Source organism: Drosophila arizonae, chromosome 6 (genome assembly GCF_054131065.1).
Source record: "Drosophila arizonae isolate 15081-1271.41 chromosome 6, UAZ_ARI_1.0, whole genome shotgun sequence".
In the NCBI taxonomy this organism is placed as follows: Eukaryota; Metazoa; Arthropoda; class Insecta; order Diptera; family Drosophilidae; genus Drosophila; species Drosophila arizonae.
The window spans coordinates 1458702-1708540 of record NC_142926.1 but is presented as its reverse complement, the minus strand read 5'-3'; the positions used below and the strand labels follow the sequence as shown (position 1 = coordinate 1708540).

General features: G+C 36.7%; 10 protein-coding genes, 10 long non-coding RNA genes and 1 pseudogene across 78 annotated transcripts; 11 read left to right on the top strand and 10 right to left on the bottom strand.

The window, feature by feature from the left end:
* Positions 1–4598: 4598 nt before the first annotated feature.
* On the bottom strand, positions 4599–51927 carry LOC108617802 (uncharacterized). 10 transcript variants are annotated; one of them, XM_089472875.1, is made up of 15 exons: positions 51141–51891; positions 50988–51070; positions 45990–46262; positions 45681–45923; positions 45189–45518; positions 37832–38104; positions 37672–37754; positions 37546–37603; positions 27380–27685; positions 23764–23916; positions 18185–18662; positions 16984–17116; positions 16719–16807; positions 5092–5322; positions 4600–4865 (listed from the first exon to the last, which is right to left on the bottom strand). In XM_089472875.1, the coding sequence occupies exons 2-15, from the start codon at positions 51064–51066 to the stop codon at positions 4703–4705; spliced, it is 2892 nt and encodes a 963-aa protein (XP_089329001.1). In that variant the 5' UTR covers positions 51067–51070; positions 51141–51891; the 3' UTR covers positions 4600–4702. The 10 variants fall into 10 exon arrangements, with proteins under 10 accessions (XP_089329003.1, XP_089329007.1, XP_089329005.1 ...); XM_089472878.1 differs by adding an exon at positions 48330–48443 and having other exon boundaries at positions 50988–51888; XM_089472872.1 differs by having other exon boundaries at positions 50988–51889.
* LOC149268339 (uncharacterized) lies at positions 7137–9196 on the top strand. The gene is made up of 3 exons (XR_016270820.1): positions 7137–7862; positions 7949–8478; positions 8603–9196. It is a non-coding gene; the product is annotated as an uncharacterized LOC149268339 (long non-coding RNA).
* A 4364-nt stretch (positions 51928–56291) lies between the features above and the next one.
* On the bottom strand, positions 56292–58976 carry LOC108620438 (putative sodium-coupled neutral amino acid transporter 12). Of its 2 annotated transcripts, none has more exons than XM_089472883.1 (4): positions 58749–58976; positions 58109–58566; positions 57453–57691; positions 56292–57384 (listed from the first exon to the last, which is right to left on the bottom strand). In XM_089472883.1, exons 1-4 carry the CDS (start codon positions 58800–58802, stop codon positions 56621–56623), a joined length of 1515 nt encoding a protein of 504 aa, XP_089329009.1. In that variant the 5' UTR covers positions 58803–58976; the 3' UTR covers positions 56292–56620. The 2 variants fall into 2 exon arrangements, with proteins under 2 accessions (XP_089329009.1, XP_089329010.1); XM_089472884.1 differs by having other exon boundaries at positions 58109–58595; positions 58661–58812.
* Positions 58977–59030: 54 nt separating this feature from the next.
* Positions 59031–60480, top strand: LOC149268338 (uncharacterized). The gene is made up of 2 exons (XR_016270821.1): positions 59031–60162; positions 60227–60480. It is a non-coding gene; the product is annotated as an uncharacterized LOC149268338 (long non-coding RNA).
* Positions 60481–66320: 5840 nt separating this feature from the next.
* Positions 66321–72951, bottom strand: PRY (polycystine-related-Y). Of its 10 annotated transcripts, XM_089472894.1 has the most exons (6): positions 72238–72943; positions 72028–72179; positions 71761–71971; positions 71540–71699; positions 71416–71481; positions 71257–71360 (listed from the first exon to the last, which is right to left on the bottom strand). In XM_089472894.1, the coding sequence occupies exons 1-5, from the start codon at positions 72845–72847 to the stop codon at positions 71454–71456; spliced, it is 1161 nt and encodes a 386-aa protein (XP_089329020.1). In that variant the 5' UTR covers positions 72848–72943; the 3' UTR covers positions 71257–71360; positions 71416–71453. The 10 variants fall into 10 exon arrangements, with proteins under 10 accessions (XP_089329013.1, XP_089329012.1, XP_089329014.1 ...); XM_089472887.1 differs by adding an exon at positions 66321–68812 and having other exon boundaries at positions 71071–71699; positions 72028–72170; positions 72238–72951; XM_089472886.1 differs by adding an exon at positions 66321–68812 and having other exon boundaries at positions 71071–71699; positions 72238–72950.
* Positions 72952–73807: 856 nt separating this feature from the next.
* On the top strand, positions 73808–81600 carry LOC149268337 (uncharacterized). Its single transcript, XR_016270823.1, has 5 exons — positions 73808–75551; positions 75638–76167; positions 76292–79483; positions 79541–81409; positions 81490–81600. It is a non-coding gene; the product is annotated as an uncharacterized LOC149268337 (long non-coding RNA).
* A 404-nt stretch (positions 81601–82004) lies between these two features.
* Or13a (Odorant receptor 13a) lies at positions 82005–116621 on the top strand. 2 transcript variants are annotated; one of them, XR_016270822.1, is made up of 7 exons: positions 82005–82068; positions 94365–94793; positions 104349–104448; positions 104547–104657; positions 114097–114258; positions 114314–116090; positions 116177–116621. XR_016270822.1 is itself a non-coding variant. In XM_089472896.1 (5 exons), exons 1-5 carry the CDS (start codon positions 87627–87629, stop codon positions 106841–106843), a joined length of 720 nt encoding a protein of 239 aa, XP_089329022.1. In that variant the 5' UTR covers positions 87328–87626; the 3' UTR covers positions 106844–110236. The 2 variants fall into 2 exon arrangements, 1 of the variants encoding a protein (XP_089329022.1); XM_089472896.1 differs by lacking the exons at positions 82005–82068; positions 114097–114258; positions 114314–116090; positions 116177–116621 and adding exons at positions 87328–87691; positions 106829–110236.
* LOC149268336 (uncharacterized) lies at positions 84100–86993 on the top strand. Its single transcript, XR_016270779.1, has 3 exons — positions 84100–85306; positions 85473–86148; positions 86274–86993. It is a non-coding gene; the product is annotated as an uncharacterized LOC149268336 (long non-coding RNA).
* Positions 116622–126640: 10019 nt separating the features above from the next.
* Positions 126641–128315, top strand: LOC149268335 (uncharacterized). Of its 2 annotated transcripts, XR_016270782.1 has the most exons (3): positions 126641–126747; positions 126959–126979; positions 127065–128315. It is a non-coding gene; the product is annotated as an uncharacterized LOC149268335 (long non-coding RNA). The 2 variants fall into 2 exon arrangements; XR_016270781.1 differs by lacking the exon at positions 126959–126979.
* A 277-nt stretch (positions 128316–128592) lies between these two features.
* LOC149268334 (uncharacterized) lies at positions 128593–131089 on the bottom strand (annotated as a pseudogene).
* An 11577-nt stretch (positions 131090–142666) lies between these two features.
* On the top strand, positions 142667–161768 carry rho-5 (rhomboid-5). Of its 5 annotated transcripts, none has more exons than XM_089472523.1 (10): positions 142667–142749; positions 142823–142880; positions 143172–146379; positions 146444–146785; positions 150761–151015; positions 152051–152308; positions 152384–152566; positions 152783–154782; positions 154838–156179; positions 156735–161768. In XM_089472523.1, the coding sequence occupies exons 3-8, from the start codon at positions 143212–143214 to the stop codon at positions 153071–153073; spliced, it is 4497 nt and encodes a 1498-aa protein (XP_089328649.1). In that variant the 5' UTR covers positions 142667–142749; positions 142823–142880; positions 143172–143211; the 3' UTR covers positions 153074–154782; positions 154838–156179; positions 156735–161768. The 5 variants fall into 5 exon arrangements, with proteins under 5 accessions (XP_089328649.1, XP_089328647.1, XP_089328646.1 ...); XM_089472521.1 differs by having other exon boundaries at positions 152384–152683; positions 157624–161768; XM_089472520.1 differs by having other exon boundaries at positions 152384–152683.
* Positions 142742–150762, bottom strand: LOC149268333 (uncharacterized). 2 transcript variants are annotated; one of them, XR_016270760.1, is made up of 2 exons: positions 149865–150762; positions 142742–142950 (listed from the first exon to the last, which is right to left on the bottom strand). It is a non-coding gene; the product is annotated as an uncharacterized LOC149268333 (long non-coding RNA). The 2 variants fall into 2 exon arrangements; XR_016270759.1 differs by lacking the exon at positions 142742–142950 and adding an exon at positions 146397–147008.
* On the bottom strand, positions 153258–154182 carry Gar1 (Gar1 ribonucleoprotein). Its single transcript, XM_018017476.2, has 3 exons — positions 154048–154182; positions 153479–153949; positions 153258–153418 (listed from the first exon to the last, which is right to left on the bottom strand). The coding sequence occupies exons 1-3, from the start codon at positions 154082–154084 to the stop codon at positions 153312–153314; spliced, it is 615 nt and encodes a 204-aa protein (XP_017872965.1). The 5' UTR covers positions 154085–154182; the 3' UTR covers positions 153258–153311.
* A 10912-nt stretch (positions 161769–172680) lies between the features above and the next one.
* On the bottom strand, positions 172681–193150 carry Ank (Ankyrin). 6 transcript variants are annotated; one of them, XM_089472519.1, is made up of 13 exons: positions 193089–193150; positions 192633–192808; positions 191572–191679; positions 189916–191029; positions 189755–189858; positions 187465–188412; positions 176560–176890; positions 175778–175871; positions 175214–175438; positions 175027–175145; positions 173398–174969; positions 173215–173337; positions 172681–173118 (listed from the first exon to the last, which is right to left on the bottom strand). In XM_089472519.1, exons 2-13 carry the CDS (start codon positions 192786–192788, stop codon positions 172877–172879), a joined length of 5136 nt encoding a protein of 1711 aa, XP_089328645.1. In that variant the 5' UTR covers positions 192789–192808; positions 193089–193150; the 3' UTR covers positions 172681–172876. The 6 variants fall into 6 exon arrangements, with proteins under 6 accessions (XP_089328645.1, XP_017869043.1, XP_017869044.1 ...); XM_018013554.2 differs by having other exon boundaries at positions 173398–175145; XM_018013555.2 differs by having other exon boundaries at positions 173398–175145; positions 192651–192808.
* LOC149268332 (uncharacterized) lies at positions 182095–184114 on the top strand. The gene is made up of 3 exons (XR_016270754.1): positions 182095–182780; positions 182867–183396; positions 183521–184114. It is a non-coding gene; the product is annotated as an uncharacterized LOC149268332 (long non-coding RNA).
* On the bottom strand, positions 182381–185140 carry LOC149268331 (uncharacterized). Its single transcript, XR_016270758.1, has 2 exons — positions 184134–185140; positions 182381–184058 (listed from the first exon to the last, which is right to left on the bottom strand). It is a non-coding gene; the product is annotated as an uncharacterized LOC149268331 (long non-coding RNA).
* An 809-nt stretch (positions 193151–193959) lies between the features above and the next one.
* LOC149268330 (uncharacterized) lies at positions 193960–205201 on the bottom strand. The gene is made up of 3 exons (XR_016270751.1): positions 204784–205201; positions 201669–203872; positions 193960–193974 (listed from the first exon to the last, which is right to left on the bottom strand). It is a non-coding gene; the product is annotated as an uncharacterized LOC149268330 (long non-coding RNA).
* A 163-nt stretch (positions 205202–205364) lies between these two features.
* anne (polyamine-transporting ATPase anne boleyn) lies at positions 205365–221151 on the top strand. 16 transcript variants are annotated; one of them, XM_089472530.1, is made up of 10 exons: positions 215300–215435; positions 215676–215815; positions 215917–215980; positions 216111–216399; positions 216462–216544; positions 216809–217170; positions 217240–217743; positions 217800–218000; positions 218060–219881; positions 219940–221151. In XM_089472530.1, exons 3-10 carry the CDS (start codon positions 215956–215958, stop codon positions 220596–220598), a joined length of 3945 nt encoding a protein of 1314 aa, XP_089328656.1. In that variant the 5' UTR covers positions 215300–215435; positions 215676–215815; positions 215917–215955; the 3' UTR covers positions 220599–221151. The 16 variants fall into 16 exon arrangements, with proteins under 16 accessions (XP_089328652.1, XP_089328653.1, XP_089328651.1 ...); XM_089472533.1 differs by having other exon boundaries at positions 215888–215980; XM_089472534.1 differs by having other exon boundaries at positions 215353–215435; positions 215753–215815.
* On the bottom strand, positions 219989–247116 carry LOC149268329 (uncharacterized). Of its 2 annotated transcripts, none has more exons than XR_016270753.1 (4): positions 246977–247116; positions 228739–246905; positions 222126–222478; positions 219989–222002 (listed from the first exon to the last, which is right to left on the bottom strand). It is a non-coding gene; the product is annotated as an uncharacterized LOC149268329 (long non-coding RNA). The 2 variants fall into 2 exon arrangements; XR_016270752.1 differs by having other exon boundaries at positions 228743–246905.
* LOC108617783 (uncharacterized) lies at positions 221613–237304 on the top strand. Of its 7 annotated transcripts, none has more exons than XM_089472505.1 (4): positions 221613–221750; positions 223115–223469; positions 228394–228447; positions 229000–237304. In XM_089472505.1, exons 2-4 carry the CDS (start codon positions 223184–223186, stop codon positions 236160–236162), a joined length of 7503 nt encoding a protein of 2500 aa, XP_089328631.1. In that variant the 5' UTR covers positions 221613–221750; positions 223115–223183; the 3' UTR covers positions 236163–237304. The 7 variants fall into 7 exon arrangements, with proteins under 7 accessions (XP_089328631.1, XP_089328626.1, XP_089328630.1 ...); XM_089472500.1 differs by lacking the exon at positions 221613–221750 and adding an exon at positions 222383–222522; XM_089472504.1 differs by lacking the exon at positions 221613–221750 and adding an exon at positions 222424–222546.
* LOC108617796 (uncharacterized) lies at positions 239363–249549 on the top strand. 6 transcript variants are annotated; one of them, XM_089472508.1, is made up of 12 exons: positions 239363–239461; positions 239515–239715; positions 240107–244616; positions 245689–245927; positions 246024–246153; positions 247539–248098; positions 248161–248555; positions 248612–248662; positions 248782–248905; positions 248990–249067; positions 249129–249166; positions 249248–249549. In XM_089472508.1, the coding sequence occupies exons 1-11, from the start codon at positions 239432–239434 to the stop codon at positions 249162–249164; spliced, it is 6354 nt and encodes a 2117-aa protein (XP_089328634.1). In that variant the 5' UTR covers positions 239363–239431; the 3' UTR covers positions 249165–249166; positions 249248–249549. The 6 variants fall into 6 exon arrangements, with proteins under 6 accessions (XP_089328634.1, XP_089328636.1, XP_089328635.1 ...); XM_089472510.1 differs by having other exon boundaries at positions 247608–248098; positions 249129–249549; XM_089472509.1 differs by having other exon boundaries at positions 248806–248905; positions 249129–249549.
* Positions 249550–249839: the final 290 nt, after the last annotated feature.

The following is a 249839-nucleotide window of genomic DNA, read 5'->3' as shown; positions in this document are numbered from 1 at the left end:
AAAAATAAATGAAATTTATTACAAAGACCCGAATTTTAGAATAAACTCATTGAGAATATTACAACGGCATTTCGAATTCATTACAGTATCTGACTTCGAAAATGAATATATAGATACATTTGAAAGTATCGCTATTTGGCCTAAATCCAATAGAAAAGGGCCTATCACTTAGCACATTACCTTATGTAATGGTTAAAACCATAGTTGAGGAACATCCAATACTTGGTTCAACTACGATACTGCTTATACGATTGTATCCATAAGATGCAGTCATAAACAAAAATGAAAAAATAACTATAATTGATGGAATGGTCGGAAACAGTGACCAACATCAAACAACGTGTAAGTGCCTCAATAAGAGTGCCTCGATAACAATTCAAACTAAAATAAAACATGTGCAAAATTCGGTTGAAATTTATAACAACATTCGTCAGATAGTTTTTGATAACACACCAAGACTTACGCAACTGCACCACACTCAAGTGACTGATGTACTTAAAAGGCTGAGGGAAAACCTTTTATACATCTCGGAAAGGCACAAAATAGATATATTCGTACCGAATATTCTTAATACGCCCGCTACTTTCCATGTGTCTGAAATTGATATAAAAATATCGCAAGACACTATGGCCCAAACTGTCGTAGATTTCTTAAAGTTAGCTTCATCGCTCATGCCAGAGTTCGATGGAAAAGCTGAAAGTCTACGTAGTTTCGTGGATGCTTTGGAACTTATAGATTCCCTAAAGGGCAGCCACGAAGCAGTCGCCATAAACCTAATAAAAACAAAACTGAAGGGTCACGCACGTAATTTGATAAGTAATGAGCAGACAATTTCCGCTATTATTGCTAGCTTATCAAAGTCAGTTAAAGGAGAATCTGTAGAGGTAATATCTGCAAAAATCCTTAACCTGCAGCAAAGGAGCAAGACAGCCAATCAGTACACTCAAGAGGTGGCAATTTTGGCAAAGGCTCTCGAGGGTGCGTATATAAGCGATGGCTTAACATGTGAACTGGCAAACAGATATAGTACGACCCTAGCTGTAAAAGCCATGACCCAAAACTGCTCTATAGATAAGGTAAGACATATCATGCAGGCGGGAATGTTTAATAACATGAACGAAGCCGTATGCAAATTTGTCAACAGTTGCACTGAGGCAACAGAGCAGTCAAATGCTGCCCTGTATTACCAGAGACAGAACAACAGGGGTAACCGTGGGAATTACCCCAGTCGAGGTAATAACCACAATAATGGTTACCAATCTAACAACACATATATTAGAGGACAGGGCCGATATAGAGGCAACTTAAGAGGCCGTAGCAACTCGACAAGAGGTCACAACAATAGCGTAAGAATTGTCAAGGAAGCTTCGGGAAAAAAATAACATTTTTGATTGACACAGGTGCGGATATCTCAATTACATATAAAAGAAAATTCGGATGTTTTTCATGACATCCAAACCAATAGAATCATAGACATTCGAGGCATAGGAGAAGGAATAATAAATTCCAAGGGACTAGCCTCAATTGAACTACAAACAGACAAATTTATTATTCCATACAAGTTTCACATACTTCGTTTAGACTTCGCAATCCCATACGATGGAATAATAGGACTAGACTTCATTAAAAGATTTAATTGCAGACTAGATTATAATAGCTCAGAAGATTGGTTTATAATTAGACCACAAAACCTAACGTATCCCATTTATGTTCCAATAACATTTAATTTTGGTACTAACTCAACCCTTCTACCAGCCAGATCCAGGTGATTCGCAAAATAGAATTATCTTCAGTCGAAGAAAATATTTTAATTCCCAATCCGGAAATTAAACCGGGTGTCTATGTTGCAAATACAATTACAACAGCCCAGAATGCTTTTGTCCGAATCTTAAATACAACCAGTACATACCAAATAGTAAACATAGATAATTTGAAATTTGAATCACTTTCGAACTACAATGTAGTTCAAAATTCCAAAGATAATAAAACAGAGTCCGTACTTAACAAATTAAAGAAGAATTTTCCACCTTTATTTAAAGAAAAACTTGAGAAAATTTGCACCCAGTATAGTGATGTTTTCGGACTTGAAACCGAACCAATCACAATAAACAACTTTTATAAACCAAAATTGCGACTTAAAGACGATGAACCAGTATACGTGAAAAATTATCGATGTCCGCATAGCCAAATAGAAGAAATCCAGCGCCAAGTTGGAAAGTTAATTGAGCAAAATATTGTTGAGCCGTCTGTTTCATCCTATAATAGCCCACTTTTATTAGTTTCCAAAAAGGCCCTTCCTGGCACTGAAGAAAAAAAATGGCGATTTGACTATCGCCAAATAAATAAAAAATTGTTGTCCGATAAATTTGCACTACCCAGAATTGACGATATTCTTGATCAATTGGATCGAGCAAAATATTTTTCATGCCTTGATTTAATGTCAGGCTTCCATCAAATTGAACTTGAGGAAAACTCAAGAGATATAACGTCTATTTCGACAAACAATGGTTCGTATCGCTTTACGCGACTACCATTTGGTTTAAAAATAGCGCCTAATTCTTTTCAGAGAATGATGACAATAGCATTCTCAGGTCTAGAGACCACACAAGCTTTCCTTTACATGGATGATTTAATCGTTATTGGTTGTTCTGAACAACATATTATTAAAAACTTAACAGTTGTTTTCAATGTTTGGAGAAAACATAATCTGAAACTACATCCAGAAAAATGTTCATTTTTCATGCAGGAGATGACATTCTTAGGTCATAAATGCACAGATAAAGGAATCTTACCAGATGGCAAAAAATTTGACGTCATTAATAATTATTCTGTTGCTACGGACGCAGAGAGCTGGTCAAGCAAAGCTGTGGCGCGGGTGCTAAGGACGACGCAAGTTACGTTAGATTAGGGGAGATTCGAAACCTCTTCGATGTTATTTTTATACTCATTCACGAAAGTGAATCAGTATATTGGTTTTGTGCAATGTCCGTCTTGCTGTCCGTCCGTTTGTCCGTCTGTCCGTCCGTCTGTCTGTCCGTCTGTCTGTATGAACAAAATCTATTTCGGCGCTATCGAAGCTAGAGACTTGAAATTTGGAACACATACTCGTATATATCTCCGATTTATAAAGTGTTAAAATTTTCCCGATCCGCCCACTAGGAGCGTGGTAAATCGGAAAATGCATTTTCGCTCTTGATTGGTGCTAAATCTGATTTTAGTTTTCAAGACAATCAAAACCACCAAGAGGTTCGCAGGCTACAAAAAACGTAAGTCGCTTTTTAAATGAACAGTTCAACCTGAGATTTTAGCGAAACCTTAAGTGACTATTTAAATGATTAGAAATTGGCACGTCCTTACAATGTTTTTCATTTGATTCAAACATATTGACAAACAATCGACTCAGCTCGTCACCCTGATCAAGAATATATATACTTTGTGGGGTCTGCCACGCCTCCTTCTGCCTGTTACATACATTTAAGAAAATCATTATGCCCTGATTTCCCATTGAAAATGGGTTGGGTCCGTCTGTCCGTATGTTTGAACGCGTTGATCTCAGAAGATATAAGAGCTAGAGAGCTATATATATACTTTGTGGGGTCTGCCACGCCTATTTCTGCCTGTTATATGCTTTTAACAAAACCATTATACCCTGATTTCCCATTTTCGACCTTCTAGGTTTTTGATCTTTACTCTTTGAAATATTCACATTATCATGCAACAAATAAATAATAATTCGATGTCAACTTCAAGCAAATAGATGGTATTTTGTCAGTCAGAGTTATTAAGTCAAGTTGTTCAAGTAATAGGACCCACAAAAAAAAAAAAAAAAAAAAAAAAACAAGTAAGAAAGCTTTAGTCGAAAGTGCCCGGCTACGAGATCCCCTGAACCCTTCGAGCAATAGCTGTTTCAATCATTTTTCGCGTCTTTCTGCTTACACAAGACACACACACACACACACACGCACACTCACACACACAGAACACACATTGGCTGCAGTGATGGCTTACTAAGGGAACTTAATTGTTCAATAACTTTTCTTGTGGATGTAGTTTCTTCATGAAACTTTTAGATTATGATTATATCATAGATATGTATGTATTTGCCAAAGCACAAGTCTCTAGTATTTGAAATACGCCTTTTACAAATGTGAGGGTGAGGGGGTGAATAAGAGGTGGGGGGTAAATTTTGACAAAACCCGAAATTGTATAAAATGCATATTGGTATACATAACGAATTTGGAGACTCTAGCTTTAAAGATGTAGGAGATATAAATTTATTACTGGTTTTCGATAACGTTTTTAATCGATAACAAAATAACGAGGCAATTTATCGATATTTAAAGCAAAACTCGATATGCGCGTGCTATACACGGACCTAGGAAAAAATTCAAGACTCTAGCTCGCATATCTTCTGAGATCGACGCGTTCAAACATACGGACGGACGGACAGACGGACAGGGCCAAATCAACTCAGCTCGTCGCCCTGATAAGGAATATATATACTTTATGGGGTCTGCCACGCCTCCTTCTGCCTGTTACATACATTTAGCAAAACCATTATACCCTGATTTCCCATTGAAAATGGGTTCAGGGTATAATAAAAAGACGATTTTTTAGTTCTGATTAATTTATGAAAAAATTAACATTTTTTATTTAAGCTTTAGTCTGCAACAACATTTTATAGATCGAAAATTGTCATACATTAAAATGTGTATTGGGAAACAAACAGGAACAGTTTGGCAACACTTTTCCCACGAGGCATTCCATTGGTAAATACCGTCATACTTAAATCAAGTTCAACATCTTGTGGCCCCTCGAGTTTTTTTTTTAAAATCACATTCACTTGATTGTTGCTTTTCAACGTACTAGAAATAGAAAAATATGGTGGATTATTAAATGTATTTATTTTTGATAATACATGTTAAGTATATTTAAACAATATTTTAATAAGAATTGTAACTATCGTTATATTTTTAAATAATAATTTGTTATTGCATTTTATCTAAATGCACTTATTTTTGAATTGGTAGTTTATTGTAATAATTGTCTGATATATTAATTCTTTGTATTTGTATACGAGTATATACTTACTCAAAATAACTGTCTGTTGCTTTTACAATGTTTGGTGCTGCTTGAACTCTTATTATTTTCAGATCAAAATCAATATCGTCATACCATATGGGTCCACGGAGGGTAAATATTGTTCTACCATCTGGCGGTATCATTAATTTGGACACAAATGTTATAAAATTATAGGTGAAAGCAGATGGTTTCGTGTAACACTCTTCTCCCTCGCAAAAATTACTACTTTGACGACATCGGCTGCAAATATTCGAAATTATATAAAAATCAAGTAAAAGTGGTTTAGATGTGTCTACGCCACTGCAATATCCCATAAATCCTTCAGCCAGATTTTCATAAAACCACTATAACCTGACTTCCCACTTAAATGGATTAAGCGTAAGCAAAAAGAATTAATCATTTTTGGCAATTCCTCTTCTTCGTTGTGCGACCTTCCAATGAGGTCAAAAATTGTTATTGGGTCATCGATAGAGGCTAACAGTAAATCAATTATCAATTGCTTAAGCTTCTAGGCCTGATGTCAGACTGGCCGCGATAAGCGATGCGATGCTTTAAGCGATAATTATCGCAGCGATATGCAAAGCGATGGCATGTCAGGAAGAAAGAGAGAAATATTGCTTGAATTGCCAAAAAGAATATATTCCACCTACTACTTATCATGCGATATAGTGAGGAAACGATTCAGGAATGCAACTTGCAACTCGCTTTATTTCTCGCTTTGACTCTCTTCTCGTTTCGCTTGCACTATGATATGTTTTAAGTGATTACATGTAAATATGTACATGTAGACCTTTCTCGCTTATTGTCGCTCCATATTATCGCATCACTTATCGCGGCCACTCTGACATTAGCCTAGCTCTAATATATTTATCTAATATCTAAAAGAAGCGAACGAATATTGAAATATCAAATCCTGTGGGCATCTTACGAGACTGCGGCAAAGTTCGTTTGTCCATATGAATGTAATTTATTACGATCTGCCCAGTAAGGGTGTGGTAAATCAATAAATGCATTTTCTGGTATGTCATATTGAAATATGGCAAATATCTAATCCCATTAGGGACGTGACAAATCATATAAAAGTGTATCAATCTGCAACGCTGAAATTTTGCAGGTGAGCTGACCCAAAAATAGTTGCTTCGTGGCGCACATTGAATAATACTCTGTAATTTCGGATTGCATCCTCTATTGAGTTGCATAACAAGGATATTTTATTCTTTCTTGATCCTTAGGAATATTTTGATATTTTCGATATTAAATCAGTTCTACTTTGAAAGTCCTCATTCTCGATTGGAGACTCCTTTCTCTTCTAATTCGCTTGCTCGTCCCTCCCCTTCTGTACTGTCATCAGCCCCTAATTCACTTGATCCAACATCATCTGATCAAGAATCTATTGATTCTCATGTTGATGCTGCGAATAGAAATTGAAGTCCCTGTTAAGAAATTGGATTTTTCTCCAATTGTTATTCAAACAAAGAGTGACAATACGTCAGCCACTCCCGGTATTAACTTAGCCGTCGTCTCTTCTCGAAAGCAAGTTTTTATACCAAGAACCTAATGAAAATGGGAAATCAGGGTATAATGGTTTTGTTAAAAGTAGGCAGAAGGCACCAAGTATATATATTCTTGATCAGAGCGACGAGCTGAGTCGATTTGGCCCTGTCCGTCTGTCTGTCCGTCCGTCCGTCCGTATGTATGAACGCGTCAATCTCTGAAGATATAAGAGCTAGACTTGAATTTTTGTTTCCTAGGTCCGTGTACATTACGCGCATAGCGAGTCTGAATATCGGTAACGACTTTTAACTAACTATTTTATTATCGATTAAAAACCTTATCGAAAGCTAGTTACCCTAAACCAATTGAAAATGGGAAATCAGGGTATAATGCTTTTGTGCGCACTGCGCAGACCACATAAAATATATTTATCAGGGCAATAATCTGGCCCGATAATGTAATAATGTAATAATTTGTAATAATAATAATAATAATAATAATAATAATAATAATAATAATAATAATAATTTGTAATAATTTGTAATTTACAGATTTATATATATATATATATATATATATATATATATATCTATATATATAAAAGAAAGTTGTGTAAAAGTGAAGACTGCTTATAACTTGATTTGGGCTGAACCAATTTTCATGGTTTTTGATTTGTTGGATTTGTCTCCGCAACGAGTTTAGTATAGGGTCTTAAAAATACTGAAAAAATTTGCCGAATACTTGAAAAACGCGGTTTTTTCCCCAAATGTTCAAATTTTTTTTATACCCAGTAGGCTTGGTAACAGTGACAGTTTTGACAATAGTGTAGAAGTAAATAAACAAATGTAGTCAGTCAGTCTACGGTCTCCTGACCTCGAGCAGACCTGACTATTCAAAAAAAAAAAAAAAAAAAAAAAAAAAAAAAAAAAAATTTCAAATCAAAAGGAAAAATATTTCAAATCAAAAATCTGCAAAAAATCAAAAGATTAAAACCTGACTGTTCAAAAAATAAATAAAAAATTAAAAATTCGAAATTAAAAAAAAAAAAAAGGTAATTATTAAAAAGTGTTTTTTTGGCTTTTTATATTTTCGGACTTTTAAACTTTATAAATATTTCAAATCAAAAATATGCAAAAATTAAAAAAAAAATCAAAAGATTAAAACCTAACAATCAAAAATAAATAAAAAATTCAAAATTCGAAATTCGAAATTAAAAAAAAAAAAAGTTAATTATTAAAAATTGTATTTTTGGACTTTTACAAAAGCTAAATATCTCAAAAGTTCAGGTATTTGTTTGTCTCAAACATAAATTTGTGTAAATTATTTATATTTATATTTCTCGATTGTTTTATATGGTTTTGTGCGAGGGCAGTATTACTGTTAATAAAAATGCCGCGGCCTAGAAGATCTAATCTTTCCCGGCGGACCCATAATGCAATTAGGCAACGGAATAGCGCGAGTCAATTATCTGACGAAGAGCGAGAAATCGCCCGAGAAAGGCTCCGCGTTAGTACCCAGGGAAGAAGGGCCTTAATTCGTGCTTCTCAAAGAGAGGCAGCCCGTGAAATGGCAATAAGAAATGGTTCAAGGATTGATTTGAATCGAGCAGCGTTTCGATATGATTGCACCATTGATTACAGCTTGAATCGTTTAGTTTGCATTGGTCCAATGGACGTTGTTTGCTAGCATTGTGGCGCATTGAAGTTTGCTGGTGAAACGCCCGGTTTGTGCTGCCTTAGTGGTAAAGTGACATTGCCATTAGCGGTCACCATAGCCATTGCGTTCCCTGCTTTATGGCGAAACACTAGAATCACGACATTTTCTAGCGAACACTCAAAAATACAATGCCTGTTTCCAAATGACATAATTTGGGGCGGAAAATATTGGAGACGGATATTTAAGGTAATTTACGTTAAAAATTTTATTTTCTATGACTGCCAAAAAAAAATTTTGAATAATGTAGTTTGTTAGATTTCTGTAAATAGTGTTTGTAAATATAACTATAACTATGGCTTTGAATTTAAAGATTCAAGGCCAGATTTGCCATCGCATTGGATCATTGCAACCTATTGAAGATGCGCAGCAAAAATTCTTGCAAATATACTTCATGGGCAATATGGAAGAACAACTTGACCGGCGTCAAGAAATGAACACAGCTATGAAAAGAGCAATTCTCCATGATTTGCATGCTTAGAAATTTAAACCAACCAAAACTGTGCAATGGAACGCGTTTGGTGATAAGAAAACTGATGAGCAATGTGATTCACGCGTTGATACTCAAAGGAAAATTTAAAGATGAGGAAGTTCTTATTCCTAGGATTCCGATGAGCTCAACAGATATGCCCTTTGAATTTAAACGAATTCAATTCCCGCTTCGTCTTGCCTTCGCCATGACGATCAACAAGTCACAGGGCCAATCTTTGACTATTTGTGGCCTCAATCTAGAAAATGCGTGTTTTTCTCATGGTCAATTGTACGTGGCATGCTCACGTGTTGGCAAACGATCCGCATTATTTGTTCTTGCACCCGACCAAAAAACGAAGAATGTCGTTTACAACAAGGTGCTTGAATGAAAATCCGATTAATAAATTTATCAGTGTATCCCAGCCTGAACAACATAGCTTTCAACAATTTTTTACCTAGAAATAATATAGAGGGCAATGCAACGTTTGCCGGGCCAGCTAGTATATATATATATATGATTTATATATATATGATTTATAAAAAACGTATTTCAAGTACAAGAGACTTGTGCTTTGAAATGTACACACATATTAACCTTTGACCACGCTCTGAAAGTTTCGTTAAGATTGTCCGTCGACAATTTTCAACAAGTGAATTATCATAATATGCATAAAAGAAGTGCAGAATGATTAGAATATCAGTCTCTACTGAAGCCTACTTACTTGTTTCATCAATCTTTATAGAATCGTAGCATTAGCTCAGCATTCTTGCTTTAAAAATCTAGGTTATAGTTTTACCCGTAGGAGTATAATACTCTTCCAAATAGCAGCATTTTGCTTATACAATAGCAACTATACATACATAAGTGCCATAATACAATCGGTCACTTTTGTATGGACTGGTTTGCAGCGTGCATGTACGTATTAAAATATATAATATAACCTAGTGATGTAAAAAATCAACGATGCATCTATGTTTTATTACCAATTTTTTCCGATGTTTTCGCTGATACCGATGTTGAACGATGCATCGATGTTTTGCACAACATCATTATCTGCGAATGCAATTAACCCCATTTGAAAGCAACCTTTTGTCTTTTTGGAAAGGTATAAAAAGTATCTACCCTAATTTATTCGAAATTGTAATAAAATTTGTTCCGTTGATGGCATCTTCTGTTCCCTCTAAAATAATATGTAATTTTGTTTATTTTAGTGAAATGTATAAGATCGCTATAAAAGCATATGATATATCTCCGATGTTAAAAATTTTTTACACTCATTCACGAAAGTGAATCAGTATATGGGTTTTGTGCAATGTCCGTCCGTCTGTCCGTATGAACGCAATCTATTTCGGCGCTATCGAAGCTAGAGACTTGAAATTTGGAACAGATACTCGTATATATCTCCGATTTATAAAGTGTTAAAATTTTCCCGATCCGCCCACTAGGAGCGTGGTAAATCGGAAAATGCATTTTCCGATATACCAGAAATCATATTAATTGAAGAGCTAGAAAGCTGAAATTTTGAATATAGATCGGCATCCACCACCCAGATCATGAGCTATGGCGGATATATCTACGCCCATTGGGGGCGTGGCAAATCGGATAAAACTGTATCTCCAAGAGTTTTACAGCTAGAGCGCTGAAATTTTGCCTGTCAGTTAATGTTATGATTCTATAAAGTCTAAAGACAAAATTATAAGTCTACACCTATTGGGTGCGTGGCAAATCGAAAATGATGATATACTGATTTTTTAAATTCTGCTATATTTTGGACACTATTGATGCCAGAGACCTAAAATTTTGTATATATGTATACTGGCAAACCGCGAAAGTTAATATCTCCTAAAATATAATTGCTAGAAATTTAGACAGTTAAGTTACCAGTAACCTCCTCTATCGATGACCCCAAAATACGCCTCTTTAGGGTCGTGGCATATCGAAAAATACCCTGTAATTTTCACATTTTTTGAGGGAAAGCATTCAAACTTTGCAGTTGCAAAAAATTTTTTTATTTTGACGAATAGTGAATCTTTAAGCTCTTGATTGGTGCTAAATCTGATTTTAGGCAAATGTTAGTTTTCAAGACAATCACAACAAACCAAGAGGTTCGCAGGCTACAAAAAACGTAAGTCGCTTTTTAAATGAACAGTTCAACCTGAGATTTTAGCGAAACCTTAAGTGACAATTTAAATGATTAGAAATTGGCACATCTTTACAATGTTTTTCATTTGACTCAAACATATTGAGCAGTTTTTTTATATTTTAGTTTTAATCAGGGTCGAAGGTGACGTGTCAAATGAGACAATTTTTCCACCATACTTTTAATACCCTGAACCTATTTTCAATGCGAAATCAGGGTATAATGGTTTTGTTAAATGTATGTAACAGGCAGAAGGAGGCGTGGCAGACCCCACAAAGTATATATATTCTTGATCAGGGTGACGAGCTGAGTCGATTTAGCTCTGTCCGTCCGTCCGTCTGTCCGTATGTTTGAACGCGTGGATCTCAGAAGATATAAGAAGTATAGCACGCACATATCGAGTTTTGCTTTAAATATTGATAAATTGTCCCGTTATTTTGTTATCGATTAAAAACGTTATCGAAAACCAGTAATAAAGTTATATCTCCTACACCTTTAACGCTAGAGTCTCCAAATTTGTTATGTGTACTTATATGCATTTTATACAATTTCGGTTTTTGTTGAAATTTACCCCCCACCTCTTATTCACCCCCTCACCCTCACGTTTGTAAAAGGCGTATTTCAAATACTATAATACTATATACTCCATATTATAATCATAATCTGAAATTTTCATAGCAAGCACACACTTCAGACCATGCGTGCTTAGGCGTGGGTGCTTGTGTGCGTGTATGTGCGTGTGTCTTGTGTAAGTAGAAAGACGCGAAAAATGATTGAAATATCTATTGCTTGAAGGGTTCAGGGGATCTCGTAGTCGAGCAGAGTCGACTACAGCTTTCTTACTTGATTTATCTAGACTTTCATCTGATACGACATGTGAGGCAGTATCTGCGACAAATTTCTTCATTTAAGATTAATGTGCCAACCATATGTGATACTAAATTCCTGCCACCTCATGTGGTTGTGCATGAATTAAAGCCTAAGAATCGTAACAAATCGACTCGATTCATTAAATCTACCTTCGGTGCAATCATCATCGAGCATTATACCACAAAACTAAATACTATACAGCCTTTTTCTCAGCTGTCCCTGATTTATAAAAATGTGCGCGGCTTAAATTCTAAACTCAAAAATCTATTCTTGCATAGTTTTAGTGAAAAATATGATATTATAATCAATTTCATTATTTATAGACTTGACCGTTCGATGCGTAGAGGCTCTGAGGTGTTAATTGCTGTTATCTATCCTCTCTGAACTGTTTTCCTTTTCGTCCCTTCGTTCCTGATGCGGAGATCATAGGGGTTAAATTAACTCTCCAATCATGCTCATCATTTATCACATGTTCTTATATCCCTTCATTTTCTGATGTGCCTTCTAAACTAATTCGCTGTTATCGTAAATGCAATTTTGTTGTGCTTAACGAATTAATTAATTCAACAAACTGGTCTATTTTATATTAGTCGGTTAATATTAATTTGGCAGCATCGTTTGTTTATACTACCTTAAACTCTATTCTGAATGTTTGTATCCCTCTCTGTGGTAATTCGCCTGTTTCAAATAAGCCACCTTGGTTTAATAAGACTCTAAATGTTTTAAAAATTATAAAAAGTGTGGTTGACTGGTCTAAATATTCCATAGCCAATACGTTGCAAACGTCAGTTTTCCCGAGATCCTAAACAATTTTTGTCATTTGTAAACTTGAAGCGTAAATCTTTTCATCATCATCAATTCTCCTAAGATCACTGCATCCTCTCTGGTTGCAGCTATTGCGTCGTTAAAATCATCTTTCTCTCCTGGTGCCGATAATATTTCAAGTTGTTTGAGTAAAGAGTGCAGTGTTTCTCTTCAGTCACCATTACTAAAATCGCTTAATTTGTCTTTGGACACTTCTGTGTTCCCTTCATTTTGGAAATCATCTTTTATCAGTCCCCTATATAAACAAGTAAGAAAAGTCTAGTCGACAGTGCTCGACTAGATACTACCCTGAACCCAACTAATAACAAGTAAGAACGTTGCAGTCGGGTGTTATCGTTTGCGGAATACTCATTCACATCCCATCAACAATTTATTAGTTAAGTTTCGCTTTAATACTGTAGCAATTACAGTTTTTTCCGATTTGCCACGCCCCTACTGGGCGTAGACACCTCATTTTTTGTCAGTTCTTAGAACGTGATAACGGTACCCTAACTGCAAAGTTTGAATGCTAACTCTCAAAAAATGTAAAAATTATTTTTCCACGCCCCTAAAGAGGCGTAAAAATTACTTATGGATCATCGATAGAGGGTAACCTCCTCGATGGTAACTTAATTATCTAAATTTGAAGCTACTAGCTATTATACTTCTGGAGATATCAACTTTTGCGGTTTGCCACGCCCCCTGTGGTCTTGGGTGATCAGCACGAGTATATATACAAAATTTGAGGTCTCTGGCATCAATAGTGTCCAAAATATAGCGGAATTAAAAAATCACTATATCTTCAGGTCCGGTTTGCCACGCCACTAATGAGCGTAGACTTATAATTTTGTCTTTAGACTTTATAGAAACAACATTAGTTGACGTTCAATTTCAATTTCAGCGCTCTAGCTATAAAACTCTTGGAGATACAGTTTTATCCAATTTGCCACGCCCCCAATGGGCGGGATATATCCGCCGTAGCTCGTGATCTAGGGTGGTCGACGCGGACCTACATACCAAATTTAAGCATTCTAGCTCTTCAACTAATATGATTTCTGGCATTTCGGAAAATGCATTTTACGATTTGCCACGCCCCTAGTGGGCGGATCGGGAAAATTACACGAGTATGTGTTCCAAATTTCAAGTCTCTAGCTTCAATAGCGCCGAAATAGATTGCGCTCATACGAACAGACGGACGGACGGACAGATGGACAGACGGACGGACAGCAAGACGGACACTGCACAAAACCAATACACTAATTCACTTTCGTTAATGAGCACAAAAATGCCCATTTAGTATGGCTAAAATTTCAATTTCTATGTATTTAAAAATATAAATGAAATACAAAACTCGTTTAATAAAATATAAAAATATTTTGAAACAATTAAAACAAGTAAGAATGTTGCAGTCGGGGGATACCGATTGCAGAATACTCATTCACAGCCCAAACGCTGTCAACCAGAGTATATAGTGCAATTTTGAAGTCTAGTGCGCAACAAAAAACCGGGCATGGAAAATCATCGATAGCTCTTGCTATGATCATTGCATCATTGCATTCAAATTACATACATATGTAATTTACACCATAGTGTAGGCTCTTCTATCGATTCAAAAAAAAAATTTACTCCTCTTTAGGGGCGTGGCATATCAAAAAATACCCTGCAATTTTCACTTTTTTGAGGGTTAGCATTCAAACTTTGCAGTTAGGGTACCTTTATCTCGTTCTAAAAACTGACCACAAATGAGGTGTCTACGCCCAGTAGGGGCGTGGCAAATCGGAAAAACCTGTATATTCTACAGTATTAGAGCGAAACTTAACTACTAAATTGTTCATGGGATGTGAATGAGTATTCCGCAGTCGGTAACGCCTGACTGCAACGTTCTTACTTGTTTTTATACCCTGAACCCATTTTCAATGGGAAATCAGGGTATAATGGTTTTGTTGAAATGTATGTAACAGGGAGAAGGAGGCGTGGCAGACCCCACAAAGTATATATATTCTTGATCATGGCGATGAGCTGAATTGATTTGGCCCTGTCCGTCTGTCCGTATGTATGAACGCGTCGATTTCAGAAGATATAAGAGCTATAGACTTCAAATTTGGTTTAAAATGTCCGTAATTACAGCGCGCATATCAAGTTTATCATTAAAATCGATAACTCATCCCAATCTTTTTTTTCGATAAAAAACCTTATCGAAAACCAGTTATAAAATTATATCTTCTACACCTTTATTGCTAGAGTCTCCAAATTTTTAATGTATGCTTATATGCAATTTATACAATTTCGGTTTTTGTTAAAATTTACCCCCCACCCTTAAATTCACCCCCTCACCCTCACTTTTGTAAAAAGCGTATTTCAAATACTAGAGACTTGTGCTTTGGCAATTACATGCATATCCATGTTATAATCATAATCTAATAAAACACGCACACACACACACGCACGCACACACACACGAACGCACACACAGGCATACATACACACACATACACACACACACACGAACGCACACACAGGCATACATACACACACACACACACACATACAAAAACATTTACACACACATACACAAACACATACACACCTACGATCTCCATGAAACTTTCAGATTATGATTATAACATGGATATGCATGTAATTGCCAAAGCACAAGTCTCTAGTATTTGAAATACGCTTTTTACAAAAGTGATGATGACAGGGTGAATTTAAGGGTGGGGGGTAAATTTCAACAAAAACCGAAATTGTATAAATTGCATATAAGCATACATTAAAAATTTGGAGACTCTAGCAATAAAGGTGTAGGAGATATAATTTTATAACTTGTTTTCGATAAGGGTTTTTATCGATAAAAAAAGATCGGGATGAGTTATCGATTTTTAATAATAAACTTGATATGCGCGCTGTAATTACGGACATTTAAAAAAATTGTATGTCTCTAGCTCTTATATCTTCTGAAATCGACGCGTTCATACATACGGACAGACGGACAAACAGACGGACAGGGCCAAATCAATTCAGCTCGTAGCCCTGATCAAGAATATATAAACTTTGTGGGGTCTGCCACGCCTCCTTCTCCCTGTTACATACATTTCAACAAAACCATTATACCCTGATTTCCCATTGAAAATGGGTTCAGGGTATAATTATGTCTCCTACATCTTTAGAGCTACAGTCTGCATTTTATACAATTTCGGTGTTTGTTGAAATTAACCCTATATCCATATATCCATATTATTGTTAAAATTACGATATGAAGATCGTAAGTCCACAAAAAAAGTTTTTAAACAATTAAGTTCTCATAGTAAGCGCACACCAGCCCATGCGTGTTTATGCGTGGCTGCTTGTGCGTGTGTGTTTGTGTGTATGCGTGTGTGCGTGTTTCTTCTGTAAGCAGAAAAACGCAAAAAATGATTGAAATAGCTTTTGCTCGAAGAGTCGAGCAGTCTTGACTAGAGCTTTCATACTTGTTATTAATTTGGTTCAGGGTAGTATCTAGGGTAATATCTAGTAGAGCACTCTCGACAAGAGTTTTCTTATTTTTATTGCGAAATGAACTAATTTATTTATTTAAGTGCCAATTTGTGAAATTTTTGTAGACTACTACAGTATTGCAGTACTAAATAATGACATGAAATGAAATTAATTGCGATTGAATAGTGCTTTGTTTTCAGCTTCTACTTCAGTATTGAATATGCAACTGGACTCCCAAGTCTATCAGTACACTAATCGAAATCGAAATCTGAATTGTATAAAGTAAATATGAATGTACATTTAAAATTTAGCGACTCTACCTTTAAAGGTGTAGGAGAAATAATTGCATAACTCATTTTCCATAATATTTATAATCCATAACAAAATAACGGGATGAGTTATATTTGAGTAAATCTCGATATCACGGACCTAGGAAAAATCTCTTATATCTTCTGAGATCGACGCGTTCAAGCATACGGACAGACGGGGCTATATCGACTCAACTCGTCGTATATATATATATATATATATATATATATATATTTCTCATTGGGTCATTGGGGTATTAAAATTAAGTAAGTAATACTGATACTAATAAAAAGAAATACAATATAGGAATATATATATAAATTTAGTTTCCGCCATGTACTTGGAGCCATATTGACTTACTTTTTTTGATCGGCATCGTTCATGTACCCAGTGGGACAATTTATTGTGGTGCACTTAAAGCTACCTCTAATGTTGGTGCAAATATCATTCTTAAATAAAAAAAAAAAAGAAAAAAAAAATATATATATATATATTAAAGATACAGATGAAATAGAAAATGGATCTAAATCTAAATAGAATATAAATTTTAAATTTGAATGAATCCGTTCACTATTATGTATGCTATATGTAAATATATGATCTGTACAGCCATTAGGGTACTCACCCGACCAGTGCACACATGATTGTTACTCGTTGTATCACATTCATCAATGTCTCGGCAAGAAGTCTTGTCAGACGCCAAAGTGTAGCCACGTGGACAGGAACATTGATACGAACCGGGCGTGTTAATGCAGAAGCTAATAACGGGTTTATTTCAAATGCAAATGATTGATTGATTGATTGGTACGATTAGGGTAATGTATATATACTAGTCTTTACATAAAGTTTAATAGTCATTAAATTTTGTAGGGTTAAGTAGCAATAATTCTGTGACAATAAAAATTTATGATGTAAAATTATAACGAGAAAATGGGATGAATCACAAAACAAGTAAGAACGTTGCAGTCGGGCGTTACCGACTGCGGAATACTTATTCTCATCCCATCAGCAATTTAGTACCTAAGCTTCGCTCTAATACTGTACAAAATTCAGTTTTTCCCGATTTGTCACGCCCCTACTGGGCGTAGGCACCTCACCTGGTCAGTTCTTAGAACGAGCTAAAGGTACCATAACTGTAAAATTTGATTGCTTACGCTATATATAAGGAAATTTGAAAAAAAAAAAACTTTAAGTATCTAGCTCTTATATCTTCTGAAATCGACGCGTTCAAAAATACGGACAGAAGGACAGACGGACTGACAGAAGGACAGACGGACGGACAGACAGGCGGACGGACGGATGGACAGACAGACGGACAGGGCCAAATCGACTCAGCTCGTCGCCCTGATCAAGAATATATATACTTTATGGGGTCTGCCACGCCTCTTTCTGCCTGTTACATACATTTCAACAAATCCAATATGGCCTGATTTCCCATTTTTAATGGGTTCAGGGTATAAAAAAGAAAAACAAGTAAGAAGGCTCTAGTCGAGACTGCTTGACAGGATATACCCTGAACGCTGCAAAGGTCAGATATTCGGTACTCCTTAGCAGCGACTGCGCTTGGGCTGCAGTATTAGCAATATTATGGTAATTTACTTGTTGAATAATTATACCATGAATCCATTGAAAATGGGAAATCAGGGTTTAATGGTTTTTGGAATAATAATATTATAATATAATCTATCCATCTAATCCGCTATCTACGTGTGTTAAATGGAGTCTAGCCAGTTATGAGATTGACGGTCGTAATGATATTCTAAATGTATTTAAGCATGAGCAGAACTATTAAGATATTTGTAAATGCAAAAAAGTTAATTCTATACCCCATGCACAGTTTATAATCCTTATGCACTTCGCATTCATCAATATCATTGCATGTCCTATTATCGTGGCTGAGTTCATATCCCTGATTGCAGGTGCAGCGATATCCACCCCAAAAGTTAACACACTTTTGCTGACAAAGTCCTGGTATGGACTGACACTCATCGACGTCGAAGCATTGACCATGGGCATACCCATTCTCCTGGTCCATACTATTCGCATTGCTATTGAGAGACTTCCTTTGGAAGCCTGGCTTACATTCGCAGTAATATGAGCCAATTGTATTATAGCAGTTTGCATTTGATGAGCAAACAGGGGCATCCTCTGCACATTCGTTAATATCCTCGCAGCTGTTGACACTATCGGACAGACGAATCACCTGATGTCCTGCGGGACAGGCGCAAATGTAACCACCATTCCGATTGCGACATATCTGCTTTTCGCCACAGTTGTGATCTCCAGTCTCGCACTCATTTATGTCTGCGAAAAATATAAATTAATAAGAACGTTGTATCGTTCCCACGATTCGAAATTTATATAATAAAACAAACTCTAGTCGAGACTGCTACCCTAAACCCTCTAATCATCAGATTGATATTCTAATCAGTCTGCACTTCTTTTCGACACACATATATACACATTTTCAATGGGAAGTCAGGGTATAATGGTTTTGTTGAAATGTATGTAACAGGCAGAAGGAGGCGTGGCAGTATATATATTCTTGATCAGGGTGACGAGCTGAGTCGATTTGGCCCTGTCCGTCTGTCTGTCTGTCCGTCTGTCCGTATGTATGAACGCGTTAATTTCAGAAGATATAAGAGCTAGAGACTTCAATTTTTTTTTAAATGTCCGAAAATTACAGCGCGGATATCGAGTTTATCATTAAAAATCGATAACTCATCTCGATCTTTTTTATCGATAAAAAAAACCTTATCGAAAACCAGATATAAAATTATATTTTTTACACCTTTATTGCTAGAGTCTCCAAATTTTTAATGTATGCTTATATGAAATTTATACAATTTCGGTTTTTGTCAAAATTTACCCCCCACCCCTATATTCACCCCCTCATATTTAATATCCATAATCATTTAAAGGGTCCTTTAGACATTTTGGTATATTGGTTATTGTGTTTTGGTGCAATTTTTCTGTATCCACGTCTTTCGGACAGATATTGATTATCTGTGAGGTCAGCAGTCCAACTGGCTCCACTAATATTCAATAGAATTGGGGTGTTGTTTCTAAAAGTTTCTAAAAGTACATCTTTTTCAGCCGACTTGTTCTAATTTTCATTAAAAATTTTTTAAATAGCTTAAAAAACCCAAACTCCTTACATCCTAGGTGAATTTTAACCTTTTTTTACAGTTGCCTAAATGTTCTTCTTACAGCTATATATGAAGTTTTCTACACACCCTGGTCTGATTACATGAGACATCACCCACAGCATATGTCCTTATCTTAAAAATTCGATGGATTTCCCTCCAAATTTAATTGGAGCACAATATTTTGTTTCCCATATAATGAATTGGTCCCTTTTCGGGCGATTAAACCCATTGAAAATGGCATATTTTTTCGATAACTCAACCGATAAGCTTTTTATCGAGAATAATCGAAAAGTTGAAAAGAAAAGAAATGTAGAATACGTAGAATATCAGGAATTTAGAGTCTAATTAGTGAATAATTAACTAGAGAATTTTCCCGCCTCATTATCACAAAAATTCCCGACTTTTAATGGGTAAGCGTGGTAATGTAAATGAAGATTTTTGCGAAATTTGTCAAGTGAATATTAGTGTAGCATATGGAGGTGTGTATCAGTTCGTGATTTTCTAAGTCAATGTCCGTGACACATAGACAATCTATGTGTTGTTTATACTTCATGTGCGCTCTTTAGTTTAAAATTTGTTATATCCGTTTCATTTTAAGGTTTCTTAGGAAAATCGGCTCTGGTGCGTCACGAGAACACAAAGCAAAAATTCGCGATGCAACGTCGTCAATATCAATGGACAACTTCGTTGTCAAAACGCATTCGGATAATGCGTTGAAAGTATTTGTTGTAGAGCGCACATTGGCCATCGGCGATCGGCAGCGCAACCCTGCCTCAGCGTGGAGAGAGCTCGCGCTGTGGAGAGTTGCTTTTAGATTATAATTATAATATGGATATGCATTTATTTGCCAAAGCACAAGTCCCTAGTATTTGAAATACGCCTTTTACAAATGTGATGGTGAGGGGGTGAATTAAGGGTGGGAGTAAATTTTGACAAAAACCGAAATTGTATAAAATGCATATAAGTATATATTTGGAGAGTCTAGCTTTAAAGATGTAGAGAATATAAATTTATTACTGGTTTTCGATAATGTTTTAATCGATAACAGAATAACGGGGCAAGGTATCGATATTTAAAGTAAAACTCGATATGCGCGTGCTATACACGGACCTAGGAAAAAAATTTCAAGTCTCTAGCTTTTATATCTTCTGAGATCGACGCGTTCAAACATACGGACAGACGGACGGACGGACAGACGGACAGTGTTAAATCGACTCAGTTCGTCGCCCTGATCAAGAATATATGCACTTTATGGGGTCTGCCACGCCTCCTTCTGCCTGTTACATACATTTAACAAAACCATTATACCCCGATTTCCCATCGGAAGGCCATTATAGCAGGATATTTTAACTCATGGGCGTTAGAATGGGGTAACCAGATAACAAATGCCACAGGCCGTATCTTACTGGAGATTTTCGCGACACTAGATGTTGCACTGCTCAACACTGGCCACGAGTTCACCTTCAGTCGGGCTGGATACGGATCAAGGCTGGCAAACCACCATCTTCATACAGACCGATCTGCCTCTTAGACACCATAGGAAAGGTGTTTGAGAAATTGATCTGCTCTAGACTGGAGACTGCTAGTGCTAGCACCGGAAGTCAATCACCAAATCAATTTGGATTCCGGAAGGCCCGGTCAACAATGGATGCTCTAGAAAAAGTTGTTGGCCTGGCAACTTCCGCCATCCAAGGCATCAAATGGAGGCACTGGACGAAGCAATACTGCATCATCGCGACCCTGGGCGTTAAGAACGCCTTCCACACAGCTAGTTGGGATATGATACTGAATGCGCTGTCACAATATAATATCCCTAAATATCTAAAAGAGATAATAAAGAGCTACTTCAGAGGAAGAACACTGGTATACAACACGAGTGAGGGTCCCCAAACTCATACAGTGTCAGCTGGAGTACCCCAAGGCTCAGTGCTGGGGCCTCTCCTATGGAATATCATGTACGACGGCGTACTGTGCTTGGAAGTACCAGCAGGTGCGCACACCATTGGCTTTGCTGATGATGTGGCCGTCGTCGCCATAGGCAAGGAGCTTAAAGATACAGAGATATCAATCGCAAGTCGTCCTAGTAAGCAGTCGCAAAAAAGTGGAGACTGCCAATATAGGGATAGGCAGCGTCAGTATCGCGTCAAAGAGGGCGATTAAGTATCTTGGCGTCATGTTAGACACAAGATTAACTTTCCGCGAGCACTTAGAATATGTACATAAAAAGACAGCTGATTCTTGTAGAGCTCTCTCAAGAATTATGCTTAACACGCGGGGACCTAAATCTTCTTCTAATGAGCGTCATTAGGTCCGTCATCCTCTATGCTGCGCCAACATGGTCAAGAGCAATGGCAACGCCGAGCTACAGCCGGGACATTTGCGCGATCTACAGGCTGAGCGCAATCAGAGTCAGCTGCGCTTTCAGGACTATCTCCGATGATGCGGCGCTTGTCATAGCCGTCATGGTGCCACTGGAGTACCTGGTCGTCGAAGCCGTGGAGCGGAATTCGCACGCGCCTGTGCGACACAACGCTATGAGGGCGAACAGCATTGTACGATGGCAAAGGAAGTGGAATAGCTCAGCTAAAGGGCAGTGGAGGCACAAGCTCATCCCGGAGCTCGAACCATGGGTTAACCACAAACACGGCGAGGTTAACTTCTATCTTTCGCAGATCCTCTCGGGCCATGGATGCTTTCGGAGCTATTTGAAGTGCTTTGGGTACGAGGAAACTGACGAGTGCCCCTGGTGCGGGCAAGGGCATGTGGAAGATGCCAACCACATCCTTTTCGTATGTGCACGGTTCCTGGAGGAGAAAGCACCTTCGCGGCCACAGTGACGATGCGCAGGGTCGAGCGAATAAGAAGACGAGCTGTACCAGGCTAAGGTAGCGCATAGTGCTTGCGAAGCAATGCTTTACGGCCGTCCCGCAAGCATCGCGCGCTATCCGAGCCACCACCACCACCACTTGTAGTATAATAAGATTGTAAATAAACGAATAAAAAAAAAAAAAAAAAACAAAAAACACACACACATATACACAAACATTTACACATACATACACCCACAAGCATGAACACGCATGAGCGGCAGTGTGCGCTTACTATGAGAACTTAATTGTTTAATAACTTTTTTGTGGACATACGATCTTCATGAAACTTTCCAGAAGAGGAGAATACTCGCTCGCTTGTTGCACAGCTTACCGGAATACATAAAATATTTTTTGCCACAATTTAAGGTACGTTGCCTCCTGCCAAAAATCTTAGATTGACAAGTTTGAATTATAGCATGTGGCATAATATTTATCAATATCTAAGTCAATTGCATTTTTTCCAGGTTCGTCAAGTATTCTTTTTATACCCTGAACCCATTAAAAATGGGAAATCAGGGTATAATGGTTTTGTAAAAAGTATGTAACAGGCAGAAGGAGGCGTGGCAGACCCCATAAAGTATATATATTCTTGATCAGGACGACGAGCTGAGCCGATAGAGCCCTGTCCGTCTGACCGTCCGTCCGTATGAACAAAAAAATCTCAGAAGATATATGAGCTAGAGAGCTGAAATTTGTGTTCTATGGTTAGTGCCATTATGAGCAATAGAGCAATAGAAGAAGAGAAATATCGGCAGAGTTAATTAAAAGCTGAGAAAGATAAGTTTGATTTTAAGAAAACAAGAGATGTACAAATAAAGTGAAGAAATAAAGGCCTCCCACGTTATGTTAAAAAACGGTTATGTGAATTGAAAACTTGAATTGAGACAAAATATCTGTGAAGAGGTTTTAATGAATTTTGTTTGGTTTGATAAAGTTTGGAGTTAGTAAAATGAATAAACAAGAAACTGTTGCCTACAAGTAGACGTGCAGATTGTCAGGTTGGTCGGAGGTAAATTGGTAGAGTACACTATTTTTAGACTACGCGCCAATACTCATAAGGTTCTGTTGAGTGATCAATGTTTCTCTATGTGTGATCAGATTGAGATAATGCTAAAATAGTGTGACGTCAGTAAATGCTTTTATCGAGCACTGTTAAAAGCCACAGTAGTTTGCCCACACTGTTAAAAGATACAGTGACGTCACGCTGGTAAATCATATATATATGTATATTTAAATGCTTTAGTAAACATTAAACCTTAGCCTGTAACAACTTTTAATGTACGAAAATTAGAATCTAAGGAATATTGAAATAAAACAAAATAAAAAGTTGAGTATAAGAAATAAAATATAATATTATTATTATATATATAATGTATGGATACTAACCGATGCATGAAGTTCCATCGGAAGTTGATCTAAATCCGGAAGGGCACTGCATTAGACTTTCACAGCGGTACGAGCCGTTTGTATTAATACAACGTTCATGGCTTCTGCACACCTTGTGCTCTTCACATTCGTTTATATCTAAATCAATGGACACTAATATCAAACAACTTACATAAAATAATATATATAATTACTTATCGATAGAATAAATGAATAGGGTGACCATCTGGGCCGGAGCTCATTCCGGGAATGTCAACAACAACCAACCAACCACAACACTCTCCTGCCCCCACGGCAAAAAAAAACATTTTTATACCCTGAACCCATTTTCAATGGAAAATCAGGGTATAATGGTTTTGTTAAAAGTATGTAACAGGCAGAAGGAGGCGTGGCAGACCCCACAAAGTATATATATTCTTGATCAGGACGACGAGCTGGGTCGATTTGGCCATGTCCGTCTGTCTGTCCGTCCGTCCGTATGTATGAACGCGTCGATCTCAGAAGATATAAGAGCTAGAGACTTTAAATTTTTTTTCGAGTTTTTATCTAAATTAATCGATAACTACTCCCGATATTTTATTATCGATTAAAAACCTTATCGAAAGCTAGTTATTTAAGTATATTTCCTACACCTTTAAAGCTAGAGCTTAAAAATTTTATATGTAGACTTATATATATTATAAAATTTCGATTTTTGTTGTAATTTGCCCTTCACCCCTATATCCACCCCATCACCCTCTCCTTTGTAAAAAGCGTATTTCAAGTACTAGAGACTTGTGATTTAAAATTTACATACATTTAAACATTATGATTATGATTATACTTATATGCGTTTTATACGATTTCGCTTTTTGTCAAAATTTTTCCTCCACCCCTATATTCAACCCCTCACCCTCACATTTGTAAAAGGCGTATTTCAAATACTAGAGACTTGTGCTTTGGCAAATACATACATGACTATGATATAATCACAATCTGAAAGTTTCATGAAAAAACTACAACCACAAGAGAAGTTATTAAACAATTAAGTTCCCTTAGTAAGCCAACACTGCAGCCAATGCGTGTTTACGCGTCCGTGCGACGCGAAAAATGATTGAAACAGCTATTGCTCGAAGGGTTCAGGGGATCTCGTAGTCGGGCACTCTCGACTAGAGCTTTCTTACTTGTTTTTTATTAATTTTTGACTGAACGGAATTTAATGAAACTTTCAGCATATTATATTGAATATTTGAGAAATTAAAAAAAAAAAGAAAAATCGTTCACAATTAGCTATAGAGGAATCTGATTTGAACTTGAATGTTTTTATTCGATAAAAAAATAACGGGATGATTTATCGAATTTTAAAAGCAAACTCGACATCCGCCCTTTATATACGGTCATTTAAAAAAAATCAAGTCTCTAGCTCGTATATCTTCGGAAATCGACGCGTTTAAACATACGGACGGACGGACGGACAGACAGACGGACAAGCCCAAATCGACTCAGCTCGTCGTCCTGATCACGCCTCCACGCCTCCTTCTGCCTGTTACATACTTTTAACAAAACCATTACACCCTGATTTCCCATTTTCAATGGGGTATAATAAAACAATAATTTTTTTTTTTTTTTTCCATATTACATAGTTATTAATTATTGTGTGCCAAATTAATAAAATCGCCCACTGTGCGCTGGGAACAGTTGGTAATGCTGAGGCCTGAGCATGCCAACTGGTATATGAAATACAGAGTGTCTGCAATAGCAGCATGTTACATCGCACGCAGCTCACGCGACAACAAGAGCCTACGCATAGGTGCGACATTCGATGCCAATGCTTTCAGGCGAAAAGCTACCAACGGGCTCGCGGTAGGTCTACTTTTCTCGAAAAACAATTAGCTTACCAGGCAGCTAGAAGACAGTTGAAGAAGGCCATTCGAGCAAACAAAAGAGAATGCTTCCTAGAGTTGTGCGACTCAGCCCTTGGGGCAGGGCATATATATAAGATAGTAGTTAAGAGACTATACGCAGGTAAACAGATACGGCCTACGGATCTTCTGGAGCTTAAATCGATTGTGGAAGCGCTCTTTCCAAAAAGATTAAGCTGCATTCATGCCCCTTCATGCCTCAACGAGCACCCACATTGTTTCTGTTACGGACGAAGAAATATTAGTAGCTCTTAGAAGTCTTAGATCTAACTCAGCTCCTGGGCCGAATAGGATCCCAAATCGTGCATTAAAGCTATCCCTCGCCTTGCTCCCAAGTACGTATGCCGAACTATACAATGTATGTTTAATTCAGTAAACGTTCTCTGCGGCATGGAAAATCCACAACCTGGTATTGCTACCCAAGGCTGGCAAACCACCAGACGAGCTATCTTCATACAGACCGATCTGCCTCTTAGACACCATAGGAAAGGTGTTTGAGAAATTTATCTGCTCTAGACTGGAGACTGTTAGTGCTAGCGCCGGAAGTCAATCACCAAATCAATTTGGATTCCGGAAGGCCCGGTCAACAATGGATGCTCTAGAAAAAGTTGTTGGCCTGGCAACTTCCGCCATCCAAGGCATCAAATGGAGGCACTGGACGAAGCAATACTGCATCATCGCGACCCTGGGCGTTAAGAACGCCTTCCACACAGCTAGTTGGAATATGATACTGAATGCGTTGTCACAATATAATATCCCTAAATATCTAAAAGAGACAATAAAAGTTTAGCAAAAACTGAAATTGTATAAAATGCATATAAATCTTCATTAAAAATTTGGAGACTCTAGCTTTAAAGTTGTAGGAGATATAATTTTAAAACTGATTTTCGATAAGGTTTTTTATCGATACAAAATAACAGAATGAGTTATCGATTTTTAGTGATAAACTCGATATCCGCTCTATATATATGGACATTTTAAAAAAATCTCTAGCTCTTGTATCTTCTGAAATCGACGCGTTCAAACATACTGACAGACGGACGGACAGGGCTAAATCAACTCGTCGCCCATTAGGACCGTGGCAAATCGCACCTGAAGATGTAGTGATATACATATGTCCGCTCACAGGGGGCGTGGCATACCGCAAAATTGTATATCTGCTAAAGTATAATAGGTAGAAGCTTTTGATAGTTAAGTTACTATAAACCAACTCTATCGATGAGACAACAAAATTTTTCCGCATATCGACATATCGAAAAATACCCTGTAATTTTGCTTGCTTAGATATATAATATTTTCATCGTAACATTAGCTCACTTTCAGAATTTTAGCATTCTATAAAAGATACTATTTTACCCGATTTTCATTGCTTCTAATGGGCATAAATATATCCGCCATAGATGTTTGACCTTTGGTGGTCAATGCGAATCTACATTACAAATTTCAGTATTCTAGCTCATCAACACACCCCTATTAGGCGTAGCGGAGAAATTTAAACACTTTATAAATTGAAGATATATACGATTATGTGTTCCAATTTCAAGCCTTTAGTTTCAACATCGCCGAATCAATATCGACGGACAGCAAGACGAACATAGCGCAAAACTAGTATACTCATTTCACTTTCGCGAATGAGTATAAAAATCCGAAATTCTATAATAATTTAATAAATATATTCGTAACTTTATTACCCTAATGCAATGGGTGAGACTTACCGACGCATGCGCCTAGATTATTTCTGTGAAATCCATCTGTGCAAGGCCTATGAGACAATATTGTTGATCCTAAATTAGTTGAAGTAGTGTCATAATTTAAAATTTTGTGAGCCTGGATTGATTCATAGTATTGATTTCGGTCTCTGGATGTGTTAGCTAATGGAGATGGAGTTGTTGTTATACTGCTTGTCGTTAATGTTGTATTTGTTGTTGTTAATTTCCTGTGGCATCGGAACGATCCTTTTGTATTATAACAGTCATAATTCAGTGGACAATTATGTGTGTTAAGTGCACATTCATCATCATCTGAAAATTTACAATACATTAAAATACAAACGAAAAATATATTATTTAAATTTACAATTATAGCTGAAGCCCATACAAAATTGGAAATAAGGGTGTTATAATAGATGCGCATATGTAATAGACAGAAAAGGGCGTGTCGGACCCCACAAAGTATATAAGTTAACACATCCGGCCAGCAAAAGTCAACGACTGCAATTCTGCACGATCAGCTGAATTGAGTCAATGCTTGGTGCCAACTGTACCAAACGCTGCGCCATGCTATCGCCAACATGCGCCTATGTGCCGCTGCGTCATTGCGACGTCGAAACATAATACAATCAGCATAATCGCTGATTCAGCGATTATAGGTCAGGGCTAGTTTGGTGTAAGAATATTTTGTACTTTAGAGTTTAGTTTGAATTTACCCCATAAAGGAACAAGTTGCGATTTATATTGCTGTTTTTACTCAGTGCGTTGCTCACGAGTAAACAGTAACATTATGAAATCTTAATTGGCGCCCAGCCGCGGTAAATCTAGTTACCCATATGCACACATACACGCACACACACACGCACACACACAGGCATACGTACGCACGCATAAGCACGCATTGGCTCCAGTGTTGGCTTACTATTGGAATTTAATTGTTTAATAACTTTTCTTGTGGATGGACTGTCTCTATGAAACAGATTATGAATATAACATAGACATGCATGTATTTGCCAAAGCACAAGTCCCTAGTATTTGAAATACGCATTTTTTATTAATCAGAGATATACACGAGTATGTGTTCCAAATTTCAAGCCTCTAGCTTCAATAGCGCCGAAACAGATTGCGTTCATACGGACAGACGGACAGACGGACGGACAGCAAGACGGACATTGCACAAAACCAATATACTAGTTCACTTTCGTGAATGACTATAATAATTCACTTTCGTGAATGTGTATAAAAAGTGGACGAAATTAGAAGCTAGTTTAAAAGTTTATCAGTGTCCGTACTCGAGGTGGAAGTGTTTAAAGATGCGGAAATAATTCCAGGTGTCCGATGCGATGAAACGGTAGATATAGTGAAATCAGTCCCGGATTTTGAGGGAAAGCTCTAGACTTATGTCTCATGGCGGAAAGCCGCACACACTGCATACAAAATCTTCGAAAGCTATGCAGGAAGCTCAAAGCACTAACAGGCACTGGGCAAAATTAGAAACAAAATAAAAGGCACTGCTGATTTGGTACTGTAATCTTATGGTACACCACTAAAGTTCAAAGCCATCATAAACAGACTCGATTTATCGTACGCTAATAAACGCCCTATTTATATAATAGAACAAGAGTTGTCCGTTCTACGACAGGGAACCTCAACAATAATACAGTACTATGAGGAAATTGAATAGAAATTAACACTGCTTATAAATAAAACAAGTAAGAAAACTCTAGTCGAGAGTGCTCGACTAGATACTACCCTGAACCCAACAAATAAAAATGCCCATTTAGTATGGCGGAAATTTCAATTTCGATGAATTTAAAAATATAAATAAAATACCAAACTCATTTAATAAAATATAAAAATATTTTGAAACAATTAAAAAAAATTAACATCAGTTGCATCGATCGGGATTCGAACCGCGACTTCTCGATCGAGCGTCACGCTGCTAACACACTAGGCCACCTCACTCCTGCTAGTGGCGCTGGCAAAACTCAAATAGATTCACTGCTGCAGCGCCATCTACCAAAACTAAACGAAGCTAACTGCTGATGTGATTCTAAGAATCTGCTAGAATAACCAAACTATTAAAAACGCACATAAAGTATAGTTAAAATTTCAATTTCGGTGTATTTAAAAATATAAATTAAATAGAAAACGCATTTATGAAAATATAAAAATATTTTGAAACAATTAAAAAAAATTAGCATCAGTGTTGCACCGATCGGGATTCGAACCGCGACTTCTTGATCGAGCGTCATCCAGCTAACACACTAGGCCACCCCACTCCTGCTGGTGGCGCTGGAAAAACTCAAATAGATTCACTGCTGCTGCGCCATCTACCAAAACTAAACGAAACTAACAGCTGATGTGATGTTTTTGTTGTAGCTGCTGCACGTGCGTTTGTTAATTGGCCAAATATTTGATTATTTTTTATTAATTTTTGACTCAACGGAATTTAATGAAACTTTCAGCATATGATCTACATATTATATTGAATATTTGAGAAATTTAAAAAAAAGAAAAATCATTCACAATTAGCTATAGAGGAATCTGATTTGAACTTGAATGTTTTTACTCGATAAAAACATAACGGGATGATTTTTCGAATTTTAAAAGCAAACTCGACGTCCGCGCTGTATATACGGTCATTTAAAAAAAAAATTCAAGTCTCTAGCTCTTATATCTTCGGAAATCGACGCGTTCAAACATACGGACAGACGGACAGACAGACAGACGGACAGGGCCAAATCGACTCAGCTCGTCGCCCTGATCAAGAATATATATACTTTGTGGGGTCTGCCACGCCTCCTTCTGCCTGTTACATACATTTCAACAAAACCATTATACCCTGATTTCTCATTTTCAATGGGTTCAGGGTATAACAATTGTGACATATGATTCTACTTTAGCTGCTTCTCTTAATGAAAGGTACAGAGCAGATGCACTGAGAGTTTATCTCAGGCACAAAGAAGTCTCTTAGTGATATTCTCTTCTCAACAAGTCCCAAGATTTGCCATCAGCTTTGGCTCTAGCACAGGAAGTTGAGTCTAATCCCGAACGATTTCAATTGCTAGTAAAAAGCTCAACACTACGAACAGAGAAAGCAGAAACAACCTATTATAGAAAGTAAATACCGAAATCAGGCAAAAACTCCATTTTATAAACAAAAACCACAATCCAATACACAGGCCCAAAACAGCAGAGAGTAAACCACATCTCACAAGAGGAAACCCCTGAAGACGCAGAACAAGAATATCAGGGAAAGGCAGAAACCGAAGTATCAGACATTGACGATGAGTATGAACTCCAAGAGCAACATTTTTTAGACATGGAACGATTGCAGGTAGGTCAATAAAGCTTCTCATCGATAAAGGCGCCTCAAAGAATTACATTAAACGTATTCCAGAATTGAAAGGCGTAATTAAAGTTAAAAACATATTTCAGGTTAAGTCACTTCATGGCTTTAAAGATAAATGTCGTATATATCTTTTCAATACTGAAACCACATTTTTCCTACTTCCAAACTTAACCGGCTTCGACGGTATAATAGGTCTTGATCTTCTTAATAAAGTAAATGCCACTTTGGACTTCAAAAATAAAATTCTAAATACTAATCCAATTTAGAAAGTGTCTAAATGTTAATTTCACAGAAATTGAAAACATAGAAGCTCATCAAGAAATTGAAAACAAAATTCAAAAAATTATGAGAGCAAAAATAGGCGTTTTTGCCGATCCTGACGAAGCTCTTTCATACAATACGAACATCATTGCCACGATTCGAACAGAAGATGAAAATCCAATCTACTCAAAACTTTATCCCTACCCATTGGGAGTAACTGACTTAGTTAACAAGGAAACGAACGACATTTTAAGGGATAATATTATCAGACCCTACGTCTACGTAGACGATGTAATCATATTCTCTGAGGATATGGAAAGCCATGTTCATCACATTGCTTGGGTATTAGAAAAACTGTATAACGCTAATATGAGAGTATCGCGAGAAAAGTCTCATTATTTTCAAAGAAAAAGTTGAATATCTTGGATTCGTAGTATCTCGTGGAGGCATTATAACAAATCCGAGCAAGGTAGAAGCAATTGGCAAATCTGAGCAGCCAACTACCCTGTTCCATCTCAGGTCATTCCTTGGTTTAGCAAACTATTACAGATGTTTTATTAAAGACTATGCAACTATAGCCAAACCATTAACAAACATACTAAAGGGTGACAACGGCAAAGTAAATGCCGGACAATCAAAAAGAATCCCTGTGAGCCCCAACGAAAAACAAAAGTTGGTCTTTGAGAAATTAAAGAGTATATTAGCTTCTGAAAATGTAATGCTCCTTTACCCTGACTATCAGAAACCATTTGACTTGACGACAGATGCTTCGTCCTCTGGCTTAGCCGTGGTTTTATCACAAAATAAAAAGCCGATAACCATGATTTCCCGGACTTTAAGAGACAATAAGCTAAATTTCGCCACAAATGAACATGAGCTACTTGCGATAGTGTGGGCTTTAAAATCCCTAAGAAACTATCTATACGGCGTAAAAAATTTAAATATTAACACTGACCACCAGCCACTTAGTACATTTACATTCTCAGATAAAAACAAGTAAGAACGTTGCAGTCGGGCGTTACCGACTGCGGAATACTCATTCACATCCCATCAACAATTTAGTAGTTAAGTTTCGTTCTAATACTGTAGAATATACAGGTTATTCCGATTTGCCACGCCCCAACTGGGCGTAGACACCTCATTTTTGGTCAGTTTTTAGAAAGAGATAACGTTACCCTAACTGCAAAGTTTGAATGCTTACCCTAAAAAAATGTGAAAATTACAGGGTATTTTTCGATATGCCACGCCCCTAAAGAGGCGTAAAAATTATTTTTGGGGAATCGATAGAGGAGGCTACCAGTAACTCAACTATCCAAATTTGAAGTTTCTAGCTATTTTACTTTAGGAGATATAAACTTTTGCGGTTTGCCACGCCCCCTGTGGGCGGACATATATCCGACAAAACTTTTTGGTCTTGGGTGATCAGTCCGAGTATATATACAAAATTTGAGGTCTCTGCCATCAATAGTGTCCAAAATATAGGAGAATTTAAAAAATCACTATATCTTCAGGTCCGATTTGCCACGCCCCCAACGGGCGTAGACTTATAATTTATCTTCAGACTTTATAGAATCATACCATTAGCTGACGTGCAAAATTTCAGCATTCTAGGTTTATAACTTTAGGAGATACAGTTTTATCCGATTTGCCATGCCCCCAATGGGCGTAGATATATCCGCCATAGCTCGTGATCTTGGGTGGTCAACGCGGACCTACATACCAAGTTTCAGCTTTCTAGCTCTTCAACAAACATGATTTCTGGTATATCGGAAAATGCATTTTCCGATTTGCCACGCCCCTAGTGGGCGGATCGGGAAAATTTTAACACTTTATAAATCGGAGATATACACGAGTATGTGTTCCAAATTTCTCTAGCTTCAATAGCGCCGAAATAGATTGCGTTCATACGGACAGACGGACAGACGGACAGACGGACGGACGGACAGACGGACAGACGGACAGACGGACGGACAGCAAGACGGACATTGCACAAAACCAATATACTGATTCACTTTCGTGAATGAGTATAATGATTCACTTTCGTGAATGAGTATAATAAAAGTGCGAAAATTAAAAGATGGAAAGCATTCATCGATGAGCACAACGCTCAACTTTACTTCAAGCCAGGAAAGGAAAATTTCGTCGCCGATGCTCTATCGAGACAAAACCGTTACGCTTTAGAAGAAGAAGTCCCATCAGACTTAGCCACTAAGCATAGTGAACTTTCATTGACATACACTATCGAGTCTACTGAAAAACCGATCGATTGTTTCGGGAACCAAATTTTGTAATTGTAATTGTAATTTCGAAACTCGAAACATCATTGTTGTCTATTACGCTCGCAAAAATACAAAATATAAACCCAACAATCCTTGACTCTAATGATCTAAGCCAAATTTTAAATGAGCACTCTACAAGTTTAACCATAACAGATTTAATTGAAACAGCTTACATTACAGTCTTGTTAGATCATAATTTTGTACACTTCCTAATTAAATATCCTAATCCTACAGTAATATGTAAGAAAATAACCTTGTTCCCTGTCCAACATAATAGAACAATACTTGATTTCGCTGGAAACAACATCGCGGACTGCAGAAATAAAATTTTACTAATCGGAAACTGCACCGCTTCCCTCACCACTACGTTTTGCAAGCAACTAAACTCATCAACCTGTGCGCAACAACTTCATTCCGGAGGTATGGCGCATTGCAACACTCGTCCCAGTCATCTAGAATCGTTAGTGGTAATTGATGACGGTATTATAATTATCAACGAAGAAACAATCATAATAGAAATGGACAATGGCACTAACAAAGTCATCAATGGCACACACTTGCTGACGTTTGATTAGGAGATTTATGTAAATGGGCCCCTGTACAAAAATACAAAAACATGGCTCAAGGCTCGGCAGTATCGGCTACTTTAAATATATCTGCCAACAAGAGATTTTGAGCATGCAGTATCTTCAAAGGCTGAACTTCCAGAATCTCCAACATATTAAAAATATCAACAAGTAAGAACGTTTCAGTCAGGCGTTACCGACTGCGGAATACTCATTCATACCCCATCAGCAATTTAGTTGCTAAGTTTCGCTCTAATTCTGTAGAAAATACAGTTCTTCCCGATTTGCCACGCCCCTACTGGGCGTAGTCACCTCATTTTTGGTCAGTTCTTAGAACAAGATAACGGTACCCTAACTACAAAGTTTGAATACTTACCCTCAAAAAATGTGAAAGTTACAGGGTAGGAGATATAAACTTTTGTGGTTTGCCATGCCCCCTGTGGGCGGACATATATCCAACAAAGCTTTTTGGTCTTGGGTGATCAGCCCGAGTATATATACCAAATTTGAGGTCTCTGGCATCAATAGTGTCCAAAATAAAGCAGAATTTAAAAAATCAGTATATCTTCAGGTCCGATTTTCCACGCCCCTAATGAGCGAAGACTTATTATCTTTAGACTTTATAGAATCATAACAATAGCTGACGTGCCAAATTTCAGCGCTCTAGCTGTAAAACTCTTGGAGATACAGTTTTATCCGATTTGCCATGCCCCCAATGGGCGCCATAGCTCGGGATCTAAGGTGGTCGGCGCGGACCTACATACCAAATTTCAACTTTCTAGCTCTTCAACTAACATGATTTCTGGCAAATCGGAAAATGCATTTTCCGATTTGCCACGCCCCTCACTAGTGGGCGGATCGGGAAATTTTTGACACTTTATAAATCGGAGATATACACGAGTATGAGTTCCAAATTTCAAGTCTCTAGCTTCAATAGCGCCGAAATAGATTGCGTTCATACGGACAGACGGACGGACATTGCACAAAACCAATATACTGATTCACTTTCGTGAATGAGTATAAAAAACGAATGCCAAAAAAGTTCTTTTCTTTTAACGAATAGTGAGTCTTTTAGCTCTTGCTTAGCTCTATAATTGGTGCTAAATCTGATTTTAGGCAAATGTTAGTTTTCAAGATAATCACAAAAAACCAACAGGTTCGCTTTTTAAATAAACAGTTCAACCTGAGATTTTAGCGAAGCCTTAAGTGACAATTTATTACGAATAATTTTAAGTGATTAGAAATTGGCACATCTTTACAATGTTTTTCATTTGATTCAAACGTATTGAGTAGTTTTTTTATACCCTGAACCCATTGAAAATGGGAAATCAGGGTATAATGGTTTTGTTAAATGTATATAACAGGCAGATCAGGGCGACGAGCTGAGTTGATTTAGCCCTGTCCGTTTTTCCGTTTGTCCGTCCGTCCGTCCGTCCGTCTGTCCGTCTGTCCGTATGTTTGAACGCGTCGATCTCAGAAGATATAAGAGCTAGAGACTTGAAATTTGTTTTTCCTAGGTTCGTGTATAGCACGCGCATATCGAGTTTTGCTTTAAATATCGATAAATTGCCGCGTTATTTTGTTATCGATTAAAAACGTTATCGAAAACCAGTAATAAATTTATATCTCCTACATCTTTTAAGCTAGAGTCTCCAAATTTTTTATGTGTACTTATATGCATTTTATACAATTTTGTCAAAATTTACCCCCCACCCCTAATTCACCCCTCACCATCACATTTGTAAAGGCGTATTTCAAATACTAGAGACTTGTGCTTTGGCAAATACATGCATATTCATGTTATAATTACGAAAGTTTCATGAAGATCGTATGTCCACAAAAAAAGTTATTAAACAATTAAGTTGTAATAGTAAGCGCACACTGCAGCCCATGCGTGTTTATGCTTGTGTGTGTATGTGTTTGTGTGTGTGTGTGGGTGTGTGTGTGTGAGCGTGTTTCTTGTGTAAGCTGAAAGACGCAAAAAATTATTGAAATAGCTATTGCTCCAAGGGTTCAGGGGATCTCGTAGTCGAGCAGTCTCGACTAGAGCTTTCTTACTTGTTATACTCTGAACCCATTTTCAATGGGAAATCAGGGTATAATGGTTTTGTTGAAATGTATGTAACAGGCAGAAGGAGGCGTGGCAGACCCCACAAAGTATATATATTCTTGATCATGGCGACGAGCTGAGTTGATTTGGCCCTGTCCGTCTGTCTGTCCGTCTGTCCGTATGTATGAACGCGTCGATTTCAGAAGATATAAGAGCTAGAGACTTCAAATTTTTTGTAAAATGTCCGTAATTACAGCGCGCATATCAAGTTTATCATTAAAATTCGATAACTCATCCCGATCTTTTTTTATCGATAAAAACCCTTATCGAAAACCAGTTATAAAATTATATCTTCTACACCTTTATTGCTAGAGTCTCCAAATTTTTTATATATGCTTATATGCAATTTATACAATTTCGGTTTTTGTTAAAATTTACCCCCCACCTCTAAATTCACCCCCTTACCCTCACTTTTGTAAAACGCGTATTTCAAATACTAGAGACTTGTGCTTTGGCAATTACATGCATATTCATGTTATAATCATAGTCTGAAAGTTTCATGAAGATCGTACGACCACAAAAAAAGTTATTAAACAATTAAGTTCTCATAGTAAGCGCACACTGCAGCCCATGCGTGTTTATGCGTGGGTGCTTGTGTGTATGTGTTTGTGTATGTGTGTGTGTTTCTTGTGTAAGCTGAAAGACGCGAAAAATGATTGAAATAGCTAGCACTCCAAGGGTTCAGGGGATCTCGTAGTCGAGCAGTCTCGACTAGAGCTTTCTTACTTGTTCTTAATATATTTTGTTTTATTTCGTTTTCTTTATTTTTCTTAATCTATTTTGTTTTATTTCTTTTCTTTATTCTTTCTTAACCTAGGTTAGTTTTAGTCAGGGTAGAGGTGACGTGTCAAATGAGACAATTTTTCCACCATATTATTATTTTATTTTTTGTTGTTTTTTTATGTAATTTTTTAGTAATTTTACATGAATAAAAGCATTAGAAATGATTTTCAATATATTCAATTAATAATTTATAATAGAATAGAGAAAATTCGAAGTATCATATTTCATTGCATAGCGTCTCAATAATAAGAACAAAATGTGCAATAGAAATGCTCAAAACAGAACTTTTGCACTTGTTCGGCTTTGTGTCTCAATATTTCGAGATGTATTATGATAAAATGTAAAATTGGTTTATATTAGTTAAGTTTGATGAATCAGTTAAAAAAAAATTTGTTTGCAGAACATGCTTTCATTGAAGGTTTTGGTTGCGGTTGACCTGTCTGAAGAAATGCCCATATATATTTAGATGCATTTTATACAATTTCGGTTTTTGTTAAAATTTACCCCCACTTCTAAATCTACTCCTTCACCAAGGCGTACTTTAATTACTAGAGACTTTTGCTGTGACACATACACGAATTTTAACCAATCTCCAAACTTCATGGAGATAGTCCATCGACAAGAAAAGTTAAACAATCAAGTTACATACCCTGATTTCCCATTTACAATGGGTTCAGGGTATCAATATACTTTAGATATGGATAACTGCTGTTACCTACATATATCGAAAAGCTTAAAGCTTTTAACTGTCAATGATTATATGCATTTGATTGCATCAGACTGCATCTTTCCTTATTCTTAGTAAATATTTTACTTACCATCACAATTTCCAGTACCAGCATTCAATGTATATCCCGTGCCACAAGATGTCCAACGCTATGAAATTTTTATAAAAGTATTTTTAATTGGGTGCTTTAATGGAAACGAAAAACAAATTGAAGTACCGTGCATATATATGACCCGATCGTGTTATCGCATCTTTGAGTTGGGAGGCAGTTGTGATTGTTAATTGAGCATTCATTTATATCTGAAGTAAGTGTGAAAACGGATGGTGCTTAGCGTTTGACAGCTACATATGTACATATATGATATGAAAATACTAACCAACGCATTTGTTCTGCGTTACATCCAAGCTATAACCAGGCAGGCAGTTGCAGTGGTAACTGCCCACAGTGTTCTTGCATTCCTGGTGCAAATCGTTTCTGCAAGAATTGGTCGTACTTTGAGCACACTCATCAATATCAATGCAGCTGCCATTTTTTAAAAGAAAGCCTGTGCCACATGTTTCACTGCTAATAAGATTACAGTCGTATCCTCCTGGATAATTTGAGCATTTATATCCTTTCTCACATGGCGACTGGATGCACTCATCATCGTCTATTCGATATATTATAATAGTCGTAAGGGTTTCAAATTATGTGCCGATAAAAAAAGTAAGAAAATATTGTTTAAAACAAAAACAAGTAAGAAAGCTCTAGTCGAGACTACTCGACTACGAGATCTCCTGAACCCTTCGAGCAATAACTATTTCATTCATTTTTCGCGTCTTTCTACTTACACAATACACACGCACAGACACACACAAACACACACACACCCGCACACACACACACACACACGCACGCACAGATTCCTATTTGAAACAATCGCGAAAACATTTTCATTATGCGCACCAACGCACAGTTGGACCTTTGCTCATTTTGCGTTACAAAAATAGCTTTGAACCAAACAATATATTTAAACAAGAAGACTCTAGTCGAGACTGCTCGACTAGGAGATATGTACCCTGAACCCTCTAATCTGATATTCTAATCAGTCTGCACTTCTTTTCGACACACATACATACACACGCACGTATTAGAACGCGTTATGCTAACTGCGCAATAAGCAGCGACTGCGCTTGGGCTGCGCTGTAGTGTGGGCAACATTATAAGAATTTGTTTGTTGAATAATTTAATGGGGGGTAAATTACATCAAAAATCGAAATTATATAAAATACATATAAAAGTACATTTAAAATTTGCAAGCTCTAGCTCTAAAGGTGTAGGAGATATAATTAAATAACTAGCTTTCGACAAGGTTTTTGATCGATAATAAATTATCGGGAGTAGTTATCGATATATAGAGAAAAACTTGATATGCGCGTGATATACACGGACCAAGGAAAAATAATTTCATGTCTCTAGCTCTTATATCTTCAGAGATCGACGCGTTCATATATACGGACGGACGGACGGGCGGACAGACAGACGGACAAGGCCAAATCGACTCAGCTCGTCGCCCTGATCAAGAATATATATACTTTAAGGGGTCTACCACGCCTCTTTCTGCCTGTTACATACTTTTAACAAAAACATTATACCCTGATTTCCCATTGATAATGGGTTCAGGGTATAAAAATGCTCATTTAGTATGGCTGAAATTTCAATTTCGATGTATTTAAAAATATAAATAAAATACCAAACTCATTTAATAAAATATAAAAATATTTTGAAACAATTAAAAAAAATAACATCAGTTGCATCGATCGGGATGCGAACCGCGACTTCTCGATCGAGCGTCATGCAGCTAACACACTACGCCACCTCACTTCTGCTAGTGGCGCTGGAAAAACTCAAATAGATTCTCTGTTGCTGCGCCATCTACCAAAACTAAACGAAACTAACAGCTGATGTGATGTTTTTGTTGTAGCTGCTGCACGTGCGTTTGTTAATTGGCCAAATATTTGATTATTTTTTATTAATTTTTGACTGAACGGAATTTAATGAAACTTTCAGCATATGATCTACATATTATATTGAATATTTGAGAAATTAAAAAAAAAAAGAAAAATCATTCACAATCAGCTATAGAGGAATCTGATTTGAACTTGAATGTTTTTACTCGATAAAAACATAACGGGATGATTTTTCGAATTTTAAAAGCAAACTCGACGTCCGCGCTGTATATACGGTCATTTAAAAAAAAATTCAAGTCTCTAGCTCTTATATCTTCGGAAATCGACGCGTTCAAACATACGGACAGACGGACAGACGCACAGACAGACAGACGGACAGAGCCAAATCGACTCATTTCGTCGCCCTGATCAAGAATATATATACTTTGTGGGGTCTGCCACGCCTCCTTCTGCCTGTTACATACATTTCAACAAAACCATTATACCCTGATTTCCCATTTTCAATGGGTTCAGGGTATAAAAATGTACGATGAAGTTTTTCGGAAAATTTTGTTTGTATAATTTTAAAAATTCCTTATTCTATTTGGTTAATTTTTTGTTTTATTAAAGTTTATTAAAGTTTCAAAATATTTGAAAAATTGATATAAAGTTTAAAAATCTTGCTTCGCCAATAATTTAGTTCGTCGCAAAGGAATTGACACTTTCGGAAATCGCAAGAATTTTTAATAGTTTGGAGAGCGAGGACGAATTCGATTTTTCTGATTTTGATCCAGACAGAAGAATTGGATGGTACGGATTAGGAAATTGATGAGCAAGATGAACGTGCTGATGTTGATGTATATGGAGACATCAAAAATTGATACCAAATAAATAATGGGAAAAAGAAGTTCTATGCTCGAAAAATAATTGCAGCAAAAAAAAACAGTGGTCCTACGCAACGCGTGCCAACTCGAATGGTACGGCAGGATGAATTTGGCCATTGGCCTTTGTGGGGTGAAAAACGAATAAGGTGCAAGTACCCGAAGTTATTTTCACAAGTAATGCGTGGGAAACGTGAAGTGGCCTTATGTTTCAACAAGGGAAACAATGGTTTTAAAAATTTCCACTTAAATTAAAATTTAATAAATATATCATTATGATAAATAGTCGTATAGTCATTAAAAAAATATAATATTATGTTAAATAGTTTAAGAATATCCAAATTAAATATTACGTTTTTCTAAATACCCAGAGAACTATCAGTAATTTTTCCCCTTCAGCACATCTGTTGCATATTTGCAACAAATCCTTTTTAGACTCATTCACGAAAGTGAAATGAGTATATTGGTTTTGTCCGTCTTGCTGTCCGTCCGTCTGTCCGTATGAACGCAATCTATTTTGGCGCTATTGAAGCTAGAGACTTGAAATTTGGAACACATACTCGTGTATTTATAAAGTGTTAAAATTTTCCCGATCCGTTCATTGGGGGCGTGACAAATCGGAAAATTCATTTTCCGAAATACCAGAAATCATGTTTGCTGAAGAGCTAGAAAACTGAAATTTGGAATGTAGGTCAACGTCGACCACTCAAGATCACGAGCTATGGCGGATATATCTCCGCCCATTGGGCGCGTGGCAAATCGGATAAAACTGTATTTCCTAAAGTTGTAAACCTAGAATGCTGAAATTTTACACGTAAGCTGATGTTTGAATTCTATAGATGTGTAAAAAAAAATTTTTAACTACGCCTACTAGAAGCGTGGCAAATCGGACCTGAAGATATAGTGATTTTTCGAATTCTGCTATATTTTAGGCACTATTAATCCTAAAGATCTGAAATTTAGTATATATACGCGGGTTGACCACCCAAGTCCAACGAGCTATGGTAGATATATGTCCGCCCATAGGGGGCGTTTGTGTGTGTATGCGTGTGTGTGTGTGTGTATGTGTGTCTTTATGCGTGTGTGTGTATGTATGCCTGTGTGTGCGTACGTGCGTGTGTGTGTGCGTGTTTCTTGTGTAAGATGAAAGACGCGCAAAATTATTAAAATATTTATTGCTCGAAGGGTTCAGGGGTTCTCGTAGCCGAGCAGTCTTGACTACAGCTTTCTTACTTGTTGTTTTTTTTTTTATACCCTGAACCCATTTTCAATGGGAAATCAGGGTATAATGGTTTTGTTGTAACAGGCAGAAGGAGGCGTGGCAGACCCCACAAAATATATATATTCTTGATCTTGATCTTGATCCGCCTGTCTGTCCGTCCGTCCGTCTGTCCGTATGTATGAACGCGTCGATTTCAGAAGATACAAGAGCTAGAGACTTCAAATTTTTTTTAAATGTCCGTAATTAGAGCGCGGATATCGAGTTTATAATTAAAAATCGATAACTCATCCCGATTTTGTATCGATAAAAACCTTATCGAAAACCAGTTATAAAATTATATTTTTTACACCTTTATTGCAAGAGTGTCCAAATTTTTAATGAGTGCTTATATGCAATTTATACAATTTCGGTTTTTGCTCAAATTTACCCCCCACCCCTATATCCACCACCTCACCCTCACTTCCGTAAAAAGCGTATTTCAAATACTAGAGTTATTAAACAATTAAGTTCTCATTGTAAGCGCACACTGCAGCCCATGCGTGTTTATGCGTGGGTGCTTGTGTGTGTGTGTGTGTGTGTGTGTGTGTGTGTGTGTATGTGTGTGTGTGTGTGTGTGTGTGTGTGTGTGTGTGTGTGTGTGTGTGTGTGTGTGTGTGTGTGTGTGTGTATGTGTGTGTGTGTGTGTGTTTCTTGAGTAAGCTGAAAGACGCGAAAAATTATTTAAATAGCTATTGCTCCAAGGGTTCAGGGGATCTCGTAGTCGAGCAGTCTCGACTAGAGCTTTCTTACTTGTTTTTTTTAACGATTTGACGGATTGGGCATTTGGGCATTTTCGCAAATTTGAATTTTAATATAGAAAATTTTGTAAGAATTTAGCATATTTTTATACTTTTCTTAATAATGGCACCTAAGCTAAAAGAGACATCGATAGCTCAGAGGAAAATTATCCTGCATTTGCATGATCAAGGCAAATTTTATGCATAAACTAGAGAGATAATGGAAAGAAACCAATTTTCTATTCGAAGCTACGTGCAGCGCTCCAAGGAAGCCCGCAATCTGCTAAGTTCATAAACATACAGGTCGCCTTAAGTTGTTGAACAGCCATGAATGCAGAAAAATCGTTCGAAAGGTGCAAGTGAATCCAAAAATAACATCTACACAGATTACTGCTGAAGTTACAAAAGAAATGGGGAAGGATATGCACCCGATTACGATACGAAGAGTGTTGCACATGGCCAAATACAAAGTGCGTATGGCTAGACGAAAACCGTGCATCAAAGGTGCTTATAAAAAGAAGCGTTTGGAGTACTCTAAGGAAAATTTTAGCAAGCCATCTGATTATTGAAGTCAAGTCTTCTTCTGTGATGAGAATGCCGAATACTTCGTTTCACAAAAACAATATTGAGCCAAGCGTTAAGCATGGTGGTTGTGAGGTGATGGTCTGGGGTTGCATATCTGCTGCAGGTGTGCCTGAATTGGTATTTGTAGACGACATAATGGACAAACATTTGTATCTAAATATTTTGAATGATAGCCTTTAAAAAAAATTCTGTTAAGCTACAACTACCAAGCTCGTTCACATTTCAACATGACAATGAGCATTCTGCCCATATCGTCAAAATATGGCTACCGCCCATGTTTTAGCGCACCCACCACTATCTCCAGACCTAAATAGAATTGAACGCTTGTGGAAAAAATTGGATAGGCGCATCTCAAAACGGGTAATAACAAAACAAGCCGAACTAAAACAAGCTCTTATTAAGGAATGGCAAAAAATTAGTGAAGACTTCACTGAAAAATAATGTTTTTCGATGCCAAACCTATTATTAGCCATTATTAAAGTTTGAAGGATACATACCCAATGTTAATTATAGTTATTATTAAATTTTTTCATAACATTTTTATGTTTTTTAATTTTTCACTAGCTTTTATATCTTCTGAAATCGACGCGTTCATACATACGGACAGACGGACGGACAGACAGACGGACAGGGCCAAGTCGACTCAGCTCGTCGCCTTGATCAAGAATATATATACTTTGTGGGGTCTGCCACGCCTCCTTCTGCCTGTTACATACATTTCAACAAAACCATTAAACCCTGATTTCCCATTGAAAATGGGTTCAGGGTATAAAAAAGGTACGTTGAAGTTTATCGCAAAATTTTGACTGTAAAATTTAATAAATACCCAATTCTATTTAGTAAATTTTTTGTTTCACTAAAAAAACGTTAAAAAACAATTATAAAATTGCTTTAAAATTTAAAAGGCGTGCTGTGCCAATAATTTAGTTCGTCGCAAAAGAAGTATATAGTAACATATAAAACATAAGCACAATAAATGGTATGTTGCGTAAATGCAACAAAATTGAGAGTGCAAAAAAGAAGTCCTAATAGAACTTTGTTGCATATCTGCAACATACCGATATTGAAGAGTTACTCACAATACACAACAACAAGCCTAAAAACTTGATGACAAGCGCATTATTAATATAGTTACCTTATTTAAAAAGTAGTTGTTCGCAAACTAAACATTTTTGTTATTAAAAAAATTTGCAACATATACACAATTCACAAAATTGGCGGGAAAGTTTAATTTGTGTGTTACATGACAAGTGGAATAGTGTAGCCATTCTCAACAAGTAAGAAAGCTCTAGTCGAGACTGCTCGACTAGGAGATACCCTGAACCCTCTAATCTGATATTCTAATCATTCTGCACTTCTTTTATGCACACATACATACACATGCATCCACACGCACGCATAAGCCTGCGCTCTGCTAACTGCGCAGTAAGCAGCGACTGCAGTTGGGCTGCGCTGCAGTGTGGGCAATATTATGAGAATTTATTTGTCGAATAATTTCTTTTGTAAACATATGATCTTAATGAAACTTTCAGAGTGTGATCATATGGTAAATATGTGTGTACATTCCAAAGCACAAGTCTCTAGTACTTGAAATGCGTTTTTTACGATTTGGGGGAGAAGGGAGCGTGGTATCCAAAATCTGTAAATTACAAAATCTTTGTATCCATTAACTTTATATACAACGCAAATTTGAAGTCTCCAGGTCTAAAAATGTTCAAATTAGGCTAAAAAAAACAAAATTAATTTTTCGACTATTCTCGATAAAAAAGTTATCGGACGATTTATCGAAAAAATAAAGCAAACTCGTACTGCGTATGGTACACACGAGTATGCATGCCAAATTTCAGCTCTCTAGCTCTTATAACTTCTGAGATCGACGCACTCATACGTACGGACGGAAGGACGGACAGACGGACAGGGCTATATCGACTCAGCTCGTCACGCTGATCAAGAATATATATACTTTGTGGGGTCTGCCACGCCTCCTTCTGTCCGTTACATACTTTTTCACAAAACCATTATACCCTGATTTCCCATTTTCAATGGGCCCATATTCTGACCTAAAAAAAAAATTCTCATACCACTTTTTTGATAGCAGAAAGACGCGAAAAATGATTGAAATAGCTATTGCTCGAAGGGTTCAGGGAATTTCATAGTGGAGCAGTCTTGACTAGAGCTTTCTTACTTGTTTTATATGAGTATGCCAATGCATATGTTCAAAGTATATGCCAGTCAAGCACTTTTTAGTAGCTCACTTTTAAATAAGTTAATTTAAGGTGTCTTCAATTTTAACGTAGCTATGATCACATTTGTGCTCTCGAACTTAGAGCTTCTTGCCTACCTTCGCATTCATCTGACTTCACATTGTATAAATAGCCTGCTGGGCAATTCTTAGCCTTTATGTTGAGACAGTGATATCCTCCGATTGTATTGTGACAATATTGCGATGTTTTGCACTCATGTAGTTGCTCTTGACACTCATCGATGTCAACACATTTGCCTTGATTACCATCCAAAACATAGCCACTGGGACAAATATTGTTTTTATCCGCATAACAGGTAACATTATTGTCGTTCAATTTATATCCGGGGTGACAGCTGCACCTGTATGCATCGTATGTGTTTATACATACTTGCTCACAAAGATTGGGTATTTTTCCACAGATATCATCTATTAGACATATATAGATACAATTTAACAATTATTATTATTATTATTATTATTATTATTATTATTATTATTATATTATCATTATTATTATTAATATTACATATAATTATATTTATCATTATATAATTATTATTATTTATTTATTATTTCAAATATTCTTACCATCACCGGATAGGACTATTGTTCCATCAACAGTTTCGCGGCTCTCGACAATTTCCTCCTCTCGTTCATCATGATTTGTATATAATTCGAGTTTATTTTTCCCCTCCAACAACGACTCCGACTCCAACTCAGAATTTGAGAAGCCGTCATCAGAGCAGCATAACCGATATGAATCGATATTCAAAAGAAACGAAAACAATGGATCCGTACATTTTTGTTGACTAGCCTTAACAGCTAAACCAACTGGAAATCCCATTACATTAATGAGTACGTTTTAGAGATATATGTACATAAGCTATACAAGAATACCTTGACAGGCTCGGCAGCAATTTGTATACGAGGTTGACGTCAAATTAAAGCCTTTATTGCACGAAGCACCCTCCAATGCAGCCAAACGACCGAGCTCACAATTCTGACGGTCCAACTCTTTTGAACAGCATACGTCAAATGTCGAGGAGCACAATCCAAGCCAAAGTTTAGATATATTTACTATAGTTGAATCCATTCTATCGCATACACTTGTGGTACGAGCATTACGCAAGCCACTTATACAACATTTTCGAATATAGTCAGCGATTTGTTCTTCAAAATGACATGAAACCAAATACAGTCAATTAATATCAGTTAAATAATTTATATTATTGTCTCTAGCTCTCTTGTAATCTCTTCTTTTTTTATACCTTGAACCCATTTTCAATGGGAATGAGGGTATAATGGTTTTGTTGAAATGTATGTAACAGGCAAAAGGAGGCATGGCAGACCCCACAAAGTATATATATTCTTTTCCCTATGTCTGTCCGTATGTATGAACGCATCGAAGATATAAGAGCTAGAGACTTCAAATTTGTTTTTAAATGTCCGCGGATATCGAGTTTATCATTAACAAGTAAGAAAGCTCTAGTCGAGACTGCTCGACTACGAGAACCCTTGGAGTAATAGCTATTTCAATAATTTTTCGCGTCTTTCAGCTTACACAAGAAACACGCACACACACACACACACACACACACACAAACACATACACACACACACGCACGCACACACAGGCATACATACACACATACACGCACACAAACATCTATACACACATCAACAAACACATACACACACAAGCATAAACACGCATGGGCGCAGTGTGCGCTTACTATGAGAACTTAATTGTTTAATAACTTTTTTGTGGACACACGTGTTTCTTGTGTAAGCAGAAAGACGCAGGAAATGATTGAAATAGATATTGCTCGAAGGGTTCAGGGAATTTCATAGTGGAGCAGTCTCGACTAGAGCTTACTTGTTTTCTATATTTAGTCTCGACTTTCTATTTATAAATGGGTATAACGTAAGTTTTTTGATTGTGTTGGTTATGTGGACCTTAAAAGTAAGTCTTTTGTCCAATGTAATACCCAAGTACCTGACATTTGTTTCCCACTTTATATATTCCCAGCCCAATCTGATGTCCGTTGTCGGTACGTAGATGTCTTTTCGTTTTTTTGTGAAAAAAATTGCCTTGATCTTTTCTGGGCAGACTAAAATTTTCCATTGGGAGAAATATGCATCTAAAGAGTTATATGCTGATTGGAGGTTTTTAGAAATGTCAGCGGAACGAATTCCTCCACAAAACCGAGGTGGTGCATTGGGAGATCAGAAGTATATATGTATATTTTATACAGAGTAAGCGATAGACATGAGCCTTGGGGCATCCTGCCGAAATATTGACTGCTGTGGATGAAGCATTTCCTAAATATACGACGTAGGATCTGTTGTCTAGATAATTTTGAACAATCTTTATAGTTGCACGATGAAAAGTAAAATGTAACATCTTGTGGATTAGGCCGTCGTGCCAAACTGAGTCAAATGCGGCTTTGATATCCAGTAGTACCATTCCTGATGATATTGATCTAGCAAAATTAGTTTTGATAATTTTGTTTAATTCTACAAAGGGGCTGAACAGTATTGTGTTCGCTTCTAAAGCCAAACGGATCACTTGGAAGGATATTATTAGAATCAATAAAATTAGTTAATTTATCTTTGTTAACCTTCTCAAAGATTTTGCTGACTGCCGACAAAAGACTAAGAGGTCTATAGGAAGTGAGCAACTCGACTCCCTTTTTTTTGTTTTAACAGCTTTGGCACATTTCCAGACAGACGGTAAATAACATAGATATAGGCATTTATTGACTATGCAAATAATAAAACTGATACCCTTCGGAGTAGGGCTTTTAAGCATAGATTGTCAAAAATCAATTCCTGGTGACTTCCTTTTTTTAAGCTTATTCAATATGCCTTCTATAACGTTGATGCCAAAAAGGTAGTCTGAGAGAATTGAGCTAACGCCTCGGCCTTATCTTCGTCCGTCGAGTGACTTATGTTATTATTGACTAGCAATGGAATGTTTGAGTACTTCATTCTAATTATTTTGGAGAATTTCCAAAAAAGGGAATAACCTTTATCTAAGGCTGCAAGAGTAATATTCCAGGATTAATTTTTAAATTCTAGTATCACTTTGGTGATCAGCTTATTTAGCTACCTTAGCCAGGTGCGCCGTCGTATGTTTCCTTTCTTTATAAGGCTAAGAATGCTTTGTTTCTGTGCGGCACATTGTGTTTGAGTTTAGGTGAAGAGCGAATTTTCGACGAAACGAGCGAATCTTACCCAGTTTGCTCTTTTTATATTGAAGTAAAAGTTAGTTGCGGGCGCGGCAAAGTTGACAGAGATCTCAAGAAGCACTGGAAAATGATCAGATTTAATGTGTGTAACACTCGTGGGCTAGAAAGATAAACAGGACGATTGGTAAGGAAAATGTCTAAAGTTGAGGGTCGCCCGTGATTTCCTGCGGGGTAGTATGAAAGCTAAGTTTTGAGTTCCTAGCCCTAATACTGTAGAAAATTCAGTTCCGATTTTGCTACTAGGCGTAAACACATAATTTTTGGTCAGATCTTAGAACGAGCTGAAGGTAATGTAACTGCGATTTGAATGATTACGCTACAAAAATTTGAAAATTGCAGGATATTTTTCAATATGACACGTTCCTATCTCTGCCACACCCCCTGTGGACGGAGATACATATATCCCCCATAGCTTGAACTTGGGTCTCTAGAATCAATAGTACCTAAAATATAGGTGAATTTCAGCGATGAAGATTTATAACTTTAGGAAATACAGTTGTATCCGCCCGCCATAGCTTGTGATTTTGGGTAGTCGACGCGGATCTACATTACAAACTTAAGCTTTCTAGCTCTTTAGCTAATATGATTTCTGACACATCAGAAAATGCATTTTTCAAATTTCATTTCCAAACTTTAAGTTTACCTTCAATAGCGCCGAAACAAACTGCGCTCATTCGGACAGACGAATGGACAGCAAGTCTGACATTTCATAAAACTAGACACTTTAATTTTTATACTCATTCACGAATGTGAAATGGGTATAGTGCATTTCACATTCGTGAATGAGTATAAAAATTAAAGTGTCTAGCGCTTATATCTTTGGGGATCAACGCGTTAAAAAATATAGACAGATGGAGAGGTTCAGCATAATTTAATGCTATTAGACCTGGAGACTTCGGATTTACTTAATATACATACATTTTATACACAAATTTTACATACCACGCCCCCTTCGCCCCCAATTTGTAAAAATTTAAGTACCAGAGACTTGGACTTTGGAATGTATACACATTTTAGCCTTATATCACGTTCAGAAAGTTTCATAAAAATAATCCAACTACGAGAGATATTATTCAACAAATAAATTCTCATAATATAGCCCACACCACGGACCAAGCGCAGTCGCTGCTAACTGCGCAGTTAGTAGAGCGCTTGCTTTCACGTACGTGTAGATGTGTGTGAGCATGTTATTTTGTATGTGTGTATAAAAGAAAACCAGAACCAGGGTATCTCCTAGTAGAGCAGTCTTGACTAGAACACTCTAATTTAATTTACATTTGTTTTTATACCCTGAAGCCATTGAAAATGGGAAATCAGGGTATAATAGTTTTGTTAAAAGTATGTAACAGGCAGAAGGAGGCGTGGCAGACCCCACAAACTATATATATTCTTGATCAGGGCGACGAGCTGAGTCGATTTGGCCCTGTTCGTCTGTCTGTTCGTCCGTCCGTATGTATAAACGCGTCGATTTCAGAAGATATAAGAGCTAGAGACTTGAAAAATTTTTTCCTAGGTCCGGCTTCAAATTTTTTTAAATGTCCGTAATTAAAGTGCGCATATCAGGTTTATCATTAAAAATCGATAACTCATCCCGATCTTTTTTTATCGATAAAAAAAACCTTATCGAAAACCAGTTATAAAATTATATCTTCTACACCTTTATTGCTAGTCTCCAAATTTTTAATGTGTGCTTATATGCAATTTAAACAATTTCGGTTTTTGTTCAAATTCAAGAAGATATAAGAGCTAGAGGCTTGAAAAATTTTTTCCTAGGTCCGGCTTCAAATTTTTTTAAATGTCCGTAATTAAAGTGCGCATATCAGGTTTATCATTAAAAATCGATAACTCATCCCGATCTTTTTTTATCGATAAAAAAAACCTTATCGAAAACCAGTTATAAAATTATATCTTCTACACCTTTATTGCTAGTCTCCAAATTTTTAATGTGTGCTTATATGCAATTTAAACAATTTCGGTTTTTGTTCAAATTTACTCACCAACCCCCCCCCCCCCCCCCCCCCCTTAAATTCACCCATGCAATTACATGCATATCCATGTTATAATCATAATCTGAAAGTTTCATGAAGATCGTACGTCCACAAAAAAAGTTATTAAGCAATTAAGTTCTCATAGTAAGCGCTCACTGCCGCCCATGCGTGTTTATGCTTGTGTGTGTATGTGTATGTAAATGTTTGTATATGTGTGTGTATGTATATATGTGTGTGTGTGTGTGTGTATATATATGTGTGTGTGTGTATGTATGCCTGTGTGTGCGTGCGTGTGTGTGAGTGTGTATGTGTATGTGTGTGTTTCTTGTGTAAGCTGAAAGACGCGATAAATTATTGAAATAGCTATTACTCCAAGGGTTCAGGGGAACTCGTAGTCGAGCAGTCTCGACTAGAGCTTTCTTACTTGTTTTCGTATTACAATTGATATACGCGTTATTACATAACTAAGCATTGGAATAAATTAACTTTCGCCTTATCTAGTCTCACAGACAAGAATCTTAATTCGTTTGCTCATTATGTATGTATATATAAAAAAAAACTTTGAATACAATTACATATATATAAATTTTTATTTCCTAAAGAGGAAACAAGTATTTTGTTATATACTCAATAACTATTTTGTAAAAATGACTTACCGTCTGCCAACACTCTATCCAAATCACTGAATATAAGACAAAATATAACGCCAATTATATTTAACTTCATCGCACGCATTTTGCTATAAACATAAATTTTAAGAATATTGCTTAATATTTTCTTAAAGTCTTCTATTCTGTAAGCGTTGATACCAGAGGAAGTACAATGTGTGTAATAAGACTGTTCTTCACAACTGACTCGGTTAAGTCGTGTGGGTCGAATATAAATAAACTGAATGCTTGTTTGTCGTGTACGGATTGGAACAAAGACAGAGATAAAGAGACACATGCAACTACCGTATCTCGCGACGTGAAGGCTGTTTTTCCATTCCCATAGATAAAATAATTTCAGAACGTGATAATATCGTTCAAATGTGTGTATTTACCAAAGCACAAGCCTCTAGTAACACAACTGTATTACGTGGTAACATAAATATAAATCTACAAAATCCAAATCCTTCCATTTTTCAAATGCCTCTCCACAATAAATCTGAAATCTCTAGACCTAAAACTCTTAGACCAACAGTATTTAACTTTCGCATACGTATGCACGTATAGCCTATTGAAAATGAGAAATCAGGGTTCGTTTTTATGAAAATGTATGTAACAAGCAGAAGGAGGCGTGCCTGTCTATCCGTATGAACGTCGAGATCTACTAACCCATACATTTTACATGTATATTTGTGTATACAAATAGTAGAGACTTGTGCATTCAGAAATATAAAATTGCATCTGAAAGTCTAAAACAGATCGTCCCTGTAAAAGAGGATTTTCCCAACGAATAGGTTCTCATATTGCACATTGTGTAGCGTGTGTGTATTTTGCATCTGTATTGCATTTATTATTTGTTATAAATATATATGCATACACGAAACTTAGAATAATTGGAATATCAGCTATTTGCAAAGTTCATCACTCTTAACTGTTTTAAAGCAATCTACTTAACAAAAATATTAAATTCATATTTAAACTACGTAAACAATTTTTTTTATCGAAAAAAAAAACTCATCGAAAATCAGTTATAAAATTATATCTCTTACATCCTACATTTAATGTAGATTAATATGCAATTTATACAATTTCTGTTGTTGTTAGAATTTACACCCCACCCCTATATCCACCCCCTCACCAACATATTTGTAAAAGCCGTATTTCAAATCGTAAAGACTTCTGCTTTGGCAAATGCATGCATATCTATGATATAATCATAATCTGAAAGAAGAGCGTGTGTCCACAAAACAAACATTAAACAAGTAAGAAAATTCTAGTCGAGAGTGCTCGACTAGATACTACCCTAAACCCAACAAATAAAAATGCTCATTTAGTATGGCTGAAATTTCAATTTCGATGTATTTAAAAATATAAATAAAATACCAAACTCATTTAATAAAATATAAAAATATTTTGAAACAATTAAAAAAAATTAACATCAGTTGCATCGATCGGGATTCGAACCGCGACTCCTCGATCGGGCGTCATGCTGCTAACACATTAGGCCACCTCACTCCTGCTAGTGGCGCTGGCAAAACTGCAAAACTAAACGAAACTAACTGCTGATGTGATTCTAAGAATCTGCTAGAATAACCAAACTATTAAAAACGCACATAAAGTATAGTTAAAATTTCAATTTCGGTGTATTTAAAAATATAAATTAAATAGAAAACGCATTTATGAAAATATAAAAATATTTTGAAACAATTAAAAAAATTAACATCAGTGTTGCACCGATCGGGATTCGAACCGCAACTTCTTGATCGAGCGTCATGCAGCTAACACACTAGGCCACCCCACTCCTGTCAGTGGCAAAACTCAAATAGATTCACTGCTGCTGCGCCATCTACCAAAACTAAACGAAACTAACAGCTGATGTGATTCAACGAATGTTTCTGTTGTAGCTGCTGCACGTGCGTTTGTTAATTGGCCAAATATTTGATTATTTTTTATTAATTTTTGACTGAATGGAATTTAATGAAACTTTCAGCATATGATCTACATATTATATTGAATATTTGAGAAATTAAAAAAAAAGAAAAATCATTCACAATTACCTATAGTGGCATCTGATTTGAACTTGAATGTTTTTACTCGATAAAAACATAACGGGATGATTTATCGAATTTTAAAAGCAAACTCGACGTCCGCGCTGTATATACGATCATTTTAAAAAAAAATTCAAGTCTCTAGCTCTTATATCTTCGGAAATCGACGCGTTCAAACATACGGACAGACGGACAGACGGACGGACGGACAGACGGACAGACAGACAGAGGGACAGGGCCAAATCGACTAAGCTCGTCGCCCTGATCAAGAATATATATACTTTGTGGGGTCTGCCACGCCTCCTTCTGCCTGTTACATACATTTCAACAAAACCATTATACCCTGATTTCCCATTTTCAATGGGTTCAGGGTATAACAATTAATTTCTCATAGTAACCGCACACTGCAGCCCACGCGAGTTTAGGCGTGGCTGTTTGTGTGCGTGTATGCGTGTGCGCGTGTGTGTGTTTGTGTGTGTGTGCGTTTGTCTTGTGTAAGTAGAAAGACGCGAAAAATGATTGAAATAGCTATTGCTCAAAGGGTTCAGGGGATCTTGTGGTCGACCAGTCTCGACTAGAGCTTTCTTACTTGTTTTTCTTGTTCTCTCTGATAGCTACTCTCTCAAATATGTATGTATATGTATGAATGCATGTGAGCAGAAGCAACAGTATGTGAGCACATGCAGATTACGGCTGTGTTGTGTGCATATGCAGAAGTAATATTATTTTGTAAAGGTAGTGTAGGCAAATATTGTCAAACGGACTTAGCACACTGCACTGGATAACACCTGCTCTGATAAGTCCGTCTTTGGAAAAGTGAGAGCGAGAAAGAGAGATGTGTGTAAATAAATATGGTGAGAAATGATATACAAATAAGTTCGAAAATAATCCCATTATGCCAGACTCTATCAAAGTCGTTAAAGCCTTGAAGAAGACAGATGCCGAACATTGATTTTTATACCCTGAACCCATTGAAAATGGGAAATCAGGGTATAATGGTTTTGTTGAAATGTATGTAACAGGCAGAAGGAGGCGTGGCAGACCCCACAAAGTATATATATTCTTGATCAGGGCGACGAGCTGAGTCGATTTGGCCCTGTCCGTCTGTCTGTCTGTCCGTCCGTCCGTCCGTCCGTCCGTCTGTCCGTATGTTTGAACGCGTCGATCTCCGAAGATATAAGAGCTAGAGACTTGAATTTTTTTTAAAATGATCGTATATACAGCGCGGACGTCGAGTTTGCTTTTAAAATTCGATAAATCATCCCGTTATGTTTTTATTGAGTAAAAACATTCAAGTTCAAATCAGATGCCTCTATAGCTAATTGTGAATGATTTTTCTTTTTTTTTAATTTCTCAAATATTCAATATAATATGTAGATCATATGCTGAAAGTTTCATTAAATTCCATTCAGTCAAAAATTAATAAAAAATAATCAAATATTTGGCCAATTAACAAACGCACGTGCAGCAGCTACAACAGAAACATTCGTTGAATCACATCAGCTGTTAGTTTCGTTTAGTTTTGGTAGATGGCGCAGCAGCAGTGAATCTATTTGAGTTTTGCCACTGACAGGAGTGGGGTGGCCTAGTGTGTTAGCTGCATGACGCTCGATCAAGAAGTTGCGGTTCGAATCCCGATCGGTGCAACAGATGTTAACTTTTTTAATTGTTTCAAAATATTTTTATATTTTATTAAATGAGTTTGGTATTTTATTTATAATTTTAAATACATCGAAATTGAAATTTCAGCCATACTAAATGGGCATTTTTATACCCTGAACCCATTGAAAATGGGAAATCAGGGTATAATGGTTTTGTGAAAAAGTATGTAACGGGCAGAAGGAGGCGTGGCAGACCCCACAAAGTATATATATTCTTGATCAGCGCGACGAGCTGAGTCGATATAGCCCTGTCCGTCTGTCCGTCCGTCCGTCCGTCCGTCTGTCCGTCCGTATGAGTGCGTCGATCTCAGAAGTTATAAGAGCTAGAGAGCTGAAATTTGGCATGCATACTCGTGTGTACCATACGCAGTACGAGTTTGCTTTATTTTTTCGATAAATTGTCCGATAACTTTTTTATCGAGAATAATCGAAAAATTGATTTTGTTTTTTTAGCCTAATTTGAACATTTTTAGACCTGGAGTCTTCAAATTGTTGTATATAAAGTTAATCGATACAAAGATTTTGTAATTTACAGATTTTGGATACCACGCCCCCTTCTCCCCCAATTTGTAAAAAACGCATTTCAAGTACTAGAGACTTGTGCTTTGCAATATACACACATATTTACCATATGATTACACTCTGAAAGTTTCATTAAGATCATATGTTTACAAAAGACATTATTCGACAAATAAATTCTCATAATGTTGCCCACATTGCAGCGCAGCCCAAGCGCAGTCGCTGCTTACTGCGCAGTTAGCAGAGCGCAGGCTTATGCGTGCGTGTGGATGCATCTGTATGTATGTGTGCATAAAAGAAGTGCAGAATGATTAGAATATCAGATTAGAGGGTTCAAGGTATCTCCTAGTCGAGCAGTCTCGACTAGAGCTTTCTTACTTGTTATTTGTTGGGTTCAGGGTAGTATCTAGTCGAGCACTCTCGACTAGAGGTTTCTTACTTGTTTCTCGTGTCCTTGGCTACAGCTCTTTGTAATTGTTCAGTAATGCTATATTGTGGACAATTGAGTTCGAGCAAAATTCCTAATTTGAAAGAATGTTTTTCAAAAACTTCCTTAAAATGCAAAGTACGGTATGCAATTAATTAATTCTGTTGTGTGTAATAAGAGTCAAGAGTGGAAATTGAATCTCTAAGTCTGTTGCACATAGTTCAATTTTATCTTTATCTGATTTACACCAGCCATTACTACTCTCAATGGCGTTGTTCTTTTTGGGATGTCTATTAATGTTCTAAGTCACATGTAAATGGCTGCGCATATGTACATACATACATATGTATAAATACATATACATATACATATATATATGCATAGTGAGTTTCTAAAAATCGATAGCTATTTACCTATTAATGTATCAGTTATAACCGCATGACAATTGATTTTTTAATTCTTACGTCTGACGTGGAGTTTTCCTCCAAATTTATTAAAATGAAACTTCATTTAAATCGAGGTGAAGTTTATGGGATGACACACAGTGCTACTAAGTTTTTTATAAATACATAAACACATACATTAAAAGCTTTAAACGTGTACAATGTTGTATTCTGAGGTCGAAGTCGCTATATGACATAAATAATGACAACTTGAGTTATAAATATACTACTAAGTGTAGAGTTTATTTATTTTTTTACATTTGATCAATATTTTTGTTTATAATTAAGAGCGTTACAATAATGATTATTATTAATTATTATTATTTCACTAATCAGTATCCATTTTGTAGATTTGGTTGCTAGACTTACATACAAAATACAAAAAATACAATATACACATTTTCAGTGGTTTCAATATCATATCTATTATTATCAAATATTTAATTAATCCATCAAAGTTAGCAAATCTGTTTATTAATGAGTAAATTTCACAGCCGATTTTGTTAAAAATAAAACTCATGTTTTATATATTTTGTTTAGGTTATTAGCTGAACAAATTAATGGACACTAAGAATACGGATAATACTGACCAAGCTAACACCATTACTAGCCACATATTTGATTGAAATGGACTTTGAAATTGATTTTTAATCCCACTTCCTAGTAGTTCAGAACATGTTACACGGGAATAATAGACCAAGCAAACAGGTATGACATATTGTATACCTACTCCAGCATAGCTCCCCGTAATTACCACTAGGATAGATAGGTTTTCAGTGAAATATGTTACACAAAATGGTAAAAGAATAGATAAAAAGGGGAAAAGTGCTCGTATCAATATGCTATACGAATTATATTGGGACATGTCCAAAAACAAAGTTTGAAGATTGTTTTTAAGTGTGATAGCGATAAGTGGATAACTAGTGGATAACGTAAGTACCGGAAACAAAGACAGGAAATAATCGATAACAATCAAAAAAGTTGAAAATAAACTTTCAGATGTAGCGTGATATGGTAGAAAATTCAAAGTATACAGATCTTCAACGTACTCAAATGCAAAAATTCCTGTAATCGCGAGAACTATGTAAAACGAACAAATTAAAATGTAATCGTATGAAAGAATTTTTTTAATCATTGACTTGTGTTTAATTGGTGCCAATAAACTGGGCAACGAATGATGGCACATGAACGAGTAAACACAGGCGCCAAACAATGAGGGAATACCATAAAAATTTACGACAACTGGATGTCCTCTTACCCCATCAATGACGAGCATTTTGAGGGCAATGCATATCATTAAAATAAACGCTGATATAAAAATAAAAATCAGAAATATTAAATTATTAAAGCTGAAGAATTATATATGTACATCTTACCCAACCATCGATAAACAACAGTAAGCATTTGCAAATACTTTGTTTTCTGTATGCTGAATAAAACGAGTGGTCCAAAAATCATAGTGAATCCAATCAATATGATCCTGTACGCTATTAGACGTGATATATTATGCTCTTTCCAGCATGTACGGTTATCATTATCTTTCAACTCGCCAAGCAAACGCATTGAGCTTAATTCAGAAATCGAGATATCCGAGTTGTTTGAATGATCATGTTCGCTATACAACAAAAATGAACTCCTTTAGTTAAATTTTAGAATCAGTTATACTAATAAGTTTATGGTGCAAATGTTGTTTTCCACAAACCATAAAAAAAAATATTTGCGTTAGTCTCACAAAATTTCGTGATTGCCTTTATCAACAAATATGGTTGAAATTTTTACAGTTCAGCACATTTTGAGAACTCAGCAAAAACGTCTTATTCACTTGCATGAACATCGCAAACCTTCATAGGTTTGCTTTTTCTTGCCTATGTAGAGACATACAGGCATATATTTGTTGAGAAAGGCCAAAATAACAAAAAAAAAAAAAAAAAAAAAAAAAAAAAAAAAAAAAAAAAAAAAAATTTAAGCTTTAAAGTTGGTATCTAGTACCAACTATGTGTTGTATTGTCAGTTTGTATTTCAAAATGCTTACCATAGCACATCACGCAAACTTCTAGCCACCGCTGCGGAATATATGCTCAAGTCTCCATATAGGTAAATTATAAAGCATATGTAAAACAATATACGCCCGCAATCATTAAAAAATATATTTGCCATTTCACCCAATTCAAACTTTTGTGTCAGTTGATAGTAAGGAAATTGCATATTCTGAATTGTCAAGGGAACGGTCTCGCTTTCTGTATTCCAATATAAATCATTATCTTCTTCATTTGAATTGCGCTTGTAACGTAAGGCTTGAAGAGTTTGCCAGTTTTTTATAGCATTCGCACCCGCCATGGCTTCGATAACAAATGTTACTGTGATATAGCTTACAAGAGCTAATAATATTAACACAACAAAGCTTAGACACCATCCTGATTTGGCGAATACTCCTGGCAGAGTTAGCGCTCCAGTTCCGACAATAATATTGAATATGAAAATAAATCCCACCTGCAATGAATATGAAAACAACCCATTCTCTAATTACAAGTTAGGCGTCATTGTGGCATCGACTTTGTATGGCTCTGATATTGTGTGCGCTTACCAATGGTTATGAACATGTGAAATTAAATAACAAAATATAACAAATATAGGGTATAAAGACTTTTACGTATGTATGTTTGAGTTCTCACCAAATTTGTGTGCGAAACTGAGTTAACAGGTGGAGAACGAATTCCTCTACGCATTTTCTTTTCTTTTCTTATAAAAACTATGTGACCAAACAAAGAGTTAGTAAAAATGTAGTAATTTAGGAACGTTTAGGGTTTAGTGTGAACAAAACTTGTAAATAAAGTTTTCTTTTATTAATCTTTTTATGAGAATTGTATTTCATTTCACTATGAATTGTTATTAAATGTAAATACATATGTGAAATAAAATCAGATTAAAACTAAACCAATACTAGTATTTTTACTGCAAAATATTCAAACTAGTGATGTAAAAAAACATCGATGCATCGACAATCGATGTTCTTGGCGATGTTTTCCGATGTTTTTATTGATACCACTAACCAGAGAACACATAGACCGGACAAGTAGTGTAAAGCGTTTTGCACACTTTTTTTCGGGAGTTATCTCCCAGACCCTTCGTATTTGCTCGGCTCCTCAATTTTTGGGTTCGGGCTACGGAAAAATACGAAAGCACAATCATTTCGCTTCATGCGCTCGACCGAGATGGTCGACACACAGGCTTACAAATGCTTCTGCTAGTTATATCCCATAATTGTGAGCAGGGCCTCCCATGCGTACACACAATCAAATGTATATACATACATACATACATATGTATGTGAACACTTCACAAGATCGACCAAATGCAAATGCTGGGCTTCAAAATTGCTACAGGCAGCCAGAGCTTCACACACAGGCATACAAATGCTCATAGTACATGTAGCATACTGTAAGTGTGTGTGTGCATGCGAAAACATTTTCATTATGCGCACCAACGCTTTCATACCCTTCCCACAAATACTAACGAAATCGCATGGCAAACAGTTTGAAAAGTTCGGTATACTCTTCACACAGAAGGGAAGGCATGGGTTCTCGCTGCGAAGAAATTTCAATTTGCGAGCGCTGCTTGTGCTCACCCAGTGGCGACGACCTGAATGAGGTCTGTTAAAATAATGCATTACATACGAGAAAAAAGTAATGCATTACCTATGAACATTTTTTTCAGCGCATTTGTAATGTACAAAATAAAAAGTGCTACTCATACGACAGAATCGAGCTCTTGTCAACTTCGTTTTTGTATGCCCCTTCCCCGCTAACCAACAAACGATTTTCGTCTTTCGTTGCGTGGCGACGCGTCGTGACGAAATCGCCGAATTTCGTTTTGGACTTTACCGGTTTTTGTATGGAAGGCGTGCCTTCTTTCGTTTGGTTTCTTTGTCAATGCCTATTCCTTTTATGTGTATAGTGTTAATGAGTGTAAATACAAGTGCAAAAATGCATATGTGTGATAATTCCTGTTTTCGTTTTACCCGCCGCGGCGCGTCACTTTTCTGATATTGTTGAGCCGTGCGGACGTAAATTTAAAGGGAAGTATCTGGTATGTATAAATCATCTTTCATGTACTTTTAATGACAAAAAAATTAATAATGTTTAATTTACAGATGCTATAAAAACCAAAGGGTCCACTAAGAAGACCTATATATGTAAGTACAATAAGAAACTGCTTTCGGGTCCAGAATGGTCGACTGGCAAAGCAGAAGTTCGATAATAAGGACAAACTAGATAATAAGACATAGCTTAAGATTTAGATGTAGATAGATATAATAAAATAGTAATAAGACATAGACTATACATTTATTTATAGATATTAAGAAATAATAAATAATTTTTAAAAATTAAAACAAAAAATACTACAGTACTCAAGCGTTTCTATCTTTCAATTGGTAATCAATTATTTCTCCAATTACATTACATTAAGAAGTAAGCCATTTTATATAGTGAGAAAATGGGTTGCAGGTATATTGTGTTGTAATGTACGCACATTACTAACCCATAAGCGATTTTGAAAATGTATAGGGCGTTTTCTTCAGGTTGCGGAATTTCTACATTACAATATTTAAAAAGTATACGCATGGGTAATGGAGAGCCGAAGGAAACTTCGTCAACTCATTACTTTCTGCATTACAAAATTCAATAATTTCATGCACCCGGGAGAAAAAGCGGCCATTCCTTAAAAAAGTAAGGCAGCTTGTAATCGATCTTTTCATGCACACAGGCGACAACACAGACACAATAATGGGCATTTCCGCCACTGGGCACATGCATACATACATATCAGTGTTGCCAAATCAGTTTTTTTCCGTCAAATCTGGCTTTTTTGAAAAGCCGATTTCGTGAAAAATTCCAAATAATAATAATTTGCTTTATTTCCGCTTTTTTATTTATTAAAGAAATTTTCGTATTTTGTATGGATAATTCGTATGAAGAATGAAGTTTTCTTCATTGTAGTTAAATTAAAACCAAATAGTTCAATAATTCAATTTTCAATGAACGAACCAAGCAGTAATAATATGGAGCTAACTAAACTAGGATATGATTTATAATTATTTCAGAACAACTTATTGTGAACAACAATATCGAACATTTTGATTCTATGTAAATGAAACGAAAACATTAAAAAATGTATGCAACTCTTTTGATAGCGTGTAGTACAAGAATTGATGTGTTTAAGGTTGCCGACAAATTTTCAAATAGTGAAAAATGTTGATTCCTTTTCATGCATATATATTTTTGGAGAACATTTATAGTATTGAGCCCCAATATAAGAACATCCACCCAATTCAGTAGGAAACTACTCAAGACGCTACAAAGTTTTGAGTTGAGAAGCGTCTTCTAAGGGTTTGATAGGATATAAGAAATTTAGGAACTTGGACACTTTTGCATTGCTTTCTTTGGCAATGCCCAAGTAGGTAACATTTTTCGTCAGATCAATACTGTAATGCTTAACTGAATTTCAAGCATCAGGTAAAACATATATATTATAAAACTTCACAGATACGGCTTGCGGTGGTTGAAGAAATGATGCCATGATTATAAGTTGTTAAAAATATATTTAAATATCAATCAAAGCAAAAAACATCAGCTTTTTTTCCGATTTTTTTTCACAAAATTTCGGCTTTTTTTAAAGTATCTTCCCACTAAAAACAGCTTTTTTTGCTCAACAAAAATTGGCAACACTGATACATATACATATTTGAGAGAGCAGAGAGCATCGTGAGAGAGAGAGAGAGCAAAGGAAACATCCAGCACAAAGGGATCTTTTGTTCAACAGTCGACCATCTCGGTCGAGCGCATGTCATAAAGGCTCATTTGGCAGTCACTCTACAATTCAAACAATACAAAATTGACAAACTACTGAATCGCCAGACAATTATTATCCCATCTCATACATACATACACATATGTATGCAAATGTATGTGCTCCCTCAAAGGCCAATCAACGGTAAATTTTGGGCATTACAATTTGCTCAGGCAGCAAGAGTTACGCACACAGGCCACAAATGCTCACACATGTTTCCAGAGACTGCAAGTGTGTGTATGCTTGCCCGTCGCGAATTCATATTCTTTATGCGTATCAACGCGTTCATACCCTTCCCACGAATATCCATCGAAACGCTACATTTTGTTTGCATGAGCCTGACAAACGCTTTTATGATTTAGGTATACCCTTCGCTGAAAAGGAAAAAGCTGGGATCGTCGCGAACAAAAATTTCAATTTCAAATTTTGTGCGCCGCTGAGAGTGATGATTTCAGCGACCATAGAGAGCGAGAGAGAGGAACTGAGAGAGAGAGAGAGAGAGAGAGAGAGTAGGACAAATGGCACATAGGAGTGCTTCATACATAATCACGACCATTTCGTCTGAGCGCTCACAGCGCACTGTTTTTGTCGTCCAATATTTTCACTGCTTGAACCTCCAGCGACCGAGCCGAGCAAATACGAAGTAAAGTGGTCGACCAACTTAACATTTTCTGCTGTAGAAAAATTTGTTCTACATGTCTAGTCTATGTGTTCTCTGAAGTAAGTAAATATATTAACATTGCTTAAATGTATTTATTTAAGTATGTATGTACATATGTACATATATTTATACTACCACTGACCAGAGAACACATAGACTAGACATGTAGAACCAACTTTTTCAACACCGAAAAAATGCGCTGAAGAGACCGGACAACTTCGTATTTGGTCGGCTCGGTCTTCTGAGGCTCAAGCAGTGAAAATAAGGCAAGACAAATTCAGTGTGCTGCGACTGCTGCCACGAAATACACGCATTACCAAATGAAGCACGGGTATGCGCTCTTTTTCCCTTACTCACTCTCTCCCTCTCTTTATGTTCTCTCTCTATGGTCTCTCGAATAGCAGTAGCGCACAACAATTGAAAATTGTTCGCGAGTCGCGACGATATCAGCTCGTTCCTTATGAGTGAAGGGTATACCTAAATCATAAAAGCGTTTGTTAGGTTCATGCAAACAAGATGTAAGCGTTTTGATGGATATTCGTGGGAAGGGTATGAAAGCGTTGATACGCATAAAGAATATGATTTCGCGACGGGCAAGTACACACACACTTGTAGTCCCTTGCTACATGTATGAGCATTGCAGGTCATTTGCGTTACTCTTGCTGCTTATAGCAATTTTAAAGCTCAGGTCGGTCTTACGGACTGTCATAACCACTTTACACAGATGTACTATGTATGAACATACATATGTATGTATGTACATACGTACATTTATATATTATTATTGCTAATCATGTTTATAAATGTGTTTATATCCGTAAATAATTATATATAATTAAAATTATTTTATACACATTTTCAACCGAAAAAATTATCGTAAAACACTACTAACTTTATTAAATGCTTTGCAATATATGAAATACACATGTCATATTATACTCAAGCCTTACTCATTATTGTCAAAAATTTCTAATTAAGTCATAATGGCCCATTTGATAGTCCCCCTACGATTCAAATCATACAAAATTTACAAACTACTAAATCCAGAGACAATTAGCTTGCCATCCCATACAAGCATACACATACACAAATGTACATATGTATGTATGCATGTGCTCACTTCACAAGGCAGACCAACGGCAAATTTTGGGCGATGATAGACGAAAATACTGAGAAAGGCACACGCCAATGTTCATCTCCCAAACATACAAACAAAGATATACACACACGCACATGTAAAGGCACATAGGCATACAAATGCTTCTACAAATGATATCCCATAATTTTTAGCTGCACATCCCATGCGTACACACAATCAAATGTACATATATACTTACATACATACATATGTACATACATATGTGAGCACTTCACAATATCGACCAAATGCAAATGCTAAACTGTAAAATTGCTACAGGCGGCAAGAGCTTCGCACACAGGCATACAAAGGCTCATAGTACATGTAGCAAGGGAGAGTGTGTGTGTGCATGCCCGTCGCAAAATCATATTTTTATGAGCACCAACGATTTCATACCCTTCTTAGAAATAATCATGAAAACGCTAATATTTTGTATGAACGTGGCGAACGCCACGTTTGGAATTTTATTTATGTATATACCCTGAACCCATTTTCAATGGAAAATCAGGGTATAATGGTTTTGTTAAATGTATGTAACAGGCAGAAGGAGGCGTGGCAGACCCCACAAAGTATATATATTCCTGATCAGGGCGACGAGCTGAGTTGATTTGGCCCTGTCCGTCTGTCTGTCCGTCTGTCCGTCTGTCCGTCCGTCCGTCTGTCCGTCTGTCCGTATGTATGAACGCGTCGATTTTAGAAGATATAAGAGCTAGTGACTTCAAATTTTTTTAAAATGTCCGTAATTACAGCGCGCATATCAAGTTTATCATTAAAAATCGATAACTCATCCCGATCTTTTTTTATCGATAAAAAACCTTATCGAAACCCAGTTATAAAATTATATCTTCTACACCTTTATTGCTAGAGTCTCCAAATTGTTAATGTATGCTTATATGCAATTTATACAATTTCGGTTTTTGTTAAAATTTACCCCCCACCTCTAAATTCACCCCCTCACCCTCACTTTTGTAAAAAGCGTATTTCAAATACTAGAGACTTGTGCTTTGGCAATTACATGTATATTCATGTTATAATCATAATCTAAAAGTTTCATGAAGATCGTACGTCCATAAAAAAAGCTATTAAGCAATTAAGTTCTCATAGTAAGCGCTCACTGCCGCCCATGCGTGTTTATGCTTGTGTGTGTATATGTATGTAATTGTTTGTGTATGTGTGTGTGTATGTATGTGTGTGTATGTATGCGTTTGTGTGTATGCGTGTGTTTGTGTGTATGTGTGTCTGTATGCGTGTGTGTGTATGTATGCCTTGTGTAAGCTGAAAGACGCGAAAAATTATTGAAAGTTATTAAACAATTAAGTTCTCATAGTAAGCGCACACTGCAGCTCATGCGTGTTTATGCGTGGGTGCTTGTGTGTGTATGTGTTTGTGTATGTGTGTGTGTATGTGTGTGTGTGTATGTGTGTGTGTATGTGTGTCTGTATGCGTGTGTGTGTATGTGTGCCTGTGTGTGCGTTTGTGTGTGTATGCATGTGTGAGTGTATGTGTGTCGCAGTTCGCAGTTCGTGTCGTGTTTCTTATGTAAGCTGAAAGACGCAAAAAATTATTGAAATATCTATTGCTCCAAGGGTTCAGGGGATCTCGTAGTCGAGCAGTCTCGACTAGAGCTTTTTTACTTGTTTTTATTTATTTACTATTTCTTTTTATACCCTGAACCCATTGAAAATGGGAAATCAGGGTATAATGGTTTTGTTAAATGTATGTAACAGGCAGAAGGAGGCGTGGCAGACCCCACAAAGTATATATATTCCTGATCAGGGCGACGAGCTGAGTTGATTTGGCCCTGTCCGTCTGTCCGTCTGTCCGTCCGTCCGTCTGTCCGTCTGTCCGTCTGTCCGTATGTATGAACGCGTCGATTTTAGAAGATATAAGAGCTAGTGACTTCAAATTTTTTTAAAATGTCCGTAATTACAGCGCGCATATCAAGTTTATCATTAAAAATCGATAACTCATCCCGATCTTTTTTTATCGATAAAAAACCTTATCGAAACCCAGTTATAAAATTATATCTTCTACACCTTTATTGCTAGAGTCTCCAAATTTTTAATGTATGCTTATATGCAATTTATACAATTTCGGTTTTTGTTAAAATTTACCCCCCACCCTTAAATTCACCCCCTCACCCTCACTTTTGCAAAAAGCGTATTTCAAATACTAGAGACTTGTGCTTTGGCAATTACATGCATATCCATGTTATAATCATAATCGGAAAGTTTCATGAAGATCGTACGTCCACAAAAAAAGCTATTAAGCAATTAAGTTCTCATAGTAAGCGCTCACTGCCGCCCATGCGTGTTTATGCTTGTGTGTGTATATGTATGTAATTGTTTGTGTATGTGTGTGTGTATGTATGTGTGTGTATGTATGCGTTTGTGTGTATGCGTGTGTTTGTGTGTATGTGTGTCTGTATGCGTGTGTGTGTATGTATGCCTTGTGTAAGCTGAAAGACGCGAAAAATTATTGAAATATCTATTGCTCCAAGGGTTCAGGGGATCTCGTAGTCGAGTAGTCTCGACTAGAGCTTTCTTACTTTTTTTTTTGCGATCTTGTTTTGTTTCAACGAGTATAGAACTACATTAATTTAAGATATTTTTCTAATTATATTTTGATAACATTCTAAGAAATATAATCATAAGAATTTCAGTTATACAGCTTGCAGTTAAACATATAAGACAAAGCCAGACCACAATATTAAAATCATTATACCGTTTTGGACTTGGGTCACATAATATTGGCTCGGCACGTCCAAAGAATATGATAACTATGCATATTGCTACAAAATTTTTACCCACATATATACAACTACGTTCCCATCTGCTTAAGGAATTGCGATTTATTCCGAAACGCCATGGACCTATTATAGATTGAAATAAATACCACTTTCCCATGCATAGCTCAAAAGCAATCGCAAATCGGGATGGCCATCGATATATATACTTTGGAGAAGCTGTTGCGAAATCCAGAACCATAGTTGACTCCAAATGCATTTTACTTCCTGTCCCAGGCGATGTACGCACCCACCGATTAATACGAAAGTGTTGTGTTTTCTCCGTTAATATGTCAGTAATAACTATACTGCGACAAAAATAATGTGGATGAGTGCCAGTGTTATCATGACCGAGAGCAAGACGCACTGGCAACTGCACAAATTCTCTATCAAGTCGCAAAAAAATCGTGCAGTTGCGATTAAAAGCCGTTTTAACTGGATCTTGATGAACGAATATCTCCCTTTTGCCTCGAGAAGACTGCAATAAAAGAAATATGTTTGCTGAAGATCCAGAGTGATAACGACCACCAAATGAAATTCGGATTATTATGTCACCACAGCGACAAAGCTCGCCACTGTATACGTCCTCCAAATATAAGGGCTTGTCCCAGAACGCTGCTCTGTGCATTTGAATTAAAAGAAACGCTATTGCCACTATTGGGATTACAATATAGCAAATGATAATTTCGTAATTACGTCCGACCACTGGGCGCTCCAAGTGACATTTAAGATTCATTCGGACAGCAATAATTGGTTTGGCATCAGCGTCAAGGTCGCTAATGAAATTACAACGGCAGTGGATACCATTGCTAACACTTTTATTCATTTCGGGAATGCATAGAATAGTCTGCCAGCTGGGTTCTGGCCGTGCAAATTTCCAAATTCGACAACTACGCATTTCAGTGAAGAATGTATAGTAAGCACCTGTTTCACGAAACGCATCCCAATTCCTTAATATATTTTCAGCACGAATATATATATAGACTGGTCGTGCTTCCTTACATAAATTTCTAAGTAATAAAGCTGTTGGTTTACTTCCCGATTTCACCAAGCACGTTGTATTTTTTGTTTCAATATCATTCAGCTGTGGGTTGTTTGTCATATGAAGCAAAACACGGTAGTCTATATCAGCCTTTGTAAAAGTAACCCCAAGCACAGAATGGCCATAAAGTTCTGTACGATACATGCGAACCTCTTTGGAACTTACAACGTTATCGTGTATGACATTTTCGACATCTTCTACAGGATCATCAAATTCAATACTCTTTCGTCTTCGACGTCGACCCTTACAATATTGATAAGTACAGGATTTAGTTGTGAGTTTGGATATATATTGAAATGGCTCAGACAGCTGCTGTGTTTTCTCCAAGATAGCTGTAGATGTATAAGCATTTACAACTAGTACTTGTGTCCGTGAATCTTGCTCAGGATACCACCAGTACTGACTATGTTTATGGCTTCTAATAGAGATAAGAACTTCATCATTTCGCAGTAAGTGACGCAACTCTTGCAACAACTTTTCTGTAAAAATTAGTGTATGCATCGCATCTGCGGATTTAATCACCAATGCGCGCTCTAAATCTAGATCAAAACTCTCCATTGTCATTAAAAAGGTTCGACAGTCTTTTTTTTTTGCATTTTCATCTGGATGTATGCGTCGCGCCATGCCCATACCCATATAAAATAAACAATTATTCAGTTTCCAATGTGCATGCAACCAGTTATTTATATGTTCTAGTACCTGTGGATTCAAGGTAGACATTTGTTCTAGTCTATTACGAAAGTTGTCTACATTTAGGCAGGACTCAGATTCTGCTCGGCACTGTGATTTCGGAATATACTCCCATTCAGTAGCAAATTTATCAAGAATTTCAAACATAGCTTCCACCATCTTTTTATAGTAGCAATCCATAAGTGTATTTTGCTCAGCATTAGCAATAACTATTTTGAAAGTTGATTCTATAATATGAAGAATTCGAGCAAGCACATTGACTTTCATATCATCCAAAGGTATAATATGATCTAATATTTTCATTAAAATCTGCACAAGGTGAGCTAATTGTACAGGAGTTTGTGGCTGATACACGGCGAGTGCCTCTGTGAAAACAAGAAGACGCTCCTTTGAATTTATTCGAAGTATTATCTGATCAAGCATTGCGAAAGACATGGACCAGTCAGCATACTTTAGCCAATAGCGAACACGATTGAGAAAATTAAAAACTGCAACCTCTGTGTCTGCAATGAAAGCTTGACGTACATTTACACCAATATTTTTAATGATGCATATATCCAAATTATCGCACACCTGCAAAGAAATAAATATATTGAAAGTTTAAATTCGCTTGAATGAATGTATCTTCCTGGTCAATTCCACCCACATCCCTAAAAAACAAGTAAGAAAGCTCTAGTCGAGACTGCTCGACTACGAGATCCCCTGAACCCTTCGAGCAACTGATATTTAAATAATTCTTCGCGTCTTTTTACACAAGATACAACACATGCATATACATATGTACATATATACACACACACAGTCATACGAACGCACGTATAAACACGCATGGGCTGCAGGGAGACCTTAGTATGGGAACTTAATTGTTAAATAATTTTCTTGTGGAAGTAACATTGAAATGCGTGCATTCTCCAAAGCACTAATCTCTAGTATTTGAAATACGCTTTTTATACCCTGAACCCATTGAAAATGGGAAATCAGGGTATAATGGTTTTGTTGAAATGTATGTAACAGGCAGAAGGAGGCGTGGCAGACCCTACAAAGTATATATATTCTTGATCAGGGAGACGAGCAAATTCGATTTGGCCCTGTCCGTCTGTCTGTCCGTCCGTATGTATGAACGCGTCGATCTCAGAAGATATAAGAGCTAGAGACATGAAATTTTTTTCCTAGGTCCGTGTGATCTAGACTCTAGTCGGCACACATACATACACACGCACGTATTAGAACGCGCTCTGCTAACCGCGCAGTAAGCAGTGACTGTGTTTGGGCTGCGCTGCAGTGTGGGCAACATTATAAGAATTTATTTCTTGAATAATTTAATTTCTAGACGTACAATCTTAATGAAACTTTCAGAACATATTCATAATGTTCAAATGTATGTATATTCCAAAGCACAAGTCTCTAGTACTTATAAGCCTTTTGCAAAGGTGATGGTGAGGGGGTGAATATAGGGGTGGGGGTAAATTACAACAACAATCGAAATTATATAAAATACATTTAATTCTACATTTAAAATTTGGAAGCTCTACCTCTAAAGGTGTAGGAGATATAATCAAATAACTAGCTTTCGATAAGGTTTTTGATCGATAATAAAATTAGATTATGATTATAATATGGATATGCATGTATTTGCCAAAGCACAAGTCTCTAGTATTTGAAATACGCTTTTTACAAAAGTGATGGTGAGGGGGTGAAGATAAGGGTGAGACTCTAGCAATAAAGGTGTAGGAGATATAATTTTATAACTGCTTGTCAATAAGGTTTTTTATCGATAAAAAAAGATCGGGATGGGTTATCGATTTTTAGTGATAAACTCGATATCCGCGCTGTAAATACGGACATTTAATTTGAAGTCTCTAGCTCTTATATCTTCTGAAATCACGCGTTCATACATACGGACAGACGGACGGATGGACAGACAGACAGACGGACACGGCTAAATCGACTCAGCTCGTCACCCTGATCAAGAATATATATACTTTGTGGGGTCTGCCACGCCTCCTTCTGCCTGTTACATACATTTCAACAAAACCTGATGTCCCATTTAAGATGGATTCAGGGTATAAAAATTTAAGGCTCTTTTGGTAGTTATTGACAGTCCAAGAATTGGCTCCGGCCCAGATGGTCACCCTAAACCGGACCAGTTATCGATTTTTGAAGGAAATCGATAATAAATTTATATTTGCTACGCGTTCAAACATACGGACAGACGGACAGACTAAATCGACTCAGCTCGTCGCCCCGCTCAAGAATATACATATATACTTTGATGGGTTTGTCACGCCTCCTTCTGCCTGTTACATACATTTCAACAAAACCATAATACCCTGATTTCCCATATTCAATGGGCTCAAGGTATAACTAGATACTACAGGAGCTTAATTTATTAATAATTTTTCCCGTCGATGGACTATCTTCATGAAAGTTTCAGATCGTGATTATAATATTGCCATGCGCTCTAAAGCACAAGTCTCTAGTATTTGAAATACGATAACAAAATCGAAATTATATAAAATACATATGAATCGACATTTAAAATTTGGCTCCAGCTCTAAAGATATAGCAGAAATGATTTTATAACAAAAATACTGGAAAGAGTTATAAATTTTTGAAACAAACTCGAAATTCGCGTGGTATATACTGACCTAGGAAAAAACAATTAAAGTTTCTAGCTCTTATATCTTCTGAGATCGATCGACGCGTTCATACATACGGACGGACAAATTCAGTGTGTCGCAATGATTAATTCAATGTGTTCAGGATATAAAAAGTAAATAGAAATGCATTACGTGCATCACGTCTATCAGAAAAGCCGAAATATTATATACCTGGACCTCTATATGTGAAGCTGCAGGTAATCGTGAAATAATCAACTGATCAGTGCTACATTCTGTAATCAGCAAGCTATTAACGCTTAAACAGTACTTCAAAGGCTTATATAAAGCATTCTCATTAGTACACTTAATAGAGAATAACGTTTTGATTGCTTCACCGTCAAGTGGGCTTACGTAACAAGCGGTATGTACAGGACCATAATTTCTTTCAAGACGCAGACTGGAGGATCCTTGGTATTTTGACGATGGTTTATATCTATGAATAGCCTCCATATTTAAGTATACTATAATAGACGTTTTATTTGACACATAATATAAAAGCCTTTTCGATGAGCTCACTAAATTATGGTCGACGGTCCACATCCACTTAGTAATTTTCATCGATTTGCACGAAAGACAATGGGCCTTAAGGTGAACATGAGAAGAATTGGAAAACCTATTTCCTTTGCAGTTTGTTACGCACTTAATAATTACATCGATGTAAAGTCGGGGGTATGATGAGAATAATATGGTTTGCATAGCAACCGATGACCGAAGAAGATCAAATGTGGAACGTATATTTAAAATAAACCTAATTGACTGTTCGCCTTGTTGAGTAAACGGTGGAATCGTGAAAGCAGGACCTGGAATTAAATTTTGAGAGCTTCGTTATGCCCATGTTATAAATATTTAAACAGACCATACCTTTTCCCATTTGGAGCTTACAGACTTTGTCTATATTTATTGCAGAATCACACAGCCATTCAAATAAAAGCAGCTGCTTAGCGTTTTTTGGCAATGAAAGGTCACGGCTGTGGCTTCCATCAATGGTAATTGAATTACCCGTAAATACCTTACGTGATGGACCTCCACGTATGATAGCATATAAGCGTTGAGGAGCAAGAGCAATGTAACACTAAGTGAAAAAAATTAGCTCTTAAATTATACACCCGTATTTTTTTTATAACTTACTCTTGCTACAAGTGGAATGCGGCGTCCGACAATTCGTGCATTTAAGCGCACCATTACCATTCGGTTTAACTGAGACTGATACAGAATATTAAGTTTATATCGTCCAATTTTTAGTTCTGGCTTTGAAGTTCCTCCCAAATAGCCTAAAAGCTCTAAATTAAATTCTTTATTATTTGATATTTTAATTAATTATTTTTGTTTGCATCTTACGGTGCTCTGTGCTATCATGCACAGTCCAGTAATACTGAGTAAATATATCCATGGGACAACGCCGGGTATACATTGCCCGAAGCACAATTATGTCAGAAACTTCATAGTGCACTGGATAATCTGCATTTACGCACTGCGGTATACTAAATTGTGGCTCACAACGTACATTTTCATCCAAATCAATGTATGTATAACTCGAAGATCTGAGCTTGTCTGATGTAATCCCAATCGTTGTAATCAAGACAGAAACATTATGAAAGCCACTTTTGAAAAAATTTGCTCTTGAAACATGATAAAAGCATTCATGATAGGGAAGATTCTTTTGGGTGAATATACCATAGAAGTTAAGAGTTTGTTTTAAGCTTGCTGTATGATACCATAGAAGTTGTTCACGGTACTCGCTTGCATTGGTTTGAAAATAATCAATTATGCGTTCTTCTATACTAACTTTGGTTAGAAACCACACACCTCTAAGAGACTGAAGCGTTACAATAACGAAGATGGTGTGATTCACATAGACGCGATTAACAAACACGTATGGGTTCTCGTACCTAATAAAGGCCGTCACATTTGCCAAGCTAATCAAAAAAAGAAATTGTGTCACTCTCATTTTATTCCAAGAAAATATATAATTTAAAGACGAACAAAATTTTTGTACATTTAATTTTCGTTTGTCACATAAGGCCTACTAGTTATATATTTCATACCCATCGAAAATATAAGATTAGGGTAAAATGGCTTTGTTTTATTTTATATTATATTTTTATAACAGGTATTCAATATGATTTTTGCTATATATATGTATTACTGACCATATTCGGCTGTGAGACGTGGGCGTAGCTGGCCAGACTGGCAAACAAAATACCCCCATCGAGTCGGTGTTACTATTGAAATTATATCCTGCACTTTTTTTTAGGCTTTTTAATTTAAAATGACTTTCGTTTTTGTCAATAGCTTTAAGAAATAAATAAATAAATAAATAAATAAATTAAATTTTTAGTTGCAAGTCAGTTGCAAAATAATAACCAAATGTGTTTCTAAAATGACAAATATTTTATAAAACGTTTGGCTACTTATTAAACGCCCGTAACAGCAGTGCATATTAGGTTTTCATTGAAATTAAAAAATTTACATGCTAAATTGTAGATTGAATAAGTAAGAAAGCTCCAGTCGAGACTGCTCGACTGGGAGATACCCTGAACCCTCTAAGCTAATATTCTACTCATTCTGTACTTCTTTTATACACACATCCATACAAGCACATCACCACGGACGTATTATCACGCGCTCTGCTGACTGCGCAGCTAGCAGCACAGCGCTAGGGCTGCACTGCGGAGTGGACAAAATTATGAGAATTTATAAATTAAACAAGTGAGAAAACTCTAGTCGAGAGTGCTCGACTAGATACTATCCTGATCCCAACTAGTAAAAATGCTCATTTAGTATAGCTAAAATTTTAATTTCGATGTATTTAAAAATATAAATGGAATACGAAACTAATTTAATAAAAAATAAAAATATATTGAAACAATTAAAAAAATTAAAAATTAACGTCTCGAACGGGCGTTACGCAGCTACTCACTACGCCACCTCACTTTTCGAAACTATGTTGCCAAAACTGAAATAGATTTGTGGCGGTTCAAACCACAGTCTCTGTTATATTTAGGTTATATCACTAACCAGAGAACACATAGACCGGACACGTAGTGTAAAGCGTTTTGCACACTTTTTTTTCGAGCGTTAACACCCCAGACAACTTCGTATTCGCTCGGCTCCTCACTTTTAGGTTTGGGTTACTAAAATATACGAAAGCACAATCATTTCGCTTCATGCGCTCGACCGAGATGGTCAAATGTTGAACAAAAGATCCCTCTATGCTCAATGTTTCCCGTTGCTCTCTCTCTCTCTCTCGATGCTCTCTGCTCTCTGAAATGTGTATATGTATGTATGCATGTGAGGCTCACATTGTGAGCACAAGCAGCAGCTCACGAAAATTGAAATTTCTTCGCAGCAAGAACCCATGCCTTCCCTTCTGTGTGAAGGGTATTCCGAACTCTTTAAGCCGTTTGCAATGCGTTTTCGTTATTATTTGTCGGAAGAGTATGAAAGCGTTGGTGCGCATAATGAAAATGTTTTCGCGACGAGCATGCACACACACATATACATCCTTGCTACGTGTATGTGCTTTTGTGTGCGTGCGTCGCGAAACTCAATTCTTTCTCAGTATTTTCGTCTATCATCAGCCCAAAATTTGCCGTTGGTCTGCCTTGTGAAGTGAGCACATGCATACATATGTACATTTGTGTATGTGTATGCTTGTATGGGATGGCAAGCTAATTGTCTCTGGATTTAGTAGTTTGTAAATTTTGTATGATTTGAATCGTAGGGGGACTATCAAATGGGCCATTATGACTTAATTAGAAATTTTTGACAATAATGAGTAAGGCTTGAGTATAATATGACATGTGTATTTCATATATTGCAAAGCATTTAATAAAGTTAGTAGTGTTTTACGATAATTTTTTCGGTTGAAAATGTGTATAAAATAATTTTAATTATATATAATTATTTACGGATATAAACACATTTATAAACATGATTAGCAATAATCTATATATATAAAAGAAAGTTGTGTAAAAGTGAAGACTGCTTATAACTTGATTTGGGCTGAACCAATTTTCATGGTTTTTGATTTGTTGGATTTGTCTCCGCAACGAGTTTAGTATAGGGTCTTAAAAATACTGAAAAAATTTGCCGAATACTTGAAAAACGCGGTTTTTTCCCCAAATGTTCAAATTTTTTTTATACCCAGTAGGCTTGGTAACAGTGACAGTTTTGACAATAGTGTAGAAGTAAATAAACAAATGTAGTCAGTCAGTCTACGGTCTCCTGACCTCGAGCAGACCTGACTATTCAAAAAAAAAAAAAAAAAAAAAAAAAAAAAAAAAAAAAAAAAAAAATTTTTCAAATCAAAAGGAAAAATATTTCAAATCAAAAATCTGCAAAAAATCAAAAGATTAAAACCTGACTGTTCAAAAAATAAATAAAAAATTAAAAATTCGAAATTAAAAAAAAAAAAGGTAATTATTAAAAAGTGTATTTTTGGCTTTTTATATTTTCGGACTTTTAAACTTTATAAATATTTCAAATCAAAAATCTGCAAAAATTAAAAAAAAAATCAAAAGATTAAAACCTAACAATCAAAAATAAATAAAAAATTCAAAATTCAAAATTCGAAATTAAAAAAAAAAAAGTTAATTATTAAAAATTGTATTTTTGGACTTTTACAAAAGCTAAATATCTCGAAAGTTCAGGTATTTGTTTGTCTCAAACATAAATTTGTGTAAATTATTTATATTTATATTTCTCGATTGTTTTATATGGTTTTGTGCGAGGGCAGTATTACTATTAATAAAAATGCCGCGTCCTAGAAGATCTAATCTTTCCCGGCGGACCCATAATGCAATTAGGCAACGGAATAGCGCGAGTCAATTATCTGACGAAGAGCGAGAAATCGCCCGAGAAAGGCTCCGCGTTAGTACCCAGGGAAGAAGGGCCTTAATTCGTGCTTCTCAAAGAGAGGCAGCCCGTGAAATGGCAATAAGAAATGGTTCAAGGATTGATTTGAATCGAGCAGCGTTTCGATATGATTGCACCATTGATTACAGCTTGAATCGTTTAGTTTGCATTGGTCCAATGGACGTTGTTTGCTAGCATTGTGGCGCATTGAAGTTTGCTGGTGAAACGCCCGGTTTGTGCTGCCTTAGTGGTAAAGTGACATTGCCATTAGCGGTCACCATAGCCATTGCGTTCCCTGCTTTATGGCGAAACACTAGAATCACGACATTTTCTAGCGAACACTAAAAAATACAATGCCTGTTTCCAAATGACATAATTTGGGGCGGAAAATATTGGAGACGGATATTTAAGGTAATTTACGTTAAAAATTTTATTTTCTATGACTGCCAAAAAAAAATTTTGAATAATGTAGTTTGTTAGATTTCTGTAAATAGTGTTTGTAAATATAACTATAACTATGGCTTTGAATTTAAAGATTCAAGGCCAGATTTGCCATCGCATTGGATCATTGCAACCTATTGAAGATGCACAGCAAAAATTCTTGCAAATATACTTCATGGGCAATATGGAAGAACAACTTGACCGGCGTCAAGAAATGAACACAGCTATGAAAAGAGCAATTCTCCATGATTTGCATGCTTAGAAATTTAAACCAACCAAAACTGTGCAATGGAACGCGTTTGGTGATAAGAAAACTGATGAGCAATGTTATTCACGCGTCGATACTCAAAGGAAAATTTAAAGATGAGGAAGTTCTTATTCCAAGGATTCCGATGATCCCAACAGATATGCCCTTTGAGTTTAAACGAATTCAATTCCCGATTCGTCTTGCCTTCGCCATGACGATCAACAAATCACAGGGTCAATCTTTGACTATTTGTGGCCTCAATCTAGAAAATGCGTGTTTTTCTCATGGTCAATTGTACGTGGCATGCTCACGTGTTGGCAAACGATCCGCATTATTTGTTCTTGCACCCGACCAAAAAACGAAGAATGTCGTTTACAACAAGGTGCTTGAATGAAAATCCGATTAATAAATTTATCAGTGTATCCCAGCCTGAACAACATAGCTTTCAACAATTTTTTACCTAGAAATAATATAGAGGGCAATGCAACGTTTGCCGGGCCAGCTAGTAATATATAAATGTACTTATGTACATACATATGTATGTTCATACATAGTACATCTGTGTAAAGTGGTTATGACAGTCCGTAAGACCGACCAAATGCAAATGCTGGGCTTTAAAATTGCTACAAGCAGCAAGAGTAACGCACGCAGGTCACAAATGCTCATACATGTGGCAAGGGACTACAAGTGTGTGTGTGCATGCCCGTCGCGAGATCATATTCTTTATGCGCCTCAACGCATTCATACCCTTCCCATAAATATACATATATCGAAACGCTAACATTTTGTTTGCATGAATGTCGCAAACGATTTTAAGATTTCGGTATACTCTTTACTCAAAAGGAAAGAGCTGGGACCGTCGCGAAGAAATTTCAATTTTTGTGCGCTGCTGAGCTTCATGATTTGAGAGCCCAAAGAGAGAGAGAGAGAGAGAGAGAGAGAGAGAGAGAGAGAGAGAGAGAGGGAGAGAGAGAGAGAGAGAGAGAGAGGGAGAGTAAGACAAAAAACGCAAAGCGCATGCATGACCATCTCGTTTGCGTGCTTAGTAGGGCTGACAAAATATCGATGGGACTATCGAGATATCGAATTTTTTCTTGTTTGTGGCAATATCGATAGTTCTGCCCTATCCATCGATAGTAATGGTCATTTTGAAAAAATTTTCAACATTCCATTCAACAAGAACTGGAGATAGTAATTTGATTAAGAAATAAGCTTGTTGTTAAACTTTTTTAAGTAAACATTTATATTAGTTTAACGATCGTTTGTGCTGGTGATTTTTAATATGGATCAATACGTATTTAATCTGAAGAATAAGGGTAATTACATTATTTATTTATTTAAAATCCAAATTTCTAATACGTTTGCATATGTGTAATGCATATACATACATACATGCACATATGTAGTATATATGTATATAGATGACAAGGAAGATGAAATCAGCCATTTCGATGAAGAGAACACTGCAGTGAAAAGGCAGAGAGTTGGAAAATCTAAAGTATGGACATTTTTCAAAAAATCAATAGATGGTAAAACAGCAAAGTGTCTGCAATGCGGAAAAATTTATAAAACTAGCGGGAACACTTCCAACCTCTACGACCATTTGAAGCGGTCGCATCCAACATTAAATGTAAGCGACTTGCCTAATTCCTCGGCCAAGATTGATCAATTTATTAGCATTAACTATGATTCGACATCCAAACGTAACTCAGACCTTAATGAAGCAGTTATGAAATATATTGCTAAAGATATCCGTCCGTTTTCTGTAGTCGAAGATAGTGGATTTCGAGCTATGCTTCATGTATTTGATCCACGGTATAAATTGCCATCACGTGCGACCATGCGCAATGTACTCATGGCAAGGCAAGTAGAGGAAAAGACGGCAAAATTGGTTGAAATTTTAAGTACGTGAAGCATTGTGCCATTACGACTGATCTGATATACGTATCATTAGCTTGAGAAGTCCAAGCTAATGATACGTATATAACAGTCACTTGCTCATTTATCTCAAAGGACTTCGATCTGCGCACAGCCGTTTTATCATCAAATAAGTTAGTTTCGGAGGCAAATCATTCTTCGCAGAACAATGCGGAATCGCTGAAAGCTATTTTTTTTTTAAATGGAACATATCTTCAAAAGTAATAGCTATTGTAACGGACAATGCAAGCGCAATGATAAAAGCATGTGAGCTGTTGCACAAACGAAATATACCATGCTTTGCACACACAATAAATTTAGTTGTGCAAGATTCCCTAAAACTGCATTGCTTGGCTTTTATATTATCTAAATGTAAAAGCACTGTAACATTTTTTAAAAATAGTACAATTATGTACAACAAACTTAAAGAAGCTTAAAAAACCAAAAAAAAATTCAGACTCAAACAGGAAGTTCCCACCCGTTGGAACAGCGCCTATTACATGATAGATCGAATTTTAAGTATGTATGATGCTATCAATAGTGTATTTTTGATGGTATCTAAAGCACCACCTCCGTTTACTGTGGACGAAATTGACATTCTAAAGGATTTGGCAAAGCTACTGTCTCCATTTGAGAGTGCCACAAAATAGATCTCATCAAGCACCACAGTGACCATATCCCTTAAAATTCCGATCACTTGTGGACTAATGCACAATTTAGATAAAATTAAAAATAATTTAACCACAACAGAAGGATTGGAAGCGTACACATGCTTAATCGATGGTATCAAAAATAGGATGTCTAAATATGAAGAGCGTTCACTGCCACGAATCGGTACATTGCTAGATCCACGATATAAAAAGCAAGGCTATCGTTCACCTTTTAATGCTGTTCAAGGGGAAAAGCTTCTCGAAAATGAACTCGCTTTCCTAGATTCCCTTGATTCAGACCAACCAGAGCCATTAACGCTCACTGAAAAAACCACGAAGACTAGCCAAACTCTCTTTGAATTTGTGCAAAATAACATTCAAGCCGTGCCTCGGACTAAAAGGTCAAACGCTTCGTTAATACCTTTTAAAGATGAATTCAGAAGAAGACGTGGATCCTTTAAAATATTGGAAGGTAATTGTATTAATTTTTTAACAAATTTTAAAATTAAAATACGTTTATTAATTTTAGTACAATGAAAAATTTTTATGTGTACCAGCTACTTCGACGGAATCGGAGAGGATGTTCAGTAAGGCTGGACTTGTTATAAGCAATCGACGGGCTTCCCTAAAGCCAAACCATGTTGATATGCTTCTATTCTTACAAAAAAATGACTGCATTAATTAAAGTTGCTTAATTCTATTTTATTTCTTTAAGAAATCTAATGGATCTCATTAGTTTGATATAGTTTGTAATTTATAAGAGATTTGAAGTGCTTTGTAGTTTTTAAGAAACTTACAGTGTTTTGTAGATTATAAGAAGTTTGTAGCTTAGAAGTTTATTGGATCAAAGTTATCTTTTAGTTTATTTCCTTTGTTATAAAGTTCAACGAATGAAATTTTGACTAATTATAATTTAATATTATTTATATAACCTATTCGATTTGCCTTGAGTTAAATAAACGTACTTTGTTCAAATATTTGAGTTGTTCCGTCAATAACACTTTTTTAGCGATAGTATCGATAGTATCGAATTTACTTTCTTAAAATATCGAAAATATCGAATGGGACCACTATCGATATTTTGCCAGCTCTAGTGCTTAGAGCGCACTGATTTCGTCGTGCTATCTTTCATTACCCGAGCCAGCCAATACCAAGCCGAGCGAATACGAAGTTGGCCGGGACCTGCTACACAGATTTTGCGGCGTGGAAAAACGTTGCTCTACATGTCTAGTCTATGTGTTGTTTGGTCAGTGCTAAAAGAGAGAAAAATAGACGCGCTTTTGCTACGCGCCAAATAAAGATATAATAATTTTGAATATACATACATATATTGTGTTTTTAATGTGGCATAGCCACATATGGTGACCCCAACTTAGAAAGAACTAAAATCTTTACAAGAATAGTTGTAACGCGCGACGAAGAAGCCTCAACCTCTGCTGCTGCTGCCGCCAGGGCCCAAACTACCAGAATCTGGAAAATACGACAAACTCAAAAAAGAACTCATCACAAGATTTGGTGTGTCCCGAGGAAAAAAGCTAATCAAACTCTTAACAGAAATTGAATTGTCTGACAAAAAACCGAGTCAACAACTTCAAGAAATGCGCGACTTGGCCGACAATTCATTTTCATGCGAGGGAATTACAACACTATGGATGTAACGCCTTCCAAGCAGCATCCGAACAATTCTTTGCGCAGTGAATGCTGAGAATATGGAGAGTTTGGCCGAAATTGCAGATCGCATGTTTGACAATTTGCCTACAGCAAACTATTGTGAAGCTATCCAAAGCATGAAGCCAAACAGCGTCGAAACTAACAATTACTCAACAGTTGAACCAAGCCTTATCAACATCCGCAAACAACAACGCCAGACGGAATAACAATAACTACAACCATCCCGCATCTGCAAACCCTACCTACCAGCAAAAGGATTGCACATATCACATTCGTTTCGGCCGAGCGGCAAAGAAATGTGTTGAAAAACCAGGCCCGAAATAAGATCACACAGTAGTTGTTATACTTTGTATTACGACTTATATTTTTATTTAAGCACGGCACAGCACATCGATCTACACAGCTCAAGAATCGCAACAAGACAGATCGCGACGCAGCAACATTCAATGCGTGCTAGTCAAATTCGTCAGACACATAATGTTTCTAGACTAGCGTCGCGACACTCAACATTACGATCGATGTTGCTTTTGCATGAGAATGAATTTCACAATGTTGCAAACTATTGCTATATGCTGCAACATGAGTGTTTCTAAACATAGTGATGAAATTCAATATTCAACAAAATGTGTACAGCCATGCGAATTCGGATGCACAACCAATCAACAGCCGGAAAACTAAATCAGGTGTCGCCACTAAGTGCAGCAGACGGCAGCCAATCCTGCGTTTCGTATGTTGATAAAAGACTGCACATCTTTGATTCAAAGAATCGAACAACATTTTTAATCGACTCCGGTTCTATCGTTTCAGTCTTACCCAAAAATTTTGCTACACACAGCCAAAACTCAACTACAAAGATCTCAATCTGTTCGCAGCGAACAACACGATCATTCACACATATGGGACCAGGCAGCTCGAAGTTCATCGATCCTTTAAATAGAAATTCATCATAGCCAACGTTAAATTAGCGCAGACTTTTTGGCTCAAATTCAATGTAGGAGCCCGTTATAATGACCAGCAAAGTGTCCTCACGATCGACCCTCCGTCTAAACTTTACAATATTATTAATAAATATGTAAATTTAACGAACTTCAACACCTACAAACGACCAGAGTCAGGTGAAATTTCTCATCATATTACCACTGGTCAACCTATAGCTGAACCTAAACGTCGATACACTGGAGAAAAATTAGAAGACATCAAATCAGAATTCAAGGAACTTTTACAACTTGGCATAATTCGTCCGTCAAGCTGCCCTTGGTCCAGCCCTATCCATCTCGTCAAAAAAAAAGACAGGTGGGTGGCGGGCTTGCGGCGATTACAGAAAATTAATGCTCCCACTCAACCAGATCGCTATCCAATTTCATTTATCGACGATATCAGCGACAGGTACACGGTAAGACAATTTTCTCAAAAATTGATCTTAACAAAGCATATTACAACATCCCAATGAATTTATCAAATATTCAAACAACTGCTGTAAGCATACCCATTGGATTGTTTGAGTTTACGGTAATGCCTTTCGGCCTAAAAAACGCGACTCAAACCTTCCAACGGCATATGGATTCCATTTTCCGAGATGCTGACCACGTTTTTTGTTACATCGACGACATCCTTGTGTTCTTATCCAATCTCGAGGAACACGAAATTCATCTCCAATCAGTATTCGAAAAACTTAAAAATTTCAACTTGTCGATTAACGCTTCTAAATGTGAATTTGGCAAAAAAGAAGTCACATTTATGGGCTACAATATCACTGTTAATGGCATGACACTACCTAAAGAAAGGGTAGAGGCCATACAAAATTACCCAAAGCCCAACAACATAATGGAGCTAAGCCGATTCCTATGCGCATTGAACTATTTTCGGAAATTCATTCCATCTGGCTCAGATTCACAAGCACTTCTTACAGGGCAATGTATTATCTACAGATGCATGCAAAAAATGCCCAACAAAACTACAGCGCTTATGACAAAGAACTTCTAGTAATTTATTTGTCCACCAAACATTTTAAACACATTTTAGAGGGTCGAGATTTCATAATACAAACTGATCACAAGCCTTTAATTTACGCTTTCCAACAGAAACTAGACAAAGCATCTCCAATGCAAATACGTCATCTTAATTATATTGCGCAATTTACCACCAATATTGTACACGTATCTGGCTTGAACAATATTGTGGCAGATGCTTTGTCACGCATCAACCAAATAAATATGCCTGAAACTGTATCCCTTCGTTTAATCTAAGAACTGCAACAAAATGATAATGAATTAGAACAGCTCCTCCAAGGAAGTACATCATTAGAATTACAGAAAATAAAATTCCCACGAGACTTAGAAGTTTACTGTGATAATGCGACGTGATATCAACCAATGGGTAAATGAATGCAATGATTGCCAACGCTCGAAAATTCAACGACACAATCAACTTGTACCGGAGCATTTTCAACAGGTGGACAAACGATTTGAGCACGTTCATATCGACATCATCGTGCTTCCGGAATACAAAGGGTACAAATACTGCCTCACAATGATCGACAGATTCACTCGTTGGCCAGAAATATCTCCAATCAAAGACATGACTGCTGACACAGACGCAACATCATTTTTCAGATCATGGATTGCTCGATTCAGGACTCCAAAAACAATATCAACGGACCAAGGAACACAATTCGAATCATCTCTATTTTTATCGCTTACAAACATGGTAGGGGCACAGCGAATTCACACATCTCCATATCATCCCGCATCCAACGGAATGATAGAACGCTGGCACTTCTCACTTAAAGCAGATTTGATGTGCAATCGACGAGCTCCTTGGTTAGAAATCTTACCAGCTATACTCTTTGGACTCCGAACCTGTTTTAGAGACGATATTAATTCATCTGCTGCCGAAATGCTATACGGCACAGATTTACGCCTTCCGGGGGAATTTTTCACCCACATTGATAAACCAGATGTTCCAACACAATTTATTAGCAAATTTCGTGACTATATTCGACAAGTTCGCCCGTCACCTGTAATACATCATACTAACAAAACAGCCTTTATACACAAAAACTTATCTTCATACAGTCATGTATTTCTTCGCAGCGACCACGTCAGACAACCGCTTGAGCTAGCAAAACTAAACCAAACTAGCTGTTGATGTGATTCTAAGAATCTGCTAGAATAACCAAACTATTAAAAACGCACATTTATTATGGTTAAAATTTCAATTTCGGTGTATTTAAAAATATAAATTAAATAGAAAACTCATTTATCAAAATATCAAAATATTTTGAAACAATTAAAAAATTGCACCGATCGGGACTCGGACCGCGACTTCTAGACCGAGCGACATGCAGCTACTCATTACGCCACCTCACTTTTGGAATCCGCGCTGGCGGACTGAACAGAATTTAATCAAACCTTCAGCATATGATCTACATATTATCTATATATATAAAAGAAAGTTGTGTAAAAGTGAAGACCGCTTATAACTTGATTTGGGCTGAACCAATTTTCATGGTTTTTGATTTGTTGGATTTGTCTCCGCAACGAGTTTAGTATAGGGTCTTAAAAATACTGAAAAAATTTGCCGAATACTTGAAAAACGCGGTTTTTTCCCCAAATGTTCAAATTTTTTTTATACCCAGTAGGCTTGGTAACAGTGACAGTTTTGACAATAGTGTAGAAGTAAATAAACAAATGTAGTCAGTCAGTCTACGGTCTCCTGACCTCGAGCAGACCTGACTATTCAAAAAAAAAAAAAAAAAAAAAAAAAAAAAAAAAAAAAATTCAAATCAAAAGGAAAAATATTTCAAATCAAAAATCTGCAAAAAATCAAAAGATTAAAACCTGACTGTTCAAAAAATAAATTAAAAATTAAAAATTCGAAATTAAAAAAAAAAAAGGTATTTATTAAAAAGTGTATTTTTGGCTTTTTATATTTTCGGACTTTTAAACTTTATAAATATTTCAAATCAAAAATCTGCAAAAATTAAAAAAAAAAAATCAAAAGATTAAAACCTAACAATCAAAAATAAATAAAAAATTCAAAATTCAAAATTCGAAATTAAAAAAAAAAAAGTTAATTATTAAAAATTGTATTTTTGGACTTTTACAAAAGCTAAATATCTCGAAAGTTCAGGTATTTGTTTGTCTCAAACATAAATTTGTGTAAATCTATATATATAAAAGAAAGTTGTGTAAAAGTGAAGACTGCTTATAACTTGATTTGGGCTGAACCAATTTTCATGGTTTTTGATTTGTTGGATTTGTCTCCGCAACGAGTTTAGTATAGGGTCTTAAAAATACTGAAAAAATTTGCCGAATACTTGAAAAACGCGGTTTTTTCCCCAAATGTTCAAATTTTTTTTATACCCAGTAGGCTTGGTAACAGTGACAGTTTTGACAATAGTGTAGAAGTAAATAAACAAATGTAGTCAGTCAGTCTACGGTCTCCTGACCTCGAGCAGACCTGACTATTCAAAAAAAAAAAAAAAAAAAAAAAAAAAAAAAAAATTTCAAATCAAAAGGAAAAATATTTCAAATCAAAAATCTGCAAAAAATCAAAAGATTAAAACCTGACTGTTCAAAAAATAAATAAAAAATTAAAAATTCGAAATTAAAAAAAAAAAAAGGTAATTATTAAAAAGTGTATTTTTGGCTTTTTATATTTTCGGACTTTTAAACTTTATAAATATTTCAAATCAAAAATCTGCAAAAATTAAAAAAAAAAATCAAAAGATTAAAACCTAACAATCAAAAATATATAAAAAATTCAAAATTCGAAATTAAAAAAAAAAGTTAATTATTAAAAATTGTATTTTTGGACTTTTACAAAAGCTAAATATCTCGAAAGTTCAGGTATTTGTTTGTCTCAAACATAAATTTGTGTAAATTATTTATATTTATATTTCTCGATTGTTTTATATGGTTTTGTGCGAGGGCAGTATTACTATTAATAAAAATGCCGCGTCCTAGAAGATCTAATCTTTCCCGGCGGACCCATAATGCAATTAGGCAACGGAATAGCGCGAGTCAATTATCTGACGAAGAGCGAGAAATCGCCCGAGAAAGGCTCCGCGTTAGTACCCAGCAAAGAAGGGCCTTAATTCGTGCTTCTCAAAGAGAGGCAGCCCGTGAAATGGCAATAAGAAATGGTTCAAGGATTGATTTGAATCGAGCAGCGTTTCGATATGATTGCACCATTGATTACAGCTTGAATCGTTTAGTTTGCATTGGTCCAATGGACGTTGTTTGCTAGCATTGTGGCGCATTGAAGTTTGCTGGTGAAACGCCCGGTTTGTGCTGCCTTAGTGGTAAAGTGACATTGCCATTAGCGGTCACCATAGCCATTGCGTTCCCTGCTTTATGGCGAAACACTAGAATCACGACATTTTCTAGCGAACACTCAAAAATACAATGCCTGTTTCCAAATGACATAATTTGGGGCGGAAAATATTGGAGACGGATATGTAAGGTAATTTACGTTAAAAATTGTATTTTCTATGACTGCCAAAAAAAAAATTTTGAATAATGTAGTTTGTTAGATTTCTGTAAATAGTGTTTGTAAATATAACTATAACTATGGCTTTGAATTTAAAGATTCAAGGCCAGATTTGCCATCGCATTGGATCATTGCAACCTATTGAAGATGCACAGCAAAAATTCTTGCAAATATACTTCATGGGCAATATGGAAGAACAACTTGACCGGCGTCAAGAAATGAACACAGCTATGAAAAGAGCAATTCTCCATGATTTGCATGCTTAGAAATTTAAACCAACCAAAACTGTGCAATGGAACGCGTTTGGTGATAAGAAAACTGATGAGCAATGTGATTCACGCGTCGATACTCAAAGGAAAATTTAAAGATGAGGAAGTTCTTATTCCTAGGATTCCGATGATCTCAAAAGATATGCCCTTTGAATTTATTTGAATTCTCGCTTCGTCTTGCCTTCGCCATGACGATCAACAAGTCACAGGGCCAATCTTTGACTATTTGTGGCCTCAATCTAGAAAATGCGTGTTTTTCTCATGGTCAATTGAACGTGGCATGCTCACGTGTTGGCAAACCATCCGCATTATTTGTTCTTGCACCTGACCAAAAAACGAAGAATGTCCTTTACAAGGCGCTTGAATGAAAATCCGATTAATAAATTAATCAGAGTGTATCCCAACATGAACAACATAGCTTTCAACAATTTTTTACCTAGAAATAATATAGAGGGCAATGCAACGTTTGCCGGGCCAGCTAGTATTAAATATTTGAGAAATTATAAAAAATGAAAAATCATTCACAATTAGCTATAGTGGTATCTGACTTGAAGTTGAATGTTTTTACTCGATAAAAACATAACGGGATGATATATCGAATTTTAAAAGCAAACTCGACGTCCGCGCTGTATATACGGTCATTTAAAAAAAAAAATTGAAGTCTCTATCTCTTATATCTTCGGTAATCGACGCGTTCAAACATACGGACAGACGGACGGACGGACAGACGGACAGACGGACAGACAGACAGACAGACTGGGTCAAATCGATTCAGCTCGTCGCCCCGATCAAGAATATATATACTTTGTGGGGTCTGCCACGCCTCCTTCTGTCTGTTATATACATTTCAACTAAACCATTATACCCTGATTTCCCATTGAAATGGGTTCAGGGTATAAAAAGTGGTCTCGGCTAAGTCGACTTAGTTCGTCGCCCTGATTCAGAATATTCATTTATGTATGTACATACGGTATTTCATGCGGTTTTCCACGCCTTCTTTTGCTTGTTAAATACGTTTTAACAATTCCATTATACCCTGATTTCCCAACATCAATTGGTTTAGGTCATAACAGGAATAAGTGAACTTTTTTTTTATTTCCATAAATGCCCTAGCGCCAACGCTATGGAAAACGAATACAGAAAACAAATTGTTACCTGGAGTTAATTTTGCTGCGGAGCGTAATGCTGGCAACAGCGTTTTCGATTCCTTTTGTTTTGATGGTACACGCAGACATTATTGATCCATCGTAAGTATTAAAGAAGCGTAAAATTTGATTGAGCCGGTGTGGGCTCCATATTTTTATAACCTGAACCCATTGAAAATGGGAAGTCAGGGTATAATAGTTTTGTGAAAAGCATGTAACAGGCAGAGGGAATCATTACAGACCCCATGAAGTGTAATATTCTTGCTCATGGCGACGAGTTGAGTCAATATAGCCCTGTCTGTCCGTCCGTATAATCACGTCGATCTCAGAAGATATGAGCTAGAGAGCTAAAATTTTGCATGCATACTCGTGTATATATGCGCAGTAAAAGCTTATTATATGTTTTCGATAACTTACTTCGACTTCTTTTTTATCGAGAATTTTCGATTAATTCATTTACTTTTCCAGCCTAATTTAAATACTTTTAGCTCTGGAGATTTTTCATTTATGTGTTCTTATACATATGTGCGGAATGATTAGAATATCAGCTTTGAGGGTTCGGGGTATCTCCCATTCGATCAATCGAGTCCTAGTCGAGCAGTCTCGACTAGAGCCTTCTTACTAGTTATACCCTGAACCCATTTTCACTGGGAAATCAGGGTATAATGGTTTTGTTGAAATGTATGTAACAGGCAGAAGGAGGCGTGGCAGACCCCACAAAGTATATATATTCTTGATCAGGGTGACGAGCTGAGTCGATTTGGCCCTGTCCGTCTGTCTGTCCGTCTGTCCGTATGTATGAACGCGTCGATTTCAGAAGATATAAGAGCTAGAGACTTCAAATTTTTTTTAAAATGTCCGTAATTACAGCGCGCATATCAAGTTTATCATTAAAAATCGATAACTCATCCCGATCTTTTTTTTATCGATAAAAAACCTTATCGAAACCCAGTTATAAAATTATATCTTCTACACCTTTATTGCTAGAGTCTCCAAATTTTTAATGTATGCTTATATGCAATTTATACAATTTCGGTTTTTGTTAAAATCAACCCCCCACCCTTAAATTCACCCCCTCACCCTCACTTTTGTAAAAAGCGTATTTCAAATACTAGAGACTTGTGCTTTAGCAATTACATGCATATTCATGTTATAATCATAATCTAAAAGTTTCATGAAGATCGTACGTCCACAAAAAAAGTTATTAAGCAATTAAGTTCTCATAGTAAGCGCTCACTGCCGCCCATGCGTGTATATGCTTGTATGTGTATATGTATGTAATTGTTTGTGTATGTGTGTGTATGTATGTGTGTGTATGTATGCCCGTGTGTGCGTGCGTGCGCGTGTGTGTGTGTGTGTGTGTGTGTGTGTGCGTGTTTCCTGTGTAAGCTGAAAGTCGCGAAAAATTATTGAAATAGCTATTACTCCAAGGGTTCAGGGGATCTCGTAGTCGAGTAGTCTCGACTAGAGTTTTCTTACTTGTTTTATTTTGGGTCAGTTCTTGCTAAGAAATTCATAATTCAATTACTCACATCAAAGAGGCTATTAATGATATCGTTAACAATTGATATTATAGGTCCCACATTCATTGTCTATGGGGTAAACAATATGATGATACGCGACTGCTATATCCAAATTTGAAATCAGTTCTATTATTATGTTCAATCCACTACCGTACAAAGATCCGAGCTTTCGCATGCCATTTCAGTGCATTTGGCTAAAATTAAATGGCTCTTGGCCTTTGGAAATTACATTAGCAAACCAAAAGCTACTTACACGAAGCTATCTCTTTGCATTCATCTACAATGTATGGGCTTTGTATGTTATAATATCGGTTGGCATTACCATTAGCTTTCAAACATCATTTTTGATTAACAATTTCGGAGATATAATAATGACAACTGAAAATTGCTGCTCTACGCTGATGGGTGCCCTTAATTTTGTTCGACTAATTCATTTACGTCTTAATCAGCCGAAATTTCGTAAACTAATTGATCAATTTGTGCTTAATATATGGATACCAGAGTAAGTAAAGCTATTTGAATAAGTAAGAAGACTCTAGTCGAGAATGCTCGACTAGGAGATACCCTGAACCCTCTAATCTGATATTCTAATCACTCTGCACTTCTTTTCGGCACACATACATACACACGCAAGTGTTAGAACGCATAATGTTAACTGTGCAGTAAGCAGCGACTGCGCTTGGGCTGCGCTGCAGTATAGGCAACATTATATAACGCTTTACACTACTTTTCCGGTCTATGTGTTCTGTGGTTAGTGGTGGATAAAAGCTTGCAATTTACCTAATAATTTCAAGTGGAAACGCGCTAAAATTTGTAGCAGGTATTTTGAACGCAAATATATTGGTAAACGTAAGTTAAGAGTCAATGCATTCCCTTCCCTACACTTGTGCAATCTAGATTTTCACTCAAATAACATTGTTGACATCAATGATGATATTTATACAATAGATATTCAAGAAGAGGATATGGAACCTTATAAATATCAAAAGAATAGTTTAGGTAAAGTTTCTGATGAGTTTGATAAGTCGTCTGCCACAGAGCAGCAGCACCAAAGCATTCAAAATGAAAGTGACGAGGAGGAAAACGTAGTGAACCTTTTGAGCCTTGAATGTAATTAAAAAAAATCAGTTATGGCAAGGTTTAAGCGTCGGTAGGTCTTCTTTTTGTTTAAATTGTTAAAATTAAAAAGAGAGCAAAATTAGGTTTATTATAGAAAAAAACATTATGATATGGAAGTAGAGCTTAAAAGAGTACAAGAAGAGCTCCTTAATTTGCAGACAAAATATTCAGTTTTAAAAAATGTTTCTAGATATAGAAACCATTCTTATAGAATTAGACAGGTAAAACAACATGTTAATGTCTTCACTACCTAATGTTACTGAACAATCAAAAGTGTTATGTAAAATGCTTTTGAAAAAGAATCATGTCTATAATAGTGCTGAGAAGGCGATTGCCCAAAATAATTATTTTTATTCAGCTACGACATATAATTATCTTAGGTATGTTCTTAATTAAGACTCTCATGTAAGAAATCTTTAAATCGATGGGCGATTTTGAAAAATGTAGTTTCTGGATTTAATCTAGACTTATTAGAAAATCTGCAGGGCATTGCTAAGAAAATGAGCGCAAAGAAAAATATGCCGTAATAGTTTGCGATGCATCTAGTTAAATCCCTTAGAAATATTCTTTTAAAGAAGAATATTTCAACACCAGAAGGTACAGTTTTATGGGGAATAATTAGAAAATTGTATGAAACTGAGACCAAGAATTTAACACGTTTATGTCTGAAATTAACCTTAAAACATGTCAGTCCGAATCCCTTTGAAAAAAATTAAAGCGAAATTAGCCACACAAATCTTTAACCCCAGTGTAGCTGCTGCGATACGCACAGTTGTCGAAACAGGTGGGTTTGCCGATTGCAAAGACAGTGCAGTTGCAACGGCAATATTTATAGATAAAATTAATAATCTTTTTGATTGCTTAAATAGGCAAGTTATATTTAATAGCAATCCATATAGACGTGCTCTTAGGGAGAATAATAATGTCCATGAGTACCTTCAGAAAATTCGTGATTATTCCAAAAATCTGCATTATCCACACAAAGTATATTGCATTGATGGGATGCTAATAACAATCTCACAGGTAATTGCTTTGGCGGAAGACATTTGGAATAACATCACTGATATATTTTTTGTTGCCACATCCAAAATAAATCAGGACCCGTTGGAGAATTTATTTTATTTGCTTAGATGTCGTGGAGGAACAAATAGTAATCCAACAGTATTCGAATTCAATACAATAATATCTAAAATGCTATCCATGAAAATATTGACATCAACTTCTGTATCTGGAAATTGTATTCCAGATGAAGATTTGATGTTGGCCAATATCATAAAAGATAGCGGGTCCCAATTATCTTTTTTTCATGAACAATGTAATTCATGTCGCACTTCAACAGATATTGAACCTTTAGATGATGATTTAGAAATAGAATTGTCATTAGATACAGCCATTTCCAATATTCAAAATGATTTTAATGAAAATACATTGCGATATTTTGCTGGGTATCTTCTGCACAAACTGTTGCAAAACACTGAATGCGATGTTTGCACAAATCTTTTAAAATCATCAGACGAAATGCAGTGTTCCTCTGAGTATTTGATATTTAATAAAAATTATCATTATATATAGATATCTTAAATTGAAGGCCCTTCTGACCATTTTTACAATTTGATAAAAGTGCATTTCCAAAAATGTAGGACGATGTTTGAAAAGAAACCATACATCGCTCGCATTAAAGAGAAAACTGTTCTGTAATGCATTCACGCTACAGCAAAATTGCTCTCAGCATAGGAAATTTATTCTTAATCAGTTTGTTTTAATTTTAATTAAAAAGAATTGTAAATGGCAAACTGATAAGATTGTTGGTAAAATCCACATATTAAACAAGTAAGAACGTTGCAATCGGGCGATACCGATAGCAGAAGACTCATTCACAGCCCAAACGCTGTCAACCAGAGTATATAGTGCAATTTTCAAGTCTAGTGCGCAGCAAAAAACACGGCATGATGCCATTAAAAGTGGAAAATCATCGATAGCTATTGCATTCAAATTACATACATATATAATTTATACAATTTTGATTTTTATTATATATTTATATCCATACATTGGATACCGGCTTCAAGCTAACAGCAGATCAGCGCGATTTTCCTATGCTTGTGCACACACTCATCGTCTATTCTATGCGTACAGACAGAAGCGCGCCTTTTCTCACATTCTTAGAATTTCGATTGATTTCTGGACTTTCTAGCCGTTACTGTAGTTTTGTCTGATGACGCTCTCTTATTAAGCTATTCTATTTTAGCAACTGATTGCTCGAGCAAAGCAGTAGCGCGGGTGCTAAAGGCGACGCAAGTAATGTTAGAGTAGGGGAGGCTCAAACCTCTACTATGATATTTTTTTTTTTTTTCATACATATTTCGTTTTTTAGAAAATAGATATTTTATTGGGAAGGTGCGAGCTTGACTGAATGGCACTTAATACCTTTCATTTTCTTAGTCGAATAATTTTATAAGTTTAAATTTGTTTCTTCTTAAATAGCCCTCAAATACATATACGCAAATACATACATATGTATATATAATTATATATGTAAGCCTGCACGCATAGCATCAAGCATTCCAGCCTTATACACGCGCGCATTTGTATGTGTGTATGTATGTACACATAAATGCGTGCTCTAGCATATTCTAAGGATCCCGTTGCGATTGATTTGTCTTTGCATTGTTTTTGAATTTCCAGCCGCTACACTGGCTTTTCTTTGCTATGCGGCGTCATAACAATAATGTGACTTCGTTTTAACTACTCTTGATCGAAACGACGCGGTGGTGCTGTAGGCTGAAGCGCCGACGATCTTTATTTTAGCTATTTTGACAAACATGCTGTTTGGGTTGGGTGCGAGTTCAAGTCCCGCTGAAAACACTTTTTTGTAAATTGCAAATTTTTGTTATTTTAGCTTTTTTGTATTTTATTAATTTTATAAAAATGTTTCCTTCCGTGCTATCAATGCCTATTAAGCCTACTTATGTGTACATATACATAAATAGATGGCTGACGCATATAAATGTCGCAATTCGGGCACTGTAAATGCCGATTGCCACGCCCCTAGTGGCCGTAGACTCCTCAATTTTAGCCAGTTTTTAGAACGAGCAACCGGTCACCTAAATGCAAAATTTGAATTCTTACGCTCAAAAAATGTGAAAATTACAGGGTATTTTTCGATATGCCACGCCCCTAAAGAGGCTTAAAAATTATTTTTGGGGCATCGATAGAGGAGGCTACCAGTAACTCAACTATCCAAATTTGAAGCTCCTAAACTGTAGGAGATATAAACTTGCGGTTTGCCACGCCCCCTATAGGCGGACATATATCTACCATAGCTCGTTGGACGTGGGTGGTCAACCCGCGTATATATACAAAATTTCAGGTCTCTAGCATCAATAGTGCCTAAAATATAGCAGAATTCGAAAAATCACTATATCTTCAGGTCCGATTTGCCACGCCCCTAGTGGGCGTGGATATATAATTAGTTCACCTATCTTCATAGAATTAAAACATCAGCTTACATGCAAAATTTCAGCATTCTAGGTTTATAACTTTAGAAGATACAGTTTTATCCGATTTGCCACGCCCCTAATGGGCGGAGATATATCCGCCATAGCTTGTGATCTTGGGTGATCGGCGCGGACCTACTTCCCAAATTTCAGCTTTCTAGCTCTTCAACAAACATGATTTCTGGTATATCGGAAAATGCATTTTCCTATTTGCCACGCCCCTAGCGGGCGGATCGGGAAAATTTAAACACTTTATAAATCGGAGATATACACAGCTTGTGTTCCAAATTTCAACAGCAAGACGGACATTCCACAAAGCCACTTTCACTTTCGTGAATGAGTATAAAAAGTATTTAATATGATTTTTAAATCTCTCGACAAAGTCGTGTATCATTTATGACTTAAAACATCGTAGCATTGTAAATAACCACTAATGAAAACTAAGAAATTAAACTGACCTTTGGAACTAGTAGAGTTTTGTGTGTCTGTGCTATATTTTATTTCTTGTACAGATGCTATTATAAGTAAAGTAAATTTGTATGTTAAATGTGTATTAATAAAAATTACGTATATTTATCAATTTAGTTTATTTACATAAATACTATTTTCATAATTTATTTATTTTGTATACAACAGTAACGAGGACGTCGAAATCGCCAAGGAATGTCGTAAGCGAATGATTACATTTCAAGTTATGACAATTTTATTGTCTTGCCTTATACTTATGTACTGCATACTACCGCTAGTAGAACTATTTTTCATTTTGGGAACTGATGTGCCGGTAAAGCCGTTTCCCTATAAAATGATCTTTCCTTACAATGCACACAACAGTTGGATACGTTATGCATTAACATATATTTTTACTGCTTATGCTGGTATATGTGTTGTAACCACATTGTTTGCTGAAGATTCCTTATTTGGATTTTTTATAACATACACTTGCGGGCAATTCCGTATATTACATAGTCGCATTGATATGCTGGTTGACATAGGAACTGCAGATGGTGCCCCAAATTTAATACCGGCACTGCATAGAATTGCACAACACCATAACAAAATAATCAGGTAAGAAGTCATACATTATATAAATATACGAATTTCCAAGCACACATACATACATACATAGGCATGCTGCCAAACCTACGCATTAAGTAGCGAATGCCCTTTAGTTCACTTTTATTCTAACTAAATGTAATTTTTGAAAATAGCCTAATTTATAGCTAATAGCTTTCGTTTAATTTTTGTAGAACTCGCTATAAAAAACTAGCCAGATCTAGTTACAAAATATCTGATTCGGCGACACTGCTTAAAAGTTGACCACCTACTTTCCCCACCCGAACCTAAAATAGGGGCCCCGAGTAAATCGAAGTTGTCAGGGATTCGAATAATAGAATAATTTTAAGAGATTTTTATACCCTGAACCCATTGAAAATGGGAAATCAAGGTAAAATGGTTTTGTTAAAAGTATGTAACAGGCAGAAAGAGGCGTGGCAGATCCCATAAACTATATATATTCTTGATCAGGGCGACGAGCTTAGTCGATTTGGCCCTGTCCGTCCGTATGTATGAACGCGTCGATCTCAGAAGTTGTACCATACGCAGTGCGAGTTTGCTTTATTTTTTCGATAAATCTTCCGATAACATTTTTATCGAGAATAATCGAAACATTGATTTTGTTTTTTTAGCATAATTTGAACATTTTTAGACCTGGAGTCTTCAAATTTGCGTTGTATATAAAGTTAATCGATACAAAGATTTTGTAATTTACAGATTTTGGATACCACGGCCCCTTCTCCACCAATTTGTAAAAAAAATACATTTCAAGACTTAGGCTTTGGAATGTACACACAAGATCGTATGTCTATAAAAGAATTAATCAACAAATAAATTCTCATAATATTGCCCACACTGCAGCGCAGCCCAAGCGCAGTCGCTGCTTACTGCGCAGTTAGCAGAGCGCAGGCGTGCGTGGGGATGCATGTGTATGTATATGTGCATAAAAGAAGTGCAGAATGATTAGAATATCTGCTTAGAGGGTTCAGGGTATCTCCTAGTCGAGCAGTCTCCACTAGAGTCTTCTTGTTCTTTTTTAGTTTAGAAGAAAATATATTAGTTTATAATCCTGCATTACAATTTTTTAATTTAACAAAAATTTTGCCAAGTTTCAGGGTTATTCGCGCAAATATAACTAGAGTACGGTGACTTTAGTGGCACACTGTATATTCTTGATCAGGGCGACGAGCTGAGTCGATTTAGCTCTGTCAGTCTGTCCGTATGTTTGAACGCGTGGATCTCAAAAGATATAAGAACTAGAGACTTGAATTTTTATACCCTGAATCCATTGAAAATGGGAAATCAGGGTATAATGGTTTTGTTGAAATGTATGTAACAGGCAGAAGGAGGCGTGGCAGACCCCACAAAGTATATATATTCTTGATCAGGGTGACGAGCTGAGTTGATTTGGCCCTGTCCGTCTGTCTGTCTGTCCGTCTGTCCGTATGTTTGAACGCGTCGATTTCCGAAGATATAAGAGCTAGAGACTTCAAATTTATTGCTAGAGTCTCCAAATTTTTTATATATAGGCAATTTATACAATTTCGGTTTTTGTCAAAATTTACCCCCACCTCTAATTCACCCCCTCCCCCTCACATTTGTAAAAGGCGTATTTCAAATACTAGGGAGTTGTGCTTTGGCAAATACATGTATATCCATTTTGTTGAGCTATCGAGATTTTTCGAATAGCTTTAAATTATTAAACGATTGAATTTACTTAATGATTAGTTTATTAGCGATTAGCGAAAATATGCTAACATATTCTATAAACTGCCGCTCTTAATTACTTTGAAGACTTAGTCTTCAACAGAATCCTTAAGGGGCAGCAAGCATAGCTTATTTGTAGCTCTTCTAATCTCGCCAGCTTCAGTTTTTAGTAGGGCTACCCGTGCAACGCCATCACCTCCAGGGATAAGTTTTAGTATTCTGGCTAGTGGCCACTTAAGTGAAGGTAGATTCTCATCCTTCACAAGAACTATGTTGCCAACAGTCAAACCAGGTTTGGAGGTTCTCCATTTCGCTCGCTGCTGTAACAAGTTGAGATATTATTCGTCCCGCCAACGAGCCCAGAACACCTGCTGGAGATAGCTTACGCGCTGCCAAGCATCCAAACGATTAAAATTGAGCCATGTTAGGTTTGGCTCACTGAAGGACGAAGGAGGGCCACCGTTGAGGAAATGCGCATGGGTCAACACGTCTATATCTGATGAGTGCTCTGAAATCGAAACTAAAGGGCGTGAATTAACGACAGCAGCGATGTTGCAAACCAGTGTGCGCAGCTCATCGTAAGTTAGGACGGAGGACCCAACACATCGGTAGAAATGATGCTTCGCTGTCCACCAAAGTGAGGCAATCATGGAGGGATGAAATGCCATTCGATTGAGTCTACCAAACAGAAATCCTTCACAGCCTTCTGGTGGGTGTTTGACAGAAATAGACGCTTCAACTCCTGAAGCTGGTTGCGGGCACCAAGAAAGTTTGTGCGTCATCCGACCAGATTTGACTTGGCTTTCCTCTGGTGCATATAAAACGTTGAAGTGCATGCAAAAATGCCGCGGTAGTTAAATCCTTGACTAATTCCAACCAAATAGCTTTCATAGCAAAACAAATAAACACACAATCGTAGCATTTCACAGGCGCCTTGTTTCGTGCCTCAGGCTTGTAAAAGAAGGGTCCGCAAAAGTCGACTCCAGTCACTCCAAAGACCCGATAGCCGTCGACTCGATCCTTGGGTAGATCTGCCATTATGTGCTCAACGAGTCGAGGCCTTGCACGAAAGCAAATTACGCTGGTACTGGCTACAGTTTTTCTACCTCCAATTGGCCAATATTGGGAACGAATCAACGCTAGCACTGCACGGGGACCAGCGTGCAAGTTTCGCTGATGGAAATGCATTATGATGGCGACTATCGAAGATTAAAGTTGAGTTTTTGAGACGACCATCGACACGTAGCAGCCCAATTTCATCAAGGAACGGTGACAGCGAGGCTAGACTGCTGGATGACGGAACCATTCCTTTATTTCGAAGCGCATTTATGTCGTCTGAGAGATGTGTTCGTTGAATCATTCTTAACAGTATATGCGTGCCGTTCCGGATGTCTGCTAGGGTTACTCCTGGACCATGACTTTTTTTTAATAAACTTTCATACGTATGCAAACATACGCTGCAAGCGGCCGAAAGAATTCACAAACTTGCAGTCAATAGAGACATCATGGACTGCGTCCTTTACAGTTCTTCGACGCTCAATTGAAGCTCTTTCTGGAAGTACTGAGACTGGCCACTGAGATCTGGGCTTACAGAGGAAACCTGGACTGTTGAACCAAAGTGATGATGCGTTTAAATCCGAGGGCAATGCACCATGAGATAATAATGGCACTATATACCTTGCCATGCAGTGTGACATGCAGACGGAAGACTCTTGTCGCAATCAAGTTTATGCCTCCAGAGTTGTTGCAAGAAAATTTTAGCCTTCGTTATTATTGGGCCGACCAGGCCAAGGGGATCATAAAACTGACCAATAGACGAGATAACAGAGCGCTTAGAGGCTGAATTCAAGGCTAGATATGAGAAAAAATGATGATCAGATGCTGGATCCCAAGCAAGGCCAAGTGTCTTTGTAATGTCGCTGCCATCATTGAACCTAATGAGCGATTCCTTGTCGCAGTTTGTTACGCCGTCCAGTACCATGGGATGGCTTGAACACCACTTTCTCAATTTAAACTTCCCACATGCCAAGATTTCAGCTGTCTCTTGCATAACAAGTTTTGCTTCTTCGACTGAATTTCCTCCACAAATCAAATAATCAACATAGAAATCGCGATGCAGTACATCGGACCCGACTGGGAATGCGTTCCTTTCATCTACGGCAAGCTGATGCATGGCGCGCTGGTTTTGTTCCATATGTTACCGTATCAAGCCTGAAAACTTCATCTTCTGGCGAATTCCTCCACAAAATGCATTGCAGATAGCTGTCCGGCTCATGTACCTTCACGCAACGATACATTTTGCAAATATCGCCGGTGAGTGCAACTTGATAAGATCGGAAGCGCAATAATATGTCGACCAATTTCGGCTGAATGACGGGACCTGACATTAGAATATCATTCAACGAATGACCAGTTGTCGTAGATGCTGATCCATCAAAGACGACGCGAAGCTTAGTGGTTGTGTATAGCTAAAATGAATTTAGAGGAACATGTGACATGTGACCAAGTTCAAGATACTCTTTCAGAAATGTGGAGTATTGAGACATTATATGCGGCAAACGACTCAATTTCTTCTCCAAATTGAGAAACCGATGTCGCGCTTGCTCATAAGAATCTCCAAGAAGCTCGCAACTAAGCTTAACAGGCAGGCGTACTGTATATTGGCCACTAGCCAATCGATTGTAATGCGCTCGCAAAGTGCGCTTCGCAGTCTGAGTCTTCCTTGCTGAACTTTACAATGGAATCGCTGCAGCGCTCTACTTCCCAAAAGCGACGAACGAGACTGTCTAACTTGATATCAGCACAGGAGACTGTAATCGGATCCGAAGGCGCCTTTGAAGCTATTAGCATGGAGTTGTGGTTGTGAGTCTCGCCACCTGATACAACCCAACCAAGACGAGTCTTCTGTAACAATGGAAGTCCAGGCATCAACTTGATTTGTCCCACACAGAGCAAATCATAAAACAGGCTAGCTCCGATAAGCAGATCTACTCGTTGCGGCCTATGGAAAGCTGGATCTGCCAGCACTATATTTTGCGGTATGCTCCAATTGCTCGTATTCACATTAGAACTGGGTTGCCTGCCAGTTATATTTGTAGCTACCATAGCCGTTATGCTAGTTGTATAGTCAGATGCATGAGCTTGAAGAGTGAGGAAAATGCTGTTTCCATCCATGGCAACATTGGAGTCGCCTACGACGCATTCAGATGCAACCGATTTTGTTCTCTTAAGATTTTGTAGGAGATTCGCAAATCTGACTGTAATGAGATGTAGTTGAGAGCCTGAATCTAAAAGTGCACTACAATGAACAAGTTCGCCAAACCGATTCCTTGCCAGAACCACTGCGGTAGCCAGGAGCACAACAATGCTGTGCCGATCCTTGGATAAGAGAGTAGTGGCTGGTGCTGAGGGCTGAGGGATGGTCTGTACTCTTGATGTTGAAGATTGTTGATGGGTCGGAATTGCTGCCTGCGATGTGCTGGAGTGGCCGAGATGAAGAAGCGTATGCTTGACTCCACAGACCCGACAACTGCGCGAGCCACATTGTCGCGACTGATGACCTCCCTTGAGACAATTCAAACATAAACCAGCCTTTCGGACCTCATTCAGGCGAAGACTAGGAGAAAAGTTTGCGAATCTAGGGCATTTGTAGATTGTGTGCTCAAGATCATTACAAAAACTGCAACTGTGCGTATTGTGGCCGGTTATTAGAAATGCTGATCTGCTGGTAGCAACCTTACTGCAAGAATTTATCGGCTTACTTGACGAATAGTTTGTAAGAGCAAATTTCATCGATTCCAAAGTACGGCAACGAAGCTCAAGAAACGAGGAGACTTCTTCATATCTGGGTATCTGAAGAGCCATCTCTCCATTTAGCTTGTGAGGCCTCATAAAGCTTCTGTAGCAGTATCTGAGCAATCATGGCACTGGCTATCTGCTCTGTTGTGCCCAGACTACTGAGCGCACGCATATGGACATTGAAGCTGTCAGATAGCTCACGCAGCTTGGTTATGGATCCATATTCTCCTCCTTTGAGACCTAAGATCTTTTCGATGTGGGCCTGGAAGATTAAACGTCGGTTATCATATCTCTGCTTCAATAAATTTATGGCAATTGTATAATTATCATTGACAAGTTCCAAAGAGCGAACCGTATCCAACGCTGCGCCATCGAGGCAGGGCCGGAGGTGCTGAAGTCTTTCCATATTGCTGATTTCTGGCCGACTTTCAATGATTGTAGAAATCACTGAGTAGAAATCAGCCCAATTAGCATATCCACCGCTGAACGTAGGTAGCTTTAATGGCGGCAACGCAGGTGCGGCCTGCATTCTGGGAGCGGATGCGTGAGGAGCGTCACTTGGACGACTAAACGTGGAACTATGATGCACTTGAGCAGTACGACTTTGCACTTCGGACATTATTGTTGACTGCATGACCATTATTAAATCATCAAAGTCAGTGCGCAAATCGTTGGACATCTCAGTAAAGTCGAGCTCCTCTCCGCTACTTTCATGGGCGTTGCTAAAAGAGTGGTTTAGCTTGTCGATATGCTCCAGTAGAACATTTAAAGTGCTGTCACTGTGATCGGCAAGAGCATCTGAATCGACCTTGGCTTGTAGCTTTTTTACGCGTTCAAACACCGACTATACCTTGAGCTTATAAAACCGCACGCGATCTTCAGGAGCAACTGCACTAGCATCTAAATTCGCCATGACGAGTACAGCACAAGAGTAACACGATAGAGTACAAAGTCGTTGGTTCGAGCGCGATTGCAAGAGTAAAGTAAATGTATGTATGCTATAGCGCAGACACAAAACTTGGAATAAGTCTCAAATAATATACACGTATGAATTGTTGCACACCGGTGCGATTATCATGGACGCGCTCGTATCGCAGCCGAGGCGAAAGAGTGCAATGTCAACGAAGAATAACGACAAGCATGTAATTACACTGTGCTTATGCAAGCTTAAGAGAAGATTGAAGCTATAGAACACACAGTCACTAACCATAGACACAGTTCAGAAATTAGCTGATTCTTTATTAGATTGTCATTTGCAGAAGTTTTCACATGTGCACTACTTTTATAGACGCCAATGTATTGCAGACCGAACGTAAGAGTGGCTGGCAAATTCGCAAAGTAACGTAACTAATTGCTATATACACTGCTTATGTTCACGGGTGTATGTATGTATTTGATGCTGTCAATATATTGTAAAGTTACTTTATTTTAGCCGGGGTCAGAGCCTCAGTCTGCCCAGGGCCACAACTTACAAGAAATTTATAAGTTAGTACGGGACTGTGCATGGTTAAAGAAGAGGAGAGGGAGGGGAGTTGTTATATATTAAGCGACAACGCGGCCTGAACTCGCCGACCACGCACACGCGTTTGCACGCGGGAAGGCGGCAGCGGTCGAGTGGCGCGATCAAGCGCACTCTAGATTGCTGGGGTCGGGGTTGCGAAGACGTCCTGTGGGGCGTTAGTGGAGCCACTACGTATTAGTGTTATTGTGGTTAGTTATGACTAGTAAACTAGTAAACTGAATAGCAAACTAACTACGAATAAATACGCAAACATCTCTACGTGCATATCCTTACTTTATTAACCTTGTCACCTTATAACCTTTATATTTGCTAATCAATTTTAGTTTCTCTTTTGAACGCGTCTGTTCACATCGAGAGCTCCAGGCTGATTGAAATCTGCTCGAAGCTTCCTCCTCCTCCTCTTCTGCCGCTGTGCAGATTTCACCACGCGACCAGCAATGCAATTCACTACCGCGAGCTTTCGAGCTGCACGGTTGCATTGCTGATCGCGTGCCCGCCCACTCATTTGAATTTCGCTTACTTTCTACATCTACATCTACATCTAATTATTCACTACTTAGTGCTACCTTACAAACTAACGCTTATTCTACTTGCTGCCTAATAATAATCAACTAATATCAACTTACGTCCTACAACTAAAATATAAACAATGATTTCAAAATATAACCTTAATAACTACAAAAAATCAAAATCCATAACAATAAAATTCCATTTCATTTCCCTAAATCGCTACAAAAATGAAACTATGCCTCAAATCCTATTCACCATAACAAAAAAATCTTTTTCATTTCAATATCTTTACTTATTACCTACAAACATGTAAGGTGGGCAAAGAAAGAAAACGAAAGTGAATTCACGTCGGGGTCACCAAATGTTAAGCTGAGCCGGTGCGTGGGAGAAAGAGTCAACGCAAAAGGGAGAGCGTGATCTCCGTTACAAATTTTCTTAAATGCTAACAGCGATGATTGCTGAGCCCAACACATGTTATAATCATAATCTGAAAGTTTCATGAAGAAAGTACGTCCACAAGAAAAGTTATTGAACAATTAGGTTCCTATAGTAAGCCACCGCTGCAGTGGTACAGTGCACTGCAGCCAATGCGTTTATGTGTGCGTGTGTGTGTGTCTGTGTGTGTGTGTATATGTGTGTGTGTGTATGCGTGTGTGTGTGTGTCTTGTGTAAGCAGAAAGACACGAAAAATGATTGAAACAGCTATTGCTCAAAGGGTTCAGGGGATTTCGTAGTCGGGCAGTCTCGACTACAGCTTTCTTACTTGTTATATCCTGAACCCATTGAAAATTGGATCTCAGGGTATAATGGCTTTGTTGAAATGTATGTAACAGGCAGAAGGAGGCGTGGCAGACCCCACAAAGTATATATATTCTTGATCAGGGCGACGAGCTGAGTCGATTTGGCCCTGTCCGTCAGTCTGTCTGTCCGTCCGAGTTAAAGACTTGAAATTTTTTCCTAGGTCCGTTTATATCATGCGCATATCAAGTTGTTCTTTATATATCGATAACTACTCCCGATATTTTATTATCGATCAACAACCTTATCGAAAGCTAGCTATTTAATTATATCTCCTACACCTTTAGAGCTAGAGCTTCCAAATGTTATATGTATACTTATATGTATTTTATACAATTTCGATATTTTTGTAATTTACCCCCCTCCCCTTTATCCACCCTCTCACCATCACCTTTGTAAAAGGCGTATTTCAAGTACTAGAGACGTGTGCTTTGGACTGTACATACATTTTCACCATATGATTACGCCCTAAAAGTTTCATTAAGATTGTACGTCTCGAAATTAAATTATTTGACAAATAAATTCTTATAAGGTTGCACACACTACAGCGCAGCCCAACCGCAGTCGCTGCGTACTGCGCAGTTAGCAGAGCGCGTTCTAATACGTGCGTGTGTATGTATGTGTGTCGAAAAGAAGTGCAAACTGATTAGAATATCAGATTAGAGGGCTCAGGGTACATATCTCCTAGTCGAGCAGTCTCGACTAGTCTTCTTACTTGTTATAAATTAGCTTATATGTGTTACTATATTTTAAAAACTATTATTTTGTGTATGTTTTCGGGAGTAGTAAGGAGCGACATGGGACAGCTGCTGTGGCAGATTTGGGCTTTAAGGTCTGATGTGGCGGGGCAGTTGAGGTTTGATCATGACGTGTAAGAGTTTTTAGGTTAATATTCTTTAAGTTATTATTTGTGTGTATTAGGTTTGTATTTATTTGTCGGTACCAGTCATTGCATAATTAAATGTTGTTCTTTAATTTTTGAGTAAGTATGTTTGTTATGCATTTGTTAACGTCTATTGTGTTAAAATTGGGGGTACAATGAAGGGACATTTTTATTGTGGCTTTGGCTGACAGACGGACGGACAGACAGACGGACAGGGCAAAATCGACTCAGCTCGTCGCACTGATCAAGAAAATATATACTTTGTGGGGTCTGCCACTTCTCCTTCTGCCTGTTACATACATACAAACAAATTTTATAAAAAGCCTCAATGTTTTCTTCTTTGTTTTAGATTTGCTAAACGCTTGGAAGACTTTTTTAATCCCATACTTTTAGTGAATCTGATGATATCCGCCGTCCTTATTTGTATGGTAGGATTTCAACTAGTTACAGTAAGTTTTAATTTCAAAGTGTTTATAATTAATTTACATATTTAGTTTGTTTTTGTTCTCCGTTTTCTGTTAACTTTTCTTCTTCGTTATCAATATAGCAGAGCGAATATTTATTTATTGGAGACTACTTTAAATTTGTTGTATATATATCATCGGCAATTTCGCAGTTATATATTCTTTGCGCTAACGGAGACACATTGATCCAACACGTAAGCCCGAACGAGATTGTTTTTTTTTATACCCTGAACCCATTGAAAATGGGAAATCAGGGTATAATGGTTTTGTTGAAATGTATGTAACAGGCAGAAGGAGGCGTGGCAGACACCACAAAGTATATATATTCTTGATCAGGGTGACGAGCTGAGTTGATTTGGCCCTGTCCGTCTGTCTGTCTGTCCGTCTGTCCGTATGTTTGAACGCGTCGATTTCCGAAGATATAAGAGCTAGAGACTTCAAATTTTTTGTAAAATGTTCGTAATTACAGCGCGGATATCGAGTTTATCATTAAAATTCGATAACTCATCCCGATCTTTTTTTATCGATAAAAAAACCTTATCGAAAACCAGTTATAAAATTATATCTTCTACACCTTTATTGCTAGAGTCTCCAAATTTTGTATATATGCTTATATGCAATTTATACAATTTCGGTTTTTGTTAAAATTTACTTTTATGGCCTGAAGACCGTTAGTTTACCCTGCTGCACTGAGCTGCGGGTTATATTCGTACTTTCCACGATTCATTTGTGCTCTTCCTCTTTTTTTTTTATTTATTATTTACTAGTTGTCGCGGCGAACTTCTTACCGCCTAACAGTCTCTATATGAACATATAAAACAAAGTCGAGTTTGTTACAAAACTTATAGATCGAGATCTGCTGCACCAATTTTCATGGTTTTTGATTTGTTAGATTTGTCTCCGCCCCGAATAGCAGAATATATCTTAAAAATACTAAAAAATTTAGGAATACTTGAAAAATAAGTTATTTTCCCTAAAAGTTCTTTAATTTCGGAGCTGTCAAATTTTTGTATCAAAATCAGTAAGCAATGTCGTGTTACCTTTTAGCTGAACTAATTTAGGCTTCTATGAACGTAATGCAATAATACAAAAAAATATTAATATAGATAATTGTCAGAATTTTCACGAATCATCAAACAATATGCGCAATAATTCATCGAACTAACCTACTTGGCAGTTTCCTCACCTGAAATAAACACAGTAAAAATTGTATTTTAGAACCCCTAATAGATTTACGACTCTTACAGCTACTCTCTACTAAATTAAGAGTGATAACATTTTTTGTGTACCAAAAGCAAACAGAATGAAATGTATATAAAGTTAAAATGAAAACAATGATTGATTTTACCATTCAATGGATTAATCATTTTGATATTAAAGTGATAGCCATCGTCTCCTTATCAAAACATCAGCGGGTATTGTAAAGCGTCATATGAATGGTGCGTTTCAGATATTCTTTGTAGTTGCCCAGTACTGCGTCGTGTAAGCACAATATCGCGTGCTTCCAAGCTTTCACCAACAATCAGGATTGCCACTTCATCGATTGTTGGAGCATTAAATCTGCGTTCATGTGTTCCAGCTGGTCTTTTATCTGCTCTGATTACTACTTTATAGTCATCTCTTGGCATTCGCTCTAAAGCAGTCTTGAACAGCTTGACCAATGCATGATGTTCGTGAAGTATTTGCTGCAAATCTTGGAGAATTGCTATTTTCATAGCTGTGTTTATTAGCCATAGTTATAGTTAGATTTACAAACACATTTTACAGAAATCTAACAAACTACAATATTCCAAATTTGTATACCCTGAACCCATTTTCAATGGGAAATCAGGGTATAATGGTTTTGTTGAAAGTATGTATGTAACAGGCAGAAGGAGGCGTGGCAGACCCCACAAAGTACATATATTCTTGATCAGGGCGACGAGCTGAGTTGATTTGGCCCTGTCCGTCTGTAATGTATGTAACAGGCAGAAGGAGGCGTGGCAGACCCCACAAAGTATATATATTCTCGATCAGGGCGACGAGCTGAGTTGATTTGGCCCTGTCTGTCTGTCCGTATGTTTGAACGCGTCGATTTCCGAAGATTTAAGAGCTAGAGACTTCAAATTTTTTGTAAAATGTTCGCAATTACAGCGCGGATATCGAGTTTATCATTAAAAATCGATAACTCATCCCGATCTTTTTTTATCGATAAAAAACCTTATCATAAACCAGTTATAAAATTATATCTTCTACACCTTAATTTCTAGTCTCCAAATTTTTTATGTATGCTTATATGCAATTTATACAATTTCGGTTTTTGTTAAAATTTACCCTTCACCCCTATATTCACCCCCTCACCTCACATTTGTATTGCAAATACTAGAGACTTGATGAATGATTGAATGTAAACAAGAAACAACAAAACCATTTTCCAAGTGCTAATGAGCGACGTATCAGACAAGAGGATCACCACCGCGCACAATCGAGTGTGACATGCTACAAGTGCGAAGTATTCGGCCACATATCTACCCAATGCCCAAGGAAGGAAGCTAACACATACAAGATCTTCAACCAGGAAAAGCGAGTGGAACAGTACAGCGTTGCGACACCACAGGGGTACATGAACCATAGAGGCCAATTTTTTGAAATCACCTTCGATTCTGGAGCATAGTGTTCGCTAATGAAAGAAAAGATAAGTAACAAATTTTCTGGCAAAAGATCGAATAATGTTGTTATGCTAAAGGGCTTAGGCGGTAGTGGAATATGTAGTACAGTACAAATATTAAGTAGTGTAAACATTGATGACTATTCCATTGAAATTCTTATTACATAGGTGATTATCAAATGGAAAATAATATTGTCATTGGTTGGGAAATACTAAATCAAGGTTTTGATATTATTGTTTCATCAAGTCAATTTAAGATTTCAAGAGCTAAAATAATTAATCTATGTACCGGCAGTGAGCCGACCAATATTGCTACCGATCTTGACGCTCAAGATAAAATAAAACTTAATTCATTATTGGCAAAGTATTCAAATTTTTTTATAAAAGGCATTCCAGATACTAAAGTGAAAGTTGGCGAGAGTAAAAATTAGATTAATCGATCCAAATAAGACAGTTCAAAGAAGGCCATATCGATTAAGTCCATGCGAGCGAGATTTAGTAAGAGAAACAAGTAAGAAGGCTCCAGTCGAGACTGCTCGACTAGGAGATACCCTGAACCCTCTAAGCTGATATTCTAATTATACTGCACCTCTTTTATGCACACATACATACACATGCATCCACACGCACGCATAAGCCTGCGCTCTGCTAACTGCGCAGTAAGCAGCGACTGCACTTGGGCTGCGCTGCAGTGTGGGCAATACTATGAGAATTTATTTGTCGAATGATTTCTTTTGTAGACATACGATCTTAATGAAAGTTTTAGAGTGTAATCATATGGTATATATGTGTGTACATTCCAAAGCACATTCTCTAGTATTTGAAATGCGTCTTTTACAAATTGGGGGAGAAGGGGGCGTGGTATCCAAAATTTCTAAATTACAAAATCTTTGTATCTTTATATAACTTTGTAACTTTATATACAACGAAAATTTGAAGACTCCAGGTCTAAAAGTGTTCAAATTAGGCTAAAAAAACAAAATCAATTTTTCGATTATTCTCGATAAAAAAGTTATCGGACAATTTATCGAAAAAATAAAGCAAACTCGTACTGCGTATGGTACACACGAGTATGCATGCCAAATTTCAGCTCTCTAGCTCTTATAACTTCTGAGATCGACGCACTCATACGGACGGACAGACGGACGGACGGACGGACGGACAGACGGACAGGGCTATATCGACTCAGCTCGTCACGCTGATCAAGAATATATATACTTTGTGGGGTCTGCCACGCCTCCTTCTGCCCGTTACATACTTTTTCACAAAACCATTATACCCTGATTTCCCATTTTCAATGGGTTCAGGGTATAAAAATTAACGAATTGTTAAAATGCAAGATAATTAGACCAAGCTGTTCACCATACGCAAGCCCCATATTGCTGGTCAAGAAGCAAAATGGTTCGGATAGACTTTGTGTAGACTATAGAGAGTTAAATTCGAATACAGTGGCTGATAAGTATCCGTTGCCACTTATACAGGATCAAATAAATAGACTTCAAGGTGTTCATTATTTTACTTGTTTAGATATGGCCAGTGGGTACTATCAAATTCCTTTACACTCTGATTCAATCGAGTATACAGCGTTTGTGACCCCTGATGGTCAGTATGAGTTTTTATCTATGCCGTTCGGACTTAAAAATGCACCTTCTGTTTTTCAACGCTTTGTGATGCAAGCTTTAGGTGAATTAGCAAATTCGTATGTTATCGTCTCAACGATAGGTCAAGCGTTATAGAGACTAGAAATTGTTCTAAACACCTTAACAGAGGCTGCATTTTCATTCAACATCACAAAGTGTTCTTTTTTGAAAACATCGATTCAATATTTAGGTTACAGTATTAGTGCGGGTGAAATTCGTCCAAATCCTCAGAAAATAGTAGCGTTGACTGCTCTGCCACCTCCACAGTCAGTCACAGCACTTAGACAATTCATTGGCATCTTATTTACGAAAATTTATTGAGGGATTTTCACAGTTGATGAAACCTTTGTACTTCTTAACCTCAGAGAAAAGTAAATTTATTTGGAAAACTGAACACGAGCAGATACGGAAAAAGGTTATTTCTATTCTGACTGATAAACCAATGCTTATCATTTTTGACCCAAATTATCCAATTGAGTTGCATACAGATGCAAGTTGTAATGGCTACGGTGCAATTTTATTACACAAAATTAACAACAAACCTCATGTAATAGAATACTATAGTAAAACTACTTCACCTGCAGAGTCACGATATCACTCTTACGAATTGGAAACTCTAGCTGTTGTAAACTCTATTAAACATTTTCGACATTATTTGTTGGGACGAAATTTTACTGTGTTTACTGATTGTAACTCGCTAAAGGCGTCAAAAAGTAAACAAGAGTTGACCCCCAGAGCTCAACGTTGGTGGGCCTTTTTGCAGGCGTTTACATTTGATATTCAATATAGAGAAGGAAAAAGAATGGCGCACGTCGACTTTTTGTCAAGAAATCCTCTTTTGTTCTCTTTCTTTCTTCCGCAGTTAGGGTGATTGAAGAGAAAAGAGTTAACCTAACTGAAATTTCAAGCAACTGGTTCATTGCTGAACAGCGTCGAGACTCGGACATAGCCGAAATCTATATATATAAAAGAAAGTTGTGTAAAAGTGAAGACTGCTTATAACTTGATTTGGGCTGAACCAATTTTCATGGTTTTTGATTTGTTGGATTTGTCTCCGCAACGAGTTTAGTATAGGGTCTTAAAAATACTGAAAAAATTTGCCGAATACTTGAAAAACGCGGTTTTTTCCCCAAATGTTCAAATTTTTTTTATACCCAGTAGGCTTGGTAACAGTGACAGTTTTGACAATAGTGTAGAAGTAAATAAACAAATGTAGTCAGTCAGTCTACGGTCTCCTGACCTCGAGCAGACCTGACTATTCAAAAAAAAAAAAAAAAAAAAAAAAAAAAAAAAAAAAAAAAAAAAATTTTCAAATCAAAAGGAAAAATATTTCAAATCAAAAATCTGCAAAAAATCAAAAGATTAAAACCTGACTGTTCAAAAAATAAATAAAAAATTAAAAATTCGAAATTAAAAAAAAAAAAAGGTAATTATTAAAAAGTGTATTTTTGGCTTTTTATATTTTCGGACTTTTAAACTTTATAAATATTTCAAATCAAAAATCTGCAAAAATTAAAAAAAAAATCAAAAGATTAAAACCTAACAATCAAAAATAAATAAAAAATTCAAAATTCGAAATTAAAAAAAAAAAGTTAATTATTAAAAATTGTATTTTTGGACTTTTACAAAAGCTAAATATCTCGAAAGTTCAGGTATTTGTTTGTCTCAAACATAAATTTGTGTAAATTATTTATATTTATATTTCTCGATTGTTTTATATGGTTTTGTGCGAGGGCAGTATTACTATTAATAAAAATGCCGCGTCCTAGAAGATCTAATCTTTCCCGGCGGACCCATAATGCAATTAGGCAACGGAATAGCGCGAGTCAATTATCTGACGAAGAGCGAGAAATCGCCCGAGAAAGGCTCCGCGTTAGTACCCAGGGAAGAAGGGCCTTAATTCGTGCTTCTCAAAGAGAGGCAGCCCGTGAAATGGCAATAAGAAATGGTTCAAGGATTGATTTGAATCGAGCAGCGTTTCGATATGATTGCACCATTGATTACAGCTTGAATCGTTTAGTTTGCATTGGTCCAATGGACGTTGTTTGCTAGCATTGTGGCGCATTGAAGTTTGCTGGTGAAACGCCCGGTTTGTGCTGCCTTAGTGGTAAAGTGACATTGCCATTAGCGCTCACCATAGCCATTGCGTTCCCTGCTTTATGGCGAAACACTAGAATCACGACATTTTCTAGCGAACACTCAAAAATACAATGCCTGTTTCCAAATGACATAATTTGGGGCGGAAAATATTGGAGACGGATATTTAAGGTAATTTACGTTAAAAATTTTATTTTCTATGACTGCCAAAAAAAAATTTTGAATAATGTAGTTTGTTAGATTTCTGTAAATAGTGTTTGTAAATATAACTATAACTATGGCTTTGAATTTAAAGATTCAAGGCCAGATTTGCCATCGCATTGGATCATTGCAACCTATTGAAGATGCACAGCAAAAATTCTTGCAAATATACTTCATGGGCAATATGGAAGAACAACTTGACCGGCGTCAAGAAATGAACACAGCTATGAAAAGAGCAATTCTCCATGATTTGCATGCTTAGAAATTTAAACCAACCAAAACTGTGCAATGGAACGCGTTTGGTGATAAGAAAACTGATGAGCAATGTGATTCACGCGTTGATACTCAAAGGAAAATTTAAAGATGAGGAAGTTCTTATTCCTAGGATTCCGATGAGCTCAACAGATATGCCCTTTGAATTTAAACGAATTCAATTCCCGCTTCGTCTTGCCTTCGCCATGACGATCAACAAGTCACAGGGCCAATCTTTGACTATTTGTGGCCTCAATCTAGAAAATGCGTGTTTTTCTCATGGTCAATTGTACGTGGCATGCTCACGTGTTGGCAAACGATCCGCATTATTTGTTCTTGCACCCGACCAAAAAACGAAGAATGTCGTTTACAACAAGGTGCTTGAATGAAAATCCGATTAATAAATTTATCAGTGTATCCCAGCCTGAACAACATAGCTTTCAACAATTTTTTACCTAGAAATAATATAGAGGGCAATGCAACGTTTGCCGGGCCAGCTAGTTGTGAATAAATTAAAAGATTTTTCTCTTGCTGAAAACATTGCGAAAACCTATGAGCTAAGGGCAGAAGTTCTTCACCGGAAAATACAAAGAAATGGCAGAACACATTGTTTACCACGTGCCTTTAGATGGTCCGCTATAAATCAAGTACACGAGTCAATAAATCATTTAGGTTGGGAGATGACTCTAGATAAAGTTTACGACTTTGGTTTGACAATATGGCAAAATATGTTCGAAAATTCGTTGATAACTGTATCACTTGTAAGTGTCCAAATCATCATCAGGCAAAATACAAGCAGAAAATCTATATTCCTTGACACACTATCCATATCGATATAACTGGAAAACTAAGTGGCAAAAGTGATCAGAAGGAATATGTTATCGTTCAAGTAGACGCGTTTACCAAGTATGTCTATCTTAGTCACAGCCTTAAACTAGATAGTGAAAGTTGCATAAATGCTGTTCAATCCGCTGTTCACTTGTTTGGAGTACCAAACCGAATAATAGCTGACCAGGGAAGGTGTTTTACGGGTGCAAAGTTTAGTCAATTATGTGCAGATAAGAAAATAAACTTGCATTTGATTAGTACCGGTGCTAGCCGAGCTAATGGCCAAGTGGAACGAACCATGAGTACGATAAAAAATATGTTGACTGCGGTCGAAACTGGAACTCAGTCTTGGCAGAATGTGTTAGGAGAGGTGCAGTTGGCAATCAATTGTACAACTAACCGTGTGACGAAGGCTAGTCCATTAGAAATGCTATTGGGAAAGGTGGCACGCCCATTAGGTTTACTCCCACCTAGTGACATTGAGCATGAGGTTGATCTGCCAAGCGTAAGAGCACAGGCTGAAAAGAATGTTTTAGCTACAGCAGTTTATGACAAGGAACGATTTGATAAAAATAAGGCGAAAGTAATTAGACACAAAGTTGGAGATTTTGAGCTACTAAAAAGTGAAGAAAGGCATCAAACTAAATTGAGTCCAAAGTTTAAGGGGCCTTTTGAAATAATCAGAGTCCTAGAGGGTGACAGGTACATTTTAAGGTGTGTAATGATTATAATAATATTGTTGAGATTGATAATACAGTTGAAGACGGTAAAGACAGTGAAAATAAAAATGTTGAGAATGAAGAAGTCACTAAAGAGAGTGAAGAAGAGTGAAATCACTAGAGAGAGTGAAGAGTACGACTGGCCAAAGAAAATGGCAGAGTACTTGGTTATATAATAATGCAAGCACAAGTGCAAAACATACTGAAGTTAGTTTTGATCATGGCGTGTGGGGCATTTGATTATATAATGTTGAATGGAATGGAATAATGTTTAAAGAAGAATGCTGACAAAACTACTTATAAAAGAAATATAAATAATAGTAATAAATGAAAATTATAATTATTTTAAAGTATTTTGGTAATAAAACCTGATGTTTTGTATGAATTGAATTGAAATGTATTGTTAGAATGATAAGTTAATACCAGTTAAGAAATCACATGAAAGGAAGTTTGATTTTTATATAGAATTATGTATATCGTTTGGTTGAAAAAAAAGAAGAAGAAAAGAAGAAATTTGAAGAAACAAGAAAATAAAGACTTAAATGTTATTATTTCATACACGAGGGCGTGTTAATGTCAGGATGGCCGTGTCGAAGCAAGTAGTATTAATATGTTGGCGCGCACTGTAATTGTGCTTACTACCTACTCGCATATTTTCCCTTTTCTGTGTGTCGTCGTACTTATGCGTGTGGTTGTAGTGTCGGTGTAGTGTCATATTGCATCAGCCAATATTTGCATGCACAAGTCTCTAGTACTTGAAATACGCCTTTAACAAAGGTGATGGTGAGGGAGTGAATTAAAAGTGGGGGGTAAATTTTGACAAAAACCGATAATGTATAAAATACATATAAGTCTACATTTAAAATTTGGATATCTATCTCTAAAGATGATCAAGTTTTTGGGAATCAAGCTCTGTATGCGGATTTACGGGCTTACGACATAAATATCCAATTCTCTAGATTCTATAGCTTCTGAGGTCGAAGCGCTCCAGCATACGGACAAATAAACAGGGGTACATCAAGTCACTTTGTCGCCCCGAGCAAAGTCGTCCACGGCTCCTTCTACCTTTATACATTTAAAACCAACAATATAACCTGATTCATAACCCATTCTTAATGGTTTAAGAGCATAAAAACAGGTGATTTGCATGATGAACATTTTTACAAATTCCCAATCGAGCACCACCAACTAGGGTTTTTAGTTTTGTTTATATAACTATTCAATAATTTATTTTCTTACTTCGTTGCAGTCATTAATCACAGCATGGCACTTATATAACTGCAGATGGGAAGAAATTTCGTACAACCGAGAGTTTCTCAAAAATTTGAAGTATATGATTCTTTGTAGTCAGCGACCTATAAGGATAACGACTTTTAAGTTTTCAACATTATCTCTCCAAAGCTTTACTGCGGTAATTATGCTGTTGATACGCACAATTTTCTACTACTATTATTAAATACTTATAGATCTTAAGTACATCAATGAGCTACTTTACATTGCTGCGGTCAATTTATTTCGACAAATAAAGGACACCGCAAGGATTGTCAACACTAGAGTATTAAATTTCATTGTTATGTATATCTTGAAAAACTTCACTACGAAATCCCATGAACTCTTTGAAGAATTGATATTTCACAAAAATTCTTCGCGTCTTTCTGCTTACACAAGAAAATCACACATAGACATACAGTACCGAGCAAAAATGAGTGAATGTTACAGAACTTTGACTTTCATCACGCATAAAAATTAAACCATACAAGCAAATCAACAAATTTTTTTGTGTGTTTGTTTATTAGTGTATTCTTAACAAATACAAAAAAGTTGCAAGGCTAAATTAGCTAAATTCAAAAAAATTCGAAATAAAAAACCGAAAAAATCCACATAAACTCAATTTTGCACGTTTAAAAAAAAACTACTAAAAACTAAAAAAAACCAAACATTTTTAATATTTAGTCCAAACCCTTATTAGCAATACTTTGTTGACTCTTTTTGGTATGCTCTCAGCTAAACTTTGAATCATTTCTTTCGGAATTCGACTTCACTCCGCTTCTACGCACTCCCATAAGCTGTCTATGTTCGTTGGGGCTGCATCATACTGTCCCAGCCGTCTTTTCACTATTGAACACAGATTTTCAATAGGATTGAAGTCGGGATAGGATTTATATATAGACTCTATATGTATGGAGTGAAAATTAGCTTAAAATTCTGCTTTCCAATCCATTCCTAAATAATCTTTACAGTATGTTTTGGATCGCCATCTTGTTTAAAACCCTTTCTCTTTGGGGACACGCACAGTTATCAATGAAATTGGGAAGATGGGTTTGAAGAATATTCATATAATCCATTTATAGGCATGCAAGCATAAACACCGATGGACTGAAATGTGAGCTTGTTGGATGGAGACTCTTCTCTATCCGAGTTGCTGGAAGTTATCTAATTTGAAATGTAGAAATAATAAATGCCGTGCATATGTGCTTTCGTAGCAAAGGTTTTTTTATGTATGCTTATATGCGATTTCGGTTTTTGTTAAAATTTACCCCCCACCCTTATATTCACCCCCTCACCCTCACTTTAGTAAAAAGCGTATTTCAAATACTAGAGACTTGTGCTTTGGCAAGTACATGTATATTCATGTTATAATCATAATCTGAAAGTTTCATGAAGATCATACGTCCACAAAAAAGTTATTAAAGTTATTAAACAATTAAGTTCTCATAGTAAGCGCACACTGCGCCCATGCCTGTTTGTGCTTGTGTGTGTATGTGCTTGTGTGTGTATGTGCTTGTGTATGAGTGTGTAAATGTTTGTGTATGTGTTTGTGTGTATGTATGCCTGTTTTTTTTATACCCTGAACTAGGGATGCAAAACAATCGATGGTACTATCGATACTATCGATGGTTTTCTAAAACGGAGATACCTCGATATTATTTTCGTCTATCGATAGTTTGACATTCAAAAAAGTGAACGTTAAGTTGGCGAACGCTAGAGCTGGGAAACCATCGATTATATCAATGGACTTTAATTTTTATGATATATCGATGGACTTTTGTCGATATCGATATATCGCCGCTTTGAGTAACATATCAAACACATGTGAAATTTTCTTTTGAAACAAAATAATATTTATTGTTTGCGTACTTGATATATTTTTTGGAAATTTAATAAATAGTTGACAAGCATAGTATATGGACATTGTTAAACATTGGTAGTTTTTCTTCAACATGGACAAGTTTGTCGTTTTAAGTAAGTATTTTATACCCTGTGGAGGGACACTTTACGTTAAAAAAAAAGTGCTATTTTCTAGCCTGAACGTATTTTTCACATTTTAGATAAAACCTGCAATGCCTCCATTACAATTGTATCTTCAAATGCATTGACTGAATCCAATGAGCCTAGCACGAAACGAAAAAAAAACCACATCAGAAGTTTGGTCACATTTTGAGAAACTGATGAACATGCTTGTCAAATGCCGTCATTGCGGAAATGAGTACCGCACGAGCGGTAACACTTCCAATATGATGGAACACTTAAGACGTGTACATCCCTTCGTGGTAAGAGACCACGTTGAAACAATTGCTCCAAAATTGGATCAATATCTTTCACGTAGCGAATCATACGCCCTCAGCTCAGCGTGAAAAGCATGTCTGGCTAATTCACTGGCTGAAATGATTGCGCTTGATAAATATATTTAAGTTATCTTTAAAATCGTATGTTGAATTTGTGTTATGTTTTGGAACTGAAAATTTAATGAATTAAACCTTTATATTTTCTCTATATTTGTCTATATTCTTTATTCTTATTCTGTAAATATGTACAAGGAAAATTATGAAATTACAAGAGCAATATTTACATTTATTTCCATTATGAAAAGTACGACTTTTATACAAAAAAAAGTTTAAAATTTGAAAGGAAAAAATGTTCGATGGAACCATCGATATAGTCGATTATTTTTTCCATCGATGAGAAAACAATCGATGGAGCCGTCCATCGATGGTTTCCCAGCTCTAGCGAACGCCAATTCCGAAGAACGCCACACGAGCTAGTGTGGCTAGTGGCTCAGTTCAGTGAACCATTCATTTTAGCTCACTCACTCATGAGCTACCCAAGCCTAATTCAAAGCTCGAGCGCGTAAGTAAATTGTAAAAATTTTAATTTTAGTTATTTCATTTTGGATTTTTCCCTCAGAAGTACTTAGTATCAATGCAATAATAATATTAATATTATATTTGTTGAAGATTTTCGGTTTAAGTTGTTTAAATACTTTTAACTTTTGAAAATTGTTATAACCTGAACCCATTGAAAATGGGAAATCAGGGTATAATGGTTTTGTTGAAATGTATGTAACAGGCAGAAGGAGGCGTGGCAGACCCCACAAAGTATATATATTCTTGATCAGGGCGACGAGCTGAGTCGATTTGGCCCTGTCCGTCTGTCTGTCTGTCCGTCTGTCCGTATGTTTGAACGCGTCGATTTCCGAAGATATAAGAGCTAGAGACTTGAATTTTTTTTTAAATGACCGTTTATACAGCGCGGACGTCGAGCTTGCTTTTAAAATTCGATAAATCATCCCGTTATGTTTTTATCGAGTAAAAACATTCAAGTTCAAATCAGATGCCACTATAGCTAATTGTGAATGATTTTTCTTTTTTTTAAATTTCTCAAATATTCAATATAATATGTAGATCATATGCTGAAAGTTTCCGTTCAGTCAAAAATTAATAAAAAACAAGTAAGAACGTTGCAATCGGGCGATACCGATAGCAGAAGACTCATTCACAGCCCAAACGCTGTCAACCAGAGTATATAGTGCAATTTTCAAGTCTAGTGCGCAGCAAAAAACAAGGCATGATGCCATTAAAATTGGAAAATCATCGATAGCTATTGCATTCAAATTACATACATATATAATTTATACAATTTTGATTTTTATTATATATTTATATCCATACATTGGATACCGGCTTCAAGCTAACAGCAGATCAGCGCGATTTTCCAATGCTTGTGCACACACCCATCGTCTATTCTATGCGTACAGACAGAAGCGCGCCTTTTCTCACATTCTTAGAATTTCGATTGATTTCTGGACTTTCTAGCGGTTACTGTAGTTTTGTCTGATGACGCTCTCTTATTAAGCTATTCTATTTTAGCAACTGATGGCTCGAGCAAAGCAGTGGCGCGGGTGCTAAGGGCGACGCAAGTAATGTTAGAGTAGCGGAGGTTCGAACCACAGTAAAGTGTTATTTTTTTTATTTTTTCATACATATTTCGTTTTTTATAAAATAGATATTTTATTGGGAAGGTGCGAGCTTGACTGAATGGCACTTAATACTTTTCATTTTCTTAGTCGAATAATTTTATAAGTTTAAATTTGTTTCTTCTTAAATAGCCCTCAAATACATATACGCAAATACATACATATGTATATATAATTATATATGTAAGCCTGCACGCATAGCATCAAACATTCCAGCCTTATATACGCGCTCATTTGTATGTGTGTATGTATATACACATAAATGCGTGCTCTAGCATATTCTAAGAATCCCGTTGCGATTGATTTGTCTTTGCATTGTTTTTGAATTTCCAGCCGCTACACTGGCTTTCCTTTGCTATGTAGCGTCATAACAATAATGTGATTTTGTTTTAACTACTGTTGATCGAAACGACGCGGTGGTGCTGTAGGCTGAAGCGCCGACGATCTTTATTTTAGATATATTGACATGAACATGCTATTCGGCTTGGGTGCGAGCTCAAATCCCGCGGAAAACACTTTTTTGTAAATTGCAAATTTTTGTTATTTAAGCTTCTTTTATATTTTTTTAAATTCATAAAAATGTTTCTTTTCGTATTATGAATATCTATTAAGCTTATTTATATGTACAAATGCATAAATAGATGGCTGACGCATATAAATGTCGCAATTCGGGCACTGTAAATACCGATTGCCACGCCCCTAAGTGGCCGTAGACTCCTCAATTTTAGCCAGTTTTTAGAACGAGCAACCGGTTACCTAAATGCAAAATTTGAATTCTTACGCTCAAAAAATGTGAAAATTACAGGGTATTTTTCGATATGCCACGCCCCTAAAGAGGCTTAAAAATTATTTTTGGGGCATCGATAGAGGAGGCCACCAGTAACTTAACTATCCAAATTTGAAGCTTCTAGCTCTTAAACTGTAGGAGATATAAACTTTTGCGGTTTGCCACGCCCCCTATAGGCGGCCATATATCCACCATAGCTCGTTGGACGTGGGTGGTCAACCCGCGTATATATACAAAATTTCAGGTCTCTAGCATCAATAGTGCCTAAAATATAGCAGAATTCGAAAAATCACTATATCTTCAGGTCCGATTTGCCACGCCCCTAGTAGGCGTAGATATATAATTTTTTCACCTATCTTCATAGAATTAAAACATCAGCTTACATGCCAAATTTCAGCATTCTAGGTTTACAACTTTAGGAGATACAGTTTTATCCGATTTGCCACGCCCCGAATGGGCGGAGATATATCCGCCATAGCTTGTGATCTTGGGTGATCGGCGCGGACCTACATACCAAATTTCAGCTTTCTAGCGTTTCAACAAACATGATTTCTGGTATATCGGAAAATGCATTTTCCGATTTGCCACGCCCCTAGTGGGCGGATCGGGAAAATTTTAACACTTTATAAATCGGAGATATACACGAGTATGTGTTCCAAATTTTAAGTCTCTAGCTTCAATAGCGCCGAAATAGATTGCGTTCATAAGGACAGACGGACAGACGGACGGACGGACAGACGGACGGACAGCAAGACGGACATTGCACAAAACCAATATACTCATTTCACATTCGTGAATGAGTCTAAAAATTAACATCAGTTGCATCGATAGGGATTCGAACCGCGACTTCTCGATCGAGCGTCATGCAGCTAACACACTAGGCCACCTCACTCCTGCTAGTGGCGCTGGCAAAACTCAAATAGATTCACTGCTGCTGCGCCATCTACCAAAACTAAATGAAACTAACAGCTGATGTGATTCAGCGAATGTTTTTGTTGTAGCTGCTGCACGTGCGTTTGTTAATTGGCCAAATATTTGATTATTAGACTCATTCACGAATGTGAAATGAGTATATTGGTTTTGTGCAATGTCCGTCTTGCTGTCCGTCCGTCTGTCCGTCCGTCCGTCTGTCCGTCCGTCCGTCTGTCCGTCTGTCCTTATGAACGCAATCTATTTCGGCGCTATTGAAGCTAGAGACTTGAAATTTGGAACACATACTCGTGTATATCTCCGATTTATAAAGTGTTAAAATTTTCCCGATCCGCCCACTAGGGGCGTGGCAAATCGGAAATGCATTTTCCGATATACCAGAAATCATGTTTGTTGAAACGCTAGAAAGCTGAAATTTGGTATGTAGGTCCGCGCCGATCACCCAAGATCACAAGCTATGGCGGATATATCTCCGCCCATTCGGGGCGTGGCAAATCGGATAAAACTGTATCTCCTAAAGTTGTAAACCTAGAATGCTGAAATTTGGCATGTAAGCTGATGTTTTAATTCTATGAAGATAGGTGAAAAAATTATATATCTACGCCTACTAGGGGCGTGGCAAATCGGACCTGAAGATATAGTGATTTTTCGAATTCTGCTATATTTTAGGCACTATTGATGCTAGAGACCTGAAATTGTGTATATATACGCGGGTGGACCACCCACGTCCAACGAGCTATGGTAGAATTATGTCCGCCTATAGGGGGCGTGGCAAACCGCAAAAGTTTATATCTCCTACAGTTTAAGAGCTAGAAGCTTCAAACTTGGATAGTTAAGTTACTGGTGGCCTCCTCTATCGATGCCCCAAAAATAATTTTTAAGCCTCCTTAGGGGCGTGGCATATCGAAAAATACCCTGTAATTTTCACATTTTTTGAGCGTAAGAATTCAAATTTTGCATTTAGGTAACCGGTTGCTCGTTCTAAAAACTGGCTAAAATTGAGGAGTCTACGGCCATTAGGGGCGTGGCAATCGGCATTTACATTTATGTATATGTACACATAAGTAGGCTTAATAGGCATTGATAGCACGGAAGGAAACATTTTTATAAAATTAATAAAATATAAAAAAGCTAAAATAACAAAAATTTGCAATTTACAAAAAAGTGTTTTCAGCGGGATTTGAACTCGCAACCAACCCAAACAGCATGGTTGTCAAAATAGCTAAAATAAAGATCGTCGGCGCTTCAGCCTACAGCACCACCGCGTCGCTTCGATCAAGAGTAGTTAAAACGAAATCACATTATTGTTATGACGCCGCATAGCAAAGAAAAGCCAGTGTAGCGGCTGGAAATTCAAAAACAATGCAAAGACAAATCAATCGCAACGGGATCCTTAGAATATGCTAGAGCACGCATTTATGTGTACATACATACACACATACAAATGCGCGCGTGTATAAGGCTGGAATGCTTGATGCTATGCGTGCAGGCTTACATATATAATTATATATACATATGTATGTATTTGCGTATATGTATTTGAGGGCTATTTAAGAAGAAACAAATTTAAACTTATAAAATTATTCGACTAAGAAAATGAAAAGTATTAAGTGCCATTCAGTCAAGCTCGCACCTTCCCAATAAAATATCTATTTTATAAAAAACGAAATATGTATGAAAAAATAAAAAAAAAATATCATAGTAGAGGTTTGAGCCTCCCCTACTCTAACATTACTTGCGTCGCCTTTAGCACCCGCGCTACTGCTTTGCTCGAGCAATCAGTTGCTAAAATAGAATAGCTTAATAAGAGAGCGTCATCAGACAAAACTACAGTAACGGCTAGAAAGTCCAGAAATCAATCGAAATTCTAAGAATGTGAGAAAAGGCGCGCTTCTGTCTGTACGCATAGAATAGACGATGAGTGTGTGCACAAGCATAGGAAAATCGCGCTGATCTGCTGTTAGCTTGAAGCCGGTATCCAATGTATGGATATAAATATATAATAAAAATCAAAATTGTATAAATTATATATGTATGTAATTTGAATGCAATAGCTATCGATGATTTTCCAATTTTAATGGCATCATGCCTTGTTTTTTGCTGCGCACTAGACTTGAAAATTGCACTATATACTCTGGTTGACAGCGTTTGGGCTGTGAATGAGTTTTATGCTATCGTTATCGCCCGATTGCAACGTTCTTACTTGTTTTTAATTGTTTCAAAATATTTTTATATTTTCATAAATGAGTTTTCTATTTAATTTATATTTTTAAATACACCGAAATTGAAATTTTAACTATACTTTATGTGCGTTTTCAATAGTTTGGTTATTCTAGCAGATTCTTAGAATCACATCAGCAGTTAGTTTCGTTTAGTTTTGGTAGATGGCGCTGCAGCAGTGAATCTATTTGAGTTTTGCCAGCGCCACTATCGGGAGTGAGATGGCCTAGTGTGTTAGCTGCATGACGCTCGATCGAGAAGTCGCGGTTCGAATCCCGATCGATGTAACTGATGTCAATTTTTTTTTAATTGTTTCAAAATATTTTTATATTTTATTAAATGAGTTTGGTATTTTATTTATATTTTTAAATACATCGAAATTGAAATTTCAGCCATACTAAATGAGCATTTTTATTTGTTGGGTTCAGGGTAGTATCTAGATCACTCTCGACTAGAATTTTCTTACTTGTTTTTATTTCTTTTTATACCCTGAACCCATTGAAAATGGGAAATCAGGGTATAATGGTTTTGTGAAAATGTATGTAACGGGCAGAAGGAGGCGTGGCAGACCCCACAAAGTATATATATTCTTGATCAGCGTGACGAGCTGAGTCGATATAGCCCTGTCCGTCTGTCCGTCTGTCCGTCCGTCCGTCCGTATGAGTGCGTCGATCTCAGAAGTTACAAGAGCTAGAGAGCTGAAATTTGGCATGCATACTCGTGAGTACCATACGCAGTACGAGTTTGCTTTATTTTTTCGATAAATCGTCCGATAACTTTTTTATCGAGAATAATCGAAAAATTGATTTTGTTTTTTTAGCCTAATTTGAACATTTTTAGACCTGGAGTCTTCAAATTTGCGTTGTATATAAAGTTAATCGGTACAAAGATTTTGTAATTTACAGATTTTGGATACCACGCCCCCCTCACCCCCAATTTGTAAAAGACGCATTTCAAGTACTAGAGACTTGGGCTTTGGAATGTACACACATATTTACCATATGATTACGCCCTAAAAGTTTCATTAAGATCGTATGTCTACAAAAGAAGTTATTCAACAAATAAATTCTCATAATATTGCCCACATTGCAGCGCAGCCCAAGCGCAGTCGCTGCTTACTGCGCAGTTAGCAGAGCGCAGGCATATGCGTGCGTGTGGATGCATCTGTATGTATGTGTGCATAAAAGAAGTGCAGAATGATTAGAATATCAGCTTAGAGGGTTCAGGGTATCTCCTAGTCGAGCAGTCTCGACTGGAGCTTTCTTACTTGTTTTTCTTATATTACATTCTATTACATATTTACCTATTACTGCTGTGAAAATTATTAATCTATTTCTAAGTTGCTTCAAATATTGGTTTATGTTTTCGTTTTATATATATAAACAACAGTTATAAATAATAGCTGTAAATGAAGTCAGAAGCATTTTTTAGTACCGTTCTAATCTACTTAAACGAATCGGCTGAAAATTTTTCCCAAATGGAATATTTCCTCAAAATCTTCGAAAATTAGTAATTCAGTATTTCAATTATGAATGAAAAACTTTTTCACTTAAAATTAACGATATAATAACGATTTCTTAAAAAGAAGTAAAAAACAAAGAAAAACAGCACCATTTTCTGTATCAGAATTATAGCCCATATTCATATTTTGGTAAAAGCAATCGAAATTCGTTGCGGATTAATGGAAAAACTAATGGTAATACATAGTCCGGCCTCCATTTGCCTCAGTTAACTCCAAAATTCTCTTCCTCATTGAAACCACTAAATTTAATAAAAGGTCCTTTTCGAAACTTAGTCATTCATTTAGAATTTGCGTTTTAACATGTCCAACTGTCTCCAATTGGTGATTTGTGGCATACACACGCCTTGCAAGATTACCACAGACATTTTCTATCAGGTTGAGATCTGAAAAAACATTCTGGCCAGTCAAGGACATCAACATGAAATTCCTCCAAACACTCCTTTGTACGTCTGCTCACATGTATCTGGCATTATCCTGTTGGAAAACCATTGTTTTTTCACGTAAAATTTAAATATGGATTAAGACTACTATCCAGAGCCTGAATATACTCTTCACTGTTCATTCCGTTCGTTATAAACTTAAATTCCCAGGTTCCAAATGAAAAAAATGTATCACAAATCATGACGGAGCCACCTCCAAAGTCTGTCCTTGAAAAAAACATAGGATCCTTCCTCAAATCATGCTAATAAGTATCAAACCCATCAGGACCGTCCAGGTTAAACTTCTTCCCATCAGAAAATATGACCTGTTAGGGTAAAAATTTATAAATATGCTGTAAGCCAAAATACAATGATTCAAACGCGCGTATGTCAGATCGGTGGCAGTATGTCTTTCGGCAAAATCAAGTCGAGCAACCTTGTGGCGACTTAGCAACATGGATGATTTGGTCAGCTTAGACCTATTTATGATTCCTGAGCTCTTAAGTACTCGCTAAACAGTCATCGTGTGAGGCCTAAGCTGTACAAGCGGTTGAGCTGTTGCTGGTTTTCTTAATAATTTTTAGTTTATCGTGCGCAATTAGTAACGGTTTTCACCCAGTACGTCTTCTTGATCCTTATTCTTCGGGGTCATCCAAAAAAATTTTAATTACACTTTGACTTTTTTGCAAAATTCGTAAAATACTCGAAATAGACTCTACTGACTCGAAAAGTGAGAAAATACGATGCGATGCGAATGCGACAGTGGTCTATAATTATGATACACAAAAATGCAAGCAAAAATGCTAGCACAAGAGCAAAAGTTAACGGTTCTTTCTTAGTTTTCCATAAATTGAACAAAAATTTCAATAAAATCTACCAGTCTACAAAGTGCTGTAAAATTTATTTTTGAAAAAACTGGCTCAAAGTTTATGTTGCTGGGTGGGCTATAATTATGATAAGCACTGTATAAATGCAGACTTTAAGAAAAAATGGAGTAAATTGTGATTATTTTAAATTTTCGATAGTACTATCGATAATATCGATTGTTTTCACTATCGGATGTGAAAAATCGATTGCATAAACTATCGATAGTTTTGCATCCCTACCCTAAACCCATTTTCAATGGGAAATCAGGGTATAATGGTTTAGTTGAAATGTATGTAACAGGCAGAAGGAGGCGTGGCAGACCCCACAAAGTATATATATTCTTGATCAGGGCGACGAGCTGAGTCGATTTGGACCTGTCCGTCTGTCTATCTGTCCGTCTGTCCGTCCGTCCGTCCGTCCGTCCGTCCGTATGCCCGTATTTACAGCGCGGACGTCGAGTTTGCTTTTAAAATTCGATAAATAAAAAAAACCCGTTATGTTTTTATCGAGTAAAACATTCAAGTTCAAATCAGATGCCACTAGCTAATAGTGAATGATTTTTCAAATATTTGGCCAATTAACAAACGCACGTGCAGCAGCTACAACAGCATCGTATGCGTGTGCACACACACATTCAAACTTCTTCTAGAAACATTCGTTGAATCACATCAGCTGTTAGTTTCGTTTAGTTTTAATAGGTGGCGCTGCAGCAGTGAATCTATTTGAGTTTTGCCAGCACTCCTTTCGGAAGTGAGGTGGTGTAGTGTGTTAGCTGCATGACGCTCGATTGAGAAGTCGCGGTTCGAATCCCGATCGGTGCAACTGATATTAACTTTTTTAATTGTTTAAAAATATTTTTATATTTGATTAAATGAGTTTTGTATTTTATGTATTTAAATACATCGAAATTGAAATTTCAGCCATACTAAATGGGCATTTTTATTTGTTGGGTTCAGGGTAGTATCTAATCGAGCACTCTCGACTAGAGTTTTCTTACTTGTTATACCCTGAACCCATTGAAAATGGGAAATCAGGGTATAATGGTTTTGTTGAAATGTATGTAACAGGCAGAAGGAGGCGTGGCAGACCCCACAAAGTATATATATTCTTGATCAGGGCGACGAGCTGAGTCGATTTGGCCCTGTCCGTCTGTCTGTCTGTCCGTCTGTCCGTATGTTTGAACGCGTCGATTTCCGAAGATATAAGAGCTAGAGACTTGAATTTTTTTTAAAATGACCGTTTATACAGCGCGGACGTCGAGTTTGCTTTTAAAATTCGATAAATCATCCCGTTATATTTTTATCGAGTATAAACATTCAAGTTCAAATCAGATGCCACTATAGCTAATTGTGAATGATTTTTCTTTTTTTTAAATTTCTCAAATACTCAATATAATATGTAGATCATATGCTGAAAGTTTCATTAAATTCCGTTCAGTCAAAAATTAATAAAAAATAATCAAATATTTGGCCAATTAACAAACGCACGTGCAGCAGCTACAACAAAAACATTCGTTGAATTACATCAGCTGTTAGTTTCATTTAGTTTTGGTAGATGGCGCAGCAGCAGTGAATCTATTTGAGTTTTGCCAGCGCCACTAGCAGGAGTGGGGTGGCCTAGTGTGTTAGCTGCATGACGCTCGATCGAGAAGTCCGCGGTTCGAATCCCGGTCGATGCAACTGATGTTAGTTTTTTTTTAATTGTTTCAAAATATTTTTATCTATATATATAAAAGAAAGTTGTGTAAAAGTGAAGACTGCTTATAACTTGATTTGGGCTGAACCAATTAAAATATAAATAAAAATATTTCAAATCAAAAATCTGCAAAAAATCAAAAGATTAAAACCTGACTGTTCAAAAAATAAATAAAAAATTAAAAATTCGAAATTAAAAAAAAAAAGGTAATTATTAAAAAGTGTATTTTTGGCTTTTTATATTTTCGGACTTTTAAACTTTATAAATATTTCAAATCAAAAATCTGCAAAAATTAAAAAAAAAATCAAAAGATTAAAACCTAACAATCAAAAATAAATAAAAATTCAAAATTCAAAATTCGAAATTAAAAAAAAAAAGTTAATTATTAAAAATTGTATTTTTGGACTTTTACAAAAGCTAAATATCTCGAAAGTTCAGGTATTTGTTTGTCTCAACATAAATTTGTGTAAATTATTTATATTTATATTTCTCGATTGTTTTATATGGTTTTGTGCGAGGGCAGTATTACTATTAATAAAAATGCCGCGTCCTAGAAGATCTAATCTTTCCCGGCGGACCCATAATGCAATTAGGCAACGGAATAGCGCGAGTCAATTATCTGACGAAGAGCGAGAAATCGCCCGAGTAAGGCTCCGCGTTAGTACCCAGGGAAGAAGGGCCTTAATTCGTGCTTCTCAAAGAGAGGCAGCCCGTGAAATGGCAATAAGAAATGGTTCAAGGATTGATTTGAATCGAGCAGCGTTTCGATATGATTGCACCATTGATTACAGCTTGAATCGTTTAGTTTGCATTGGTCCAATGGACGTTGTTTGCTAGCATTGTGGCGCATTGAAGTTTGCTGGTGAAACGCCCGGTTTGTGCTGCCTTAGTGGTAAAGTGACATTGCCATTAGCGGTCACCATAGCCATTGCGTTCCCTGCTTTATGGCGAAACACTAGAATCACGACATTTTCTAGCGAACACTCAAAAATACAATGCCTGTTTCCAAATGACATAATTTGGGGCGGAAAATATTGGAGACGGATATTTAAGGTAATTTACGTTAAAAATTTTATTTTCTATGACTGCCAAAAAAAAATTTTGAATAATGTAGTTTGTTAGATTTCTGTAAATAGTGTTTGTAAATATAACTATAATAACTATGGCTTTGAATTTAAAGATTCAAGGCCAGATTTGCCATCGCATTGGATCATTGCAACCTATTGAAGATGCACAGCAAAAATTCTTGCAAATATACTTCATGGGCAATATGGAAGAACAACTTGACCGGCGTCAAGAAATGAACACAGCTATGAAAAGAGCAATTCTCCATGATTTGCATGCTTAGAAATTTAAACCAACCAAAACTGTGCAATGGAACGCGTTTGGTGATAAGAAAACTGATGAGCAATGTGATTCACGCGTTGATACTCAAAGGAAAATTTAAAGATGAGGAAGTTCTTATTCCTAGGATTCCGATGAGCTCAACAGATATGCCCTTTGAATTTAAACGAATTCAATTCCCGCTTCGTCTTGCCTTCGCCATGACGATCAACAAGTCACAGGGCCAATCTTTGACTATTTGTGGCCTCAATCTAGAAAATGCGTGTTTTTCTCATGGTCAATTGTACGTGGCATGCTCACGTGTTGGCAAACGATCCGCATTATTTGTTCTTGCACCCGACCAAAAAACGAAGAATGTCGTTTACAACAAGGTGCTTGAATGAAAATCCGATTAATAAATTTATCAGTGTATCCCAGCCTGAACAACATAGCTTTCAACAATTTTTTACCTAGAAATAATATAGAGGGCAATGCAACGTTTGCCGGGCCAGCTAGTATTTTCATAAATGAGTTTTCTATTTATTTATATTTTTGAATACACCGAAATTGAAATTTTAACTATACTTTATGTGCGTTTTTAATAGTTTGGTTATTCTAGCAGATTCTTAGAATCACATCAGCAGTTAGTTTCGTTTAGTTTTGGTAGATGGCGCAGGAACAGTGAATCTATTTGAGTTTTGCCAGCGCCACTGGCAGGAGTGAGGTGGCCTAGTGTGTTAGCTGCATGACGCTCGATCGAGAAGTCGCGGTTCGAATCCCGATCTCGATGCAACTGATGGTAATTTTTTTTAATTGTTTCAAAATATTTTTATATTTTATTAAATGAGTTTGGTATTTTATTTATATTTTTAAATACATCGAAATTGAAATTTCAGCCATACTAAATGAGCATTTTTATTTGTTGGGTTCAGGGTAGTATCTAGTCGAGCACTCTCGACTAGAATTTTCTTACTTGTTTTATATTCGTTTATTGACAATCTTATTATACTACAAGTTACAAGTTGAGTGGTGGCTCGGAAAGCGCGCGATGCTTGCGGGACGGACGTAAAGCATTGCCTGGGAGATACACGTACAAATATTGTTACAAACATTTCATATTCATGAAAAGAATAGAAAATTTAACATTATACATTTTAAATGTTTACATTGAGGATTAATCTGCCAATAGATACAGACTCTTCGGTCTCATAATTTAAATATTTCTTGGTTGGAATCGATTTGAGTCACTTTAGAAAAACTCTGTAATCAAAACATCATCTGTTATCTCGGCTCAATTCGGATGTAAATTTTTAAAAATATTAGTTTCTGTTTTAATGAGACTGTAATTCTTTAAACCTTTACCTTATGGTTGATATTGAGTTTAACGTATCAATGTTCATCCTATTTCTTGTTTAATATTTTATTAAATTGACTTGGCTAAAAACCCTCCAATTTCAGCATTCCACCAAGGTAACGAATACGCAAATCTATCTAACCATTATATGTTAGAGATGAAAGATTTGCAGAGCTTGAGATGTTAGCCTTTAATTGTTGCCAGCTTGTTAGTTCGTCTATTGATCGGTAACTAATCTATATATAAATTAAATATTCGAAAGCGGTTTTTGGATTAAAAAAACATTTATTCACTTTCGGAGTTGGATTAGAACTAAACTTAAGAAGTACTATTTATATGAAAGCTGCCGCTGCTGCTATTGGCGTCGCTGCCACCGTGGTCACTGCTATTGCTGCTGATAGGTGTCTGGTGACACCATGGCTCTCACGGTGGTGCTGATCGGTGCGCTGACTCGGTGCTCGTGGCGGAAATGCACATGTTGACCAGAATGTGGTTTGGCCAAGTGCATTGATCTTATTATTATTGCTGACGATAGGCTCCCACGGTTGCGGTTGCGTTGTATTTTGCTGACAAAGCGCACGTGTCAAAAGTGCATGCACTGGAGCCGTGATATAATTGGGCCGGTGCAATGCCCTTTTGTAGGGTCTGTCGTTAACTCTTCCCCCCTTAGATGCGGACGTCCTCGGTCGCAATATAGAAAACTTGAGCATTTTCTCTCTTTTCTGTTTCGGATGTTGTGACTTGGCCTGTGGTGGCTGGGGTCTTCCGTTTTAGCAAGTATCCAACTACCGCCATAATTATCAGTAGAGTTCCAGAGAGAGTTATATTGATTGTTGCTCTTATATCGTTGCTGCTCTTTAGGGTTTCTAATTTTCTTGTGTTGTTTAGATTTATTTCCTTGAGCATTTGCAGTGAAAGGACTTCATCGATCTTGTTTGTTTCCGCCATGATTTGAAATAGCGGTGGGGTGGCTTCTGCGAAGGACATTACTTTTGATTCGTATATGTCATCTTCGATGCGTATCGTGGAGTTTTCGAATTATACCAGGAAGGTACCATGGAGTTCTACTTCCTCTTCGTAGATCTTGATTGATCCATTGAAATCGTTGAGCAATATTGTTCCGACAAACAGATGTTCGTGATTGGGTACGTGTTGATTGTTGATAGCACGGCAGTTTGGAGGTTGGCTTTTTAATAGTGGCAGAGTACAAGTATCATTTCTTAAATCGACTAACTTATTTTTATTACAAATTGGTTTTTCATTATGCGACTCACGTGTGTCTTTTATAACATAGATTGAATTTTCGCATTTTACAATATTTTGCTTAATTAACATGGTTGTACAAACTTCATTTGATATTAAAGGTATGTTGATTATATAGAGTATATTTTTCCCATTACTTGCGATTTTTATTTGGCTAAATTCTAACAATTCTTCTGCATTTAAGAACATGATTTTTTCTCTTTCTAGTATCTGCTCTATTATTTTGACTTCGGATTCTGACAATATTATTGAGTTTATTGTATTTGTTTTTGCCCAGTCTATGGCATGAATTAAATTAGTTAAATCGTCTTTAAAGATTTGGAGCTTGTATTTAAAAAAACGTGATTTTTTCTTCTTGAATATTAGAATGATCTTTTTCATTATGTTTTCATTATGTTATTTGAGGTTTGTGTGATTTCATTGATTCTATCCTGCAATACTCTATTGATGACTACTTGTTTATTATTATTTTCTAATTGCTCATTTATTTTTGTAATTAAAACCTCATGGTCACTGTGGTCCGGTGTACCGGCCAGCCATTTCCATGCTGTTCCCAATGCATTAATTGCTCTTGCCACTCTTATGGAGGGTTTGAGTCTACGCGTCATTTCTGACGCTATTTAGTTCATAATTTAGCAGTGGGTACATCTGGTGTGAGGTGCTTATATTGTTAAGGGTTTCTTCGAAAGTTCCGAAGATTTTTTCATATTCTGAAATGTCAAATACGTGAATAATATTGATAGTTGCGTTCTGCATTGCCGAAGTTCCTGTCTTTATCGGAATTAACTGAGAGTGTGAGTAGTCGAGGTTGTGGTTATACCCAGACATAGCGGTGCGAATATCCTGTAAGTTACGTTCGAACGTTATTTTTGTGGATAATTTTCCCTGAAGCTGTTCTAATGGTTGAATTTCTGTTTTCTGCTACAGTTTCTTTTTTGTATTTGGGTGTGAGTTTTGAACCTAGGCGCTTGTTTATTTTTACATAGACTATCCCCTTGTTCGTAAGTTTTGGTTTCCTGTCTCTCTTTATTGTGGTAATTTAAGTCATATTTTTGTTTGTCTAGTAGTTTGTTGGATATTATTTTCCTATTCTCTTCTGCTTTTTCTGAGTTATCCTGAACTTAACTGCCGAAAAATATCTCTATTGGTTTTCTTTTAGTAACTGAATGGTAAGAGGCGATATATTCTTGTACTGCTTTAAAGAGTGTATCTGTGAAACTCATATCTTTATTGTCTTTTTTTAGGCAAGTCATTCTTTCTGACAGGGTGGAGTGAAATCTCTCTATTTGTCCGTTACTTGTTGAGTTATAGGGAGGGGTAGTATAAAGTTCGATACCTAGTTGGTCTTGCAGCAAAAACTTTATAGAGGCTGAATCTAAAGCTCGCTCGTTGTCGATTACTACAGTTCTGGGCATACCGAATGCAATTAGGATTTCTCTTAATGGGATTTTTATATCCTCTGCAGCTCTTGAATTTAAAATCTTAACTTGAACGTATTTTGAGAATTTATCGATGCTAGTTAAAATAGTCTTATTTTCTGTTATATAAATATCTATATGAATGATTTCGCTGGAAATTTGGGAATTGGAGTTGCTTGAATTGCGGGATGTGGAGGGTGTCTATTATATTTTGACTCTCTGCATGTTAAGCATGATTTTGTAATTTCTTTAACTTTTTTGTGTAGTTGTGGGAAGAAAAATTTTTCTAGAATTTGGGCTTTATTTTCTGATGCATTTCTGTGTGCTCGTCTATGCTCTTGTGTTATAATTTTATACTGTTCATCGACGCTCGTAATGTCTTCTACCTTTCTTTGGGTGTATCGTATTTTATAATTGGAAAAGTGAAGTGGGTAGAATTCCTGTATTTTGCCCATTATATGTTCTGTAGTAAATAAGCCGTTAATAAGTCTTGGGTCAAGTCGTTTCTTAAAAATGTCAATTAATTCGTCTTCGGTAAAGTGGGGCTGTGTTACTGTATGCCTATGGTATGTAGGGAAGGGAATTTAGAATTAATAATCGTGCTCTTCGCCGATTACTATGAATATCTGATTCTTGAAAACGTTAATAGGTGTTTCTATTGTGGGGATGAGATTGTGTGACGAACTTTCATCACTCATAACTGTGGTTTCTGTAATATTGACTTCGTTTATTGGGTTCCTTGATAAAGCGTCTGCTACTACGTTAGTGATTCCTAGCTTATACTTTAACTCGTAATTGAACTCTTCTAAGTAACTCTTCCAACGTTTTAATTTCCCGTTGTGATTTTTATTACTTAGAGCAAAGGTTATTGGTTGGTGGTCTGTGAATATAATAACTTTGGCAGTTCCATACAAGTAAATTCGAAGGTTTTGCAATTCCCAAACTATAGCTAGCATTTCCTTTTCGTTTGTTGCATAGTTCTCCTCTGTTTTTGACAATGTTCGTGATATAAAAGTAGTGGGTGTAATTCTTTAGAGAAGTTTGGGTTTTTTAAAATTACTTCATTAGAACAAAGAGTTTGCTTTATTTTGTTGAATGCTTCTATTGCCTATTTATCTAACTTTATCTGTACTTTATCTGCTGCTTTTGCTGATATACGACCATCTTCACCTCTGAGGTGAGTGGTAAGGGGTTTAGCTAGTTTTGCATAATCTTTTATGAATCTACGGTAGTAGTCGGAGAGGCCTAAGAACGATCGTAGTTCTTTAAGAGTTTTGGGTATGGGGAATCTGGAAATCGCTTCAACCTTTTCTGGATTTGTCTTAACGCCACTGTCTGAAATGGTGAATCCTAGGAAATTTACTTCTTTTTTGAAAAATTCGCACTTGCCCATTTGGATTTTCATATTAGCGTTAAGTAAAGTCGTGAAGACTTGTTTTAGGTGATGATCATGTTCGTTTTCAGTTTTGCTGAAAACAATGATGTCATCAATGTAGACATAGCAGATATCTAACGCTTTGTCCTTATAAATCGCCAAGATAGCTCTTACTGTTTCTGCAGATGAATCATGGTTGTTTATCTGATTCAATATTAGAGACAGATGATAATAAACGGCTTGGTAAAATGCGTCTATTGGCCCATTCTGCCTAAGAGTATAGATTTGGTCCAGTGTCTTAAGATCTCTGCGATCTGCAAAATGATCAGAGAGGCATTGGGACATGGCTTTCCAATTTAGTGGGGTATTATACGCTTCTAATACAGCATCGGCTTCGCCAACTACTTTACTTCTTACTACCATTAAGATACCATAGTGCTTTGGTGTTCCCTGTACAGTAGACTATGCCTCAAATATCCTGTCTACACTTTTGCGCCCTGAAGTTAATTCTGCTCTATTCCCAGAAAAGTATTTTAAAACTCTTACAACGTCTGAAAATGATGGTGGTTTGTTTTCATGAAATTGTTCTTGAAATGTTGATTTATGTTAGTAAATTCCTACGCGATCAACGCAGTGATCTTCCTGACTATTATTGTATGGCTTCACGGGCCATACGCTATACCGGGCAACTAGACGTCGCTCAGTAGTACAATTTTAGAGTTTTCTTAAATACTAAGTGTTAAAGTTCAATATTTCTTGATTATTTCTTCTTTTCTTAATTTCTAGGTGAATTGTTTAATGTTTGCTGTTTGTTTCTCGTTTTTAAATCTTATTCACTATGCTTACAATATAATTTTTAGCATCGTTGACTCCCGCGATGATGGTCCGGATTGCTCTCTTTCCTCAGATTCCAGTATTAGTGGTGTATCTGTTACTAAAGACCCTGCGACGCACACTGATTACGCGGTACCCTACGGGCGGACACTTATAGGGTGGCAACAATGTTTTTGACCCACGACCGTACCTCGTTTACGTAGTTAGAGTCACTCTTTCACGAACACGGCGTAGCTGCGGATTAGGCACTATTACGGATCGTTCGAATGCTCCCGTTAGCTACGGATTAGGTACTAGAGCTGGGAAACCATCGATGGACGGCTCCATCGATGGTTTTCCCATCGATGGAAAAAATAATCGATTATATCGATGGTTCCATCGAACATTTTTTCCTTTTAAATTTTAATTTTTTTTTGTATAAAAGTCGTACTTTTCATAATAGAAATAAATGTAAATAATGCTCTTGTAATTTCATACTTTTCCTTGTACATATTTACAGAATAAGAATAAAGAATATAGACAAATATAGAGAAAATATAAAAGTGCCAGTGAATTAGCAAGACATGCTTTTTACGCCGAGCTGGGGGCGTATGATTCCCTACGTGAAAGATATTGATCCAATTTGGGAGCAATTGTTTCAACGTGGTCTTTTACCACGAAGGGATATTCCGTTGCCTAATTGCATTGCATGGGTCCGCCGGGAAAGATTAGATCTTCTAGGACGCGACATTTTTATACCCTGAACCCATTTTCAATGGGAAATCAGGGTATAATGGTTTTGTTGAAATGTATGTAACAGGGAGAAGGAGGCGTGGCAGACCCCACAAAGTATATATATTCTTGATCAGGGCGACGAGCTGAGTTGATTTTGCCCTGTCCGTCTGTCCGTCCGTCTGTCCGTCTGTCCGTATGTATGAACGCGTCGATTTTAGAAGATATAAGAGCTAGTGACTTCAAATTTTTTTAAAATGTCCGTAATTACAGCGCGCATATCAAGTTTATCATTAAAAATCGATAACCCATCCCGATCTTTTTTTATCGATAGAAAACCTTATCGAAAACCAGTTATAAAATTATATCTTCTACACCTTTATTGCTAGAGTCTCCATATCTTTAATGTACGCTTATATGCAATTTATACAATTTCGGTTTTTGTTAAAATTTACCCCCCACCCTTAAATTCACCCCCTCACCCTCACTTTCGTAAAAAGCGTATTTCAAATACTAGAGACTTGTGCTTTGGCAATTACATGCATATCCATGTTATAATCATAATCTGAAAGTTTCATGAAGATCGTACGTCCACAAAAAAAGTTATTAAACAATTGAGTTCTCATAGTAAGCGCTCACTGCCGCCCATGCGTGTTTATGCTTGTGTGTGTATATGTATGTAATTGTTTGTGTATGTGTGTGTGTGTGTGTGTGTGTGTGTGTGTGTGTGTGTGTGTATGTGTGTGTATGTATGTGTGTGTATGTATGCCTGTGTGTGCGTGCGTGCGTGCGTGTGTGTGTGTGTGTGTGCGTGTTTCTTGTGTAAGCTGAAAGACGCGAAAAATTATTGAAATAGCTATTACTCCAAGGGTTCAGGGGATCTCGTAGTCGAGCAGTCTCGACTAGAGCTTTCTTACTTGTTATTAATAGTAATACTGAATATGCCCTCGCACAAAGCCACATAAAACAAGTAAGAAAACTCTAGTCGAGAGTGCTCGACTAGATACTACCCTGAACCCAACAAATACAAATGCCCATTTAGTATGGCTGAAATGTCAATTTCGATGTATTTTTTTTAAATATATATAAATAAAATACCAAACTCATTTAATAAAATATAAAAATATTTTGAAACAATTAAAAAGTTAACATCAGTTGCACCGATCGGGATTCGAACCGCGACTTCTCGATCGAGCGTCATGCAGCTAACACACTAGGCCACCTCACTCCTGCTAGTGGCGCTGGCAAAACTCAAATAGATTCACTGTTCCTGCGCCATCTACCAAAACTAAACGAAACTAACAGCTGATGTGACTCAACGAATGTTTTTGTTGTAGCTGCTGCACGTGCGTTTGTTAATTGGCCAAATATTTGATTATTTTTTATTAATTTTTGACTGAACGGAATTTAATGAAACTTTCAGCATATGATCTACATATTATATTGAATATTTGAGAAATTAAAAAAAAAGAAAAATCATTCACAATTAGCTATAGTGGCATCTGATTTGAACTTGAATGTTTTTACTCGATATCGAATTTTAAAAGCAAACTCGACGTCCGCGCTGTATATACGGTCATTTAAAAAAAAAAAATTGAGGTCTCTATCTCTTATATCTTCGGAAATAGGCGCGTTCAAACATACGGACAGACGGATAGACAGACAGACAGGGTCAAATCGACTCAGCTCGTCGCCCTGATCAAGAATATATATACTATGTGGGGTCTGCCACGCCTCCTTCTGCCTGTTACATACATTTCAACAAAACCATTATACCCTGATTTCCCATTTTCAATGGGTTCAGGGTATAAAAATCGGAAAATATAAATATAAATAATTTACACAAGTTTGAGACAAAACAAGTAAGAAAGCTCTAGTCGAGACTGCTCGACTACGAGATCTCCTGAACCCTTGGAGTAATAGCTATTTCAATAATTTTTCGCGTCTTTCAGCTTACACAAGAAACACGCACACACACACACACAGACACACACGCACACGCACGCACGCACACACATACACAAACAATTACATACATATACACACACAAGCATAAACACGCATGGGCGGCAGTGAGCGCTTACTATGAGAACTCAATTGTTTAATAACTTTAATAACTTTTTTGTGGACGTACGATCTTCATGAAACTTTCAGATTATGATTATAACATGGATATGCATGTAATTGCCAAAGCACAAGTCTCTAGTATTTGGAATACGCTTTTTACGAAAGTGAGGGTGAGGGGGTGAATTTAAGGGTGGGGGGTAAATTTTAACAAAAACCGAAATTGTATAAATTGCATATAAGCATATATAAAAAATTTGGAGACTCTAGCAATAAAGGTGTAGAAGATATAATTTTATAACTGGTTTTCGATAAGGTTTTTATCGATAAAAAAAGATCGGGATGAGTTATCGAATTTTAATGATAAACTTGATATGCGCGCTGTAATTACGGACATTTAAAAAAAAACTTGAAGTCTCTAGCTCTTATATCTTCTGAAATCGACGCGTTCATACATACGGACGGACGGACGGACGGACAGACAGACGGACAGGGCCAAATCGACTCAGCTCGTCGCCCTGATCAAGAATATATATACTTTGTGGGGTCTGCCACGCCTCCTTCTGCCTGTTACATACTATTAACAAAACCATTATACCCTGATTTCCCATTTTCAATGGGTTCAGGGTATAACAAGTAAGAAAATTCTAGTCGAGAGTGCTCGACTAGATACTACCCTGAACCCAACAAATAAAAATGCTCATTTAGTATGGCTGAAATTTCAATTTCGATGTATTTAAAAATATAAATAAAATACCAAACTCATTTAATAAAATATAAAAATATTTTGAAACAATTAAAAAAAATTAACATCAGTTGCATCGATCGGTCATGCTGCTAACACACTAGGCCACCTCACTCCTGCTAGTGGCGCTGGCAAAACTCAAATAGATTCACTGCTGCAGCGCCATCTACCAAAACTAAACGAAACTAACTGCTGATGTGATTCTAAGAATCTGCTAGAATAACCAAACTATTAAAAACGCACATAAAGTATAGTTAAAATTTCAATTTCGGTGTATTTAAAAATATAAATTAAATAGAAAACGCATTTATGAAAATATAAGAATATTTTGAAACAATTAAAAAATATTAATATCAGTGTTGCACCGATCGGGATTCGAACCGCGACTTCTTGATCGAGCGTCATGCATCTAACACACTGGGCCACCCCACTCCTGCTGGTGACGCTGGCAAAACTCAAATAGATTCACTGCTGCTGCGCCATCTACCAAAACTAAATGAAACTAACAGCTGATGTAATTCAACGAATGTTTTTGTTGTAGCTGCTGCACGTGCGTTTGTTAATTGGCCAAATATTTGATTATTTTTTATTAATTTTTGACTGAACGGAATTTAATGAAACTTTCAGCATATGATCTACATATTATATTGAGTATTTGAGAAATTTAAAAAAAAGAAAAATCATTCACAATTAGCTATAGAGGCATCTGATTTGAACTTGAATGTTTTTACTCGATAAAAACATAACGGGATGATTTATCGAATTTTAAAAGCAAACTCGACGTCCGCGCTGTATATACGGTCATTTAAAAAAAAAATTCAAGTCTCTAGCTCTTATATCTTCGGAAATCGACGCGTTCAAACATACGGACAGACGGACAGACAGACAGACGGACAGGGCCAAATCGACTCAGCTCGTCGCCCTGATCAAGAATATATATACTTTGTGGGGTCTGCCACGCCTCCTTCTGCCTGTTACATACATTTCAACAAAACCATTATACCCTGATTTCCCATTTTCAATGGGTTCAGGGTATAAAAAGGAATAATGTAGTTTGTTAGATTTCTGTAAAAAGTGTTTATAAATGTAACTATGACTATGGCTTTGAATTTAAAGATTCAAGGCCAGATTTGCCATCGAATTGGATCATTGCAACCTATTGAAGATGCACAGCACAAATTCTTGCAAATATACTTCATGGGCAATATGGAAAGAGCAGCAAATGCTTCACGAACATCATGCATTGGTCAAGCTGTTCAAGATTGCTTTAGAGCGCATGCCAAGAGATGACTATAAAGTAGTAATCAGATAAATTATTCCACTAATTTATTATTCCACTAATTATCCAAATGAATTTGTAAACTCCTTGGATGTGCCTGGTTTACCACCGCACAATTTACAACTGAAGGTTGGCTCGGTAGTTATCATGCTTAGAAATTTAAACCAACCAAAACTGTGCAATGGAACGCGTTTTGTGATAAGAAAACTGATGAGCAATGTGCTTTACGCGTCGATACTCAAAGGAAAAGTTAAAGATGAGGAAGTTCTTATTCCTAGGATTCCGATGATCCCAACAAATATGCCCTTTGAGTTTAAACGAATTCAATTCCCGATTCGTCTTGCCTTCGCCATGACGATCAACAAATCACAGGGCCAATCTTACCACAAGGTGCTTGAATGAAAATCCGATTAATATATTAATCAGAGTGTATCCCAACCTAAACAACATAGCTTTCAACAATTTTTAGACTCATTCACGAATGTGAAATGAGTATATTGGTTTTGTGCAATGTCCGTCTTGCTGTCCGTCCGTCTGTCCGTATGAACGCAATCTATTTCGGCGCTATTGAAGCTAGAGACTAGAAATTTGGAACACATACTCGTGTATATCTCCGATTTATAAAGTGTTAAAATTTTCCCGATCCGCCCACTAGGGGCGTGGCAAATCGGAAATGCATTTTCCGATATACCAGAAATCATGTTTGTTGAAGAGCTAGAAAGCTGAAATTTGGTATGTAGGTCCGCGCCGATCACAAGCTATGGCGGATATATCTCCGCCCATTAGGGGCGTGGCAAATCGGATAAAACTGTATCTCCTAAAGTTGTAAACCTAGAATGCTGAAATTTGGCATGTAAGCTGATGTTTTAATTCTATGAAGATAGGTGAAAAAATTATATATCTACGCCTACTAGGGGCGTGGCAAATCGGACCTGAAGATATAGTGATTTTTCGAATTCTGCTATATTTTAGGCACTATTGATGCTAGAGACCTGAAATTGTGTATATATACGCGGGTGGACCACCCACGTCCAACGAGCTATGGTAGAATTATGTCCGCCTATAGGGGGCGTGGCAAACCGCAAAAGTTTATATCTCCTACAGTTTAAGAGCTAGAAGCTTCAAACTTGGATAGTTAAGTTACTGGTGGCCTCCTCTATCGATGCCCCAAAAATAATTTTTAAGCCTCTTTAGGGGCGTGGCATATCGAAAAATACCCTGTAATTTTCACATTTTTTGAGCGTAAGAATTCAAATTTTACATTTAGGTAACCGGTTGCTCGTTCTAAAAACTGGCTAAAATTGAGGAGTCTACGGCCATTAGGGGCGTGGCAATCGGCATTTACATTTATGTATATGTACACATAAGTAGGCTTAATAGGCATTGATAGCACGGAAGGAAACATTTTTATAAAATTAATAAAATATAAAAAAGCTAAAATAACAAAAATTTGCAATTTACAAAAAAGTGTTTTCAGCGGGATTTGAACTCGCAAACAACCCAAAGAGCATGGTTGTCAAAATAGCTAAAATAAAGATCGTCGGCGCTTCAGCCTACAGCACCACCGCGTCGCTTCGATCAAGAGTAGTTAAAACGAAATCACATTATTGTTATGACGCCGCATAGCAAAGAAAAGCCAGTGTAGCTGCTGGAAATTCAAAAACAATGCAAAGACAAATCAATCGCAACGGGATTCTTAGAATATGCTAGAGCACGCATTTATGTGTACATACATACACACATACAAATGAGCGCGTGTATAAGGCTGGAATGCTTGATGCTATGCGTGCAGGCTTACATATATAATTATATATACATATGTATGTATTTGCGTATATGTATTTGAGGGCTATTTAAGAAGAAACAAATTTAAACTTATAAAATTATTCGACTAAGAAAATGAAAAGTATTAAGTGCCATTCAGTCAAGCTCGCACCTTCCCAATAAAATATCTATTTTATAAAAAACGAAATATGTATGAAAAAATAAAAAAAATAACACTTTACTGTGGTTCGAACCTCCGCTACTCTAACATTACTTGCGTCGCCCTTAGCACCCGCGCCACTGCTTTGCTCGAGCCATCAGTTGCTAAAATAGAATAGCTTAATAAGAGAGCGTCATCAGACAAAACTACAGTAACCGCTAGAAAGTCCAGAAATCAATCGAAATTCTAAGAATGTGAGAAAAGGCGCGCTTCTGTCTGTACGCATAGAATAGACGATGGGTGTGTGCACAAGCATTGGAAAATCGCGCTGATCTGCTGTTAGCTTGAAGCCGGTATTCAATGTATGGATATAAATATATAATAAATATCAAAATTGTATAAATTATACATATATGTATGTAATTTGAATGCAATAGCAATCGATGATTTTCCAATTTTAATGGCATCATGCCGTGTTTTTTGCTGGATAGGGCAATGCAACGTTTGCCGGGCCAGCTAGTATCAGATATTAAACAAAATATGTATTAGCTGATTCAATTCATATATAAGCCAGATTTTACGCCATCCGCGATTTCCAAATTTTTTCCGCAATTGCATTTAAAATTAAACCAGATCTGGCCGAAAATAAGCCAAAACGGCAATACTGACTACGTGACCGGTCTATGTGTTAGTTAGTGGTTGTATATATGGTTAACATAGCTCGCAAGTGAGTGTTGACACTTTTTTGTTGTCTACAAATAAGTGTCTTTCATTCACACAATACAAAAGACTCAGACAGAAACTGTTTTTGTTGAGTCTGGCATAACTCGCTCGCGCTCTGAGCATGACAGTTACTTCTGTTTTCGTTTCGCTCAAGTCAAACACTGATCAGCAGAGCTATGATGGTAGGGATGAAAAGCTATCGATAGTAGAGCCATCTATTTTTTCACATCCGATAGTAAAAACCATCGATATTATCGATAGTATTATCGAATATTTAAAATAATTACAATTTACTCAATTTTTTCTTAAAGTCTGCATATATAGAACGGTACTAAAAATGTTTCTGACTTCATTTACAGCTATTATTTATAACTGTTGTATATTTATATAAAACGAAAACAAAAACCAATATTTGAAGCAACTTAAAAATAGATTCATTCATAATTTTCACAGCAGTAATAGGTAAATATGTAATAGAATGTAATATAAGATAAAAAAGAAATAAAAACAATATTCAAACTTAAAAGTATTTAAACAACTTAAACCGAAAATCTTCAACAAATATAATATTAATATTATTATTGCATTGATACTAAGTACTTATGAGGGAAAAATCCAAAATAAAATAACTAAAATTAAAATTTCTACAATTTACTTACGCGTTTGAGCTTTGAATTAGACTTGGGTAGCACATGAGTGAGTGAGTTCACTGAACTGAGCCACTGAGCTTGTTCTTTCAATATTATTCATTTTGGCACACTAGCTCGTATGGCTCATTTTGCGCTCTTCGGAATTGGCGTTCGCCAAATTACCGTTCACTTTTTGAATGTCAGACTATCGATAGACGAAAATAATATCGAGGTATCTCCGTTTTAGAAAACCATCGATAGTACCATCGATTGTTTTACATCCCTATGTGATGGCTAATCATTGTGTTCACCGTACCGTAAATGATCTTGTTCATTTCGGTTTACATTAATGAAATTGAACTATTTTGTTCTTTTCACTTGCTTTTAATGACGTCACAAATTTTGACATGCGCATTGAAATCGGAAAGTGAAAGACACTGTGAATGACTGATAAAAGAAAATATACATATCTAAACGTATGTACATACATTCATGCATGTATATATATTTTCATATATAAATAAGAGTACATATGTATGTATTTAGAAAATTTCGCTCTTTATTTGGTAAAGTACAATTTGAAACAGAACGATAACAAAATGTAAAGGAATTTTTTTAAATACCGAAAATTCATTACAGAGTACATGAGGCACATAACACCAACGCAATCCTGAAAATGTGAATGCAATCCACAATTGTAAGTTCCGCCGAAAGGTATACCTTAGATAATTTGTGGAAAATCGATAAGCCAAGTTTATTTGCTGTATCTGTAAATGTGAATGTTTTTGTAAATACATATGTCGAAATTAATGTTTAAAGGTGCTCAAAGTAAAAATATAAGGTTCAATATTGAAAATTGGTTATACAACTATGCGAATAATATTATATATATATTATTAAAATGTTATTCAAATATTGAAATTTCTGATTTATATACATATGTACATATGTAACAAGTAAAAACTCAATATACTCAATAATTTTTCAGATAAACTACTTAGGAGTGAATCACAGGCAGATAACTAAATATGTATCCCAATCCCCGACGCAATGATTTCACGGGATTAGGGGCGACCGGATCTGGAGCCGGAACAGTAGCCGCGGCCGGCGAAAACATTCCTGCCACAGTAGGATGTCAAAAGTCATTAAACTACCAGGCGCAGCTTTCGCTAAAATCGAATGGAGATGAGTCAATGATCGCAATAGCCGGTCGATTCAGTCCGCATCCGAATGAGATATACTTGGCTCAGTCTGGTAAGCTAACAATACCATTGGCCAAATTTGATGATACGCTAGTTAATGGCAGTCTGCCACCACCATCACCGGCTCCGCATAGCGATTGCTTTCCGACAAGTCTTAGTCAAAATCAAAATCAATCGAATTTTCATAGTAAAATCGGTATTTGCAACAGTAATGCAGCCAATCAACTACAACAGCTAAATCTAAATAATTTTCAACATCACGCCCACTCGCAATGTCATCCGTTGTCATCATCGAACTCGTCTTCGTCCCTCTGTACAAACAATTCCGTACTAAGCATGCAGCCCGACAGTTCGGCAAGTACTCACTATAAGCAGATTGACAAATATAGTATTCAGCAGCATTCAAGTGCTACACGTGCCATGTCGCCCAACACGAAATATCGCTATCGAGACTCGTCACAAAAACTGAAATTAATGGAAACAATAAACTTAGCAACAGTTGCAACAGCAACGTCTTCAGCTCAAATTCAAACTCCGACTTCAGCTTCGGCTTCGGCTTCAAACTCTGCATCGGGTACAGCTTCATCAATTGGAAGATATTTTATAACACCCAAGCAAGTGATGAAATGCGATTCATATGGTGCTTATTTGGGGCCAACGGTGCATACACCAGTGAAACGATATGTTCCAACACCACCCCCAGTTAGTGATATATACTCAGACTTGCCGGTAACGCCACCCTTGCTGCAATCACAATATGTGAATATACCATATAGTTATCGAACCAAGTGTTGTCACAATGATCACCAGCAAAGTGAAACTAGCCAGCTACAATCGAAAAGTGAGCAGACCTACAATATGACATCGACATCAACAACATCTACGAGCTGTCCATGCTCGTCCTCATCGCCAATCTCATCGTTTCCAACACCGCTAGCTGCAGCGAATGTTTGTTCACCAAATGTTGGATCTAATACAAAGGGTGTTGGAACGTGCAGCAAATTTCGATCGTCAGCAATTGATTCACGTTCCATTATCTGTAGTAATTCAGATGAGAGCGATGCCGTTATAACCTTACATTCGACAATGGCACAGAGCGAATCACAGCGTCAAGGCTTAACCCAAATTCAGGTTGCGAGTCAAGTTCAGGGTGAAGACACTGGCGGTACCTGTTTGCATTGCAATACAACGCGGCGCACAACGGGTGTGCATCAGACAACTCAGACAACTGGGCCAATTAGCCCAGTACCAGTGGGGCTGCCCATGTCATCGGATCTGGGTAAGCTAAAACTGCACGATCAGGAAATTTTATTGGCAGCTCAAGGCAATATTATTGCGTTGGATGCAAATTCTTCAGAAATATATTCGATGTCACAACAGCAACAATTGAAGATCAACGAAACCTTTCACCGTCAAACACAGCACCCACAGGAAATCTATCAGGCTGCTCAGCTTTCTAGCTCTCATCATTTGCAGCAGCTTCAGAATCTTCAGGGACAACCAGTCCCCATGCAACACAAACAGCAACAGCGTCAGCTTCAGCAGCAACAGCATCAGCAGCAACAGCAGCAGCAGCAACAGCAGCAGCAGTTGCAGCAAGTGATTCATCGACATTCATGCAAGAAACGTATAATAATTCATTTGAGAAGAGAAATTTCGCGTTTCTTTGGAGTGGAAGCGAGTACTGAAGCAACAGACTTTGCCATCTGGTATGGACGCCATCGACGTTTGGCAATCAGACGCTTCGGTCCATTGAACGAGCTAGAATTTAATGTGGACAATGGACGAGATGGAACTGTTATTGAGCCAAATGGGAATAGCAATAGTACTAACAATTACTATGCAACCGATCGTCCCGATATATTGCCAGCTCAAGATTCGCAGCATACGAATGTATCTGTTGGCACTTCTAGATGGCAAAAATGTTATGCCAGAAACGATTTTATTTCCAATGAATTTGTGGAACGAAAAGCTTCGGTGGCACATATGTTGATGACAGGTGTTAGCTATTTGATCAACGTATTCCAGATAGGGTCTGCGAATTTTGGGCACGCTATCAACATAAACCAGCGACGTCATCGTCAATGGTCGCGCAGTTTTGCCCCAATCCATGTGCATGGCAGAGAACTAGATATGGATGCTGTTGGAGATTGCAACATTAGCATTGCCGATAGCCTAGCTGCGTTGATCGATGACGAGGTCTTCTTTGATTATCCTTGCGATATCTCAAAGTCTCTAGTTAACGAGGAGAACACTGAACAAGCCAACAAACATAATGGAGTCATAGTTGGTGATAGTGTTGAGACCAACGTTGGCGTTTATATGGCTGAGCGACATCATAATGGTTGGCGCACCTCGGCTCTCAACGGCAATGGAAATGGGACCGATCTTCATTTGATGCCTGATCACTTGCCTCTCGGCGCCAGCAACAACAGTAGCAATCCTGTTCCATCTCTGTTGCGCGCCAATTTACCATCAAATTTGACATCAACATCAGCTATGAGTCGTGGGAACCGAATTACCCCTAAATTGCTCGATGGAGTTTTAGAGAACTCGCGCCGTCCACAAAGGCAACACATCAAATACTTGGCAATTAATGATTTGGACGATCGTTGCGATCATAGGCCCTTCTTTACATACTGGATAAATACGGTGCAAATTGCTGTGCTTTTACTATCAATTGTTTGCTATGGCATCGCACCGATAGGCTTTGGCAACGATCAAAAGACCGGACAGGTGCTGGTCACTAGTTTAAGTCTGCAAACGGTGCAGCACATCGAGCAACGAAATCTTTGGATAGGTCCTCGCAACAATGATCTTGTCCACATGGGTGCCAAATTTGCAGCCTGCATGCGGCGAGATGTTAAAGTAATGGAAGTTGTAACAAAAACCCGAAGACAGGAGCGTGAAACGGCCTGTTGTATACGGAATGATGATTCCGGCTGCGTGCAAAGCTCACAAGCGGATTGCTCTATACGGGGTCTTTATCCAACAGTAAGCATTAAACACAATTTACAATTTGTTTTTTATTAATAAATGTTTGCATTCGCTTTACTAGAAGTCCATATCCACTTGGAAAAAATGGTCACCTGGCGAATCGGGCCCCGGCGGACGAATATCAGGTTCAGTATGTGGTCTAGATCCAAAATTTTGCGATGCACCCGCTTCGATTGCTCCATACGAGTGGCCCGATGACATAACTAAATGGCCGATTTGCCGGAAAACTAATTCATTTTCTCAACGATATCGCTATAAAGATCACACGGCCGAGCATATGGTCTGTGAAGTGATCGGTCATCCCTGCTGTACCGGAGTCTATGGGGAATGTCGGATAACCACACGCGAGTATTGCGATTTCGTTAATGGATACTTTCATGAAGAAGCTTCTCTCTGTTCACAAGTAAATATGAGATATACCTTATATTTTAAAAGATATAAATACAGGTATATACATTTATTTTTTAAACTCATTAAAAAAAATTAAATGAGTATATTGGTTTTATATTCTTGCTGTCCATCCGTCCGTCCGTATACACGCAATTTATTTCGGGGCGTTTGAGACTAGAGACTTGAAATTTGGAACACATACTCGATCCCGTCACCAGGAGCGTGGTAAATTTGATCTGAAGATATAGTGATTTTTCAAATTCTGCTTTATTTTAGACACTATTGATGCTAGAGACATGAAATTTTTTGGTTGACCACACAAGTCCAAAAATCGAAAAATACCATGTATTTTCACATCCTTTGAGCGCAAGCATTCAAATTTTGCATTTAGATTACTGTTAGCTCGTTATTTTGATGAAAAATTACGTGCTGCAGCCACTAGGGGCGTGGCGATCGGCAATTGCAGTGCCAAATTGCGACATTTATATGCCTGTGCCATCTATATATATCATAGCTCGCAAATAACTGTTAACACTTTTTCGTTGTCTGCAAAAAAGTGTCTTTCAGTCAGTGTGTTTACAGTCAAAAAAAACTCAGACAGAAACTGTTTTTGTCGCGTCTGGCTTAGCTCTCTCGCGCTCTGAGGGAGATAGTTGTTTCTGTTTTCGTTTCCTCAACTCAAACACTGATCGTTTGCTTGAGTTAAATGAAGTAACGGTAAGTTGCTTTTGTATGGGTAATCACGCGCGATTGCTGCGTTCTTTTTGTATGTATGTATGCGTGTATTTACATGCACACGAAGGCAAAAACATTTTCTGCTGAGTTTTTTAGTCAAAGTGTTTTTTGCTGAGAGGCTTTGTGTGAGGGAAAATCGTGTTAGTTTTACGCGACACTCATGTGAGAGCGTCACACGAATGAGTCATCGCATTGCGTCTGAGCGAAACAGATGCTAAAGAAAACAGAGAGTGACGCTCAGAGAGAGACGTGTCTGCACAATTTTTTTTAGTTATGATGCGAGAAAGAGAATAAACGAAAAAACTCTCAACTCTCATTTGCAAGCTCTGATATATATAGATATAGACTTAATAGGCATTGATAACACGCAAGGAAATAATTTTATGGAATTTAAAATATAAATTAATTTATAAATCTTAAAAAAAAAATTAAAAACAAACAAAAGTTTTCAATAGGGCTCGAGCCACGACAATCTACTCCCGCTGGAGGCGTGGCGAATTAGCATTTGTAGCGTCCAATTATGAAATTAATATGCGTGTGCTACCTATATATATATCTTAAATTATAACAAGTAAGAAGACTCTAGTCGAGACTGCTCGACAAGGAGATACCCTGAACCCTCTAATCTGATATTCTAATCAGTCTGCACTTCTTTTCGACACACATACATACACACGTATTAGGGTGGGGGGTAATTTACAACAAAAATTGAAATTGTATAAAATACATATAAGTATACATATAAAATTTGGAAGCTCTAGCTCTAAAGGTGTAGGAGATATAATTTAATAACTAGCTTTCGATAAGGTTTTTGATCGATAATAAATTATCGGGAGTAGTTATCGATATATAGAGAAAAAACTTGATATGCGCGTGATATACACGGACCTAGGAAAAATATTTTCATTTCCCTAGCTCTTATATCTTCTGAGATCGACGCGTTCATACATACGGACGGACAGACAGACAGACAGGGCCAAATCGACTTAGCTCGTCGCCCTGATCAAGAATATATATACTTTGTGGGGTCTGCCACGCCTCCTTCTGCCTGTTACATACTTTTAACAAAACCATTATACCCTGATTTCCCATTTTCAATGGGTTCAGGGTATAACAAGTAAGAAAGCTCTAGTCGAGACTGCTCGACTACGAGATCCCCTGAACCCTTGGAGCAATAGATATTTCAATAATTTTTCGCGACTTTCAGCTTACACAAGAAACACGCACACACACACAGGCACGTACGCACACACAGGCACACATACACACACACGCATACAGACACACATACACACACACACGCATACACACACAAACGCATACACACACACATACACAAACACATACCCACACAAGCACCCACGCATAAACATGCATGGGCTGCAGTGTGCGCTTACTATGAGAACTTAATAGTTTAATAACTTTTTTTATGGACGTACGATCTTCATGAAACTTTCAGATTATGATTATGAATGTGAATGTAATATGCATGTAATTGCCAAAGCACAAGTCTCTAGTATTTGAAATACGCTTTTTACAAAAGTGAGGGTGAGGGGGTGAATTTAGAGGTGGGGGGTTAATTTTAACAAAAACCGAAATTGTATAAATTGCATGTAAGCATACATTAAAAATTTGGAGACTCTAGCAATAAAGGTGTAGAAGATATAATTTTATAACTGGTTTTCGATAAGATTTTTATCGATAAAAAAAGATCGGGATGAGTTATCGATTTTTAATGATAAACTTGATATGCGTGCTGTAATTACGGACATTCTAAAAAAAATTTGAAGTCTCTAGCTCTTATATCTTCAGCTCGTCGCCCTGATCAAGAATATATATACTTTGTGGGGTCTGCCACGCCTCCTTCTGCCTGTTACATACATTTCAACAAAACCATTATACCTTGATTTCCCATTGAAAATGGGTTCAGGGTATAAAAATACTGCAAAATTTAGGAATAGTTGAAAAATAGGTTATTTTCCCTAAAAGTTCTTTAATTTCGGAGCTGTCAAATTTTTGTATCAAAATCAGTAAGCAATGTCGTGTTACCTTTTAGCTGAACTAATTTAGGCTTCTATGAACGTAATGCAATAATACAAAAAAATATTAATATAGATAATTGTCAGAATTTTCACGAATCATCAAACAATATGCGCAATAATTCATCGAACTAACCTACTTGGCAGTTTCCTCACCTGAAATAAACACAGTAAAAATTGTATTTTAGAACCCCTAATAGATTTACGACTCTTACAGCTACTCTCTACTAAATTAAGAGTGATAACATTTTTTGTGTACCAAAAGCAAACAGAATGAAATGTATATAAAGTTAAAATGAAAACAATGATTGATTTTACCATTCAATGGATTAATCATTTTGATATTAAAGTGATAGCCATCGTCTCCTTATCAAAACATCAGCGGGTATTGTAAAGCGTCATATGAATGGTGCGTTTCAGATATTCTTTGTAGTTGTAGTACTGCGTCGTGTAAGCACAATATCGCGTGCTTCCAAGCTTTCACCAACAATCAGGATTGTCACTTCATCGATTGTTGGAGCATTAAATCTGCGTTCATGTGTTCCAGCTGGTCTTTTATCTGCTCTGATTACTACTTTATAGTCATCTCTTGGCATTCGCTCTAAAGCAGTCTTGAACAGCTTGACCAATGCATGATGTTCGTGAAGTATTTGCTGCAAATCTTGGAGAATTGCTATTTTCATAGCTGTGTTTATTAGCCATAGGTCTGCCACGCCTTCTTCTGCCTGTTACATACATTTCAACAAAACCATTATACCCTGATTTCCCATTGAAAATGGGTTCAGGGTATAAAAATACCTGAACTTTCGAGATATTTAGCTTCTGTACGCACGCGTATTATTTTTATCAAATGTGCTTTTTTTTATGGATAGTCAGGTTCGCCTGAAGCTGTGCCGTAGACTGACTGACTACATTTGTTTATTTACTTCTATACTATTGTATAATATGAGAGCAGGACCGAAAACTGTCACTGCTATCAAGCCTACTGAGTATCAATAGAAATTTGAATCTTAAGGAAAAAACCGCGTTTTTCAATTATTCGTCAAATTTTTTTTAGTATTTTTAAGATCTACTATCCTACTCGTGGCGGAGACAAATCCAACAAATCAAAAACTATGAAAATTGGTCCAGCACATATCAAGTTATAAGTCTCGGGACACTTTTACACAAATATATAAAATATCATCAAAATTTCTTGAAATTTTTTTTTTCAGATATCCTGCCTGAATAACGTTTGCGGCATGTTTCCCTTTATTGCCGTGGAAATACCAGATCAGATATATAGACTTCTGACATCGCTGTGCATGCATGCTGGCATTTTTCACTTGGCAATTACGCTTATATTTCAGTATTTATTTCTCGCAGACTTGGAAAGATTGATTGGCACTTTGCGGACAACTGTAATTTACATAATGTCTGGCTTGGCTGGAAATCTAACCAGTGCGGTTCTAGTACCGCATAGACCTGAGGTATTGTCCAATATACACATATTTCTATATCAACATAATTAAATATATATTAAGATAAAGATATAAAGAACGTTGCAGTCGGGCGTTACTGATTGCTCCCATCAGCAATTTAGCAGCTAAGTCTAGCTCCAATACTGTAGAAAATACGGATTTTCCCGATTTGCCACGCCCCTACTGGGCGTAGACACACTCACATGGGGACCTACATACCAAATTTCAAAAGATTTGCGCGTTATGTAATTCCGCGTCATCTAAAACATAGTTTTCATATACATTTGGGGGTTATGTTCCAATACAGACAGACAGACGGACAAGGCTAAATCAACTCAGCTCGTCGCCCTGATCACGAATATATGTATATACTTTGTTGAGTCTGCCACGCCTCCTTCTGCCTGTTATATACATTTCAACAAAACCGTTATATCCTGATTGAAAATGGGTTCAGGGTAGAAAAAATACCTACTCAGAAGGGAAGACATGGATCTTTCTGCAAAAAAATATCAATTTTTGTGAGCTGCTGCTTGTGCTCACTTGCACACATACATATACACATTTGAGAGAGCAGAGAGCATCGCGAGAGAGGAAGAGCAAGGGAACATTGAGCATAGAGGGATCTTTTTTATAATAGTCGACCGTCTCGGTCGAGCGCATAAAATGAAATGATTGTGCTTTCGTATTTTTTCGTAGCCCGAACCTAAAAGTGAGGAGCCGAGCAAATAGTGTGCAAAACGCTTTACACTACAAGTCCGGTCTATGTGTTCTCTGGTTAGTGTCTGTACACATAGAATAAACGATGAGTGTGTGTACACGTATTGGAAAATTTACCTGATCTGCTTGTAGCCGGTATTAAGAACGTAACAAAAATCCGAACTGGAATTTATCCTCGGGTTGACAGTTCAAAATCAATTAAATTTGGTAACGTCCGACTGCAACGTTCTTATTTTAAATATATACAATACATGCTGAATTTCCTCGTATGTAAAATCGTGTGTACTAAACCATCTTCAATGTGGTTCGTATTCAATATATTGACAGGTGGGACCCGCAGCATCTCTTTGTGGTGTAGTGTCGTCGCTGGTTGCACTCCTCTTATGGATGCACTGGAAGCATGTGCAAAAGCCATACATGTCGTTATTTAAGATGTTGCTTTTGACAACAGTTCTTTTCGGAATTGGTACACTGCCGTATCAACTAAATTTTGCTGGACTTCTGGCTGGGTTTGCATGTGGTACATTTCTTACAATAGCGTTGGTACCATTTGCGTCTTTCACCAAGTACAGGCGCAGGAAAAAGGTAAATAATTACTATAATTTGAATAGGGTGCAAAAGTTAATAAAAAATCGTCTCGTGTCCACTCAATATTGCCAGATAAATCTTATTTGGACATGCCTGCTGTTCCATTTCTTTATGTATATGACTCTGGTGACAACTTTTTACATTTACCCCAGCGAATTTAACACGTTTAGCTTTGTGGATGATATATTCGGGAGCAATAATGGCAAAAAATACATTATTCCTACAAACAGTAATATAGGCCAGCACCATGGCGAGGTAAGCAGCACAACCCGCAGATATTCCCAGACACAAAAGCCTCAATATTATTATCACCATCACTCGGAAGACATAATCAGGAATACCGTAGCATATTCTGAAGTCAATACCAAATCGGTAAATATATATATATATATATATATATATATATATATATATATATATATATATATACGGTTTTATACGGGAATAAGCTAATAATTAATTCTTTGGCAGCACATCTATGCAGAAACTAAGGCGCGTCGGCAAAAAGATTTTGATCTCTGGCAAGGACTTCACCCTCGTTCATTTCGCTACAGTTCCAACTATAGCGATCGCATATATAACACAATTCAATCGAATCTACTGTCGGAAACAAATCTATTAAGCCACAAGATACAAGACTCGCTTGTCCCATCTTCGACCCGAAAGAAAAGCATTTCTCGAAGTATAAAGGAGGCGTTGGATCTTAATACCAACACTAAAAATGTTGAAAATATAAATGATACAAATTTAAAGGGCCTCTAAATCTTCCTTACTCAAAATAACACATCTATGTCAAGCAACAAATACACAATAAATAATTGCACTAAATACTACAAAATGTACATAAATATACATACCTAAACATATATGTACATGCCCACAAAAATGCACAATATTTTGCATGTATCGTGGTCAGTACTTAATAAAATATTAAAACAATTTAAGATTTATCAACCAAATCTCGACTTTTATATTATTTTATTAAACATTTGATTTTTTATTACCAACGCCCACGTCCTCCGCCTGCTCCACCACGTCCTTTATTAAATCCGCCTCCACGAATTGAACTACCTCTAAATCCACCGGCGCCACGTCCTCCACGATTTCCTAAATTAAATAATATTAGATTGTTATAATACGCATGTTTAATGTGCTTTGTGTACGAACCCATGGCTGCTCCACGTCCACCTCGTGCACCACCACTAAGACCGCCTCTCTTTTTTTGACCTTTTGTCTGTGGTGGCTTTGGCAGAAATCTTGCAATCGGCAGCAGCTTTCCGGGGTCAATGAACAATGTTTGATTCGGCTTAAAACTATTTGCATATATATTATCAGACAGCTTTATGGAAACAGAGTAGTCACGAACTGTTCCGAAAATTTCGTCAATTTTTCCGATCTGCTCCTTGTTTTCCAGAAATATTGGTGCATTGAAATATGGTACATCGTCTATATCTACTTTACAAACTATATCATTCTGGCATATATAACTGAGGTTTCCCAAGGCAATAACACGTTCGGGTGGGCCCTGATCAAAAGTCCCACGACCACCACGAGAGCCGCCCCTGCCGAATCCTCCACCTGCAGATCTGTTGAAAGCACCACCTCCTCGCCCTCCACCACCTCCAGATCCGCGAAAGCCTACATACAAACGTTTATTGATGGAAATAATGTAATGATTCACATATGTACATATGTATGTATATGTACTTGAATAAAAAATCAGTACATTGGCTTACCTTTGCCACTACCTCCACGAGGACGTCCAAAAGCCATTTTGAGCAAATTAATAAAAGTTAGAAAAACAATATATGTAAACACGTGCAAATCACGACAACCAACTGCTGTTGTATTTAGTGTAGGATAGACTTGGGTAGCTCATGAGTGAGTGAGCTAAAATGAATGGCTCACTGAACTGAGCCAGTGAGCCAGTTCCTCCTATATGGCTCATTTTGGCTCACTAGCTCATTTTGGTTGACATTTTTGCTCACTCGCTCATTTTGCGTTCTTCTCAATCACAAAGTTAACGTTTTTTCCCGCGAATCGTGTATTTCATCAAATTTTCAATGTCGATAATTAAAATGCACAGCGAAATTTGGACTCATTTTGAGGACATGGGAACGCAACAGGCTAAATGCAAGATTTGCAAAAGTGGAAGGCTCAGTTGTTCTGGAAAAAACAACAAAAAATCACTTCATTTGTCCGCAAGCCCATTCCGGCGAGCAAATCTTCGCAGATTGACAGGCAATTGTCAAAGTGCCGAGGAATACATTCATTAAAAAGACGACCCCTTAATATGGTGGAACCAGCGAAAATCGCAATACCCATTACTATACGCATATATGTTAAAACGGCTCTGCATAGTCATCTGTGCCCTGTGAGCGCAGGTGAAACAGTGCGAAAAAGAATGTCTTTACTGAAACCGAAGAACGTCGAAAGCCTGATGTTGTTGCATAACAACATGTAAATTTTGAGTAAGTATTTTTTTAATTTACAAACCGTATACTTAATCGATTCCTTTTTTTATAGTATATATAATCTCTCATACTTCCCAATGTATGGATCTCGAATGCGTATAATGTCTCATACTTCCCAATGAATGGATCTCGAATGCGTATTTTTTTGTTTTAATTTTCTGTTATATTTTATCTCATAATTTTGTTATATTCCCAATGAAGGGAGCTAAAAAATATATACTTTATTAAGTTTGTTCTGTTAGTTTTAAGAAACAAATTTTAAATGTGTCATTTTTTTAAGTTTAAATGTAACGTATTTTGACAGTTTTTTTTTTTTTTTTCAAGTTGCTTGCGATCACTATCAGCTCACGAGCAATCAGCAGGTGAGCCAGTGAGCCATATGAGTGAGTTGGCTCACTTCACAAAAAAGAGCGAGTGAGCTGGTTCACCTCAATGAGCTGCTTTTACCCAAGTATAATTTAGTGGTTCTTCATAAGTTCGATTGAGTGAATATTTATACTGAATGAACTACATCAAAAACTAAGTTCACTTTCCAGTGAGTCTATCGATTCATTCGAAATATGCAGCTCATTAGTACTGGAGAAACATCGATATTTGACATCGATGCTTCGATGTTTTTCAATTAAAAACATCGATGTATCGATGAAACATCGGGAATTTTTTTATAAATGATTTTAATTGGTATATTCTTAACAAAATTAAATTATATATATATATATATATATATATATATATATATATATATATATATATATATATATATATATATATATATATATATATATATATATATATTCGATTGAAATCCAAAAGAAACAAATAAAAAATATATGTATCACTCCATCAGTCTTAACTGTTAATAACCGTTAGCTTTTTAAATGCTTGTATTTTAAGGTCTGCTATTAAGTTGTTATTAATATCATTATTTAAAATTAATCTAAGTATGGGAAACTTTACCATCCAATATTCTAAGAGCTTTATTTGAGACCCAATCTTTTTCGTTGATAATACTAGCATGTTAACATTTTTTGATTTTGCGAGCTTCGTTTTTCGCTAACCAGCTTTCTTGAACATCCTCTCACTCTCAGTAGAGGTTACTGACACGCATACATATTATCACTGATCAGTGATATTATTTATGTATAGAAATAGTTATATTAAACCAGTAAATTTAGTGGAGGTAATATTTTTACAATATATCGAACATCGAACAAAAAACATTTTATTTGAAACATCTATGTTGCACCACTGACCAGAGAACACATAGGCTAGACATGTAGAACAAATTTGTCTACAGCAGAAAATGTTAAGTTGGTCGACATGCGTATTTCATTTCAAGTTTTTATAGTCCACTAGCCAATATATTGTAAAGCATTTAATAAACATACATATATGTAAGTGTACCCCGATAAAATGTTTTCGGTTGAAATTTGAATAAAATATTTAATTATAATTATATATATGTATATATATATGATTAGATAAATTAGTATATAAATGTACGTAAATATGTATATATACATTTGCGTGAAGTGGATATCCGTAACACCAACCAACCAGTGGCACAATGATCTTTACTGCCAAAATTACTGATTAAGTCATAAAGGCTCATTTGACAGTCACTCTACAATTCAAACAATACAAAATTGACAAACTACTGAATCGCCAGACAATTATTATCCCATCTCATACATACGTATGTGCTCCCTCAAAGGCCAATCAACGGTAAATTTTGGGCATTACAATTTGCTCAGGCAGCAAGAGTTACGCACGCAGGCCACAAATGCTCACACAATGCTTTCCAGAGACTGCAAGTGTGTGTGTGCTTGCCCGTCGCGAAATCATATTCTTTATGCGTATCAACGCTTTCATACCCTTCCCACGAATATATGTACATCGAAACGCTACATTTTGTTTGCATGAGCCTTACAAACGCTTTTATGATTTAGGTATACCCTTCGTTCAAAAGGAAAAAGCTGGGATCGTCGCGAACAAAAATTTCAATTTTTGTGCGCCGCTGAGAGTGATGATTTCAGCGACCATAGAGAGCGAGAGAGAGGAACTGAGAGAGAGAGGAGGACAAATGGCACATAGATGTGCTTCATACATAATCACGACCATTTCGTCTGAGCGCTCACAACGCACTGTTTTTTGTCGTCCAATATTTTCACTGCTCGAACCTCCAGCGACCGAGCCGAGCAAATACGAAGTAAAGTGGTCGACCAACTTAACATTTCCTGCTGTAGAAAAATTTGTTCTACATGTCTAGTCTATGTGTTCTCTGGTCAGTGTTTAAAGACAAATAACAGTGTCAAAGTTGCTTGATTTTCATACAAATTCAAACGCGCGCCCACCATTTTCTGAAATAATGACGTCACGCTGTCAAATCAGCTGTTCGCTTTGCATAACCTACTATCACTCAATCGTGCCCAGCACTACTGCATGGTAGTGATGTAAATTTGAATGAAAACATCGATGCCGATGTCCATCAATGTTTTCAAATTCAAGCATCGATGTTGGAATAATACATCGGATGGAAAATTCGATGCATCGATGTATTTTTTTTTATTTATTTTTTTACTTTTTACTAGAGTCTCATGGCGTTATTATTATTAAAAAAAAAAAAAAAAAACCTAAAGCTATTCAACATCAATTAACAAAAATAAAAATACAAATAAAAAAATTAAAATTAGCTTTTATAGCAGTATTTTGCTTAAGGCCCAACTTTCAAATTTTTTAACGTAGGAGAGATATATTATGCATTCATATGCATTATGCATTCATAGCAGTCTTATACATTTCACTAAAATTAAAAAGAATTACATATTATTTTTTCAGTCTTGTGCTAGCTCTCTTACTGTACGCACGTACCTAAGGATTAGCTTGTCAAAGAAAATAAAAATAAAAACAAGTCCACGATTAAAAGAACAAAACGAACTTTATCTCCAGGGGACACCGTTATGTCGCCCAAAGTAAAGCGCACTGCGCTAAAAATAGACACTGGTCAGCGACCAAACGCCAACAAAAACTACTACTCGCCGTTGCAAACACTAATACAACCAAACGACGAGATCGAAATCACTGATAAGAATGTAGATGAGCTCGAGCAAATCATTTCTAAAAACAAAGTGTATGTTCCCCCAATAACGGTCCTCAAATGCACAGTGGATCAAATTCATAATATCTGCAAACAAATTAATTGCACTAAATATTCCATCAAAAAGATTTCAATTGGAATCAAGCTCCACTGCGTCGATATAAATGACCATAAAGCCGCGTGCAGTGTAATGCATGGAAAATTTGAATATTTCTCCTACGCCGATAAAAATGACAGGCCATACAAAGCACTGCTGTTGGGGCTAGATAAAATGGATCCCTCTTCATTAAAAAATGAGCTTATCGGTCTTGGTCTAAACTGTCTAGATGTTAAACTGGTTCAGCGAAAAAGACCAAACAACACTGTCCTAATTCTATACGTGGTCTTCTTCACCAAAAAATCCATCACACTCAATGAGCTTAGAAAAAACCACTCAGTTATCAACTATGTAAGAGTGAAGTGGGAGTATCAAAAGAAATCCAGTCACCAAATAACTCAATGCTATAACTGCCAAATGTTTGGTCATGGCTCAAACCGTTGCGCCGTGAAGTCGTATTGCTCTAACTGCGCTGGACCTCACAAAACCGCTGAATGTCCGGATGGATCTACTGTTAAATGTGCCAACTGTAATGGCTCACATAAATCCAACGACGCTAACTGCCCTAGTAGGATTAGTTACCTAAATCTAAGATCTCAATATCGGTCGCATCAAGTAAGACCCAATCGTACTAATATTTCTTTGCCACCACAGCTTGATTACTCCAATGCGTTCCCTAATACGCTAAGTAAATCAAATTTTCATTCAAGCGCCAGATGGGTTAACCATAATGGCAATCACACTCCTAATGTCAACAAGGATCTTTTCTCTTTGGAGGAGATCAAGTCCCTTACATTTGAGCTTATAAAAAACTTAAGAAACTGCAAGACCAAGGCAGACCAATTCGAATTAATAACATCATTGGCATGCAAGTTCGTACATAATGTTTGATCATCTCTCAATTATAACTTGGAACGCTAGAGGCGTTAAAAATAAGAAAGATGAGCTTTTTGCTTTCTTAAATAGAGAAAATGTAGATATCTGTCTACTAACTGAATCCTGGCTTAACAGCTCATTATCAATTAAAAACAATAATTACTTTTGTTACAGATGTGACAGATCTAGTAGAAGAGGAGGAGGGGTTGCCATTATTATTAAAAAATCTATTCGCCATACCCTGCTTCCCCTCCCTAACACAAATTTAATCGAATCTATTGGCATAAATATTACCATTAACGGAACTACCTGCACCTCACTGTTTTGCTGTTATTTTGGTGGTGGTCGAGCGGACCCCCTTCAAAAACAAATCTTTACAAATGATTTGCGACTATTAACCCGCACTCCTGGAAACTTAGTGTTAGGAGGAGATTTTAATAGCCGACACAGGCTCTGGGGCTGTAACCGAGCAAATGTCTGGGGATCATTGCTGTACAACTTCTCATTATCTCGTGGACTTGCAGTTCATTTCCCTAATGAACACTCTTATGTACCAGCGAGTGCTAGATATCAATCGTCTACGCTAGACTTATTTGTTTCAAACAACTGTCAACTGTTATCCAATACTATAGCAATAAATGATCTAGGCTCGGATCATCTCCCTGTCCAAACAATACTGCACTCAAATTACACTAAAGTTAAAAAATTCTTCTATGATATCAAAAACGCAAACTGGACTGTGTTTGGTAGAACAATCAACCGACTACTACCAGACTGCGACTCCTTCCCCGCTAGTTCGCAGGACGACATAGACAATTTAATAAATTTGTTTAGCTTAGTGATCGTTGCAGCTAAAGAGCACAGTATTCCTAAAAGAGAAATCAAATCTTCTCCCAAAGCTCTACCTCCTAATATAATCTCTCTAATAAAACTTAGAAACAGGCACCGTCGAAATTGGTTGAGACGCAGAAATATACGTGATCTGACTCTAGTTAGATGGTTCAGCCAACTAGTTAATATTGAATTATCCAAACTCAGAAACGAGAACTGGAATAATCTCTTATCCTCGCCAGAAAAAAATTCTTCCCCCTTTTGGAAGCTTTCAAAAGTCATCAAGAAGAAATACAGTGGAATACCCACACTCACACACAATCAGCAAAATTTCGTAAGTGCCGATAAGAAAGTCGAACTATTAGCATCATTGTTCGCCTTGAACCATTCGCACTCAGCTAATCTCGGTGATCCATCCACTAGCTCTGAGGTCAACAGTTTCACGGGGTTATTGGACTCCCTGCCTGTTGACCACGACGAATCATACCTGACAAATGTCCATGAGGTATCTTCGATTTTAAAAGAGCTTAAATCCAAGAAGACTCCAGGTCTGGATAACATTGAAAATGTGTGCCTAAAAGCCCTCCCTCGTAAAGGAGTCAAATTTCTTTCATTCCTTATTAATGAGTGCCTACGCCTCGGATATTTTCCACATAAATGGAAGATCTCTAAAGTCATTCCCATTTTAAAGGCAAACAAGCCTCCTGAATGCCCTACATCATATAGACCAATAAGTCTGCTTTCATCAGTCAGTAAAATCCTAGAGAAAGTCATTAAGAAAAGATTAGTTGACTTTACTGAAAGTAATAATGTCCTTTCGCCCCTTCAGTATGGCTTCCGTCGTGAACACAATACCATTCAACCTCTGGGTAGAATTAAAAAAATTGTCAAGGCCAATTTTAGTAGTTCCAAATCTACGGGTATGGTCTTGCTAGACATTAAAGCGGCCTTTGACTCTGTATGGCATGAAGGACTTGTGTACAAAATGAACCTCTTACATTTCCCATTGCAGATTATTAAAATAATACGCAGTTTCTTGAAAGACAGATTCTTTACAGTGTACATAGGCGATGCTCATTCACGTGCAAGGTATATTCCTGCAGGTTGCCCGCAAGGATCCTGCCTCTCCCCAATATTATATAATATCTATACATCCGACTTCCCTGCTTTAAGTGGATGCACGGCATCCATTTTCGCTGATGATACGGCAATCCTTTGCTCTGGTAAACTGGCAACCGATATCTCAGATTCTCTCCAAGCAGCCTTTAACGTTCTAGTTGCGTACTTTACTAAGTGGAAAATTCTTATAAATCCGGAAAAAACCCAAGCAATATACTTTACAAGAAATAGGAAAAATAATTATATTCCTCTACATCCTATTAATCTAAGCCAAGTAGACATTAACTGGGAGAACAATGTTAAATATCTTGGTGTCTTGTTAGACAAAAAATTAACTTTTTCTGATCACGTCCAATTTATAATTAAAAAAACAAATATATTAATTAAAGTGTTATATCCATTCATAAATAGGAACTCTCGACTAAGTTTAGAAAATAAAATGTACCTATTTAGATCAATTTTCCAGTCCACAATTTTTTACGGGGCTCCGGTTTGGGCTGATATAGCTAAGACTCATATCTGTAAAATCCAAGTCTTGCAAAACAAAATATTAAAAAGAATATTTAATCTCCCGTGGCATTACCCTACTGCGGAGCTACACTATATTGCCAGAGTCGAACCAGCGTCAGATAGATTGACTAAGTTGCACACAAATTTTGTAACCCGTTGTAGTTATTCATCTTACCTACATTTACAAAACAGTAATGAACCCTTATAAGCAATAAGCAATTAGTCTTAATTTTAATTTTAAGTTTTTAGTCTTTAAGTCAATTTACGAGGTTTTTGTTTATACTTTTCCTTCAAAAATAATGTTTCTAAATGTAATTAAATTTCCTGAACAAATAATACTAACATTTAAGCAGAAAAGGTTTATGGCCTGTACTCTTAACTTTCACATGTAAATCACTCACACTTGTGTAAATACTGATATAAAATAAAGTGTTCCTTATAAATTAAAAAAAATTACATATTATTTTAGAGGGAACAGAAGATATCATTAACGGAAAATTGATTGTAATTTTGACTAAATTAGGATAGGTACTTTTCATACTTTCCCAAAAAGAAACAAGTAAGAAAATTCTAGTCGAGAGTGCTCGACTAGATACTACCACTAACCAGAGAGCACATAGATGAGACAACTAGTGTAAAGCGTTTTGCACACTTATTTTCGAGCGTAATCTCCCAGACACTTCGTATTTGCTCGGCTCTTCGCTTTTAGGGTTCAGGCTCAGGGGTGTCATTTTAGCTTTTTTCCCGTCAGATCTGGCTTTATTTGAAGTCCCAATGCGGGAAAAATTTGAAAACGGCGGGTTGCGGGAATTCTGGCTTTAAAAAAATTAATTTAGCTCTATTTTAGCTTTATTTAATTTTCATTTACTTATTTTGATTTATTTTGTTCTTATCGCTGTCAACACAAAAAATCATTAATACAAGTATCGATACATGATTTTATATCATACAATCTATAGAAATCATTTCGTGGTATGAGCAACAGGTCTCGTGTGTCAACAAAAAAACACTAACGTGCACGAATTGGATGGGCACAGAAAGAAAAAATTGATTTTGGGCAAACTCCAACAAAAACCACAGCAACAACCAACAGCACTTTTCCTCTATGTGGCAAATCACACATTAATTGCTCTCATCAACAACCTAGGTACTCTCCGCCAAACAAAATTATGCGACTGCATGAGCGTTTTGCGATTTAAACTACACCGTACTAAATGTACAACATAATTAAACATTCGTTGGCTCCTCATTTTCTGGAAGAAATAAGATTGGAAGCGTTAAATTTATTTTGGTTTTGGACAAATCAAGTGACAAAGCGGCTTGGTAAATAACAATTATTTATTAAACACCTGACCTCTCTTTAAAAGATTGAATACTTTATAATTTGTATATATGTATATGCATATACATATATCTATAATTTCTACGTTAATGGTCTTAGGTGTCGTTATTAAATACGTCTCTGTTGAGAGTGGAGTGATGATTTCGACGTTCCTGATTTGAATATTTCTCTTGAAAGTGGAGATATAGTTGAAGGAATCAAACAATTAAAAACAAATGAATAATCATAAATGAATTTAATTAAGAAAATAGTGTTTTTTAAACCCAGCTTTTATTTTGGCTTATTTTTTCCTGAATTTAGCTTCTTTTAGCTTCTTTTTTTTGCCAATCTGGCTCTATTTGCTCGAAAAATTATGACAGCACTGATGCTTCTTATTAAAAAGATAAATTTCACTTGATTAATTCCAATTTGCCCACTGGGATTAATCAAGTACTACATTAAAAGAAAAAATAATTCTGATAGGCAAGCCCACGATCATTGAAATAAAATCAGCTACTTAAATGTAAGCGCGCCTCTTCAAATAAAACCCAAAATCGTTCACACCATTCTAAGTTGAGGGAGGCACACGCCAATATTCATCTCCCATGCATACACACACGCACATGTAAAGGCACACAGGCATACAAGTGCTTCTACAAGTTATATCCCATAATTGTGAGCAGCGCCTCCCATGCGTACACACAATCAAATGTATATACATACATACATACATATGTATGTGAGCACTTCACAAGATCGACAAATGCAAATGCTGGGCTTCAAAATTGCTACAGGCAGCCAGAGCTTCACACACAGGCATACAAATGCTCATAGTACATGTAGCATACTGTAAGTGTGTGTGCATGCTCGTCGCGAAAAAATTTTCATTATGCGCACCAACGCTTTCATACCCTTCCCACAAATAATAAGGAAAACGCATGACAAAAGTTCGGTATACTCTTCACACAGAAGGGAAGGCATGGGTTCTCGCAGCGAAGAAATTTCAATTTTCGTGAGCTGCTGCTTGTGCTCACAATGTGAGGCTCACATGCATACATACATATACATATTTGAGAGAGCAGAGAGCATCGTGAGAGAGAGAGAGAGCAAGGGAAACATTCAGCGCATAGAGATCTTTTGTTCAATAGTCGACCATCTCGGTCGAGCGCATGAAGACGAATGATTTTGACCTCCCATATTTTCGTAGCCTGAACCCTAAAAGCGAAGAGCCGAGCAAATACGAAGTGTCTGGGAGATTACGCTCGAAAATAAGTGTGCAAAACGCTTTACACTAGTTGTCTCATCTATGTGCTCTCTGGTTAGTGTGTCTAGTCTATGTGTTCTCTGGTCAGTGTTATTTATAATTACAGTATTTTATCGATAAATGCATTTATAAACATGAATTTGTATAACGACCAATTTTCGGCTTTACAATTTGGACAGGCCACAAATTCTCACACATGTTTCCAGAGACTGCAAGTGTGCTTGTGCTTGCCCGTCGCGAAATCATATTGCTTATGAGCATCAACGCTTTCATACCCTTCCCACGAATATCCATCAAAACGCTTACATCTTGTTTGCATGAACCTAACAAACGCTTTTCGGTTCGATTTGAGAGACCATAGAGAGAGATAGAGTGCGAGAGCGAGTAGGACAAATATCGCATAGCCGTGGTTCATATAAGAATGGGACTATTTTGTATGAGCGCTTGCTAGTGCTGCAAAAGAATCGATATTCCGTAATATCGATATTCACGATATTTTCAGAGAAAAAGATCGATAAAAACGATATATCGAACACTTCTTTTAAATGTTAATTTTCTTGCTTAGAATCTATTATAATATTTATATTAATTATGACTTCTTAATGGATAAAATGGCAACCATTTCAAGAATAAAATAAAAGCAACAGCATCAAACAAAAACAAATTTATTCAACCGAACAAAGTCGTATAACAAATTATTTTTCATTAACTTAAACCTAAAACAGCAATTCATTAAAGCTTAAATTCACTATGCTCCTTAAAATTATATTATAATAATAACAATAACAAGTAAGAAAACTCTAGTCGAGAGTGCTCGACTAGATACTACCCTGAACCCAACAAATAAAAATGCCCATTTAGTATGGCTGAAATTTCAATTTCGATGTATTTAAAAATATAAATAAAATACCAAACTCATTTAATAAAATATAAAAATATTTTGAAACAATTAAAAAAGTTTACATCAGTTGCACCGATCGGGATTCGAACCGCGACTTCTCGATCGAGCGTCATGCAGCTAACACACTAGGCCACCTCACTCCTGCTAGTGGCGCTGGCAAAACTCAAATAGATTCACTGCTGCAGCGCCATCTACCAAAACTAAACGAAACTAACTGCTGATGTGATTCTAAGAATCTGCTAGAATAACCAAACTATTAAAAACGCACATAAAGTATAGTTAAAATTTCAATTTCGATGTATTTAAAAATATAAATAAAATACCAAACTCATTTAATAAAATATAAAAATATTTTGAAACAATTAAAAAAGTTTACATCAGTTGCACCGATCGCGATTCGAACCGCGACTTCTCGATCGAGCGTCATGCAGCTAACACACTACGCCACCCCACTCCTGCTAGTGGCGCTGGCAAAACTCAAATAGATTCACTGCTGCTGCGCCATCTACCAAAACTAAACGAAACTAACAGCTGATGTTTTTGTTGTAGCTGCTGCATGTGCGTTTGTTAAGTGGCCAAATATTTGATTATTTTTTATCAATTTTTGACTGAACGGAATTTAATGAAACTTTCAGCATATGATCTACATATTATATTGAATATTTGAGAAATTTAAAAAAAAGAAAAATCATTCACAATTAGCTATAGTGGCATCTGATTTGAACTTGAATGTTTTTATTCGATAAAAACTTAACGGGATGATTTATCTAATTTTAAAAGCAAACTCGACGTCCGCGCTGTATATACGGTCATTTAGCTCTTATATCTTCGGAAATCGACCCGTTCAAACATACGGACAGACGGACAGACGGACGGACGGACAGACGGACAGACGGACAGACAGACAAACGGACAGGGCCAAATCGACTCAGCTCGTCGCCCTGATCAAGAATATATATACTTTGTGGGGTCTGCCACGCCTCCTTCTGCCTGTTACATACATTTCAACAAAACCATTATACCCTGATTTCCCATTTTCAATGGGTTCAGGGTATAACAATTGCCTCCATGGCAGTTTAAAAAAAAAAGAAATTAAAACAAAACCCATTGGTTTTTATGTTAAAAAATTAGTTTGTTTACTGTTTCCGGTTTTAATGACGCCCTTCTGGAATTAGCAATCATTCCAGCTTTGCTAAACATCCTCTCGCTCTCAGAGAACGTTGCCTCATATTTTTTATTTACGAAGTGCAAAATGCTACCGGACTTGGGTGCCAATTCACTCTCTTGCAGCGATGGATGCATGCGTGTTAAGTGATTTTTAAGGCTTGTGGTATTTCCACTTGTTTTGCAGACCTTAAAGCAATTTCTGCACACCGCACAACCATCCTTTCCTCTTTCAAAATATTTCCACACTTCGGATTTTTTTGGGGCTCCCACGGTCTTATTTTCTTCATCGGAGTCAACCCTCGCCGCGCCTAAAACACACAAGCTATGATTCCAAGCTTTTCCAATAGTATATATCAATTGTACTTACGTTTTCTTCCCAAAAACTGATCCATTTTTTTCTTTCTATTGCAATTAAATTAAATCAATCAATTTGTATACAATTCAGCAAAATTAAATAAATGCGCTTCTTACACAGTTAAAACCAACGCCAAGAATAACCATTTTTTCGATATATCGATACTAAGAAAGCCATATCGATCTTTTGCCAAAATTCGAAAATATCGATTATAACGATTCCGATCCGATATTTTTGCAGCACTAGCGCTTGCAGCGCAGTGACTGTCGTGCAATATTTTCAGTGCTCGAGCCTCAAGAGACTGAGCCGAGCAAATAAGAAGTTGACTAATACCACTGACCAAAGAACACAGTTGTTGGTTGTTGGTAGCTACTAGACAGATTTTTCGGTGTTGAAAAAGTTTGTTCTACATATTTAGTCTATGTGTTGTTTGGTCAGTGGTATTAATCTTTATTCTTCTGAGCCAGGGTTTATATACCCAGACTCATGCATAATTAAATCTAGTGCGTCTATTGCTGAGTGTGTAAGGCTCAGCATTGGTCTATTACATATTCTTATCTTATCGCAGAGTTTGTAAGGCTCCGCGTGGGTCTATTAGCTATTCTTATCCTATCGCTGAGGTTGTAAGGCTCAGCGTTCGTCTCTTACATATCTGATTCTGGGGTTGCAAGGGTTGGTGTCCATTTGTCTATGTATAGAGTCTGTACATGTGACCCTTATCTTTTCCCAGCGCACTACCTGCTAGTCGTAGAGTGCGTCGCACAGTGGTTGTGCTTGTATAGGGAGAGCGGCCAAAAATACTTCTAGTGGAGATAAAAATCTAAAACTTTTTTCGAAATTCAGTAAAAATATAATAATTACAAAAAAAAAAAAAAAAAAAACGCTGATATTCAACCAAGGCAATGGGCAAAACTAGCTCTAGTGGAAAATAATGTTGTTTTATTTTAATAAATCAAAATTGAAATTTTTGAACAAAGTGGGCGTGGTTAACCAGCCTTTATAATATTATTTTAAAAAAATGGTATTTACCATTTTTATATATAAATATATAGCATTAAATATATAGCATTAATCTTCTAATAAATCAATTACATATTTTGTTAATTTTGATTTTTGTCTGCGCGATAACGCCCTCTGCTGTGGTATTGAGGGACTTAAAAGCAAATTTGAAATAGAGTTTTGTTGCACTTGCACTTCAGACTACCATTTAGTAGCTAAGTTTTGCTCTAATACTGTAGAAAATTGAGTTTTTCTCCATTTGCCACGCCCCTACTTGGCGTAGACACTTCATTTTTGACCAGCTCATAGAACAAGCTAAAGGTAACCTAGCTGCAAAATTTGGATGCTTACGCTCAAAAAATTGCAGGGTATTTTTTGATATGCCACGCCCCTAAAGAGGTGCAGCCATTTTTTTAGACCATCGATAGAAGAAGTCACTAGTAACTTAATTATTAAAATTTGAAGCCTCTAGTTAATATTCTTCAAGAGATATAATTTTTTTTTTGGGTAAAACTTACCCTTGCAAACCAAAAGTGCCCTTAGTATATTTACTACTATACATCCGTGTGCAAATTTTGGCAGCTAATTTAAACATATTTCTTACAAATATTATAGGCAAACACGATGACATAAATTTCATTTCTGGAATTTTGTGGGATCATAACTAAAAGTTTAACTGAACATGAAAAAGACGTTTACAAAACACACAAAAGTGATTAGGTTGCTCAAAAAAAAATTCTCAAAAAGAATTAATTTGTTAATATAATTTTTAAGGTATAAATCATAGCTCGCAAATAACTGTTAACACTTTTTCGTTGTCTGCAAAAAAGTGTCTTTCACTGAGGGAGACAGTTGTTTGCTTGAGTTAAATGAAGCAAACGGTAAGTTGCGTTTGTATGGGTAATCATGCGCGATTGCTGCGTTCTTTTTGTATGTATGTATGCGTGTATTTACATGCACACGAAGGCAAAAACATTTTCTGCTGAGTTTTTTAGTCAAAGTGTTTTTTGCTGAGAGGCTTTGTGTGAGGGAAAATCGTGTTAGTTTTACGCGACACTCATATGAGAGCGTCACACGAATGAGTCATCGTATTGCGTCTGAGCGAAAGAGATGCTAAAGAAAACAGAGAGTGACGCTCAGAGTGAGACGTGTCTGCACAATTTTTTTGGTTATGATGCGAGGAAGAGAATAAACGAAAAAACGCTCAACTCTCATTTGCAAGCTTTGGTATAAATTCATAATAAATACTTGCAACTCTAAATTCCATTTTAAATATTTGAAATTTGGACCACTCAATCAAACGTTTTACCACTTTAAAGATTGCTTTTGGTGTAATAAAAAATTCTCTTCGCTGAGAAAATTGCAACATTGAACAAGTGTTGAAGCTTTCAATGCTATTTTTAGAAAATCCCGTTAGATTCTCGCAAAAAACCGGTTTGCCATTAAATGGTTTGGACATTTACGAGACAATTTGTGTGGGTTTTTTCAAAATTGGTTGAGATGGACTTTTTGATTTTTGGCCTATGGGCGCAACCACTGAGCGTCGGAGGCATGTATGCGATCTTCGTATATTCATATGTTCATGCGTGAACAAAGGCGCAATCAGTCATGTATGTGTGCATGTGATTTTGTATGTGTTTATAAAAGAAGTGTATTATGATTTGAATATCATTTCGTTGCTGGGTTCAGGGTATATCCTAGTCGAGCAGTCTCGACTCGAGCACACTACCTGTTTTCGTTTATATCTAGGTCTATGTTTTCTATGGTTAGTGATTTGACTGACTAGTTCTTCCCTCTAGTAACGTTTTTTGAACCTAACGAAATTAACTAGTGAACCAAAATATATGGTTTATTCTTAAATTGTTTCAGTTTATTTCTGGGACCGCAAAAAGGAGTTACGCATAAAAAAAAAATTGAGGGTCAAAAGAACTCCCAAGAAGAGAGAGAAAAACATACAGTTTGACACGAAAGTGTTTTCTCTTGGGAAAAAAAATAGAATTTTTGTTCTTTGACATTAAAAAAAAACTACTAAATGTGATATTTCAGTTTTTAAAAATTATATTATGGTTTTCAATTTGTTGTCTTACAAAAATAACTTTAAAAAAATTGAAAATACTATTAACATAGGCTTAAATAACTATAACAACATAAAATATATTCAAATTCAACTGACACGAAAGTGTTTGCCCACATGCTATTCTTTATTTCTTCTTACTGCTAAATTCGTATTTACCGTTGTTTTCGGCGATTTCAATGTGCACAGTTGTGGCTAATGCTATGTTCTGAACAATTACGTCATATTTTGTAAAAATCGATTCAATCTTCAAAAAATTTAAACAAATTAAGAATGCCAGGGAAGCGATTGTCATTTGAATTGATTCAATTGGTTTATTATAACCACTCCATAGGAAAATCAGTGGCGGAGATCTCAGAAATGTTTATAATATCGAAGAGGACCATTTACAATATTTTAAGCCGCGCAGAAAACAATGAAACACTGGAGCCAAGGCATTCAACTGGACGACCTCGGGCGTTAACAGATAGGGCCGAGCGTATTCTGGAAAGTTAATGATAACCCAACAATTTCGACCAGAACGCTTGCCAGGAAGCTGCAGGAAGAATGTCGTATTGACATATACCGCGAAAGTGTCCGCAGAGCCCTAAAAAGGAACGAGTTTGCATCCCGAGTTGCGCGGAAAAAACCATTGTTGTCGTCGAATCATGAGAAAATACGTCTAATATTCGCCAGGATGCATGTGGGACATGTGGATTCATATTGGGATGAAACCATATTTTGTGACGAGACGAAGATGATGTTGTATTACAACGATGGACCCAGCCGTGTTTGGCGAAAGCCGTTGAAAGCCCTTGAACGGAAAAATATAATTCCCACTATTAAGTTCGAAAAACTTTCAGTGATGGTCTGGGGGTGTATTTCTAGTAAAGGAGTTGGAGAATTGTGCTTTTACGCACGAATCTAGTGTCCAGTGCCCGCAAGTTTGGATTTTTTAGGGATGGTAAACCAACATTTAGGTTTTACCAAGATAATGACACCAAACACAAAGCTAACATAGTCAGGTGCTGGCTTCTCTACAATTGTGCAAAGGTGTTGGATACTCCTGCACAAAGTCCCGACCTTAATCCCATAGAGAATCTGTGGGCTGATCTCAAAAAAAAGGACAGCCAAGCGAGGTCCAACAAACAAAAGCGATTTGAAAGCCTGTATATTAGAGGAATGGGAGAAGACACCGGTGGAATATGTGCAAAAACTAATCAATTCCATGAGTAGACGGTTGGAAGCGGTCATTGAAGCCAATGGGGGTCATACTAAATACTAATTTTGATACTTAATATAGTTAATAGTGCCTTATTTTGAATACTTTATTTTTGTGCAAACACTTTCGTGTCAGTTGAATTTGAATATCTTTTATGTTGTTATTGTTATTTAAGCCTATGTTAATAGTTTTTAAATTTTTATACTCATTCACGAAAGTGAATCAGTATATTGGTTTTGTGCAATGTCCGTCTTGCTGTCCGTCCGTCTGTCCGTCTGTCCGTATGAACGCAATCTATTTCGGCGCTATTGAAGCTAGAGACTTGAAATTTGGAGCACATACTCGTGTATATCTCCGATTAATAGTGTTAAAATTTTCCCGATCCGCCCACTAGGGGCGTGGCAAATCGGAAAATGCATTTTCCGATATACCAAAAATCATGTTTGTTGAAGAGCTAGAAAGCTGAAACTTGGTATGTAGGTCCGCGTTGACCACCCAAGATCACGAGCTATGGCGGATATATCTACGCCCATTGGAGCGTGGCAAATCGGATAAAACTGTATCTCCTAAAGTTGTAAACCTAGAATGCTGAAATTTTGCACGTCAGCTAATGGTATGATTCTATAAAGTCTGAAGATAAATTATAAGTCTACGCCCGTTGGGGGCGTGGCAAATCGGACCTGAAGATATAGTGATTTTTTAAATTCTATATTTTGGACACTATTGATGGCAGAGACCTCAAATTTTGTATATATACTCGGACTGATCACCCAAGACCAAAAAGTTTTGTCAGATATATGTCCGCCCACAGGGGGCGTGGCAAACCGCAAAAGTTTATATCTCCTAAAGTATAATAGCTAGAAGCTTCAAATTTGGATAGTTGAGTTACTGGTAGCCTCCTCTATCGATTCCCCAAAAATAATTTTTACGCCTCTTTAGGGGCGTGGCATATCGAAAAATACCCTGTAATTTTCACATTTTTTTAGGGTAAGCATTCAAACTTTGCAGTTAGGGTAACGTTATCTCTTTTTAAAAACTGACCAAAAATGAGGTGTCTACGCCCAGTTGGGGCGTGGAAAATCGGAAAAACCTGTATATTCTACAGTATTAGAACGAAACTTAACTATTAAATTGTTGATGGGATGTGAATGAGTATTCCGCAGTCGGTAACGCCCGACTGCAACGTTCTTACTTGTTTTAAAGTTATTTTTGTAAGACAACAAATTGAAAACCGTAATGTAATTTTTAAAAACTTTGAAATATCACATTTAGTAGTTTTTTTTTAATGTCAAAGAACAAAAATGTTTTTTTTTTCCCATGTGAAAACACTTTCGTGTCAAACTGTATGTATGTACATATATACAGTGATTATGCTTTATTACCTGCTAAATAGCGCAAGTGCCCTGGACAAGCGCCCAAGCATATGATTAAATATATATGTATATGTACATATACATGTACATACTTACATACGTATTATACATCAAATGAAAGGTATTAATGCGTAGATCATATATATATATTTGAATTCAATTTTTATTTTCAATTTTTATAATAAAAATCAAATCATACTTCTTATTTTTGATTTTTATTATACAATTTTTTTTTTTTTAATATAACTATTCATGCGATTTCTGCGCACAATGCAAATTGCGATAGGGTTTTGTCCTTACTAAACACGCAGTGGTCAGTAGAAAAAATAATTTACTCATGGAGAATGCTGAAAACATACTTATCATTTAATTTAATGTTGTGGACATGAGTTGTTTAAAATTTGATAAAGAAGTGATGGATGAAAAAAGCAGTGCGGAAAAGTATAAATAAGTCAATAATCAATATAATAATAATAATAAGGTACTTCTACATACAAGTACTTCTAATGAAGAAGAATGAAAACACAACATTAACATGTAGCTATTGTTTTACATTAATTATAGTTCAACATTTTTATTTTCGAAATACCACATTACGCATTGATACTCAAACAAACTTGTATGTAAAAACACTTTTTAAAAATATTGCTAGACAACCAATTGCAATTGTCGCTATTTAAGCATACGTAGATACAAAATAAAAGATTGCCTTTAAATAAAATAAAATTTAATAATTGTATTTGAAAGAAAGGGTTTAGATTGGAAAATGATATATTATGTACCGCATACATTATAATCTGCACTAATCTTAATTTGATACTGTTGTCAAATAAAAGCAAAAAAAAAAATATACACATATATAAATAAATAAATAAGCACATAACTTGAAAACTAGTTGCAAACATTTCAATCTTCTGTAAATTTCTTAAGAAAATTGCTTTTCATTTTTGGATCTATGTTTGTTATCTTTGTTTTACTATTATTTTCCGCTTGAAAAACATTTAAATCGCCCTCCAACGTGGAATAAGTTGTTGGCTCCTTGTATTTCTCTGCCAGGGTATGTACAAGTTTTTCTTCGGAGGATTCGGGAAACTTTTCAATATCCTTCTTGTTCAAAGGTTTAATTAAATCGTTTTCTACTTCATTTACTAAATTTAAATAAATTGAAATATATATAATGCAAATATATAATAAATTTGAATATATATAGAAAATTACAAATTTTTTAGATTTGTATCCCTTACCTCTTGGTTCTTCAAGAATTTTTTGCATAATTTCAGGAATCGGCGTACTAATATTATATTGGTATTCCTGCGAGTCTTCGTTGACTTCTATTGGCGTTGAAGGAGGCGTAGCACAAGACTTATCTAAAATATCATATAAATACATATATAATTTTAATTAATTGAATATTTATTGTCTCTTACCATTATTAGATTGTTCATTGCTTCGACACAATTCTTCTTCGTTACTTTGCTGCCCAATGTTCAATGTTTCATTCAGGCCATCCGCTAGATATTGCATCAAAGTGTGGTCATGCTGCATTCGCGTCGTGGCCAAGCCACGCTCCAGTTGATCTGTGACCAGTTCTAAGTTAAAGATGCACTTTTCAACAATGTCTTCACGTCCGATTTTGTTTAAAGCCTGCGACAAGGTATTGCCAGTGGCGCGATTGCCCTCTTGTTTTAGCCATAGACGTAGCATGACCAAGCCCTGTTGTGCAACAGGTTGATCGGCGTACTCAGTTTCAACCAGGTTGATGTCTATCTCGGGTACACCCAATTCTTCAGCAAGCTGCGGCCAGTCACTACCCAGCAGATTCGATATGTCTGATAAACGGATATTGGCACGCTGTATTTCATCTTCTAACGGATTTATATTTGAATTTCCTCTTGATTCTGTATTACATTTTATTTCCGCATTGATTAAATCTTTGTAGTTAAGGTCATGATCCGTATTATTATTTCCATTAGTACTGATGCCATTCGGATGTAGTTTATCTCGATTTAATTTTTGCGATTCAAGTGATACATTCAGCGTACAAATTGGCCGCAACGGCGCCTCCCCTGATGTTACTTTCGGCTCGCTCATAAAGGAAATACGTGCGTGTGGTTGTTCTTGATCTTTAATATAAACTATGAAAGAGAGGCGATTTTCACGAAATGCTTGAAACTTTGTGTTCAGTTGTTCGCCCGATTTTAAAACCGGCACCAAATTTCCGGCAAACTCTAGGTAAATATTTTGATCTTGCAATACCTCAACATCCCGACTCTTTGCTACTTCGGCAAAATACTCTTGCTGTTCGAGCGTCTTATCCTCTTTATCATCTGTCATACAAAAGACAGATAATTTTGCTTCCGTTGCGGATATTTGTTTTGCAAATACTACAAATTTTACCATAAACGGCACCTTTGCCATATACGTATAAAGTTCGGTTGCCATGCGACCGGCGTCCGCAACATTGCGACAATCCATTAGCCAAAAACGTGCCGATACCGTTGTTGTAAAGCTAACACTATCCTTTACAAATGCCAAAGGCGTCGAACCAGTGACGTCCTCCCATACAGCACGATTTTGTCCACCTGTTATAGAGCACAACAGTCGCAGAGTAGGGGCACTTACGTTTCCATTCGTGGCGTTATATGGTGAATTTACCATGCCTTGATTGCAAGTTTTTGGCGCCGGAATGCTTAATGTGATGGCCTTGTGAAATTTTCGCCGCCGTGGCTCGACGGTAACGACCGGAGATACAGCAACGCCCTGACCTAGTAGCTTGGAACAACCAATTAAGTCCACTGGCTGTGCCTGAAGACCAACTCGAATCTTCTTTGTTAATGCATGAGGTGGAAATATGGACTGTACCTGGGGCACAGCTATAGATGATACAGTACCACCATCTGGTCCTATTGTGTGCACCTCCTGGCGAACGCGAGATACCACAGCAAAAAAATGTGGCACATTTTGTGTGACGATTCTTATAATTCGACTGGTGTGTAAATCTTCCAATGGATTAACATCAGATGCCATCGTTTCTTTTAAGGTTTCGAGTAAATTACCTTCGTCTTCATAGACACTATGTTCGCGCCAACTTTCGCCATTGTCCGATCTCAAAATGATTATTTCACGCTCTTTGTCGCGCAGCGATCCAAAATGCGGCACCTCCAATACAATAGGGCTTCAAAATGTAATATCCATTTAGTATCTATTATATTTTAAATACCAACTAAAACCTAATTTACGTACCTTAGAAACTTTCCTGTTACTGGAGACATTTCCAATATGCGACTAACCAAAGCTTCACCCTCCATCAATGGCGGCGGATTAGCCACTCGCTGCGGCTTGACATAGCGGCAAGTTATGCGGGTTGGCTCCGAACACGCCTTGGGAGGCACAATTATCCGAACACCACTGTGTCGGCAACCGCGCATTGAACCGCCACGCGCATCCACCAGGAAGGACACAAGAAATCTGCAATAAACAAAGCTCAAACGTAATGCGCAGAGTTTAACGTGTAAATAAATCAACAAGTTGATGTAAAAAATTTTAAGATAAATAGTTTGCTCTGAGTTAATTTATACTGTAAGTAAATCCTGTCTAAAACCTTTAACCTTTACCCCACTTTGAGCTTGGTGAATTGGATTTGCTATAATACCGTTTTTAACGTCTAAAATATTATATCGAGTTTTTGGACTAAACAGTTTAAAATTGCTGGAAAATCATCATAGGTCAAAAAAGTTCATGGACTTAAAAAGTTGAAAATGCAGCATAAACGAGTATATTTAAGCACACATAATCTACTTTACTTACCCCAGATGAATGGGCGGCCGAACGATAATCACATTATCAATCTGTCGTTCCACCGGAGATGCATTTAAAATTGTTTCATCTGTTCTGGTTAATTCTGTAAAGAACATTTTTTTTTAAAATGTATATACATACATACATACATACATATATATATATATATATATATATATATATAAATATATATATATACTGAGCAACTTTAATATTTGGTTGTTTTATTTTTCAACTTCAAACACACATAAAACATAAAATATTAATTGAAATTAAAAAAGTGCAAATGCTAAAGAAGATATTTCAGACATCTAATTTGTTCCAGGACAATGACCCTAAGCATAAGGCCACAAAATCGGTTCCTGGTTACTCTGCAGTTACCCAACATTTTTTGAAACACCTCCCCAGACCCTAGACCTGAACTCTATAGAAAATTGATGGAGCCAGGTAGACTTCTGAGGTTAAGGACACAACAAAAACTATATTCAGAAATCAAAAACATCTAAGGGACACTTAAAAATATAATGGATATCAAACAAAATATTAAATATAATAGAATTCGAATATTGAAGTAACGCCAAATTAAGGATTTTTTCTGGTTTATGTATCATTTTTGTTAGTTATATTAAATCTATCAATATAGATATATCTCAACGGAAAGATAATTTTTCAGTCTAAAGCTTAGTATTTACACTTTTTTATTTTCATGTTTTGCGGGCCTTTGAATTTGAAAAATAAAAAACCCGAATATTAATGTTATTCACTGTATTTATGTACTTATTTTTCAAAACCTTTTTCAATATTTCGACCGACTAGTCCATCCAATCGATCGATCTCCGGATCAGTTGTATTAAAGTTATGGTTATCATGATCATTGGTGGCTTTTAAGTCGTCAGTCGCCATATATTTGTATTGATTGTGATCCGAAACTTCGTTTCCGCCCTCGTCGTCGGAATCAGAAAGTAGCGTTTCGTGCATAAATTCCGGTACTACAACTTTGTATTTTTCCTCAAGAACTCCGGTTGTGGTATTAATTACGGATTTTTCCGTCACAATCTTAAGTGTCTCAACAGCTGTTACGTAGCCCAAGTTATGAGCGATATTAAGAGCTGTTTGACCATTCTGGAAATTAAATAAGGTAAGCTTTTTATATTTAGTATGAAATAACACTAAGAATTAATTTTCTGACTTTTGTGAAAAGCTTTCTTACTGGTAACTATATAAATATAAGCTTATAAGTTTAGTACTAATGTGGAACTGATTGGCATTATTTAAACTACACCCCAATTTCGAGATAAAAGACAGCGCCTTAGTATGACCAATTCCAAAAATCAATATTATCTTGCACACGACATACTCATAGAGTAAGAAGGCAATGAGAGAAAGAGAGATACAGAGAGTCAGAGACAGAGAGAGAGAGAGAGAGAGATAGAGAGAGAGAGAGAGAGAGACCGTCATGCATCTATATTTATATGTAAAGCGCACGAATATGAGATCGCGCAATTCCGAGGCAGAGAGTATCGGATCAAGATATTTATTAAATCAAATTTAAATTTTCTCTTTAGACTAAAAAATTCGAACTTGTTTACGTGTGTGTAGCATATATAGACATGCATGTCAATGTATATATGGTATATAAAAAGAGCCTATTTAAAAATAGAAAGAAATGTTTAGGGGTAAACAATGCTTGTACGACAGAGCAAAATGAAATGTTATAGATTGTTGTTTCTAAAGTAAATTAGTATATTTACTTGGTGGGCTTATTAAGCCGGAAAGATTTTGATACCCTGAACCCAATGAAAATGGGAAATCGAGGTATAATGGTTATGTAGATATTCATAAAACAAGCAGGCAGACCAAAAATGTATCTATATTCTTGATCAGGGCGATTAGCTGAGTCGATTTGGTCGTGTCCATCTGCGCATATGCGTCGATCTCAGAAGAGGGACTTGAATTTGAAGAGTTGAGAACTTGAAGAGTTATTGAAAGGGCTCAGATCTCGTAGTCGAACAGTCTCAATTAAAGATGTCTTACTTGTTTTTATATTATATTTGACCATTTGCAACGCTAGGGAAGTTAGCAATCGCGCAAAATATATTTTTGGATATACACACATACATACACATGCATCCACACGTATGTATGTATAAGCAGGCGCTCTGTTAACTACGCAGTAAGCAGCGATTGCGCTTGGGCTGCGCTGCAATGAGGTAAAATATTAAAATATCTTCCTATTCATCAGATGATATATATATATATATATATATATATATATACTAGCTGGCCCGGCAAACGTTGCATTGCCCTCTATATTATATTATGGTAAACGACATTCTTTGTATTTTGGTCGGGTGCAAGAACAAAAATTGCGGATGGTTTGCCAACACGTGAGCATGCCACGTACAACTGACCATGAGAAAAACACGCATTTTCTAGATTGAGGCCACAAATAGTCGAAGATTGGCCCTGTGACTTGTTGATCGTCATGGCGAAGGCAAGACGAATCGGGAAATGAATTCGTTTAAATTCAAAGGGCATATCTGTTGAGATCATCGGAATCCTAGGAATAAGAACTTCCTCATCTTTAAATTTTCTTTTGAGTATCGACGCGTGAATCACTTTGCTCATCAGTTTTCTTATCACCAAACGCGTTCCATTGCACAGTTTTGGTTGGTTTAAATTTCTAAGCATGCAAATCTTGGAGAATTGTTCTTTTCATAGCTGTGTTTATTTCTTGACGCCGGTCAAGTTGTTCTTCTTGCCCATGAAGTATATTTGCAGGAATTTGTGCTGTGCATATTCAATAGGTTGCAATGATCCAATGCGATGGCAAATCTGGCCTTGAATCTTTAAATTCAAAGCCATAGTTATAGTTAGATTTACAAACAGATTTTACAGAAATCTAACAAACTACATTATTCCAAATTTTTTTTTTTTTTACAATCATAGAAAGTAAAATTTTTACCTTAAATGTCGGATTATATCCGTCTCCAATAATTTCCGTCCCAAATGAAGTCATTTGGAAACAGGCATTGTATTTTTGAGTGCTCGCTAGAAAATGTCGTGATTCTAGTGTTTCGCCATAAAGCAGGGAACGCAATGGCTCTGGTGGCGGGACCAGTAATGGCAATGTCACTTTACCACTAAGGCAGCACAAACCGGGCGTTTCACCAGCAAACTTCAATGCGCCCCAATGCTGGCAAACAACGTCCATTGGACCAATGCAAACTAAACGATTCAAGCTATAATCAATGGTGCAATCATATCGAAACGCTTCTCGATTCAAATCAATCCTTGAACCATTTCTTATTGCCATTTCACGGGCTGCCTCTCTTTGAGAAGCACGAATTAAGATAATTGACTCGCGATATTCCGTTGCCTAATTGCATTATGAGTCCGCCGGGAAAGATTAGATCTTCTAGGACGCGGCATTTTTATACCCTGAACCCATTGAAAATGGGAAATCAGGGTATAATGGTTTTGTGAAAAAGTATGTAACGGGCTGAAGGAGGCGTGGCAGACCCCATAAAGTATATATATTCTTGATCAGCGTGACGAGCTGAGTCGATATAGCCCTGTCCGTCTGTCCGTCCGTCCGTCCGTCCGTATGAGTGCGTCGATCTCAGAAGTTATAAGAGCTAGAGAGCTGAAATTTGGCATGCATACTCGTGTGTACCATACGCAGTACGAGTTTGGTTTATTTTTTAGCCTAATTTGAATATTTTTAGACCTGGAGTCTTCAAATTTGTGTTGTATATAAAGTTAATCAATACAAAGATTTTGTAATTTACAGATTTTGGATACCACGCCCCCTTCTCCACTACTTTGTAAAAAACGCATTTCAAGTACTAGAGACTTGTGCTTTGGAATGTACACACATATATACCATATGATTACGCTCTAAAAGTTTCATTAAGATCTTATGTCTACAAAAGAAGTTATTCAATAAATAAATTCTCATAATATTGCCCACACTGCAGCGCAGCCCAAGCGCAGTCGCTGCTTACTGCGCAGTTAGCAGAGCGCAGGCTTATGCGTGCGTGTGGATGCATCTGTATGTATGTGTGCATAAAAGAAGTGCAGAATGATTAGAATATCAGCTTAGAGGGTTCAGGGTATCTCCTATTCGAGCAGTCTCGACTAGAGTCTTCTTACTTATTATTAATAGTAATACTGCCCTCGCACAAAACCATATAAAACAATCGAGAAATATAAATATAAATAATTTACACAAATTAATGTTTGAGACAAACAAATACCTGAACTTTTGAGATATTTAGCTTTTGTAAAAGTCCAAAAATATAAAAGCCAAAAATACACTTTTTAATAATTAACTTTTTTTTTTTTTGAATTTCGAATTTTGAATTTTTTATTTATTTTTGATTAGTCAGGTTTTAATCTTTTGATTTTTTTTTTTTTATTTTTGATTTGAAATATTTATAAAGTTTAAAAGTCCAAAAATATAAAAAGCCAAAAATACACTTTTTAATAATTAACTTTATTTTTTTAATATCGAATTTGTATATATATTTTATGATATATATATATATATATATATATATATATATATATATATATACAGTGTTTGAAAAGCTGACAGTCACAGCAACAGTCGTAAAATTTTGTCCGTGCTGTGGTTCTGCAGCCAACAGTTTTCGCAGTTCTGTTATTGCTTGAACTGTTGCTGCGAGCATTTTCGACAGTCGCAGTCGCAGCAAAAGCAAAAAACAATTCTTGATCAGCAGCGCAGCGCTTTGAACTGCGTTCACTGGCGACAGTCGCAGTCGCAGCTAGAGCAAAAACTGTCGACTGCCGAACAGCACAGTTTTTGCTTTGCTTTGTGCGTCATGAACGAAATGAATGAAAACTAACATTTTAATTATTTATTTATAATGGCGATTATTTATTTTTTTTATTTTTTATACCCTGAACCCATTTTCAACGGGAAATCAGGGTATAATGGTTTTGTTGAAATGTATGTAACAGGCAGAAGGAGGCGTGGCAGGCCCTACAAAGTATATTCTTGATCAGGGCGACGAGCTGAGTCGATTTGGTCCTGTCCGTCTGTCTGCCTGTCCGTCTGTCCGTATGCTTGAACGCGTCGATTTCCGACGTGTTCAATATCGGATAAGTTATCGAAAAAATATGATAAACTTTTACTGCGTATGGTATTCACGAATTTACATGATATATATATATATCTATTTCTGCTCTCGAGCTCTTATTTTTTTTTAGATCTAGGCATTCGTACGGACGGATGTACGGACAGACAGACGGGCAGGGCTATGTCGACTTAGCTCGTCACCTGATCAAGAATATATATACTTTATGGGGTCTGCGATGATTCCTTTTGAATGTTACATACTTTTAACAAAACCGTTATACCCTGATTTCCCATTGAAAATGGGTTCAGGGTATAAAAATAATCATTCAAGGAGAATAACAGTAAATATTATACGTATATTATTAGAGAGTCGCATGACCACACTAACCTAGCAAAATAGAGTGCACTCGAATTGAGACTGAGTGAGTGAGTGATAGGCATAGAATGTTTTGATAGAGTGGGAGATCGCATAGACTCAATATCTCATACCTCACTGTCTTTAGTAAAAAGAATGAGAATAAATAAGACCTAAAGAGGAATACAACAGTTAACCAAAGCATTTAGGCGTCGAGGCACTCGAGTTGTTGCATGCAAATATCTTCGTATCAACACTTCGTATTTGCTCGGCTCCGTCGCTTAAGGCTCGAGCAGCAGTGCTGCCAGAATTTTGAAGGCAAGAATTGCTAGAATTTAAAAAAGTTGCTAAAATTGCTAAAAACTTTATGAAATTGCTAAAAGAAATCGTCAAATTTTATTATTACTTTCATTTATGATTAAATTTTTAAATGATAGTTAAAATGTTGTCCAATTATTCTAATACATTTTCTTCGTCATTAATAGCGTATTTTGAGCTGTCGCTTATGGCATAGCAGCATTTATCATGACTTTTTAATCCATATCTGTAAGATTTTCCTAAGTTTGTATAAAAAGTTTTTATTAAAAATGTTTATAGAAACTAATCTTATGTTTAAAATAGCACTGAGTGTTTTTAGCAGCCTCATGCTCCTTCGTCTTGTCACATTTTGCAACAAAAGGCAATTTATTTTTATGTGTACACGCACCCATCGCACCTATATGTTTTTTTGTGGCAGCGTGGAGGCGCACATCATAAAGCTTCCCGCCAATCCTGGCATCCTGGCGAATCCAGTCTTTAAACTCGCCACTCAGCCACACAACGCGAAATTTTTGGGTATAGGTTTTTGGCATCTATATATATAAAAGAAAGTTGTGTAAAAGTGAAGACCGCTTATAACTTGATTTGGGCTGAACCAATTTTCATGGTTTTTGATTTGTTGGATTTGTCTCCGCAACGAGTTTAGTATAGGGTCTTAAAAATACTGAAAAAATTTGCCGAATACTTGAAAAACGCGGTTTTTTCCCCAAATGTTCAAATTTTTTTTATACCCAGTAGGCTTGGTAACAGTGACAGTTTTGACAATAGTGTAGAAGTAAATAAACAAATGTAGTCAGTCAGTCTACGGTCTCCTGACCTCGAGCAGACCTGACTATTCAAAAAAAAAAAAAAAAAAAAAAAAAAAAAAAAAAAAAAAAAAAATTTTCAAATCAAAAGGAAAAATATTTCAAATCAAAAATCTGCAAAAAATCAAAAGATTAAAACCTGACTGTTCAAAAAATAAATAAAAAATTAAAAATTCGAAATTAAAAAAAAAAAAGGTAATTATTAAAAAGTGTATTTTTGGCTTTTTATATTTTCGGACTTTTAAACTTTATAAATATTTCAAATCAAAAATCTGCAAAAATTAAAAAAAAAATCAAAAGATTAAAACCTAACAATCAAAAATAAATAAAAAATTCAAAATTCAAAATTCGAAATTAAAAAAAAAAAAGTTAATTATTAAAAATTGTATTTTTGGACTTTTACAAAAGCTAAATATCTCGAAAGTTCAGGTATTTGTTTGTCTCAAACATAAATTTGTGTAAATTATTTATATTTATATTTCTCGATTGTTTTATATGGTTTTGTGCGAGGGCAGTATTACTATTAATAAAAATGCCGCGTCCTAGAAGATCTAATCTTTCCCGGCGGACCCATAATGCAATTAGGCAACGGAATAGCGCGAGTCAATTATCTGACGAAGAGCGAGAAATCGCCCGAGAAAGGCTCCGCGTTAGTACCCAGGGAAGAAGGGCCTTAATTCGTGCTTCTCAAAGAGAGGCAGCCCGTGAAATGGCAATAAGAAATGGTTCAAGGATTGATTTGAATCGAGCAGCGTTTCGATATGATTGCACCATTGATTACAGCTTGAATCGTTTAGTTTGCATTGGTCCAATGGACGTTGTTTGCCAGCATTGTGGCGCATTGAAGTTTGCTGGTGAAACGCCCGGTTTGTGCTGCCTTAGTGGTAAAGTGACATTGCCATTAGCGGTCACCATAGCCATTGCGTTCCCTGCTTTATGGCGAAACACTAGAATCACGACATTTTCTAGCGAACACTCAAAAATACAATGCCTGTTTCCAAATGACATAATTTGGGGCGGAAAATATTAGAGACGGATATTTAAGGTAATTTACGTTAAAAATTTTATTTTCTATGACTGCCAAAAAAAATTTTTGAATAATGTAGTTTGTTAGATTTCTGTAAATAGTGTTTGTAAATATAACTATAACTATGGCTTTGAATTTAAAGATTCAAGGCCAGATTTGCCATCGCATTGGATCATTGCAACCTATTGAAGATGCACAGCAAAAATTCTTGCAAATATACTTCATGGGCAATATGGAAGAACAACTTGACCGGCGTCAAGAAATGAACACAGCTATGAAAAGAGCAATTCTCCATGATTTGCATGCTTAGAAATTTAAACCAACCAAAACTGTGCAATGGAACGCGTTTGGTGATAAGAAAACTGATGAGCAATGTGATTCACGCGTTGATACTCAAAGGAAAATTTAAAGATGAGGAAGTTCTTATTCCTAGGATTCCGATGAGCTCAACAGATATGCCCTTTGAATTTAAACGAATTCAATTCCCGCTTCGTCTTGCCTTCGCCATGACGATCAACAAGTCACAGGGCCAATCTTTGACTATTTGTGGCCTCAATCTAGAAAATGCGTGTTTTTCTCATGGTCAATTGTACGTGGCATGCTCACGTGTTGGCAAACGATCCGCATTATTTGTTCTTGCACCCGACCAAAAAACGAAGAATGTCGTTTACAACAAGGTGCTTGAATGAAAATCCGATTAATAAATTTATCAGTGTATCCCAGCCTGAACAACATAGCTTTCAACAATTTTTTACCTAGAAATAATATAGAGGGCAATGCAACGTTTGCCGGGCCAGCTAGTATTTAATAAAACTTTTAGTAAATCTGAAAAAACAGCAGACAGCGCAAATGATACTCGATCACTTTTAATGAACTTGTGAACTACTTATTGTTCACAATTATTGAACTATTGTTCACAAATTTGTGTGATTTATCGATACTGTTATGATTTTAAACAAGTCGAGTTCTTTTTAAGGTGATATTGTAAAATCACAAAACTGCTAAAAGTTGCATAAATTTTTTTAAAATATCTATATTTGTGGCTAATAGCAATTTAAAACAAGTAAGAAAGCTCTAGTCGAGACTGCTCGACTACGAGATCCCCTGAACCCTTGGAGCAATAGATATTTCAATAATTTTTCGCGTCTTTCAGCTTACACAAGAAACACGCACACACACACGCACGCACGCACACACAGGCATACATACACACACACGCATACACACACACATACACACACACAAGCACCCACGCATAAACACGCATGGGCGCAGTGTGCGCTTACTATGAGAACTTAATTGCTTAATAACTTTTTGTGGACATACGATCTTCATGAAACTTTCAGGTTATGATTACAACATGGATATGCATGTATTTGCCATAGCACAAGTCTCTAGTATTTTGAACGCGTTTTACAAATTTTTTGTAAAATGTTCGTAATTTCAGCACGGATATCGAGTTTATCATTAAAAATCAATAACTCATCCCGATCTTTTTTATCGATAAAAACCCTTATCGAAAACCAGTTATAAAATTATAACTTCTACACCTTTATTGCTAGTCTCCAAATTTTTAATGTATGTAATTTATGCTTGTGTGTGTATGTGTATGTGTGTGTGTGTATGTATGCCTCTGTGTGCGTGCGTGCGTGCGTGTGTGTGTAAGCTGAAAGACGCGAAAAATTATTGAAATAGCTATTATTCCAAGGGTTCAGGGGATCTCGTAGTCGAGCAGTCTCGACTAGAGCTTTCTTACTAGTTTTTTTCGCACTCATGCAGCCCTCTATATATTATATACTCATTCACAAATGTGAAATGAGTAATTGGTTTTGTGCAATTTCCGTATTGTATTGTAGAGACTTGACATTTAAAGCATATACTTGTGTATATCTCCGATCTATAAAGTGTTAAAATCCGTTCCGCCCACTATGGGCGTGGCATCGGAAAATGTATTTTCCGATATGCCAGAAGTCATATAATTTGAACAGCTAAAAAGCTGAAATTTGGAATGTAGATCCACGTCGTCCGACCCAAGATCAAAAGCTATGGTAGATATATCCACGCCCATTGATCGTGACAAATCGGAAAAAACTGTATCTCCTAAAGTTTTAACGCTAGAGTCCTGAAATTTTGCATTATTCTATAAAGACCGATGAGAAAATATGTCTACGCCCACTAGTGGCGTACCTGAAGAGATAGTGTTTTTTTTTTTTCAAATTTGTCTATATTTTGGGCAGTTTTGATGCTAAAGACTTGACATCCATATATATAAGAAAGAAAGTTGTGTAAAAGTGTTCTAAGCTTATAACTTGATATGTGCTGATAATACTGAAAAAATTTGACGAATACTTGAAAAACGCGGTTTTTCCCTAAAGATTCAAATTTTCATTGATACTCAGTAGGCTTGATAACAGTGACAGTTTTCGGTCCTGCTCTCATATTATACAATAGTATAAAAGTATTGTACGGCACAGCCTCAGGCGGACCTGACTATCCATAAAAAAAGCACATTTGATACAAATAATACGCGTGCGTACAGAAGCTAAATTTCTCGAAAGTTCAGGTATATGTTAGTCTCATATATATTTATATTTCTCGATTGTTTTATGTGGCTTTGTGCGAGGGCATATTCAGTGTTACTATTGATAAAAATGCCGCGTCCTAGAAGATCTAATCTTTCCCGGCGGACCCATAGTGCAATTAGGCATCGGAATATCGCGAGGCGCCGCGTTAGTACCCAGCAAAGAAGGGCCTTAATTCGTGCTTATCAAAGAGAGGCAGCCCGTGAAACGGCAATAAGAAATGGTTCAAGGATTGATTTGAATCGCTATTATGGCGAAACACTTGAATCACGACATTTTCTAGCGAACACTCAAAAATACAATGCTTGTTTCCAAATGACTTCATTTGGGACGGAAATTATTGGAGACGGATATAATCCGACATTTAAGGTAAAAATTTTACTTTCTATGATTGTAAAAAAAAAAAAAATTTGGAATAATGTAGTTTGTTAGATTTCTGTAAAATCTGTTTGTAAATCTAACTATAACTATGGCTTTGAAATTAAAGATTCAAGGCCAGATTTGCCATCGCATTGGATCATTGCAGCCTATTGAAGATGCATGCTCACGTGTTGGCAAACCATCCGCATTATTTGTTCTTGCACCTGACCAATGAAAATCCTGCTTGAATGAAAATCCGATTAATAAATTAATCAGAGTGTATCCCAACCTGAACAACATAGCTTTCAACAATTTTTTACCTAGAAATAATGGATAGGGCAATGCAACGTTTGCCGGGCCAGCTAGTATAATATATTTACCCGCGCTGACCACCTAAGACCAAAGGAGGCGTAGCAAACTGAAAAATTGTACATCTCCTCCTCTATCGATGACCCAAAAAAATTTTTACGTTCCTTTTTAGGCGTGGCATATGAAAAAATACCCTATAATTTTCAATTCAATTTTTAGAGCGTAAGTATCAAAATTTTGCAGTTAGGTTACCGTCAGCTCGATTTAAGAACTGGCCAAAAAAAATGCGTCTACGCCCAGTAGGGGCGTATGCATTTTATGCAATATTAGAGCTAAACTTAGCTACTAAATCGCTGATGGGATGTGAATGAGTATTCTGCAGTTGGTATTAGCGCTCGCCTACAACGTCCTTACTTGTTTATAGTTATACATTGTAGGGACGTAGATTTTTGCTATACGTGTATATGTCCGCTGGGAAAAGATAAGGGTCACATGTACGGACTTTATAGATAAATGAACAGTAACCCTTGCAGCCCCAGAGCTAAATTATGTAAGTGACGAGTGCTGAGCCTTACAAACTCAGCGATAGGATAAGAATAACTAATAGACCCAAGCGGAGTCTTACAAACTAAGCAATAGACGTACTAGATTTAAGGGTTGAAAATATGCATGAGTCTGGGTATATAAACCCATGTTCAGAAGAATAAAGATCAATACAAAACTAAACACCATCATAGTCAAGTGTATTCGTTCACATCAACGAGTATAACTTTTTCAAAATTTTTAGGGAAGGAAACATCGTTAACTAATTTAAAATAGTTAAAATATTACTTACATTTGTTAACGCATCGGGGTTGGCTTTGTGTCGAAGAAGTAGATTGATTACCATCGTATGACCTTGTTGTGCTGCCTGATGAAGGGGAGTATAACCAACATTTGTTGTCATTTCAATATTCGCATCGTTTTCGAGAAGAAATTTAATTTCATTTATTTGGTTATAGTGAGCAGCAATATGAAGTGGCGTATAGCCAGCTTTAGTGCGCTCTGAAATGCAGGCTCCGTAATTGAGTAAGGTCTGTGAAACCTGCACGTGTCCTTCCTGAGCAGCCAAGTGCAATGGGGTCAAACCATTTTTCGCTGATATGTTGGCATTGGCACTCTGTTCCAGTAGCAATTGAACCATATCAACGTGTCCCTCCTGCGCAGCCAAATGAACCGGTGAAAACCCCGACTTACTTGTTGCATTAACATCGGCACCGTGCTGCAATAGTCCCTGTGCTGTCTCTATGTTACTTTTCTTAGCAGCGATATGAAGGGCACTATGGCCATTGCGTGCGCTTATTTGGGCAGAAGCGCCTTTCTCTAGTAGCAGTAACACCACAGGCTGGTGATCATAATGAGTGGCAACATGCAAAGGTGTCACATCGTTTTTACCTTGACAATCAATGACGGCTCCCTTTTTAATCAACAAGTCGGCCACATTTGCCTTACCATACTTGCTAGCCAGATGCAGTGGGGTGAATCCTTTTTTTGTTTCAGATTCTAACTGTGCCCCATGTTCCATTAGTAACTGGCATACTTCCTCCTTGCCCTCCTTCGCAGCAATATGCAAGGCAGTATACATATCCTTAGTGCAAGCATTCACCTGTGCACCATGCTGCAACATTAGCATTATAATATCAATATTGCCTAGACGAGCGGCGACGTGCAGCGGCGTTTGACCCTCGCGAGCAACGGCATCCACTTGTGCTCCATTTCGAAGCAATATTCGAATAATGTCAGTCTAAAGAAGAAAAGTTTCACATGAACATTAACAAGTAACAAAAACTCTAGTCGGAGTGCCGAACTAGGAGATCCCCTTAACCCCAAATGATCTGAGTTTTTAAATATAATTTTTTTTTTTTTTTTACTTCAAACGCAAATAAAACATGTAATATTAATTGAAATTAAACAAGTAATCGAGACTGCTCGACTAGAAGATCCATCGAACTCAGCATATCACTTATACTCCAATATTATGAGAATTTATTTATTGAATAATTTCTTTTGTGGACATACAATCTCAATGAAACATTTAGAACGTAATCATATGGTTAAAATGTAAATTTCAAAGCACAAGTCTCTAGTACTTGAAATGCGTTTTTTACAAATCGGAGTTTGCCCCCACGGGGGCGTGGTATCAAAAATCTGTAAATAACAAAATCTTCTAATCGATCAACTGTATACACACAGTAAATCGGAAGTCAGGGACTGGGTCTCAAAGTGTTCAAATTGGGTAGAAAAATCAAAATCAATTTTTCGATTATTCTCGATAAAAAAGTTATCGGAAGTTATCGACAAAATATGATAAACTTGTACTGCGTATGGTACACACGAGTATGCATGCCAAATTTCAGCTCTCCAGCTTTTATAACTTCTGAGATCGACGCACTCATACGGACGACCAGACGAACAGGGCTATATCGATTCAGGTCGTCGTGCTGATCAAGAATATATATACTTTATGGGATCTGCGATGATTCCTTCTGCTGCCCGTTATATACTTTTTCATAAAAGCATTATACCCTTTCCCATTTCCCATTTTCAATGGGTTCAGGGAAAGAGAGCTAGAGAGTTCAGTACAGAGAGAGAACGTTACTATACTGCTTGCAAAAAGAGTAGTGAAAACGAGCTAGGGCTCCACAGAAAAAACCCAAGCAATGGTTGAATAATCGTCATTCGTCATTGCATCTATTGCTAAATGTTTCGGTTAAGGTACTTTCAGCATCGGATCTACATATTCTTTTGAAAATTATACATTTTATGAAAATGTAAACTCAAATGACCTTCAAAAGGGAGTTTGGTCAAATTTGTATCCGGTCTCAAAAATATATAAAAAGTTCTTGCTCTATAGACTTCATCTAAGTAACTATGTAAAATTTTAAAACTAGAAAACTGGAAAACAGAACTTAATCTGCGCAAGCAGTGTACGGACCTACAAAAGATTGAAGTTTCAAGATATAAGATATCTTCTGAAGTCAGCTAGCTCACACATACGGAGAAACAAGCGGACATGTCTTAGTGCCGCTCCTCTTTTGCTTGTTACACTGATTCCTTATAAATATACATAAATAACATGGACAAACCTGATTTGCGCGTGCAGCCAAATGAAGAGGCGTTTCGCCGCGTATGGTAGGCATGTCGGGGCTAGCATCGTGTTGCAACAAGTAAATAACAATATTCATGCAGCCTAAAAAGGAAAATCTATTAGATTTCGCATTCAGGGATAGAATATATGTATAATTACCCATAAAACTGGCTACATGTAACGGCGTTAAACCGGATTCAGTGGTGGCCCGAATATTGGCGCCATGTTGAATCAGCAATTCCGCCACCTTAATGCGATTTTTCTTGCAGGCAATGTGCAAGGGCGTAAATCCATTGAGTGCTCGGGAGTTCGGATTCGCTCCATAGTCCAGCAATAATTTAGCCACTCGCACATGGCCGCAGTGGGCGGCCACATGGAGAGCTGTCAAATAGTCAACTGTCACTTCGTCAACGGGTGCCTTGTAATCGAGTAGCAAACGGGCTGCCTCGTCATGTTCTCCCTGCGCTGACATATGAAGAGCAGATAATCCATTTTTTGTCTTCGACAATATTGGAGCATGTTGAGAGAGTAAGAGCTGTATGACCTCAACATGTCCAGATCGCGACGCACAATGCAATGGTGTAAGTCCATCTCGAGTTATGGCATCAATTCGGGCTCGTTTCGCGAGCAAAAGTCTGCATACTGCTGCCTTTCCCCATTTACAGGCAACATGCAACGGTGTTATGTTATGTTTTGCCGCGTAGTTGACATCGGCGCCGCATTCGAGCAACACGTTAGCAATGTCCACATTCCCATAATGGGCAGCAATGTGAAGTGGTGTAAAGCCTGACTTGGATACAATATCGGCGTTTTTATCATGCCTTAACAGCAATGTAGCCGCATTAACGTCATTCTTTTTCGCTGCAATATGTAAGGCCGGCAAACGCACCTTGCCACGAACATCGCTTTCGAGGAGCACGGCGACCACTTTATCATGACCTTGTTGCATGGCCACAGCGAGAGGTGTGAAACCATCTTCCGTAGCGAGGGATGGATTGGCACCCTTACTTAGTAGCAGACGGCAACAGCTATCATGGTTCTCCTGTGCAGCCATATATAAAGGTGTAAAGCCGTTTAACGACTGCACATTGACATTCGCATTGTATTGGATTAGTTGTTTTATCACTTGCTGCTGTCCAGCCAACGAAGCTATATGTAGGGCAGTGTTTCCTTTTTTCGTCGCACTGTCTACCAAAATTCCGCGCTTAAGGAGTTCGTTGCATATGTCCACATATCCATCCTTGGCCGCAAGGTGCAGGGCATTTAACCCATTCTAAGTTGAAGATAATCAAAGAAACTCTATATTAAGATTGCGATTTAAATTCGCTTTCAAAATATGGGGTTCGCAATTGTTCTGTTCTGTAACCTCCATTTTCGTAAAAATAGATTCAAGATTAAATCTCTTTATTCTTGTAATTCAAATTATTGAAATAAATATTTTTTTTAAATCCATTTGGAAAATTCTGTATTTTTATCCTAAATTTATCAAAATATATATTACAATAATAAATCCCAAAATTTATCAAAATATATATTACAATAATAAATCTATGTTGAACGTTGAGGTCTTTATTAATTTAGAAATCTTTCAAAGAGTGCGAAAACTATCTAAAACGATTTTTACAAAGAGCTGTGAGATTGAGATTACATTTTTACGAGAAAGCAGCTGGCAGAAAAGAAAACTATTTTCAATAGTGATTTTAGGTATTATAAAACACAAAAAATAGCTATGATAACTATTGAATCTCTAGACATTGATCAGCAACCTTTGTTATCCTTTCATATACAATATAACAAGAACATTATAAGCCTTACCGCATTGCACGTGTTTATGTTCGTTATAAGTCCACTATCTATAAATTCCAGTACCTTGCCCAGATCTCCACTTCGAGCGGCTCGTAAAAATGATATGGTAGCATCATTCTTGAAAAATTCAAATATATATGGATCATTTTATTTTTGTCATGAAGAATGCCAATATCGATATTTCTTTGATGCAATTTAGGTGATGTCAGAGTGGCCGCGATAAGCGATGCGATTCTATAAGCGACAATTATCACAGCGATCTGCAAAGCGATGGCATGTCAGAGTGAAAGAGAGAAATATTGCTTGAATTGCCAAAAAGAATATATTGCACCTACTAACCAACGGTTATTTAAGCTCAGAACATTGATTGACATTTGTTAAGCGATTACATGTAAATCTGCATGTTGAGCTTTCTCGCTTATTGTCGCTCCATATTATCGCTTCGCTTATCGCCGCCACTCTGACATCAGCTTAAGGATATACATACAGCTGCGAAAAATAATATAGCACCACTTGAAAATGCAAAGTTTAAGAAGTTCTCCTAGGTACATTTATCAATGTATTGATCTACTTTTTGAAAAATGTACTTAGGAGAACTTCTTAAAATTTGCATTTGCAAGTGGTGATATTTTATTTTTCGCAGCTGTATGTGATATTTTCCGACTTGACAAAATACTAAATAAAAACTAAATCTAAAGAAATAAAAAATAATTTTCTGTATAAATTAGGTAAATTTAACATCCATATAATGAAATTAAACTTTATCGGCCTAGATGATCATAATAAAACGCAATTTTTGTAATCACACACACATGTGAGTGATTTTCGGAAAGGTCGCGACGCATCGTAGAATATTGCGATCAATTAAGTATCGGATGGATGGAGCGGCTGGTAACATTCCTTCCTCAATGTATGTATGTACAATAGTGTGTATTTACATGTGTGTGGGAGTGATCTCATCTGTGAATGGTAGCTCAACTAGCAGAGCAACCGACTTTCAATTACGGTTATTTGAGTACAAATAACAAATAGTTATACATATATAAATCTATATTTAACAAAATAATTACCTGTTTTTGATGATTTACCGTTATATTGTTTTTATCCAATTTCTCACTTTCCATCGGCTGATAATTCTGATTCGTTTGTAACTGTGCTCGTTTTTTTGCTGTTTCGTTTCTCTGAGTATTCGTTTGTATATCGTTTTGCGGATCGTCTAGTGTCATTTTAAAAACAAATTTAGTTCCTGAAAGAAAGAAGATTAAGAAGACTATTCGTTGAAGTTATTTACAAAAAGGAATTATAGATATTATAATTTTTAATGTTATCAGACACATACACATGTACATATACATACAATCCGTAGTAAAAAATGTATCGCCTATTGGGATGCATAATGTAAATTTATGTTTAGAATACAATGATACATATGCACATAAATTTTTACCTTGCTGGTGTATGGTTAATATTAATGTTTTTATGCAAGGTAATTATTACACTTACTATGACGTCATTTCTTCACCTACCTTAATCTTATGCGAGTGAATTTCAATGCATATACGTTTCTCAATTAGACGTAGTGCTGCAAATATATCGGATCGGTATAGATATAGTCGATATTTTGGAATTTTGGAAAAACATCGATATGGGTTTCTTAGTATCGATATAACGAAAAAATGGTTACTGTTGGCGTTGGTTTTGACTGTGTAAGAGCACATTTCGGAAATTTTGCAAAATTTTATAAAAGTCGTATTAGTCTAACAAGCTAACTTTTCTGAATAAGAATCAATGGGTTTTGTCTTAGTGCCATGGAGGCAATTGTTTTTATTATTGTTTTAGTTTCAATGAATTAAGAAAGAAAGAAAATGGATCTATGACTAACTGACGTAAGTATATTTTATAATTAAAGCTTTAAGATCATTATTTTGGTTATGTATTATATATTAAAAATAGACCTCTGAATGGAATTTAATAAATTAAATTTTTATAATTTTTAAATATGCATTTGCTTAAATTTTTTATTCGTAGTCTTTAAATAAGTACAAAGAGAAGTATAAAAGGAAAAGAGCTTTACTTTTTTTTATTTTATAAAAACTACCTTTTTTTACGATATAAGCACTAACCATAGAACACATAGACTAGACATGTAGAATAAACTTTTTAAACACCAAAAAAATGGGCTGAAGCGACCGGTCGTATTTGGTCGGCTCGGTCGTTTGAGGCTCAAGCAGTGAAAATAAGGCACGACAAAATCAGTGCGCTGCGACTGCTGCCACGAAATGCACGCATTACCAAATGAAGCACGGCTATGCGCTCTTTTCCCCTTACTCACTCTCTCCCTCTCTTTATGGTCTCTCGAATAGCAGCAGCGCACAGAAATTGAAAATTGTTCGCGACGATCCCAGCTCTTTCCTTTTGAGTAAAGAGTATACCGAAATCTTAAAATCGTTTGCGACATTCATGCAAACAAAATGTTAGCGTTTCGATATATATTTATGGGAAGGGTATGAATGCGTTGAGGCGCATAAAGAATATGATCTCGCGACGGGCACACACGCGACACACACACTTGTAGTCCCTTGCCACATGTATGAGCATTTGTGACCTGCGTGCGTTACTCTTGCTGCTTGTAGCAATTTTAAAGCCCAGCATTTGCATTTGGTCGGTCTTACGGACTGTCATAACCACTTCACACAGATGTACTATGTATGAAAATACATACAAACATATATATGTATGTATGTACATAACTACATTTATATATTTTTATAGCTAATCATTTTTTAAAATGAATGTATATCCAAAAATACCATAATTTTATAGTTAAGTAGTTGACTAACTAAAGTAACAAGTGCACTTCCCATTACTTGTATACATAGGTATTTTTTAATTGCATGCTTTTAATGACATCTAACAGATGCACCCTTTAAAATGGGTCCATTTGGCCAGTATATGTATGTACATACATATGCTTCTTATTATTATTTTTTTTTTTTTTGTATATATCTTTATTTACAATCTGTTCTTTGTTGAACATTTAATAAATGGGATAGTACACATTCAGGGCGCTACTTAATTAGTTATGTGGTGGGGGTGTAGGGAGTGTTGAATTAGTTAAATAGCATGATCTGTTCTAAAAGGTAAATCAAGTGGATGTAGTCTCCTCAAGCGACGCAAGTGTTGACTGTTGTCGAGGAGGTTAATGGCGAGTGGATTGGCGTGGTCATCCAGTCTTGTTGTGTATTTTCCTGAGGTTTCACGAATGGCTTGATGGATTGTCTGGATGTTGAGGTCGCGATGCAGGTACCTGTTCCTCATGTAGAATGGAGCCTTGGTGATTATTCTTAGTGCTCTGTTCTGGAATCTTTGTATTATTCGCACGTTGGAATTGCTGGCCGTTCCCCACATTTGTAGACAATATGTCCATATTGGTTTCAGCATAACCTTGTATATTAGAATTTTGTTTTTAAGGGAGAGCTTGGACTTATTGCCTATAAGCCAGTACAACCGTCCAAGTCTGTGGTTCAGCTGCTGGCGTTTATTTTTGATATGCTGGCGCCATGTAAGCCTTCTATCCAGCGTAAGACCCAAATATTTCACGCATTCACTAGTAGGTATGAGTTCTCCACCTAGCGAGACTTGTGGGCATGCACCTCTTCTCATAGTGAATGTTGTGTGTGCTGATTTGCTGGTGTTGATTGTTATACACTGTGCCAAGGGCACAGTAAGTCCAGTTGATGTTGCAAGATCCTAGATGCAGTCACAGGTGACTCCGATGTGGCCAAGAAAGCGGTATCGTCAGCATAGGTCGCGATCATCAGTGAGGGACTCCGAACCACTGGAATATCTGAGGTGTATAGTGTGTATAGCACCGGTCCAAGCACGCTGCCCTGAGGTACTCCTGCGCAAACCTGAATAATGTTAGACTCCTCTTGGCCAACTCTAACAAAGAATCTACGGTCTGTGGGATAGCTCTTCAGGAGGAGGTAGTACGGCGCAGGCAATTGGTTTTTTAATTTAAAAAGCAGGCCTCGGTGCCAGACTCTGTCAAAGGCTTGTTTCACATCCAGAAACGCGGCAGAACAGTACCTTTTCCTTTCCAACACCTCTAGGATACGATCAACCACTCTGTGGCACTGCTCAGGAGTTCCATGTTTCACGCTGAATCCAAATTGATGGTCCGGTATGAGTTCCTTTTCAGCCAGTATAGGGAGCACTCTACGTAAAACTACTCTTTCAAGTAGCTTGGAGAGCATCGGCAACAGGCTAATTGGCCTATATGAACTCAATTGTTCTTCTGGCTTACCGGGCTTTGGGATAAGCACAACTACACAACTACAGCACATTTCCATTGGGTAGGAAAGTGGCCTAGTTGTAAACACCTATTGAATATTTTTGCTAGGGTTACCCAGGCAATTTCTGGTAACGCTTTGATAGGTGCAGCTCCAATATTGTCATATCCTGCTGCTTTCGTTATTTTAAACTCCGCTGCTAATTCTATAAGCTCCTCCGGTTCAACCTCAGGAATAGGCCAGTCAACTTGGCATGGGGAGCCTATAAAGACTTCAGTCTCAGCTATTTCCTCTGCGGAGCAAGTCACGATTGGGGTGAATGTCTGGCGAAGATGCTCTCCAAAAGCATTGGCCTTGTCGGCATCACACCTGAGCCATTGTCCGTTAGCATCCAGGATGGGAACTCTTCTTTTAGTAGGTCTCTTCACGTATCTGGTGGCCCTCCACAGATTCTTGACAGCATCTCCTGGTTCAAGGCTTTCGACGAACTCAGAAAGCGCTTTATTGCGAAGGTTTGCAAGTAGATCTTTCAGTTGCCTGACAGCTCTGTTTAGTGCAGTCTTATCAAGCGGGCTGCGTGTGTTTTGCCAGGTTCTGCGTAATCTCCGCTTTTCTCGTACCGCTAATGCTACCTCAGGAGACCAAAAGTGACATTCCCTTTGTGGATGTAGGTTTGGGTTATGCCTTCTGGGTGGAGTGGCCACGGATGCCGCTTCATGGATTAGCCTGGTGAGGGATTCAGTAGCGTTATCTATGTCTTCTCTAGAAATGATCTCCGCTTCCTGTCTAATATTTCTCTCGAGCCACATCTGGTACCGGTCAATGTTCGTGCTCCTCCTGAATATCTGTGTTGGACCCCTATTAAGTTCTGTAGGGATGTTAAGCAGTAGCATTACTGCGCAATGGTCAGAACATAGGTCCAAACAGCTTTTGACATATACTCTGTTAGAGTCCATGCCTTTGGTGAGGGCTATATCTAGAACATCGGGTATACATGCTGGATTAGTTGGCCAAAAAGTAGGTTCACCGGTTGAGTGGACGTTCAAGTTTTCGCTCAGCACACAACTGAGGAGAGCTCTACCGTTAGGGTTTGAGAGTCTCGATCCCCACCAAGGATCTTTAGCATTTAGATCCCCCGCAGCCAAGAATCTAGGCCCCAGGTCCAAAAAGTATTGTTCCAGCATTTGCTGTGTAACTGCATGAGGCGGTGGGATATAAATAGCGGCCAGTGTAATATTCCCATGGGGGCTGTGTACCGTGGCACGCGCTGATTGGATCCAGGGGAGTTCGACAGGGGCTAAGGGTACACACTTTATGGCTTGTTTTATTATTATTGCAGACCCTCCTCTAGCTCTGCCATTAGGATTATTCGCAACTATTGTATCATAGCCATTGATTTGAAAGTATGTTTGTGCATTAAAATGCGTCTCGGATAAAAGTGCAACATCTATGCACTGTGTTTTGATAAATTGTTCAAATTCTGGCCTTCTTAAGCAAAGGCCGTTAGCATTCCAATGGATGATGCGGAGACTTATTTGCATAATTTCATTATAACAGTTGTTAGCAGCTGCGTAAGCTGTCCGAATTGGTTAAACATTTTCTCCATCATGACTTCCATCTGTGTTAAGATAGAGTTGACGTTAACGGTTTCGATGGAGTAGTTATACCTGTTGACGTTGTTGTTGCTGGCACTTTGTGTGTAGTTTTTGCTGTTCACATCTCTCAATAAGTTGGCATAAGTTACTCCAGCTTTGGCTTGGTTGGGCAATTGGTGAATTGTTGAGGGCGTTGTGTGCGTTGGAGTTTTATTTTTTGGGCCGCTTCGCTGTTTGGCTGCCAGATATACCTTGCATCCTTTGTAGGAAGCTGTGTGTGCCTCTCCGCAGTGTAGGCAGTTGGGTGCCGCATCCCTAGTTTTGGTGCAATCAGTCGAGTTGTGCTCTCCACCGCATTTTACGCATCTCGCTGGGAGTCGACAGTATCGTTTGGTGTGTCCAAAGTCTTGGCACCGGTGGCATTGAACTAGGTCATCAGATTTCCTGGGTGGCTCGATAGTTACAACTGCGTCGCATAATCTGTTTATTTTGAACGCTTCTTTATTGTTGGATTTGGGTTCCAGGTTCACAAACAATATGGACATCGGGGTTTTATCGAATCTGTTCTTTGCAAATGCAATGTCCCTCACATCATGCCCTTTATTGTGCAGTTCTTCTTTGATTAAGTTGATGGATTCAGTGTGATGTAAACCCTTCACGACGATCCGATACGCACGTTCCGACTTTGGCTGGTATGTGCGAAAGCCCAGCTCGGATTCGTCCAAATAATCTTGAAGCTTCTTAAAAGACTCTATATTGTTGGCCATGATACGGATTCGGCCTTCTCGTCCTGCTTTATAGCAGAAGCTATCTGGTCCAGCGACTCTTTTTAAGTCGTCGACCATTTCCTTGATGTTAGTAATGTCTGGTAAGAATATTGGCGGCGGTCTTGGCTTAGGTGCCTCGGCAGTTGTTACATCAGACTTTTTCCTAGTTTCAGTTGATTGATCATCAATATTCTCTACGTCAGCATTTGCAAGGAGTGCAAATCTATTTGATTTCATCGAAGTACTTGCAGTTCCTCCGAGCGCTTCCAATTCACGAGCAGCGTTGACTATAGCTGCAGCTCTAGGCGTTGTCTTATTATTACTGCGTCTTATTTCCCCTGGTTCAAGCGTCGTTTCGGAACATGTAGAGGACAAGTCCTCCATAGATGACATAGATGACGAGGAGGAATCTTTCTTTCTCCTGGCGACTTTCTGGCCATCATTGGGAGTTGGAGAAATTCTCCTTTTATTGGTCGTTTTCACCTTAATAACCTGCCAGGTTGGCTTAGCGCGGTTATTTGTCAAACACGTGACCCCTTCCTCTGCCATGCTACCGACAGGGATGGGGCGAGATCCAAAGTCCAATATTCCGCTTATAAGATGCTTTTAGTGCGGAGGGATAGCAATGGTACAGCCTGACTAGTCAGACTAAATTTATGGCGTGATTAAATCAGCCAATCAAAATGGTGCGTCTGTGTTATCGCTTTCAGAGAGCGCAACCAGCGTGTAAATCAGTGTGTAACAATGTGTAAATCCTCTCTCGAAAAGATAAGCTGTGTGAGTTGACCGCTCACAATTAGGCACGTCTGCACTCAACAAGTGTTCAGACGAAACTGTGCTTCTTATTAAAAAGGTAAATTTCACATGTATATAAAACGCAAAATCGTTCACACCATTCTGAGTTGTCGTAGGCACACGTCGATGCTCATGTCGCATGCATACACATATAAACATACACACACGCACATATATATAAAGGCACTCAAATGCTTCTCCGAAGTGACTCTAGGAGCTCCAATACCACGGGCAAACAAGGTGAAGTACCTGGGAGTCAGTCTGGATAAGAGACTGACCTATGTATAACTGACTGACTGACACATAACTGAGACAGTCAAAAAGTACAAGTTCAAATTTAAAAAACTCGACTGGATGCTAAGAAGCGATAGCTCTGTCACTACGAAGTAAGAGGCATATCACTGACCAGAGAACACATAGACTAGACATGTAGAACAAATTTTTCTACAGCAGAAAATGTTAAGTTGGTCGACCACTTTACTACGTATTTGCTCGGCTCGGTCGCTGGAGGTTCGAGCAGTCAAAATATTGCACGACAAAGTCAGTGCGCTGCAAGCACTCAAACGAAATGGTCCCATTCTTATATGAAGCACAACTATGCGCTTTTGTCCTACTCTCTCTCTCTCTCTATGGTCGCTCAAATCACCGAACTCAGCAGCGCACAAAAATTGAAAATTGTGGGCGACGATCCCAGCTCTTTCCTTTTGAACGAAGGGTATACCTAAATCATAAAAGCGTTTGTAAGGCTCATGCAAACAAAATGTAGCGTTTCGATGTATATTCGTGGGAAGGGTATGAAAGCGTTGATACGCATAAAGAATATGAATTCGCGACGGGCAAGCACACACACACTTGCAGTCTCTGGAAAGCATTGTGTGAGCATTTGTGGCCTGTGTGCGTAACTCTTGCTGCCTGAGCAAATTGTAATGCCCAAAATTTACCGTTGATTGGCCTTTGAGGGAGCACATACGTATGTATGAGATGGGATAATAATTGTCTGGCGATTCAGTAGTTTGTCAATTTTGTATTGTTTGAATTGTAGAGTGACTGTCAAATGAGCCTTTATGACTTAATCAAAAAGCCGATTGCGGGAAAAATTCCAAACAGCGGGCAGCGGGAATTCTGGATTTTGTAAAGAATAATTTGCTTTATTTCCGTTTTTTTATTTATTGAAGAAATTTTCGTATTTTGTATGAATAATTCGTATAAAGAATGAAGTTTTCTTCATTGTAGTTAAATTAAAACCAAATAGTTCAGTAATTCAATTTTCAATGAACGAACCAAGCGGTAATAATATGGAACTAACTAAACGAGGATATGATTTATATTTAATTCAGAACAACTTATTGTAAACAACAATATCGAACTTTTTGATTCTATATAAATGAAAAGAAAAGATTAAAAAATGTATGCAACTTTTTTGATAGCGTGTAGTACAAGAATTTATGTTCTTTTCAAATACAAGTATCCCTCGTATAACGCGGTCTTATACAACGCGATTTCGATATAACGCGATTTGGAAAAATTAGGTTTCAGTTCAACGCGAAATTTAGGCTTATATAACGCGAAGGGGAAAATACATAATTATAACGTGCAATTATCTTTGAAGATAGTGAAACAGATTAATTACCTATGAAGAATAACAATAAAGTTTTTAATAAACCTTTAATTTGTTTTAGTTTATTTTTAATTTTTTTTAATGTGCACATAATTATTTAAATTTTCTTTTTTGAATTTTGAAATACATATAAAAGTATGTACATATGTATCATTATTCATATCTTGTATTGAATTGAAATATATGTGCATCTGTTATTTTGTATGTATTTTATTGAAAAAAAAAAAAACCTATTGGAAGCTAACCCCCAAATATATATGAAAACTATGTTTTAGATAACGCGGATTTACATATTTTTGGAGAACATTGATAGTATTGAGCCCCAATATAAGAACATCTACCCAATTCAGTAGGAAAATACTCAAGTTTTGAGTTGAGAAGCGTGTTCTAAGGGTTTGATAGGATATAAGAAATTTAGGAACTTGGGCACTTTTGCATTGCTTTCTTTGCCAATGCCCAAGTGGGTAACATTTTTCGTCAGATCAATACTGTGATGCTTAACTAAATTTCAAGCATCAGGTAAAACATAAATATTGTATTATAAAACTTCACAGATATGACTTGCGGTGGTTGAAAAAATGATGCCATGAATATAACTTGTTAAAAATATATTTAAATATCAATCAAATCAAAGCAAAAAACATAAATTTTTTTCCGATTTTTTTCACAAAATTTCGGCTTTTTTTAAAAAGTATTTTCCCACTAAAAACAGATTTTTTGCTCAACAAAAATTGGCAACACTGATGATTACCCCATCACTTGTGAGCATCGCGGCCCCTGCTTACACACAATCAAACATATGTAAGTGTGAGCACTTCACAAGATCGACCAAATGCAATTGCTGGGATTTAAAATTGCTACAGGCAGCAAGAGCTTCGCACACAGGCATACAAATGCTCATAGTACATGAAGCATACTGTAAGTGTGTGTGTGCATGCTCGTCGCGAAAACATTTTCATTATGCGCACCAACGCTTTCATACCCTTCCCACAAATAATAACGAAAATGCATGGCAAACGGATTGAAAAGTTCGGTATACTCTTCAGTGGAAAAGAGCTGTTGGTTTTTGTTGGAGTTTGCCCAAAATAAATTTTTTCTTTCTGTGCCCATCCGATTAGTGCACATTTGTGTTTTTTTGTTGACAAACAAGACCTGTTGCTAGAGCTGGGAGACCATCGATTATATCGATGCACTTTAATTTGTATGATATATCGATGGGATTTTGTCGATATCGATATATCGCCGCTTTGAGTAACAAATCAAACACATGTAAGTGGTGAAATTTTCTTTTGTAACAAAATAATATTTATTTTTTGCGTGCTTGATCTATTTTTTGGAAATTTAATAAATAGTTGACAAGCATAGCATACGGACATGGACAAGTTTGTCGTTTCAAGTAAGTATTTTATCCCCTCTTACGTGCTATTTTCTAGCCTGAACGTATTTTTCACATTTTAGATAAAACCTGTAATGCCTCCACTATGATTGCATCTTCAAATGCATTGACTAAATCCAATGAGCCTAGCATGAAACGAAAAAAAAACACATCAGAAGTTTGGTCACATTTTGAGAAACTGATGAACATGCTTGCCAAATGCCGTCATTGCGGAAAAGAGTACCGCACGAGTGGCAACACTTCCAATATGATGGAACACTTAAGACGTGTACATCCCTTCGTGGCAAGAGACCACGTTGAAACAACTGCTCCAAAATTGGATCTATATCTCTCACGTAGCGAAACATACGCCCCCAGCTCGGCGAAAAAAACATGTTTTGATAATTCACTGGCACTTTTATATATTTTCTATATTTGACTATATTCTTTATTCTTAGTCTGTAAATATTTACAAGGAAAAGTATGAAATTACAAGAGCATTATTTACATTTATTTCTATTATGAAAAGTTACGACTTTTATACGAAAAAAGTTTAAAATTTTCCATGGAACCATCGATATAATCGATTATTTTTTCCATCGATGGTTTCCCAGCTCTACCTGTTGCTCATACCACGAAATGATTTCGATAGATTGTATGATATAAAATCATGTATCGATACTTGTATTCATGATTTTTAGTGTTTACAGCGATAAAAACAAAATACAGTCGACTCTCGTTATTTCGAAATTCAAGGGAATCTTAAAATATTTCGAATTGTCCAGTGTTTAACCATATGAGTACGAATTACTGCGTCTTAGCAATGATTTTTAGTTCGAATTACTGAGTGATAACTTTGAATTAATGAGAGGCTCGAAATAACGCAGGCTTGAAATAACAAGAGTCGACTGTAAATAAATGGAAATTAAATAAAGCTAAAATAGAGCTTAATTAAATTATTTAAGGCCAGAATTCCCGCAGCCCGCCGTTTTCGAATTTTTCCCGCAATGGGACTTCAAATAAAGCCAGATCTGACGGAAAAAAAGCTAAAATGACAGCCCTGATGCTGGGCTTCAAAATTGCTACAGGCAGCCAGAGCATCACACACAGGCATACAAATGCTCATAGTACATGTAGCAAGGGACAGTGTGTGTGTGCATGCTCGTCGCGAAAGAATTTTCTTTATGCACACCAACGTTTTCATACCCTTCCCACAAATAATAACGAAAACGCAAATATTTTGTACGAGCTTGGCGAACGGTTTGAAGAGTTCGGAATACTCTTCACGCAGAAGGGAAGAAACGGGAGAGCATAGCGGCTTCTTTTCCTCAATATTTGACCATCTCGGTCGAGCGCATGAAGCAGCGTGACCGCGTCGGACCAAACGAGAATTACCAATTTGGTCTCAAAAGTATACTATAAAATACTATTTCATATTTTACAAAATACCACTATAAATACCATAACAACATAACAACATTTTCACCCTCTAAGTCAATGGTGAACAAGAATTTTGTTTGCACTTCATTGTCGAAATACATACAGCACACGCCAAGACCTTTGTACACGAAACATCAATGATTATGGAGAACACAGGCCTTCCCGCTGCAGAAACGCACCGTTTCATGCTAGAGATCAGTTGGTCCTTCATCACAGGTGCCAGTACATTGTACGTAAGCGAAGCTGTTTTGGTGCGTTTGCAGTAAAACCCTTGCGCAATGGCACTATCGGGAAACGCATGCTTGATCACATCGCTAATATGGTCTCATTGATATGTTGTGTTCAGCAATCGCTGCAGCAAACATAATTTCTGCCTTTTTGATAGAGGTAGCTAGAGTGTTGTCCGATTCTTTAAAAAACGATTGAATCTGAAAAAAGAATAGTTATTACTTAAGTGACGCCAGCCTACTCAAAATGTCAGTCTGGCACGCTTTGTGTGCGCATCCATATTATTTGCGCTCCTGCCCAGCCATTTTGCATTTTCCGGCATAGTCTCCCACTCAGCTCTATATTTTTGCTTATTGCTCATGTTTTCTATTTATTTGTTTTAAAATTAAGCAATTCTTAAGCATTAAGCATTCGATTCATTAAGTCTTAAAGTGTGACCAAACCGGTATTTTCGGTATAATACCATAAAATCTAAGAAAAAGGCTACTAAATACCTATATACCATTAAAATACTTTTGAGCAAAATCAGAGCTGATAAAATACCAAAAAGTATTTAAAATACCATATTCGGTCACGCTGGAATGAAGCGAAATGATTGTGCTTTCAGACATATATTTTCGTAGCCTGAACCTTAAAGTGAAGAGCCGAGCAAATACGAAGTGGTCTGGGAGATAACTCCCGGAAAAAAGTGTGCAAAACGCTTTACACTACATGTTCGGTCTATGTTTTCTTTGGTTAGTGCTTATGATAAAATACATATACCAAAATATATTTGGTATATTTTCGCAGACAACTCGATAGCACGGAATAGTAAATTATCGGACACGTATTTAGCTATACTAAATACAGATGTGCTCACATGTACACATGAAAATACACACATACACATACATTGGCTCCAAGTTGCAACCGAAGAAAAACTCGTGGAAGTGTAAAAGGTTTAGCTTCTAGTTTTTTAAAACATAAATAAAAAGTAAAATATTTATTCGCCATTAACAAAGAACGTATTCTAGGACAGACTAGGCACATGCGCACAGGACTTATACATATGAATTTAAAGGTTTGTTTTAAGCTTTTATAAAAAATAGCTCTTGTTTTATTTGACACTTACCATATATTAATATATGCAAATTTGAGTTATGTCACCAAGAAGTATCGCATGATCCATAATGCTCACGTTGTATCTATGTATGTACATATATAATTAAATTACATGTGTAAGATTACATTCGAAGTTTCCCAAGTTCGAGGAAAAACAGTAGCTTTACTCGCAACGGTACTTTAAAATTTCAGCCAATCGGTAGTATTTCTACATATGTATGTATTTAGATACATTCATACTTGTGCTTCCCGTGTTGCATGTGTGGAACACCATCCCAATTTCCTGTACAACAACCGCATCGATATCGATTATTCGAAAATAGAATTTGGCGTATAAAAACGACTAAACGAATCAACATTCGTGAACTAATATTTCTATTTCTCTATTAATATTAAATGTATTTTAACAAACGTTTATTCATTTCAGATTATCTACGGTGTGAAGTGTATGAAAAATCACATGTTGACTTGGATATCGCGATGAATATGTTATTCATTGTAACTCATCAAGGGAGATTGAGTCTAAAGAACAATTTTTTGTATATATATAACTCAACAACAATACAATACAACAATCTTTAAACATCAAAATAATAATAAATCAACGTTGTCATTAGAGCCATATTAGGTGGAAAATTACATAAGCCCTGAACAGTTCTTATTATAAAATTAATATATGATGGAGTTATCAATCAAATGCTAACTTTTGAGCGATTAATGAAGAAAAAAACCCGTGAGTGTTAAATTTTTTTTAAATTGAAAGAGAAAAATTCAAATTATACTCCATAGATCATATCAAATATTCATAGGTGTATGTATTTAGTTTGATGCAGACATATGTAAAAATTGAGACCAGGCGGGCTTGGTATTGATACGTATACATATCTAAAACTTTGGCATTCTATTTTGTTGTCAGAGCAACAAGTATTGCATTCTAGTCGAAACGTAATGCATTCAGTTCAAAGTGCAACCGAGCAGCAGCATCAAATCGGGTCATTTAAGAGAAGGTTGCACAAACAGCGAGACGGTGCTGTCGGCGACGGAAGCTACGCAAACCAACGAAGATCTAAAACAAACATATTCGTATTGACTGATGTATTGATTGGTTTGTCCTTACTTCAAAAGGAGTACATAAATCAATTCTATTTTGGGAAGAGTGTAAGCAGAGGAGGACGACTTCAAGAAAAGCTGGCCACAACGTGGCATCTGCTACTGGTTCATGCCAGCGCAAACTTTGGATGATTAAAATTAATTTCTTGACCATGTGATCTATTCAAACTATTTTTTAATGGGAACTGGTCTGCCAATTGCGGGTACAGATTTTGCTCGTTGCGCCTACGTAAGACAAAACGCCTAAAAACGATTTTCATTGGGGATTGTGTTCACTTAAGCCATGCTATATAATAGAAATATGAAAAGACGCCTAATTAAACTATTCTTCAAAAGTGATGCTCGATTACATTTTTTAAACAGGCACGCACAAGAGCTGTGCAGCTGACACACACATATATATATATATATATATATATATATATATATATATATATATATATATATATATATTATATATTATATATATATATATATATAATAGAGCAAATTAAAAGTCAGAAACAAATCATCAGGAAATCCGTTAACAGTAATTTTAATATAAATTGGTGGCAGATTTGCCTAGCAAGAATGTCTGCCAACCAAAGTAAAACTGGCGGATGCCTTATTGCAGAAGTTGTGCCCCCAGAGCTTTTGTTACTGCAGCCCTTATCGGAAAGAAACGTTCAGCTGGCAGAGCGAGAGCAGTTGCTGCACTTGCCGCGTATTGCTACCAAGAACAATCTGTTGAAGCTAAATTGGTGGCATTCGCCCGCACAGCAACTGGACATCGAAGCTTCATTCCTGGCTCCCACGCGAATCAATATTGATGCAAATCGGACCAACACAAAGCCAACTAAAATTGCCAACAACACGGCCAATCAAAGCAGCCTTAATACACCTGTAAAATCAATTCCTATGCCTGAGGAAAAACATTCAACTGCTAAGCAGCCGAATGATAGGTTGAGTCTCAATTTCGATCCTGATGAAGAGTGTCATCTACAGAATTCCCAGTTGTTAATGAAGGGTAGGTAAACATATTTCTTATATCTTAGTATAATTATACCCTGAACACATTGAAAATGGTGTTTTTAAAAGGTATATTTTAATGTATCCGCATGTTTTGTTTCTTGTGTAAGCAGATAGACAATAAGAAATATCTTGCTCTTGCTCGAAGGGTTCAGGGGATTTCATAGTCGAGAAGTCTCGAATAGAGCTTTCTTAATTGTTATGACAAGACTCATGAATATTTTCATATTTTAATTCTAGTGCGTCTATTGCTGAGTGTATAAGGCCCAGCATGGGTCTATTACATATTCTTATCTTATCGCTGAGTATGATTCGGCGTTGGTCTATTAGTTATTCTCATCCTATCGCTGAGTTTGTAAGGCTCAGCGCTCGTCTCTTAAATATTATTGAGAGAGAGGTTCCTAGTTTATATGTCTAGCTTGACAGTCCACTCTTGTCACATATGTTATCTATCAGGACTATGTCGACTATATCGACTCAGATCGTCGCCCTGATCACGAATATATATACTTTATGGGGTCTGCCACGCCTGCTTCTGCGTGTTACATACTTTTAACAAAATCATTATACCCTGATTTCCCATCTTTAGTGAAATCGACGCGTTCGAACATACGGACTGACAGGGCCAAGAATATTTATACTTTGTGTGGTCTGCCACGCCTCTTTATGCATGTTACATACATTTCAACAAAACCCATCATACCTTGATTTCCCACTTTCTATGGGCTCAGGGTATAATATATATATATACTAGCTGGCCCGGCAAACGTTGCATTGCCCTCTATATTATTTCTAGGTAAAAAATTGTTAAAAGCTATGTTGTTCAGGTTGGGATACACTCTGATTAATTTATTAATCGGATTTTCATTCAAGCGCCTTGTAAAGGACATTCTTCGTTTTTTGGTCAGGTGCAAGAACAAATAATGCGGATGGTTTGCCAACACGTGAGCTTGCCACGTTCAATTGACCATGAGAAAAACACACATTTTCTAGATTGAGGCCACAAATAGTCAAAGATTGGCCCTGTGACTTGTTGATCGTCATGGCGAAGGCAAGACGAAGCGAGAATTCAAATAAATTCAAAGGGCATATCTTTTGAGATCATCGGAATCCTAGGAATAAGAACTTCCTCATCTTTAAATTTTCCTTTGAGTATCGACGCGTGAATCACATTGCTCATCAGTTTTCTTATCACCAAACGCGTTCCATTGCACAGTTTTGGTTGGTTTAAATTTCTAAGCATGCAAATCTTGGAGAATTGCTCTTTTCATAGCTGTGTTCATTTCTTGACGCCGGTCAAGTTGTTCTTCCATATTGCCCATGAAGTATATTTGCAAGAATTTTTGCTGTGCATCTTCAATAGGTTGCAATGATCCAATGCGATGGCAAATCTGGCCTTGAATCTTTAAATTTAAAGCCATAGTTATAGTTAGATTTACAAACACTTTTTACATAAATCTAACAAACTACATTATTCCAAAATTTTTTTTATTTTTTATTTTTTTTATTTTGACAGTCATAGAAAACATTTTTAACGTAAATTACCTTAAATGTCGGATTATATCCGTTACCAATAATTTCCGCCCCAAATGAAGTCATTTGAAAACAGGCATTGTATTTTTGAGTGCTCGTTAGAAAATGTCGTGATTTCGCCGTAAAGCAGGGAACGCAATGCTCTGGTGGCGAGACCACTAATGGCAATGTCACTTTACCACTAAGGCAGCACAAACCGGGCGTTTCACCAGCAAACTTCAATGCGCCACAATGCTGGCAAACAACGTCCATTGGACCAATGCAAACTAAACGATTCAAGCTGTAATCAATGGTGCAATCATATCGAAACGCTGCTCGATTCAAATCAATCCTTGAACCATTTCTTATTGCCATTTCACTATTCGCTATTCCGTTGCCTAATTGCATTATGGGTCCGCCGGGAAAGATTAGATCTTCTAGGACGCGGCATTTTTATTAATAGTAATACTGCCCTCGCACAAAACCATATAAAACAATCGAGAAATATAAATATAAATAATTTACACAAATTTATGTTTGAGACAAACAAATACCTGAACTTTCGAGATATTTAGCTTTTTTTAATTTTTTCAGATTTTTGATTTGAAATATTTATAAAGTTTAAAAGTCCAAAAATATAAAAAGCCAAAAATACACTTTTTAATAATTAACTTTTTTTTTTTAATTTCGAATTTTGAATTTTTTAATTATTTTTTGAACAGTCAGGTTTTAATCTATTGATTTTTTTTTTTGAATTATTGCCATTTCACGGGCTGCCTCTCTTTGAGAAGCACGAATTAAGGCCCTTCTTTGCTGGGTACTAACGCGGAGCCTTTCTCGGGCGATTTCTCGCTCTTCGTCAGATAATTGACTCGCGCTATTCCGTTGCCTAATTGCATTATGGGTCCGCCGGGAAAGATTAGATCTTCTAGGACGCGGCATTTTTATTAATAGTAATACTGCCCTCGCACAAAACCATATAAATCAATCGAGAAATATAAATATAAATAATTTACACAAATTTATGTTTGAGACAAACAAATACCTGAACTTTCGAGATATTTAGCTTTTGTAAAAGTCCAAAAATATAAAAAGCCAAAAATACACTTTTTAATAATTAACTTTTTTTTTTAAATTTCGAATTTTTAATTTTTTATTTATTTTTGATTAGTCAGGTTTTAATCTTTTGATTTTTTTTTTTAATTTTTTCAGATTTTTGATTTGAAATATTTAGAATGTTTAAAAGTCCAAAAATATAAAAAGCCAAAAATACACTTTTTAATAATAAACTTTTTTTTTTTTTTTGAATTTCGAATTTTAAATTTTTTATTTATTTTTTGAACAGTCATGTTTTAATCTTTTGATTTTTTTTTTTTGAATTTTTGCAGATTTTTGATTTGAAATATTTTTCTTTTTGATTAGGAAAAAAATTTTTTTTGTTGAATAGTCTTTTTTTTTTTTTTGTTGAATAGTCTGGCCTGCTCGAGGCTGTGCCGTAGACTGACTGACTACATTTGTTTATTTACTTCTACACTATTGTCAAAACTGTCACTGTTACCAAGCCTACTGGGTATAAAAAAAATTTGAACATTTGGGGAAAAAACCGCGTTTTTCAAGTATTCGGCAAATTTTTTCAGTATTTTTAAGACCCTATACTAAACTCGTTGCGGAGACAAATCCAACAAATCAAAAACCATGAAAATTGGTCCAGCAGATCTCGAGTTATAAGTGCTTGGACACTTTTACACAACTCTCTTTTATATATATAGATATAACATTTTGTCAATAGCATACCTACATGTTATTTTTTACCATCAAAGTTGAAGATGCTAGTGTTCGGCTGGTCTCGAATATAGCTTTCTTGCTTATTATACCTTGACTCATTAGACTATATAGAATCATAGCATTAGTTTACGTGTGAAATTTCAGAGTTCTAGCTGTACAACTTTTGGAGATACAGTTTTATCCGATTTGCCCAATGGGCGTAGATATATCCGCCATAGCTCGTGATCTTGGGTGGTTGACGTGGATATTCATTCCAAATTTCATCATTCTGGCTCTTCAACTAATATGATTTCTAGCATATCGGAAAATACATTTTCCGATTTTATAATTCGGAGATATACGAGTATGTGTTCAAAATTTCAGGTCTCTAGCTTCAATAGCGCCGAAAAAAGTAGCGTTCATACGTACAGACTGAAAAGACGGACATTGCACAACACCAATATACTGATTCACTTAATATTTGTCTACGCCTATCAGGGGCGTGGCAAATTGGACCTGAAGATATAGTGTTTTTTTTTTATTTTCTGCTGTATTTTGGACACTATTGATGCTAGAGACCTCAAATTTTGTATATATACTCGGGCTGACCATCCAAGACCAAAAAGCTTTGACGGATATATCTCACAGGGGGCATGGAGTACCGCAAAAGTTTATATAAAGTATAATAGCTAGAAGCTTTATATATGAATAGTTAGCTAGTAACCATAGTTAGCTAGTAACGATGCCCCAAAAATAATTTGTTCGCCTCTTTAAGGGCGTGACGTATCGAAAAATTAATTAAGCATTCAAATTTTGCAGTTAGCAGGGTACCGTTAGCTTGCTCTAAGAACTGAATAAAAACAAGTAAGGAAGCTCGACTACGAGATCCCCTGAACCCTTCGAGCAACTGATATTTCAATAATTATTCGCATATGCACACACACACGCACGCACACATAAACACAAATTTTAAGAAAAAAGTTTATTAGGGGTTTCCGATGATGTTTTTAATCGATAACGAAATAACGAGGCAAGTTATCGATATTTGAAGCAAAACTCAATATGCTCGTGGTATACACGGACCTAGGAAAGAAACTTCGAAGTCTTTAGCTCTTATATCTTCTGATATCGACGCGTTCAAACATATGGACAGACGGACAGAACTAAATCGACTCAGCTCGCCCTGATCAAGAATATATATGCTTTATGGGGTCTGCCACGCCTGCTTCTGCCTGTTACATACTCTTAAAAAAATCATTATATGATTTCCCATTTTCAGTGGGTTCAGGGTTTAAAAAACAACGGATATCGGTGAAGAAAAAGTATGCGTATAAACTAAAATGACAGCTGAAAAGGAACTTTTTAATAAAATATAAATAAACTTGGTATGTTGGATACCCTTTTCTTATAATGTTCATGAAACTCTTTTTGGCATTAACACCTTTCGAGTGAAATCAGGAGGTATTTGAAGCCCATAAATACGTTTTTCAGCGTTTTCTTGGATGGCAAAATCAAGTAAGTTAGATTATCATACCTACCAGAACATCTAAATAATATTTGAGAGGAATCAAATATGAAAGAAACCATATCTTGGCATTATGGGCAGTACTTATGGGATCATTGCCCAGATAATACCATAAATGGAACAATTGTACTTTAATAGTTTAGGTAAGTTTGTGGACCATTGTAGAGTTAAGGAAGATAAGGGTGACACACCCCAATACCATCCTAAGTCCATTTCAGTTGTACTTTCTTTGCTTAGGGCTTTCATGGCCTAGTGCCTCTAGATTTCTGGAATTGCCTAGTTTTCAGGGACGAGAGCAAATTTTTGCATTTTTGGCAGAATTTACTAATATTTAAAACTTCGATTTTTATCGATTTTTTATTTTTGTTGTTTTTCTTATCTAAAACCTTGCGCTTTTAGTTTTTGTTAATATAGAAAACAAAAACACGTATAATGTTAATATTTATGAGGTTGTTCATTAAAAAATAAAATTTTTTCAATAGCACCTACAGTACATTATTTTATACCCTGAACCCATTGAAAATGGGAAATCACAATAGCGCTGCAGCAGTGAATCTATTTGAGTTTTACCAAAGCGGGTTCCGAAAGTGAGGTGGCGTAGTGAGTAGCTGCGTGACGCTCGGTCGAGAAGTCGCGGTTTCGAATCCCGAGCGATGCAGCTGATGTTAATTTTTTTGTTTCAAAATATTTTTATATTTTATTAAATGAGTTTTGTATTTCATTTACATTTTTAAATACATCGAAATTGAAATTTTAGCCATACTAAATGGGCATTTTTATTAGTTGGGTTCAGGCACTGACCAGAGAACACATAGACTAGACATGTAGAACAAATTTTTCTAAAGCAGAAAATGTTAAGTTGGTCGACCACTTTACTTCGTATTTGCTCGGCTCGGTCGCTGGAGGTTCGAGCAGTCAAAATATTGCACGACAAAGTCAGTGCGCTGCAAGCACTCAAACGAAATGGTCTTATTCTTATATGAAGCACAACTATGCGCTTTTGTCCTACTCTCTCTCTCTCTCTCTATGGTCGCTCAAATCACCGAACTCAGCAGCGCACAAAAATTGAAAATTGTGGGCGACGATCCCAGCTCTTTCCTTTTGAACGAAGGGTATACCTAAATCATAAAAGCGTTTGTAAGGCTCATGCAAACAAAATGTGGCGTTTCGATGTATATTCGTGGGAAGGGTATGAAAGCGTTGATACGCATAAAGAATATGAATTCGCGACGGGCAAGCACACACACATATGCAGTCTCTGGAAACATGTGTGAGCATTTGTGGCATTACTCATATTTGACACTGTCAAGAAACTCTACACATTTTATTCTCTTCATCTCATTTGCTTTCATTCTATGAAAAAACGGTGCTTTACCGTTAACTATGCTTTTAGAATCTCTCTATGCATCGCTATATTTGTGTTTATTTTTCACTTTGTGCGAAATTTGGCTGAGTACACATGAAAAAAGCAATTAAAATTTTGATTAATAATGCCCGGAAAGAGATTAAGTTTCGATGTTGTCTAATTAATCTTCTGCAATCGGCAGTTGGGCAAATCAGTTCCAGAATTAATGTAGAGAACAACAATATACAACGTTCTCAGTCGCGCGGAAAACAAGGGAAGATTTCAGACAAAGGGTGTAGGTGGCCGGAAACAAAAGATATCTGATCGGGCAAACCGCCTTTATGATGCGAAAGATCAAAGCAAATCCCCAAATTTCGACAAGAGCTCTTGCCAAGGAGCTCAAAGAAGAGTGTGACGTGGATGTGTCCCACGAAACGGTCCGTCAGGCCATTCTTCGGCATTGGTATTCTTCAAAAATGGCACGTAAGAAACCCTTGCTGTCGTCGACAAATGTGGAAAAGCGCCTCTTTTTTGCTCTTACTATTCTTAGGCACCTAGAGGAGTATTGGAAGGACGTTATATATATTACGACGAGACCAAAATAATATTGTATTACAACGAAGGTCCGCCCAAAGTATGGCGAAAGGTCTCTACAGCTTAAGGGTGCTATCCACAGACGAATTTGTTACACGAACATGTTGTGCTCGTCATATATTTGAATGTGGATAGTAGTACGAAAATTTTGTTCGCCCAAAAATAGAAATGTTTGTATCTTACGGGTGTTTGTGCAACATGTTCGAGTGCTCACACGAACATCATTTTTAGAAATATTTCGGCCAAAATGAACCGAAAATTTCTTGATTGTGATAGCGATAGCGAAAACTATCAAAATAAAAAGTTGCGCAACAAATCATGGGACGAATTATAATTAAAATATAAGGTTGTCCAAGAAATCGCCACAATTCATGTCGTCAAAGCAAAAGTAAATTGTCTGCACGCTTCATACAGGCGGGAACTGGATAAAATAAAAAGAAGCGCAAAGTTAGGTGCTTCCTTTTTTTTTTTTTTAAATAAATATTCATTGCCATTAAGCTCGATTTTGTTTTCTTCCGCTGACATGTTCACAGTTCCAAATTTTTTTAAAAATGATGTTCTAGCTAGTAGGCAAACTCGGCGAATATGTTCGTGTAACAAATTCGTCTGTGGATAGGCCCCTAACGATAAAGCGAATATCATTCCAATAGTCAAATTTGGAAAACTGTCGGTTATGTTTGGGCCTGCATATCCAGCCAAGGAGTCGGCGAACTGGTATTCATTGAAAACACCATGAATGCGGAGCAATACCTTCAAATTTTGAAGTCAGATTTACGCCAAAGTGCAACCAAATTTGGCTTTATAAGCGAAAATCGGTAAACTTCTAAATTTTACCAGACCAAACATAAGGGGTTTAAAGTACGCAATTGGCTACTTTATAACTGTGCAAAGGTCTTGGATACACCACCCCAAAGCCCAGATCTCAACCCAATCGAACATGTCTGATCCTATTTGAAGAAAAAGGTTGGAAAAATGAATCCAACCAACCGTGGCCAGCGAAAAGCAGAAGAAGTGGCAGAAGATACCCCTAGAATATATTCAAAACTTGGTAAACTCTATAAAAAGAAGACTAAAACATGTCCATACTGCTAAGAAGGCCGTACTAAATACTAAGTTTTTCAAAATTAGCTATAATTAGTTTTACATTTTAAATTTAGAAGAATATATATTAAGTGTGTAAAGAGTTTCTTGACAGTGTCAAATATGAGTAATCTAAGTTTTTGTTGCTTTTTAAGTTTCACCCTTATTGTTTTTGTTTCTCTTTTTTATAATTTGCTTTAAAAATACCCATTAAACAGTTAACAATTGAAAAAAATTAGCTAAATTAAACAAAAACTCTTTATTTTTTTAATTAAAGTAAAACAAGTAAGAAAGCTCTAGTCGAGACTGTTCGACTAGCAGATACTCTGAACCCTCTAAGCTGATATTCTACTCATTCTGCACTTCTTTTATGTACACACACACACACACGCACGTGTCACGCGCGGGACATGTTTGTTCTACATGTCTGGTCTATGTGTTCTCTGGTTAGTGGTATAAATCTACATATATGAACTGGTGATCATTTTAGTAGTTCTAATTTAATTGTTTAGCGTTTATCGATTCTCGCTTTCACGTGTTAGCTCACAATGAACATTTGAAGCAATGAACCAGTCTTTTTACTCTGAAGTTCTTTTGTATTAAAGTAAACTTTTATCGATAAATATGTATGTACATACATATGTATTTACATAACGATTGTATTAATTGACAAAAAAAAATTAACCAAAAATTGTTGATTAATTACTTAATGCTTAAAGCTCATGTGTGTATTTGTGTGTCAGCAATGAAGTAATCACTAAGTGATCATTTAACATAATATACGTGTAAAAGTAAAGATATGTACATATATATATATATATATATATATATATATATATATATATATATATATATATGTACATAATTTTACTTTTACACGTATATTATGTTAAATGAAAGAAAATGCACGTCAGTTCTTATCAATTGTTTTTTTTTTTTTTTTGTTATCGTGGTTGTGTATTAGGGCCTAACTCGTAATTCTGCAACATTGTTGGGCCTGATAAATCGTCTATTCCATTTTCCTCGACATTTTCATTCAAGTGCTCTTTCAGACAAACAATAATTACAAAAAAAAAAATTAGTCTATACTGTGTGTGCGGGAGAGTGAGTATGGATAAACTGATCAAGTAGCAAGAGTTTATCTTATGTTAAATAATATATCATCTGGATCGTAAGACTTCATTACATGTTATGCCACTTTGCAGACATTCCCTGATTACAAGCTGTCAATTTAAGCTAAACTGATGATGAGCTGCGAAACTTTGCGAGGTATGCTAGTCAAAAAAAGTAATGTTAAAAAGTTCTGAAGAATAACAAAATTATGTATGTGTATATAATTAGGCTAAGTTTTTAATTTAGTTCATTATATTAACGCATATTCCGAAACTTAATTTTTCAGATCCGAAATCATGCAATGCCATTTTAAACCCCGATCAGCCAGACGAAATGAAAGTCAGTGGATATCGACGCTCGCATATTCGTACATTCTTATGCTGGATATGCATCATCCTAACGGGTGGAATACTAAGGCTAGTATTGCATTGGTGGCGTCATTGGTATTTGCTGGCCACATGCCAGCCGTGTCCGTTGGAGGATGCACAACAAGTACTTATCGAAGAGGACTATCAGGGAAATCACAAGGTTTATCATGTTAAACATGTTCGCACGTTGGATATAGGACAACTCAAGTAGTTATTTACTTTAAGTATTCCTCTTGTTTTGTAATTAAAGTTTTTTTTTTCAATTGCAGAAAATTGCTCCAGCAAATGGGCGAGGAAGTTGATGAAAAGAAACTTCACCTGCCAGTTCACATATCTTCAGCGCATTTTAAAGGTACATGAAATGAAAGAAAACTCTTGTAAAATGGCATCTATTTAAGCACATGGGCACACGATTTACAAAGTATATGTTTTATATTTGGCTTTGAAAGAGATGAGATATCGTAAATCGGAAAATTTCAATGGGCAACTAAATGCGACTGGCAAAATAGTACTTCGTCACTGTAAAATGCAAATACATTTCAATACTAATGTATCGGTACTTACTAGTTTTAGAAAACGATACTACCAACAAGTGTGTATTTCGTTTTTCTTCTAGGCTACAGATCTTTAAGAACATTCCGATGCAAGCAGCTCGTTTATGTGTGGGAAAGCAGCGCCAACAACTTTCAAAAGATCAACGGATTGGATGTAAATGTACCTTGCTCTTATTACCATCAACAACGTGGCTTAACTACGCAAGAGCAGCTCGCACGCCGTATTGTATTTGGTGATAATGAAATAACAGTGCCCCTGAAAGATGTGAAGACTTTGCTATTTCTAGAAGCTCTAAATCCTTTTTATGTGTTTCAAATATTTTCGGTTGTCCTTTGGTTTACATACGACTATTACTACTATGCTTGCGTAATCTTATTAATGTCAATATTTGGCATATCAATGTCTATTCTACAAACGAAGAAGGTAATATAAAAATTTTAATAAATACAACATTTTAATAATCACTTTATCAACTGTAAAATCGAATTCTAGAATCAAGATGATTTGCAACAAACAGTTCTAAATACGGGAAATGCATGGATGGTCAACGCGAAAGGAGAATCGATAGAAGTGGATACGAAAATGCTAGTGCCTGGTGATATTATTGAAATACCATCATCCGGTTGCACAATGCAATGTGACGCCGTTTTATTATCCGGCAACTGTATCCTAGACGAATCAATGCTAACTGGAGAGAGTGTACCAGTTACTAAAACACCACTTCCGATGAAGCGAGATGTTATATTTGATAAAAAAGAACATGCACGTCACACTCTATTTTGTGGCACTAAAGTTATACAAACTCGGTATATCGGGTCGAAAAAGGTGTTAGCTTTTGTTATAAATACAGGAAACATAACGGCAAAAGGAGGATTAATACGCTCTATACTCTATCCACCACCTGTAGACTATAAGTTTGAACAGGATTCATACAAGTTTATTCAGTTCTTAGCGTTAATTGCCTGCATTGGCTTTATATATACTCTTGTCACAAAGGTAATTTATTTATTTTGTTTTTTATCTCAACCATTACATATATTTGTTCTTCAAAGATATTGCGTGGTACAGACACGGTTAAGATTGTGATCGAATCGTTGGACCTTATTACAATTGTGGTACCACCAGCATTACCGGCAGCCATGACCGTTGGCCGGTTTTATGCTCAAAAACGCTTAAAAGCTAACAACATATTTTGTATATCTCCGCGATCCATCAACGTGGCAGGCAGTATTGATTGCTGTTGCTTTGATAAGGTTTGACGCAAATACTGTTATGAAATTGTACTTTTTTAAGATTATTTTTTATTGTACAGACTGGAACTTTGACAGAGGATGGTTTGGATATGTGGGGCGTTGTACCAAAGTCGTCGACAAATCAGTTTCAAATACCCCTTAAAGATGTTAAGCGATTACCATACGATCATTTTCTGTTTGGGATGGTCACGTGCCATTCAATTACTTTCATGAATGGTACAATGATGGGTGATCCCTTAGATCTTAAGATGTTTGAATCGACTGGTTGGGTACTTGAAGATTCAAATAATATACCTGAAAACGAGAAATATGGACTGATCTATCCCACAATATTGCGGCAACCCACTCGAGACGAAACAAAATTATCTCCAAAAGAGGGAATGCCAACAAGATCATCTGTATTGCGACAGAATTCTGTAGATGATCTATTGGCTAACGTTGGAATTTTGAAAGCTGAGAAAAATTTTGATCATGGAATTGTAAGAGAGTTCCCCTTTACATCCACCCTGCAACGTATGTCAGTAATAACGCGTTGTCTCAGTGCTCAAGGATTCAATGTATACTGCAAGGGTTCTCCTGAAATGCTGCAACAATTGTGTCTGCCACAGAGTATACCGAGCGACTATACTCAACAACTATCAATTTTTGCAAAGAAAGGTTTCCGCGTTATTGCCATGGCATACAAGACTTTCAACCCAAAGATGAATTACACAAAGATACAGAGGCTTTCTCGTGAGGAGGTCGAGGTCAGTTTAGAATTTTTAGGCTTTGTGATTCTTGAAAATCGTCTTAAGCCTGATACATCGGCAGTTATAAACTCACTCAATCAGGCAAATATTCGCACAATTATGGTTACAGGTGATAATATATTAACTGCCATGAGTGTCGCTCGGGACTGTGGCATTGTAAGCGCTACGCAGACAGTTATCACAGTCCATGCTGTACCCTTGCCAAAAGCCTTTGACAAATCGAGTGCCGAAGAACATGTTTGTCAATATGAACTTCAGTATACTCTTGAGCTGGGTAGTAAAGCATGTTCACCTGCACTGAATGGTAATAGAGCATTTTCCGCTGGTGAAATCGTACTAAATATGGATCATCTCACAAAATCAACTAATTCATTAGTAAATGGCCTAAGTTGTAGCTCAAGTGTATTACCCAATAGCAATAGTTTGACAAGCGTAAAGACTATAGATACATGGACGCATAACGATATCGATGGCGATGATGTGGAGCTTGGAGCAGAGGCTGTCATACGTAATGATGCTAACTGGCGTCGTCAATATATATTTGCCATGGATGGCAAGACATGGCAAATTGTACAGAATCAATTTCCGCAGCAAATGGAAATCATTTTGACCCGCGGAGCAATTTATGCGCGTATGTCACCGGAACAAAAGCAATCTCTAGTGATGGAGCTTCAAAATTTGGATTATTATGTTGCGATGTGCGGAGATGGAGCAAACGACTGTGGTGCTTTAAAGGTAGCACATACGGGTATATCATTAAGTGATAGTGAATCATCAATTGCGTCGCCATTCACATCCCGTAATCCTACTATTGCAGCCGTACCAAATGTTGTAAAAGAAGGCCGCGCCGCTTTGGTTACATCATTTGGTATATTCAAATATATGGCCGCCTATTCGTTAGTACAGTTTATATCCGTAATGATACTATACTCGATCGATTCGAATTTAACAGATAAACAATATCTCTATATCGATCTTGGCTTAATATCGGTATTTGCATTCTTCTTTGGAAAAACAGAGGCCTATGATGGCCAACTCAATAAACAAGTGCCACTTAATTCACTCATATCGCCAACGCCTTTAACCTCTCTTGTGCTTCACCTAGTCGTAGTGGTTACATTTCAGGTCACTAGTAAGTAAAAATTTAATCTATATTAATTACAAAATCATAATTATTGACTTTTTTGCAGCCTGGTTCCAACTACATAAGCAGTCTTGGTTCACACCTTTTCGGCCAGAGGGAGAAGACCATTTAGGTTGTTATGAGAATTACACGATGTTTGCAATATCCAGTTTTCAGTATATTATACTTGCATTTGTATTTTCAAAAGGAGCCCCATATCGAAAACCAATATGGTCTAACTGGCCATTATGTTTGGCTCTGATTTTAAACGCTTGCATTGTCGTTTATTTGGTTGTTTATCCAAGTGATTGGATAGCCAACTTTTTTCAAATTATTGTTCCACCTGATATGTCATTTCGTTACATTATGCTCCTATATGGAGCGGCAGCATTTATCTCTCATGTCTTTCTCGAGAATTTTGTGGTTGAGTATTTGGTATTTAAGCGATTCCAAGTACGACGTGAACAAAATGTAAACACATCAACGCGAAAATATATGCGATTGGAATATAATATCAAATCGTTTGATAACTGGCCTCCCATAACTGAAGTATGTGATCTGCACGATCCAACAGATCTAGTGGTTGAGGTACAGCCGACATATGTTAATTTAGGTGCAGAACAAAATGTAGACGCCCAGCACAACGCATTCCCTGGATTTTTTGAGACATTAGAAAATAGTGTAGATCACCGTAATCGCTTTTCGATCCTGAAATCTAATAGCTGAAGTTTAAAAATAAATAGGTTACTCCACCAATCATAAGATAAGATAAGAATAATAATAAGAAAAGGAATATAAGATATATTTATAACTTGCTTGATTTTGTGCATCCAATTATACATATGTGCATAAATATTTAATCTAAGATTAATTAATATAAATATTGTTACACTTTGCTAACTGTTGATCGCATCTAAGATATTGAGTTCTTATCAGATTAAACCGATTAATATATGTTTTCGTAATTTATACCGCCGACCATTAAGAATAGAACGTAATTGTTTATAAAATTTATTAAAGTTTGTAATGTTATAAAGAAATTGCTGTACAATTCGTCATGGGATTGAGTGAAGTTTTTGCAGTGCATGTATTAATAGGAATACATATGCGATAATTATACCCTCCAAGTACATATATATGCATATAAAGTAATATTTCCTTATAAGTTGTCATGGTAGGTAGCTTCAAATAATTATAAGTATTTATTATGTAGTGTATCTATAGAGTATAGGTAACTATAAAATAAGTATTCAATAAAGGTTTTTTGTAAATCCAAAAATACTTTATAAAAAAATACTTTGTTTATACATAGAAGAATGAGGAATGTAAGGCGATATATATACTTTTAGATACCGAGGAGCTGAGTTGATCTAGCCCTGTCCGTCTGTATTCGTGTGCTCATATATTTATGTGAAGGCATCGATATCAAAACCTGTAAGGGTTAGATACATATTTTTTTTGGGATCGGGTCGATCAGTCTGGTACTAGTTTAATTTTTTATTCTCTGAACCCATTGAAAATGGGAAATTAGGGTAGAATGGTTTTGTAAATAGTATGCAACAGGCAGAAGGAATCATCGCAGCGCTCGTCCGTCCGTCAATATGAGTTCGTTGATCTCAGAAGTTATGAGCTAGAAAATTGAAATTTGGCCTGCATACTCACTCGTGTATACCATACGCAGTAAAAGTTTATCTTAATTTTTCGATATTTTATTCGATAACGTTTTCATCGAGAATAATCGAGAAATTTATTTGGGTTTTTCAGCCTAATTTGATCACTTTTAGACCTGGAAATTTCAGATTTACTGTGTATATACATTTGATGAATACAAATTTGTAATTTACAGATTTTGGACCACGCCCTCTTCGCCACTAATATGTAAGTATTTCCAGTAGTAGAGAACTGTGCTTTGGAATGTTGTACATTGTACACATATTTTAACCATATCATCAGGCTCTGAAGGTTTTATTATTACATATGTATGTATGTATGTGCCTTTGTCTTTTTGTATGTGTATACAAAAGAAGTGCAAATTGACTAGAATATCAGCTGGCAGGGTTCAGGATATCTCCTAGTCGAGCAATCTCGAATAGAGCCTTCTTACTTGTTTTATACAAATTTTAAAGTTAACTGAAAGAAAGAAAATGTTACATAAAGGACAATATTTACAAGTAAGTGTACTTAAATGGATGTATTTCAATATAAATACATATGTACATATGAAAAATACATTTTGAATGAGGTTTAACTTACCTTAGAGGTCCGTGGCAAGCTTAAGGTGAGGGTATGCTGTTGGCATTCACAGATCTGCTTAGTATATTCACATATATTCAGGTATCTTTTTCGCTCTCCCACAAAGCCAACTACGATAGAGACAACACAAGACGCTGTCAAACACGCTGTTGGTCAGTATCTCGTTTTTGGGCCCACCTGAACCAGCCAAACAGCTTTTGCGCTTACTCACTACGACAAATGCAACAAAACATGGACGCGACAAACGTCTTCAAGAAGTTTCGGATTCGAGCTCGGGACTCGACTTTGTGGTTCGAGTTTGGGCCATCAACTTGTGGCCTTTGCGTTGGCCTAGTCAGTTCTGTAGCTTTCGTCTGCATGGCATGATCGAGTGCGCATCAAAAAAGAGCGTAAAGATGTACGTATATTAAAAGAGACGTATGTGAGTGTTTAACTATATACGTATATATATGTAGATTCATCATTTATCATATATGTATATGTATATATTAGACCTCTTGGGACTGTTTGCCACATTAATAAGCTGAAAGTATTTTTCATCGAAATAAGTATGCATAACAATCAATACTTCATATACCAGTCAAGTGAAAATAGTTTATATGTTTGCGTATGTGTATATATTCATCTGTATACGTATAAACGTATAAATGTGTATGTATTCAGATCAAATTCAGGGCAGAGTGCTGCGAAAATTTATGCAACATTAAAATTAGCATAACTATTCGTAAAAAAGAAATATTTATATTTAGGCTGACTACGGATTGTTAAAAGAGGAATGTTGTAGTCCTATGCAGATACCAGTTTATCATTTGGTAAAAAAAAAAAAAAAAAAAAAAAAAAACAAATAAATAAAATTATATCAGTAAATTGATTGAAAAAAAAAAAAAAAAAAAAATGAAATTTTTGGTCATATAATAGCGAGCCAAAACAAACAAACAAAAAGAGAATTATAAAGTTAATGATCTACTTGTATATCTATTCAAATTCAGATTTTGGATGAAATTCGATCGGGATCTATAACATTATATCGTGAGATATTTTTAAATATGTATGCATAAATGCACAAATATATCATGTGCATAGATCCGGTATCTAATCGATTGAAGGAAGAGCGAAATATGCGAGAATCCCTTTTGACCAGTGCTATACGTAATTTGCGCTGCCCATCTATTGAAAGCGGAAACGGATTCAGAAAAGGAAACTCTTCCGCAAGCTTTTGTCCGAGAGGTGAACGTGAGCATTATATTTTATCTCTAATGTCGAGGATATGCCCAAAATTGGGTCAATTAGTGTTGGTTATCGTACTGATGGCAGCACTTCCTTTCGGAGCTGCGCAATCATTTGGTAAGTAATAATCTGAAATTAGGATTTAAATTATGTACATAAAGAGTAACTCTATGTGTATAGCTATTATTATCAATCTAAGCTAAATTATTGTTTTATCTGGCATCACATACGCGAAAATGTATCTAATAAAGGAGAAAAGATTGTTGTCATTCATCACTTGAAAATTGTTAATGCTTGGTTTGTTATTAAATCATGCTATCTACAGTTTAGTCAATATATTATAATCAATTTACAAAAACCTTTAGAAAGCGGCATTCGCCCACAGTTAAATTTTGGGCAATGTGATTTGAAAATGGCGCCTATAATATGATGTTAAATATATTAATAAATAAATAAATAAATAAATAAATAAATAAATAAATATATATATATATATATATATATATATATATATATATATATATATATATATATATATATATATATATATATATATATATATATATATATAAATATACATCGTATTATACATAGGAGCCATTTTCAAATCATCAATCAATCAGAGGGCACACACATTACATAATCTACAATTGTGTATAACATTTTCCGATTGCGACCCATTTTTCCAATATATGGTAATCTTATTTAAATTTTAATTAATAGCTGTAAGGACACCCTATCGAGGCTATTGATTAAATGAGAGGAAAATGTCATTGGACTTGTGGATGTAACACAGTGTTCATTCCACCACCCACCACTATCTACATCCTCTTTTACGTCCGCTTTACTGTTAAAGCAAATGTGTGATCAGTTAGTTTGTTGACTGGGCCAGTTGGCAGTTGCAATACTACATGTATACATAACAAAATACATATTTACTCTGATCGTAGCTGAGACTCAAGACACAAGCTCCGCGAAACAAGAATAAAAGTTGCTTTCACAATGCAACCGAAGAAAAAAACAACTTTACAATACGAACGTACATATAAAGCAAAAAGCACGGACATAGAGTCATAGCTACATCATTATCGGCATTATCAATAAAGAAAGGCGGACTGGGACCGAACTAAAAGAAATGCTAAAATTTGGGCCAACGACGAATGAACAAGATGGGAAAAAAGTAAACGAAAAAAGCATTCAACTCAAAATATTAAAATAGCATATTCTCTCAGACTTCCATACTTACTTCAATATGGTATTTTCGGACAGGCGTTCCCATCAGCTGAATGTCTTTCTAATATCTTAAAATTAAAATTTCAAAGTAAAATGAAATATACTACTATACAATATACAATAAATTATAAATACATGGTTAACAACATATTTCTACGAGGTGTGAACTTTGGGTCCAGCTTGCATCTACGCATACTCGTTTTGTAAACTTTCTTCTTGGCAGCGGAAGCGGCAGATGTTGAGTCCAATTAAATTGGTTTGGGGGGACTGAATTCAAGGTTCGAAAGTGTTGAGTCACTCAACCTTGTCCTAAGTAACCAATATCTCTTGATGCTATGTGCTCGACTAGCAGATACCCTGAACTCTAGAAGCTGATATTCTATTCACTCTGCATTCTTTTATGCACACATGCATACACACGCATCCACACGCACGTACAATCACGCGCTCTGTTCACTGCACAGCTAACAGCGACTGCGATTGGGCTACGTTGTAGTGTGGGTAATATTATGAGAATTTATTTGTTGAATAATTTCTCTTGTAGACGGGCAATCTTAATGAATGAAGAGCGTAATCATTTGGTAAAAATATGTGTACATTCCAAAGCACAAGTCTCTAGTACATGAAATGCGTTATTACAAATTTCGGGCGAATGTGGCGTGTGTCGTATCGACCAGCTGTATATACATAGTAAATCTGAAGTCTCTGGGCCTAAAAGTGTTCAAATTAGGCAGAAAAACAAAATAAATTCTTCGATTATTCTCGATAAAAAAATTACGAGTAAGTAAGTCGGACGAGTTATAGAAAAAAAATGATTAACTTGTACTGCGTAAGGTACACACGAGTATTTCAGCTCTCTAGCTCTTATAACTTCTGAGATCGACGCACTCATACGGACGGACGGACCGACGGACAGGGCTATATCGACTCGTCATCCTGATCAAGAATATATATACTTTATGGGGTCTGCGATGATTCCTTCTGCCCGTTACATACTTTTTCACAAAATCATTATACCCGGATTTCCCATTTTCAATGGGTTCAGGGTATAAAAACAAAGGCACATTTTGCACATATTTGCATCCACACGCACGCATATGCTCGCGATCTGCTAACTGCGCAGTACACAGCGACTTTGCTTGGGCTGCAGTATGAGTGAAATTATGAAAATTTATTTGTTGAATTATTTTTTTTGTAGTAGGACTATCTTAATGAAACTCATAAGGTTAAAGCGTGCCTCTAGAACTTAAAGTACAAATTGGGGGCGAAGCGGGCATGGTATCCAAAAAGTGTAAATTACAAAATCTTTGTATTCATCAAATATATATACACAGTAAATCTGAAGTCTTCAGGTCTGATACCGCTGAAGTAACGAAATCAATTTATCGATTATTCTCGATAATAAAAAAATTGAATAGTTATATAAAAAATATATAAAAATAAACCTATACTGCGTATGGCATACACGAGTATGCATGCAAAATTTCAGCTTTCAAGCTCTTATATCTTCTGAGATCTAGGCGTATAAGTTAACACGCGCACGGCCGGAGTTGCTGATGGAGCAATTGCACCGGATGCCGTTGCGAAAGAATCGCAAGCAGAACTTGACACTACCACGCCTAGATGGTTTGATCGTAGCCAACACGCGCACGGCCGGAGTTGCTGATGAAGCAATTGGGCCGGATACCGTGTGAAAGAATCGCGAACCTGATATCACCACGCCTAGGTGGCCTGATCGTCGATGGGAAGCGTCGACTCAGCGGTCTGCCGGCAGTGGCAGCTATATAAATCCATTTATGTTACTTTAAGCTTTAGTTTTAGATTATTTTTCGAGCGATTCAAATGAGTCGAAAATAAACAAGTAAGAAAGCTCTAGTCGAGACTGCTCGACTACGAGATCCCCTGAACCCTTGGAGCAATAGATATTTCAATAATTTTTCGCGTCTTTCAGCTTACACAAGAAACACGCACACACACACACACAGGCACACATACACACACACGCATACAGACACACATACACACACACACGCATACACACAAACGCATACACACACACATACACAAACACATACCCACACAAGCACCCACGCATAAACACGCATGGGTTGCAGTGTGCGCTTACTATGAGAACTTAATAGTTTAATAACTTTTTTTATGGACGTACGATCTTCATGAAACTTTCAGATTATGATTATAACATGAATATGCATGTAATTGTAATTTGAAATACGCTTTTTACAAAAGTGAGGGTGAGGGGGTGAATTTAGAGGTGGGGGGTTAATTTTAACAAAACCCGAAATTGTATAAATTGCATGTAAGCATACATTAAAAATTTGGAGACTCTAGCAATAAAGGTGTAGAAGATATAATTTTATAACTGGTTTTCGATAAGGTTTTTTATCGATAAAAAAAGATCGGGATGAGTTATCGAATTTTAATGATAAACTTGATATGCGCGCTGTAATTAAGGACATTTTAAAAAAAATTTGAAGTCTCTAGCTCTTATATCTTCTGAAATCGACGCGTTCATACATACGGACAGACGGACAGACGGACAGACAGACGGACAGGGCCAAATCAACTCAGCTCGTCACCCTGATCAAGAATATATATACTTTGTGGGGTCTGCCACGCCTCCTTCTCCCTGTTACATACATTTCAACAAAACCATTATACCCTGATTTCCCATTGAAAATGGGTTCAGGGTATAAAAATCAAAAATAATTATTGGAGATCAATTTTCATATAAAAATCAAATCATAACCTTTATTTCCAATTTGTATAATAAAAATTAAAAATAAAAGTTATGGCGTAACTTTTAATATAAAAATTGTAAATAAAAATTGAATTGAAATATCTTTTGAACTAAAGGAGCTAGATCATATATTTATGATCTACGCATTAATACCTTTCATTTGATGTATAATACGTATGTAAATATGTACATGTACATGCACATATACATATACATTTAATTATCTGCTAGGCTCTTGTCCATTGCACTTGCACTGTGCACTTGCCAGTACCTATTCAGCAGGTAATGTGAGGGGGAGACAGATACAAATAAAGCATAATTACTGTATATATGTACATACTATTAGTAAAGAATATCCTAAAACTCTGAATTCTAGAAAAAAGAATTAAAATAAGTAGGCCGTTTGTCCCACTGTGCAACGGCAAGAGCCTAGCAGATTATGTATATTTGTATATGTGCATTCACATTTGTGTGACGTCGGCATCGCAGATTGTCTCTCTCTCGCTAAAACAGAGAAGTCTTAGCAGCATTTGTGTCTCTGCTACGCACACAAGTGAGGGTACTGATCATTGATAAATCTGTATTATGTCATATATACATTTCGTAATAGCCGTCGGGATACATACTAAGTGGAGGCTCTTTCATATAAGTTTGTATGGGGACTAACCAAGACATCGAATTTTCGTCGACATAACCAGTTGGAGCGGAGTCGTTATAGCCGGATGGGATCTGCGGTGTTACATACTTTTCTGCCTGTTACATACTTTTCACAAAACTATTATACTCTTATTTCCCTATTTTTTATAAGCTCAGGATATAATAACATGGGTCAGTCGAAGACACGAATAAACATTTAAAGATCTAATCTTTCCAAATTTATAGGTTTATGATATACTTCCACTTTAGTTGAGGGAGTCCGCCCTATGTATTAGTAACTGTAAAAACATCAAATTTTATATATGTACATATATTGAACAGTTTTCGGTCTTGGAAAAAGCATTTTTCAGTTTTCGCTTATTTTTTTGATTATTTATATATTTTTATTTTCAGATGAGCCGTACTTTATGAAACCAACACCAATTTTACGAGGGACAGGTTCAGAAGGTGAGCAGTAAATTTGTAAAGAAAACTCAATGTGAATACATATTTGTGTATAACAATATAAAGATTATATGCTATGTATGTATGTATAATTCACTTTAATCGCACTGTTACTTAGTACATTTTAAATATACAGGCCTGTTTCGAATTTTATGTCAGAGGAGAAACGCGTGCATAAAACAAGCTCGAAACAGATTCACAAAATATACATACATATATATTTATACAATACTTATTTGTAAACGTAAATAAAATACCAGTGTTGTATTTAAGTTGTATTATGTATGAACTTACTTACCTCTTTTGTTCCTTCTTTTCTTTATTTCTTTTTATGTAAATGATTTCTCCATCTCTCTATGCTGTATATTCTGGATATATTGATATAATCTCTAAAAACTCCTCTTTTATTTTTATTATATATATGCTTTTGTAAATATTTGTACCATATTTCTATAACATGCTATTTATTGTATATCAATATCATGTATACTTTATATTGATTCGAAATGTTAATCATGTTTTTGTGTGTGTTTGTGTAATAATTCATCATATTAGATTTGACTACTGTATTGTTGGTTAACAAGAACGGAGTGGGACGTTTAGGTGATAGTTATGGCCGATTTCTTTCCGTACGACCTGAAATTGGCCTCTTAACCTCAACAGCCCGAACATTCATTCAAGAGGGTGTCACAACTGAATATGCCACCCAGGTCGTGGGAACTACCTTAAATAATGGGCGACTATATGCCCAGTATCTGAAGAAAAGTTCGAGAGTATTGTTTGAAAAAAGCCCCAATAGCATGTTACCATCGGTCGTCACCAGTTGGGTGGGCGATAGTGTTCAGTCTTCGCAAACACGATCCTATCTGCAAAGTCACAACGATTTACTGAATGCTGACTCTCCAGATTGGCAGGAAATTGATGATAGACTAGTTCTGGAAGCTGTTGGGGTCCCTTTAAATGGCAATGATCATGAATTTATTGGTAACACGGATTTTATTATGTTAAAGTCGGACAGTCAGTTGGTTTCAAAACCTGTTGCGTCAAACTCGATCATTAAAAATATAACAGATAATTCGGATGTAAAGTTTGCTACTCGTTCTAGGCATATGGAGGACAATGTCAGCAACATTGCTGCTGATAAAGTGTTGTCGATTGGTGATTTACCAACGTTTACGGTTAAAAATAATTTTGAGCCTAGTGGATATCAAATAAACGAAGGTCAAGATACACAGATAATTGCCGATTTAAATGCTAACCCGAGTGAAGAGGGACGCTCCGCGAAGATTTATCATAATTTAGGGCAAAATGTGAAAGGGGATAAAACGTATCATCAACCCATTAATATACCAAAGAGACAATTATCTACTGTCACATATTATGGCTTTGCTGATTTCACAACTCTTGTGGGCGACAGCTTGATTGTTTTCCTGCCAAGAAGTCCGCAGTCTAGTCCGTCTCTTGGCCATGTAACATCAATAAAAGGCATGGCTACGCTTAGAACCAGTGATGTTAATTTAGTTTTGACGACCATGACAACTTTCATTCATTCCTCAAAAACAGCTGAAGTGGCCGTAAGTCCTACGACAATAGAAATAAATGCTTCGGCTAGTTTCAGTGATGCTACAGAGCCACCAAGAAGCGATATGGTCGAGATTTCAATACCAAAAACATCCGAGTTAATGTCAGAAGTTAGTAAGCTTCCAACACCCACTCTTGATTCTATAACAGTTCAAAAAGTTATATCGGATGATATTGGCACAATTGAATCTAAGCCCATGTTTTCACTGCCTACTGATCAAGAAATTTTGCAAATATATTCGTCGTTAGCCAAAGCGCAATACCAGCCAGCCCATTTATCACTTTCTTCCTCCGAAGTCATTAGAGAAAGTGGTGTTTCTAGAGACCAAATAGGTGAATCAAATCAGGTACATGAAGGAGCCACAACCATATTCATTGATGATGATCCATTTGCAAGCTTTGTCGAGCCTACTTCTGTGAAAAGTAATCATCTTTCAATAACACCACCAAGACCAATAGCAACAATCTCAACTGAACAGGATGAAACTACAACAGAGGTCACTTCGACGGGGGATTCAGACACTACAAGTTTAGAGGATGAAGAAAAGTCATACACTCTCTATTCTCAAATATCTGAAGATGTAACCAAAACTCCACCTATGATTAAGGAAATCAGTAGCCCGAACGAGGCTGCCGAAGGAAACTGTGCACACATAACGTCACAAGTATTTTTCACTCAATTGCCAAACACAGATATGATTTTGAGTACAAAAAATCATGAAAACGACAAAAAAGAACTCGTTCCATTTGATATGCAGGAGACAACTAAATTCTATTGCCTCGAGCCAACGCAAATAATTGAATCACCTCAATTAGAAAAGCCAACAACAGTTTTGCAAGAGTCTGTTCAGTCTAGTAAGTCGTTCATCAGCGACGCTGTAGGCACAAAAGATGCATTGGCGGAGAGTCAAACAGAGGCCACAGCTCCAACAGTCAGGGAAGAAAGCTCAATAGACGCAGAGACAGCGACGGATGTGCTAATAGTTGCTGTTGATAACGTTGCAGAATCTGTAAATGTAAATGATAACGAAAATGATGATTATGAAGGTGATAATGTTTCAGATGAAATTGATCTTATATACAAAACACTGTACACAACCTATACCTATTTGACGACATTTTTTCAAGGCCAGTCCACAACTGTATCTAGCCATACAGAGATTATTACAAATATTGTTACCTCGACTTTGGGTAATGACGAAAACCCTGTAACCATAAACGATATACAGAGCTTTTCTACAGAAACTCAAACTATAGATGTGAGGATCACATCATCGCCAAACATACAGGCTACACAAACCCGTTATATGATTCCCGATGAACTTGAAAGCCTATTGCACTTTACGGCTAACGATGAACACTCAAAAACGAAAAAATTTGATGAGCAAAACACATATTTGGATGATACAAAATATACAAAAACATTCTATACAACTTATACTTACTACACAACGATTTTCGCTGATACTGAAACAGATATAATGTCTAGAACCGAAGTGTTCACCAATTATGTCACTGAATTGGGAGGGACTACCGAAACAATTGTTGATGATATAGTGCCATCTACAACACCTTCAGCTTTCTATCATGGTATAACCCTATCCGTGTCTGAGTTCCAGTCGGATATTCCTAAGGTTGAAGATAGAAAAGGTACTGAAATATCGCAAAATAAAGAAGAGCATTTTACATTGGTTACTGACATACGATCAAGCAGTTCTAATGGCGAACAACAAGTTGTTGGAAAAAACCATGACGATGATCAAGTTAGTTCTGAGAGCAATACGGAAGAAATCATACCATCAGCCACATTTCTGCTACAGACAAGTTTTACTACATTCACATTCTACACAACGATGTATGTTTCGGATAGCACGAATGTTGTGAGTCGACTCGAAACTGTAACCAATATTGCCACGGAAACGCTACAGCCAACAAAGGTTCTTGTCAGCGATGAGGCTACTCTTCCTATAACTTTCTTCACCACATTTACTTATTGGACTAAATTAGCTAAGGACGGAGAGATCACCACAATTAGCAGAGAGGAAACCATATCAAACGTGATAGAGCCGACAAGTCGTTTAGCATTGGACGTTGAGTTGGGCTCGAGTTCAACTTCTATTTCCGACTTGCCATCCATATCAAACGAAGGCGGCCAAAAAAATAATAATTTTAGTAATAACAATTTAAAGAATATTCCACTTAATCCCAAACTTGATGACAAAAACTTTATAAATTTAGGCACAAGTGAAGTATCAGAGCTGACAACCTTTTATACCACGTATACATATTATACAACATCATATGACGCTAATAAAACTGTTACAGATTCCCGTTTCGAGACCGTTACAAATGTGATAACACCCCTAATCAGTGCGATTTCAAAAACTTCAACAACGAGTATAGAGCCGACAATGATAATAACACAGCCTCAGCCAATATATATTTCAGAAAATAATTACGAGAATAAAAACAAAGATATCATATTCTATGACTATAAGCATATAATTGATGCGGATGGAATCAGCACTTTGTATTTTACAACGCAAGTTCAATCAACCGTTGACAATGAAGGTATTCCCATAGAGATCACCAGCAGTACATCGAGCTTGTATATCGATGAAGTAAAGAAATCCAATTCGCCTGCAACTGAACAAACATTAGAATCAGGATCATCCCGACTATACAAAACTGGCTTGGCTAGACTAATAGAGGGTACACGAATTGGGAATAGTACAACAACTTTGTATCAATCAAAAGTGATTGGTACGATTATAAATAATCGATATGCACAAATTATTGAGAGTACCTCAAGCTTTATTTTTGAAAAACGAATACCTACAGCTACAATACAAGCGACTTCAACATCTGACGAGATTACCACCACTCAAATGGTAAGTCTTCAGTCCTTGCTTACAGAAGTTGAGGGTAGCATTAATACCGATTCTATCGAGCAATCAACATCTACTGATAATATTGACGATAATACTGCTAGCTTATCTCAGCAAGCAAAGAAACGAACATTTGCGCCTGTGATAAGACCATTTGCTTCTCGGAACAGGCCAACATTTGCGCCAAAGCAAAAAACTTTAAGTCCAAGCAGTGCCACTATTATCACCAGATCTGACATAACACCAACAATAACAGCAACTCCGGCCCTTAAATCTGTAAGCAGATTTAGTTCATCGCGTAGGGGGCCTATTTCGAATGCGCCAATAAATACTCTGGACGGCGGCTCAACATCTTCTTCTAGACGTCTGTTTGGTCGCCCAATAAAGTCGTCTACCAACACCGCGGTTGGTGCGGGCACTAGTCAATCAGGCTCTAATTTTAGTTTAGCAAGCACCGTATTTGCTCCATCTAGAAATCGTTTTGTGTCCTCTTCACGTGCTTCTCTCGTATCCAGTTCACGGCGACTAAGCATTAGTTCTTCACTCCGTCCATCCAGCAGCATTAATTTTCGAGCTTCTGCACTGAATGTTGGCACCTCCAGACAAAGAATTAGACCAGCCTCAGTAATTGGGCAGGCATATAGTGCGACCACATCAACGCTTAACCAACATAATTCAGATAATGTCGATGGCGATGAAGAGACTTCCACTGAAGAGTCGACTCAAGGCAATGCTGATGAAGAGAAAAATAATCAAGTTTCTAGACGTAATCAGAATTCCTTATTGCGTTTCCGTCGACCACTCGGACGGCCGAGTGGATTTACTCCTGTTCCACGGGCTAATCTAGCTACCATTTCACCGAGAAGAAATCCATTAACTGGACGGGTCAAAACATCTACAACAACGACAAAAACAACAACAACGACAACAGCAAGGACACGACCACGAAGTTTTCAGCGACCCACAATTTCAAGTCTTCAAGCGCGAGCTAGACCCCAAAACAATCTTTTCCCTCCAAGAGGATTATTCCAACAACAAAAAGATCAAGCTCAAGCAGACAAAGATGCCAGCCAGAATATAAATGATACGGAAAGTGATTCTGATTACGATGATGATGATGAAGGCGAAGATGATGATGCTGATGGCGAGGTACAAAATGAGGCTAGACGTCGCCGGAGTTCAAATAAAACCGCAGCAACAGTCAGCAGTATTTCAAAACTTTCACGTAGACGTCGTGAAGCTGATACCTTAAATAGGAACAAATTTCGATTTCGTCGACCAAAAACTGTCACAACCGAAGAGCCAATTCTTTTAAATAGCGATGAGCGGACACTATCCACAACTCACCCACATTCAGTACGTCCGAAAATGAATTCACGTTTCGGCTCAAGATACATGGGGACGCATAAGCCATATACAAGTACCACCGCTCCTGCCATCGCAAGCCATAGGTCGATTCGTCCAAGCAGGCCCACATCGCCGCGTACTCAATTTACATTGAGAGAGCAAGATGCTCCTACAAAGAGCAGACAGAGTGGCACATCTTCAAACTTTCGTCGCCAACAGTCGAGTGCACGGCACACCACGACTATTTCCAGTTCAACTAGTGCATCGCGCCGTCTGAAGAGCTACAGCAAGCATAATAATAATATGGAAAATTCTGGTAACCGTGCCACAAACACAGCACGTACGCGTAAAGGCAATACAAATGTGTCAGCAAGAAGCCGCACTACGATGCGTGGAAGAAGTCGCATTGAATACAACTCGGACTCGCAATCCACAGAGTTGGGCAGCGTTACTATCACGGTTACGCATTTGATACCAGCGGAAGTAACGGTGCCTGTTGTTAATGGACTGGTGACTGAATACAAAAATATTGTGACTGCGAAGACAAGTCTTGAGGTACTAGGACCACATCAATACACCCAAATTTTGGGAAGCAATGGGCAACTATCATTGTACCTAACTCGTGAAGAATCCGCCATTAATTCTGCTGGTGCCACTGAGCTAACACGGTATTTGCTGCGCGACTCATTGACATCGACTGTTACATTTACTCCGACAACGATTCGTGGGCGCAGAACATCCTTCTCGCACGTTCTACCCTCGACAGTGTATTCTGTAGAGAACCTGGTCTCGACTGTGCAGCCGCAGATAGCATCCAATGCACCATTGGCCAACATTTTGCTATCTCAACTGTTATTAGGCAACATCAATTTGCCAAGCAATCCACTTTTAGGGGCGATCGGTCAGCCCCAATTATTGAGCCCAATTAGTGTTGTTGAGCCGTCAGCACCGGTTACGGAATATCGTACACATACTTCGACTTATGTGACAACTATATACGATGGCAAATCTACAATTTTGCCAATCACTTTTCAGGGAAAGAAGATCTTAACAACTGTTTTTGATACGACTGCTCAGACCATAACCGCAACTGAATATAACGTAGATACAATTGTTAATACGCCCAGTCATCAGGTGGTACAGGCATCAAGTCAGGTGGCCCAAGTAAATAATCTGCTGTTGCAGCAATTGCTGCTGCAGCAACAACAACAACAGCAACAGCAGGCTCAGATGTCTCAGGTAATGCAAACGGCATCGTCCCAAATATTATTGAGTGACAACTTGCAGGACCTGGAAGATGGGGTGCGATTTGATGGTGGTTCCATTAGCGCACGCAATAATATTGATGATATCATAGCCATCGATGATCAGCATATCCACACCAGTAAGAACCGCAAAAAGTCAAGGAAATCGAACAAAGGTCAAAAGCGGAACAAACAGCAACAATCGAAGTCTGAGGAAGAGAGCAGCGTAGTTACGTTATATGTCTCTGGACGAAGACCAGGAGAATTTAGCACCGTTTTATCTACTGTGTACAGTAGTTATGATCACTTAGCGCCATCAAGTTTGCACAAAAGACACATTAATGACCAAGAAGAGACGATTTCTTTACATAATCCCGATGATATATATGCATTTGGAGAGAGCGAACAAGTCCTATCATATGTTTCACCTTATCAACTGGGTGAAAACTCAGTCAACTCCGATTCCGATGAGTATGGCTGTGGTACGGGTAATGGTTGTGCTTGGAGAGATCGTACAGCTACATTAGAAAGCATAATTGGGGATGTCGAGCTGTGGTATGCCACAGCAACAAAGCAAAACGTTCAGCCAATACCTTCGAATACCAAGGAGGCTTTCAAAAACAGCAATTATTCAAATTCAGTAAATTTTTTAGTCTAAATGACCCCACTGACTTGTCCCCACTTCAGATGCAGGTCTGCAATACCCATTTGTATATTCATCGTAGACAGTGTCTTCACAGCACTAAGCGCATATACAAGCGTAAAATAATGGGTTATCAGAAACACTAGTGCTTAAGGTAATTTTGCGATGTAAGCCTCTTAATTCTATATGCCCATCACTAGTCAAGAATCTTAATAACAAAGACGAATTATATAGTAGCTTAATAATGAAGAGAAAACGCAACCAAAGAGCGTGTTGTAATTTTCCAAAATAGTCTAAAAAAAAAACCAACAGATAATACTTTCAAAATTCAAACTACGATTCTATCGACAACAGAATCATACATCGATACCTACGAGCCTGTGAATCACCATCATCAATAAAAATGCGACTTAGAAGATGAATGAAAAAGAAATTAAGAATGAAAGTCCATCAATCCACCATGTTGTCTAGGGGGATTCCAGAGCAGACATTACATCCGACTATAACAGTAATAACAACCGTGTTCTATACACGTATCTACACATATGCCGTAATCAGACCGAGCAACTGCAGTCCATTTCCCGAGTGAGTACGCGGCATGCGACACTCACCACAATGCATACGCATACTGACTTGAATAATATGATAGCTATTGTTACTAAAATTTACCCCGACTAATACTAATACGGGGGCCTGAGAGAAAACACAGAATGAATGAGACACATTTGAATTTCGTTTTTTTTTTTTTAATTATTGTTCGAATAGTTTATAAATCCGCAATAGTTAGGAATACTGTATATATATACTATGTATTAATATATTAATAATAAAATTTACATCCGCAAACACACACAGACACAAATGACGTAATACACACACATTTTTTATTAGTATGGGAGTACATTATGCGATAATGATTGAATTGCATTACATATATATATATATATATTATATTGTGTTACATCTAAAGTCAAGTAAAACCATTATCAACATATTCTTAAATATTTGTGTAAGATGGGCTTATTAATATATATTTTAATTTGTATGTACACTATATGTGAATATGTATTGAATGTAAAAAATGTTATGTTATGTTATGGTATGTTTTTCTGTATTTTGATATGTTCTTGTTAATAAAATTATTGATTTCAAAAATATTATAATATAATGTAAATATTTTATTTTGCATACAAAATAAGGAGGTTACGACACTTCTTATGGGTCGAAGTACTGTTTTACATACATATGCTGCCGGTAGGCGTACAGCAATACATTTAAAAGTTTAACTGAAGAATATGTAACTAATTTTTGAAAATGGGAAATCAGGGTTTGTGAAAAGTATTTAACAGGCAGAAGGAGGCGTGGCAGACCCCACAAAGTATATATTCTTGATCAGGGCGACGAACTGAGTTGATTTAGCCCTGTCCGTCTGTCCGTCCGTCCGTCTGTCCGTATGTTTGAACGCGTCGATCTCAATAGATATAAGAGCTAGAGACTTGAAATTTTTTTTAGGTCCGTTTATAGCACGCGCATATCGAGTTTTGCTTTAAATGTCGATAACTACTCCCGATATTTTATTATCGATTAAAAACATTATCGAAAGCTAGTTATTTAACAATATCTCCTACACCTTTAGAGCTAGAGCTTCCAAATTTTAAATGTAGACTTAGACTTTTGTAAAAGGCGTATTTCAAATACTAGAGAAATCAGGGTATAATGGTTTTGTTAAATGTATGTAACAGGCAGAAGGAGGAGTGGCAGACCCCATAAAGTATATATATTCTTGATCAGGGCGACGAGCTGAGTCGATTTAGCCCTGTCCGTCTGTCCGTCCGTCCGTATGTTTGAACGCGTCGATCTCAGAAGATATAAGAGCTAGAGACTTGAAATTTTTTTCTAAATATCGATAAATTGCCCCGTTGTTTTGTTATCGATTAAAAACATTATCGAAAACCAGTAATAAATTTATACCTCCTACGTCTTTAAAGCTAGAGTCTCCAAATTTGTTATGTATACTTTATGCATTTTATACAATTTCGGTTTTTGTCAAAATTTACCCCCCATCTCTAATTCACACCCTCACCCTCACATTTGTAAAAGGCGTATTTCAAATACTAGGGAGTTGTGCTTTGGCAAATACATGTATTTCCCAGTTATAATCATAATCTGAAAGTTTCATGAAGAAAGTACATCCACAAGTAAATTTTTTGAACAATTAGGTTCCTATAGTAAGCCACCACTGCAGCCAATGCGTGTTTATGTGTGCGTGCGTGTGTGTGTGTTTGTGTGTGTGTGTGTGTGTGCGTGCGCGTGTGTGTGTGTGTGTGTGTATGATGTGTGTGTATATGTGTGTGTGTATGCTTGTGTGTGTATGCGTGTGTGTGTGTGTGTGTGCGTGTGTGTGTCTTGTATTAGCAGAGAGACACGAAAAATGATTGAAACAGCTATTGCTCGAAGGGTTCAGGGGATCTCGTAGTCGGGCAGTCTCGACTACAGCTTTCTTACTTGTTTTTTTTTTTTTAATTTGTATAAAAATAATATGCATAATCAAAATTCGCAAAATTTATTCCAAAGGCATAATAAATAAATTCGATTTCAGTCAAACACGTTCTTGGGATATACATACAGACAAACAAACATGAACGAACAGATCTAGATCGACTCTGGCTTGATCATGATTAACAAAATTCATACTATATATGTATGTACTTCAATCGTTGATAGATTTTTGTGTCCGAATGAACAAAAAATTTATTTGGTAACTTGTTTAAAATGACATTTATATATAAATTAACACTAGTCATAAATTTGAATTATAATTGAATAAAAACTATGTAAATAGACATTTGAAATTTATTTAACAAAAAATTAAAAGGAAGGTAGCTCGTTTGCATTTTGCTTCAGACCCTAAATGTCTACATACAATTCTTGTAATCGATGCAGGCTACGATAACAGACACGTTAAACATGAAACAGCACATAGTAGTAAAAGTGAATCAACATCTGACTCAATATCCCGCCTTCAGAATATCCGTATGCTTGCTGACCCTAACCAGTTAGTTGCGGCCAATTCCGATAACATATTGAACGAGAGTTTGGATCAGGCTAGATTCAATTTAGCCACACATGTTATGTCGAATGGAGTAGAGCTCATAATTGCAAGCGATAAAATCAAGCATATTGATAAACAAGCGTCATCAATTCGTAGCTCGTCGATTAGTCTGCCATCGAGGAATGTTCAACAGAAACCTATCACTCTTGCACCCAGTACACTTAAGAATCATATGCTCCTGACAGAGCCTACTGTTAGACAGGTAAAAATGAATATATATTTTGATCATCCATTACCGTTCATTCTTCGCCTTAGGAGAATTTCTCGATTCCAATTGAAGAAAACCAATTTATTACAAAGACGTGCCTAACCACCTATACATATCATACCACATACCTTAACAAGGGAAGCACTACAGTGGAAAGTAGAGAAAAGGTCATATTAAATCGCCAAACGGAGGAGCGCAAATTTTTGCGCGCAAGCAGCAAATTGTCGCTTGGCGTAACTCTTTCAAATGTAAGTATTACTTTCAGGAACCATTGCAGGAGCACTATCAACACCATTTATTCATAAAAAGATATCAAAATATTACTGCAGTCCAGAAAATCAAAGAAATTAAATTGCATTTTAGCATCCAAGCACAAAAAAATTCGTTATTTGTGCATTCTTTCTTGCCTTCCATCATTTTTTCAGCATTGTCTATCGATATGTAATGATCAACATTGCTTAGTTTTTTAATCCTGATACCCGGTTATATATCATATCCAGGTATATATCAATATATATCAATGTTAACCACTGGCTTACGAACGGGAAATAAGTTTTATTTTCAATTGGTAGACATGTTCACAAAAACAATTATATCAATTATCAATTTTCTAATAGATTTTTAATCATCTACCCCTAGACACCCGAACTAGCGGTGGGAATATTTCCAACAACATACCATTATTATAATTCAATTAAAAACAACGACTTTGTTATCCGATCAAGTTACACAATAATTAATACAGTGACTGGGCCGGAGGATTATATTTCGTATCTGCAGCCTTCAGAAGATGCAACTCCTCTTTTAGATACAAATACATACTACAGTCCATTGAATGTAATAAGAACACATCTAGATGAAGTGAACTCAACGAGAATTCTAGAAGATGAAAATATTTTGACACAAGTTGTCATCACGGAATCTATTCCGCCACGAGGTGCATCGGAGTTAAAAAATCCAGGGTCTCTTGCAGCAGCTAGCGAAATGGATGAAGTCCAAATTTATGCAACGAAAACTTATTTGACAACAGTTACATACCACTTGTCAACAGCTTTAGGCTTAAAATCTGAAGGACAGTCATCCATATCCGAAAACGAAATGGAAACACAAACTAATTTACAAACAAAGGTGATTGTCAATATTATCACGGACGTTGTGCCAAATTCATTGCTGCAACCGGAGCTTGTATCCATGTTCCGAACTCAGCTAATACAAACAAAGGGGAAAAATAATCGAAAAATACTTGCCACACTAGCTACCCTGCTAAGTGGAGAAACATTGCAAGTAACTGCCGTGAAGATAAAGAAAAACTCGTCGACTGCAAGACCCACAGTTCTGATACGTGATCAAGGATCCGTCAACAAATCATTAGTAAAACAGAGTTCCAATGATTCTTTAAGCCCAACTAGCGTTATAGCTAATACACATCAAGTTGAAACTACAAATAGTCAAAGCAAATTACAGCAAGGCCTTGATCAAAAGCTTTCAGAATCGGAAGACAACGGTGTGTATCTCAAGCCAGTGAAGAAGCAACCTTCTCAATCTTCATCAATACCAGCCTCACCGACCGTAGATCAACTAATTGGTTCTTTAAACCTGCAACGCTTTCGACCAGTATTTAACGTAATGGCCGAGTTGTTACAAAAAAATATAGTTAATCGACAAGCGGATATAAAACAGAATATGGATGATCCCTCTGTAAGCAAGAAAAATCAAACCAATACGCTCTCAATACAAAATCAATTAGACGAAAAGCCGGTTTACATACCTTTACAAACATCTGAACAACATACTGTTTTTCAAACAAATAGTACAAAACCTAATTCCCATGCAATAAACCACTTTAAGTCAGACATAACTAGTTCAAACATCAATCTCAAAAGGGTAGCAGCGTATAGTCTTCACATCAATCCACCCGATTTTCCAGATGGAGCAATCGACAGCTGGCTAAAACAGCAAAATAGTAATAGTTCACCAACTTCACCAACATATATTGAATCAGTAAGACCCCATTTAGCCTATGGAAACTCTGTGCTGAATAATGGAATATCAATACGACCTGGCGAAATTATAAATGCAAATGCTGATGTTATTATTGGCCGACCGATCGGAATAGGCCTGCAATATTTTCGTCGAAATGTACTGTCCACAACACACAGCGACAATGATGTATTAATAGAATATGCAAACCAAACAAATTATAACGTGCCACCATCAAAAAAATCAACTTGGATTCCACCACCAATACCACTTTCTCTGACCCCACCACGCATCACACCGGCCGGTGTGGTAAATGGGGACTATAATCTGGACCGAATGAAAACAAACCGAAATCAGCACCGATTGCAAGCACATGATTACAACCATATACTTCGGCCACCAGCATCGCAAGCCGTTCACAGATATACGGAGTTCAGTACACCGTCATCATCATCAGAAGCCAAGTTTAAATTGCCAGGTATCTACAATAGATCAAGCAATAATGACAATGGTTACCTCTCTGAATCACAGAAACTAATTGGTAATTTAAATTCGGAGTTGCACAATAATGAAATTTTGGAAATAAAACAAATACCTCAAATATTCGCTACACAATTACCAACGACCATGACATATTCAATATCTGACAATAATTATTACAACAAAATATCAGCAAAGATATCTGCTCATCATCATGTAAATCTGAAGACAGATGTTCTTAATCACAATGTCAACATTAATGTCCCACCGTTGACCTTTAAGAGGGAAAGTGAAAACATTCCATTTGCAACTGCTCTTCGGGGCCACATTGCCACATCCCCCATTCCTCTTATTAAAATACCATTGAATAAAGCACACGTTGAGGTTGAACTCACACCTCAGAATACGAGGCTATCCATTAACGTAGCTAATACAGGCTATAATTCGAGCATTATAAAACCAATAGGTAGTATATTTAAGCAACGTAATCATAACTTTTATAAAAATACTGAAAGCGCGACAATAACTGTCCGAAATGCAAATATTAGTAGCAAAACTATCAGTTCCAGCAAACCGATTATAATAGTATCATCCTTATCGAATAAAAAAATTATAGATCAGAGTCAGAATAAATTGGAAAACACCAATGACAAATGGAATTTTAGCGAAATTTTTACAAAATGGAACGTGCACTCAGATTTAAGTCGCATTGCTTCTAGCTCAATCAAATCAAATAAACAAAAATCGCAAAGCCTGGTATATCCATATCCCATCTATGATGAGCGTACTACCCCTTATGAGAGTGGAGAATTAAATTCATATCAAGATCAAAATGCTGACTATACTACCTACAACTCGAACTATCATTTACAAAACGAAAATATTTCTGCGAATTTTCATGAACCACCAACTACTCGTGATGTGGAAAGCTCTAGCACAGTAAATACATGGCTATCGTTTACACCCTTTCAGACTATCGGCTTGGGTCGCCCGTTTGTCAAGTCAATTGAAATCAAAACCCAAACTCAAACTCAAGCAAGCCAAGAACCAAATGATTTATCCAAAAAGCTGTTTGTGGCAGTTGGTGAACAATTTAATATAAGACCACAGCCACAGGATAAACAAAAATACAATTTCCCATTAGTGAATCATATGGATAATACCATTAAGCCAACTAAACTATTTCCCACAATATTGATGCCTCCACCGTTGGTAACATTTCTAAAGACATCTTCACCATTGATCTATGGAACAGAGGTTAACCAAAGTGTAGTTGGATTGCAGCCACCAACACTTCTGGAATCAGAGCCGACGTCATCACCATCAAGAGTTAATAATATATACAATAGATCACCATCAAAAAATACGGATGGAAAAGATATTCGAGTATTATCAATATATAAGGAACCGATTACCCATCAACCAACAACAACTGAGTTCATGATAAAATCCATCACACTCTCATCTGCAGCTACGAATCGAAAATATATACAAGTATCATCAATATTTATGGAAGCTATTACCCAGAAGCCAACAATAACTAAATCCATGATAAAAGCTACTAACACAGTTGAGAGTCGAAAAGATACAAAACTATCATCCAAACTGAAGGAATCTGGTAAGCATAACCCATTAGCACCGAAAGGCGCGAGTTACAGTCAAATAGCTGTACATACAATATCTAACGAATCAGATAATGTAATAAACTCAGAAAAATTTCTATCGGCCACAAAGACAGTTAATGCATGGAAACCCCATACACCAAATACTTTCAATTTAACTAACTTAACAGCAGTTTCATCAAATGCCGCTGAGCTTCAAACCATAACCGAGTCTGTTGTTAAAACATTTTCGATATTAAAAAAAATACAAGAGGCTGTCACTACACCAATCTGGGATTCTGGAGCCGTGTCTACAAATACTTATTATGATAATAATGCCTCAAATAATAATCTAGACTTGACTGCTTATAACAATATTGAAAATTCGCTATTTTTTTTGGAATCATCGGAGCCAATGGAGAAAATTTCATCCACCAAAATTTCTATTGGGAACTTGAATAGCAATACATTTTTCAATAAGATAACGGATATTCGTCCTAATGAAAACTTTTTAAAAGACAAGAGTATCACTTCGAAAACAATTAAATCTTCTTCATCGCGAATTGCTAGTAGTGAAAAGGAAATAATTCCACAATTACCAAGTACCTTAATATATATGCCAACTTTAATGGATACTAAAGAAATTCTGACTACCGAAACTAAATTATTAGATTATATAGGGGATGAATCTAATACCTATGCAATAATAACTAATAATACTATAAAACTGGACTTCCGACCCGACATGTCTAGCATATTAATTGTTATGACAAAAGCTAATAGCAATGAGAATAGCAAAATCATCGACCCAGAAATTCCGTTGGATAATGATACGAATATAACATTTGATATACCCACTCGAGACGAAGAAATCCAGCCTCCTATCAACTCTAATAATGTGCTGCTTGGAGGTATCCTAATAGAAACCCCTCCGAAAACCCTATTGGGTCCAATCACATCACCAAAGACTTGCAATCCAGCTTGTAAGCCCAACAGAAATGAGATATGTACCAATATCTCAGAGTTCGTGAGTCACTGTCAATGTCGGCTGGGATTTGCTCGCATGTTCCCGGATCGACCCTGTAAACGTAAGTAGAGCTAAATTAAAGATTTAAAAAATTTTAAATAAACATTCAAAATGCGATGTAATATTTTTATACCCTGAACCCATTTTCAATGTGTAAATGGTTCTGTTGAAATGTATGTAACAGGCAGAAGGAGGCGTGGCAGACCCCACACAGTATATATATTCTTGATCAGGGTGACGAACTGAGTCGATTTGGCCCTGACCGTCTGTCCGTCCGTCCGTCTGTCCGTATGTTTGAACGCGTCGATCTCAGAAGATATAGGAGCTAGAGATTAAAAATTTTTTTGTTAGGTCCGTGTATAGCACGCGCATATCGAGTTTTGCTTTAAATATCGATAACTTGTCCCGTTATTTTGTTATCGATTAAAAACATTATCGAAAACCAGTAATAAATTTATATCTCCTACATCTTTAAAGCTAGAGTCTCAAAATTTGTTATGCTACTTATACATTTTATACAATTTCGATTTTTGTCAAAATGTATCCCCCCCCTCTAATTCACCCCCTCTCCCTCACATTTGTAAAAGGCGTATTTCAAATACTAGGGACTTGTGCTTTGGCAAATACATGCATATCTATATCTCATAAAGTTTCATGAAAATAGTCCATTCACAAGAAAAGTTATTAAACAATTAAGTTCCCATAGTAAGCCAACACTGCAGCCAATGCGTGTTTATGAGTGCGTACGTAAGCCTGTGTGTGTGCGTGTATGTGTGCATATGCGAATAATTATTGAAATATCAGCTGTTCGAAGGGTTCAGGGGATCTCGTAGTCGAGCAGTCTCGACTAGAGCTTTCTTGTTTTACTTTGCGCTTGGTTCATTGATAAATGATAACGAGTGTGACCAACTCAAATGTATAAAAAAATCGAAAAATAATATTAGATACTTCACCAAAAAATATATCCCGATATATATACATAAATATATATATATATGCATATATATTAAAACATAAAACTATCGATATATTGATATTTCGATATATTTTCGACAACCCTACTAATTTTCGTAAATTTTATTTCAAATTTTAATTTTGCATTTTCTTTGTATCTTTACAATACAAATCAACAGCAACATATACTTTCGAGTTGCGCATGCCAATTACTAGAGTCGGAAGCTACCTGCTGAAGTTTGACGATGAGCTTGTAAGCGATTCCTTAAATCAAAATCGATATTTAAGATCAATTATCGTTGATGCTATCGATCGCATGGTTATGCAATCCGACTTTCGAGATGTGTACTACGGGGTCCAGTCAAAGGAATTCAACTCTCGAAAGGACGCTGCTGTATTGGGAAGCTTCTTGCTAAAGGTTATGTCGCTAAAACTAAAATTGAACTATAATTAACTGTAGTTAATTTTATAAACTTATAATTATAATTCCTTAATTGTAAACTTATCTTTTCAGTTGTCTGAAAATAGTGATGTGAAACGCTTAGAATCTGTTTTTAGGAAATATTTGCGACAGAGTAACTATAGTGTTGGAGGAACCGAATTGTATACTTCAAAGGAGGATATAAATTCGTTAACAGTTAAAGGTAAGCTGTATGCAACCAAAATTATTTATTTTATGTTTAATATTTTGTAACTACCCAATGGGCTATCCTAATCAAATAACAGATCATGTAACAGTGGGCTACAAAACTCTCTTGCTCTCTCTCTCTCACCACAGTCATAGGACATAAGACTTTCTTTACCTTAACTTTTAAAAAATGTAAAAATCAGGCAGGGTATGGTTTCGTAAAAAATATATAACAGGCAGAAGGAGGCGTGGCAAACGCCAAAAAGTAGATTTAACACAAGTTCTTCCGTTGCTGTACTTACAGCCATCACCAACGCTTTGTACATTATTTTTGAGGATTATATTTGGATCAGCATATAGTATTTTTCTTTGCTCGAATGCTGTTATAATTTTCTGATCATTTTCAACTGCATGATTGTAAAACTTTCACCAGTTTTATCCAATTTAGATATTGTGTTTCATTATCGTTTTCTAGCCTATCGGATGTTGCAGATAGCGAGCCAGATTGCGCTACTTATGCCGAAGTCTGAATATCGTCCTCCTTTTGGATTTATATTCATTTATAAAGCCGATTATTTTGAATGTTCAGTGGCAGCTTGAATGCCGAATGAGCTGTTCTGCATCCATTTAATAAAGTAGCTGCAATGCCAGATGAGGCAACGCTAATGCTCGATTTGCTTATCTCGTACCTCTTGCAATTGTGATGCACGTAACTGCGCCATGTTTACACGGACATCTGCATTGCTTTGTTGCCTATCTTCATCTGACCTTTGTGGTTTTCGTGGCATTGTCTGTTAATCAAACATAAATTAATCAAGTTGAAAAACAGTTTGCCTTACCTTTTTATACTCATTCACGAAAGTGAATAAGTATAGTGGTTTTGTGCAATGTCCGTCTTGCTGTCCGTCCGTCTGTCCGTATGAACGCAATCTATTTCGGCGCTATTAAAGCTAGATACTTGAAATTTGGAACACATACTCGTGTATATCTCCGATCTATAAAGTGTTAAAATTTTCCCGATCCCGCATTTTCCGATATCCAGAAATCATGTTAGTTGAAGAGCTAGAAAGCTGAAATTTGGTATGTAGCTATGGCGAATATATCTCCGCCCATTGGGGGCGTGGCAAATCAGATAAAACAGTTTTATCTCCAAGAGTTTTACAGCTAGAGCGCTGAAATTTTGGACGTCAACTAATGTTATGAATTTATAAAGTCTAAAGACTTATAAGTCTACGCCCTTTAGGGGCGTGTCATATTGGGCCTAAAGCATGACCGAAAACTGTCACTGTTATCAAGAGAATCGTTCCCGGGGGAGTTTGACAATAAACACCGCGACACGAGAATTTTATAAATAAGACAAATATAAATATGTATATGTATATAAATATCTAACATGTTTAGATTTTGATGAATGTGCGCACGATGACTTCAACGATTGTTTCGTCCACGCCCACTGTTTTAATTTGGTAGGCAGTTATACCTGTAGCTGCCCAGATGGCTATGTTGACACTTCCGATAATCCCGTTTATCCTGGTCGTCATTGCTCAGATGAGATTATTGGGTGCGATAAATGTAACTACCATGGCCATTGTGTGGTGTCGAATATAATATTGAATGAAACTTCAGTATGTGAATGCTTTGCTTGGCATGCGGGAGCAACGTGTCAACTGAATTTGAAAATGTTGCTGATTAGCCTGATTGCAATTGGTACAGTTTTTATCTTGTTGGTGGTCTGTACGCTGCTGATCTATACGAAGCGCAAAACCTATGGAGGAACTAGGACGATACCTATATTTATAAACACATCCAATTATCATCCAAGTATGTTGACTTCATCTAGCAACAAGTCAGAATTGTCCTCTGTAGCTCATATGTGCAAATCAAGCATGGACAAGCGTAACATTTTGAGTGATTCAAATAGCGAATTGAGTCACAATGCAGAACAGTATTCAACATTTAAGGTAACATTTAAATCATTTATTAGTTATTAATCTTGCTTACCAGAGGTTTTATTTTCTGATAGGAATCAGAGAAGGCGGTTCAATCGGATCGATCACTTACTGTAATGATTCCACGAGCTAAATACTACCATCCATCGGTCCTACCTAACACACAGCAATTAACACAACACGAATTGACGTTAAGCGAGGTTGATAGTACTCCATTATCCAAAGTAACTCAAAATGATAGCAAAACTAAATATAAAATTGCTGATCCACCGGTAAAGTCCTCTAGTAAAGAGTGTGGCGCATTGGTCTCTGCCGGCTTTGAGGTCTCTGCAATCGTCAGCGATCGGCTAGCTCAATTGAATAACAAAATTATCGACTGCAAAAAAAATGCAGCTACAACTGATTGCGAATCATCTCAAGCACAACAAATGTCTATAGAAAGCTTAAAGGACCTTTTGGATTCAAGGGAGTAAGTTAATAATACAGAATTTACGCCTCAGTCCCCAATTATTTGTTTTATTACAGGAATTTTCATAGAATGCAATCTTGGATGAGAAATATCCATAGCACTGAAATGTAAGTGACATTAAAATCAAATATTTAAAAGTAAGGGTATAAAAAAGAGGAAACAATAAAATTCCAAAACTGTTTCATATATTTTAAATGTAGAGGTTAATGTCAAATATTTTATTAAGCGGATATATTTTGAATATGTGCAGATCAGCTGATATACGTTCATTCGATGAAACAACTGTTCTCCCTGTTACCAAATCTATTCATCTATGTTTTGAAAAGCGAACGCGAAGCAATACAATTGAGGTAATGTCGAGACAGAATGGCACTAGTCGAATAACATTAAGTTATATTAAATATAAAAAATAATACAAAAATTATTTCTGCTAGGAGGCGAACACAATGGCTGAGAGGGACCTTGGCTCTACATTTTTACTGCCGCATACACATCTTTACAAGCCAGAAAAGGTTTGATATTGTCATCAAAAATTTAATTTGTAAACAATTGCATACAATTTATTTGTTATAGCTCGAGAGTGACCTGTCTGGCTTTGACTCTCTGTGAAAGTAAATGATTGATCAATCACTACTAAAATATATGTATTTACTACTATTTTCTGAACCCTATTTATATGCATGTTCTGAAAGTGTACTGGAGGAAAACCACTTTCTAATGGATTGTTTTCATATCGCAGAGAAACAATTACGAGTTTATCTTAAAGAAGTTTGCATGGCTATGAAGTATCTCTACTTGTTATACACTGCCGGCTAAAGCAACGAATTTTGTTATTTATTATAACGCAAATTTATGTCTTAACTTATACTTGCCACTTAAGCAAAAAAAAAAAAAAAAATTTGATGTAAATATTGGACTATCAAATTGAAATCAATCTAATCTATTTGCATTTATTTACTTTTAAATATTAAATAAAATATATGTAACATATAAATTGTGCCAGCTGTAACTTATAATAAACATAATAAAATAGCTTTCGTAACATAAAAAATGTATTGTAAAATACGTATGTAAACAGTCCAGTCGAGACTGCTCGACTAGGAGATACCCTGACCTTCTAAACAGATATTCTAATCATTCCGCACTTTTTTTATGCACACATACATACACATGCATCTACACGCACTCATAAGCCTGCGCTCTAATCAGCGACTACGCTTGGGCTGCGCTGCAGTGTGGGCAATATAATGAGAATTTATTTGTTATACCCAGAACCCATTTTCA

Bases quoted from the DNA above. Each gene is read 5' to 3' on its own strand.
- LOC108617802 (XM_089472872.1), bottom strand. From the start codon at position 51,276: ATGTGTCTCTTTATCTCTGTCTTTGTTCCAATCCGTACACGACAAACA. The intron at 45,519-45,680 runs GTAAGAATATTT...TATGTCTAATAG, and splicing joins AATAGTCCTATCCGGTGATG to ATGATATCTGTGGAAAAATA. The intron at 27,686-37,545 runs GTAAGTAAAATA...GTAAATTTTCAG, and splicing joins TGGTACTGGAAATTGTGATG to ATGATGATGAATGTGCACTT.
- LOC108620438 (XM_089472883.1), bottom strand. From the start codon at position 58,802: ATGCGTAGAGGAATTCGTTCTCCACCTGTTAACTCAGTTTCGCACACA. The intron at 58,567-58,748 runs GTGAGAACTCAA...TATTCATTGCAG, and splicing joins CAGTTTCGCACACAAATTTG to GTGGGATTTATTTTCATATT. The intron at 57,385-57,452 runs GTAAGATGTACA...TTTTTATATCAG, and splicing joins TGTTGTTTATCGATGGTTGG to CGTTTATTTTAATGATATGC.
- PRY (XM_089472886.1), bottom strand. From the start codon at position 72,847: ATGAGAGTGACACAATTTCTTTTTTTGATTAGCTTGGCAAATGTGACG. The intron at 71,700-71,760 runs GTATGGTCTGTT...ATTTAATTCCAG, and splicing joins TAAGCTCCAAATGGGAAAAG to GTCCTGCTTTCACGATTCCA. The intron at 68,813-71,070 runs GTATATAATATT...ATTTCTTTGCAG, and splicing joins CTTCACATATAGAGGTCCAG to GTGTGCGATAATTTGGATAT.
- Or13a (XM_089472896.1), top strand. From the start codon at position 87,627: ATGCTGGCAACAGCGTTTTCGATTCCTTTTGTTTTGATGGTACACGCA. The intron at 87,692-94,364 runs GTAAGTATTAAA...TGTATACAACAG, and splicing joins GCAGACATTATTGATCCATC to TAACGAGGACGTCGAAATCG. The intron at 104,449-104,546 runs GTAAGTTTTAAT...TTATCAATATAG, and splicing joins TAGGATTTCAACTAGTTACA to CAGAGCGAATATTTATTTAT.
- rho-5 (XM_089472521.1), top strand. From the start codon at position 143,212: ATGTATCCCAATCCCCGACGCAATGATTTCACGGGATTAGGGGCGACC. The intron at 151,016-152,050 runs GTATTGTCCAAT...ATATATTGACAG, and splicing joins TAGTACCGCATAGACCTGAG to GTGGGACCCGCAGCATCTCT. The intron at 152,309-152,383 runs GTAAATAATTAC...CAATATTGCCAG, and splicing joins AGTACAGGCGCAGGAAAAAG to ATAAATCTTATTTGGACATG.
- Gar1 (XM_018017476.2), bottom strand. From the start codon at position 154,084: ATGGCTTTTGGACGTCCTCGTGGAGGTAGTGGCAAAG. The intron at 153,950-154,047 runs GTAAGCCAATGT...GTTTGTATGTAG, and splicing joins TCGTGGAGGTAGTGGCAAAG to GCTTTCGCGGATCTGGAGGT. The intron at 153,419-153,478 runs GTTCGTACACAA...TATTTAATTTAG, and splicing joins TGGACGTGGAGCAGCCATGG to GAAATCGTGGAGGACGTGGC.
- Ank (XM_018013554.2), bottom strand. From the start codon at position 192,788: ATGACACTAGACGATCCGCAAAACGATATACAAACGAATACTCAGAGA. The intron at 191,030-191,571 runs GTAAGGCTTATA...TCTTCAACTTAG, and splicing joins ACATAAACACGTGCAATGCG to AATGGGTTAAATGCCCTGCA. The intron at 175,439-175,777 runs GTAAGTAAAGTA...TGTTTATTGCAG, and splicing joins CGGCCGCCCATTCATCTGGG to ATTTCTTGTGTCCTTCCTGG.
- anne (XM_089472525.1), top strand. From the start codon at position 206,454: ATGTCTGCCAACCAAAGTAAAACTGGCGGATGCCTTATTGCAGAAGTT. The intron at 206,890-216,110 runs GTAGGTAAACAT...TTAATTTTTCAG, and splicing joins TTCCCAGTTGTTAATGAAGG to ATCCGAAATCATGCAATGCC. The intron at 219,882-219,939 runs GTAAGTAAAAAT...ACTTTTTTGCAG, and splicing joins GGTTACATTTCAGGTCACTA to CCTGGTTCCAACTACATAAG.
- LOC108617783 (XM_089472505.1), top strand. From the start codon at position 223,184: ATGCACAAATATATCATGTGCATAGATCCGGTATCTAATCGATTGAAG. The intron at 223,470-228,393 runs GTAAGTAATAAT...TTTTATTTTCAG, and splicing joins CGGAGCTGCGCAATCATTTG to ATGAGCCGTACTTTATGAAA. The intron at 228,448-228,999 runs GTGAGCAGTAAA...TCATCATATTAG, and splicing joins ACGAGGGACAGGTTCAGAAG to ATTTGACTACTGTATTGTTG.
- LOC108617796 (XM_089472508.1), top strand. From the start codon at position 239,432: ATGCTCCTGACAGAGCCTACTGTTAGACAG. The intron at 245,928-246,023 runs GTTATGTCGCTA...TTATCTTTTCAG, and splicing joins TGGGAAGCTTCTTGCTAAAG to TTGTCTGAAAATAGTGATGT. The intron at 248,556-248,611 runs GTAAGTTAATAA...GTTTTATTACAG, and splicing joins GACCTTTTGGATTCAAGGGA to GAATTTTCATAGAATGCAAT.